This window comes from Nipponia nippon, unplaced genomic scaffold (assembly GCF_047370975.1).
Source record: "Nipponia nippon isolate SJK-2023a ecotype South Korea unplaced genomic scaffold, ASM4737097v1 scaffold_1, whole genome shotgun sequence".
Classification (NCBI taxonomy): domain Eukaryota; kingdom Metazoa; phylum Chordata; class Aves; order Pelecaniformes; family Threskiornithidae; genus Nipponia; species Nipponia nippon.
The window spans coordinates 121,110,043-121,398,400 of record NW_028262290.1 but is presented as its reverse complement, the minus strand read 5'-3'; the positions used below and the strand labels follow the sequence as shown (position 1 = coordinate 121,398,400).

The 288,358-nt window shown below is 40.8% G+C and overlaps 3 protein-coding genes across 7 annotated transcripts; 1 reads left to right on the top strand and 2 right to left on the bottom strand.

Annotated features, from left to right (window-relative positions):
• Window positions 1–41,115: 41,115 nt before the first annotated feature.
• ABHD5 (abhydrolase domain containing 5, lysophosphatidic acid acyltransferase) lies at window positions 41,116–71,393 on the bottom strand. Of its 2 annotated transcripts, XM_087770633.1 has the most exons (8): window positions 71,253–71,388; window positions 54,212–54,434; window positions 53,968–54,053; window positions 53,328–53,700; window positions 50,176–50,330; window positions 46,602–46,713; window positions 45,859–46,045; window positions 41,116–43,492 (listed from the first exon to the last, which is right to left on the bottom strand). In XM_087770633.1, the coding sequence occupies exons 3-8, from the start codon at window positions 53,975–53,977 to the stop codon at window positions 43,403–43,405; spliced, it is 927 nt and encodes a 308-aa protein (XP_087626759.1). In that variant the 5' UTR covers window positions 53,978–54,053; window positions 54,212–54,434; window positions 71,253–71,388; the 3' UTR covers window positions 41,116–43,402. The 2 variants fall into 2 exon arrangements, with proteins under 2 accessions (XP_087626759.1, XP_087626757.1); XM_087770631.1 differs by lacking the exon at window positions 54,212–54,434 and having other exon boundaries at window positions 71,253–71,393.
• A 21,468-nt stretch (window positions 71,394–92,861) lies between these two features.
• Window positions 92,862–218,686, top strand: ANO10 (anoctamin 10). 3 transcript variants are annotated; one of them, XM_087770616.1, is made up of 13 exons: window positions 92,862–93,005; window positions 95,907–96,059; window positions 97,155–97,337; window positions 99,307–99,441; window positions 101,105–101,224; window positions 101,975–102,544; window positions 104,933–104,988; window positions 106,546–106,620; window positions 107,633–107,815; window positions 111,225–111,416; window positions 113,840–113,968; window positions 176,080–176,196; window positions 217,791–218,686. In XM_087770616.1, the coding sequence occupies exons 2-13, from the start codon at window positions 95,921–95,923 to the stop codon at window positions 217,824–217,826; spliced, it is 1,935 nt and encodes a 644-aa protein (XP_087626742.1). In that variant the 5' UTR covers window positions 92,862–93,005; window positions 95,907–95,920; the 3' UTR covers window positions 217,827–218,686. The 3 variants fall into 3 exon arrangements, with proteins under 3 accessions (XP_087626742.1, XP_087626730.1, XP_087626724.1); XM_087770604.1 differs by lacking the exon at window positions 92,862–93,005 and adding an exon at window positions 93,473–93,665; XM_087770598.1 differs by lacking the exon at window positions 92,862–93,005 and adding an exon at window positions 93,722–93,876.
• A 5,522-nt stretch (window positions 218,687–224,208) lies between these two features.
• On the bottom strand, window positions 224,209–269,210 carry SNRK (SNF related kinase). 2 transcript variants are annotated; one of them, XM_087770583.1, is made up of 7 exons: window positions 268,890–269,210; window positions 257,617–257,715; window positions 255,618–256,311; window positions 238,510–238,651; window positions 235,706–235,918; window positions 234,466–234,600; window positions 224,209–228,066 (listed from the first exon to the last, which is right to left on the bottom strand). In XM_087770583.1, the coding sequence occupies exons 3-7, from the start codon at window positions 256,204–256,206 to the stop codon at window positions 226,848–226,850; spliced, it is 2,298 nt and encodes a 765-aa protein (XP_087626709.1). In that variant the 5' UTR covers window positions 256,207–256,311; window positions 257,617–257,715; window positions 268,890–269,210; the 3' UTR covers window positions 224,209–226,847. The 2 variants fall into 2 exon arrangements, with proteins under 2 accessions (XP_087626709.1, XP_087626716.1); XM_087770590.1 differs by lacking the exons at window positions 234,466–234,600; window positions 235,706–235,918.
• Between the last annotated feature and the right edge of the window lie 19,148 nt (window positions 269,211–288,358).

Below are 288,358 nucleotides of genomic sequence, written 5' to 3'. Positions count from 1 at the left end.
ACCCCAAACACTTCTTGCTACAACTTATATCATTCAGAGCTGCAGAGGATTTCAGCGTACTTTTCCCCAAAAGGAGTAGCTTTGATAATACTGTTCCTGAAAATCCCTCTACTGCAGTCTCTGGGAAGCTCACTGGTACGGCACGAGCCCGTAGACAAAACACGGGATGGGAGCCTGGCCCATTCACACTGCAGATAAAGGTGGTTCAGAGTCACACTTCCGTAAAAAACATAGATACAATTGCTTTTACAGACAGAAAGATTTTCACTCTGTGTTTTAAACAGTGAGTTTACTATTTTTAAGTCAAAGGAATGGACGCTGGTATTATCTGAAAACAGCTTCTGGAAAGCAGTTTCAGTTCCTGCAGGCATGTAAAGAGGGATGATCCTCAAATACAAATTATATCATGTTTTTTTCTAATACAAGAGACAAGACCTATTAACAGTTCATTCATGTGTTTTCCAGGAAGCTGAGGAATCCTGTTGATATTTGGAGGAGGGAAAAATTGCCTGAATGGCAAGATCCTTCCGTCTAGTCATTATTGCAGAGCCACATTGGGGATTTGGCTTTAAGAACAGATACCTCTTGTGCAGACCAAAGAAACAAACTCACTAAAACCCTGTAATGAAATAAGCACGTGCAATTCCTGCTGATATTCACAACAAGTCGAGGCGCCGTGTGCTTATCGGAGACCTTGGCCTTCATGAGAACAGCAAAATGTTTAGCCATCCCCTCCCTATTAAGCAGCTGAAAGATGCCCCAGCAGCTCACTGCATCTCCTGGCAGGCTTAGGCCCAAGCACGTGCCGCCGTTCTGCATTTGGCTTCCAGAAGATGATTTGGAAAAAAAATGCGGAAGTTTCCTGCTCAAGAAACCCCCACCAAATCTACCAAAAGCCGTTAAAATAATTTTAGGCATTATTCATGTATTTTGATCTGACTATATGTAAATGCATTTGCTTTTCCCCCAATAACAACAGCTGGGTATATATGGGAGAAATTCATACAGGGTTTAGAGCTTGTGTTTCCCCATAACGCCACAAAACCTTTCAGACTTGGGGCGTAGGAGGAACACGCTGTGAGCCCCCATGGACACCTCCACTCTCCTGACAGAGAAAGAGCATGTTTTTTCCTGTCTCGTTTGACATATGCAATACGAACACTTTGCTTTCAATCTGTTAAAGCAAGCGATTGCTGCAGCGGTGAGATCTCCTTGGACGGACACAGTTGAAAGGTTAGCAGTGTTTATTGATCTAATAATTCTCACATTCTTTCTCTACAGATTATCTTTCCAGAGACATTAGCAGAGGCAGAGCCCAGAATTGCAAGAGAGAATCTCCAATACATTAGGAAGGCAAAGGACAGGGAGAAAGGTGATGAATTGCTCTGGTCCTGACCTATTAAGCCCCTGGCACAGATTGGATGATAAAATAGGAAATCCATGTACCTATTTTCTATAGGAAACGTTTATAAGGACGCGGTTTACGTTGACCTTTTACACCGAGGTCACACACCACTTCGTATTACATATTGGTTAGTCAATCACTGGTGCAGACAGCAGGTAGGGAGAGATCACGACTCAGCACCTTCTTCCCGTGGGAGCTGCTGAGCTCATGGACAGGGAGGAATCCTGTGGCCTCTTCTGAATCACGGTAAAGTGCTTTTCTAGAGGCAGAAGAGTGGGATTGCAGCCCCAGAGTACATTGGTCCTGAGTGGCAGCAACTATCAGATGCCTGCAAACACACTGTGGGCTTCCCCAAACCAGACTCACCCAGCCCACTGAAGGGATGAAGAGCCCGGCCCTACTATCCTGCTTTCCACTGCCGTCTGTTTACCATTTTTTATCATTTTCAGAGCATCAGAGGGAATCAATGACAGTCCTTCATTTTCCCTTTTGTCTCCTTCCAGCAAAACAAGGTTTGTTACATGCAGGGAGGAAGCCCCATACTTCTGGGAGCTGAACAACCTGGTTTGGAGCAGGCTGAGTGCCCACAGAAGTTTATCACACCTTCCAGCCAGACCACAGCAGCGCCTGGGACCTTGTCCTCTCACTGCTGAGAGGAGTCCAAACCGATGTGCTGATTTCCATGATTTCACTGTATCGACTGCAAACTCCTGTTCCGAGCACCCGACACCTCCTCTCGCTGTAGGTGTGTTGTAGCCAGTGGGTCTTCTGCCCAAGTTTTGGAGTCGGAGTGGGCCCACTCCTGAGTTCTACTCCGTACCCCCACAGCCATGGGCATGCTGAGACCTTTAATGGGTTGCTAATTGCTCTGATTACAAGTCAAGACTGAAGAGGAATTGTTGGATGATGAGCTCCCTGGCAGACAAGAAGATACCAGTGGAACATTTTGGATGAATAATTCAGTAGGCAGGAATGGGAAATGAACAAGTCTTGTGTCTGCTAAAGGGAAGCAAAAAAAGACCAAAGAAAAAGAGAAGGAAAGACATCTCCTGCATGAGCAAGGCAGACCCCTCTGAGCTTGGGCTTCAGCTCGCGAATGGCAGCACAGCCTGGCTTTGTACGACAGTGGCTGAGCACCGTGTGGAGCCTTTGCATGATTGCACCATACCTAGAATCATAGAATCATTAAGGTTGGAAAAGACCCTTAAGATCATCGAGTCCAACCATTAACGTAGCACTGCCAAATCCACCACTAAACCATGTCCTCAAGCACCACGTCTACCCTTCTTTTAAATACCTTCAGGGATGGACACTCAACCACTTCCCTGGGCAGTCTGTTCCAGTGCCTGACTAACCTTTTGGTGAGGAAGTTTTTTCTAATATCCAACCTAAACTTCCCCTGGCGCAGCTTGAGGCCGTTTCCTCTCATCCTATCGCTTGTTACTAGGGAGAAGAGACCGATCCTCACCTCGCTACAACCTCCTTGCAGGTAGCTGTAGAGAGCAATAAGATCTCCCCTCAGCCTCCTCTTCTCCAGACTAAACAACCTCAGCTCCCTCAGCCGCTCCTCATAAGACTTGTGCTCTAGACCTTTCACCAACTTCGTTGCCCTCCTGTGGACACGCTCCAGCACCTCGATGTCCTTCTTGTAGTGAGGGGCCCAAAACTGAACACAGTACTCGAGGTGCAGCCTCACCAGTGTTGAATACAGGGGCACGATCACCTCCCTGGTCCTGCTGGCCACACTATTCCTGATATAAGCCAGGATGCCATTGGCCCTCTTGGCCACCTGAGCACACTGCTGGCTCATGTTCAGCTGGCTGCCAACCAACACCCCCAGGTCCTTTTCTGCCAGGCAGCTCTCCAGCCACTCCTCCCCCAGCCTGTAGCGTTGCATGGGGTTGTTGTGACCCAAGTGCAGGACCCGGCACTGAACCTTGTTGACCCTCATCCAGTTGGCCCCGGCCCAATGATCCAGCCTGTCCAGATCCCTCTGTAGGGCCTTCCTACCCTCCAGCAGATCAACACTCCTGCTCAACTTGGTGTCATCTGCAAACTTACTGAGGGTGCACTCAATCCCCTCATCCAGATCATCAATGAAGAAATTGAACAGGACCGGCCCCAACACTGAGCCCTGGGGAACACCACTGATGACCAGCTGCCAACTGGATTTGACTCCATTCACCACCACTCTCCGGGCTCAGCCGTCAAAACACCGTGCAAAGTGGAATAAAACCCGTCTCTCTGCAGTGACCGCTGCAACCAAGTGAGAGCTCACAGACTTGGGTTCTCAGATGGTGTGAATCCCTCGAAGTCTATTCAGCCGAAAGAATATACACTAGTCACAACCTAGCAAGCCACAAAAGCTATCCTAGAGATTTCACTTTGGGGGAAGGCATTAAAAGTTTTTTTGCATGTGTTTTTAGTTTTGTGTCCGTAGAACTGGAAGTTCTTAGCACAAATTTGTTTCTCCAATATGAAGAGGAACTTGTTGCAAGTGTGACTTTTTTTTGCTTCCAGACCAGAGGATGTGCAAGTGCAAGTCTTAGTGCAAGACAGGAGCATTTGCAGTGAGGGCTGCTTTTATTTCGTGCACCTACTTAAATGTGCCAATAGCAGTGCAAAACTTTCTCCCCATTCATGACGCTGGAGTTGCGATACCTTTTTTTCTCTCTTTATAGTTTCCAACTACTCCTCTCACCCCCATTCTGCGGATACAAACTAACAATCTCTTCGCTAACGAAGGTCTGCTGTCTTAATCCAACAGCAGCAAATATTTCAATTAAAACTGTGTTCCACAAAATAGCTTTATTCATTATATTGTCTCCCTTCCTTTGCAAAAGAAGAAGTAATGGAGAACAGCCATGTGAAGGATTTGCATCCAGAAGTCTGCAAACAGAAATACGCTGGTTACTCTTCTAGCGGGGAGAGAGGCAACTGCCTGAGCTGTTAGAGCAAACAGCCAGCATAGAAAGCAGCAAACGGGAAAAAAGTGTGCCAGGAGTGAAAGGCTTCAGCCCAGTGTCCTGGACCATCCCTGGATCCATTCCAGATGAATTCTCCACCCTCTTAAGAGGTTTCAGTGCTGCCGGCTGCGGGGGAGCAGATTCACTCGGTTGCTACAAAGCTGTCATGGGTAGGTGGGTCTGTACAGGTGAGCTTTGGCCCTTGCTTTGGCACCAAAGCCTCGGGGCGCTGCCCATCAGCTGCTGGTAGAGGCTCTGACAAAGGGAAGCAAGGGGGAAACTTTTGGTTTAAGCTCCATTTTCTCTACCAGTTCATGTGTGTAACTCAGGTTATGGTACCTTGTGCAGTTTGCTTCCTCCCTTGGAGTCAAATTTGGGTGCTGGTTCATTTGTACAAAACTCACATGATCTCATTTGAGACTTGGGGTCTTAAACCCAGGACATGGGGCTTTGCATCCAACCATTATTTTTTCTTGGGAAAAGTAGCTTACATGTGGAGATTAACCTAAACTCCATGCCATTCTTCTCACAAGCAAGTGCAAAAATCATTTCCCAGCTTCATTTACAGCTACCTCTAGAGAAGTTAAAAGCCTGCTAAGACGAAGACTGGACACCCTTCTCCCCAGTAAAGAAAGATTCATTTTGTTTGGGAGCCTATTGAATCAGTGAATTATATGTTGAAATCTTTTGTGCTGAAAAGCAGCCAAGTTTGCCATTGAGTACTTTCTTAACAAAAAACGGATGAATGGCTGCAGCAAGGTATGTTGTTATCATTATTCTTGAGCAGAGAGGGCGGCACAGATCCCTACCCGGACACCTTGCAGCAGTGTGAAGCATGGATGCAGGCATAGCATGCAACATGCAGTCGTGGGATTTTCTTTCTCTGCTCTCCTTATCCAGACACTGATAGGCATCACAAACACCCTGAAAGGCTGTGGCTCAATTTACCATCTCTTTCCAGATAGTTTTAAGAGGGTGATGGATAAACCGGTAAATGTGTGCAGCTGTTGGTAGAGTTCATCTCTCTGATGATGTCTAGCGGGATGTAAGAAGCAATAATAAGAAGGAGAGGATTGAAGTCCAAAGTTTCGGTGTCCACTTGCAGTAAACCCACAGTTTTCAGATGATGCAGGATTCTCACATCTGCTTCAGTTTCAAACACTGAAAGAGTATTCATCCTTCGTACCACACCGAGTGCTTTCACCATCACTGACACTCCTTTTTGTGTACTTCTATCCCCAGATATTTGTAATTTGAGCTGCTGTGCTGTACTCAAAGGCTCTCCTGCAACCCAGCCCCCACAGCTTCAGCCCCAAGTACTTACCTATTTATCCATCATGGAAGAACATGACACTGAGGAGGGCAGTGTTTGCAGCACGGAGGTCTTTGGTGAGGTCGGAGTGTGCCTCTCACTTGCGAGTGTTGGACATCCCTCCTTGGCCACTCCAGTATTATTCAGGAACCTCATTCTGCTGATTCAACCTGAGAAGAGGACAAGGATGGAGTCAGCAAAATGTTGCAGCGTGGATTTGGAATCTTCTTTCAGGTGCTTCTTTGTGGTTTTTATCTCCACAATGAAATATCATAGACGCCATAACACTTTTCCTTATGCCAAATCTTATTTTAATATCTTAAACAAGGAATAATGTGGTTTTTGTTTTCTTCAGTGGAAACAATAGACAACCCCTTTCAAATGAGGTGGGACTGAAGCTTCAGACCCTAGTTTTGCTCAAGATATAAACAATATTCGGATAAAAATGCCCTTAAATGTGCCCTGTGGGATATGGCTCTAGGGCTATCCTATCCTGACAGTCACAGGCACTGTCTCAAGCCTCTTAAACACACAATGCTTCTTTACTGTAGTTGCATCATCCTTCACTAGTTCTGAATTTGATCTGTTTGAAAAGTGTGTGTGTGTGTGTGTGTAAGGGAGCACAAAGACAGTAACAAAGTAAAGTAACAAAATATTAAGGAGAAGGCTTATGTAAAATCTGGGTGATGCCAAAGTATTCGTGATGCAAATGAGCTTGCAAATACAGCCCATCTGCTCTGCTTCAGTACTTTTCTGACAATTCAGCGCATTATTTATTTGGTTAAATCATTTTCTGACCTTCCTCTTGCCCTCCTTCCCCAAGGAAATAACCTTGACCTTTTTTCTTTTCAGAGAAGTCCTTAAGAGTGGCTTCTGAATGAAAACACATTGGAATAAGAGCAAACACCAAACATGCTATAAATGAAAGCAATTCCATGTCAAGAGGCACCAAAGTCTTGCTAAGCATCGCAAAGAGCACTTCTGCTCCTGAGGGGAAAGGGAGACTTCGTTCTTCCACATGACGCAGACGGTGGGAGGAAGGATTCAGTAACAGCAGTAAATAATTAGTGGTTTCAGGCCATTTCCCCCGAATCTCTGAGGGGCTTCACGTGCTAAATCAAGCCAGCCACAGCAGAAATGCTTCCGAAGTGGCACTGGGTTGGGGGGTATCCATTACGTGCCCCTATTTAGGCACATCCCATGTGCTCTTTCAGGCACGACCGTGGCTGGCAGCACCGAGCACCGCGAGCAGCTGGACTGTGCGTGCCCGTCTGGGTAAGGCAAGGCGCAGTCGGGGCGATGCTCAGCTTTCACAATGGAGAGGAGGGAAGACTCACCACTCAAGCAGAAACATTTTCAGAATCAAGAATATAAAAAGAAAAGAAACAAACCCCCAAACTTTTAGAAGTCTCGCAGCTGCTATTGCTGATTGTGTGTGTGACTCAGAGGGTAGACTGTACGCTATAAATGGAAATGGGTTACTTACAATTTGACTGATAATGTCTTAGCTTTTGTAAGAAAAATGTCTTTTGAAGAAATACTATAGTGGGGTGGCAAGCTGTACCATATGTTCTTTGCTGCAGCTGACTTCATAATACATCTCAGCTACACTTTAAACTGTATAGCGCTGATTGCATTGTAACTCCTATGTCCTCTGCAGATAAAGTTATGGAAATATAATGATTGCGCTTCAGATATGTGCCAGCACTGCCTATACTATTTCAAATCATCAGACAAGAGAAGAGCACCTGCTTGCCTAGGCTTTCCCCGCTTGTTTACCTCCTTCTGCACCACAGCAAGGGAGGCTTGCAGGTCCCCCAGGGAGAGCCACCACCAAAAATAAAAATTCGTGCCTGCTGGAGCTGTGCTTTGACTGTGTGGTACTTTGTGGCAAAGGATGGATGCCTCGTGCCCTAACACAGGGCAGAATTAGTAACTACAGCTGCTTGGACCATTCCTTCAGAGGGCTAACCGGGGAGGGGACAGCCAGGAGAAAATCTGGACGATGCTCTCCTCCCTGAAGAAAACAGGTCTGGAAATGATGGACGTTGCATCCCAAACTAATCTCGAAATGGTTTGTCTGTTGGGAAATCCCTTGGACCACCTTCTGCCATACCTCCAGGAAGTGCTGACACCACTCGCAAGAGCTGTGGTTTGGCCAGAGCCCTTGGGATTATTGACCTATTAAATTTTGATATTGCGAGAAGGTTGAAGCCATCCAAAATGCTGTGGTGTGGTCTCCTGGCGGTGCCCTATGGGGTCGGAGCTAGCAGACCCCTGCCTCTCTCTGTCTCTGGATAAACAAACTGGCAAGATGACTATCTGCACTTGAAAGCCTGGCTACGTATTGACATTTGCAGGGAAAACAATTTGTCACTGTAAAGCTGTCTGTATGGGGTGAGCCATAGAAAATGGTTGAAAAATAACTTTCTCCCTGCAGATTTTGATGCAGTGTCTTTGTTGGTGATTTTACCAGCAGGCCTCCTTCACCATTACATATGATATTTTAACATAGGGCTGGACTGAACGGTTGTCACTCCAGAAAGTCTGTTTGCACCATGCAGTTGGCCTCAGTCCTGGACTGTTCAGGTGCCTCAAAGGCTTTGCCATGTCTTATGGCAGGGAAATGCCATAATCATTGGGGAGCGGCAGTCATCGCAACATAAGGGGTCCCTAAGTCCCTGTGCCTTCCCCTTTGCAACCTCCTACAGCACTCACTGCTGCCCCTCTACCACCTTTGGCAGCAGGGCTGAGGGGGGTCTGCGTGTTGAGCCAGATCTCAGCAGCTCTTCCCCTGGCTGCTCCAGCCTGTCTCTCTGCCTTCATGCAATATTTTTTTTTTCATGATACTGCAGCTTGGGGACTGTGCTAACCCACAGCAGCCAGGGCTGGCCAAAATCTCAGGCAGGGCAGGTGCTCAGGCTATGTTTTTCCAGCAGCGGCCAAGGCCGTTTTTCCCAATTCCCCATGTGCCTCCAGCAGGTACTAGGGCAATGTCCCCTGCACAGCTGGTTATAGAGGCATTAGGCACGTATCACCTCAGGAACTCAAAAAGGGACTGTGCCAAGGCAGAGGGCTTAATCTCTGTGTCCTCCTAAGCAAGGGTGCCTTGAAAGGCTATCATTTAACCCACATGCTGATTGCAAATCATTTTATATAAGACCAACAGTGAACAAGCAGGAAAAAATGCTGTGAGACACAGCAAGAGGTGATGGTTTATGCATTGCAACGTCGTACACCTCCTTCATATACATATATATATCAGCCTGAATGCATTATATCTACTGAATGCTTTATGGGTTGAGGAATGCACAGGCTAAAGGTTGAAAGGAAAATTTAATATCACATTTAAACAGTGACTCAGTGACTCGCAGAGATAATTCCCGATACGCTGGATGGGTCAGTGTGAGAGAGGGAGCGAGTGTGACTCAGAGGCGTGGGGAAGGGTGGAGAGGGACTGGGAAGGGACCAAGGCTGGGAGAGGGGGGCTTTGAGATTGGGAGGGCGGGTGGAGCAAGCCGTTGGAAAGCTCTGTGGGCTGGAAGGATACTGTGGGAAGGGGCTGAGGGGTAGGCAAGTGGCCAGCAGCTGTGGCAGTGCATAATTAGAAGACACCTCATGTCCTCAGTTGATGGAAGCTCTCATGAGCTCCTAAAATTCAGGGAAATGACTTTGGGAACAAAGCAAAAGTAAAGTGTGTGTGGGAGGAGTGCTGGCTCCAAGGAAGGAGCCTCAGAAAAAAAAAAAATCCCCCGAAGGGTGTTGTAGGTTGACTGCATCAAAATAATGTATTGGTGAGGGTGCCACATGGTGGGAGGAGCAGGACAGGGACAAGGGCACCAGAGCCATGCCATGCCTGCAACCTCACGGTCTTCCATCCCTCGAGCAGTGGGATGGCATCGCTGCCACTTGCCACCTTGCCTGCAGTTTGCAGCATCTGTGAGTCGGGGAGGGGAAGGTAGTGCTCTTCTAAGGTTGGACCGCTGCAAACTGTAGTGTCCTAGGCATGGTCTGGGTGCTGTCATGGTAAGACAGGAATAAAAAGGAAGGCAGTAGAGACTCCAGACCTTGAAATGCACATACATATCCTGTGGGGTCAGAGCCTGAGCTGGAAATAAGAATTTCAGCAAAGCCAACCAAGAGATGGGAATTTGTCAGCAGGCCAGAGGTAAGAAGTTGATTTACAAAAAAAGGCCAGGAAACATGAAGCTTGTGGTCCCAAACACTGCTGAAGATGACGCCTTACCCAGCTCAGCTGCTCAAGGCTTCCCCAGGAGGCAGCTGGAAGACAGCCGGGAGGTGACCCTTGTAGCAGCCAGCCCCAGGAGATATCTGCACTGGTGTCAACCATGGGGAGAGATGGACCCAGGCAGACCGATGAAGGAAAACGTCCTTATGGAAAAGAAGGGATCTGGAAGGAAACTGGGCATGCATCCTTCTAGCGCTCACATAGCTTGGTCCTTCCACAGCAGGGAAAGGAGTGTGCAGGTGGAAATGATGCTGAGGGGGAGTCTGCTGCTGCCAGCAGCATGGGAAACACAGCTTGTCTGAGTGCTGGGAGGACCCGGACCACTCAGCAGCGGCAAGGAGTGAGCCATGAGGCCAGTTTTTGTGGACGGTGCTTCAGTGTGCAACGCAAATTGGTGAATAGTTAACAATTACTCTGCCTCCTGGCAAGAAGACAGGACATAGGATCTGAAGGAATGAGTGCTCGTTGGCTGAAGATAAGACATGTCAGGGATCTGTTTACTTGAAGGAGTCAGTCCTTTCTGTCTCCTGGGAGGTTATTCGCTGTGATCCACTCCTGATGTACAGTAGATGCAATTTTATAGCAACTTGCAAGAAATTAATGCCCATTTCTCACTGTTTTACGCAACTAGGTGCACACATTTGTCTTTATATACCTTAGATGAAGTATGGTAGAGGAGGATAGTTCTTACATCAGTATGCACCAAATTTTATCAGCGTACTTATACTCCTACCCGATTTCTTTGGCAGGCACAGAGGAATCACAGAGGATTCGTCTAGACTCGGAAAAGAAATCCCACATTACGATCAGGCAGGATACCAATGCTGTTCCAGACCGCTGTATATTATTATCCAAATACCATTTTTCTCCTTCAGTGCTTGTGCCAGCAGCGGTGTCGATGGAGCAGCCTATGGAAAGGCCTGGTTCAGGTCAGCAGAGAGGTTTTACAAACATGCTGGTAAAGGTGTTTTCCCTCCTCCTCATGCACAAAACGACAGCTGAGTCTGGAACTGACTCTTTTTGGTTAAACCGTCACCTTCTAGCTCCCCAGGAAACTTGAGTATTGGGAGGAAAGGAGCCCCCCATCGTTACCCTGGCCTGTGAACAGACCCCTTACAAGCCCTGCTGTCTTGCTGCGTCAGAGCAAAATGCAGAGGCATGTTTGTTCCCTGCTCTCCCATCATTGAGATATCCTTTAATATTAAGACACAGAGGACCAGAGGCCTCAAAGGTGGCAAGGGAAGATTTATAGCAGAGTGGCCATCAGTTGCTTTGTTCTAATTAAATAGCTCCTGCCTCCTTGACTCGGTTCCAGTGCAGTGGAGCTTGACTTGTTAAGCATTAGGGAAGCATCCTGGCCACTCACTGTTACTAATGCCTCAGCCGCAAAGTGTGACTCTTTGGCTGAAATAAGCTGTAAAAACCTGTCGTTGCCTTCCCACCCCACTTCGCGGGCAGCCAGACGTCTCTCTTGGTGGGTGCCCATGCCTGGGACAGCAGCAACAGACCCCATGGGGCAAGGGGCACCATGTATGGGCAGCTGGATGTGGGGCTAGATGCTGCTCCTGCAGGGCCACTGCTGCCTTTGGACCCTCTTTGGAAGTGTAGGCACTTTTCCTCTTTGCCTCCATTTTTGGAGGGGGCAGTGGGGAGGTGGTGGTAGAAGAGCACTCCGGAGGTGAGGACCAATCCCAGCAGTGGTCCCGTGAGGTCCTCTCCATACGATCCCATGCCTCTCAGGCAAGAGTCCCTCCCCTCTTTGCCCGGAGCCACGCTGCCTCTCTTAGGGCACTTCCCAGCCCCCCCCTGCTGCTCTCTGAATTTCTAAACATCTGGAAACTGAGCCAATCAAGCCGTTCATGATGAGTAACTCACCTAACACACTCAGCTAATTTTTTGATGTCAGTGAAATAAGGAACAGGTCATGGTTTGAGTAAATGTGTCTATTAGCCTCAGTCGCTTGAATTATTTTTGATTACGGATTATTATTTGTGTCTTGTTAGCAAATTGGCTGGTGTTAGTCGTCAGAGCACATGCCATCTAATTGGCCGTTTCCATCATATGTTATTCCCTCCCTTCCCTGATTGGGTGAATTAAATATTATTAAACAGCAGCCTTCTTTCTCTCTTGTTTGCAGATGATGCATGAACATTTGTAGCTACTTGGCAATTCTGTTGTGAGACAATAAAAGAGCTTTTCAAAATGCCAGGAGAGGAAATCCAGTGTGAATACTCTTGCAAATATTTACTTGTGCTCGTATTTGCAATATTTTATTGTGTAATGGATTTAATGATGCTATTTATCAAATAATTATGATTGCTGTCTTTAATGAATTCAAATTTAACTAAGTAATTTCCAGAAATATCTGTCAAAATTAAAAGAAAATTCCAGTGCACTAAATGCACAAGATACAGGAAAACATTATAAATAATTATAACTATATGGTGCTTAGATATTGCACAAAAGTGTGTTTCACAAGTACCTTAGAGGAAAGAAGACAAGCACCGAGTTACCTCAGATACAATAACAAATCAGCAAATAGGAAATCTCCGCTTCCTCAGTTTGGCAGCACCGAGTTAGGACACAGTGAATCAGCCTTTTCACCGCAAGCAGAGCTGAGCAAAGATGAACACACCCAAAGGTCTGTTGCTTCAAGACAGAGCTGTCATACCAGCAGTGTTTTTGACACCTGAGATGTTTTCAGGGTTTGGGGATGGTTTCACAAGCAGGGCTGCCTCATCCTTGTGGCCACAGCCCTGGTGCTGCTCGGGGAAAGAGGAAACAGGACCCAGCAGCAACGGGGACATCTAAATGTCCCTCAGGCTTAACGCATCGGCCAACCAACTCTGGCCATGGAGCTGTGGCTGACATTTATTCTGCTGAGACCAAGGAAGCGGACGTGGAGACACTATCCCTCCCTACTTCTTTTCCGCTGTGCATTATACCTGTGAAGCTTCCAGCATCTGCAGAGATAATTGCTTGTTACCTGTTATATCTTTGTTGGGAAACAAGGAGTAGAAGAAAATGTTCATTTCAGAGATATTCAAGAAAACATGGATGAGCATAGTGAGACTTTTCCAAGATGGGCAGCAGCTGTGTTTATCACGCTTTTCTTTGAAGGATCTTCAAGGACGTATTCCTGAAATACCAAAGATGAGGTCAGTCTCCAAGTCCAGTCCCTTTCCCTGGAAGCTGAGGGCTGGACACCTTCCAGTGGCCATGACTAGAAAGGCTCCATCCATATGTCTATTGAGTCACTAAGCTGAAAGTGATGAGCTGCAAAAATCCCTCAAAATCTACAGGATGTAGGCTAGGTCTATGAAAAAGAAGCAACGAGGACACGTTCTTAGTCTAGCCTGAAGGGATGCCTAGTGAGCATCGGAGAACGGGGCCATCTCCAAAACACTCGAGTTTCACTGAAATCAAACACACTCTTTCCTCATCTGATTAAAATGGAGGTACTGGCCTTTTCCACATTGCTATTTTGACGCATACCTTGTTTGAATATGCAACACCATCCTCTATTTCCAAGTAATGCAGTAAATGTGGATTCTTGGACAGCCAAATTCCTCTTTACTAGGTCTGAAGCACCCAAATCTTTGAAGCAAGAAATGTTTCCTCCAGCTGTCCATGCATGAAGTTGATTTATGACTAGTTTTCTGTTCAAACCACTGTAATTTTGTGAAATGATAGCAGTATTGATTCTAGCAAGAGTTTCACTTTGCTGAAACTACCAGGGCAGAGGGACTAAATGGAGCCTTGGAGTGAATAATATAGCTTTCCACTTTATCAATTTCATCTGTTTTGCTCCCCACCTTAACTTAACAACCTACATCTCTTCTTTCCTTCCTTCTTTTCCCTTTAAGGCATTGGTCTTCTGTGGTGGTTCACAGCCATAAATGATGGAGCGTATTTTCTTACCTGGGAACTCTGAGCAGCATCAAAATGCAATCTGAGCAACGAATAGACTGCTCGACATCGCTGAGTGGTTTGTGTTGCTGTGTGGGAAGCTGAATTCTGGCTCTGAAAGATACTGAATTATGGAGGTGAAAGATATTTTTTTTTTTTTTTTCATGGAAGAAAATATTTCTGGTTTAGTTTTCCTTAAAATAACAAGTGAGCAAAAATATTTGCTTAGAAGAACTAGGCAGTTCCTTATTCTGGGCTAGATTCTGCTCTCCATTACATTGGTATGAATGAAAATAAACTTTATTGAAGGCAATGAAAATATCTTGGCATAAAACTGGTGTGAAGACCAGTTCCACAAACAAATACTCACGTATATAGGAGAGAAACACAGGGGAGCTGGATGACGTTTCTGGACCAGTAACCTCAACAATGTCCTATTTTAGAGAATAAGTAAACATTGCAGATGAACTCCATACACATTCCATCCATGTTCCTTGTATGCAAGTGTTTCTGTGTTTCCCTTTCTAAAGTCAGAGAGAAAAAAAGCAGAAAATACAAATGCTTCAGTGGCACTATTAATTCAGCCATAGGCACAGCATGTATGTCAGCATAAATCTTCAGTAGCCTAGCCAGCTACTGAAACTGCTGCTTCTGCATTTGCTTTCTCTGTACTTACTTACTTAAAGAAAGAAATTTCAGAAAACTAGAGGGTTATAAAGGCGGTAGGAACAAATGCCACTCAGAAAAATTAAGAAAAAGCTAAATATGATATTTTTGCAAATGGACCATCCGGGGCTCTGTAAGCACATTAGATGCTTGAAGATTTTGAGGTAAGTCTTCAGGAAAAAAAAAGGCAAATAATGCAAACAGATTTTAGCATGATCAAATAATAGTTTGGATTCTACCATAGGAAAAAAGGTTTAAAGTAAAGCTGAGACACTGTGCATTTCTCCAAAATGCAGTGGGGCTCCAGTATGAGGATGTCACTGGTCAGCACATGGGGTCAGGTTTGAAGGTGGAAGTGGGTCACTGCCTCCATGCTAGTCCCAAAGAGCTTCTTGGTGGCCATGAAACCCCGCTGCCTGCAGCCCGGCCCCTCGGCCCTGGGGGGAGGGAAAGGCAAGCAATCACTCAGCAGCTCCTGACATGGAGAAAAAAACCACATCGTGATGCAGGAGGGAGAAGGCTGCTACTTGAGAACCAAGCCAAGCATGAAATTAATATTTCCTTTACAGTAAAAAAAAAAAAAGCCTGTAACATGGGAATAAATGTAAACTTGAGGTGGGAACAGGCTTTGAGTCTCCTTGTCAGGAGGTGAAGGCTTTGGCTGGTTGATGTCTCTCCCTGTTAAGCATCATGGTGCCAAAGAAGTCTAGGACACTGGTAGATCCTGACACCCAATCTGCCACTCGGTTGAAATTCCTGTAGGTCTTGTATTCTCAGCCCCCTCAGGAAAATCTTGCCCGCGAGGTATAGGCAGGGCTCGTGCAAATCTTCAGACCCCCAGGAAAAGATTAGCTCCTTCCCCCGCCGGCTCTCAGCACCGCTTGCCAGGCAGCCAGGTGCCGAAAACACTGCAGAAAGCTGGTGGGGCTTCAGATGGACTTTCCTGCAGACCAAAGGGCAGCAGTGGTGTGCGGGTTGTGCATCAGGCGGGTATTTTTACTTTGACAGTTGGGTTTCATGAAGTCATTTGTATTTCTTCATTCCTCCATTTCCTTTAAGGAACTGCTCCAAAACATCTCATGTTTGGAACCATCAGCGCTGGGACCAACCAAAACCAGGGTGTGAAAGCAAAGCTCAGGCAACCCAAGAGATACGAGATTCAATCAAAGCTGCATCTTGATTAAAAATGGCACATTTCCTTTTTCCCAAATGAAAATTTCTCAGGAAATTTTATTTGGTTTTTTCTCCCCCCACCCCTTTTTTTTTTGACAACCACATCTCAGCACTGTCCTACTCTTCCCTCCCTTCTGCAGTTTCCCAAGGAGGAGCTCCCCATCAGAAACCCAGCACAGCGTCGCCGGTGCGTTTCTCCTGGCTGGCTTAGTGCAGGAGCGGAGATCCCCGCCACATCCCTGACACTTCCCAGGGGAAGCAAGCTCTCAGTTTTGCCATCACCACTGAATCAAAGCAAGTGAGCAATGGGGACTGGCCAACACCCTGGCTGACAAGCAGAAGCGAAGCCTCCCACAGTGGGAAGAGCCACATCCCCCCAGGACGGGCACATTTTGGAGGGTGCTGGCATGGGTGGCAGGCAGGGAAAATACCCAACGTGTCGTTCACTTACTGTCTTTATCCCCCTGAACGGTGCAGGGAGACGGAGGGAGCGATGGCCACTCTGTGATGGAAACAAATGACCCAGCTTTGCCTATTTTGGGCACAACATGCAAGGGAAGAAGAGTAAAATTATGGAAAATGTAGCAAAATTTTCAGCTCAAGAAAAAAAGCTAAATAAAATCCTATGGCTGTTTTGGTTTTGAAAAGTTTGAGAAACCCGCTTGAAACTAAGCTTCACCTGCCTCTGTTCTCCTACCTCTGCTGGGTTGAGCCATCGCTGGTTCATGAGGTCTGACGTGCAGCGATAGTGCTGCTGGGTGCATTATCTTTTTATTTTTTTCCCTGCCATCTGTCCAACTTTTTAGTGACTAGGGCATACCCAAACACAGATCTGCTTTGAAAAGCTACGATCTCCTCCTAAGTCAGCAAGCTGCTCCTCCTCTCTGCTAGGAACCCGAGATGTCAGTTTAAAAAGGCAAAATAATTCCCTTTTTTCCCTGCAACTGCTGTTTCAGAGCCAGCCCGGCCAGCGCAGCAGGAGCTGGACTCTGGCCGCTCTGTGGTATCTACTTTTCCCAAAAAATGCCGCACTGGAGGGGGTCTGACAGAAGGAAGCAGCTGGGGTGAGGAGCCGCTCGACGTGCTTGGGATGCCACCATGCTTTGGCCTCTTTCCCTGGCAGGCTGCCACCCCACTCCTGCCCTCGGTGCACCCACAGGCCTTTAAATTCCCCGAAAGCACTTTGTTTTTGGAGAAAATAATAATTAAAAAAAAAAAAAAAAACAGAGGAAAATTTCTCCTTGATTGCTGAGGCACTGATGGCAGGATCCCTCCTCCCCGGCAGGTTTCTTTCCCTGCCGAAGCACTTAATCAAGCCAGCTCCAACGCCTCCGGCAGCCGCCCCCTCCCAGCAGCGGATGCCCACTGAGACGGCCTCACGAAATCTCCTCATCACCGGCAAATGGCCCTGATGACGGCACAGCAGGCGTCGAGCGAGGCCGGCTCTTAGTGAACACAGGGGAGCTTCACCGGCAGTGCCGGAGCATCCCGCCTCACCTCTTCTGGCAGGGGGGAGGCTGCTCCGCTGCTGCCCCAGGCAGCTCCCTTGGGCTCTGGCCACCAGCTGCTGATGCTCAGGATGCTCAGCGCCCCCGGTTTTGACTGACCATCTCCTGGCATTGCATCTCCTTTTTGCTTACAGCAACACGTCCAGGCAGGCACTTACTGCTCATCCTCTGGGAAGTTGTGCTTTCATGTATTGCATCCATACAGGGCCCAGTCCCCAATCTGAACCAATCTTTATGAATGAGGGTAGAAAGCACAGTTTTGGCACAACCCTCGTGCTTTCCCCTTGGCTTCTGTACCACGAATACCAGTGCTTTCCTGTGACCCGCAGCTCACTGTCCTGGGCATTACCAGGGTTACGTGGCTGCCCTCCCAACTTTACTCGAGACAACGTGATTACAATCCCTGTCTCCTCTGGATAAATGTCTTCAGTTGCTCAGCAACCTCCACACGAGGATTAAATTAACTTTGATTACAATTACAGACAGCACAAATCAGCCCGCACCATCAGAAGAAAGTAGAGCGCAGGCTGGTTTTTTCTGGAGGATTTTCTTCCCAAAGCACAGCTCTCGGGGGGAATCACATCTCCTCCCTTTGCTTTGTGCCGAGCATGGATGCATCCCAGCCCTGACGCTTTAAATGCACAGTGGGATTGAGCACAAAAGAATTGATTTACGTGCCTGAAAATATTTCCCTGTACCGGGAAGGAAAGTAGAGAGGAGGCCCAAGTGCTGAAGGCAGCTTTGCTCTTCCGCCAAGGTCCCAAAACTTCCTCTGGTGAAAACAATAGACTTAAATACAGCTACTCATCACCCCCGTAGGGCCTCTGCTGTCACCTCCTCCAGGTCCTCAAATTAATATATGGGAATGTGCAGTTATTATATATAGCTCCACAGCTCCCTGAAACAGGCTTCTTGGCTGGGGGGAGCAGCTCCAAGAACCCCCTGGGCGATGAGGGGATGCAGGGGACCGACCCTGCAGGGATCAGACCTACGGGGCACAAAGTGGGAGGGATAAACGCCTCTATCTGCTGCTTGTGGTCTTCTCTGCCCACACCTGGAGCAGATCTGCCTGGCTGGCAGGATGCTTTCGTGATGCCCAGTATCTCACCATATGGGCTGCAGTGGGCTATGCCTGGACTGACAGGAGAGCGTTTGCCTGGGGTCTAGAAAACTGAGGTTTGCCTGAAGCACTGCCCATTTACTCCTGGCCTCGGGGAGGTCAGGCTGTTCTGCCCCTTGCTCTTGCACCTCTTCGTTTCACCACCTTCTCTCAGCAGAACTGGAACCTCTCCTTCCCCGGCTTTCCCTCTTCCCTGGCCCGTTGGGTGGGAGAGCTGAGTGCTGGCCACCACCAGCCTGCAGAAGAGCTGCTGGCATCGCCCTGAAGACCCAACTGAGCTGTTTCTTCAGGTAAGAACCTCCTTCAGGTAGGTGGAGAGGAAAACAGTGCAGAGCGGTGTATCCATGTGGGAACCAGGACTGGCAGCACTGGTAAGAGGCATGTAAAGCCTGCGTGTAGTTAAAGTTGAGGTTGGCTTGCCAAATGCTTTAGTAGAGGGGCAGTGTTGCTTCTCTCCTTGGATGAGGAGGAAGAGGAGGAAGAGAAGGCAGGGCAGGGCAGCAGCCTTTTCTCATCTCTGCAGTCCCCTGGACAGGAGAGTTTTGCCAACTCAGTAGGTAGGAGCATCGTTTGCTGCAGGAATTGGCCAGCAGCAAATGACTGCTCCCAAGTGGGAGCGGGGAAGGAAGTGTGGAGGCTCATTACATCTAATGTAATTACTCTGGACTTACAGCAGGGTATGTGACAAAGGAATTCAGCCTTCTCTTTTTTTCCTCCCCTCCCTACTTTAATCTTCAATGATATAAGGGTCTGGTCATATCAGCTCATGATCCAAAGCGGCTCTCCGCAGCTTCTCCTTAAACAGGGACACTCCTGGACCTGCACAGGCAGAGGTAACATGGCAGAAAAATTTATAAATAAGCCTAAAATTTGGCCAAAGCTGCTGCTGTGCAGAGGTCTGCCCTGGCGTCCCCTGCCAGGGAGGTCCCTGTCCTGCTGGAGTCGCTGCCCTCCCAGCTCTGCCAGGGAAGGGTCAGAGCTGCTCCTTGGCTGTCTGCCCATCACCTGCACAGGAGGCACAGCCACGGAGGCCAGCAAAGGGTTCCCTTTGCCTGGGATGCACCACTGCACCTGCACCACCTGCAAAAGAGATAGCTGGAGAAGCATTGGCCAGGATGTCCTGGAGGAGTGTGGGATACAGGGGCTTTGATCCACCCACTCCTCCCTCCCCAGCTCTCAGTTTTGCCTGCCTTGTTTACTGCTGGGGGAGATGGAGGTGGCTAAAAACCTGTGGCAGTGCTGTCCTGCTCCCCTGGGCACGCACCTCTCCTCAGCACCCTGTGCTGAGGTTGCACCCCTGTCCTGGCACGGACCCCCTGCGTCCTGGGTACTGACCTTCACCCTGGGGCTCCCAAGGCTTGTCTGTGCAAGCCAGGCTGGGGCCACCTCCTGCTGGAGGTGTTCATGGGTTACACAGGCAGGTCCCCAGGGCTGTGACAGTGGGCGGCTACCTGCACCCTGGGAAAGCATGTGGTCATCATCCCTCACTGCTCACAGCTGTCTTTCAGTATCTGTTTTCTCTCTCTTATGAGTGTCTTGATGTTTCCTGACACTTTCACCTTCATCTTCCTTGTGCGCACAGGGGAAAGTGTTTTTGACTCACATTCCTGTTTCACTGTGACGCATTTCAGTCCTGCTGCAGCCTGCTCTGACCACTCGCCTGAGCGCAGTGCGTCAGATACACCAGAGATTGCTGGGATTTGTCTTTCCTAGCAGTATTTCATATGAGAGGAGCCTTTGCATAGTCCATGTCTCACAGACTTGGTCAAACAGACCACTTTGATCTTGCAATCATCAAGAAGTTTCAGGTCCATGCTCACCTTTTCCTAGGGTCAGGTTGGACTTTCAGACGGCTTAAACTTGGCTTTCTTCTGTCCCTTGCTGTACTCTTTGCAAACATCTCACACCCCTATTTGTTCCAGCAGGAAATATTCTCTGTGACTGATCTGTCTCCACGAGTGCAATCTTTATCTGTTTTGTCCTGCCAGCTCTGTGTTTGCTTACATCCCTGAGCAGCCTGCTTTAAACAAAGTCCCCATCTGTGTACGCTGCTCCTCATTTTCTGATGCTGGAGGTAGCACAGGACACTTGGTCCTTGCAGTCTGGCCATCAACAATTTGCCACCTCCAACCCACCCTGCACCCAACCCTACTCAGTGCTTGGCAGGAGTGCCTGGAGCCTCCTGCCACAGAGGCTAAAAGGCACGCAGCAAGGGTGATTGATAGGGTCAACCTTTTCTTCCATCGAACTATCTATCTTGTACCCTGTGTGTCCCACTTGCATGGGAGACATCTCCTGCTCCACGTACATGTGGAGCCATTACTGTGTTTTGCAGACAGGCAGTGCAGTCAGCCATGGCTCCTTCTTGGTGCTTCCTCCTGGGTGACTGGCACCCAACGATGCCCTGTGTTAACCACCCATCTCCTCCCTGCACCTCTCAGGGCTCTGCTGCAGAAAGCCCCAGGCTGTTGTCTCTGTGCCAGCGATGCTCAGAGTCCCTCCTCCATGGTGGCACACGTCAGCGCTAGCAGCTCCACCTGCCCCCAACATGTCAGGGCTTAGCCATATGTATTGTCTTCTTGACACTTGTAAGTGCAGAAAGTGGACTTCTTCGTGCTACTGGTCAGCAAAGTCAACCGGCTGTGTGCTACAAAAAGAAAGGTTGAGCTATTGCTTGCAAAAGCATCTCTGTCTCAAGGGCTCTTGTAATTCCTCAAGTTGTTGCTTCAGCAGCCTCCAAAACAAGATGCCCAGGTGTTCTCACTGCCCCCTCCCTCATCTCAACAACCGTTCCCAGCCATTCAATCCACACGTCAGCCTACAGCCTCTGGCGAAGGCACCTCCTGTCCTCCGTTTCCCTTTCAGGAGCAAGTGTCCACGGCATCCATTTTTCCTATGCAGATAAACCCAGCTTTCAGAATATGAAGGACTTTAGGTCTATTTAAATACTTATTTGCTAACACAAAAGCAAATGCTCCCATAATTTAATATTCTTCTGGAAGTAATTTGATAGAAGTCCTTTGTTTCTTTTCCTCCTGTCAGCTTGCATTTGTTTAATTTGGCTGTCGTGACACGAAGTGACAGATCCCATGCTCCGTTTTTAACAGATAGCGAAACTCTGGGATTCTTCTTCCTGCATTGTTAGAAATTTATGTATTCTCCCCATTCACTCGTACATCACTATTGTGTCAGATTACTGACCCCCTTAAGAATAAATGCATTTTAATACAGCTGACCCAGAAACCTCCCAGAGGGGAGATAAAGTGTAGCTCCGAGAACCAGCTGAATTTGCTGTAGCTTGGAGAGGAATCAGAGAAGGGTCCAAAGTGGGCAATGGCTCAGTGCCACGGCGATTTCCTATTAACAAGCCTCCCGCCATGTCCACATTTCCTGCTGCTCACAGCAGTCTGGTCCCAGGGCCACGTCCGCTCCTCCGGGTGGCAAGGAGATGCTCGCACAGAGTTTTCTGCAACGCTTTCCCAGAGATACAGGTGCAGGGGAGGATCAGGCTTTATCGCTCTGCAGAGCAGGCAACAGGGCTGTCCCAGAGACCAGGGATCCTGGCGTGAGGCACAGCAGGCACCGAGGGCAGCAAAATTCAAGGACAGGTATTACTCAAGCTCAACGTCTGCAAGGGCGAGAAGGCAGGGGACAAAGCTGTCTGCAGGGGTTGGGGAGGCGCATTGCAAATAATGCCTCGTACTACATTTGCCTGGCTGGCAATGTTCCTGGCACTTGTCTTTAAAGAATATTTTTCAGAAGAAAGGAGAAACAGCAGGAAATGGCAGATTCAACCTTGTATGGAAATGTGAAGCTGCAGAATGCAGGAGAAAAAAAATATCATCTTTCTAGAGGTCTTTAGATGTTTTTCTCAAATTTCATACAGTGAATCTTGCTCCCTGACCATTTTAGCAAGTTGTTTTAGACTGATTTCTATAAAACGCATTCCAAGCCTGAAGGACTTGCTCAGTTCTGAGTATCACAGGCCATTAATGCTTTTCTTGCTTTGAGGTTTCCGAGTTGTGTGTTTGGGTCCCTGTGGGCGTCTCCATTTCAGAGGAAATGTCTTCAGATTATAGCTGTGGCAAAGTGTTAGGGGGAAATTTGTGTTGCGTTGGATGACTCCAGTTATTCTAACACCTTCTCCAAGCACGACAGGCCTTAGATACTTAATCTCTGTGCTATAACGTAAATAAACTCCAAATAAAGACCTTTTCAGGCAAAACTTCTCTTAATTTACAAACTGTATGTTGAATGTTATCCTCAAGCAGTTTAAAATGGCCACATTGTTATTAGTCCTGAGAGACTGGTCCTGCAATGGTCCTGGCAATGACCTTGACCCATTGGAACAGCAGATGCGGGTGGACACTGCCACTCGGGAGCCTGCCCGTGCATTCAGTTTGCCACCATGGCCAGCCCGGCTGTGCGGGGCGTGGGTCTGCATCCACAAGAAGGATGGAGCCTCCCACCAATGAACTTCCCACATGGCACTGCTGAAGCCACCGGGAAGGTCCTTCACCCCTGCAATATGCTTTGCACCCACCCTCGAATGGACCAAACCCTGCATGGTGCTTTCCCCATTTTCCTCTCCCACCCGCCAGCCTGGATCCTGCAGTCAGGAGCTGAAACAGGCCTCTGCTCTCACTGCCAGAGCAAAATGTTGTGGGCGCAGCAGGTAGTTTCACATGAGCTGGTGAAGATGTGCTTGCCATGAAGGTGCGGGGACCAGTGCTTCTGCATGTACTGGGAGCCAGTACACCTCGTTTAACCTATTAACACAGTAAGGGCTGAGCCTTTTTGCTGTTTTATGACTGATGATCGGTGGTGTAGGGATGAATCAGAAAGTGGCTAAGTTCATTTGCTTGATCTTCCAGGGCAGCGAAGACTGGATAGGCTCTTCTAATCCATGTTTCCCTACCCTGAGGAGGTATGAAAGCCAGGAGGAGAAAATAGCTGAGGTTTCAGATCTCAGGTTGATTTTGCAGCATGGGCAAAAAAAGAAAGCAAGCTTCTCCTCTTGTTTGGAGCTGAAGAACATTTGCTCTGGAAGCCCTTGAAAGAAAATAAACACGGTGCAATATGGTGTTGTTTGCACAACCGGTTTTCTGTGAAAAACTTTACTTTAAATGGTTATGGAGATCTGGATAATGTCCATCACACATGTGAATTTAAGGACTATACAGCAGCCAGGGTAATATTTCTACAAATGCCTAATTAGGGAATAAAGCAGGCTACCGAGAAAGATCCATTTCTGAGGGCCTCTCTCCCTCTCTCTGATACAAACAGGCTCAGACACATGCATATATATACATATATATATACATGAGTTTATTTAGATCTAAGGCCCATTAAACAACCTGGCTTTAAGACTCATGATGAGATTAATCGGGCATGGTAATTACATGTGCTTGAAAATTACTTAGCAATTATACTTGAAGTTACCAAGAATTTCTATGATGAATTACCTTAAGATTTTAATTCTGAAAGAGGTAAGGACAAGGTTAACAGAGGTCTAGTTTGAAGATGGTCGAGCACCAGATAATTATCCTGTGCTGCTGTATATTTACAGCATGTGCTGCTATATATTTACCGCATGTACTGCTGCTATGAATCTTCAGACCTGTTGCAATGTAATTATTTCTGTTTTCCATAATATGAAATTAATTCTGCACCATGGCTTGGGATTCCCTGCTCAAATCCGTGGATATTTTTTTGTCGGTGGTCCAGAGATGGGACATGGCAGTCCCTCAGGTCACCACAGGTGGCTCATCACACTCTCCCTTCCTTACGCACCAAGACATGGATTAAGATGCCAGATGCCGGGCACCTATTTGGGGAATTTTCATGGAAGAGGATTTAAAAAACTCTGTTTTCAGAAACCAAAGCATTTAAGTTCTTTAAAAACGCGGTGTAAGGGGTCGCTGCTTGCCTGTGCCAGCTGAACTAAGAACATGGAGAGCTGGCATACAGGAGCACACTTTTTTCATCTACAAACATTTACTCTGTGCACCAAAACCAAAGATGCCGTAACTTTCCCCTGCTGACCTCAGCCCCCCCCAGGGTGTACAAAGCTGTGGTCCTGGTGGGAGTTGGATGGAGCAGAGGTCTCAGCCCTACGAGGGACCAGGGGATGGTTTCAGCAGCCAGGCTTGTCACGTTGGGTCTGCAGCGGCTGTGCAGGTGTCTCCGGGCACAGTGTCGGTCCCCCAGTGCTCAGGCAGGATCGGCACTCTCCTCATGGCAAATGACAAGCAGAGCCCTGCAATATCACCGGGTCTTCAACGGAGCTACACAAGAGCAGGGTTTCATCTCCGGTGCCCAGGCAGTGGGAGCAGGGGAGAGGTGGGGCTGAACGAAATCTCTGCAGCACTTAAGTTCCCAAGTAAATACCTAATTAGAGAAACGTTTGACTTCAATAATAAATGAGCAGAATATGAGGAGACGTGAGTACTGGCAAAGTACATCTATGGCAAAGTCTTTACAATGGGGGCATTTTTTGGCCTGCCCTCCTATTTAAGATCCTCATGTAAGTGGAAAACCATGCATACAGCTGCTAAGGGTAGGGCATGACTTTCCTTGCTCTTGCTCGAACAATTTGGAGGCACCCATCGGCAAACCCACCCTCATCAATTCTGCATCTTCCTGAAAATGTACTTTTAAGCACCTTAATTGCATTTCAGAGATAACCCTGCAGGCAAAGTGACAGGAAGAGAAACCATATGGAGCAGTTTGGCGGTCGGGCTCTTTGTTTTAAATCAATCAAACATCTGCGGCTAATGTAGCTTTGGGCTGCTCCTCAGGAAACATTAGCCCTATTAGTCTGGGCTGGCAGGAACACAAAATAATATATTTATGGACAAAGCACATGTGCATTACTGCTGGAGAGCGAGTGGAGGAGGAGGAGGAAGAGAAGATCTGTGGTCAGCACTTTGCCTTCTTGGGAGGTCAGCTCCAACACGCAAAGAGCAGGGACGGGGGGTCCTGTCTTCTTGCTGCCCACCTCCCTGCCCAGGTGCAGCCTCAAGACCTGCTGCCCCAAGCCCAGAGGAGAAAGACCACCAAAAAGAAGCTGGGTGGCTTCTTACCTTAACAGGAATGAGGTGGGAGGGTGCGGTGGGATGTGTTGAAGTCTGCAGGGGCAGCAATGGGAGAGGAGTGCTGAGCGGTGGGGCCGGCGGTGGGGCTGTGTCTGGCTCCACACAACACCACATCCCCATAGGGCTGATGTACCCCAGCAAGAACAGCACAGGGATTGCGCTCATCGCTTACAGGCGGAGGCAAGGACCGTGCGTGTGAGGGAGCAGGGCTGAAACCACCGTTTCGTACCAAGGGCTACAAAAGCCAGAGGTGGGCTGGTTCCCCATACAGTGTTCCCTTTTGAATATTGACAGCCTCCAGGTGGTTCATCCCATTTTCCTCCCATGTGGTGTCTTTATGTGCACTCACACAGCAGCAGCAGTTCCAAGGAGGAGGTGGGAGGTGGAAAGTGTAACAAGGCGTTTTCATTTACACTGTCATGCAGACAAATGCATGTGCATTGGCACATGCATCCATAGATGAGAGGCACGAGGAGATATGTCCACCTGCCAGCACCTCTCTAGTCCATCCACCCATACCCCAGTTCCCTGGGAAATGGAGAACCATGACTGAGAGCAAGAGCAAGAGCTTTGGGGCTGCTTCGCAGCCGGCCACTGCCTCTGTGCAGGAGAGAATTTGCACTAGAGAAACCTTAAAAGGTGTGAAAATATTGTCTATAACCTTAATCAACTCCCTGACCACATTTTTAGGCTTCCTTGTTTCAGTTCCCTACAGGGGGAAACTAAAAGGCCTGTGACATTGAGGGGGATAAGGTCAAGCAACCATATTTAAGAAAAAGTACATCATTGGCATGCTTTGATTCTGCCAAACCAAAATGTTGTGAATCCTGTAAACACAAATAATTGTTGAATTTAAGAAAAAACCCAAACTTATTCAGAGTAAGGAGCTGTATATTAGGTAGGCTGAGACAAACCTTAACTCTGCCCCTTAGTGACCCTGTGAAGTAATCATATAACTATGACATTTCAACTAAGTTTTCAGTCCAGCACTAGGTGAGCCTGATTTCCAAAGTATAATCTAGTTAATCTTTTTTTATTTTTTTCTGATGCTATCAATCAACACTGGCAAGAGTCAGGGATCTGGGGATGCCTCAACTGTGACTTTCCAAATTTTTAAATGTTTTATTCTATCTTTGCACTTCTTCAGATTATAATAGCAGGGGCTGGGGAGAGGAGGATGGCAGTCTGTGCAATTTGGCTATTCGTTTTTTAACCGTGCATCCATGGATGCGTTTAGCGTTAGTGTGTATATATCAGTTTGAGGAGTTTCCTCTTTTGCCTAGGTTGAAAATGTCAGATTTGTACAGTGACTGTGAAATGCAGAAAGAACACTATTGTCTACAGGAAATATAATGACTTAAATCTGGAGAATACCCGTTGTATTTCTGGTCTTTCATGAGCATGCTCATTTGTAAGCTCTGGCTTTCTTACAGGGATGCAGAGAAGCTAAGCTGGTTTCATAAAGCCGAGCTCCTGAAGCCGGTAATTCAGCATGCCCCGCAGACCTCCCCGCTGCCTCTGCAGCTTACGTCCCCTCACATGCCCCTCCATCGTCCTCCTGCCCACATCCGCTCCCCGTTCCTCTTGTGCACACAAGCCCCATGCAGGCGTGTGGGTGCACCCACACCCACCATCCTCCTGCTCCTTTCACAGCCCTTGTGCTTTTCCAAAAGATATGTCAGCTCCCAGTGTTTTCAGTTGCACTAAGTCCATTCCTGCCCTGGCAAATATCCCCACTTCAGAGTAGGCACGTGCTTCCACCTTCCTCTTCTCTAAGGGATGGATGAATTGTGCCAACTCATGACCCCTGTTCTCCCAGGAGGGAGTATCTGTTATGAAACGGGACAATCTCTGGGACAGACGTTATTGCCTTTTCCTTTCCTAAAGGCTGACAAAGCTTCAGTGCTCAACAGCAGGAGAGGGGCAGTCCTTTGAGAGCCTGTGAATGCAGCCTGTGCAAAATACTTTGCCCCTAAGGGAAAGCTGGAGAAACATTTACACATTTCCTCTGGTGCACTCATGAGAAGGCAGAAGCCTGCAGATTGCTGCTAAATTTGTGAAAGGACATATTTTCCAAAGTACTTCTAACTCAGGCAAATTATCCAATTTATTTGCAAATTATTTGAAAATCCATCCTCTACTCAAAAGAGTAAGTGCTGTAATTCTGCCAGAGATCCGCTGCATCCGCACCAGTCACTCACCACCTTCACCAAGCGCAAAGAAACGTCATAATTCCCAGCAGCATCTCCATCGTGCAAAACACACCAGTTTGGTTTGAATTTTCCTAGCATTGCAAGAAAAAGGTTTCCTTGAGTCATCCAGAGCTGAGGGGCTTCAGGAGGAAACCGAGGGAGAGCTCAGCTGCGAGGACAGGGAAACTGCTGCCAATGGATCTTCCCAGTGTGATCGAGGGCCTCCTGGGAGAGTGGGAAGAATAAGTAGGACATGCTTCTGGGAGGGAAAAATGGTAGAAGGGAGTTTGCTTTGAAAATAATGTGTACCTCCACCCGCCACCATAGGCCACATACCGTGGTGGGGGAAATACAGGAGGTAGCGGAGGTCTTGCAGCAGACCCCCCCCCAAGCGTCAGCTGCCCCATGATCCCCTCGGTGGCTCAGCGGAGCTGGCACCTGTGTTTTGTGGGTTACAGAGCGGGACAGCGTCCCAAGCACATGGGGTTTGTATTGACCGAATTTCCACAGCTCCCCGCAGAGGACATTGCTATTGGGAGTCATCCTAGCCCATGCGGTTAAAGGCAATCATCATATACAATATATATGTAATTATCAGCTATAACAAAGGGAAAGTTTTTCTTTCTTGACCGTACTTTGTGGGAACTCTTTTTCCAAAGAAGGGGTGTGGGGGCTTCTCATCAGCAATGACAGTGACTCAAAGCAAGGTCAGCAGTCCTTCCCCATGCGACTGAAGGTCTCTTGTGACCCTAAAGAGGTGATACTGCAAAAAAGGATTCAGAGAAGAAGTAGGTGTAATTCCAAGCTTAGTTTGTCCTGTCGCCAGCTACTTGAAAGACTTCAGTGCTTGACCAATGTCTGAAGTGAAGGACATGGGTAGGCAAGGAGAAACTAAGTCCTCTGGCGTGAATGTTTGTTGCTGTGGGGAGAGGGAGGTTGTGGCTACCCTTGTGAGAAGTGACAAACAACATGGTGACCACATGTACATTTGAAGACAGTCTAACAAAACTGCGATCAACATTCAGAAAGAGATGAAGGTGTGGGGCAGACCCAGGGGAGGGATGGGACCTCAGGGGGGTTGTCCCACTGCCTTCACACCCCTTTGGAAGAGATCCGTGGCATCCTCCCTCCCAAGGAAAAAGGATGCACAGGGCCGGTACCAAGTGAGCTTTGGCCCGTGGCCTCCAGGCTGGGCCCAGCTTGGCTCTTGCTCTTTTGTTAGCTGTTCATTGACAAGACTGCACTTGAGCTGGCTGCGGCAACCCTTTGCAAACAGACGTTGAGGAGCCCTGCCCAGCTGGTGCGGTGGGTCACCAGATAAGGTGGGCTGATAGTGGTTCTTTGCATCTTCACCCTGACCGGCACCACCTCTGTGAGCTTTGCAAGACCCATTGTCTGGGAACATAAAGAGTGGCCCTAACCTTCCCCCTAGGTACCAAGTCAAACGGCCTTTGTTTTCTTTTGCTTTCAGCAGGTTCTGTAATTATTAACCGTGCAGAAGGGCTTCGGGTTTACTGTGCAGGTTACTGCAGAGCACCTCGCTTGGGGAAGGTGCTCTGCACAAGCCGGGGGGGCTTGTTTGCTCCTTGGCGTTCCTGTGAGATAAGACAGACATCGAACAATGGGAACCCAATAATCTTCCTTCTTCCCCCTTGACCGTTAATTTGATTCATGGTACTTTTTGTTTGCCACTGATGAGTAATGAGCTATTTCATCTTCACTCCAGGTCTATGCAGAAATGATAGGTACACATCATGCAATGTAACAGACATAGAGATTTAACCCCTTTGCCCAACAACATGCTGCTAATAACACATGCCTTAGAAACAGTGCTGTGGTAGCAGAGGGGAGAAGTATTTTTTTTTTAACTCTACCTTTGATTAGGGACAAACATTTTTGGAGTGACGGCCTGCCAGAAATACAGTGTTACACAAGCTCTCATCATCTAAACCAGCATCCTGGAGTAGCTCATTTTTCTCTCTCAAGGTCATTTTGTTATTATGCAATTGCACAAGCAAGGCAGGGACTAACGGGATAAAAAGACAAAGAAAATTTTGACACGCTCCCAGGAGCACAGGGCCTTTGGGACTGTCCATTTAAGTACATATGTTTGAAACATTCCCCATGCTTTCTCTCAATTTGGCCATTTTTTGTGCAGCCTGGGGCACAGAAGTGCCACCCAGTCCTGTACGCCATGTGCCGCAGGGTCCCGCTCTCCTGTGCCAGGCTGAAGCCGTGTGAGGAGGGTGCTCTGCAAATACCCGAGCCTCCTTCCCACCCATCTGTAGCATAGGGCATCTTCGTTGGTCTCACCCTGAGCAGTCATAGCGAGAAACCCCTGTGTCAGTTCAGCCGCATGGTCCCTCCAGCCCAGTCTCCTTTCTCCAGCAATGCCCAGTACAGCAGAGGCTTGGTGCCATTGGGACCAGTATAGGTTAGGGGCAGTGGCATCCCGGCTGTGAGGCAGCCCTTGCTCATGCCCCCCTGACTCACCCCAAGTGCCGGCAGGAGAATATATGCACGGGTTAATAGCAGTGCCGAAACGGCAATGGTTTTCCAGAGCCCTCTGGAGCTGATTCACAGGACAGAGCTGAGCCAGAGATGACAGGGGGATAGAAATCAGGGCCTTGACGAGCTTCTCCATCAATTATCTGTTTATTTCGTGCACCATCTTCTCCTTCTGCCTGTTGGCAAGGAGGAGAATTCATAAATGATGGTAATAAATGCGAAATGACAGCTAATCTTAATTGACCAAAGCTTCCCTCAAAAGCCTGGATTGTGCTGGACGTAACATGCTCTAAACATAAAAATATAAGCCAGGAAATTACACTGGTGGGTTTACGTGCCTTGAATCGGGCAGGTTTTATGCTACCAAGCAACAAAATCAAGGTGGGATCCGGTTGCGAGGGGGATTTTTTTCCCCAAACGGGAACTCCACGGTTCAGTGGGCTCACGTTGCTCCTCCACCCCGCTGCCTCTGTTTCCCAAACCTGCAAATTTGGGCTCTGAAGCGGCGCCACTTGGTTTATTCTCTGCCTAATCTAACCTCATCATTCTGGGCATCCACCACCAGCTCGGTGCAGCCACCATGCCGAGACACAGCCCGGAGGCAGCCCTGTATTTTGCCACCAAGATTTTACCTTGGTGGGTTACTTATTCTCTCTCCACCTATAATGCACCATGGACTTATTTTTCCAAGAAAACACTTTTTCTCCCAGGAAATGGGTGTTAATAGCAAGATGTCCCCTTACATCCCATCAACTCCTACATTTCCGGCATGGGATGCCCAGGGGCATTTTGGGGCCAGGGGAAGGAAGAGGAGGCCAGGCACAACGCCAGCTCTTCCTTTCAGGACAGGCAGGCAGTGCTTGGCGCACCCCTGGCAGACATCTCCTCCCATCAGAGGGTATCTGAAAGCTGCAATATTTTTCATAGCTCCCCGCGGGAGCCGTGCACCAGGGAGCCAGGGCTGCGGTGGCTGCTCCTGCTCCCGCCTTGGGCTCCTGGCACCATCTCTCTCCCCGAATTTCTTGGCTGAGTGGGCAGCGCTGGGGCTGGGACACATGAAGGGTGAGGGCCAAAGGAGAGGGAAAGGAGAGGAAGGGAACCTGAAGACAGCAGCGTTTTTGCAGTCCTGCCAGGATGCTCCTGCTTGGGGTCTCTTTCCCCCCGTCCCCAGCTTGGGTAAGTCCCCTCCGCACCGCCTCCCCCCGCGCCGTGCCAGCTCGGCTGGTGTTGTACTGCGGCACTTTCCTGAGAGCATCCCAGAGACTTCAGAACCTCCTCCTCGTCCTGGCAGAATGACTTGCAGCTTTTCTGAAAACTGGCAAGCAGCCTCAGTGCTTTACCATGGAAAGAAGGTTAACCCCTTCCCTCCTCGTCTCCTTCTCTCCCCTTCCCCTGGCCCAGCACATTGTCCTGCTGGTTTGACTGGGAACTGGCTGGGAGGAAGGACAGAGCAGGAAACAGTTTATTTTTAAGAGCATTTAGCCCTCACAGTTCTGTGGCCGAGGGTGATGGGAATGTAGCCTCGCACTGACAGCCTGAGGTTTCATTAGTCTGAGGCCAGAAGATAAAATCATTGGCACATGATTTTTGAAAGGGGCAATTATTGAGGATTTGGGGGTTGGTTGGTTGGTTGAGGGGGGTGTGAAACATTCAGAAGTGGGAAGAAAAGGTTTATCCTTCAGGTGCTGCAGGGAGGAGTTGGCAGCAGCTCAAAGGGCTCCCAGCCCTGAAGGAATATTTGAAAGTTTTCCTATTTTTTAGCTCTGCGTAAGAGCAACCTGCAGCAATCGCGCAGCAGGGATCCGGGACTCCTGCCTCCTCTTCCTAGCTTTGCTTTGGGCTTGTGGCATGATCTTCTTCAAGAACACCCAATTTCTTGGTTAATTTTCAAAAACTTTTTTTTTTTTTTTCGCAGGAAGCTATGCAGGTACAAAACCCATCGGGATTCAATGCACTGCAGCTGCAAACCCAGCTATCCCCCCGGCTCCCTGGTTTGCACCCAGTTAACGCGGGACCCTGGGGTGCTGCCTCTGTCCCCCTCTCCCCCTGGGCTCCTCTGCACCCCCCACCTCCCCAGGGCACCCTGGCCCCCTGCCACTGCTCAGGCGGGAATAACCAGCCTTCGCCCCAGCAGAGGCTGGCTGGGACGGCCCGGGGACGTGTAGTGGGAGAGGTGAGGGCTGAGGAGGAGGAAGACTAGGAATCTGCCACAGCAAAGGGGTCCAGCCCAGTAAGCTGGGCTTTAAACTTTTTCCTTCTTCTTTTGCAGACATGATTCCCACTCCTGCGATGTCAAGACTTCAGATTACTGGGAGATAAATTTAGAATAGATCTGAAAAGTAATTTAGAGACCTAAAAATAGCCAGTGAGCCTGTCTATCCATGGACTGTAAAACCAGAAGGGAGGAGAAAGGAGAAAAAAAATGACTGGGGTGTGGGGGGAAATAGGAATAAACAATTATTAGAGGGGGCAACCATGACAGAGAGAAATCTTGAGCACATGTGTGCCTGATCGCTGGAATCAGGAGCCGGACAGCAAACTATCTTAACTTGTCCCTGCACGCATTGAGAAAATACGGCCAGCTATTTTGATATTAAAATTGAGAGATGCTATTTCATGTCACAGTGGGTAGCCCCGCGCGACTGCCCGCTGCTTCGCCCTCCGCACCCTGCCCTGGCCAGGGGCATCACCAGTGTCTGTAGCCCAGTGGGATATGATCCCTGATCTTACTTTCTTTCCCTGATAAAGTCATGGGGAACACCATTAGCCCTGGTTGCGGAAACAGATGTGGAGCTGGCAGGAATCAAATAGAAAAGGGGAATTTTTTTCAGCAGTTTTGGGAAACTGAGTAAACACAGCTCGGCCAGTGATGGGGATTTGGTACAGCAGGGTTGGACCTGGGGACCACTGACAGCTCCTGGCACCGTGAGCCAGGTCCAGGGTGCCACCAGGAAATCCTGCCAGGAGCAAAAGGAGACAGGGATGGAGACCAGTGACAACATATGAGCAAGATGTCTGTGCCGGGGAGAAGCCACCTGCAGCACAGGGCCACAGTCCATGTTGGAGGCAGGACCAGAGGCAGGCAGCGTGGTGCAGGCAGGACCGGGTGCCCCAGCCAGAGCTGAAACAGGCCTCCTGGTCCCCCATGAGAAAACAACCCGGTGGGACCAGGTACTCGACCCATCACAGCACCAGAGCCCCCGGGGGGAGCGTGGCAGCCCCGGGGGGGGGGCAGGAGGAGGGGGTGGCGGGGGCTGCAGATGCTTCCTGTGTGCTGAACGCGAGCTGCGGAGAGGAGATAAATGTCGGTGCTGCGAGCTAAGCCTCGCCTCCTATCGCGCCTTGCTTTTATAACCTCTTCTTTTTAATATCCTGTTGAGATGAGCAGCCTGTGCACGTGTGCTGGGGGGACCTGCCGAGCAGCTGAGTGTCTTAGAGCATCTCAGCCTGAAAGGTGATCAAATGTCCCCATTGGGGAGCATCTTTCAGGCTGAGATATTCTAGGAAACTCAGTATTGCGGCAAGTGCTGGGCTGCTAGACCGCTCCTGTCCCGACCTCCACTCCTGCAGAGAGACGTGACATGGCCACAGGGTCTGGGTCGGGCACCTTGGTTCGGTGGTGACAGACCATGGAGGGCAGGGACTGCAGTGGGACAGGGAGATGATGTTACAGGCACTGAGATGGCCAGTCCAAGGACTGAGAGGATGCCACCGACATCTCCCACGTGATCTTTTCAAATGCCACCTGGACACTACAATGCTTTTGTTTAGCTGCAGCTGGCATGCATGAATACAGGCGTTGGGTGGGCGAAACATGGCTTCATGTGTGACAACACTGCTGGCCACCATGAGTCTGTGTCCTTAAAATGCTCCTGGCTGCAGCAATGTCACTTCTCCTTCTGTATCTCCCATCACAGCCCTCTGGCCTGACGTGCTTCTCCCGCCTCGGCACAAATCCCTGTTTCTGGAGGGTGTCATTAGACGTCCGGCAGCACATGGAGTGAGGAGAGCGAGAACTTTTACTTACACCCATGCCCCCTGATGACTGATGCTTGGCACACATAGTGGCATTTCAATTTTCCCCTTGAACCATGAATTGCGCCCTGTTTCCGTAACAAGCGCTTTTGGGGCAGACACGTCATCCCTCGTGCGGTCTGTCACCACGCTCCCACCTCTGATCGGAAGGAGGGGCGCAGGGGAGGGTGCGGGCGCGGGCCGGGGTGTCACCTCTTCTTCATCAGCACCCAGACTGGGAAGGTGGGTGCCCAGCAGCCATGTTCAGCAGCACAATGCCCACGTGGGCTTGGCCGTGGCAGTAATCCCCTGAACTGTGGGATGAGCTTTCAGCGTGACAGGCTTGCCCCAGCACCCTTCGGCATCCTGGCCAGCCCCATGCTCCAGTCGCAGTGAGGCCAGATCCTGCTGCCCGCCATGGGCTGGTCATCGACCTGGGTGGGGGCACTAAGGCGAGGGAAGCAGCCTCACCTTGCCCCAGCTCCCACCAGTAAGGTCTGGTGAACTGTCCCTTCCCCTCGGCAGCAGCTGGTGCAGCCCCAGTTGCCCCAGCGAGGGACTGGGCTGACTGGTAATGGCCAGGGGGCCACTTCCTACTCCCCTGTCCCCAGTTATCAACACCAGGTGCTACTTTGGTGCCTCTCAGAAGAAAAAACCCACCCTTTTAATTAAACAGGTAGCTCAGACTACTCATTTCTGTCACTTTGGGGACAATTTCTCTTCGCAGGGCACGCTAAGCCTTTTGGCTGCTTTGCCCCTGCGGGGCAATGGGCCTTGGGTGTTGGGTTCCCACAGCCCATCTCCACAGGGGTGGTCCCGCCTCGGGGACAGCGGGGTCTGTCCACACCAGAGCTGCACAGACCTCAGCCTGCCCCTCCTCTGTCGCTCTGTCCTAACAGTGACATGCAGTGGCGGCACGCTGCAACGGAGCCTGGAGACACCCTTGCGCTCGGCCCCAGCTGCTGGTGCCAGTTACAGCACCTAACAGCTTTCTGTAGCCATATCTCTATTTGTTTTTTTACTAATGGGTCAATATTATCTCCATAATGAATTTTGCTCCTGTTTTTTTACAGCACTGCTTTCTTCGAGCTCCTTTTTGTTCCACCCATGCATGCACACATGTAAGCCTACTACAAAACGTTCTGCAGAGATGCAGCTAAGCAGCAGTAAAGCTGCTGCCGCTTTTCCTAGGGCAGGGCCAGCGACGGGCTGCTGCATCTGAAACCTCCTGACAGGAGGTTGTAGCGAGGCGGGGGTCGATCTCTGCTCCCAAGTAACAAGCGATAGGATGAGAGGAAACGGCCTCAAGTTGCACCAGGGGAGGTTTAGTTTGGATATTGGGAAAAACTTCTTCACCGAAAGGGCGGTCAGGCACTGGAACAGGCTGCCCAGGGAAGTGGTGGAGTCTCCATCCCTGGAGGTATTTAAAAGACCTGTAGATGTGGTGCTTCGGGACATGGTGCAGTGGTGGACTTGGCAGTGCCAGGTTAACAGTTGGACTCGATGATCTTAAAGGTCTTTTCCAACCTAAACAATTCTATTATTCTTTTCTGATTCTGCGATCTCCCAGAGCGAGCAGGGTGTATGGAGAGGCGAGGCTGGCACAGGCTGGGGGATCCCGGCTGCCTCACCCATACCCCACGCCCCACGCAGCCCTCACCGTCTCCCCATCCCTGGGGACCTCGGCACCTGCCCGTGACACGTTCACTGAAACGAAGGGAGCTTCTCCTGCGCCCTGCAGCCGAGGGGGTGGCAGCCCTCCCTCCCGCAGGCTGGCAGGGTGCAGCGCCCGTGCCGCCCGGGCAGAGCGTGCCCGGGGCCGTGCCCCAGCGCGTACTTCTGCATTGCTTGCAGATCAAGTAGCTAATGTCTAAGCAGGCCCATTTAAATCCGCAATCAAATTACAGGAACAAAATTAGAAGCCAGACTGGAGCCACTTTAAAAGTTGCCCCTTATTTAATAATTCTGTCGCAGTTATTTTTCCTCTTATCACCATTTATTCTCATTCTGGGGCCGGTCTGTAATAACAGAGGAGGTTCATTTGTGCTCCCCCTCCTCTTTCCAATGTCTAGTCTTTCTGTGTGGGTTTAATTTCTGCCTTGTGAAAAGACATTAGGATGAATAAAACAATGATGCAGTACTACAGAGGTCTAGGTTAACGGGACCACACCGCACTCACCCCTTCCACGACCCTCCCTTTACCATATGAAAGGGGTGAATCAAATAGATGAAATTCCTACTTCACCCCTGCCCATACCTATAGGTATCAATCTGTCAGGTGTGGAAGAAGAAATTGCAGTGCAGCTCTTCCCTTCAAGGGAGCGCCATGCAGAAGCAGGAGCCCAGAGGAGGTACCGGGGTGGTTTGGGAGCACCATCTCTCCTCTACTGGGGCCTGTGCAGAATTGATGGAGGAAAGGAGGTAAGAGTCTCCGCTTCCCAGCTGATGGAGGAAAGGAGGTGAGAGCCTCCGCTTCCCAACTGATGGAGGAAAGGAGGTGAGAGCCTCCCCTTCCCTCCCCACTCCTGCCGTCCTCCCGCATGGCCAACGGTGCAGGCGTGGAAATATCGGGGTGGCGGGGACACGCAGCCCCAGCTGGGAGCTGGTTTGCACTGAAGGAGCCGGGGAAGTACCTGTGTAATCATTTGCCTGTTAGTTAAAGATGCGACTCGATGAGAGGTCGGCTTCATTCACCTGGCTGGATTTTCATCCGTTTCTGGATATCGCCAGGAAAAAATAAATGCAGCTTGTCACTAACCCTTCAGTATTTTACTAAAAACTGTTTTTAGATCCCTTTTAAAAACAAACCTATAGCCATTCTACAATAGGCAAACACTTCTGTGTGGTTAATAGTCGCTGTCCCCCAACTGCTGAAATCTGCCAGTATTTAAAAAAAAATAACTGTTTATGCAACATTTTGGTGACAACTGCCTCTGTGGCACACCTGAATTCTTGTTTTCTATGAACAAGGCATGACCCTAACTCATGGCAGGTACCAACCTGCGCATTTGCTGGTAGGAACCATGGCAGGTGCCACACAGCCTGGAAGCTGCTACGGGGTGACGCAGAGTCCCAGCATGGCCTGATCCTGCCTGTGCAGAACAGCGAGTTACCCGCAGGCACGGGGGCTGGAGCACGGGAGCTCTCCAGGAAGGAAAGTGTGAGGATTTGGGGCCAGGCAGAGGTGTTCCCCGAGCGGGGGACCTGCTGCATGCCAGGCGTGTTACAGGGCATGGAGAGGGGCTGAAAGCTGGGCAGGAGTCGGTGCGGGGGAATGAGCTGGCCGGCTGGTTATCTCCTCAGCTTTCTCTGTGCCTTACCTGCACCCACTATTACCCTGCAAAGTTTCTTTACAGAAACAGCTGTATATTCCTGAAGGCTTCAGCTGCGAGCGGGCTAACTGCCAGTGGATTGCTTGGACAGAGGTGTTTAAGAAGCCCAAGACGCTCAAAGGTTTCATCCTGCAGCTCAGGCAGCTGGACGTGGGGAATTAAATTGTGGCTTGGGCACATGGAGCAAGCAAAGATGACAGCGGCACAGTGCTCAGGGCCTGCAAGCCTGGGAACAAGCCAGAGCCAAGGGCTGGATGGGGCTCACCACCCCACTGCTCTCGGGAATCATCACGTGCTGGTCCTTCTCCCCCATGCACGACCCCACAACCGGGGCCTTCCTTCCACCTGCACACCCTCGCTAAGCAGAGTGCTTGCAGAACCGTTATTTTCCTTAACCCTGTATTTATCGAAGCATCTACTGGGGGCACTCAGGAGGCAAAACTGGCCGCCGGCACGTGGTCAAACACAGGGGCTCAGCGTCCAGCAGGACGAGCTGAGGGAGATCAATCTCACTCCCGGCAGGTACCGAGGAGAACACGAACCTCAGGTAAACATGAGCAATAATCCCCTTTTCAGAGGGGTGCTCTAGCTGGGGGATTTGCATCCCCCAAGCTGTTTAGCCTCCGTTTTAGCTTTGAGCTCTGAGCGAATGCAAATGCCTTTAAATAAAGTGAAAGCAGACAGGCTGCTGGATATCAGTCAAGCATTTAAGCATCACGAAGCTACAAAGGAAGTGCGAGCCTCACCTCGCTGCACAGACAGCGCCAGTCATTTACACATCAAGGAGGTGAATTTTCAGGAGTGCAGAAATAGACCTGTAAATATATGGAGATTCTGCTTTTGCAGTAGTTCATTTTCAAAGCACATCTACTTCTTGGCGTACATTTGGGGTCACACTCCACCTCACAGCCCTCACCCTGCTTCCCCAAACAAGCTGTTTCATCTTGTTAGCTTTCCTCTACAAGCGCAGCATAAAATACAAGTAAACACCTAACTTTTAGTGTTGTCACCACTTTCATCTTGCTGCCAATTACTATCGCAAATTATGTACGTATCCAAAAATGTCTAAATTTCAGTGCAGTACATTCCTGCTACTTGTGTTTCTTATTTTTAAAATACATGTGACAAATGTTTCCGTATTTTATATTTCTACATTCTGCTGACCACGTCCAAATTTTAAGGTAGGATATTCCTGTGATCAAAACACAATGAGACAAAATGCAATATAGCCACTCCGCCTGTAAAAGATAGATTTGTGATCTTTAGTGACAAGTCTTGTTGTACGTCTTGATTTTTCATCTTACCTCAGGCAGGCCGGTGTCCCCCCTGCCTCATGCTCATTTTTGACTTGTGAGAATACCGTTTCTCAAGATTTCTTGGGCACTGCAGGAGACAGCCATTCTTTAAATGTTTCCCATCTGAGTACCAGTCTGAGGCAATGGTGTCCAGCTTGTGAAACAGCACTTGCATTCGGAGGACAAGCTTTAGTCAAAGGAGGGACACCAAAACTTGACAGTGCCCCACATACCGTAAGGTCCCAGCTTGCCAGACAGTATTCCCTCAAGCCGGTGCAGCAGGCATCCTCCTTACCTCGGTAAGCTGTGTTATGGCAGGGCAGCCTTAGCTAGCCCATGTAACACTGAGCAGAAGGGAGCTTGGAGATGTAAACATTAGCTTGCTGCCTAGCTCCAGCACCTAGAGAGAAAGCTATAGCTAAGACAAAGATTCAGTGTTTTAGGGAGGCAATGAGGAATTAATTATACGAGAAGATACTTCAGTTTAGCACTTAACTGGATTACAAATGCTGTCCACCCAGGGCTTTGTGGCCTCCTTGCAGGTGCTCCTTCGGCAGCAGGCTACCTTCTGCCCTAGCCCAGACCTTCACACCTACCCCAGGCACATCAGCCAGGTTCTTCTCTCAACTTGGTTGCCAGCCCTCGCTCGCTCTATCCTCGAGGCACCCCTGAGCCTCCCCTCACCATTTCCCTTATCCTCACCCAGAGCTGAACCAGCTCTTGAAGCAAATGTTCACCCCCCCGCTCTTCAGCTGAATTTTGCCGTTTTCAGCTGCGCAATTTATTTCTAGCTCTTGCTGTTCCTTGTGGCGTATGTCGTCATTCCAGTTATGTGCCTCTGCTCTATGCACTGGTTCATCCATCACCTGCCTGAAAAACCTGAAGCCTCCAACCATTTTCACCTACTGCCACCATTACCAGAAAGCAGCTGCCGCACACCACCGTGTCTTGATCTGAGCTCACTAGTCCCTCTGAAACATCTCTCTCTCTCTAGTTACCTTTAGTGGCTTACCCTTTGACAAGTTTCACGTGTGTTTCCTACAAAAGAAATGCCCAGGTGAAGGCTTCTGGCAACTTGGGTGTGCTGCCATGCTTAAACGTTGCAGGACAGGCTGACGGTGAACAGGCCAACTTGAGCCCAAAGAAACGACAGAAAGTTGGAGGAGCCCTAAGAAATTACCCACTTAAACAGCAGTTGACTAATAGCCTTAGGCCTCTGGAGGCTCCCATTTTAATGAATGCTAGCAAAATAGGCAATCCCGAGTATGTCTGCCTATACATTGATTCCAGGTGGTTTTATTGTATATAATCTTGTCTTGCTCAATAACTGTGATCTGGAAGGGCTGGGAATTTGAGGAACCGCAACGGACCACAGAGAGCATTTCAGACAGAGACTGTCACATCAGTTCAGCACGAACAGTTGTAGCAAAGACAAAGACAAAAAGTTAAAAAAAGACAAAGTTTAAAAAGAAATGCCAGCATTGGTTAAATTCGAGTGAAACCAGATGACAGCATTTCTCCTGTTTGGACCCATTTTTCCAAGCTCAACGCCTAAGAGTTCACATTCTCCCTTTCCACTTCACAATCAGATACAAACGAGGATCTTTTTTGTGATGGTTGTGAATGTTTTATTATAGAGTCTTATCAATAAATTACTTCTCTTAAAATCAGTTTTTCAGCACTAAAATCTAATCTGGCAGGGTTCAATAAGTAACAAGATGAACTCTGCCATGCAAACAAAATATTACTAAGTTACTTTAATAAAATTTTATCACAACAACCTCAGGAAGAGGAGCGTGTCCTGGAGACTTAGACGGTTAATCTTGGATTTTATTAATATTTTGGATTCTATTAATATTTTGGATTCTTTTTGTTATGCCCTAGGCCTCTGGTACAAAGCTGTCTTCATTTTGATGCTAGAACTTCGGGTGCGTTTATGCCTGTGATTCTTGTCTTATTTCATAGCGCTGTAATAAAAATAGCACCATCAGTGTTCGGTGCTCGCCGCAGTACATTTAAGAACCTGGTAATTGCACTGAAGCAGAACTTCTGGAGAAACTGAGCTTATTCCTAGACAGTAATTGTTCACAAAACGTCTAGCTCCCAAGTCTTTCCAGTATGTTGCCATTCATTTTCTGTTCAGCACCTCTTAGGATGTTTATTAAAGTAACTTTATGGGGTTATGTTGCACACAATAGGATATTCAAAATTCCATCTTGACCTTCACAGCCGTATCTAATACTGCCTGGAAGATAACCAACAAAACATCATCTTTGTATATACAGTCAGCAGTCTGAGCTTGCAGCTACTTGTTGACAAATGCTTACCAGTTTCAGTTAAATACAAGAAAACCTAAGAACATTGAGACATTTGAAAATAAGCATTACTGTATTTTTCATGTATTTTGGATGGTTTAGCTCAACTTACTAATTACTTTTGATTTCCAGGGCTTAATTACACACAATTTTTACAAAAGCAACATCATGTCTTAACATTAATCAAACATAACATTTGATTTTTTTTTTATTGTGCAAAACTTAATCAGTAAGTCTTATTAGTACAATAAGCTGAAAAAGCAAGGGATATTAAAAACAATATTCTCATTCAGTGTACAATTTTTATCCCTACTTCCATCTTTTGATATGGAATCTAGAATTCCCATCAGTAAGTGCTACCTGAAAACACCAATGGTTTGTTTCACCTTTTGTTATTTGGAGGAGACTGAGAATATTTTTTTGCATTAGGTTTTTACACACTATTAAAACAGCTGTTTAAATTGATAAATACAAATTAGACACTGAAAAGGGTGCAAAAAACACATACTGAAGGCATCCACCTAAATGGTGGCATGACTGATAATTTATAGCTTATATTCAAAAATATAATTGATATACTGATTTTCCATTTTGAACACAAGATTTTAGCAAATAACCCAAAATTTTGTTTAAAAATTCTAGCATCTGCTAATTGAAAGAGTAATTTCATAGTTAATTTTAATTAAAATCTTTAGCTTGTTAATATCTCACAAGCTAAAGATTAAGTGCTACCAGTCAAGGCAGTAACAAAGACTGTTTGATGTTCACGTAGCACCATATAGATAAATATCTCCTTCAGAAAGAGAGAGATTATGTTCGGCTGGGAACATAATCAGAGTATTTACTGAATATTTTAGGTCTCTTTGCCTTCCACATCATAAATATGTGCAACAGTTCCTTAATTTGAGAAAAAAACGCACAGAATTCCTCTCAAGTTTTAAGACGGTGCTATCATGAATTCAAATTCTCTACGTATAAAAGTATCAAGAACTCTTCAGTAGTCAATTTAATATTCAAAAACAGATCAACAGTTTTATGTAAACTTGGTAAAAAACAAACCACCACATAATTTGGCTTTAAAGTGACAAAGTATTTTGCTTAATATAACTTACTAAGCATGTGAAGAACTAACATCAAACTACAATTTCAAAAAGATGCAGAGACTGGATTCTCTCTGATACTGAAATATTCAATTAAAATATATAATTATATAAAGAATCTCCAAGAAATAGAATTATAATTTATTACAGTGGTATTGTTCATTCCAGTAATAATCCTACTTATAAGGAGGCTGCGTGTTAACTAAAATACACTAACCCACTGTAGTTCCCAATTAGAGAACATCAGTATTCTCCCTCTGCCTCTCCTCCACCCTGAATTTACTAAAAAACGGACTAGGTTTTCTACCTAAAGAAAAAGGGAATTGTGCTCACTATCCAGATGGCTATTCCCTAGCCCTGATCAAAATCTTGTCAGCTTAGCTACAATTGTTAGGTTTAGGCTAGTAACAAATCTTGCAGTAAAGTGTTAAAAATAGATGGAGTAACTAACGTCTTCTGTATTTTAAATCACTGAAATCTACATATCAAAATATTTATGGAAGCATGAGTGCTGGTGACATCATCGACTCTTAGAAACCGAGCCTTCCGTAAAAGTTGCACAGATGGAGAAAGATGCCTTGAGATAAATGGAAACAAAATCCAACAGAAGAAAGATTACCTAATATTGAGCCCTAATTCCTTACAAACTAACACACATATATCTGTGACAGACACTGCTTGTTATTTTGACCCTGTCTCCCTCCGAAAATCAGCTTCATAAGCTGTTATTACTCCAGTTAAAAAAAAAAATACACCCTCTTGAAATATTGTATATGGCATTCTGAATTCCAAAAATAAAATGTATAAGCAATTTCATATTCTTGATATGAAACATAAATTAAAAAATATGAACTTTTATAAAGAAACCAAATTGCATTTTATACATTGTATCTATATCAATACAGTTCTCTGTGTTAGGGGAGAATTCAGCATCTTTAGAAGTTCAACATGTGCAAAATTCAATTACATTTTGAAGAAAATTCCAGTTTAAAAAGTTATATGTAATTTCATATATAACAGGCGAATAATCTAAAGACCAATCTCAAACAAAGCTGTTTGCTTCAAATCTCCCTATACCCCCCAAAAAGGCACTAAGTGGTTTAAGTTTGCAAATGGCTTCTTAGAAGAAACAGTGTGCAAACAGAGCCTGTTCCATTAGCTCCGCATTCCTTAGTGATTTCCTAGAGAGTATTGCTATTAAATGCTATCTACGGTATGACTTTCTAAAGAACAGAAGACAGTCAGTCCACAGAATCACAGATATCTTTCACTTTCTGATTGAAGTCTTCAGGTTGATCAGCATACACATAATGACCTGCACCAAGGATAGCCTAGAGGATAAAGGTGAAGAAACAGGTCAAAATCACAAGGATGTAATAAACAAATAAATAAATACTGGGATACGTGAAGAACCTGACTTTGACACATTATTCCTTGAAAAGACAAATTTCAAAACTGGAACTGATCTCTTGCACCCAGCCTGTGCTAATGCAGTCAGCACAACTGCTGCGAGGAGCTGGGATCATACAGCCTAAGGAGGACGGGAAACATAAGGAAAAACGAAAGCCTGCATCCCCTCTTGAAGGAACTTTGCTACACAGGAAAAGAGAGTGAAACTACTGCTTATTCCACTGCACACCTTGTTGAAAAAAAACCACCATTCAAGTGAACACAAGTCACTGCCAAACAAACTTAGGAGAACGTGCTTTACATATCAAACTTCTGATTCATCTTCATCCCCTTCGTTCTCCACTCAGATAGCTCTGCCAGGCTGCTCTCTAGTTCTGTGTTAAGTTTGTCTGTAAATGTTTGAGTGTAAATGTTTAGTTCTGTAAGTGCGTTAGAGAGAGCCTTAAATCATTTGTATTCTCTTATTATAAAAATGATATGGAGGAGACTAAAGAAGGTGCTAGGATAAATGATGGAAGAACTCGGAAGCTTAAATTGCTCGGGATTTTCTAGGCTTGTGGAAGCAGATTTCAGCCCTCCGAATTAACGACTACTGTGTCAAGCAGGGACAAGTAAAATCCAAGTGATGCAATGTATGGGGGGAAAACCCCACATTTGTGACCTGGATTATTTCACAGCAACTATGCAACAAAATTAAGGGCTTAATCAGCCACACACTGGGTGGTTACCCTATTTCTCTGATTTCTCATTCTCTGCCAAAACTGGTACAAAGCAAGTCATCATCATAGCGTACAGCAAAGGTACTTGACCTATTTTCTTTCCATTTTATAGCCAGTCCAAGATTAATTTGTATTTAAATCTATTTTTCCCCTCCCTCCATTAAAACACTCCCTCTTAAGTGTCTAATTGAAGCCCATAAAAGTATAACTATGTTGTTGTGTTAAAAAACCACACAAACTCAAAGTAAAAATTAATTAGAAATAAACCCACATAATAAAACCCCAGAACCTCTGTGCATTTTACCAAGGATGGCACTGCCAGCCCATGTCTCAGCCTCATGAGAACCCTTTCCCTCCTATGTTTTTTTTCAACCTCCCTATAATTTCTACCACTCCAATTTACCTTTTAGAATCTGTATTTGGCTTGACAAAATTTTAGCCTGGAATACAATAAAGTCCCTTCTAAAGGCCATTGACCAGACTGGAAACATCTGCCTGAATGGTATACACTTATCCTAGCAATCTATTGTACGCTTCTTAACAGTGACTTTTTGTTACAACTTTCTCTCTGGTTAAGCAGTTAAGTGACACTTTCAGTCTGGATGTCAACATTTATGAAACGTATTTGTGCTCTTTAACACATGTAAGCAGTTCAATAATAATGTCTTTTCTCTGAGTTCCAGCTCTGATGTCAGTTATATCGAGATTATAAAATTTTATCTGAATGACTTGTCGTAGTACGCTATCGACATCACGTATTGTACGCTTCCATCCAGATAGATCTAGACATCAGTAAGAAGACAGCTGGTGTATTCAAACATTTTATCACCTCATAGCATTGTAACATATATGCGTATTCAATTATCACGGCTGACTGATGTGACAATGTGTGAAGAATACTTTTAAATTCATTTGTTTTTATAGAAATCAACAAAAAATGCAGCGTGCGCATTTGCATCAAGTTGCCAGTACACACATTTTAAATGAATGCTGTACCTCTAAACAAGAATGTATTAGCTAGGAAGACAACACTAAGTATTTTTTTAATGACTTAAAGAAAGATGCTTACAAGAACTTAAGCACCAGGTACAAAACACTCTCTTGGAAACAAAGAGAAACACTCAGAGAAACAAAAATGTTATACAGTTATACGTTATACAGCCTCCTCCTCCTCACTATGTCATACATATATGCAGATGTTAGGACTGCTGTGGTTTAAAACACAGACAAACCCCCAGATACTTACCAGTGCCCACAAAAAATACTTGTATTAGCACATTCTAGAGCAAAATATTTTGTAGGAGCAGAAGAATGACCTTGCTCAAAGATTTAATTCAGCTTCTAGTGCTACAGTAAATTTCCTTCTTACTCTGGGAACTCAATACTTTTTTGCCTAGGTTTTCTCTGATCTAACGCTTGTTTTCTCTCTCTCTGTTACAGAAATCAGAAGTTATTACCCCAGGCTTTAAATCAAAGGGCCAGCGTTTCCACAGTTGATATAAAAAACATAGATATGATTTAAACAAATCCACACAATAAACAAACAACTTCTTTAGAAGTCCACTTACTATTGTCTTCACATATGAGTTTGGTCTCAGAGACTGGATAGTGCTGCCAGAATTGCCATCTATACATGAACGTGCTCCATAGACCACAGTGATAGGAATGTCTCCATCCATCTGTGGAATCCGTTGCAGCATCGGCCTTTTTGCCCATCCGTAAGGAATAGTCATGTTCTTGAAAGCTGTTTCACCACTTCAAGTCATTTAAAAGGGTAAAAACAATTAAATTTCCATTGGATCTGCCTTTTCTCTAAATTGGAGTATCTGTGCCTTTTGATAACACAGAGTGCAACAGCATATGAGGCTGGAATTTCTTACTATTAAAAAATCCAGGGTTTGCATGTAATTTTCAACAGAAAGAGCTTATGTTTTTACAGTACCGAGTGATAACACTTAAAAGAATGAAATGCCTTATTTTTGAAGTTTTTTTTAAGAAATTCTTTACAAATTAAACCATTGTAACAATTTTTTTTATTAAGAATTAGTGCCCAAACTCTCTCAGAATTAACACACAGGTCATTTAGAAGCAACATAGAATTAGGATAGCTTTTACATTTATCAGTTTCTGGAATTCAGAAAAAGTGCAATGCTGTTTTTTTCTTCAATTAATATACAATAAATGTTACAATTTAAAAAAAAAAAAAAAAAAAAAAGCATGCACACTCTTGCCATAGCCATTGGAGGGAGTAGCAGGCACTCAGTAAACGAAAGACAGACTTCAAAACATACACTGGAAAACTCATACTCACCTGGGTGACTGTACGTTGCAGTGATAGATATATTCAGCCACAGTGTTATCATCAAACATTGATGAGTATTTTCGCTTGAAATCTGGTCTTAAACGCTGAACAAGGCTTAATCCTGTTAAAATAGAGAACACTATTAGAGGAGGAATTAGTATAGACAACTTTATCAGATTGCCTAACGCTTTTCATTACAACCCTCCAAACACGTTCCCTTGAAACTCGTGGCTAAGCTTGATGACTTCTAAACCAATGTTTTGTTTCACCACTTCCAGGTCTTAGGAAAACATGATGGCATTACACCAAGTAGGAATGGAACACAAATATTCTGAAGGATTTTCTGCTGCACCAGAAGAGGGGCATTCAATCTCTGCTGAATACATACGGGGAATGTTTGAGAAGGGCCACTGCAGCAATAGAAGAAACATGCAAAGGGGACCAGAAAAAGGGCTAAGCAGAGTATCTTTTTGCCACCCGTTTAGTGTCACATGATACCAACACTCTCTTATCCTTGCTGTGGCAGCACTGGGCAGGCCAAAAGCATCCCGCCTTTCAGAACCAGAAGGCACTGTTGAAAAAGCTGGGCTGTTTTTCTTCCTTAGAGAAGTCTGTGCTCTCCTTTTACAGAACAGTCTTCTTGTGAAGCTAGTTCATCTAACTAGTGTTTAGTTGAAAGAACAGAAGTCTCTGCTGAAAAACAGGTGCAGAAATCTTGACATGAGTATAAGACACAAGAACTGGTATAAATGAAGAGATTTAACCTAGGAAAGCTATTGTTCCCATGCTCTCTCAACAGCCAAAGTAGAGAAGCGGGTCCCTTCAGGGGCCAGTTCAGGCTTCCTGAAGTTAAGCTCCTATTCTGAATCACTTCTTTAAGGAAGAAGCCTCTTCTAGTTGACCAGACGGATCTTTGGGACAAGAGCCTCACCAAAGGCTAATCTTAGCCTAAGAATATTATTCATCCTTGAAGAGAGAGGCTCGCAGTTTACCACTTGGGTTTATCAACTGAAAATACTGTTGTTAATCTGTGCAATTATGATGATGTCACTTCTTCCCACCTGACCCTGGCCAAAGGCCTGGTACTATTTATGTAGACTTTGTCACAGTGATCTATGCTTTTGTAACCTTGAGATTAGACTATTGCAACATGCCCTTATGTATGCTTTAAATCAATTTAGAAAACCAACACTGTGCAAGAGAAAATAATTTCCCTATGAAACAGCGATTTAAGTCCTGAAGCAATGAAGATTTTGCAAACATTCTGCAATTTGCTCTGCTGCTTGTATTTTCTCTATAGAGAGTTCAGTTGCTGGACTTCTGTCTTTTTCTGTCTGTCTCTTTGGGGTTTTTTTGAACACAACGATACAGCTGGCTTGGAATAAGAGTATCTGGAAGAAAGAGACTAATTCTGTGTCTTCCCCTGCTATCAGCATGGAGGCCACAGCATCCCCATTTCCAATAACTAGGGGACTGAAAGTTACCGAATTTTAGAATTCACTTTCTGTTTTGATGAAAAGTGTTTTGTCTGTGAGTCCAATCGCAAAACTGTCCTTCCCTGGAAATTTACAAGGGAGAATGAAACAAGGAGCCAAGGCACCTTGGAACAAATTTTGGAAAGAAATCACACTGGTTCATTCTCATAATGTTTACTGAAGACACCCTCAATTGTCTGACTGATGTTTTCCATAGTATCTATGGAAATGCTAAAAGAAATACTAACATCGAAGACTGGGTTCCACAAAAAGGGTGTGGTCACAGTGGCATTACTGAGGAATTTTTAGGCATTCAGTTTTAGGAATGGAATTCACAAATCCAATCTAAGCACCGAAACTCCTATACTGTGAGCCTCCTGGGTCACTGTTCCAGTTAAGTGAAGGAAAACATGCAAATCAACTAACTGGAAACCACTCAAGAAAAAGATCTCTCTGGATTCTGTCTCTCTCCCAGGTTTTAAGTATCTGCCTGCAGGTCTAATTAAATATCCATGTGATACCGTCGTGATATCCCAAAGAACCTGGCACACATTTAAGTGCCTAACTCATACCTTTGAACAAGAGCAATTAGCTTTATAGTGAGGATCAGACAGCTACGTCTGCCCAGCAGCTTAAGCACATGTGCACGTAGAAGGAAACCTGGGTTTGGTGCAGTGCCTTCACCAGGCTGGGTTTGATGCACAGTGTTTAAACTTACCCTTCTCTAAGAACTATGCTTCACCTGTCAAGAATTGCTCATTAAGGTGATGACGGAAAACTTTTTTTAACATGTGGAGTGAGAAATGGATGAAAAATTTTGAAAAGCACTGCCCTCCACAGCAACCTATAAGCGAGGCTAGGTTGGGGATACCTTGCCAAGACAGGGTCTGTTTCTGCAGCATGGTTTTGACTGCACTTACTTGCTAAGGGAGACAACTTCAACTTCGAACGCTTCCACATGGATTGATTTATGCATGTATTTCTTATTGGATACAAGGCATGAAATCAGTGCTTATCACTCAATATGCTTCAGGTTGTTTTGTTAACCGAATCAGCATTTTACTTAAAAAAAAAAAACCACCAAAACTGTTTGTACAAAACATGTTGCTTGTCTGAAAAGCTAATTTTGTCACGCTCCTGAAAACAATCAAATAGATCAGCATATTAAAATATATACTCTATAGAAAGAGATTTAGGAAACAGATGTGGTTTAAATGTAAACAAAGCCTAGAAATGCCACTAGTTTTTCTTCAGGCTGAATACTAAAAATGATGAAGAGGTGAATTAATTGTAACTTGTGAGGGGCCTGAAGGATATCTTCTTCCAAGCCCCTCCACCAGATACTCCTGTAGTACAGAGAGTAATAGACACATAACCTCTTTCCCCTCTAGAAGGCATACATAGGATGAGTTTAAGACTTGGTCACACCCTTCTCCCCACTTCCGACATAAACTAAAATGGTAGTATTTTTGGTCATCCCTACCTAGTCTTAGCATTAGGGTACATAGAGTTCGTCTAACATCTTATCAGTGCTGTTGAAGAAACGTAGAAATATGAAGGACAGTCTGCCACTGTAACGCAGGACACCAGCGAGACCCACAAAATTTGCTAGAGTAATAAGAAAATGCCTACTGGAAAGAACGCAGTTTCAATTTAACTTCTCTAAACTCAGGCCAGAGACAAATGAGTTTATGGGAGACTGCCTTCTAATAGTAACCAAATTTGGAAATCCTGTTTGTCCATCAAACTGCCGTTGCAAGGGAAACTAAATGGACTGTGACCGGAGGCAACCAGAAAAAAACCTTTTCACATTCATGCCTCATTGTCAGGCTTCCCCAACAGATGTCCACATAATCTGACTCATTATAACTGTAGCCTAGAATAATACAATAGCTTTCTATAAACTATCGTACTAGTATTTCTAATAGAAAGAGCTTGTCCTCCTGTCCTAAAGAGTTCATCTTTCCTCACCCCCTCCCACTTTCTCCTCCAACTCTTTTCTCTGTGGGTGATATGGGCTTGCAACAAAGCTTATCTTAATGTGCTATCTGCCCCATGTTTATGTTTAACAAAAACAGAAATGGTATTTAAGAGTAGCTAAAACTCACCAAAGGGTCCTGCTATCCTTAGCCCAGCTAATGGATTAAATGGACTCAATATAGCTCCTAGTGCTTTGATCCAGATTGGAATTGGTCTTTCGTGTTCAGCATTGTCAGGCCTCTCTGGAAAACCCCATGGCTCCACTAAGATAAGATGTTTGACCCTGTTGGCAAAAAAGGTTCAGAGGTTTAGAGTACATTAATTTTTCTTTGACTGACAGGAATGTACTATCTGTGGACTATGCAGCCTGTTTTAGTCACTTCTATCATAGTGGCTTATTACCTAGTTTCTGATTCATCAATGGTTTTGCTTTCGATTGGTAATTACAGAGAGACTGAATTGCAACTAATCATGTGTATGAACACCAGAAACTTGGATGCTCATGTCACAAAGAGAAACTCAATATTCAATAGATACCCACTGTCATACACATTTGAGAAAAAGGCCAGTCTTGTTTCTGTTTTTAAAAATAGCCTAATCTATATGCTCAGTCAATACTATTTGCAGGAACAGTTTAGTTTGAGAGAAAAGAAGATAATCACATCTGTTTCATTTAAGTAAACTTGCTAAGTGTCTTTCTTCTTCAAGCCATCTACGATCTCTGTTCTAAGAAGACATGCAATTTATCTGAAAAATCATGTTATCAAAGTAAAATTTGAACTGAGGGAGGAAGAGCAAAATTAGCAGATGTTTTCTAAATTTATTGATTTTAGGTCATGAAAGAAACGTCAGAGAGACAATTTATAAAATTATTACTCAAAGGAATCTTAGTACAGAGAGCATAGTAGGAGTCTCCAGCACATGCCGCTATCAATCCCTTCATGCTGCGAGTCCCCCTCAAGCAAAAAATCTATTTCATCTTGGTAGATTGGAATTGTCCATTTCTGTTTAATCCCATAATAACACCTACTCTAACTGCCCTAGATACTGCCGATTTCTGAAAAAGTGACTTTTAACTACATTTTTGCATATTTAAGGTGATTTTCCATGCAAGCTTCATCATCTTTACTTTCTTCTTCATGACTTCCTTCTCTTTCAAAGCCATGAGATTAGATATTTAATACAGGAAAGCTCTTAGTGCCTAAAACATGGTCAGAAGTGACTCCAAAGGCTATTTCTGGACTATAATCAGTCGGGAAACCAAAAATCTGTGCTTGAAACGAGGGGCTGAAAAGGATTTACCTCACGAAGATGTTTCTTGGCTGTCAGCTCAGCCACGAGCATATTTGCACACAGCAGCAAACACCAACGATAAGAGAGGACAGGGTAGAATTTAACTATACAAACCACGCAGGAGAGAGTAGAGGCTAAGGAGTGCAAGCAACGAGGAGCTGTTCAGGACAGCCACACGTTCTGTGCACAAACTACGGCATTAAACATAACACAGCAAACACACAGTTAAAAACAGAGTAAGCTTTTTTTCATGTTTCCTTTCTTAATACTTTTCTTCCTATTTGGCATTTCTCCTTTTGGTCATCAAGCCTAAAAGATAACCCAGGATAACAGGAAGTTGACCATGAGAATAATTCCAAAAGTAATAGTCCAGAAGTTGCAGTATTTGAAAATCATGACCCGCTACCACCCGGGAGTATTCTAAACGGGAATCTTTTTGGATTAGTAACCTCAGATGTCCCACGAACAACTATGGTACAATGTAGTAAATTAACAGATCATCCAAGCTTCAAGAAGCAGATCTACTTTCCTAACAATATGTATCCAGAATCCCTTAAGCCTCTAATGCATTGTTAGATAACCTGGCTGAAAGCTGTGCTATATTTATCACTTGATTCAATGCTGTCTTAAGATCCTACCAGTCAATTTGCTAATTTGATGGTGTTAGTTTAATTTCAGAGAAACATTAGTAATGTGAGAGCACAAACTGACACCCCCCCAAATTAATTAACCCCAGCTTAAGTACAGGGAGGCATGAAAACAAAGCGTCACTTTTGATTAAGTCAGCACGGGGCAGAAACAATATCCCATCCCACAGGGATAGGACAGTGGCATTTATAGATACTTCAGAAAAAGGGGTAAGGAACTTCTAAGTGATCCCTCTAAGAAACTAACTACAGTTAGCTAAAAGTTGCTTTATGCTCGAAACGATAACGGGTTTACATCCCTAGAGCAGAGGATTGCATTTCTTCATTGCAGTTCTGGATTTAGACAAACACCTACTTTCACACATCATTTCCAGCAGCATGTGCCAGCTGTCACCCACTTGGGAAAGAAAGAGGCAAAGTGTTTTAGGAAAAAACGATGTGTGGATTTATGTCAAAATCTCCAAATGAGAGACAGAGAAATGTATATAGTATAAATTGATGTGAATATAAAAGAATAAGATGCGATTTGTATACTATAGAATCTGCCATATGATGCGGAAAGCTAAACTGATACTCAGTTTTTCACAGAAGTCTACTATGTGTATCTAAACAAAAGCCATGTCTTTTTTTGATACAGAATGACCTCAGTTCGTGGAATCCTAGCTCACCAGGGGCTATATAACCAGACTATATCAAAAAAAGAGAGAAATCATTAGTTTAAGGAAAAAAACATGGATTAGCTGTTGGCCACAATGTGGTGCAGAAAATGCTGATGAAATACAATTACAGGGCTGCTGCAGCTGGGTTGTTTTGCAAAGAAGAAATATGAAGTGGCATAGAGACAATTTAAATCAGTCAGTCACTAAAATCATTTTTACATCATCATGCTGGCACCATGCTGACTGCTAGCATATAGGCATAAATTACCTAGGGGAATTACATTCAGAAGTTTCAATATTATCCATAATAATGGGAAGTTTGGCAGAAACAGGCCTATTTTCCCTTCACAAACCTACGTTTGATCAGAGATGTCAGAAAACGTTCACTCATAAATGTGATCTTTGCTATTTCACCTTATAACATGGCAAGCGGGTACTGAACAAAAAGAGGTACAGAAAAGTACACAAAAAAGCATGATTACCATGTCTACTTATTTCTATTCACCTGGAAACAAACCATACAATTAATACTTCGGGCTTAAAATTCAGTATCAAGTTTCTTTAAATCAGCAGTCATTTATTTAAAGATAATCCATAAAGAGCCTGATGAAATAAAATCTGTGTCAAAATCACTAGTCAAATACAGAAGAGGAATTCCTTCATTCCCTTATTTTCACATACCTTGATGGGTATTTCAGTGAGTAAGCAGCAGCCAGGAATCCACCTAGATTGTGTCCAAGTAAAATCATTTTTTCTAGCCCCACCTCCTTTCTCCATTCTTCTATGGATTCCACAAACTGATTTTCCGCTTCCCGAGCATCAGTGTCAAAGTGTGGTCTACTGCTACGTCCAAATCCCAAAAGGTCGAGAGCGTGAACGGTCCTGTTCTCACAGAGATCTTCAAAATTGAGAGCCCACAGTCCAACACCTCCTCCAAACCCATGCAGGAGAACAAGTGGAGTTTTGCGCGAAAGGTCCGGAGAGAATGTCAGTGTCCATATTTTATTTCCATTAGATATATACACATATCGTTTACTGTATGTGCTTGCAATACCTGAAAAAAGAGTAGGAAAAAATGATGTTGCTAGACATGCCTGACAAAATATGAAGTACATTCTATGGAAACCACTGAGCTCCCTTTCAAAGGAGAGAGCCTACAATCAAATATCTAAATAAGGGAACAATGAAAATCTATTTCTAAACCTGTTTATTTCATCACAGCCTAAAAGCTGTATTTAAAAACTTCTTTCACTATATTTAATGTAAATTTATAGAAAATCTAGCTACATCTATAAATCTTATTTAAAAACTGAAGACTTACATTTTAGCATTTTGTCCTCAGCCTCTTTAAGGTGTAGCAGTGATGTGGGACACCAGGCAGGAAGCCAGCTGAATAACCATCCTAACCTACAACAGCAATACAGAATAAAAACTTCTTGAGCAAGATGGTAATTTTTGTGCACCATTTGATGCTTTGAAGACATTTCTTTCGCTGCTCTTCATAAAAGAACCCATGTAAATTACAGGCCATGCAGGAGAGGAGCGCGCAGTGGGAGGGAATTCACCTTCTCCTGACTTTTACGAAGTGGTGTCATGATCAGGGGCGTTCTTCAAACAGCTCGCTGTTTCTCCACTGCGTGTTCCTTATCGGAGCGTACTGATCTGTCTCTGTCAGAGCAGGCTGCTTCTGAGAACCTGGAGGCATCAGCCCTCACGCCGACCCGACAAGCCTGGCAGGATATATCACTGGGGTTCCCAGCCGCCTCTCAAGTACCCTTGGAAGTCTGCCTGCACACACACATTACCGTGCATGAACCTACTATTTACAAAAAAAGCAATAAACCGTGTGCTTGCCAGCCTAACCTGAACTGATTCATACACTAGATAAATTTAAAAAGTGAAAAATAAGCAGGTTTGTACCAGCAAAGCAAAAACCTAGGGCCTTCATTATCAACTCAAAAAGTCCCAGAGGAAAACAAAACAGCAATTTCAATTTCCCCAACAGAAGCTGCTTTTCCAGCTGTCAGTTACTATCTTGGTAGTACTAGCTTGACCATGAGAGCAGGGGGAATGACTCAGCTAGCAGCATTGCCTCACCCACAGTGCTTCAAAGGACGCGGCAATTGGGTACGGCTCTTCCTGAGTGCTAATTTATCCCTCGTTTTCAAGATGGAATCCTCTTCTTTCCCCCTCTCTCACCTCTTTTTGAAGTGGCTCAGACTATCCGTGCAAAGGCTGCTACTGTAGGACCCCAGACCATTCCACATAGGGGAGAGGATAAGGTCACCAAATTCACAATTAACTAACTTTCTTTAGCACTTTTTTCCTACACTGAACTGCTTTCCAGTCAGTTATAGTATTCTCAGGACTGAACGCTGCGAGTATCAGTGGTAGAACAACTAATGTTAAAAGACTATAAGGTTACTAATGTCCAATTTTTCAGAATGCACACAACACATCGATAACAAATTACGGATCTGGCGCCCCAAGTTCTTTATCCAAAGGACCTTCTCTCCACCTTTTCAGGGGGCTGAGCTACTCCAGCGGCATGAGTTTATCATACAACATGGAAGGTTTTCTGGGGATGCACAATGCAATCACAAGCAGCACTGTTCAGATTCATAGAAACATACTAGGGGATATCAAGAAAAAACCCCCGAAACCATACTGGATCAAAAAGGATTAATCATCCAATCACCCCTGCCCACTGCTATTAAGTATTATTTACTCCTCTGAGAAACGCACTGACGTCTGGTTGTTCTGTAAATAACCTTCCTAAACCACCAGACCGTGGGAATCGTTACAATGGTGTACTGAGGGACTGGGAAGGGATGGTTGTGTGTCCTTCCATGCCACGTCCTCATGCAATCTAAGAAATGAAGGAGGAACTCAGCATCTTACAGGAATGAGCATCCAAGTGTTTTGCTTCCACATTAACCTACGCATTTATTTAAAAGTAAGATTTTTAAGAGGTTAAAGCTGGCACCAGCCAAAAGCAATTTCAGCAGGAAAGAACTGTGAAATCTGAGTTTAACAATATCGCTAATTGTGTCCAGTGTTATGAATTACTCTGGTAAATTATTAAACAACAGCTATGTCACCACCCTTCTAAGCCTAACTTTCTGCTAGTTACATGCTCAACTAGGCATTTTCATTCATAACTCTTAGGTCAGAAGCACAAAACCCAGTCACTATTTCCCCCAAGCTAAAACTATATGAAATGTTTCTTCTTGGCAAAACCACTGATTTAGCAAAGAAACTTCTTTAAAGTTCTGTGGTTTTTTGGTTTTGTTTTGTTTTGTTTTTTTTTTTTTTTTTTTTTTTTTTACCAGAAATGTATAGCTGCAACATGTCAACATGAAGACAGTGCAGGGATATGACCACATGAAATAAAAATGAAATATACAGTTCACAGTCCCGGAATTTTATTTCCCAGTCTTAGGGAGACACCTGGATACTCAGGAAAAATATTTAGAAAATTGTATCCAAATGGGAAAGTTTTAACATAGATGCCCACTCTTTCTTTTGTTAGTCATCAGCACTGTTTATAAATACTGAGATTTTCATTCAGAAGAGACATCACATACATGTATAGCTTGACAAATACAGTCAGCAAGCTGAAATGCTAAAAATAAAAATTATGTTTGCAATTCAGTCATTCTGTACTTGCTGAACTAAAAGAGCAAGTGAAGAAGGCTTTCTGTCAAAAAAAGTGATCACTTTCTAGAAAAGCTATTTTAGAAAGAAAATATTTAGTTACCTATATTCAAGATTTAATCCTTTGGTTCCCCCCACTTCCAAAAATGATTTACCACATGTGGAGAACAATCAACTATTAAATCTATTTGAATCATTTCTCTGATAGCTTTGGAAGACCAGAGTGTGGCTGTATCATTTCTTTTGTACATCTGTGCTGAATGTGTCTTCTAAATGCACACAAGAATGTCAATTGCTTACATGGCCTACCATTTTTATTTATCATATGAAGTTAAAAGAGCTATGCAATGTCAAAAAAGCAGCAACGGACCTTTCAAGACAGTGTGCTCACCAGCAGTGGAGATAAGATATGAAAGAAAACTAAAGACTTCAGCAGTAGTTTTGCATTGTAAGTGAGCTACCCACTGCCAGAAGAGGCAGACCCCACTCTGCTCTCATCACCTACCACTTCCCAGACACTCTGTTTCCATCTTTCTTTTTACAAATAGAAAACTCAGCAGCGGAATCTTGTATTTTGAGGAGTTAAGAAATCCACTGGGCTTAGCTGCTTGCTGTATCAAAAACTGTGAAATAAATCTGGCAACCGACAGCCCAAATTTCTATGATTTTTATACTGATTGTACGTATGGGCGTTACACATCAAATTACCAAGGCACATAACTAGTGGAATTTAACCTGTATATTTGTTTGTGGCCATGCAGTAACATAAACCAGCGTGCACATCCATGCTAAAATAAGCAATAATCAGTAGGGCAGAGGATGCCATAGGATGCTTCCTCACATCTCCTGTCTGGGGTCAGTTACACTTTTCACAGCCACCTGAAAAAGCATGGAGTGCCAGAGGCTGGAAAAATCAAGAGGCCAGCAGGCGGGGGGCTGCTGACCTGCCAGGCCTTCAGAGAAGTCACCCTCTCTGCCAACACACCTCGGCACTTCTTCTAACACGCCTGGGGCAGGAGACCAGAAGGTAAGGAAAAGCCCCAGAGACGCCCACAGAACGGCCTTAGATATGGAGAAAGTCAAGGTGATTAGCGTGAGGCTAGAAGATTAGTGAGACCATCAGCAGCCTACGTTGACGACCAAATACAGTAATAAATAATGAAAACAAAAGGGACGCAGGCACAGACATCTGACAATGTGGAGCTGCAATCGCTGTGCGCAGGGGCCAAGCCGCCAGCCAGGACCTAACACGTTGGCTGGTTGGAGCAAGTGTCCCATTTTCCTGGGTCCAAGCATAAGAAAGGCTAAAAATTAAAAAAAAAAAAAAAAAATTAAAAAATAATTATTTAAAAATAAATAATGATTACTATATTTAGACCTCTAAGGAGTAAAGAATAATTGAATAGTGTGTAAAATGGAACTAAGGATAATACTTCTTTTCCTTAGCTGCTTGAATGTTAACTTGAATCAAGAACTTGCTGTCACAGCACAGCTTAAATTGCGCGAGGGTAACCTTCAAAAGAACCGAGAATCAAGTTGAGGCAGAGACATAGTGAACCTGACCCACCCATCCACCTCCACTAATCAAGTCAAACTGGGTGAAGAACGTGGCAAATAGGTAACTCAGATACTACCATTCTGTCGGCTAGATCAATCCTATTTAGCTTGGTGAGAATTGACTCCGTGCAAGACAACTGATGGATCTGTAGCCAGTTACAAATTCGACATACTCCACAAAAAGCTCATGAAAGCTTAGATAATACTGAAGAATTGAAAACATCTGTTGTAACACTGAGGCATGCACTCAAACAGCTGAATAGTCTATCTGATTTCCGGCTTGTAGCATGGATTTTAAAAACGAAGCTCTACCATAAAGATGTTCAACGAATGTTCAGCAGAAGTTTCTTATAACTCTATGTAGGAGATATAAATGTACATACATGGAGCTCATTCTCTCACTTTTCGAGCTTACAATTTACTTACTCACATTAGAGTTAGATGAACGCACGGCTTACAAGGAGTATTAAGCTTAACATCATTCAACAGAGGTTATTTTCCTATGTACACCACCATTGTAGAGCTAGCTGTAATAATCTATGCAAAGCCTGTGTGGCCAAAAAGCAAAAGGAAAAACCTGTAAGCAACAGAACTCCACTAAGTCAGAGTAATGAAATGAAAGCAATGCCATTTGCTACATGATGATTTGTCAAAAATTGCTGACCCACCGAGACAGGACGTGCAGAGATCTTTCTACAATACTGAATATAAAAATCAGCTTTTCACTAAGAATTCTGAAGTTAGTAAGGTAACCAAAACTCCCGATATAGACCAAGAAACAGGTGCCGAAACATGCAGACTCTCCTGTCGTGAAGATTATTTGGACTTAAAAATGACATCAGTAGGGAAGCGAGCGCTCAGGGTATACAACAACTACACAATAATGCACGAGCAAAGGATTACGGGAATGTAACTGAATGCACCAGCAACAGAGCTGCGTATCTGTTTTTGTCTTGCTCTCAGCAAATGAACATGTTTATTATTTTTAATTGAATTTGTGAAGATAATGTGGCAAACTACCAAGGTTTTAGCTAGGGAAGAAGCTCAAAAACTTAAAAAGCTGAAACACTGAATGAACTCACTGGTAAACCATTTCAAGCTTTACCCCTTACCCTTAAATCTTATTAGAATCAAGCCGATCTTTCAAAAACCCTAACCTTCTCCTCTCCTGACTCTCAAAATTAATTCCAGCTATTCACAAGGAAGGAAACAAAATCAAATTAATGCAGAGAATTTGTTGTACTGTTTCTGCCCAGCACCAAGAGGAATGGAATTGTGATTTTCAGGGCCATCCAGCTGGCATGGTGGTTATGAACATCCATCAACTCGAGCTAGTCCCAAATTAAGAGAATCTTGCATTATAAGAGAAAAACAAGGGTAAGCTAATGGAAAGACAGCTCAGACTCTCCCATCTTGGTTCTGCGTAAAGTAGTTTTGAAGCACTGGGCTTGCAAAGGAATTCAGAACTACCAATGTGTTGAAATCTAAATACGATAAGCATCATAAGGCTTACTCTTCTAAGGCCCTCACGTAACCCCATCGCATAAAAACACTTAAGCATTGTACTTCAATGAAACTAGTCATACATTTAAGTGTTCTGCTGAATTGAGGTTAGAGTGCCCAGTGTTTTATCAAAACAAACCCTAAATACTTAAATATTATCATTAGTCCATAAGCAACACTCAAAAGAGATTGATAATTAAAAGAATGGAGCAACTACCTGCAGGGAAAAGCAACTCACTCAGCCCTTTCAATTGTTACAGAAATACTAAGAATGGGGAAAACAGAAGGAGTGAAAAGGAGCACCAGGTATTCTTAATGGGGCAAGAGGTCAACATATCAAATTTAGGGCAAAGTGCCAATTTTAAGAGTAAAACTTCTACTATTATGCTCTAAGAACACTCTATAGCTAACATAGGATTTTATATGGATGGATGCTTAAGTGAAATAACTAGACATACCCTTTTACCCTTTTCATTATCTCCCTCCCCCCCTTTTTTTTTTTAAGAGGAACAGTGGAAATGAGTCTGTTTACTGAATGTTTTCTACGTTTTCCTCAGCATCAGCAGTAGTCTACACAAAGCCTAAGAGGTAAGTAGGATGTGGTTTCTTCCATCGTCAACACCACCAAGTTTTCAGAGCAAATTCTATTTTTGGTTACTGAACTTCAAGTTTACAGGTTACCTGAAACAATACAAAGCAAAAGAAACAGTCAAGGATGACACAATCAAATAGGACTTTGTGCGTCAAAATGTCAGAGCAAAGTAGCAGGTTTACATCTGGCTAATTTACGTCCAAGATAGAGTTAAGTTATAGTAAACTTTTCCTTTCCCATTTCATTAATTTAATGGCCTGCAACACCAGAATACTGAGTGCTGTTTACTTGACTGATTATGGCAAGAATTAATGCTTCCTTATTAACATTTACCAGCAACACTATCATCATAAAAACCCTACTTTTTAAGTAAAGAAAAAGATTTTTCTTTCCAGCATTCACTATATCCAAGTTCCATCTTGTTCTCTATTCACTCCCAGGAGAACTTCTCTTGAATGTAGACTGTTAAACAAATCACTGGGAAAAAAAAATACTTTGGAGAAAAATGCAATAAACCTATTTCAAACTAGTGTGTGAAAGAACAAGAAAACATGTTTCTAAAACTCCAGTAAATTGAAAAGTAAACTTGAGGAGAAACAGAAGCGGCAACTATTTTCAACTCAAGAAAGTTTTAAAATTATTATGTATTGGAACTGCGTATCTCTGAATCAAATTTGATAACATTTTTATGTCTGATAACACAATATTAAATGACTAATAGTGATAAGGTCGGACCAGTAAAATGAGGATGTCACTTAATCATTGTGGATTTCATTTTATGAACAGGTTCAAGTTCTCCTATATGGTTTCAGGCAAGCCAGCAGTCTCTTTAGCATTTCAACAACTGCAATTATTTAAAATCCAAGAAAATTACATATTCAAACTTGGTACTAGTTTAAAGCAGAAATCTTGCTATGAGAGGGAAAGTTGAGGTGGAGAAAGTTTTAATGTAAAGAAGTAAATAAAATACATTCTTCAAGACCAAGATAAATGCTCCTTCTGTTCAAATAATATACAAGAATATAACGGTGAGATTTTATTAATTATAAAATGAAGTAAGAACTATAAAGCAAAGCATATTTAATTGAAAATGACAGAATGCATTACTGATTAGCATGAAAGAGGACTCAAATTTCCTAATTAAATTTGGAAAGCTTAAGAAATTAGAAAAATATGTTTATCATGTGAAAAGCAACACGCTCTGCATGAAACTGAGAATAACATGCAGCAAATAAATATATATTAGACTTAAACCTTTGACAGAAGGAGTTGACTGCAGTTAATATTCAGTGTTAGTCTGTTAAGTCAAGGGAAGCCAATTTTTAAAACGAGAAAGATAAAACACACAGAGAAGTCCGTGTGTTAGTCCAACTCTGAAAAGCACCCTGTTTCTGCATTTTTATTCCTGCTGGTGTCAGTATGCAGTAAACTGGGTGACGTAATGCCTGAATCTCAGGCCATCCTCACTACCAGCAGATCAGATCAGATCTAAAAGCTTATTTTGCCAAATCACCTATTTTGTGGCTGCTCTATCAGATTTGTGAAATGATTCCGCTTTAAAAGAAACTATGTTTTAAACCAGATAATTATGGAGACCCAGCTACAGAGAAGCCAAACAGTTAACCAGCAGACCTATGGGCTAACAAGGTGGAAAAAAAGACTAGCGAGGCAAGGTGGAGGATGGCAAGCTTTTAAGTCACAGCTGCCACCGACAGACAGTAACATATAATCATGACCGCAGTCAGTCTGGATTTAACTGGGCAGGGATGTCTCAGGAACAAGGCTCAGGATATGATTTCATGAGAACTTTAAGAGCATAACCAATTTTAGGAGTCCTTGTAGTCCTTCATTCCCGTCCCCAAAGTGCAGCATGTTCTTTAGCACTTCGGTTTTCTGAGAATAATGAATACAGTCAGAATCATTCAAGCATACACAGTCTATGTACAGTAACTGTTATTGCAAAGGCTGTATAGCCAGGGGCAGAGCTTCTGAATGTACAGTAGAAGTCAGATGCAGTAACCACAACAAAAACTTGAATAAGATGTTCCTAGGACAAAAATTAGGCTCCGGCAGTTGCAGACAAACATCGGAAGAAAAATATTCCATGTTCTACTTCATAATGCATCAAAAGACCAAAAATGTTGTAATCCTCAGGGAAAGACCCTGAGGAGCATACTAAAGAGGCAAGACCCAGAAGCAAGAATTAGGAATATGGTACGGGAACAGAAAACCTCAATCCTTTAACAAATGTCTGTTTACCATTTTCATGAGGTGACAACAAAAACATATATGAAATTGCTGTGAATGGGTTAAAAAGGAAACAAATTTTTTCCCCAGATGACCTTATAACCCTGCCTATAAAGTTCTGTTTAGATGAGTTTGGAGCCAAGATGTTCCAAGATGTTGTGAAACTCTTGGATACTTCAGTAACATTAAAATAGAATGTTTTGAAAACCTCTGCATAATATTTCTAGGAAGTGTAACGTACATCAGCCCCATTCCAACAAAAAGCCCATGATAGGTTATTGCAGAATATTGCCACACTAGGTCAGAGGTAAAACCAATGCATTCCTCATGTACTTACTGCATTTTGAACTCTGTATTCAGAATACTCAACACCAGACTTCATGTAAAAACTCAGAAGCAAATTTTATTACTGTCTGTATTTATATTAACAGTGCTACACAGGACTATCACTTATCAAAATTAACCTGAGAATGTAAATAATGAATGTGAATCCATAACCAATGGCTATTTTAGCGATATTGAGGTTTCCTGTGTTATTTCAATTCATCTGAGCAACCTGAGCATTCAGGCAGTGGAGAGGATCTACAATTTTGCTCCCTCCCATGCTGAACCTCAGCCATAGGTATGCCTTGCTGCGTACCTTGCATCATTGCGGCCCCCTTCTTGTTTTCTTCTCTGCCTCCTAGTATTGCCTTTCATTTTTTTTTAATCCATATGTATCCTTTTTTATATGTTTTTGTCATTTCTTCCATCTGCTTTCTAGCTATACCCAAAGATGTCTGTTTCAGGGCATGTGCTTTTTCACTAGGTACCACAAGAATGAAGTTTATTCATGGACTGCCACCCAAGCCTGCAACGTGTAACGCTCATACTGCTTACAAAGTAGCTGTGTTAGCACCCAATGCAAGAAACCATTAAGCATGTGTGCAATAATGAAGAAACCATGCATGTGGTCATACAGCTATTATTTATTCCTGTAACTGTTCACTGCTATATAGGTTCCACATCTCCAAACAAGGGCAGTGTCCTACCGTCCTTCAAAACGTCACGAAGTCTTCTCCACAGTCAGGTTAAAGTCAGGCCACAAATATACTACAGAGCAGAGAACTAATTAATTCTAACAAGCTTTCAGAAACACTGCTCCTCCCTAACTTACAACTCACTCTCTAACATAGAGGCATTTCCCCTTAAAAACTTTACGGTCCACTAACTGCTAACAGAAACCAGCTAAGCAAGCCCTTGGTTATTTCCTTCCATCTCTTCTAAGGACCCATTATTTTATATTTTGATTTAAAAGCTAAAATCAAACACCATCTAGAGAAAAATCGTATTAGCAACTATAGACCAGGTATGAAAGAACACAGAATAGAGATAAAGATGCAGACGAAAGGGGGGAGCCACACAGTCCCACTAAAACTACTCAACCTTGTGACAGGGATCACGTGTGTAACACACAGGTTAGGTACCACCCAGGACCTACATCCCTCTGCCTCCTCCACACTAACTCATGTCTGATAGAACTTGGCATTGCCACAACTGTTAAGTGTTTTTACAAACACCGCATTGCATTAAGGATTTGTGAAGAAAAGCATAATTAAAACGAAGAAAATGAAAATTTCCTCTTGGTGCCCCTCAGATGTTACCTAAGTTTCTACCACTTTCATTTTATTCATCCACCCACCAATGCACTCCTGCTGCCCTTCAGATATCGCATAACCTCAACCTTGCTTAAACCTTATTTGTCAGCCTTCCTATACCTACCATGACAGAGGCCTGCATTTCAGACTGTCCCTGAGTTCCATCAAACAGGACAAGAACAAAACACACATGTAACAGGCACCTCTCACAAATCTGCACCACTGCCTATCCACAGTCTACCCCGCTTATCTTTTACTTATATTCCATAGTGTATCATGCACAATTTAGATCACAACTTAAATAGGAGATGAACGCTTTCATTTTTCCATAAGTAGCCATATAAGAACACAGATAAAAAAAAACTATCTAAAGCATGATTATTTCCCTTAGCTCCGAAGATGCTGTACACAAACCCCACTCATACTGGAGTGTGAATACACACTGAAGATGGGTTGTTTCACTGCAGATCATTACAACAGCTTCTACGTTGTGCTCCTTTATCATAGTCACCTACAGCAACTAACAGTTACCTATATCAAACTTCAAGAACTGTTGTTCAACCTTTTGGGCTACCTAGCCTCATTTCCACTTCTTGGAAAACCTAAGAAGTGCACAGCCTTTTTCATAACAGACTGTTTTGTGTACACTACAAATGCTTTAGATGTCAAGGAAGTGTAAGTAGTCTTAAAAATAGATAAAAAGTTAAATGGGTCTAAAAAGCCATTGCATCAAACATCCCCTTACGGAAAGGTACGATATAATTAATAAGCCTTTAGTGTCAGTATGACACTTAATAAATGTAATCAAGAAAAAAAAATTCTACAACAGTCAGCTAGCACTAACCCACTCCATTTCTGTCTTTTCCTCATTGCAATACCCTTCTCTTCCTCACTTCAATATATGAGTGGACTTTCTCAATGGCAATAGGTGCTATTGCACCTTTTGTTACAGAATGCATTTTTATGCCTGTATCTTCCCCTCCTTTCTGTAGTCTCCTATGATCTGGAGTTTTGTATTACAACTCATTCAGAGCACCTTCCTCCTCCGCCATTCCTCACCATGTCTTCTTGGTGTCGCTTAAAATCCTCCTCTTTTACCCTCTTAACCTTATTCCAGACTGACCTCATTCCCTTACACAGCTTCACTGACTCACAAATCTCTCTTCTCCACTGACCTCTCTCCTGCTGTGCAGCTTCTCATCTGGATCTTTCAGAGCCAATGCAAATGCAGACGCTCACTTTTCCTCCCATGCCCTCTTCTCTCTGGCTGTCAATACAAGTCATGTACAAAAACCTATCCTGAAAGAATGTCAGAGTTGCAAGTAAATACTCAAAAGTTATGAAACATGAGAATCAAAATTTCCTCGACAAGCAATCTTAATAAACCACTATTTAAGAGAGAAGAAGAGAAAAGACGTTTTAATGATTTACCAGTTGGAAAAGTTGTTCAGATTCTCGCATAAAAGTTCTGAAAAGTCAGAGATCCTCCTGGCACAGACACTGTCCCTTTTGGAGGAGTATGTCTCTAACTGGGCCTACCAGCCCCCTAGCAGGCTCCAAAAAACTCTGAATATACCCAAATGCATGTAATACTGGCTAAAGTTTGCATTCTCCAATGACCCAGTCACCAACACTATGGCAACCCCACAGCTAGTTGCCCCTCTGCATTTATGACTGCATTTTAATTTCCACTAGGGCTACAACCCCCCTTGCTCACAGGTACCCTAATCCTACTTTGACAACTTTTGTAGTAGAGTTGACACTTTGCTTGATGCTTGGAAAGTTTCCACTTGAGCCACACAATTAGTAGCAGACTATCTAATGCTGCCTCTTTAACCTGCCTTACCCCCCCACCAGTAACATCCTAAATGTAAATTAAAACCTACTGCATAATTACTATCTTCCTCCCTCCACTTCTCATATTTTTCTTTAAAGACTTGAGCTGGATGGCTGATAAATCTAGTCAGATTTTTTTTTTTTTTTAATGGGGGATTTCTGTTATAGCAGATGATGACCAGGTAGTCACTGAAGGAGAGCAGGATCTTCCACAGAAGGCAGTGGAAACCTTCAGGCCAGACACTGAAAGCGTCTATCCTCTAGTGACGGTGTCCGTAAAAATTTATGTCCACCTACTGCATACATGAAGTGTGAAGCACACATAGCATGGGATCACCTGCATACCCAGTGATGGCAGTGGAAAACACGCACTTGAATGCTGCTTCACTGAAGGCGGCAACCAGTGTTTCCACAGGCCACTGGAAAGGCGCAACTGAGGATGCTCTGCCACTCGAAGAGAGAGGGAGACCTTCCACAGCAAACTTGAGCTCGTCGGTGTGGCCTTTCCTCCTATCGTCTAATATAAGAACAAGTTTCAGAAAGAGCGGAGAAGAAAACCTCTCAGCCTAGACACGTCCAGCCTGTGGCATTCCAACCTCTAGATGATGCTTCCTAAGGCAATCTCCCTTACAAACCATAAAGAACTAAAAAGAACTAAAGAATTACCTGAAAAATCACAAATATATTTGCTGAATTATAAACGTATGGGATGCCCTAATTTTACTTGGTTTGTTTTAAACTGTGAAAGAAAGTCCAGGGGCCTCACTGTCACCTCATGAACAGATCTTGACCAAGGCTGTGGTCCTTCGGCGACTCCTTGCCAGTAATTCTGTCATCTATTTCCTGCTAAGCTGAGGAAGCTTGAAAAGCAGTAGATAAATTTATAAATGGGTCCACCTGAAATCTAAAAATCCCCTTCACAAAGGTAAGTACATCATGCATAACCATGGAGGACCGGTGTGAAATGGGTGAAGCAAATGAAAAAAATTAACAAATAGGAAACTCTTCTCTGAATCTCTGTCCTAAGCCTAAGTCAAAGAATACTCATAAGCAAGGGAATCCAAAGAGTAGTCAAAACCAAGTAAAAAGAGTTGAATAGATCATCTACTTCTATATACTCACTGCATTTTTTTAACCTTTTTCCATAATGTTTGCCTACAGTTGCCAGCTGGGAAAAGCTGAATATTACTGTTCTATCTCCTATCGTGTTTAATCAAACCTCTCATGGGGGCTTTTAGATGAGATTCTTCCTTGTCCAGGGACAGGGTCAAAAACCACACTGCCATGACCATCTTTCTTCTGCCACTGGAATGAGAAGATAGCCCCCCTATTATATTTTAACATCTTTCCCTCTCTCCCTTGAGTCTATGTTGAGGAAGAAGAGAGATCTTCGTGATCACCACAGACTTTCCCTTCCCAAATTCATACAAGGACAGGAAAACTGTTTGAAACAATCCTGTAGATGCCTGAAAACCTGCTCATACACATACTTTCAGATGAGCACACAAATGGAACTCAGAAGGCATTAAGCACCAAAGCTATGACTGACACTACCCTGCCAGTGAAAAAGACAAAATCAGAAAAGAGGAAGGAAACGTCCTTTAACGTTTTCCCACACGTGCTGACCACACTGCACTTACGTCTCACTCGCTCTTTAAAAAGGAAAGTTGCAGGTCCCAGACTTGCTGTCTGTCGCCTGTGCTATAGGAAAGGCCCTTAGAAATAGTCTCCTTTCACAAAGAAAAGTAAGCAGGACCCTGCTCTCACCAGTCTACCCACTCAGTTTGCTTTAAAACCCAGATGATGTAACAAGCAAAAAAGCAAGCAAAAATTTTGAGTTGAGAGTGTCCCTTCATGCTGTAGTATTATGCTTTAACATACCACTATGATATCCCTGTGAACCATCCTACTAACAGGCAGACGTAAGCTCTATTAAGCCTAATAAACTATTCCTCTTCTATTAACAAAACAGCTCACTTCAAAATTATAAAAAGAATTCTGTAATACAAACAAGCTTGAAGGATAATACAAAAATAATTGTGATTACTGTGTATATTGTACACAGTACAATATTGTGATTCAGTGTATGTTTTTACCTATTACTCCAAGCCATTATTTTGTGAGACTACAGGCTGCTCACAAGCAATTTGATGTAGGCTCATAAAGGCAGATCCCTTAAAAATTTTGTTTTAAAGAAAGCTATTCCACTTATCTCAGAGGGGGAAAAACCCAGGATTCTGGTTTTGGTTTTCCGTATTTATACATACATTTAGTAGCTGCTATGACTAGTTATATCACAAGCCATAAGCGGTCCTGCTGAATCCAGAGTGAGTATAAGTGAATTCAATACTGGCAAAAGGCTTACACTAGGCTGTTTGCCTCACAGGCAAAAGTCTACATCTAAAACTTACGCAGAGAAGGTCCGAAGCTGCGAAGAGGTTTGGAAATCTTTAGCAGATCACACGTTAACCAAGCAATCCCTTCTATGATGAAAGCCAAAACATTTGTTTAGTTAATCTTCTCATTCAAAGTTAGGATGACAATATCATGAGTATCTTTCAGCTGAGATCTTCTAGAAACTAACTGAGCGACTGTTATTCTGTTTTCACCACACTCACACAGTTACCAGATTTCAACAAACTGAGCACGTTGCATAACAAGTTGAGTCACACCATTTTTTTCAAAGCGATAAAGTAAACTTCGTATTTATTCTTTGTAGACACTTGTCACTAACCATTTAATCCAGGGTTTTGATGGTATATTGGAACTCTTCCTCTCACTGCCACCGAGTTTTAAATGCAAAAATATTTAACACGTTTCACTTGTTTATAAATTTCCCCTGGGTACCGAGCTTTGCTCAACTTGAAAAGATGCAGAAATGCTAATTTTGACTATTGTTAGAAACAGAGCAATAAAAGCACTAACAACTCAGAGCACTAACATTTCATCAAAGCTAATGCACTTTCTGAATTCATGGAAAAGAAGGACGAGATTTTGTTCTCAGAAGTCTTTAGTGAATTGGGGGCTTACTCTGAAAGATTTCACATCAAATGGCCTGATTGCTCAGAAGCGGGACACTGACATCGTCCTGAAAATCAAGCCCCTTTAAAAGCTATCCAGCTGAGTAAACCAGAATGAGGAACTTGCCGTAATCCTTTTGAAAATTTAGCCTGCGATTCCTAACCCTATGTCCAGATCATCTAATGTTACGGTCCTGCAATCCTGACAGGCTACTGAAGCCGAGGGCGCTTGGCACCGTCTCGGCAGCACTCAGCGCTCCATGGGATCAAACCAGACCGCTAATACAGTTCAGGCTAATGCGCTGAATGAACATACAAACAAAACAGGCTGAGGCAGAGCTATTTTAAGACTCTTATTTAGAAAACCCATAAACCATCAACAAGGGGTGTTACAAATGATGCGTATTTTATGAATGTGAACGGGTCAGAAAGAACACAGAACCAAGAAGAGGACTGTAGTTTCAAATGGGTAACGTTGCAGAAGGCGGGGTGAGGGGCAGATTATTTTAAAAAGCTATTTTAAGTTTGAGGAAAGGAGGAGAGCACCGAGTTATGGAGTAGACGAAACTGCATGGTGCTTTCAAAGGGAAGCCTTTGAAGTTTATACTCGAAAAGAGAATGCTGTGATAAAGGCATAACAGGGATTTTGGAAAAGATGGATAGTCCAGTTCTGGTCAGATCGAGCTGGCAGAGCAGCAAAATATGTAAGATGAAATACCAAGGCCTGAAGTTGGAAAAAGGACTACAAAGAGAACAAGACTGAGAATGCAGGTCGTTTTGAAAGATAACAGAACAGACACATAACACGACAACATGCAAATAGTAACATCCTTGACATGAAGTCATGAATGCACAGCATGATTTTCATGCAAGTGGCTACAGAATTTGAAGTGGAATTTCTCAAAATAACACAAGACTTAATTATGAGAGAAGGGAGATGGAGAAGAAAAGGCAAGAAATGAGTTTTTGAGGGCCAGGCAATCAGCGATGAGATGTACCGCCTGATATTTAAAGGATGGAGACACAGGAAAAATTCATGTAAACAATGCAAACAAAGCACATTTACACCAGTGACAGCGGGGATAAAACACATGTATGACTAGAGCACAGCTAGATATTTTCTGATAGAGTATTTTTTGGACTAGAACCATGATATATGATGGAACAAACTGGGAGATAAGTGACCAGCACAAGTATTAAGTATGTTTGGTGAACAGACTCAGAGATGGGATGACTGTATTATTCTATAGTGGGATAAAGGAGGGCAGACAATATATTTGGGGGCAATGGAAGGGTATAAGAACAGGTCTGTACTGGAAGCTGAAGTGTACGATGAGAAATAAAACATACCCTGAAATACAAGGTATGAGAAGGCATACATGAGTAAAGAACATGTGAATGGAAGAAGAGCAGACCACTGATTAGTAACGCGATTATTATAGAACCATTTGAACATACACAGACAAAACATATAGTGTGGAACTATGTAATTTCAGGCAGAAGAGTGACTAACATGTATAATGAAGTCATATATCGAGCATGTGAGTAAGTAGTTACAAACAAATATTAGGGATATATGTTAAGAACAGGGGCAGGATAATTTAAGCCAGAGGAGTTATTTTGGTAGGTGTGAATGCCTCGGCATAGTGAAAGGAGAGAAAAGGTTAGTAGAGATAGCTGGACATGAGGCAGGAATACAGTACTAGAAAGGGGAAAAGTTAGAGCAATAGCATAGAGGTTTATAATTCAAAGGCGCGCTCTCATCTCCTACTTATCTCAAGGATTACACAGAAGAATGACGATACAGTGTCAGAGAGGCTGACAACCCTTACTGACTGCTCTACATCTAAGGGAACGTACAGAACGGATGGAATGAGAAGACAGGATATTTGCATGTACAGGTGAAGTTGCAAAGGCACTGAAAGGCATGGGGCAGCAGTATCTCCAGGCGTGCGCATACCGGGCTCTGGGGTGCAAAGGAAGGGTGGATGATGGTAACAGTGTGTACAAAGCAAAGATGACAGCAAAACGCGTACGTACACACGTAGGCAGGTGTGCAGTTACAACGGCCGGGCCAGGAACCGGGGAGCTGGGAAGCACGGGGTGAAGCAGCAGGGGCACGGCGCTTCCACGGAGCTGGCGGCCCCGTCCCCGGCGGCCCCGTCCCCGGCGGCCCGCCCGAGCCAGGAGGCGTCCGCACACGGCGGGAAGCCGTCGCGGGCGGGCGGTCCGTACGGCAGGGAAGATGGCAGGCAGCGCGCCTGTGCGCCGAGCCAGCGCTGAGGCGCTGCGGGCCCGCAGAGGGGCGGCCGCACCGGAGGCGCTGCGGGCCGGGGAGCCCGGCGGGCGGCCCGGGGAGGCGGGAGCCCACCGCGGGACCCGGCACCGGCCGCCTGCTCGTACGGGCTGCGGCGAGCGGCGGCAGCGGCGGGCGGGGGAGGGGGGCGAGCGAAGCCTGTAGCGGCAGGGAAGGGCCGGGGCGCCCTTGCAGGCTCCCTCCCCGCGCCGAGGACACCTGTGGGGGGGACGAGGGTCGCCCGGGGCCCGCTGCACTCACCCTTCGCTGGACGTCTCCTCCTCGGCCATGGCGGCGGCGCGGCGGCCGGGAGCTGGCAGCGGAGGGGCGGCGGCGGCGGTGGCGGCGGCCGGCAGCGCAGCGAGGGACAGGGCGACAGCGGCGGCACCAGCCATGGCGGGCTCCTCCCCCCGCCCGCCCGTCGCCTGCGTCATTCCCGCGGCGGCCGGCGGCGGCGGGGCTGGAGCTGGGGCCGGGCAGGGGCCGTGCGGGGCGGGGCGAGGGGAGGGGCGGGGCGAAGGGAGGGGCGGAGAAGGGCAGGGCAGGGCAGGGCAGGGCAGGTGGCTGCCTGCTGCTGGAGCAAGGCTGCCGCGATGCCGTTTATAGGCCCCGTGTCCCCCGGCCCGGTCCTGAGGTGGCAGCGCAGGCCAGGGGAGCCCGCCCGCGAAGAAGGGTGGCGAGTTGCCGGCCGGGCTGGGGCGAGGGTTGCCGGCCCGGGGGAGGGCTTGGCGGGGCTAGTGCCCTGTTGCGGGCAGCTGCAGCGCCCCGCGAGCCTCGTGTCTGGGGCACAAGGCCTGTGCCCGGCCGCTCAGGAGCGCCTTTCCCGCGGCGTGACACGCAGCCGCACGGCCGGGAGCCAGCACCGGGCAGCTGCCTGGCGGAGGGGGAGCGACGCCTCCGTGCCCGCAGACAGCTGACAAGGAGAGGGGGAGAGGTAGCAGAACCCAAACAAAAGTCTTGGCCCCTCCACAAACAGTGATGTTTCGCCAGCCTGCTTAGCAGGGCCTGCAGAGGCAGCAGCGACGGTAGTCAGCACTGGGCATCCAGGGTGGTACTTTGTGTTTGTTTTCACATGCAAGAAGCAAATTAGGAGCTCTAGACGTAACACATATTAGCTGTCCCTAAGACGATTACGAGTAGAACACCCATTGCGATTTTCATTTTCCAGTGTTTTGAAAGGCGTAAGTGCAGCCAGGCCTACGGGGAGGAGAATGCCGGAGGAGAGAGTGGTGCTTCTTTTAGACAGTGTTTAAGCCGACGGTGTAGGTTGCGCTATTACTCGGCTGCGTAAGAACTGCATTTGTACGGAACAATCAACAAACCTTAAGTGAAATAAAGCAGCAAGGTGCAGCGAGTGGAAGGAGTGGCGGGAAGTTTTTAAGTCCTGTGTTTCTTCTGAATCTTGCCACAGAGCTGAAGCGCTTTAGAAAAACAGATGGAAGATTGATTACTGTTTCTTTTGGTTTCTGAAATCCTTTGATAAAAGGTATAAGGTTAATTTGGTAATAGCTGAAATTATTCTCAGCTAAAACCATTCTGCAATTTTAACAACTGATTGTTGAGATGATGCAATCTCAGCTGAAGTTTGTTTGGCTGTGTCACAATGGTTTGGCAGTCTGACATTTTTCTTTGGGAAGTATTTATTTTTCATTATTGCTCTGAAAGATTTTATTTACCAAAAATGTGAATATCTATGCATGCAGAGGTATATGATCACTGGCACACTTCGCAGTGATGGTTTCTAGAATTTGCAAACAGTCTGAAACAATAGCTCTGAATGCTGTGATTTTTTTTGTCTTAGTTTCAGTGGAATAGTAAGTTTAAAACCTCATAAGCAAGATTTATGCCCTACTACGGGAACACGCAAGTGTTCAGACACAGTTCTCTGTGATTTTAATTCAGTGGTGCTCACACAAGCACTAATTCGTTACACTTGTTTAAGAATGCAAATGTACGAGTAGCCCACTCCCACTTAGCAGTCCCTCTTTCTCTTACTTTCTTAGCCTTTGACAGAAATGACTCAGTTTCTTTAGAGCTGATTTGATTATGTGGATAAATCAGCTGTACTTCTGTGCATGAAGAAATGGCCGCAGTAGTGCTTGATAGTCAGAAAGAAGAGGGTCACGCATCAGTTGGCTGATGTGGTGTAAATGAATGAAGGACAGCTGTATCATAATGAGAAGAAAATAGTTCAGATGAGTTTTTCCATTTTTGTATTTCAGAGAACTTTTTGGACACTGAAAATGTCTCTGACTCTAAGGGGATGGTTCCTGCTGCTCTTTAGTATCTCACTTCTCTGTGTTGATTTTTAATGGGACTTGCATCTGGCCCTCTTTATTGAACTAGTTTAATGTCTTTAATAAGAGGTTGCTATTATAATCCAGAATTTTATTTTCAGATCCCATCATCTAACATATATAAGGCTAAAATAGAGAGACTTTCCTCTATTTATTTTATCACCGTGAGAGTGATAAAATAAGATTTTAAAAAAAACAATAGCTGTCTTTTCACTTTGTTGTTATCCTTAGAGCTTCCTTTGTTATACTTTTTTTCAGGGCAAACATCTTTTCCTGCTAGCATCAGAAGAAAAAAACAAGTTCCCTTTGCTGGGAGAAGAAAAGCAATCCAGCTGACCTCACAAATCCTCCTTGTCCTGGACTGAGATAAAAAAAATCCATCTACGTGCTAGAGAAAAGACTCCAGATGACATTACAGAAGTTTGAGTGTCAAAGCCATCTTGCTCACTCTGGATTTCACATAATAACTTTGAGACTATCTATCTATGTTAGAGGTCAGTTCACAGTAAGTATCATTGTTCTTAGCTGTTTAAGATTTGGGGTTGTACTATTGTCTATGTCAATATTTTTCAAATACACAGAATTTCTGTATTATATGTATTATGCTTGTGATCCTTCTTTTGATCAAACAGAAGTAGCTACTTGTCAGCTAGAGCTTGTGAATTAATAAAGCATGAAAAGAGAGCAATAGTGTTTATCAATCACCCCCATTTTTTTTATAACAACCCACTTAGTAAGCTACTTCTCCAAACTGCATCACAAATGGCTTGCTAAAATCAGTCTGAGCAAAAACCATAGAGAAGGGCGACCAGGCCAAGTATGTACAGACTGAGGGGAAGAGGTTGTTTATGCTTGTTAGTTATATGAAAGTGATAAAACCGGCAGCTTGATGAAAGGAACATCGTATACTATGCTTATTCTGATTTGGTAGCAATAGCTAAGATGGCACCCCAGCTCATGAATGAAGGGACTCGCATCAGTCGCATCTTTGCAGTGCTTCAGCAAGCATGTAGTTGACTACCATACAGCCTCTGCAGGCCCTTTGTTTCTTGCTCCCACAGATCATTTTCCTCTGAGTGTCTGCTCCACGTGTTGTCCATGTTTTAGTTTAGGCATAACTTCCAGGTGCAGATTTCAGCCTTGCATCCCAGGTAGCCCAGGCTGGAAAGGAGCGCCCCCTTATTTTGACATTTTGCAGGGAATCAGGATAACAAGGAAAAAGCGGAATAAAACTGGTTGGTTTCTGCAAATTAACCTGTTCACAATGGCAAGAGGACCTTGAAGCCGTCATAGGATGTCCCTGGGAGCTCCTATCCATGCCTTGCTGTCACTGGAGGACTTGGCTTATCTGTCATGCTTCTTCAGGGGAGGAGCCTTATGTTTGTCAGCTGCCTCAGGGACTGGAGCTGCAGGTGTTGGAGCTAGCTGCGGCTAAGCCTGAGTAGAAGCCCAAACAGGGCCAGAGGACTGAAGATTTACACAGCTCTCAGGATGTGTAAATGAGGAAGTCTGTCCAGAGTCCTGTCATCTGTGTTTCTCGGGGAAGAGCTCTTGGTGTTGCTGAGGTGGGGGAGGAATCCTGACATCAACTGAGCCTCTGCTGCCCAGTTCTGGACCTCAGTATTATGGCAGTCTGGCAGCTACGTGTTTCGGCCTTGGATAAGTCAGTGAAGAAAGGAAAAGTAATAACCATGTCAGTCTTTGGTAGAGTCTGGAGATTCGTATTACTGGGCACTCTTAGACCCCAGTGGTCTACAGGGGCACTGCAGCCCACAGGCGCCTTGTTCAACTTTTTATCTGTCTTACTGCTTGGTAGACTCTGTCAACTGCTCCCCTGCAAACTGGAGTGGCAGTTTGAGACCAATGGCAGCATGCTTGTTATGTTCTCAGTGTGACTGCTCCATGTTATCGTGTCTCCTAGACATATCTGGGTGTGGGAAGGGAGTTTAAAATCAGTATAGGTTGACCAGGAAGCGTTCAACTACTTGGAGGTCCTCTTTCACATGAATTTTGCCAACATCTTCCAACCAACATGTTTCTGCCTCTGGTGAGCATAAGGAGGCTATTTCTACAGATACCCGAAGTCCTGGAAGTTGTGAGGGATGTTGGTGATACGGGAGACACTTCCTGAAGCAAGGGTAGTGTTCTGCTATGGTCCTTGTGCCTGAGGCCTGCACAGGGAAACAATCTGTCTTAGCCTCTTGTCCTTTCATTTTCTTGCTGTGCAGGAGGGCAAGCTTTCTTGTGTCCCTTCCAAGACTCGTGTCTGATCCTGCTCTGGGAGCAGGCTGTCTGTGGACTGGGAAACCTATGAAACTGTGGCCACGACTGTGAGGGGATGGTCCTCAAATGAATGGGTAGGGCAAATGAGTCTCTCTGAGTCTGGCATTTGAACAAAAGAGGTGCAGTTGTGGAGAGTTGTAAGAGAAGTTTTACTGGTTACTTCACCAGGGTCATGTCATGTAAGCAAAATAAATAGCAGTCCTGACCAAGTTGCTGTTTATGACATCTCAGAGCGGGTTTGCATTCAGAGCCCCTGTAGCACCATTTTGAAACCGTGCGCACAGCAGTTGCGGTAGAAAGTTGTGTAACTGTGTGCAAGAGTCAGCTACAGAGAGGCCAAGAGAAGTTTAAGTGCTCCAAGAAGCAAGTGAGCTGCAAAGAGGGGTGCCTACATACATCTGTATTGCTATACCAGTATCAGCAACAGCTGAGGCCGTGACAGGCTGTGTTGCTCACCAGAACTTCCATCTTGTCATACTCGGCTATTCCAGAGTACATGACTCACATGCGATTAACCTGAAATTCCCTCCCGGATAGAGGAGTGGCTGGGGAGAGACAAGGTCTCATGTTTTCAGGTAGGTGGAAGCGTGCTCCCATCAAGGGTACTGTGACTGTGTCGGCCTGGGTCATATGTGCCAGCTGTGAGAACCCATGTTGGTGAGACACTCGGCTGCGTGAGATGTTCAGCTGCATGAGACAGGGTGTGTAATCTAAGCAGTCTCCCTGTGCCACAACCTTCTGTTTTCTCTTCCTCAGCTGTGAATGTGAATACCTACATGAACACACAAGCTGGAGGCAGGTGAGACTTCCAGGCTTTCTGGAGAAGTCCACACAGAGCAATGAGGCTATCCTAGTTTTGATTACAACCACTAAGAAGCAACTAGCTGAAAAGGTCAGGGTAAACACTAGATGAGATTGTCCATGAAACAGCGGAGTGAGTTAGTGATCTGCAGGACCAGAACGAGGGGTAGGATCAACATGAACCCCATGAAATTCAGGAAGGCAGCCATCAGTGAACTCGGAGGAGAGGAAGGCAGGGGTCCCCTGGGAGGCTTGTGTAATAGGTAAACGGAAAAGCAAGAATGAATTCACAGGAGTTGCTAATATTAAGAGCACAAACACAGGTTTTCATTGTGAAGTTAGCAACTGTAGTTAGGAAATCAGCTTGGCTAAATCACTCAAACTCAAGAAACAAACCTATAGGGAAGGAGAAAGCAGGTTAGGCTATTAGGGCTGAGAATAAAAGTGTAACAGAAGCATGTAGGAACAAAATCGTAAAGACATAAGCATGAAATGAAATGCAACTAGCAAGCAAAATAAAAAAACCACATCACTCTAGAAGCCCACTAGTTGTATGAGGTAGAAAGGGTTCTTTAACTGTAAAGTGGGAGAACTAAAAGGTGTCAGGAAGGCAGTACCTTCTAGACTTCACTACAAAAGATCAGTAAAATAAGGAAACTAATACATTAGCCTCAGTTAAGAAAAGGGTAGAGTTACTTAAGTCATGTATTTTCAACTTCAAGTCTTTCTTTAACTTCATCCTAGTGTATTTAAAGATCTTACTAACAGAATCTGTGTCAATAATCAATGCCTTTGAGAAGTTATGGATGTTAGGTAGGATAGAGGGAGGCTGTAAAGTGACAAGCATGGTGGAGGGGAGGGAGGAGAAAAAAGAGGAAGTATGAAAATATGGATTAAGCAAATTAATTGCAATTTCTAGAAAAATAGTGAAACAAATAAATATATTTGTACATCCCTGAAAAATAACATAGGGATGAGTAACCATCAGCAAGAAATCATGTCTCAAAAATCTGATTGCCTTTATGACAGGATGACATATCTTGTGAATAGAGGAGAGCTATAGATGCGATAGGTCTTGATTTTCAGGTAATTTTTCCTGTGATTCCCATAAGCAAATACGTTGATCTACAGCTAGGTGCGTGCAAAGCTTTTTGGAACACCAGAGTAACAGGGTGGTTCTCTATCAAAATGGAAATATGCATGAAGTTGGATTGCACAGATCCAGAATCTGGTGACCTGAGGAATGCTTATAAAAGGGAAAATGCTTATTGAATGCACATATGTATCAGACCGGGAAGGAGAAAGCATACCGGAGTACAGGGACGGAATAAAAAATACTCTTCAATTAGAAATACAAAAAAATGGGAAGCTAGTCAACCAAAACAGCTGTAAACCTAGGCAGGAATAATCAGCTGGTAGGTAAAACTGGTTAGGTAGGAGTTCTGTACAGTAGTAACTCAGGCTTTGAGTGGTCACAGACTGGGTGTAAGTCAACCATGGCTTATTGCAGAAAAGGATAAGCCTCCTGCTAGGATGTATTATGAGGATTAGAGTTTGCAAGGCTCGGCTTGCAAATTTTGCTTTGCTTAGCAGTTGTAAAAATAGTATTGGATGTTGCATGTGAAGAAGGATGTCGACCACCTGGAGAGCAACCAAAATGTCAAGGGGCCTAGAGGAAATACTGAATTATTCCAGATTGGTTAATTAGGGAAGAATAAGATGAGTAGGAGAATGACAACAGTCCACAAATCTGAGAGAAGTTACTGATGAGATGGAAATAACCTGTTTCATCATGGGCAGAAATTGCAACGAGGATATTTTAGGTTAAACATTAAGACAAACGTTCTTCAAGGGTAGAGGTACTGGTAAAAAAGATTGTCAGTGGTGTGGTCAGGGTCTGTCACTGAGGTCTTTAAGAACAGGCTACATACATATCTTATCTTCCATAAAGAGAAATTCAGTAGGTGTAGTAGGGCTGGCTGGAGGCAGGGAGGCTGTGAATATGACTTTCTGAGGACACTTCAGCCCTATGTTTCTATTGTTGCTAATGTCATCAAGGTCAGCTGTGGCTGCAGCATGGACTGGGGTGGGCAGGGATCACAGAACCGTTTTGGTTGGAAGGAACCTTCAAAGAGCATCCAGTTCTACCTCCTCTGCCATGAGCACAGACATCTTTCACTAGATCAGGTTGCTTAAAGTCCGGTCCAACCTGACCTTGAACACTTCTGGGGATGGGGCATCCACAGCTTCTCTGGGCAGCCTGTTCCAGTGTCGCACCACCCTCATCATAAAAAATTTCTTCCGTATATCCAATCTAAATCTACCCTTTTTCAGTTTGAAACTGTTGCCCCTTGTCGTATCACTACAGGCCTTGGTAAAAAGTGGATCCTGTCCACCAGTACACACATTGTCCCATCTCATGTCCTGGAATCCATGCCACTCCACTTGATACTAGTTGAAGGTTTCAGCCCAAAACAATTCTCATAATCCTGCTCCTAGTTAAGTTAATTTACCTATGAAACACAGTGCAACTTCTCTGGTGTAATCCTGATCTCATCCTAACCCTGATGGTTATAAATAAAAACTTGTGCAATGTTTTAGAGTTTTCTTCTTACATAAAACTACATCTCTTTTTGTAACCTTAAAACATATGTTGTAACACACAACTGGTCAACAATGTCCAAACCTCTGCCATGGGTAAATACGGGAAGTGTCTTGTGGGTATTGTACTTATCTGGTAAGCTCCAAACCGAGAATTTCCAGTCATTACTCTTGAGAAATAACTTCATACTGCAGGCTTTTTTTTTTTTTTTTGTTAAAAATATGATTTTAAAAACTTCTCTAAACTTGAAATAAAAGAATAAATTCTTAGTGTTTTCAACCAGATTCATAATAATAACTGATTTTCCAGCCATGTTGAGTCCCAGTTATTTATGTATACAACATGAGTAAAGAATAATTACCCTTACTAGTAAAATATTTTGCTTTATATGTATGAAGACAATATTGAAAGCAATATTTAAAGTCAGTAAACATGTTTGGTTACAATTTTTAAATTGTTGTTTGTTCTTTTGTTCTCTTTTGATAATAAATCATTAGGGCTCAATAAGGCAAAAAAAAATTTTTATTTACACTGATTCTAGCTGGTAGCAAATAGTAGTAGTAAGGAGTAGCAGAGTGGAAAATACTTCTCTCCTTGGAGTTTGGTCTTTTTGACATCAAGATCACTTTTGTAAGGCAATGTCAAGATAAGTAATGGCTTAAACTCAGTTTAAAAGTACTTTTTTTTTTCTTTTCCTTTGTAGCCTCTGTTGCTGGCCAGATTCAGCCTTGCAAGTTTGTTGTTTTTTTTTTTTAAGTTAGGGAATGCAGTGACAGAGAACCCAGTTATGTCTGTGGTGCACTGTTTTTATTTACAGGAAAGGTACACAAAGTCCTATTTCCCTGAAAAGAGGAAGAACAAAACAACACGAGGCAGATTGTCTGCTTACAGTTTGTTTTTTTGACTTTCTCTTGGTGACATACAACTGTTGCTTCTCTTGCTCTCTGTGACTTTTTTTCTGTTTGCTTGCTGGGTGCTGATGGCACACAGATACACCCTGTCATTCCAAACAATACTCAGCCTTTGCGTTTGCAGTCAAACCACAGTGCTACCCTTTGTATCACATATCTTAGTTCCTACCCCAGCCTTGTCATGCTTGTCCAGATTTCAGCCAGTATTTTTTACTGTGTCAGTTCTTGATAAATAAAGGCAAACTTAGCATGATTAGGTAATTGTGTTCTGCCCACTATTTTCAGCAGTGCCCACAGAGCAAAGTCAATGACTACTCCCAGAGACAACAAATATATGGAATGAGCTTATATTAAAAATCAAATATATATTTATGTAATCTTAGTGTTCAAAGTGCTGCGGTATATCGCAGCATGTATGCTGCATTTGTGTCTTTTTTCCTTCTGGATGAAAATATGCTATCACTTCTGAGGGAAAAGGGGTCTTTCTCCCACTGGTATTTCCCACAGGACTTCAGGAGAGGGCTGGCTTTGGAACTCCTGCTTCCCACAGCAACAGAATGGTGCTGAACTTTTGCTGTGAGAGGCAGGGACCCCTGGAGCACAGCTCCTGCTGAGTTTTGAGCTAAGCAGGAGGAAAGGACGAGTGACCCTGCTGCTCACGGAGCCAGCCCTTTCCTTTCCTGGATGCTGTGAGTCTAACTAAGAAGTTCCAGCTGAGGTCCTAATTCAGCTGTCCCACAGCTACTATCTATCGTGGCTGCATGATCTGCCTCTGTGTTGGGCAGGGAGTGCTCACGGAGTTCAGAGCTTGGTCAAGGTGGGGAAACCTGCAGTTCAGCAGGAGGAGAAACGGCTCCCACGAACAGCAGAGCTGGTGCATCTGAAGTGGCAGAAACTCTGCTATTACAACAAATGCCATCCATAAGCGTTCAAGGATTTAACAAGACAGTCTCTGAAATGGAGTAAAAATCTTTTGGGGAGGAAGAGAGTATAATTTTTTTCCTAACTGGTTGTAGAACGGTTATTCTTTCAGTGTTACCACAACTGTGCCTCAAGACAGCTAGCTGTCACTCACATCTCCAGGTAAGCTCCTTGGTGAACAAGTTCTTCAGCTGAAGTGACTAGATCCAGATGGGATGCTAACAGCAGCTGTGGTCACACCTTTTCATTAAATCAAGCATATGGTTCTGCGTGATGTAGGGGAGTTTTGTCATTGACCTAATTAGGATCAAAAGCAAACCCTGATGGCTGTCTGCAAGACCCTGTCATGTCAGTAAAAGTTTTGCCATTTTACTTTTGTACCAACTTCTTAACACGTGATGACTTCCATCTGCATGTACACAGAGACCCAATCAACTAGAGCTCTTATCAAGTTTCTGGGATAAAGCTGATCAAAAATAAAATACTGGACCAAAATCTGCTTTCAGTTAGTTTATGTTTCATACAAATTTAACTCCATTAATTGTCATGGAATTTCTTTTCAGTTGCACCGTTGCAACCAAGTGCAGAGCTTTTGCCTCAAATGTCTCCCAGCTTCAGAAAATGTTCTGATCAGAAATCTTTTAATTTCTTTCATTTTTTCTTGATGTTGAAGTTCTTTCACTAACCCTTCTTTATCTTTGCTGTTGAATATACATTTGATTACTAAATTTGGTGCTTCTCTTCACATGACCTATTTCTTTTGAGTCTTAATGCTGTTGCTTGGATACGCTTCTCTCTTCTAAGTGAGGCACTTGGTTTCATCTTGCTTTTTTCTGTGCTTTGTGCGATACAAATGGATTGTTACTGAATATTTTTTCAGGTTTTTAAATGTATTTGGTTTGTCTGGCACCTTGATTTCAGCAGAACTTTTGTCTTTGGTTGCAGATCCGTGGTTTTATGTATAGTATATCTTGTGTAACATTGGATAGCTTGCTATTTTTGCTTTTCTTTACAATCAGTTACAAAAATGATACCGTTATGCTGAGTAAAGGCCAATCATGACATAACTTATGGGAATACTAATATTTAGAGATCAACAGTGAGATACTCAATTTCCTATATGAATGTGTGCTGTAGCTGCAAGTTAATTCCTGGAGCACCTTACATGAATTCATCTTTTTGTTTTAGTGCTGGCCTAGTAAAAATACCCAACAGGAATAAACGAAAGCATTTTAATTTGGGCTGAATTATTCTTACTCCTGTGTGGAGTTTTGCTTATACTATTTTGAAAAAGTTATAGTAGACTAGAAGAAGAAAATGTTGAAGGAAAGGTGGCAAAGACTTTCAGAGGTAGAGAATAGCTACCATGTGTGGAGAAGTTAAACGGGTTAAAATTTTTGGCCTAGAAGAGTGATGATGGAAAGCAGCACAAGAAAAATCTTTAAAGCAATGGATGGTGTGGAAAGGTAAACAAGGAGCAAGCATTCACATAATCTCACAATACAACAATTAGGAGCATCCTGTGAATCATATAATAGATGAAAAAAAAAATCAGAAGGAAGTACTTTTTTATGTGACAGAAACAGTGGAATGTGATGCTGTTGGGCACTGAGGAGAAGGTACTATAAAAAAGGGAGTAGGTAGGGTAATGGAAAGTGTCTGTTGATTGCCATTGAAGATAGCGGCCAGATACAAACCCCATCTCAATCCTTTGGTCACTGATTGCTGGAAGCTGAAAAAATGTACAACAAGAAGGTTCACAGGATATTGCTAGATTTTTGTATGGGTTGTATTCTGATTTATATAATGTGGTGTCTGGCCTACACTGCTGCATCTTCGCTGCTACTTGTACCTATGCTAACTGGATTAAAGATAGCACACATATACCTCTCTATGCTACAGGCACATCTTGATTTTGCTGTGTCAGGTGTTTTGGACACACGGAGCAATTCTGAGAAGAAAGGGGAAACTTTCAAAGTTTATGCTTGTCAAAACATTCCATGTGCTTACTGGTATGTGGCTAAGTAATCACACTGATGTGAGTGTTTAGTGCTGTGTATTTTCTTTGTAGGCACACCCAAACTTTTGGCTGGGGTAGTGTTAATTTTTTTTTTTTCTAGTAGCTGGTATAGTGCTGTGTTTTGGATTTAGTATGAGAATAATGTTGATAACACACTGGTGTTTTAGTTGTTGCTAAGTAGTGCTTACACTAGTCAAGGACTTTTCAGCTTCCCCTGCCCTGCCAGTGAGTAACATATAATCATGTTCTTGATGGGTAGCTTCTTGTGTAAAGAACTGTTGGCTTTTGAGGCTGATGCAGAACACTGCTCTCTAAAGAAAACGAATAAAGTGCCCACCTAACTAGAGAAGCAAAAAGCTAAATAAGGTGCTTAAACATAGCTCTCTAGGACCATTTTAGTTGCTATGTGGTATAGCTCTCCTATCCTCCAGCTGTTGCTTCATAAAGCTGCAGATCTATCATCAGCCTTGTGGTGTATCTGCCAGCCCCCTGCAGCTATCTTTGATACCCAAGAGTGTGTCAAGTGGCACTAGATGATGCTGATGATCGCTGTGAGTGGCAGCTGAAAGGTCACCCAGGGGACTCAGGCTGACACTCCTTCAGGTAACAGAAGTGTGGAGGAATCTATCTGGGGAACCAGTTCCTCACCTAGGTATGTCAGAGCACTGATGTACAGCCCCCAAAATACAAAAGTTTATACTTTAGTTACATGGGCTGAACTTAGTGAAATCAATACAAATAAATCACATTAAAAAAATCATGTATGTGGGAGTTATGCAAGAGCGGATTCCACACTGCAGTGCAGTACAGTACTGGGTATGTTGATTAAATTTTTACTTGATTTTGGTATCTAGCATGGAAGAAACGTTAATAAAGGTCAGTTAAATGCTAAGGTATTGTTTCTTCTGGTCTTTTAAGGAACTATCATTTCTTTAGCATTTTCCTCCTTATTCAAATATGTTCAGAGGCTGTTGAAATGGTCTTGTACCAAACGTACATTTAAAATAGCAAATAAATATATATGGCTTTTGAAATTAAAAAAACAAATTGCTGAACTAGCTTTATTACATTGCATGCCTCAGAGAGTTGAATAATGACACATAGTAAATAAATCAACAATTAAATGTTAACCCCATGACAAACAAATAGAAAAAAAATTAACAAAACAACCATTACAGATCTAGATAACAAAATGCAGGAAGATATTAATATCTAGAATAATCTGCAAAATGTCCATCAATCAAAAAATCATTAAAATAATATTACACAAAAAATACTACATCTTACAATAAGAGGTCTGCATTTTTTTAATCAATGTTAATATTTTTTACAAACTTACCATGTTGTTTTTCTTAGTACTTATCACACAATATTACTTCAGTCATACAACAAAATCCCAGAGGTATATTGAGACCTCCTGAAAGACCATTTAACTAAATGAGGCACAAATGTTGTCTGTTGAAGGCAAAACACCTTTCACCTTTGAATCTTAAAGTCCGCTTTAAAAATGTCAGAAAGGGATGTGTGTTTGATTACTTTGCTAATGATTGAGGAAAAAATCCAATGTATCTGATAACTCAATATTGCTTCTTATTAACAGTTGCCTAAGCAAGGGATATGGAAAACCTAAGTATACTCACAACATGTCTGTCTTCTGGCTAGATGATGCTGGCATCTATAGTCTCACAGCATGCTATGTCAGTGTTGCCAACTGGATCATTACCTTCAGTGTGAGGTACTGTAATTATGTCATCTAATATTGCCAGTACTTATCCTAATTCTGCCATTTACCAGTCTTCCTGCTTTTAAGAATGTTAAATGCCCAGAATGTTTTAGATTGCAGTGTTTCAAACCTAGGTTAGTGTGAGTTTCAAATTTCTCTAAATGGATAAAGCTCTGCAGCTGCATACATTCTCAGTGGTTCCAGAGTACACAAACATATTAAGCAGGAACAGGCCCAGAATAGCCTGTTCTACCAGTTGTTGCACAGATCCATATTTCCAGACACACAAAGATCCTCATTTCCAGCAAGTTCTACCTATCTGGCATGTGGAGAACCATCCTTCTAAACACAGTTGTCATATACCGCTAAAGGCAGGCTTTCAGCCCTTACCACCAGCCATTTGTAAGTGCCTGAGGGAGGGTCTTGACTGTGTGTGTTACTTGTGCACTTACACCTGTGTGGTGACTACTTGTGGACACCTGAAACTACCTCACTTAGTCTGGAGGTGGGATTTCAATTCAGACAAGCTGGCTCACCTGCGACACAGGACCAGCCCTGCTTCTTACTCTCACTTTTGTTAGTAAGCTGTCGGCTTCAGAGTGACAACATAAATGAGTGCTGACAGCCACCTAGTATTTCCCAGCATTTCCAGAGTGTCCAGAAGAGCAGACAAGTTCTCTCACAATTAAGTGAGAAAGAATCACAGATACTGGTGCAGGTGTGGATTTAATAAAGCAATAGAGGATTTAATCCTCCCACACCTCAACATTAGCCTTCACCGCCTAGTTCCCTGCTGCAGTACAGTGCATGGTAGGCACGTTTACCTGTCAGGCAGCTAAACACCACGCAGCCATTCGCTCACTCCCCCTGCACTGGGATGGGAGAGAGAATCGGGGAAAAAAAAAGATTCATGGGTTGAGATAAAGACAATTTAATAGGACAGAAAAGGAAGGGAAAATAATGATGATGATGATGATGATGATGATAATAATAATAATAATAATAATAATAATAATAATAATAATAATAATAATAATAATAGAATACACAAAATAAGGGATGTACAATGCAATTGCTCACCACCCGCTGACGGATGCCCAGCCAGTTCCCGAGCAGTGGCCCCCTGGCCAGCTTTCCCCTCGTTTACACACTGAGCATGATGTCATATGGTATGGCGTAGCCCTTTGGCCAGTTGGGGTCAGCTGTTCTGGCTGTGCCCCCTCCCAGCTTCTTGTGCACCCCCAGCCTTCTCAGTCGGTAGAGCATGAGAAGCTGAAAAGTCCTTGACTTCGTGTAAGCACTACTTAGCAACAACTAAAACCTTAGTGTGTTATCAACATTATTCTCATACTGAATCCAAAACACAGCACTATACCAGCTACTAGGAAGAAAATTAACTCTATCCCAGCCAAAACCAGGACATAGAGGGAACTGGTGCTATTAGTATAGCACCACGGCTTCTCTCAGAGTCTTCAGTCCCACGTGCCTGGGAAGAAGCTGTGACTGTCTCTAAGAGCCAAGAACGGTACGTCTCTCTGCCTGCACTGCTGGTCCACGCTGTCGTGTGTCCCAGCCCAGGGGTCCTGCCTACCTTATGTGACCTCTGGGGGAGTGTGTTCTTGCCACATGTAGCCCGACATGGCCAGGGTGTGCACCTCCAATGCATGGCCCTACACAGAAGAGAGAAGCCTTCATCTGTCATCTTCATGTAGAGCCTCCATCTACCCCAGTACTGCAGCAACATTAAGGCATTTTGTTCCCATGAGCTCTACGGCCTTACATGCAGTACTAATGGGACTCACTGTGACTCACATACAGCTTTAAATACACCCACTCGCACCCAGGCTGGACGAACTGAGATTGCCTGTACCCAGACACCTGTCACTCTCATTAAATCTGACGTGAACGCAGACTCTTGGTTATGTAACATAATATCAAAATACAATTTTATTTTTCCTGAAAAAGAAAGAAACCCCAAACGGAACTGTCATTCCGTACTCTGTTTTCAGTACATGACTTCAGATCCCCCAGGAAAAAGATTTTTAAGGGCAATATTAATTGCTAATCTTTTCTTGACTTTCATTTGACTTGACATTTGACATTAAGAATGGAGAATCCTTTTTTAATTTAATGTTTTGCCTAGCTTATTTCACTGTAGTACTAGCACGAAGCAGCAGTCCCTTCTGCGGCTTAAAATGGGGCAGATAGATACTACATACACTCTTCTGCCATTCCATCTTGACAAACACTAGACATCTGCTTCAGAAGGAACTAAATGAGGAGAACAGAAATAGGATTCCTGTTTTCTACCACATTGCATTTCTAATTGCTGATTGGAGATGATTTTCACTAAAATAAAGACTTTTTAAAATTACGTTTGATACATCTGAGTGTGCTTCAAATCAGATTATAGAATTATACTCTACAGAAATAAAAGACAAATTCAATGACCTTGATAAAATCAAGGTTTTTCTGTACAGACTTACAGTACTAAATTTTAAGTGGACCACTTGATACTAATAAAGATAATACACTAGTGTCTAATTAGTTAGCATTTATAGAAAATTTCTTTAAATTTACAAACATTATGTCTCTGGTATTTCTGAATGTATGACTATAGCAGACAGGTCAGCTTAAACATTTTTTCAGTTTCACTCACAGTGGCTTGTGTTCCCCTGAACTGACAGAATATACCATGTATCTTTATTACCCCATGCTCTGAACATTTGATGACAGCACTGGGACCCACGGGGGCTCAGATGGTGAAAAACTGTACCAGATTTTGCATTCAAGGAACTACCTAGATACCAAAAGTACATGTTGAACTAGATCAGCACATGCAGTCTTTTAACAATAGCATATGCACACCTCCTTGTTCTGTCAGTACTTTGCTTGCTGGCCCTGTGGAAGAGATCATAGCAAAAGACCTTCTCTTTTGACTCATCCCATTTTTCTTTAATCGCTAGTATTACTTTAGTGATTGCTTTGCAGTATTTCACTGATTATTTCAAATGGTACTATTTTCATGAGTTCTATATTTTGTTCTTGGTGGTGTCTAAGGGGACAAGTTCCATAATTTTGCAAAGTCGAGTCTATTTTTATATTTATGTTTTGGTCAAAAAATGAAGAGTGATTTATTCAAGGCTTGCCATTTTCACTTCTGTTTTGGAGTCTTGGATAAGTATATACCTGTATGCATCAATTGGGGGGTCATCTGAAAATGAACGGGAAGCTATGTTTCTGAGTATGTAGATGTAGTATGTAAACTAGACCGACATTGGTAGTAATGGCAAGCTTGCGCCCTTACAAATAGCAATTAACAGAAATAGGATATCTGCAGTTTAATGGATTTAACTAGTTTTGTCATTTTCCAAGCAATGGTGAGAACAGTCAAATGAACAGATGTACAATTCATATTAGGGCATAGAAGTAAACAAAGAAATTATATACAGACTTGCAAATGTATCATACAACACAACAGTGTATACTGTATGAAAGGAAAACAGATCTCAGAGTCTTTAGATTTAAAACTGTTGGACAGCTGTCAAATCTATGGTTGTTTTGCCAGCAGTATCCCAGTGCTACAGCCCTTGCCTAACTGGATAAGCCAATATATTTTCCTAGAGAAATCAATTTATGACAGTTTGAAGAATCAGCTAGAAAAACTTACACAGCTCATCTTGTCATAATCAAGAGCTCTGTAAAAGACCAGTTCCCAAGTTATGCTTCACATTACTTAAAAGCTAGAGTAAAACAGACCATATAAAGTAAAGATGTGGTATCTGCATTTTATACAGGTACTTTCAGGAATTTGTCTGTAAGATCACATGAAATATTTCATGAAGCACAATAAAAACCAGCATGTGCACATCCGGTGTAATTTGGAATGGCTGATGGTATTCCTGCTCTCTGATTTTGGTTTGCCTTAAAGCCTCACACTGTGATTGTCCAGCAGCTGAACAGCAGCTGAATTCAGGCACAAGGGGTGAAAGAGAACTGAAATCATTAACTTCTTCAGCCCTCCTATGGCCATTCCCATTCATAATTCAGAGCCCTCAGAGTAGGACTGTAAGGGGATTTATCACGTCGTTATCTTCAGTGAGTGTTACTTTGAAGGTAGTGGCTGGAAGGACTTTTACTGAATACTAAATTCCTGAACTTGCCTCTTCCAAACCTTGGTTAAGCTCTTTCTGCTATGACCATAATTTAGTAGCCTAGTCAAGAGTTAGCATAATCTTCCTCCAGGCAGAGGTATTATTAAAACAGCTCTTTGAAAAACACAATCTACTGAAAGGCTACATTAGATGGTGCAGCCAGGGACCTCTGTGAGGCACAGCCCCAGTCATAGCATCATGGCTACTGGTGATTCCAGTCTGCACATTTTCTTAAAATGTTTTAAATTCTGCTATCTAATAACTCATAGCAATTAACTAATTGACTGTGCAGTACTGTTTCTAGCCATGGACTAACAAGTAAACCAAGTGTGTTCTGCCCAGGTGCAATGAACTTTGAATCTTGATGACTTTTAATTCACTTCCTTTCAATTAACGTATAAATTATGATTAACATCTTCTGCGGATGTTTTACCTTTTACCTGCTCCTTTGAGAGTGGTTTCTCTCACCTCTTCCAAGCCTAGGCAGGCTGATCCTCCTCTTTTTATACCGTTTCTGTTTTGTTTGACTGGACAAGGTTTTCTGCTCTTTGGTAACCTAATTTGGGAATAGATACCTGAGATAAAACTAGATGTTTCTAATCAGGTAGACACATTGTGAAATGGAAGAGATGTGTCTTCCTTATACTCTACAGATTAAAACTGATCAGCTTCATTGCTCAGTGTTTATGAATCAAAGCTTCCACTGTTTGACCCCTAACAATGCTTGGACTGCCTGAACACACTTAGATGAAAATTCCTGGCAGGATGTAAAAATTGTGCCAGATGTGACTCAAAAAATATATTCCCCTCCATTTGCAGGAGGGTAAAAACATTTTAGTAATGTTTATTACACTGTTGGAAAGATCCTATATAATCCTATATAATCTGACCAAAACCACCACTGAAGACTGGTAAAATGTCACTATATCTTACTCTGACAAATAGATCAATTTAAATTCAATTACAAAAAATTTAATGTAATTACTATATTAGCCTTAAACTTTAGATGTCCCATCATCCATTTTACACTCAAACCAATATGTCATTAGCTTGTGAATTAAAAGCCTATTTTACTGTTAATTGCTCCTTACTTTTACGATAACACAATGTTCCAGTATGCTTCAAAACCTAGGTAAAGGTAAATCTTAAGAGAGTGACTTCAGATAAGAGCCAATATTAATCTCATTTATGTGACTATATAAAGTATGGTTGTCATACCATGCACATGTCTATGTGCATTTGAATTAATAAGGTTTGTTGTATGGAAAGGTGCTTACCTTGTGCCAGCTCTTGATCTTATCTAGCCTTTCTCTGAGCTTATTTAAATCACTAAAATAGAACAAAGCAAAACCAGCCAAAAAGGGGTAGTTTTCTGTGGAGCTGGTAAATTGAATGGGCTCAGAGAAGGATCTGGTGAGTGCCAGAGTTGGTGCAAGTACGGGGCAGAGCCTTAGAGCTGGTAACGAGGGCACAGGGAGAAGGAAATGGTAATGGTGGACTGGGAGTGAGATCTCACCCTTTTAGTAGCAGTGAGATGCTGGATGGGCTCAGCTAGCCACTGAACTATACCCAAAACGTCACCATAGTTCAATCCAGGTGTAAAAGAGAATTTCATTTCACAGTAGATTAATGGCTTGTTAATTTAGTTAAGTACTATGGTAGTTATTAGTCCAGGGAAAAGAGGGTTAACCACTGAATAAAAAAATCCTCTGCTCTTGAAATTTTGATGGATTCTTTTTTGTCTCTTTTTTTTTCTGCCTTACTACAGCTCATCCATTATACTCTGGCTACAGTCTGCATTGTGACTGACAGAGACAGACCGTGAAAATGCTATAATCAGCTAACAGAATCACAAGATGACTACAGTCACAAATGGATATGAGCTTGGGATTTATATTTAGCTATGGTGATAGTGCAGCTTGCAATTTAGGGTGGACATACCTGATCCATCGTTAAATTAGCTAATCCTGCTAATGGAAAATGTCTAGTCACTAGAACACTGTGCTTGGCACAAGGAAATGTACTTTTTGCCATCATGGTCAGACTGTTCCCACTGCACCAGCAGTGTATGTGTATGCAGATTACTCTGTAGACACATCCACCATCTACTTATGAATACTATTTTCCTTTTGTGAACATGAGATTATGTGCTAACCTTTATGCACGGTTAGCAAAATGCGAACCTTTTAGAGTGTAACAGTTAAGAATTCATTGCATAGCAAGAATGTGACACCTAGTGGATAGATGACATTGAGGAAATGCGACGGTCCCATCAAGGAATATTGACATTCAATGACCCTATCCAGTAGAACAATGAATTGATACCAGAAAAGACATTGATCTTGAATGACTGTATGCACAGGGCCAAAGTAATTGGATAATGGCAAGTCCCCACTGAAAGCTCGGAAGTGATGAAGGTGTCAGAGATTGTTTTAAAAGGATTTTTTGTAGACCACTGGCAGAATGAAGATGTCAGGCTAAGGCGGCCAGAGGGCTCCTAAAAGACAGAGACCAAAGCCCATGAAGACATTGTGGATACTCGTGAGATGCATTGGAAGTGGAGACGTGCAACATGCAAAACACAAGAATAAAGCGTGTCTAAAAAAACCCTTTTGTTAAACTCCTGTCTCTGTCATTGCCATGTTTTCTCTTCAGGAAGTGAGTTTTCACAATCAGACTCAGTGGTGAATAACTCTATGGTTAGGCCACTGGGAGCTGGACAAGACTGAGACACAGTTTAAGAAGTCTGACTAACACATTCTGCCCAAACTATCCGATACAGACTGTCTGTCTGCTACTCCCCACCGCAGCCTGTAGTACCTGAATTTCAACTATTCACATATCTCCATTTTCTGAGGTGCCCTAGTCCCCCACTGCTTCATTGGCTATAAATAATAGAAAAACTCATCACCAGAAACTGGTATTTTATACTGGCTACAGAATACACACCAAACTTTTCACTGTAAAATTTACAAATATTAAATCTGTATGTATTTCCAAATATGCTGAAAAGTGCATGCTGAATAATAGCCAGATGCTAGAGGAAGGATAAAGCTTACCCTCTGGCAGTTGTATTCTGTATGGGGTCTATACATTGGCTCTAAAAAACCTCTAACACTGGGGGCTTTTTCCTGTGGTCAGTTCCCGGTTCCAGTGGATAAGCCAAAATGAAGTTGCCTTGCAGCCAGCTGATTTGCACCAGTCTTATCTTACCTGGTAAGCTGTTATGAATCCACTCTTAGTAGCTCAGAGCCATTTGCTGTTAGGCAACGTCGTGTGTGCCTACTTGGCATAAACCACAGAGGCAAACACCGCGCAATTCCCAGCCGGTGCCTTTCAACCTGCGAGGGACAGTTTCTGTAATCATTCTAGATCTGTATGCATTGTTCACATCTGTAGGTTCACCCGATTTGCAAGAAACACTGAAGGCCTTAATATTGTCCAAACCAAAAAATATTTGGAGGACTTGATTTAAAGAGCCCTCCGCAAGCCCAGCAGGGGAGCGTGCTTTGCTGGCCAGCCTCTTCTTCAGCCCTCCCTACTCCGCAGTCACTTTGCTCTTCTCAGCTATGAATGGACGTGTGGAATTATATGCTCTACAAAAATCTTGGTATCAAAATGCAGAAGTGTCCTCTTTTGCCTGTAGAAAATGATGTGCTCTTCTCAGCTACGAATGGACACGTGGAATTATATGCTCTACAAAAATCTTGGTATCAAAATGCAGAAGTGTCCTCTTTTGCCTATAGAAAACGATGTTTAGACATAAAACTAATCCAGCTGAAGCGCAGTGTTTTTAGCTCAAGCTCCACAAGGAGATTTGGCCTGACAGGAGACAGGATGGGAAGGGAAAGGTGCAAAAAAAAAAAAAAAAAAAAAAAAAAAAGAGGATGAAGCGAGAGCTCACGGTCCATACCAGTGTTGATAAAACACTGCAATAAAAGTATTTTGAAAGCATTATGGCACAAAGGACGGACAGACACCGCTACCACCCCCGCCGGGCGACACTCAGCCCCGGCCAACGGTCAAAGCCTCGCCTCAGCCGTCCCGCGCTTGCCCCGTAAGCACGTGAACGGGGCGGGGCAGCGCCGCCTCCGGCCAATGGGAGGAGGAGCCGCAGCCGCGGCGGGCCGGGCCAGGGGGAGGAGAGGCGTGGCCAGCGGCAGCCAGAGGGCGGTGGCGCATTGGGCCGCCCCGGCGCCCCTCCTGCCAGCGCCGGCTGCCTGCGGCCGCAGCCCGCCTCCCGCCCTGCCCTGCCCTGCCCTGCCCTGCCCTGCCCTGCGGATGTGGAGCCGGCAGCCGGCGGTGAGTGGGGAGTGGGCGGCCGTCACCCAGCGGGAAGGGGCTCTCGCTGCCTGCGCCACCGCCGTGAGGGGAGGAGCCTCCCCCCTTCCCGCCCACCCCGCGCCTTCCCCGCCGTGGCGCGGAGCCAGCGCCGAGCCGCCCCTCAGCGCCCGGGCACGCTCGCCCGCCCGCCCGGCGGCCTTCACTAGGACGGGGAGGATGCCGGGCTCGGGGGCCTCTGGGCCGGGCCTGCAACCGGCTCCGCTGCGGTGGGCTGCGGGGCAGGGGCGGCGCTCGCTGGCGGAGCGCGGCCTGGCTTGAGAGAGGGAGTGAGTGAGTGAGTCACCGGCCGGGCCTCTCTCCGCCCCGGCCGCCTGGTTGCTATAAAAGGAGAGGGAGGCGCAGCCTGGCGGGGGGAGGGCGTCGTTGTGGGTCGCCTCTAAGCGGTCACGGCGAGGGGCGCTGCCGCTTCTGTCTGCCCGGGGACCACCCCGCTGCCCGGAGGGCTGCGCTGCCTCGGAGACCGCCCCGGGCGGCCGCCCGCCGGCTTCGTGACGGGCGAGCGGGCTGTGGGGGTTAGAAGTCCTCTTCCCGCTGTTCCCCGCGCTTCTGGGTCCGTCATAAGTTACGCTGTGCATGGGTATGAAAGAAGAGGCCAAGTTACATCCTGCAGGGTCCTTGGTAGGCATTGAACCAGCCGCTCCGTGGTACAGGAAATCACAAACGCAAGTTGGAAGAGTGCTTCAGCCCTCTTCTAGTTTTTAGTAGTAAAAAGCCTAAAAATAACAAATCTTACTTAGTCACCATGCCAAGCACACGGTGATTCTGAACAAGTGGTAGGAGCCAAGTTTCCTGAGTAGCATGCTGGTTATGCAAAGGCTGTTTTCAGAAGGTAACTTCTACGAAGTAATATTGTTAACTAGTAATACTTAATAATTATCTAGTGCTTTTCATTTTTTAAATTCTTCAGAAATTGCAATGTGCACGATGTGGCAGGCATATTTTTTAAAAATAAAACTGATTATGGAAAGTGATGCAGTAAGGTGGAGTGACTTGTCAAGACAGTGTAGTCAGTCATTGACAAGCACAGTTACAATGCCTTATCCCTGATCATGCTTTCCTTTGATTCATTCTGCTTGTGAAGATTTGCATCTAAAATGTTTTTAAATACTTTATTGATCAAGTGTAGTTCTTTTGAAGACATGCCTCCTTGGGTTCAGAGCTGTAAATCTGAATGCTGCAGAATTGTGTGCATGTGAACTGACAAGTAAAACTAACTGAAAACCCCATTGGAATTTGGCTTGAAAGCTTTTTTTTTTTGCCAGTCAAAAGCAAATAGACTTGTTTATTATGATGTGCATATGTTTACAGTATCACTGTATTTTGTAGGATAATTTCTATGAAATACTGGAGATTGTGATTTCTCTGTGAATCACACAGGTATAACTGTCATAAAAGCTGAACTGCATCCTTGGAGCAACTTACTTAGAAATTCAGCAATTTCAGTCTTTGAACAGAAGGGGGAAAACTGCTTAAAGACAGTGGGTAAAATCTTTTCTTCAGTGAAGTTAATAGCAAAAAAAACCCCAAAAAACCTAAAACCCAAACCACCAAACTTTCCCCTCAGTTTTCAATTCAGTAAATTCAGTCTGTGATAGATTTTTTTGGTTGAGGGTGGGTTTTTTTTGTTTTTTTTTTAAACTGAATAGGTTAGTTACCAGATTTATCTTTTTATATCAACACCTCTAAGTTGCTTTATGAAGCATGATACAGTGATCTCTGTAGAATCATTTATATAAAAGTTGAAGGCACAACATCAACAAGACTTAAGAGGAACGGCTGAGGGAACTGGGGTTGTTTAGCCTGGAGAAGAGGAGGCTGAGGGGAGACCTCATTGCTCTCTACAGCTACCTGACAGGAGGTTGTAGCAAGGCGGGTGTCAGTGTCTTTTCCCAGGTAACAAGCGATAGGGCAAGAGGAAACAGCTTCAAGTTGCACCAGAGGAGGTTTAGGTTGGATATTAGGAAAAACTTCTTCACCGAAAGGGCGGTCAGGCACTGGAACAGGCTGCCCAGGGAAGTGGTGGAGTCCCCATCCCTGGAGGTATTTAAAAGACGTGTGGATGTGGCACTTAGCGACATGGTTTAGTGGTGGACTTGGCAGTGATAGGTTAACGGTTGGACTTGATGATCTTAAGGGTCTTTTCCAACGCAAATGATTCTATGATTCTATAAAGGTTCACTTAGATCATTTGGATAATTTACATATAAAGCTATGCTGATCCTCAACACTTTGCAGCTGTACTTTGTCACAGAACACTTGGTTTATATCTTTCAACAAGTCATTTAAGTGCTTTGTGCATAATTTGCCTATCTGTATGACAGATGTACTGCTCACCTAGCCAAGGTGGTATAAGTTTCCTTGGTATGGTTAAAGCTTCACAAGATTAACTGAGGAGGTTCCTCCTTAAACATATAATGTGTTTGCACATCCTTACCAGGAGAAGCTTATTGGTTTTAGATATCTGTTTGACTAATGTTCTCTTCTGTTAATGTTTTCATTTGTTAACAAATACACTGTAGGAAGTTACAAGCTGTTGTTTTTGATGATAGTTTTGCCTTATTACTTTGTTTTAATTTATTTATTTGCTTTCTCATCACTACTACTTCATTATGCGTAGCAACAACAATTTTCCTACTTAGAGAATAGGACGTAAATGCCACCGAAGACTGGTAGCATCTTGATAAGTGACAATTGGAGAGGTTACTCAAACTGATCTTTTCGGTAGGTGCACAGAAATGAGCACCTGCCACTTTGCTAAGCACAGACATATGTAATTCACTACAGTAGAGTTTTGTGTTTTTCAGATTGATACCAAATATTTTTTTAACACTGGCATTTTTGTTTTGTTTTTGTGCTTAGCAAGCGCTCAAAAGATGGCAGAAAGCTGGTCTTTCTTGGATGCTTTTGAGCCTGACTTCAGGCCTCTGGTAGTAATTGAGCTTGCAAAAGGCACCAAAGAGGAAACCATACAATGGTTCACTGATCGAATTGTGGACAAAAAAGGAAATGGAGGTGAGTATAGTATGATCTTCTGTAACACTTTGAAATTAAATTGGCTGTCATCATCATAATAAGACATACAGAAAATTAGTTCTCAGGTAATGTGGTTTAGTTATTGTTTAGCCGATCACACTCCATTTTGCATTTTTGAAGTTGTTTAATTTTATGTAAGAGTAGAGCTTCATGCTGGTGTCATGAAAATCTACTGAACCCTATTAACCTGGTTATTAATGAAATATTGGCTTAAGGTCACATGCCTGTTGAACTCTAGAATCCTTCCGTTTTTGCAGTGAAACCTTGATAACCTGTCTTTGAACGTAGTTTTGATAGCAGTTTTTATGTTGTCTAGAGCATGTTTCTCTTGTTGCTTATGAGAACGTTGTAAGCCTTGCCAAAATGAAGATGCCTCACATCTACTGTCCTGTCCACAAGACTTTGTACCGTGTTGTAGAACAGAATTAAGTTAGCAGGAAGCAATTTAATCTTGATAAATTCATGTTGGATTTTAATTATCTTTTTGCTAGCTTGTAGGCTCTTACAAAGACAATATTTCATTACTTGTTTTAGTATACTTCCAGGAATTGAAGTTAGGCTAATTAATTTGTAATGCCTTAGACTTTTTTTTTTTTTTTACATTTTTTAGAAAGGCATTATTTATGGTTATCGTAGCTTCTATCTTATGATCAGTAATATTTCCGTGGCTATTGGATTTGTGACTACAGACTTGCTTTCAGGCTTCTGTTAGATAACTCAGGGATGTTTCTATTTCAAAAGTCTAGTCTCCTTAAAACGAGTGGGACTGTTTGCAGAAGCACTGGTGGCTTACATGATGTGAGCATGACAGCAGATCCAAACTGTCCCCATTGTTCCAGTTCACTGTCTGTAAGCGCTTCCACAGAAACAGGGCTGAATCAGGGGGTGACCCTGCAAGGTTCTGAACACCGCACGTCAGGTGCTGTTGAAGCCTTAATTCTTTGTGCCCTTAGAAAGATGCAGCTTCAGCGCTCCTGATAGCTAGGTCCAACATGATGGATGCTAAAATACTAGGTTTTTGAGATGTAATTTTTATGTATTCTCTTTCTTACTTTGCCTTTCTTTACTTTAAAGGTGCACAACTGCTGGTTAAACCATTGGTCACGGAAAATGGAAATGAAAATATTTATCTAGTTGGAGCTTCTCACTTAAGGCTGTTGCTGGGAGCTGAAACTGTGGGTTTGGTGAAGGAATGTAATGATAACTCAATGAGAACTTTCACGTACAGTAGTAGAAAAACTTTCAAAGACTTTGCAGGTAAGCAATTTTGAGGGGGCTTTGTCATTGCAAAGCTGTGGCTAAAGATTATGAGCAATTACACCATTAAATTTTTCAGTTTCTTCCTGTTCCTTGGAATGGTAACAGTGAACAGAAATAGGAAGAACAAGCCATGAAAAAAAAAAAATACTCATTTTTACCTATGGAAACTCAGATCATATATTGAAATGATTTTTTTTTTCTTTCACATGGCTTTCACTTTTTGCTTGTGTTTTATTTTATGTTTTTATATGCTCCAAAAAGTCTCGTATTTGTATGAAAGATTTTTGTTGCAAATAAGACAAGAAAAAATAGTTGATAAACATGAGTGCAGGATTAACAATCAATGTTATGAATTAACATAGGAATTTAATTTCTGTGAGCCAGTTTTGAGGCTTATTGTATTATAATTAGCTGGAGAAAATAGAAACATTTTTCTCCATTATATTTACACATCAAACAGAATTAAATAATTAAATAACACTACAGAGCCATTCAATGGAATTTGGGCATGATTAGTGAAATCATTCCTTTTCCTCTTTTATTTTGAGGAGGTGCCAGCACAGTAACATTTTCTTTTAAATGTACTATCTGCATGGTATTTAACCCTCCTACAGTGGCAGAACTAATTTTGCTCTCCAGGTAAATATTGGAGTTCCAGCTTAGTCTTCCTAGTACTTTTTATGTGCCTGTTTCAGTGATGCCTTTCACCACATTTTCAGCATAAAGGTTCTTGGATCTGTCTGAAACAATAATAAAGTTGAGTTTTGTGGTTTGTTTGATGCCAGTTTATTCAACACTGCTACTGTGTGCAATAACTGTTGCAGTGTCTTGTCTTTTGTGACCTTGCTTTCCTGAAATTAGGAAGCCTGGAGAAGAATTGTCAGTTGCAAAGGTGCCATTTCTGTTTCTTTCATGTGTTTACATTCTTAATGCTAATCTGACTGTCTCTAGTAGCAGCTGGAACTCCAACTACTGTAAATCTAAACAATATTGTTTTCTGTATCTCCTGGCCTTTTTTCTTTTTTTAAACACTAATATAATTTTAGTTTTGTCCAGATCTGATCAGAGGATAAAATAGTTGACCATGCTTAGAGGAGGTGAAAAATGTGTCATCTACAAAAGAAAGCCTGCAGCCTGTGTTGTCTTACTAATATTTCTAGTTCCCCAATTTAACTGATACCATGTTCTTATTCTTTGTATTAGAGATTTTTTGTTTTTTAGCTTCTTACTTAGTGTATTTAGGGCCATCCCTATAGTTTCTTATTCCTAAGGGGAAAAAAAATTATCAATTGGTTGTTATCTCAAGGAAATGAGACTCTTCTTCCTTGATGATAAACTGATGGGGTTGACAACAGGTTTGTTGCTGTAGCTCTGCAGAATTTGGGATTTTTGGAAAGGTTTCTTATCGTTTTACCTTATTTCTGTATTTTTGAGCTAATTGTCTCAAGTGGCTTATCATTATGTTATGTGGGCAATAACGAGCAAGATACCGTGATATTTGGTGTGAAATGCTTGCTGAAAAGGAGATTTGTCCTGAAACCTTACTGGTTTTCGTTATGAAAATACTTTAGGAACTGTATGGCAGAAAGGGGTATGGAGATTCTGAGATTGGCGAATAGTGGATGCCTACGTAAGAGTCTTTCAGCAGGGCAAGAGCGTGTAGTACTTGCTGGTATACTATCCTAGCCTCCAGCAATTAGTACTTCAGGGGGTCCTTGTCTCTTGAGTGATTTGTTCTCTTAGTTCACCTGGGTAGTCAAAAACACAGTGGCCAACATGTGGCAGTTAGAGAAAACTTCTTTCCAAGGTATTTATTTTAAAAAGTAGAGTTTTTCCTAATGAACGTTGGTGGGCAGTAATTGTGACTTTTTTTCGTTTTCTGTTTCTGGTCATTTTTGGTAGTTATTTGCTGCCAGGGTTGTCTTCCTATGCTGCACAATTTCATACTACCTTCTTTTTGATTTAGATGACAATCACAATTTCCTTACGGTGGCAGAATGTCAGTATATCATCAAACATGAACTCGAAAATTTGAGAGCTAAAGATGAAAAAATGATCCCTGGATATCCTCAGGCAAAGCTGTATCCAGGAAAATCAATTGGTAAGCAATGTATTTTGTTGCCTGTAACTCAGTGTGTTGATGCAGGATAGTGTTCGTGGTGAAAACCCCTTAATTTTCCTGCAATGAAGAGAAATACTTTAGACATTAAAGTCCTACTTTATCAACTTTGTTTTCTCACTGCTCCACAATGATAGGACAAGAGGCAATGGATGCACAGTGCAACAAGAGAAATTCTGAACGGATATTAAGAAAGTGTTTTTTCACAGTGAGGGTAATAAACATTGGAAGAAGGTTTTGGAGAGATTGTGGTAACTCTGTCCTGGGAGACTTTTAGATCTTGCCTAGAGGACAAGGCCCTCAGCAGCCCGCTTTAAGCTGGACCTGCTTTGAGCAGGAAGTTGGACCAGGTGACTTCCAGAGGGCCTTCCAACCTGAGTCTTTCTGTGGGACTGAGACTCTGGCCTTATGTTCTTTTCAGCTGGATAATTTTCATGTATATTGATGTCACTCATTATTTTTATAACGAGTACCAAAAATATTTGTTTTCAAAAAATTACGTAACTATATGCTTGGGTTGTCGCTGTATGAAAATACTGGAATGAGTAACAGTGTTCCAGAGCTATACATTTTACAATGTGAAGGAAGGAAGTTTTATTTCATTCATTTGACTTCATTTATCCTCCTTTTTGCTTCAAGAGCTCTACCTTTTCATGGGAGAAGGAAGCAAGGAGAGCTAGTGCTATTTTTATGGTAGCTGGAACTAGTTCATTGGCAGAGATGCTACAGTTTCTTAGGAGAGTTTATCTTTTAATATTTGTGTGTCCTTTTAATAAGTGTCTTTATTCATTAATGTTGGTCATCGAAGAAACAGATCTGTGCATGTCAGTGGTTCAAGAAATGTAAATAAATGTAGATGTCAGATGAGTTTACATTAGTAATTTTTCATATAGCTAAGGTATTTTTCTAGTTATGTCAAGTAGATGCTGATGGGAAATAGTAAAAAACTATCACACAACTTCCAGTGCCTCCCCTCTCCTGTTTTGGAATTTATTTTCTTTTTTAATATTTCTACAGTCGTAACTTCTGGAGCAGTTTGTTAATTGTTTATCAGCACAGGTAGTATTGCTTTCCATAACAAAATGAAATACAAATTGTGGAATACAACACATCTTCATTGCAAAGAAACCAAAAAATTTATGAATTAGTATCAATTGATCATTCAAAAATGTTTTTAGTATCTTTTCCCATAATTAATACAACAATGGCTCTTCAATTTACTGTTTTGTTTTTGCTATGTCAATTTGATTCGTTATACCTGTCTTTGCTCAAATGCAAGAGCTGGACCTTTCCCCACAAAGCTACACATGGCATTTCAGTTCTGACCTGTAGCACTTTTTGTTATTCAAGCTGCAGCTGATTATAATGCAAACCTATGGAATAGTTAATAGATGTAAGAAGGTTACTCTTTCTTTTCCAGTGGACAGTAGAGTCTTTGTAGGAATAGGTAGAACTGCTCTCTATAATGGATAATTTTTAACTAACATGCAGACATTTTATTTGTTTTTAGGTTTTAAATGCTAGATTTATTTCAAAGTAACTTCAGGCTTGCTAAGTACATAATGTAGCCTGTTTGCTTATATCAACTTCACTGTCCTTTGAAGGAGTAGTAGGTACCTTTTTTTTTTTTTTTCTCTTTTCCTAGTGAGAAGATTATTGACCAGTGGTATTCTAGTTCAGATTTTCCCACTGCATGACAGAGAAGAGTTGAAAAAGCTCCGTCACAGCTGGTATGGCCGAGTCAAAGTTGGCTATCAACCTTTAGGTATGTGAACACTCACTTCACTACAAATAAAGTGCAGCGTTTCTTCTGGAGAAGTTTTCTCTTCAGTTTGTGTGAGAAGACCAAGGGTCCTTCCTAACTTGTACTCTAGCATTTAGCCTTTATAAAAGTGAAACTCCTCTGTGGAAGGTAAGTATTGTACAAATATTGCTGAAGGGAATGTCTTGGCCTGGGTGTGCTATCTGACATCTTTAAGATATCAATATACCTTTCCATCTATTCCTTTAGTTCCTTGAAGGCTGGCAAAGCACAATTAGTCCTTTTTGGCCCTGAGCAGGCTGAAACAAATTTGTTTCCCAGGTGTACGTATACCAGTGAGAAGCTTCAGAAGTTAGGTGTCACTGACTGTTAAAGTTTGTTTTTATACCACGTCTTCCATGCCATCCTAGCAATTCATTGATAGATTCAGTTTTCAAGAGTGCTAGTGTTTTGGGGTTTTTTTCCCCCTCTGGATATCTGATGTTGATATGATAAGTATTGAGATATTTGACTTCTCTACCATGTGAATATACGTATGTATGTTTGTGTGTGTGTGTATATATAACATAAAAAAAATTTCAAATAACCTTCTGAGTTTTTGGAATGTGGGAGGAGGAGGAACAAAAAAGCAATAATATTCATTGTGGTATTTAGGAAAAAAACCTGGGCCAAGGGATTAATGTAAAGTCAAGTTTGATGTTATAGTGACATCTATGTTAAGTGTAGTCTTAATTGATTCATTTTTCTCTGCAGATGAGATACGCTGCTACTTTGGCGAAACCATTGCTCTCTACTTTGGCTTCTTAGAGTACTTCACATTTGCTTTGATTCCAATGGCTGTCATTGGGATTCCGTATTATGTGTTTGCATGGGAGGACTATGACAAATACGTGATGTTTGCCACATTCAACCTGCTCTGGTCCACTGTGATACTGGAAGTTTGGAAGCGGATTTGCGCCATCATGACATACCGTTGGGGGACGCTGTTGATGAAACGACAGTTTGAAGAACCAAGACCAGGCTTCCATGGTGCCCTGGGTATCAATCCTGTCACTGGGAGGGAGGAACCAGTGTACTCAAGTATTAAGAGACAGATACGGATTTATCTGGTGTCCTTACCATTTGTGTGCCTTTGCCTCTACTTCTCACTGTACGTGATGATGATTTACTTTGACTTGGAACAGTGGGCTCTGGATTATCATGAAGAGAATGAATCTAACTTCAGCAACTTGATGCTGTTTGTGCCCAGTATCATATATGCTGTTGTGATTGAAATTATGAACCGTATCTATCGGTATGCTGCTGAATTCTTAACATCATGGGGTAAGAAAGTTGTTTGTTCTTCCTTAAAGTTAGAATCCCAGATGTTTAGAATTTGTTTCTTTGTAGACTACGTTACTGTGAGTTCTTGTTCAATGGAATGCTAAAGAAATTTCCTGAAGTAGATTTTTAGTGTGGGGTAAAAGAGATGGCCATTTTAACTTCATACATTTGTTTTGAGGGTTCTGAGACTGCAGTTTCATGTTTGGTTTAATTTGGTCCGAGTCTAGCATGCCATCAGAAGGGGTGATCCTGCCTTCTTCCTCAGCCTCTCTCTGCCTTTGGTGCAGAAGTCCCCCTTCCCTGATTTCGCTCTTTGTTTGGCTCTATCAGCCATAGAGCTGGGGAAAGTGGCAAGGTGAGGTCATGAGGATAGGAGCTCAGAGGTGAATGGCAGGAGGGACTGTCCTGGCAGCTTGCGTCCACAACCTGGGTTTGCTGAATACATTTTATTCTACTGATGTATCTGTGCAGAGGACAGAGGCACTGAGATAATGGAACAAAATGTAAAAACATAACTAAATGCCATATGAAAGTGTTTGTATATGCTATATGTGTAACAAAGAGATTTCACATCCCTATCAAAATATTTTCTGCTGAGCACTCTCAGAAGAGGAGGAATGTTGCAATAGATGGTCTTGTTTTCCCTGTGTGTGTGACTTATTTAACAGTTTGGGCCTTATGTTTTGTGACCTAACATAAGGATAATGAAATGTTAGTGTTTATTTTGAATTTTAGCACTTCTACAGACATGTGCAGTCAATTTCAGACAAAGTTAATCGATGAAGCTAATGGGAAGTTAAGTGTTTTGTGTAGCTCAATATGGCATACATTTAAAAGACAGAATCCAGGTTACTAAAGCTGGAGGCCCAGAAAATTAACCTAACAAAAATTAAGCAAAAGGGAGAGTGATGCAGAAGACAAAGTAAGAAGAGGGGTTGAAGTGGGGATTGGTCATGCGTGGCAAAATGACTTGCTCAGCAAATTCAACTTGACAGCAGCAATAGTAAAACCAAGCAATTTCTTGATTTGTTTATGACTGTTCAAGGGTTTTATTTAAATAATGACTTTTAAATTCATATCTAGGTTTCGACTGACTGTTTTGTTTCATTTTTTTCACTGTACTACAAGAAAAAGTCTTTATGCAAAATGCCCAGTTGTGTTGATCAGGTAGACTAAAATGTCTTTTACAGGTAAACCAAGTTTTTTTTAACCCAGATTGTTTTGGTTTTAAGCTGATGTTTGGTATTTAGCAGCAACAGTATTTATGTAACTTACTACACTGACAGCTTGTGCCTTTTCTGTGCTATCCAATGTGTTTATGCTGCCATGCTGTGAATAGGATGAAGAGCGCATCTGGCTGTCCTACCTCCCTTCCCACCTGGCGTATTTTCAGCAAAGATCTGACTTAAACAGCTAAACTGGCAAAGCATAGGAAACAATCTGGGGTATTTTTAAGCACATCTCTTGCACCCATTTATCATGAGAACTGATCAGTTAGTGGAAAAAGTAAAAATTGCATTCAGTCCCCCGAGTGCATCTTCCATGTGTCAGGCCCAACTTCATGCTCTGTTGGAGTAGAACTCTGCTGTTCTGTCCTGAGCAAGGTCTGTAGGTGATGGTCTCTCCTTTCAGCCTTGTGGCGTGTTGCTCACGCTAGCGTGCTGCCTCCTGATTCAGTTACTGCTTACCCAGGGCTTTTAAAGGTACAATCTGACAAAATAGCAAAAAGAAATGCAAACCATTCGCTTCCCTGTCCTCCCCCTCTGGTAACCAGCCTTCCTCAAACATCAGCTTCTGACAGTTTATCTTGAATGAACTGAAAATTTTAATTTTAGAATGAGTAATGCATGAGTTGAACTTCATGTACTCTAGTTTTGCTTTAGAGCTTAGGGTCTGATCTAAATTCCTTGGAGATGGATGGCAGTATTTCTGTGAGCATTTACTGGTTTTGAATAAAATCTGGTATTGTTATTTTTCATAATGTATTCCAATTAGTTTTGCATTTGTTTTCAGCCAAAGAAAAATCAATAACTAGGCACATTTTATTAAGTGTTAAGAATGATGGATGGTTTTTCTGTTATAAAACAGCTCTTCTGAGAAAGAAAGATGTAAAAGGAAAAACCTTTGCAGTAGAAAAAATACCGGATTTGCAGCTAAAAATATGTATGTCAATATTGTGCATCAAATTAACTTTATACGTTAAGTGAGGTACTGGTACAGTATAAATTCTTTTTGCCATAATGTGTTGAAGGAACTATTCCCCATAACCTATTAGTTAAGTAATTTTTTGGTGGAGGAAAAATGTCTGTTTACTTTTTGTATAACAATGTCTAGTATATGGTAAATGCTTCTGCGGTTTACTGATTAATAATTTTGTTGGTATTTTAGAAAATCACAGGCTGGAATCTTCATATCAGAATCATTTAATTCTGAAGGTTTTAGTGGTAAGTATGAAGCATAAGCAGCATTTAAGGTGATTTAAAAAAAGAACTTGTCATGTGTTCTATTAGTGCTTTCCTAGCATTACCTCACTGACCTACGGTTTTGTTCAAGGCCAAATACTAGCACAAATATCAGAGTAAACAGGATTTCTGTTGTGGTTGCAGTAACTGCTAGACTGTTTTAGATGCCTCTTTTTATAGTGGAGAGTTGGGTTTTTATTTGTATTGATTTGTTCTTTCATTAGAATCCTGTAGACATAAGTTTTTCTGTTAGTTCACGTGGTCCTGTCTTCGACTGGAAACTATTCCTTTCACTTTTTGCAAGATTTTATGGTAAACCCGTATTTTAAAAAGTTCATGTATTAACTGCCACCTGTACTAAGATTCAGACAACCAGTCAGAGGAGGCTGGAGATATATATTCATCAGTCTGCTCCTGTGCAGTTTATAGTATATACTGATCTATTCACTTTGTGGCTCTGAACAAGTAGCTTTTGTGTGTGTATGTATACATGTTTGGTAGCTCTTTTAGGTGTATATCCAGATGCAGCAGCACTGATTCTAAGGAAGTGTACTGTAAATCTTGAATTCTCATGTAAGATGTTCAGTAAAAGCAGTTGTAAATATTGGCTGATTTTGAGATTTAATCTTCTTCTTTCCTTTTTGAAAAGATCACTCAGTTCTCTTCCAGAGTTCCCTTATTTTCGCCCCTCAACTCAGCATGCTTTTTTTTTTTTTCTTTAATCTGCTTGTTATCCTTCTGTTACTGGTAACCTTTAGAGCTAAAACACTTGTACGTATCATTTATAGCTTTGCCTCTGCCTTTCTTAAAAAATAGCACCCTCTTTTTCCCCTGTAGGAAACTTATATAAAATAATTTAAAAAAAAAAAAAAAAGTCAGATGTAGACCCCCCCCCAAGTTTCAGTTTCAACCTATGAGTGGCTCTCTGCACTCCCCAATATTATCTATGTCATCCATGAGCTCCACCACTGATAGCAAGTAGGAAAAGTTTTCTCCTACTTCAGAGCTTGATTATGATTTTTCAGATACAATACTGTGATTATGTCTCATTTTAGAAGCAGGGAATATTTCTCTTAGTCGTAAAACCTCTTGAAGTGGTTAAACATAAAGCTCAACTAACATATATCGAGGAACGGTTGGACATATTGAGAGATATGTCATCCAATGCATATATTTTGATAAAGTATTTCTTTGGGGGGGAAAAAAAAAAATCATTATCCTAAGTGAAGATGAATACATCCCTCTTATTGCATTACCTGTGGGGAAACTGCCAAAAGATGAAAGTTAAGTAGAAGGTGATATGTTTTTAATGTCCACATTTCTTTTTATACCGTGCTTTAGGAAAGCATTAAGCTTGTCAAATGACAATCTGAGTAGGACCAACATTGAAAATGAGGCTTTTCTGAGCAAAGTTTTAAAAATGATAAAGAAAATTTTAATAGACATGGAAGCTGTTTAGTCAAGGTAACTGTTAAGTTAGATAATATTCTGCATTTGAACTTTTGCTTGAGTACTAATAACAAGTATTTTTAATTGCAGTTCAACTTCTTAAATTGTTTTGCATCTCTCTTCTACATTGCCTTTGTGCTATTTGATATGAAGCTTTTGAGGCAGGTGAGTTCCAAGAACATCTTAAGAATGTTGATCAATCTGGGAAAATAAAGGATTGATTGAAATAGGACTTCAGTTTTTAATTGTTTTTCTAAAATATATATGAAATATATTCATTGTGGAGTTAATATTTTCTTACAAATCCAGCTTCCATGTTTCAGTTCCTCTAGCACAGTTGCAGAATCATAACAGAGTAATGTAGAGCAATTCTTTCACTCCATATACATGAGAAAGTATTTTCAAATAAATTGATTATTCCCTCACACAGATGAGGCTGGAAAATTTTAATTTCCTCCTTCTTTCCCTTTATATTAGAAAATGGTTTTCTCGGTATTTTTCTTAATGAGAGACTCTTGAGGATAGGAGAACGATTACGTTTATGACTGCAATGAGGAGCTGGGAATAAATAAAAGCAAAAATAATGTGTAGTTGGTATTTGAAATCAGCTTTCTGTTGTTGACATCCCTTGAACACAAACGTATGAAAATCAGGTATAAGGAAAATATTTGTGCTCTAAATATAGTGGACAAAAGAACAAGAACTTCAGCTTAAGAACTCTGTTCCTCTAAAGAGTTCTCTAGCAAAACACTTGACAGATCTATACCAGATATGACATTCATGACATTTCTTATACTTTAAGGTAAAAAGCAAGAAGAAAAAAAATAGAAAAAATGTCATTGTTTAGCTCTGTTATTGGTGTTGGTATAGGTTAAGTGTGTATCTTTGCCCTTCGTTGGAGTTTGTGTACTGTCTCCAAGATACATCCAGATCCACAAAATATTTAGACATCTAACTCCTATTTCTTCCTTTTCAGCACATAGCAAAGAATGGGAGCTAGATCAGCTGTACTTTTCATATGCTATTGCTAGTTTTGTTAGGCTGGCCGCCTCTTGTCAGAGTATAACAACTTACAGTATTACTAGAACACACAGAATTGGAAATGATCATAGTTTATCACAGATCTATTAATTCTTATTCTTTTTCTTTTTTTTTTTTTTTTTTTTTTTAACTTAAGAGCTTGGCCACTTTGCTGATAACTTCGCAGATCCTTAATCAGTTTGCAGAATCCTTGCTTCCTTACTGGCTCCAAAGGAGACATAAGAAGAGGATGAAGAAACACATGAGTTCTCTGAAAACAGATACGGACCTGTCATTAGTCGAACAAGTCAACTTGGAGAAAGAAATGGGCACCTATTTTGTATGTTTTACTACTGTAAAAGAGTTAAAAGTTTTCTGGGCTGTAGTTGACAGAGACATCAGCCAGTGCAACCTAAAATATTCCTGGCTGTCTGGCCTAGCAGCTTATTTCCAGCTTCATCAATTTTGCTGGTAGTGTTTATACAGCTATATGGTGCACTGGATCAAGAAACTGATGCAGTGCAGCATCCCAGTTACACCAGCACGAAGGGGTAGCAATGAACAGCTGAATCTGGAGCTACCTAACGCTGTATCACTGGAAGAAGTATTTGTGTAATATGTGGTTAATCTCCAAGGCTAGCCTGGAGGCTACCAGGATGAGTAGCCTGTCATAGGGAAGGGGGTGGCTGTTTCTGTTTTCGTTTGTTTTTGCAGTGATACTAGTTTAAACTGTCAATTAAACTATAGCCTGAGAGAGTGCCCTCTTGTCTGGGTGGGGCCAGAAATGGAGAGGGCAGAAGAGACCAGTTCTTCAAACCAATACTACTGCTGCTCCGGCATTCTCTGTGTTCCTAGTTCCGTTCCTGTCCACCTCCTACCCAGTGCCATTTTTAATTGTGTTTAGCAGACTTCGTGCAATTAATTTCTTGCAGTTCTAAAGGAACTGACAAAGTAGACATTAGTGTGTGTGTGTTAAGGCCTTACACACTGGCTGACAACTTGCTTGATCAGATGCTGCAAGCATAGTCACAAGAGGCTTAATACTGTATGATTTATACTTTTACAGGGTAAGAATTATATGTAGATAGTGTACCTTTTATGTAAAAGGTTGAGAATAGCAGGTTGAAATTCGGTATCAATACCGCATCAGATTCCTCTCTTCCTGCATAAAGTGCCATGAAATGGGAAGAGGAAAAAGAAATACTACCTTTGCAATTGAAAAACTATGCAAACGTTAATACTTAAATTCCTCTGGGAAGGCTGGTATTTCCCACATTTTATATGAGGAGAGATAGACTTAGAGAGCGTGGCTATCTTACAATAGAGAACACAGCAGAAGTCCCCAGGTTAGTGTCTGTCTGACCTGGTGAATCGACGCAGTCCAGCGCTGTGCCTGCGAACAGACCAGCACAGCTCCATAAGCTGTGTATCGCCATCAGGCGTTGGTCTGCCTTACCAAATGAGCTCTGCCTTTTAGACCTGAGCCGAGTTCTGATTCTCATCTGGCACGTACAAAGCCGATGTGGTGTCTTTGAGTTACGTTGCCCAGTGCTTCTTGTGCAGAGCTGGATCAAATGTATCTGCACCTGTTGTATCGTTCTGCCCTGAATAATTTTCCACGGGGACCGAACAGGTCAATTGTAGAGTTATGACTTTGCCTTGGAGGTATCCACTGCTAGCCTCAGTTTCAGATCAAGGTACTGTGTACTCAAGGCCTTAATTTTATTTTCAATCCAAAGATTTTAATTGTGCTGTGCTTGTGAATACACAATATTAGACCGCTGATTTGTTTGCAAGCAGTGAGCTGTCAGCAGGAAAGAGTATTTCTAAAATTAAATCTGTCACAAGGGGGAAGCATTTGACTATGTTTAGTAACTGAGGAGTTTAGCAGGAGTCTTGACAGAATTCAACGTTTCAGGCTCTTCTTTTCTTTTCCTTCCTTCACTTAATCTTTAACATTTAATTTTCTTTTTTGTTTGTCCTCTTGCTCTCTCACTTTTCAAATCTCCAGCCCTTAACCCAGTTTAAGATGTAAAAACATCCTGCAGTCATTTTTTAAATTATTTTAAAAAAAAATTTCTGCTTGTCTCCTCTAATTAATTTTCTCCCTGAATTTCTTTGATTGTGTTTCCTTGATGCCATAGTTTGTGTTGCTTCTGTGGCTGACAATGGCACACTTTGAAATTTCCTTAACATCTTATCAGACTCCTCTCTTCCTGCACAAAGTGTCATAAATTGAGTAGGAGAAAAGGAAATACTCCTTTTATTTTCATACTCTACTGTTCTAAAAGTCCATAGGTACTGGAGAAGGAAATGAGAAGAAAGGTGTGAGGAAGTAGTGGGAATACTGTGCAGTTACCAGAAGGCGGAGCACCAAGGGAAGCGTTGCTCCCTGCCTGCAACAGTTGTCTGAGAAAGTGATAGCGGGGACAAATATGTGACTGCCACTCCCGTGAGTGATCCTGCACAAACGTCCCACTTTGCTAAAATTCAGAGTTTGTAAAAAAAGATTTCTGTGGAAAAATCTCAATGGTTTTAAAAGTTAGGTAGCTCCTTAGGGTCTGGCCTGCAGATCAGTTTGTCGCACCCAGCTACACTACACAACTTAAAAATGAGCTCAAATGAAGAATGCGGCTAATGACCATCCCATGTTGATTTCTGAGCTTGCAGGCTTCTACTGCCTCTCTCTCTTAGCTAGAAAAAAAGCACTAGGTGCTGGAGAGGCAGTCAGTTTAACAGCTATAACCAGCAAAAATGATTAGAGAACCATGCGTCTGATGTATGGAGCCAAAACCAATTTTACATGGTTCTTGTAATAATCTCAGTTACTGTCAAGTCTTTATTTTTAGTATCTCATTTTTGAGAGAGAGGAGAATGTGTGGGTCTGGGCAAATAGCTAGATCCCAGGTTAACTTCTTCATGGTATTTCACCAGCCTTTGTTCAGTGAGCACCTTTTCTTTAAAAATGAATTGGTTTTGTTCTTCGCTTCCATAAATAACTGCTGCAGTCATAGAAAACTATTATTAATACTACAAAACTAATATGCAAATAACCTACATGTGAATACTTAATCAGTATTTAAGTACCCACGTCCTTGGTTTAAAGATCAGGTGATAGATGTGTTGCACATTTGCCAAAATAGGGCTCTTTGTTTGCATTAATTGTTCCTTTCAGATGTCAGTGCTGCGTTCTGTCATTTCAGCCTTCAAGTGGGCCACTAATTCTGACTTCCCCGTTTTGAAATAAACAAGCAGAAATACCAGAAAAGAGTTGCCTATCTACCAACCTACTTTTCTGGTTAGGTCTTTCATGTACAGTCTGAAATACTAGGACTTTTCTTGTCGCAGTGCTCTTACGAGAATGTTCTGCCAGTTTAAATGCGTGATGCTGTTTTCCTATCCCCCACTGTTCCTTCTGTAACTGTTTCCCTGAGACAGTCAGGAACTTGAATGGGATGAATGTGTTTATGCAATTACTTCATGCGATAAGGATAAGAATTGTGACTTGCAGAGAATGCATTAGGCAAAAGGAAAAACCTTCGCCTCCCCTTTATTAAGAAGTTTTGAGTAATTGAATAATTCCAAATTAACTAGATGTATTTTTTGTTGTTTTTGTTTTCTGCCACCGGTCATTCCCAAATAACTGATTTGGGATGAGGAAGCGTGTTTACAACTGTGTTGTTAATTCTGAGTTTCTTCATGTATTTTTTGTGGGTTAAAGTTGTTCTTATTTTTGCTCTGTTTTTCAGGGTACTTTTGATGATTACCTGGAGTTGTTCTTACAGTTTGGCTATGTGAGTCTTTTCTCATGTGTTTATCCACTGGCAGCTGTCTTTGCAGTGTTAAACAACATCACAGAGATATATTCTGATGCCTTAAAGATGTGTAGAGTTTACAAGCGGCCATTTGCAGAACCCACAGCAAATATTGGTGTTTGGCAGGTAATTTTTGTGTGTTTCTTTTTCTATTAATTTGTTTTAAAAGGCATTTCAACAAATGTATGTAAGGTATGTGTTTGACCCATCAGCTGCTCTTAAAGATTAGTAGGTACTTTGTTCTTCAATGCCGGAGGATACTATCTATCCAACTATAGTGGTTTTTTTTGTGGGGTTTTTGATCCCATGTTTTTCAGTTGCCTTTGAAAAGAAAACAAATACTTCCTTTAGTCCTTGTATATGTATGTATTGTTGTCCTGTTGCAACTGCAACAAAGCAAAGCTGCCAGATACTGCCTGGTACTCTTTACAGCCAACATATTTTAGAAATGGTAACATCTGATGCAATGTCAGAAGCATGGAGCTCAGCAAGGGTTTAAAAAAAAAAAATGAAGAATGATAGGTAAGTACTTGGATTCCTAACCCATGCTTGGCTGTGTGCCCTTGTGATTACTGGTACTCAAGCTGACTAATTTTAAAATAACCTGGATCTGTGAGCAGGAGCAGGACCTTTCTGCACAACCTGAACATTGTAGTCTACCTAAACAATTTCATGCTAGTAGCACTGGCTTAAGGATTTTCTGTCCTCAGTTGTTTGCCCATGCAATCATGCTAGCAGCAGCTAGTTTGGAGCCTGCTGAGTGCTCTGCATCAGTGAACTGATTCTGACTAAAAATAACCCTGTAAAACTCCTCCAAAACCAGAGGTTTTTCTGAAAAGAAGGCTATTAAGTCGTGTCCAGAGACTGTAGCATTCTATAATAGCAGTGGCCTGATAAGGAGTGTAAAGTAGTTGGAGGAAATTTCTAGGGGATGATCCATATTCTAGTTTTATTTAACAACTTGTCTTCATTACATGTGATTAGAAAAATGGCACAATAAACTAGTGCACTGTTTAATTTGGAAGGGTTGTAAATGTCGGTATGAAATGAAACGAAGATGAGAGATGAAATCAGGAAACCTCAAATGAAGCATACTGTAAAAACATGCAAACCAAGTATTCTGAGCAATGCATTAGACATGTACATAGGTATTAATGAAGTGGACTTATAGGAGAAGTCTTTTAATAGTAAGTCATTAAAATGTGTAAATTATAATCTGATTGCATTTTAACATCTGATGCATTTTCTCAGTCCAAATCTATGCTGCCAATATCTTGATGACATAGATGCATTGACCACCAGTTAAATGAGGCTGTGGTCATAAGCCCCAAGCGTAACTGCAGGTATATTAATAGCATTTGGTTTTGCTAGAGTAGTTTGTTTCAATCTAGGGAGTAGGCTGAAAAACCATAACACTAATGGTACAGTCGTGTGGGGTTTTTTATAGTGTAGGTTTTTAACTAATAGTAGAAATACATTTGCTTTGTGAATTAAGAATAATGACTTAAAAATTTAGTTATCTGTTTCATGTGGGAAGTTAGAGCATTGGCTGAAAGATTTCTGTTAAAGGAATACCGGAATTATTTTATCAGGTGAGCTGAGTCACCAGCTTGTTGTCAAGGAGAAAGTTACTTCTGCTAATTCATTGTGATAATTGCTACAATTTCATGTCAGTATTTCTCATTCCAGAGAGGACCTTGGAATAAGTAACCATTATATTGCAAAAGTAATTGTCACGCTGTAGTAATATTTTCAGGCATTTTGTGGGAGCTCTGTAGGCAAGAACTTCTTAGACTTGTGCAGTTGCATGTGTTTAAATGTAAATCTTTCTTTCAACAAATTTCAGCTTGTATAACTGGTTGTGATTTAAGAAAGGCTTTCTGAACCATCCTTACATTTTCCTATTACTTAACATTCATAGAAAACCTCCAAAAACAGTGTGTTGGGACTATTAGTTCCTCTAGGAATTTTGTGTTTTTTCCTTTATCCTGAAATAAATTTGTGTTTGGGAGTACAACTGTACATGAGTGCATAATCTTTTATGCGTTCAGATTATGAGTCATGAAGATACCAGGGATAAGGCTGCTTTCCTGTCCACTTTTTTCCTTTAGGATTATTCAGAATTTTTCAGGAGGTGATTTGGCATTACTTACATCTAGGATGTTAGTGCTCTGTAAATAACTTCTCAAGGTCTTTACCGTACTATGGAATTGTGGAAGAATAGCGTTTAACTTCTTCACAGCAAACACACATATACACATGCATAGAGAAATCAAATTAGAGAAAAATTCAGGGTGGCCAGATGGTCTTTGTGGTATTGCAAACCTTGTTGTGTTCTTCTGCTTGCCTTTTCTTAAAGCTGATGAAGTCTGGACTGCTTGCTAAACAAGTCTTATGTCGTAGAATTCAAAAGATGAAGGAAAATAAAAAGTAAAATAATGGGTCTTCTGAGGATTTAATGAAGAGAGAGGTATTGTCCAGAGCAATTTCGGGACTGGTAAATTAGAGATAATGGTCATAACTATAAATATATTTGTGTTTTATTTCAGTTGGCTTTTGAAACTATGAGTGTAATATCAGTAGTCACTAACTGCATACTGATCGGAATGTCTCCACAAGTGAATGCCCTTTTTCCAGACTCAAAAATGGACCTTATTCTGACTGTGGCATTGGTAGAGGTAAGTTTGCCTTCAAATAGTGCATGTTTTTTTGTAGCAAATAACATGAACGACAGTGGAAGTAATACCAGGAGGTAGATTTTTTTTTTTTCCCTCCATATATTAAAAGGTAATGAAGATTTCCCTACCAAACAAGTGTTTCAAAGTTTTTTGATTTCTTTCTTTCTTTTTCTCTGTGTTTTCATGTACTGTGAATGCATGTATGGCAACAACGCCATACTTTTCCATACATTCACAAGATACTGTATATTTATTGCTTTGTGTATTTCAAGAATTTAATAGTACTATTTCAAGAAGGAAAATAACCATATTTTTGTGAACTGGGTGTTTCTTTACTTGGTTTGTGACCCGAGCATATCTTATAAAGACTTCCTGCAATATCTTTATGGATGTTTCCTTTAAGCCGTATCTGAAACAAGTATGTATGATGAGTATAAATACTAGTGATTGTAACACCAGTTGGGTTTCATCTTTTCCTAATTCTATGTAGTAAACATTTGAGTGTTATTCCTTTTCAGGCAAGGAGGGATGACTATGGGCATCTTGTATAATAACTGAGATTGTAGAACTTTTCCTTGATGTACCTTTCTTGTGGAGCTTTCATGTATTGCATTGCTTTGACTTTCAAAATTATGCTATTTTAGCTTTTAGGAATTGAATTACTTTTCTTGTGGCAAAAAGTCTGGGTTGTCTGTGCGTAGTTGTTAAATTGCGTCACCTTACGGAGGTGCAGCAGGAGCACATACTTTGTTGTTTTTATAGGTGTTACGGGTTATGCAATGAATTATGAGCTTGCTTTGAGTTTTATTTCCCAAGCCTTAAGGTTTGCAGAGTGTCAACTGGTTTACTGAAGTTCGAGTCTACAGACAGCCTGATGTATTCTTCTATTATGCGTGTGTGAACATTTTCATTAACCTCAGTCAGGTATTTTAATATAAAGTTAATTTGGCAATTTAAATGTAATGCTATAGTTCATTACTGGACAACATATCCAGAGAGATTGTATTATGAAAACTGTATGACTGAATGTAAGCAGTATGGATTTATGGCAGCTTAAAGAGATGGGGCTATTTTCGCCATTGCTTCCCGGGTGTTTATTCCCATCTTATCTGTTTTAATTTGTGAAGGTGGCTACGTGGTTTCTAGGCAGGCCTCTGTTTCTTGGTAAGCCATAGGAGAATACCAGTATTTTTCTTCTCTAAATTTAAATTCTGCTTATGTGCAATCCTTTAGATGACAGGAATTGCAGCGTGGTAATTAGGTAGCTCTTGGAATTCCTTTTTAACAGTGTATCTCAAATTATCTGAAAATGCTGTGGAAAGGGAGATTAAGAAAATAAAGGGACGAAAGTTTGAAGAGAAAAGGTAAATTAGTACCGAGGGAAGGAAAGGCAAAAATGTTGTCTTATACTGAGAAGCAACTTCAGTGAAGACCACCGATCTATAACTAACTACATTGTATGAAGGGACAGGTGGAGGCTAATGCTGCGTGAGCCACAGTAGAGGAGAAGGAAGGCAACCATTTGGTTAAAGAAAAGTCAAGTTTTCTCTTACTGTTGTTCTTAATAAAAAAAAAAAAAAAAAAAAAAAAAAAACAAAAAAACAAAGCAACCCATAATGTACTGTCAGAAAAGGTATATTTAAAAAACAGTTTTAATCACAAGTATCCACTATGCTTGATACTTTTAAGTATGCTGGTTTGATTTTTTTTTTTTTGGCTTTTTTGTGTTATTACGAACTATTTATTGTCTGAGAAAACACAAAGACACAAAACCAACATATGAGTCTTATAGTACTTTTCTGCAGCATAACAAGCCATGTAATATTTGGAATGTTGTTGGATATAAACAATTCCAAAACTGTTCAATGTGAAATTTAAAACTTTTGCAGTCTCCTGAGGGAGAGTCTTTCAGTACATTTTCAACAATATTTAACAACTTCATGGGTGTGAGTTTGGATTTTGGTTTTTTGTTTGTTTGTTTTTTTAAAGAGTCAGAGAACAGCTCAGGTTGTATGATCTTGCAAGAAGTTTTGTAACACAAGTTATGAAGTTTCTGGAGTCCGAAAGAGTTCTCCAAAGTGAAATACATTTTATGTATAAATTTTAGTTCAAAAACTGTGTGAAAATGAACACAACAAACATGATTTTCACTTCTGTTGAAGACAGTTTCCGTTGTGTTGACAGTTAAACATGTTCTCAGTTACAGAAATGATTTTTATTTTTTTTTATCAGTAATGTTGTACATATTTCAGGTTAAAACATTGATTACAAAAGGTAGAAAGAAGGGAAGATTACTAGATGCTGTGGGACTATGAACAGCAGAAGAATGGATTTATGGCAGCTTAAAGAGATGGGGCTATTTTTGCCTTTGCTTCCTGGGTATTTATTCCCACCTTATCTGTTACACTGGCACTTTCTTTTATCTGGTGCATGATGAATCAGATTAGGGAATTGATCTGGGAGAAGCTGTCTGACCCCGTTCACTGGTGAAAAGGAGCATGTGGAAGACACACGGCAGTGCTGTAGGTTTGTGCTGGATTAAATTTGTGGGACTTCCACACCACTGAGTCTTTCTCCAGATCCCTAAACTAGGAGAGGAGCACAAATCTCATGTATTAGCAGTATTCCTATGCACTTTTACTGTATTTATTAATGATTAAACTGTGCATTTCAGTTGTAAAGAGCAATTCAGAAACAGAATACATCTGTCTAAACCTCTAGGACAAACCTGGTCCATCTAAAGTAAATCAGTGTCAAGGTAGGAAAAAGTTCTGTCGGATGTGTCAGGATGTTGATAGAAATGCATTTTAGATCACCTAGTGAGATTCAAAAAGATAGAGGTGAGTTATTTTACTTTCTGGTGTTTGCTGCAGGTGGAGATGAGAATTCTATGGTGTGTTTATACGATGTTGACAACATCAGGGAGTGTGAAAATGTTAAGGAACACAAGAAATTTTTTAGTAGGCTATGTATGCTTTCACGTGTTCAATTGATGGGGTAACCTACTTAAAATCTTAGCTGTCATTAAATATTTTTATCAGGATTAAGTAATTGAGACTGCAGTTGAATATTGATGTATCTGTTCAATGCAAAGGTAAACAGAAAAAGCACTGTTCTTAACAAAGCCAAGCACAGGTATTGGCAATGTCCTGATTTTTTTTTTTTCTGCAAAAATGTGGGTGCTTTTTAAAAATAATACTAATATTCTTCAAATGGAAATATGTTTATATGGTGACATTTAACATCACTCAGTACAGATGTGATGAAGGACTGCGTGTGGTATTCTTGTAAGCATTCTGTACCCAGCCCTTACAGATTTATGCAAAATAATTTTTTTTCATTAGTATCAGCAAAGTAAATGCTAATTAAATAGAATAAAATATTAAGCATTTCATAATAAATAATGGTAAGCATTAAAATAATAACATTTAATAATTTTTAAAGTATTAAAACAATGATTTTTTTTTGAACAGTTGACCTATTTTCATCAATCCAACATCTGCTTCCATGGCAACATGATTTGAACCAGGAGCAGAATCGTGACACTCCCCTCTTTTACTTATGGATGGATGCTAACTGAGCGCAGCAAGTGCAGTTTTCAAACAAAGAAGTAGGTGAATGTCCTTCAAGCAGGAAACAATAAGCTCTTATTAACATAATTTTAAAATAGGTATGTCCCATAGTATGTTTAGGTCTTCAGGCTCTACCATAGACACATACTTCTGGTATGAACCACAGGTGCAAAGTAGGACATTCCAAGCAAGCGTCTGTGCTTGTGTGAAACTGTTCCCGATCACCTCTGGCTTGTTCCACTGATTTGATCAAACTGAGGAAATTACTTTGAAGAAATTTGGTGAATAGTTGGGGGAGTGGTTTAAAACAAGGTGTAGCCTTAATTCTGCAGTGGTTTTTATGTTTCTTTGAAAATTGTTGACAAACAGTTTTGTTTCTGATGACTATTTCTTTTTAATTTAGACTCTCATAAATTTGAAGAATGCTAGTTAAATCCACTTCAGGACTACTCTGAAAGCTGAGTCCAAGAAATCAGTTTTATGTACAACTCTTAGTAGTGATTTTTTTTAAAAAAAAAAAAAACAACAAAACAAAAACCAAACAGTACATGAGTAGGGGTGGTTTTGAAGCAATATTTGTAAAGTACAGCTTAACATGAGCGTATCCTAATCTCCAAAAGTAACTCATTGTGTATCCAGCACTCAAATGTAGGAAACTAATGGAAAGCTTTTATGCAGAGGTGCACTTAGCCTGGATGTTTTATGTCACATTGAGGCGTCTGGGGATTAGCTTGGAAATACTACGTAATAATGAAGCTGATAGCTGTAGTATAAAATCTGACTTTACAGTCTTCAAATATGATTTTGGGAAGAATGTAAATCAGCTCTGGTATAGATAAAAATGAGGACCTTAGCGTAATGACAGGACTAGCGTATTTGTACTAAACATGGCTTAACAAACAGTTGGGCTGTGTGCATTTGATTTCATGGAGTCCTCATAAAGATTTTATATAGATCTTCATGAGCTTCATAAAAAAAAATATATATATATTTAAAAGTCAGTTCTGTAAGAGGTATGGAGTGGAATAAGGGAAGTAACCCTTTCTTAAGCTTTGTTTTTTCTGGGTGAGGAGGAGCTGACAGTCCATTTATCAAAGACTGGAAAGCAGGAATCATAGCTTGTTAATAAAGCTGAAAAGTTCGTGGTGTTATGTTTAAAAGTGATACCTGATCCAAAATCAAAGTGGTTGAGAGTTTCCTGGTACATCTGCTTTTCTCTGGAGTTCCATTTTATTCAGTACATTTCTTCATCACAGGGCTCCTGGTGTATACTAGAAGCTCTTTGAGCTTCTGCTGAGCACCCTTAATATAATGCCCCCAACACTCAGTCAGCTCAGCAGTAAACTTGACAGTTGTTTCTGAAATGACGTGCCAAAGAAACTGGGAGACACTACCAGAGTCGAGCAGTTTGGATTCTAGTAGATGAGAAGGTATATTTATCATCTGGTTCTAGGCATCATTGTACTTCGCTTTCTAGATAAACTTGGAAATGAGTAAGTATTGCATCCTAAGTGCAGTTGAAGATCTTCTGAATCCACTTTCTGAGCAAAAGCAATTTTAGGTGGCTTGTTGCGTCAAAATTAGTCTTTTCCTTTTATTTCCTTTAAAAAAAAATCCTTAAATGTTTTGCAACAGATTTCAGTGCTATTTTTTTTTTTTTTCCCCCAATAAAGCTGGTTTTTATTTTTATTTGTATTTTTTAAGAAACAGTACTAGTTGGCATGTTTCTTAGGAATAACGTGATTCCATTCTGGCAGGGTGGAACTGAGGCGTGGTTCTGCATGGTATAGTGTTCTGCATGGGTGGAGAAAACAGCTTTATTTGTGTAGAATTCAGGAGTTTGGGATTTAGCAGATAGGCAGAGTACACTTATGTATTGGCCAACTTTACATAGTAGAGAAACTGGAAAAAACTGCAGAAAAATAGGCTGCATCAGCGTACACACATACATAAATTCATTGACACTGTTGGAATTATAACAGTGCAAAGTTGAAGCAAAACAGCTGTGCATAAAGTGATTTTTTTTTTAAATTGCTAAATTATTTCTTTGCTTGTGGCAGGAACTAATTTAAAATACAGTAGCTGCAGAATTTCACATACAGAACCAGAGAGTAGTCTAGGTTGGAAGGGACCCCTGGAGATTATTTGGTCCAACCTTTTGCTAAAAGCAGGACCCTAGATTAGGTTGTCCATGTCCTTGTCAAGCTAAGCTAAAACTTGAATACTCCCAGTGAGGGAAAGTCCACCACTTCTCTGGGCGACCTAGTCCATTGTTTAATTGTTCTCATGGCAAAGAACTGGTTTTTTGGGTTTTGTTTTTTTGTTTTTGTTTTGGTTTTTTTTCTTCTTATGGCAAGGAAAAATTTCCCTGAAGCAACTTGTGACCCATGGCTTCCTGTCCTTTCACTGTGCATCCTTGTGAAGAGGGCATCTCCATCTTCTCTAAAGCTACCCTTTAGGCATTGGAAGACTGTGATTAGATCCTCCCCACCCTCCCGACCCTTCTCTTTTCTAAGTGGAGCAAGCCCAGTTCCTTCAACCTTTCTTCATATGTCAGGTTCTTCAACCCTGTAGTCTTGGTGGCCCTCCAGCAGGCCCCCTCCAGGTTTTCAGTGTCTGTTTTCCAAGTTGCCAGTGCCACTTTTAAAGAAACAAGGAGTGCTTTTCATGTGGGCTTATCCCCTTATATCTTTCTGCTAGTTGCAGTGTGTATTCTTTCTTTGTCCTCAATCTATTTGCTCTTTAATCAGAGAAAATAATTTCTGGGACGAGTTGTACAAGTCTTAACTTTCTTACTGCTGAAATTTTTTTGGCAACAGTCTCCAGGTATCTGTCTTTCCATGTGCTAATTCTTTTCTGTGGTAATGTGTTTTTTCCATACTGATGTACATACTTGTATGCATGCATATATACTACATGAGGGTGTTTCATTTATAACCCGAGTAGTTTGTCAGTTTTCAGGTATAAATGTGAGGAGTAGTATTTACTGGTAACTATTTGATGTGTGGTTTAAATTTCTGTCTAGTAGTTAAATGTATAGGAAAAAAGAATTGATTATTTAACTATAACGAATAAGTATTAATTAGGAAGTTATACATAAGGCTCTTTCTGAAATGTTTCATGGTAAGGTACAAACCTTACTGACAGCCTTACAGTTCCTTTTTGAGAAAATGTTTAGCAAGCTTATTCATCAGGTATTTTATTTTAGTGAAACAGATATCCTAGCCAAGACCTATCTATGCTTGCACTTGTGATGAAAATAGGAAAATACAGAAAGATAAATGGAAAAATGCACTTTATGTAAATTGTGTAATTATTTGGTTCATTGATGGATACATACATAAAATAATTCTGCAGCATTACTAATTCTGAATGTTAAAAAAGGTTAATCCAAGCCACTGGTGATTTCAATTAACATATCGTTTCTGTTCAAGAATACCTCTACCTCAGCTGCAAACTTACACATAATATGTATACATACACATAAGAAATCATATCTAAAAGTCCTCCTTTAAAAATCTGATATTTATGTTTTCATTTTTAATATCGTACAAAATAGTAATTTGGTTTTTTGTATTCTATGGTAGACAGGTAAGCCACTGCAGTTAGGTTTATTCCTAGATTTGCAATTGTGAGCCATAAAAATAGTTTGATATTTTAATTTCAAGCTGAAGCTCTGGCAGATATTACCAGAAGATGCTGAATAGCATTGGTATAACACTTAGTGGAAGTTTCTAAAGATTACTGTAGTATAAAGACTTAAAGTTTAGTGATTCTTTGGTTTATTGTTTGACAACACTTTAAGAATGAAAACGAACTCAAATTTCTATGCATTTTATACACATTGTACTTTGCAAAAGATTCTTGAAATTGTAGGTTTAGTTTGAATATGAAGTTATGAAATATTTTAGAGAAGTTATTCTTGTGAGTAACAGGGGAACAGATGGTTCTCAGGGGTTTTTTTTCTCACCTCAGTGAGAATTTTAACCTTTTCAGATGGTGGGAGGATTTATGGATTTGTCTGTATAAAATTTTATAAGTGCTTGCTGCTGAACCAGACTCCTGGGACCATATCAACGAGGTTAAAAAAAAAATGACAATTTTGCTGGTTGTACATTAATACAGATTATGTTTATTTCCAAAATCAAAATTTATCACAGATCTTTTTATTGCCATCTACTGGTTCTTTTGAGATATTCATTCTGATTTAGTGTAGATTTTTGGTGACTTTGAATAGCGAAGATTAATGGCAAAAGCTTGTCAGAATGAAAACAAACATTAAAAAAATCAAATATCTAAGTAAGTTTGTAGTTGCTGGTTGCATTCCATAGCTTTCTGCTAGTACAGAAATGAAAATACATGTTAACATCTATCTATCCATCCTTAAATAGTCCACTGGCTTTTTGAAAGTCTCAGAATTTAAAGCAGTATTTGTGCATTTTCCTATTTGTGAGTCATTTTAATTTGTTCCTCCTTATCTTCTGTTCTTTTCTCAAACACTTCCTTTTTCAGATTCTCAAATTGCTCTGTTGGAAGTTGAAAAATAATCACACAGATGAATGAATTGTGCTGCTCAAACCATGTACAAACACTGAAATGTGTTAATATGTGGGTATGTGTAGTAATGTGTAGGACAACAAGAAACCACTGTATTCCATCAAGTTTTTCAACCCTGATAACTGAAATGTGTTGATATATTTTACTACTGTGTCTAATCCAACTGGAGCATTGTATTTTGACAGTAATTTTCATTCCTCACTTCAGAGTGACACAATTCAGAATGTGACTTTTATCTTTAAATAAATACATGTCTTGGTTGTAAAGGTCAGACTTGGTGTATGAAATACAGCTTTACTTTTTTTTTTTTTTTTAAACAGAATTTTTTTATCTGGTTGAACTAGGAGTATGCACAAAGCAATGGCTGAGCTAGGTCAGATTGTGAGTCTATCTAGGTCAGAATCCTTTCTGCAGCAGAGGCCAAGGGAAGAGTATATTAGTATAGCCAACGATGTAGTTGTGCTTCCTAGAAATTAATTCCCAGGATCTGGTGATTTGCAGTGTAAACCTTTTTAAGGACCTGTCTCACTACTGAAAATGAGCTGGCCAGAGCTGCATATGAAAGTGTGCAATGCTTTTATACAATGGCATATACACTTTTTCAAAAGAACTGGAATGATTTCATAGCAAAAAGCTAGTTAAGCAACTAATGTTAATATACTCTTAGCTTAAGTAATCATCGTGTGTATTGGTTCTACCCTGGATTTTTCTAGCTTTTCTCTGCTCTTTTTTCAGTTGTCTTTTCTGCGTAAGGAGGACTTTTAATTCTGAATTGGATACTGCCAGTGTGGGTGTGACGTTATAGTGGAGGTTAAGACATCGGTGGCACAAGAAGCCTTCTCACAGGGAAAGCAAACCTGGGAGGTGTCTTAGTAGAAACAGTGATAGCAAAAAGGGAATACTCCCTTCTTGCTGTCAGCCAGGTGGTGGTAGGAACAGGGAACTACAAAGGTGCTAGTTAGCTGAAAGATCTGAACTTTTAAGAAGGATCTCAGCAATGCTTTAACTCGCATTGGGGTCCCTTCAGTAAGAAGCAGAAATGGGTGTGTCTTCTGGGATTGTGCCATTCCTCGTGAATTTAACATTGGTAGATACTACTGTATTTTTAAACCATGCATATACTAGAAAGGTTGGATGGGGAGATACCTTAGGAATTCTCCCGGGAAGAGAGCATATTCTGTAACTATGCTAATTAAGTGCTTCAGAAGCGTCAAACTGGAAAAACAGCAGGAGAAGACTGAGTAGGAATATTTTTTTTCTGTTCCTTCTGGGATTGTGCAAAGCTGCCTAAATGAAAAAACTTCAAAAGGGAAGATGAATAGAGAACAGAGCTTTGGAGACAATTACAAGACATTTTAAAGAACTTCATGAGAATCAGACTTTCAGATCTCTCTAAAACCCACTTAGCTTAATATTTCCCACAAAGAAGTTTCCTTTAAAAGTATAAATATGAGATTTCCAACTCAAGCCTGATCAGCATATACAGCTTCCTTGCTGGCAGTTGGAAGTTCAATGGCCAGACAAAAGCCAAGTTAATACCTATTAATATTCATTGTTTACCTTCCACTTGATTAAGATTAGTAATTGTTGAATGACAAGATAGAGTATGAACATTCAAAACCTCCTGGGTTCACAGCCATTCCAAGGTTGGCTTACCATTTCATGGAACTGAATTGTTTTGTTTTGTAAATAACGTATTAGTTTATTCAGTTATATTATTTAAATAATTTTCTGCAAATGTGATATCCATAGCTGCCAGCACAAGCCTGAGTACTGGCATTTCCTAGAGCATAGGTAGAGCTATAGGATTCAGATACTATATTTCCATACATCTGTGATGCAGTTTGCAGTAGTGTTTCTTTGTATTCTTCTTACTAGAAGCCTTCCTTCTCAGGGACTGTGATGTTCTTCCCATCTCCAAAGTTCTATATAACTTCTTTGTCTAAGGTGGTATGTTTTGGTTGGTTTGTTTGGTTGGTTTTTAAATTGTGTGTAGCATTAGAGAATAAATCCAATTCGTCATTTGTATCCTCAAGTGATTGAGAGTGAAAATGAGTGGCTCTGAGCAGGTAAGAGAATCCAAGGTAGAAAATGTGGGGTTTGCAGCTGCAGATGGGAAAGAGATGGAGAACAGAAGATCAGTAAAACTGTCTCCAAATAGCAGGAGAAAGCCAGTCATACCTCTGTTGGAGCCTCTGGATTGTTGATTAAACACTACTCTTCAGAAAGAGTCTTAATGATGTAAATTTGTTGCTTACATGTTTTGCAGTTGTAAAATTGCAGAAGAATTTGCTTTTCTTTTATTAAATTTTCTTTGTGATAACTTCTAACACTCTGGTTTGGAGTGTTAATCCTTCTGGATCGACTTTTGTGTTCATGTTGTTGACTTTGTTACACACCTGCTCAGTATTGTAAGTGTGATTAGTAGTCGTTTATTGGAAACTTGCAGCATGAGTTCTACAGTCTCTTATTTAAAAATGAGCTAAATCTGTTGCTATAGTTTTTCCCCTCCTAACCGTCTTTAGAAAAATTTCCAAAGCATCATTTGCTTTTGAAAATCTGGTTTTATAAAAAAAAAATCCCTTTGTTTTATGTTTGCTTGCTTTATTTTGTTTTTTAAGTGCTGAGAACCACCTGGCACACTTAACTGAAAACTTATTTTAGAACTTAAATTACGCGAGAAAACGCAGTACTGGACTGAAAGGCTGTAGTATAGAGTTAATTTTTTTTTTAATAGTCTCTGTGAAAATGTTTTATTGAACGCAGGCTGAAGATGGTCATGAGTCATGCCGTAAAGTAGATGTCAAAAGAACTGGGGCTTAATTACTTCGTTTTTGCACTGAATTTTTATCTTATACTGGATGGAAGTGTCAATTCAGAATTTCACTCTTCTGATCAGAAGAAATTAGTGGAGTGATGTGTAATTTTCAAAGGGATTTTTCATTAACTGTGGCAGTGTGCAAGCTGCCTGGTATGCTGCTGCTGCTTTCTGTTCTAATACCTTGAACAGTCCTTTTGGAGTCATGGGAGATTTCTAATGCATGCCTGTAATCGGCTAAAGCTCTACAGTGAATAATACAAAGAAGAAACAGAAGCTGCTGAGAATTCATAAACCATAATATGTTTGATCAAGCTTAGTTTTAGTCAGAGGATTTGTTGTAAGATAAAACGTAAGTGTGTGCAAGAGAGAGTGTGTGTGCGCGTGGTATAGGGATTACAGATAAACCAATATCAAATATAAGGGTATCTTTTATTAAACTTGAAATATAGAGTTTGCAATATTTGAATTTATCTGCATCTCACTGTATTTTTTTTCAGAACTTCATAACCATTGCAAATTCTGAGTGAAACTTGTTTTAAAATCCAGTGAAATGGGAATAAACAGATTGTTAAAAGAAATGTTTACATTTTTACTGTTACAGTTTAGCAAATGAAATTACTGAATTCAAGTACTTTCTTGTTCTTCTAGGTTCTAAAGGGCTTCATTTTAAAAAAGATGGCTATACCAGGAGTAGTTTGTAACAGATAAATTATTAATGCATATTGAGGGATAGTATGTTGGAAAAAATTGAAGTATTACTTTATTCTAACACTGGTTGCATTTGGCAGTCCTGCTTTATTTCCTGTATAGTTATAGGAACTGCAGGGGCAAGCAGGAGAAATATAATGAGTATTAGTGTGACATCTTTCCAGTGGTTTTCATGCCAGTTTAACAAAATAATTCTGGGGAAAGTGTATTAAGTGTTTTGTTTTTTTTTTTTTTTGAAAGCACAAAATGTGTAAATAGGGTCTATTTGAGGGTTAACTCCTTACGTATGAATAAGAAGTCCACAACCCAGACCGTAGTGTGTTCCTTTAAGTGGTCCTGTTTCTGTTTCCCTCCCTGTAATTCCAGGAGACTAAAATTACTTTTAAATTCTCACTGCAAGCTGTCCCTTTAAAGAGTCAAAAGCAGAGCTGGCAGTGAGAATGGGATGTGGCCATATTCCTCCCCGTGGAGACAGCAGGTTGAAGAGTGCCACTGGTACCATTATGTTAATAGCTTCATGAATTGGTTGTCCCTAAACTTCGATGGTCCTGTCACGGCCAAATAAAACTGACTTTGGATATGTCAGAAGGAATGAGTGGCTCTGCCGTTTTAGGACTTCTAGTTTGGATTATTTTGGTGCATATCTTGAAAGCCACATGTAGCGCACAGCGTAACTTCTGATGTCCTAGGTAGTATTGAGACTGCAGTTCCTTGACAACTGCATGGTCTTTGTATCGGTGTGATTGAAATTGCAAGTTCTGAGTATAGGTAGAGCCTTCTACCATTTTGTTTTTCTGTTTTTATGAATCTTGCAAGCTGCTCAGGCTTTCCAAGGAACCTCAGGTGCTGTGATGGTTACACTAAGACCTTAACTACCCGGAGAAGTTAACAATAACAGTTACTGAAGAAGAAATGTTAGGGGTGTACCACCTCATGTGGATGCTCTGTTATAGTATTATAATAATTTTATTCTGGTATAAATCTTTTAAAATGAGAGGTTTTAGTCTGCGTTTCTAGTCTGTTTTCTGTGTCTCCTCCACTCCCTCCCTCCCCGTTTCTGAAGGTGGAATGAATAACAGTAATAGCAGCTTGCTCTCCCCTCCCGCCCCCCCGCAATGTAGATTAAACTTTGAGATCTGTAGTTGCGCAGTTTAAATACAAAATAATCGGTGTAGCAATGGATCAAAAGCTCTATGTTGTAAAATGTCTTCTGAAGCTGAAGTGTAAGAGTACATACAGCTGGATGATACATTTTTCAAATTTTAGCTAGGGAAGCTATATGCAAGAATTGCCTTTCTAATAGAAACACTGAACAAAAAGGGGGAAGGAATCCAGCTTCCTTTGCAATGTCGCATTGTATTAACAATTGCAGCTGCATCTTGCTTTGCTCAGATGTCTGAAGACATCTGAGCTGCAGAGATACAGCGAGCGATAGGAGCATAATCTTAGAGGCCATAAAAAGCAACAGATGCTTCTTTTGATACCACAAAGTAATTGTAGCTAATATGTAAAAAGTTGTATTGTGGCTTCTTTTTAAAGTTTGGGAGAAGACTTACAACTTTGCTGACTCTGTTTCAAACAAAAGAAACTTTCTGTCTTGTAATTTACTGTTAGTGCATTGTCTAGAGATGTGCCTTGGTACAATAATACTGATGCATTTCTGCTGGTGCAGACATGTTCTCGTGCATGTGTATACATTTTATAACATACAGTGATAGCTTAGATTTTTTTTGGCAAAAAGTCAAGACTTAAAATTCATGTTAGATTCTTTGTGCATACTACCATCTATAGCTATAAACTGTCCCTTTGTCATATGTACCTTTCTAATGTGTAGAATTATAGCTACATCTGGAAAATCAGTGTCGAAACTGTGGAGAGCCTCAGAGGGCTACCTAGTGTTTGGGTGTCTACCTCAGGCAAAGCTTGACTTTGTCGGGATGGGACTCAAGTGTGCATCGTTCTCCTTCTGCTCTTGTCTACCCTATTTTTCATCAGAAGACGGGTGGCTGTTTGAAAGTGGAGGAGCTGCACTACAGTGTAACAGCTCCCCCAGTCTGGCTGATTTGAAGATTCAAAGTGTTTTGTGGACCCTGCCCTTAAGTTTAGTTTATCTAGCTTTTCTCTCCCTTGACCAACCCCAGGAGTTAGGAGGTTCCTGGCATGAGGGTTTTCAGCCTTCCAAACTAACCTATTCATCTAGTAGTTAGAAAGCTTTTAACCCAAATCTCCCAAGTGCAGGTTAAGCTGACTCCCACTTGTAGTACAGAGAAGTAATTGGTTACTGTTCCCTTCATGATGACTTTCCAGCTGCTATGATGTTCCTGTCTTCTGTTTTCTAAACTGCATGAACTGAGATGTTTCAGCTCTTCCTCACAGGTCATTTTATTTCAAAATACTTACCAGGATTGTCTCTACTTTTTAAAATGATGGTACCTGAAACCACATACAAGTGCACAAGTTTTACTACTTCTGAGCATAAAAAAAGTTCAGGTACATCCTATGTTGTATGCGATGCTCTTTTTGTCTCTTCTGCAATAACCTTGTACTGAATCTTTTGTTTTTTTCTGAATTGGTGCTATACATCTTTCAGTGTGTAGCTGTTTGTTTTTACTGAATCTCATCTTGTTCATTAAGACTATTTCTTCAGTTTTTCAGGATTGCTTGAGCTCTAATCTTGATCTTCAGAGCACTCGGACTTCTCCTTGCTTGATATCATATGCGCAGTTCTTAAGCAGACTTTCCTGTTAAATCACCAAAATTGTTCATGAAACTAGGGTCTGATCCACCACAGGTCTTTGTAGGCCTCCATGGGATAGTCCTTCCAGCTTAACAGTTGCTAACGATTACTGTTGGAGGACTTTTCCAGTCAGTTGTGTGCTTCCCTATTCAGTTATTTGATTTAAAGTGTTTTGAGAGTGACACAACTACTATCAGTCTTGTCAGAGTATTTACTTTTATTGTTGCTTCTGAACCCACGTTTGAGATTATGTGCATTTCTCCACTATGGTTTCACTTGTGAATGGTTTCGCAAGGAATTTCAGAAATATACATTGATTTTTAGAAATTGATTTCTAGCTATCAAACAAATTATAACAAGATGTGTTATTCGTCCTCTGCCACTGTTCTCTGAATTATAACCAATTAGTGTTATATCAAGGCATGGGCATGTCTGCATTAAAACATGAGCCTGATAGGCAAAAATCACACAAAAAAGGTTTATGTAGGCCAAAAAGTTAATTGTTTTTTGTGTTGATAGGGTTTTGTTGGCACTTGCATTTCCAAAGAAGTCTTTATTTTAAATTCTACCTGGTAGGCTGCAGGTTTATCCTGGTGAGAAAAGATAGGAGTCTATGCTGCGAGCGGATGGCGTGCCGTGGTTTCCAATGCTCGCCTCTACTCAGAACAGAAAGAAAGTCTGAGGTGTTCTCAGGTAAGCAGTGTTTTGTGGAAGGTGGTCAGTGACCTCTCCCAGCACAGTCTCCTTCGAGACTGCAAATACACCGAGGTGCTGTCCGTGAGCTCTTGAGTCATTAGAAACACAGTGAAAGCTCTGATCTGGCCAAATACCAGGTAATTCTGTTTCATTAGAACTGCTGAATATGTGCAAATATGTACCGATTTAGAATGACTGACCTGTGAAACAAATTTCTTTTAGTGCGTACAGTCCCTTTGGGCTATTGTTCATGCAATAACAACTTGCTGGATTACTGTGTTAAAGAAAGAGGACAAGTATGGATAAAAACATCCCCCTCACATACTTGCTAATCTAAAATATAGCTATTTTATTTTAGAACTGGATAGCGTGCTAGTCTTCTGTTAAGAAATGGTAACATAATATTTAGGAATATTTGACAGTGTTAAGTCTGGCAGTCTTTGAAGCTGAGTTGCTATTTGCGATAAAATATCTGATGCATTGGCAACATTTTGCCAATCATAATGGAAATCACTGCCACAAACACAGGTCAGAGTTGCTGGTGTTTCTGTTCTCAGTTCATTGACTAGTATTTAAAAGTAGCAAATAAATACACTTAGGGAAGGGAAAGGAAATGCGGTAGCTTAGAATGGAAAGAACACAAGCGATCACTTATGATTCTGGTTATCAAAGGGTTTGTTTAAGTGCTAGTGCGTGGTGGAGTTTATTATCTATGTATTAGTATACTTTTTAAAAATTAGTAACATCTGGAGAATTCTGTGACATCATGCTAAATTAGCTTTGTACCTTTGTTGACAGTTCTATTCTTTGTTGATTACTATGTGTTTATCCCTGGATTTAATAACCAAGCCACGCACTCATGCTTAAGATACAGTAAGCTCGTCATCTTCAATGAATAGCTTTCAAAAGAAGTTGCAGATAGGCCATTAGTGGCTAAACTTTAGTTAGGAGATATTACGAGAGTAAGATTTTTATCCTGGAGAGGAGGTGCATAGAAACTCGAATATGGTAGGTATCACAATTATTTTACCACTAGAGGGCTTATTTGTATAACAGTGAAAAGTGTGCTTGAGAAGGTTGCCTTGGGACAGCTTTCTGATGCTTCACACGGTTCAAGAAAAGCGGAGAAAAGCACCACATATCGTAGTGTGACATCGAAGAGATGGATATCAGACTACAAAGTTAAGAATATTATGAACTGGCGATTTGATAATCCCAGTTCTTCTAAACTTAGAAAATGAAATGAGAGATTGTATCTCAATCTACAAGTAGACATAGAAGCTGATTAGAAGTAAGAAAAGATTGGAGAAAATAAATGAAAATATCCAATCAAATTATGTTTTTAGAGTTTTGTTGTTTATTTGAGCTATGCTTAAAGCACCTCTTTGACAGAGCCATGCATTTTTTGACACCAGTTGCATTATCTTGGTTTCTACTTTTTTTTTACTTTTCATCACAGCTGAACATTTCTTCATTTTTACAGTCCACGCTAACATGCAAGATATTTCCTTGGGAATCTGCTTAGTACGGAATGTGCCTCATTCACAGTGCCAATGAGAATCCCGGTGCAAGTATCCTCTTTTTCCTGTTCATAAAGCCTGAGTTATAGTGGCAGAATATAACATCTCTTTTGGCACTTATCAAGAGCCTCACTTTTGTTTTTAAACATTGTTTGGCAGTTGCTTGGCTTGTCAGCACAGAATCTGTGGAGACAGCTTTCCTGAAAACTGCTACTAGCTTTGGGTTTTTGCATGCATATGCACTTAAAATTAATTTTTGCAAAACTGGAGCTGTTGATCTGGTTTCTATTCTTTTGTTTAGAGATCCTGCACATTCTATTTAATGAGTCTTAAAATGTGCAGTTGTCATTCTGAGATTTGTGTCTGTCATTAGCAAGTACGGAATCCCTAAAGTAGACAGTGCAGCTTCATATTTTCTCAGTAATCTCTAGAGATGTTTTGGTTTTGTTATTTTTTTTTTTAAAAAGTACATACAATTTGGCAACAAAACTGTTGATTACGTACCAGAGTTCTTACTGGTGCTGGTAGTAATTACACAATGGGGAGTTTAAAGGAAAGTTTGACAGAATATCCCCCTTTAAAAAAAAAAAAAAAAGGGTTTTAAGGGAAAATTTTGTGTTTTGAAACACAAAGAAAGAGTAGTTGTCTATTTGTCGTGTCCCGTCCCCGTCCCCCCCCCCCCCCCCCAGTCTTATTCACTGACATTTCTTTTCCTAAAGAAACCATCTCTCTGGAAGTCTTAACATTCCGCACCACTACAGAACTGTATTTCTGTGCAGGTAATACTTTTCTCTTTTGGTGTAGTGGCTTGGTGTCACAATGCTTTGACGAAACAAATAGTGGCATGTATCACCTTTCAGCACTAACTTGGCTCTTAACAGTTGTAGCTAAAGATTTGGGGTGTGTTGTTGGTTTGTTTTTTTTTTTTTTCTTCTCCCTCTTCCTGTTTCCCAACTGTTTCCCAAAACTGTAGGCAACAGTGACTCCTCTCATGAGTGTCCCTGACAGCTGTAAGACCCGGATGCCAAGTTCTGGCTCCCAAGCCTTGACCTCTTCTTTGGCTTCTTTGCTGGTCTCTTGGCTGGCTCCTCTGCTCGTTGCTGTGGCAGCTGCAGAATTGTCTCTGGAGCTGATCGATGCAAAGCCAGCTCCTTCCGATTCTGCTTTATTGCTGGCGATGCCACTTCTCTTAGACTTAGCTCGGTGAGAATTACCTGTATGTTTTTAATATATTCTAAGAGTGAGAATTCTTAAAATTCCCAAACTGCTGTGATACAAATATTGATTTTTTTTTAATTTTCTCACTGTAAATAGAAAGTGTTTGGTTCTACTTTGCTTGGAAGTAAAAACAACCTGAATATGAACACATGGCACAGAGAACAGTAATCCTCCATTCCTGACGTTTTTGTTTGGCACTAGCTTTCTGGATAAAAAGAATGACAGTACATCCATTGTATGAAATATTTCAGCACCTTTGTAAAGAGCAAGTATGTCTAAGACGTGGTTAAAAAGGCTTAAAAGGGGTGTGCTTATAATTTGAGGACCAGCATGTATTGAGTGTGTGTTACCTATTCATGCATTTAATATCAGTAGCTGTGCATGAAGAGAGTCTAATCTGGTTTGAAAGAGGTTCTGCAGATTTATCAGAGAGAAGGGGAGAAGCAAACGTGTGAATACAGGGTGCAGGGCCAGGTCATGTGTCTAAACCTTGTTTTAGACAACTGGAATTTATGAAAAAGAAACAAGAATTACAATATCCTCTTTCTTTTATCTCAGCAAAAAGTGATGTTTTAATGCCCAGCAAAACTGAAATGCAGTATCATTAAAGTCAGACTTACAGTGAGAAAATACAAATAAATGCCTAATGATGTTAGAGGTGAAGCACTATCCATGTCTTTAGCAAAACTATAAAGCAGGACCAAAATCAGCACTCCGATGAGGATTACATGGTTGCACATTGGCAGAGGATGTGCAGGGTTTTAAGAAAAGCTGCTGTAACTAGATAACCTCTTGGTATGTTTGTTGCAATGCCTGTGGCGGTATTTCAGAGCAGGAGAGACAGTTATAAATACAGAGTAGAGGAATGTAAACTGTTTCTGAGCATTTCAATAAAAAAGATGGGGGGAAAAAACCAGGTTTGACCTTAACTACTCACAGTATATCATAACATAAACATTCTTGCTCAAATGACTCCAAAATAGCTGTGAAATAAACAGAGAGAGAGATTCAGAAGGGCCAATATCCCATCTTGCTGGAGGAAATGGAAAGAACATATATTCCTTATATCAAGGATCATCCATATAAATGACAGTTTGGGTACTGATTACAAGCTGAATTTGGGTAATTCCATATGGTTGTGTATTTTAGGGACTCACAGCATTTTGAGGTAGTCAAGGATTGATTGCATCCATCAAAAGATGTAAAATGCCAAATACTTCTGTCTTGTTGCCACCTTCCATCCCACGGGTTTGGCCACTGTAGTTTATGAACCTAATTTGATTCCTGAGGAGGGTTGCCCCATCTGAAAGCTTATCTATTTGTCTGAAAGAAAAGTAGCGGAACAGTGCCATAGTGGCTTGCAGGAGAAAATGTAGGACTGTAGGAGTGGGTAAGAATCCAAACCAGCTCCAGTCTGCAGAAATACTCGCTCAGGACGAACCAGAATCTGTTTAGTTGGGGTTTTCATTCTCACAACAGTTTCTGACACTACTGTATACTGAGTTAATACTCCTTGCTTCCATGAACTGGAGAGAGACAGAGCTTGTCACGCTCTCAGCCTCAGCTGTTTGGGGTGGGGGGGCAGGAGGGGAAGGAGAGAGAGAGAGAGAATTTTTTTTTTTTTTTAAAAAGGTAGTTAAAAATTAAATGTGTATATGAGTCATTTCAATACTTGGTAGCTCTTTGTAGATAGGGGACATCAGGTGCATAACTGTACAAAGGGTAGGAGAAAGACAGGACTAGATCAAAGCCCTTCTGGTTGGAATTATTAAAACATTTTCATATCAGTTAATAGTTTGGCATAGTTCTTAAGGCATATATTAACTTTCTAAATCTCTCCGGAAATATACACTGTAATTTACACACGTAAATTACTTCCATACTGTACCCACTTTTTAATTTTTACCATTTACAGTTTAAACATTAGTAACAAAAATAAGAATAAACTTAATATTGTAAATGTTGATGCCAAGATTTTACTCTAAGTGAAAAGTAAATCCAGAATCGGTTTAATGTTACTGATTTGTGTCTCTTAATGAATAGATAGTTTTGCGAGACCTTGAGTGTTAATTTCTAACACATTGATAGTTTTCTTTTTATTAGCCAGTTGTAAATATATGTTCCCAAATAAAAATTCTGTCCAGACCCACCTCCAGATCCAAGGTTCCAGACGTTCCCTTAATAGCCTAAATCTTCAACCTCTGACTTCTGGAAATCTTTTAATGTGGTTTCAGGTTTTGAATCTCTGTGTTGGTGCATATTTGAATCTAGGTTTCAGCTGTGTCTGTGAAGCCATGTAGCAGAACACTGCCTTTGTTTTGCACAGGAGAGGCCTTTTTTAATGCTGGATGCCGTGAATGCTGGGCATTTTTTGAAGACCTCTTTCGTATCTGAGATATGAGGGGAATGTTACTTTGCTTAAAGGATTTTTCTTATATTTGTGCTTTTTCATCCCAATGTTGTTGCCACCTGCTGCCTACCAGACAGCAACCACTTCCAAATGTATGCTTTTCTGACTTTATATAACCTCTTCTGCCATTGTGTGCGTGGGGTTTTTTTGGAGTTTTTTTGGTCAGTGCTCATTCGAGCCCTCAGTGAGCTTGAAGCTGTCCTGGCTGCGTGCTGATCTATTTTTATCTGATAATTGGTTTTCCTGCTTGAGGGATTCACACATTGTAAATGAAGGTACTGATTTGCCTTGTCCCTGCGTGATGGTTTTTGTTTCCTGGTGAATTGCCATGTTGCTTGGTAAAACTGGTTTATTTTAGAATATTAGCTGCAGATATCTTGAATCAACTAAAGTGTAACTGAAGGAAAAAAATAATGTAAACACTTTGTGAATTTGATAATCACAAAGTTTGATAATTTCAATATGCTCTCTTGTGTGCACACAGAGGAGAACGTTCAATATAAGGATGTCTCTATTTTTTTATGCAAAAATAATCAATTGATATATGATATGTATTCTTAAAATTGGTTTAAACCAAAATTAAATTTCAGTATTTGTGACTTAGGAAACTGGAGTTGAGGGATGAGGTTGTTTTTACCAGAGCTAAGCATTAGTCCATGTATTGGTGGAAGGAAAATGAGGAATTGAAATTCCTCATTTATCTAACTTACATAATGGAGCCAGTATAAATATCTTTCTTGGGATTTGGTCATTTTACTGCAGCTAATGCTATCTTCTTCCCATGGAATGGAAGCCCTGCCCAAGGTGATCGACGTTGTTGACTCGTAGCTCAGGCTTACTTCCCCTAGCAATAAGTCTATAGGCAGATTTCTTTTTCTGGATCTAGCTGCATGTTTCCACTCATGTTTTCCACTCCTTTGTCAGAGGCAACATCCCTGCTAATCTGTTGTGAGAGTACTCCTATACCCGTGTCAGTCAAAAGGAATCATTATAAGTCATATGTATCTGCTTATCTGACTTGAAATGGATCAGGGGCCCATGACCTTCAAATTCTGTGAAGCTCATCTTGGAATAACTAGCTTAAAAATATCCCAGTACTCTTAGGGAATTACTGTAAGAAAAAGTTGGAGAAGGCTAGAATGCTGAAATATATGGAAAATGTATAGTTATCATCAAATGAGGCACTATGCAGTGCATGATCCAGGTAATTTGCATGATGTTAATAACTGTAGGAGTTGCTGAACAGAAGCAGTATAGTGAATTTAGCTAGCTGATGTATCTTTAAATTAATTCTGAGAGTTGAAGTGTGTTGTTACATGGAGATAATTTCTTACAATACCATTTCATACGTAGCGTTATTTTGTAACTGTGTGTCAGATCTTCATATACAACACTTTGACAATGTATTTAATTAGAGATGCAGTTTGATCATGTATGTTGAATTGAAACCTCCATATATTCACTGCAAAATCAGTAATTTCAACTATTGGGTCAAATTAATATTCAGTCACCAAAGCATTCTGTAGTTCCACTTTCAGTATCGCGATGATATTGACGTTGATAAAAATCTGTTACAGTTTCATATATTAATGGTTTTTCAGGCTATTTTTCCCTAAATGATAAGCTTTTATTTCCCATTTAAAATTATAAGCCTTATGTTAAAACTTTAGCTAACTCAGTTGCATAACAATGATATTATTCCAAAGTGACACACTAGTGTTAGTTTGTTTAAACTGCAAAAAAACCCATCTGTAAGACAGATATATATATATATATTCAAGCTGATGGTTAATTAGCCAAGGTTAATGAAAAGGAGAGGTAGTATGTCTACAGCCTGTTAGCAAAGTGAAAATATAGCAAGTGGGATTGAAGAGCCACTTTATGGGACAGAGCTAATTATGAAAATGGAGTTTATAATGGGAAAGATAATTTTACAGTCCATACGTGAGTTATCTCCCTAAAATATAAATTGGCAGTATTTTTTTAAACTGTATCTTTCATCTTTTATTTTCTGAATGTGTTGACTCAGTAGATTTTTTTTTTTTTGTATTGAACATTTGCTAAGTCAATAATGCACATCCATTACTGCATTTAACACTGTAGTGCTGAGTGATGATTGCCTGCACAAATACAGGACATCTTCTCAGGAATAAGGTTAAAAGAAAAAGAAAAAGGTTGTGTTCTTAATAGCAGTATGTTCTTTTTGGGGGTACTAGACAGGGATAGTTCAAAAGAAGTTTTTTTTAACAAGTTTTTGAAGTTCTAGTCTGTCATTTCACATTGATAACTTCTAATGTGTTACTGCATGAAAGAATGGGGCTCTTCATGTATTTTATTAAATGTATTTTCATATATGTTATTTTGTTGTAGCAGTTGTTCTTTAACTGTTTCTCTTGTATGAGGAACTCTGACATCTGCCTGGAATACTTTTGGTTCGTTCTGAATAACCGTATATACTTACAACTGTGATCCCCAATAGATACCTAGAATATTTATCAAGAAGTTAGTGACTTGGTGTATGTTACACAGCTCGTCAGGGTACATCCAGGAATACAATATCGGTATCTTCACTTGCAGTGTTATGCTGCACAGGATTGTTCATAATCTTTGCTCAGTAGAGGGTTATTTTTTCTTTCAGCTAGAGTTACCTCATAGCTCTTTCTCTAAAATGACTTTGAAATGCAGGATGTCTAAAAATAGATAGTTAAGTGAAAGGAACTTGTAACAAATAAATGCTAACAAATTAATCCTAAGTTTGGTACAATGCCTCTTTTTAAATAGCTCCTAATGTTGAATAAATCCAAATGTTTCATATGTATGTAGTTCCAAAAAGAATCGTGAAATGAGAGAGAGATAAAGTTTGACTGGACAGATACTGTTACCTCAAAATTTAGACAGCTGTGTTTTTCTTTTTGATGATCTGTTGTTGTGTGTGTTTGTTTGTTTGTTTGTTTTTCTCCTGAGTTTTAGCCTGAGGAAATTAAAATGGTACCAGTATAATTATTTGGTGCGTTAATTATACCAGTATACTGCATGAACTAAAATTCTAACAGGCATAATCTGCTCTTGTACTAGAATAAAAATATCTGCAAGGAATTCTACTGAAGTAACCCTAGTTGTATGAATGTACGCGTTACCCCATATGGGGTGTCACTTCTTGATTAGTCAAGCTCTAAACATTTATAATAGGGATTCCATTGTTTTGGAAGTTGCCCTTTCTCCCCGCTGATTTACTAAGGCAGTAAGAACTCAAAACAGTTTCTGCTTGTTTAGTCTTAGAGCTTTAAATTCTGTCTGTGTTAGCATTTTAACCGTATTCAGGAACTAGAAGGTTTTAGAAATTCTGTAGTGTCGTTTGGGAGGTGGGGGTTTTAGTCCATCCCAGCATTAAATTGGAAAATGTATTTGAATTCTGATAAAGGATAATTTTTGGAGGATTTTATGGAACACACTAAACGGAGGAAAAAAACCAACAACCCCAAACTGTTTCAGTCTAGCAGAACTGTGGATCCAGTTTTCAGAAATATTTTAATTGTACAGTTTTTGAAAAACAAAGGCAAATTCTTATGTTTTTTTCTTTTATGCCTCCCCAGACATAATTGTTAATTTGCATTCCTGCCGACAGGTGTTTCCCTAGTGACAGGATGTTTGGTGTGCAGAAAATAAACTCAATGAAAGTTGACTTAAAATACTTTTAACAGGTATCTATGATCAGCAGCAGCATAGATGTGATGCTAGAATAAGCAAAGTAGTGATTTTGCTTGACGGAGAAGAGTGAGTTTGTAATGGCTTGAAAGGAGAGTCATCTGAGCACGTAAACAGCTTTTCACTCAATATTGAAAGCTTTTTGAATAGTGCACACAGAACAAGACCTGTTCCATTGTTATATAGACACACTGTTTTGCAATACAGTAAAACTAGGCTACTGATCCTTTGAACTAATAACACACTTCAAGTGAAGAAAAATGTTTTAATCCTGTGTCAAAGTAGGTAGTGAGCCCGTGTACGTTGTCAGACCATTTATTTGTGCTTAGGCAATTTTCCCAACTGCTGAGATAATACGGCAAAGACCAGCATTCTCTTTCATTTTCCATTTGCAGGCATGTTTTCTCCTGTTGATTAAAAGTTTGTGGAAAAATGTGTAATGATGGGTTTAGAATTTGGTACAGGGGAATTAATTTATTCCTTCTCATTATCTGATACATACTCATTTTGTGGTAAATGGTAAGGTTCGTGTGAACTTATAACTCTGCTTTTATAATGCAGCTAAGATGCTATTTTAAATCCCAACTGTGGGAAGCAAACTTTGGAAAAAATATTACATAAGCAGACGGGATGTCATTTGCTCTCTTTTCCTCTGCTTGACACCGAACTGGCTCTGCAAGTCTCCTGTGTATACTCAGGAGTATTTTGAGCTGAATGTTTCAATATTTATATCACACACAAGCAAACAAAAACAAACTAAACAGGCAAAACAACAGAGCCAGGAGCCCCAGTGGGGTTAATTTAGCTGCTCTCTTCCTCTGCAGTTCGGATTTAATGTATTTATTTATTAAAGCACAGATTGGTCGTCTTATCTTAACATCTAGAAGATACTTTGAGAACAAAATCATTGTTGTGCAAGTCCATCTCTTTGTAAAGGAAGCTAATGATGAAACAGAGATGCTCGCTTTGATCAGTGCTGTCAAAGTTGTTTTGCAATAGTTGCTTAAACGTAATACGTATTTTTTTTTTAAGATACTGTTAGGATGGGTCCCACGGTCAGGGATATACTTCATCCATGTATAGAGTAAATTTTAGGGTTAAAAAAAGCCTTTTGATAAAAACAGCTTATTTGGTCTGTTTCCCTCTAGCAGTGCTGCACAGTGATCAGGCTGCAAGGAATAATTGATGTGTTTTCAGTTACATTTTTCAAAATGTTTTATGAACAAAAAGACTAACCCAAAGATACAGATATAACCTCTGGCATGAGGAGTCCTGAAGCGGCGGTTTGCTTAGAGGTACGCTGTGGGAAGCTATCATTATCCACTTGTCTTGTCTTCTGCACTTTCTTCCAGGGACAGGATGTTGGATGTTTGTGTGTTCTGTTCTCAAGGAGCACAATAGGATTTTCATAACCTTCTAAAAGCAGCTTTCACATTCTTTAATTTTAAAACCACTGTCGGATGGGTAGGGCAAAGGAAGAAGGGCTAGTTTGAGGAGACCCAGAAGGTGAGGGCAAAGATAAAGCTTCACCACCACGCGCTTTCTGGGTAATCTGCAGTCTGACACTGCTGTCAGCACTAACTTCTTCTGAGTGTATTGTTTTAGACAGGACAGATGGTTTTTTTCATGGAGAGCTGTGCAGGCAGAACTGAAAAAGTTACACCTGTTTTAGTGAGCAGAAGCAGAGTCAAAAGGAGAACAAACTTGGAGCGAAGGACAAGAAGCCAGGGAAGTGGCTGCTGTGCTTCTGCAGGAGTGACTGCCTCTCCCCAAGCAGTGCCGTTGAGCAGAGACTGAGCACTACGGGTTTGAAAACGCCTGAGCACTGATGTGAAGTGCGTGGTAGCAAGGGTAGTGTGCACAGTGAGTCGCATCTGAGGGCAAAAGAGAATTTGGGCTCTCTGGGGAAGGGCTGGAGGTGCTTGGAGATTGTAGGATCCAAGCAGAATGGCACAGGGAAGTGTTGGGTAGGAGCGCTTTCTGAAAAGGCATGGAGTTTGTTTGCATTTCTGTACATTTAACGCTGAATTCCTCGAAATGCATGAGGTTCTTCCTGAGATCTCAGAAAACAGGCTTTCAAGCTATTTTCTTGGTCACTGGTATCTTCTTCTTGATTTTTGAACTTCGTTGGAATGGCTCTGCTGCTGTTTCTTGTCAGATAGTGACAAACTGTGTTTGTGGTTATCCACCCTGTCCATACAGTCAAAGGGAGTAATTCAAGGATAGCTTGTAATAAAAGCTACACAAAGTGCTTAGAGGAGTTGCTCAAAAAGAATATTCTTTATTCTATCCGTATGTGATCAGAAGTATGCATTGGCTGCTTTTTTTGGATATATTTATGTGTGTAAGGGAACAGATGCTAAAAAATTACAAAGGACATGCAAATAGTGGTTTGAACAGTTACAAATTACTGTTTGGAAGACCTCTGGTGGTCTCTCCCACTTGTCTGTCTGCAGGAGTATTCAATAATAGAAAAATCAATTCATGGTTAACGTGTGATAACATAATTCTCTCCCACATCTCAAAGTTTAAAAAAAAAAAAAGCTGCGTGGTATAAATATTTTGAAACACTAAATTGTGCTAGATACTGTCAGATGTCTACCTTGCAGTATGTTGGGTTTTTTCATGTAGTTTGACAGTGATCTTAGAGAAGGGAAAACTTTCAAAAATACTGTGTAGTTATTAAGAAAACCTGTCTTAAACAGAGTGGGCAAATCCTTGCTGTGACCCTGTTTGGTAGCTTATGTCTGAAAGGAGATGGTAAATAATTACAGTGGAGTTATTCCTCTTCAGCTATTACTCTGTAATAAATGATGTTCCTGTGTTTTTCTCTTGTTGCTAGTAACAACGTAAACACATCAGTTACTGAGGAGTCTTTGTGTCTTGGCAATCTTGGTTTGGTTTTGAAAGGAAAAATCCACATGTAATAGTCTTAGAAGCAATAAACTGCCTTTTTGAATGCTTGACCATTCCTCCTGTACCTGCTCCTGTAGTCTCTGTAGCGTGTAGTGAAATGTAAGGCAAGAAAATACACGTGGCTTTCTTGGGAATGCAGTGAAGAGAGAGGACTGGATCTGTATCAGGTGGTATTGGTAGGGCTTTGAAGAGAGTGCCGTAAAATATCCTTTAGCCCGAAACATGGTGACCTTCTGCAGGGTCTGGAAAGTGAGGCTGATACTGCTAAAACTTATACTCAAATAAATACATTGCAATTAATTCCAAAAAGAAATCTTCAACCTCTTATTCAGCTACCTAAAAGACATTTTCTTTTAGGATAAGTGCAAATGTTAAATAGAAATTTATGGTGCTTTCATATATAAACTGAAAATTTCTAACTTTAGAGTTGCTGCCTTCCTTGCAGACAGCCCTAAAATTAATTTCATGCTTGTCTGTTCTTATCAAAGCTCTGTTTACAGTAATAACTCCCTCTAATTTTGGTTAATGATTTTTGTTGAACTTCTGTGTTACTTTCTTCCTTCGTGATGGAGCTGGACTTCAAACCGCTCTCACTACTTTCCTTCCTCCCTCCATTCCCCAAGTAACAGCTGCCTTTGTTTTTGTGGCTATTTCTGTATACACTGCTTATATATCTTAGCCTTCATATCTTATCTGACGCACAAGCTTGCTTTCCTTAAATCCAGAGAGAGTGATTTTTTATGTACTGTTTTCCTAGATTATTCTGGTTAACACTTGCTCTACATAGAGAGTGTTACAATAAGGGACCTGGTAGTTACCAGGGCCCTGCAACAGCAGTACTGGCTATTGCCATATCTTGCCTAAAATTCTTGTAATGTTGCCACAGAACTGGTGAGTGTCTGGTGAAAAATGATGGAGAATGAGCTTTCGGAGTGGTAGCTTATGCTGTCCATGGTGAACAGCAAAAAGGAACAAGGCCTTTTTTATGCCTTTGAGTGGCATAACTTACTGCTTTAGAGTGCATCACTTACTTTTTTGGGCAAATATACTACTATTGTGCAGACGTTCCACTTTATTTACAAGTGTGACATAATTCAGAGTACTCGTATGTACTTGGAAAAGCTTTTTTTGTATATGTGACACTTCTCAGTGGATGGTTTTTGCTTCAGAACTGTATTGCCTTTTTTCTTTGGAAGCTAATAATTAAGATCCCAATGATGTATTTATGGCATCTGTTGCTCAAATAAACAGGCACAGGCTATCAGGCAGAGACTCCTGTGCGATACTTGGAGGAACAGAGAACAAAGTGAATTGTTTGGTGTCTGTGTTTTGTGAACAATGCGGGGGACAGTCTCTAAAAATTGCTCACTCTCCAAGCTACCAGTGAAATAGATAAGTAGTAGTTTTCAGAAATGAGGAACTGTGAATGTGTTATTTCATTGTTTCTTTCTTTTTTAAATAGAAAAATAGCATTTTAATTTCCTTGTCTGCTTGGTGTTCTATGTTCTGACATGCAGTATTTGGGTTTTTGTTTTGAAAAAGGGACTAGCCAGGCAGAAAGTTGAATGAAATCAAAGGCATTTGATTATTTTAATTTGTGGAAGTGTTTATATGCTTCTTACACAACACAGCCTGCACTGTCATCCTGGAACGTTTCTACCTTTAAGATGTATTTGCACCCTTGCAACTACTGTGAGACTGCTGAATTGACAGGGAATTTTTAGTTTAACTTATTTTACCAAAACAGCAATAAAACTTGAGTTTCAGTAATTACAAGTGCAATTTAAACTTCATTCTGTGTGTTGGAATGATGCTTTGTTGGGCTTCACATGAGCTTTGTCTTTGCAGATGACAATTATTTTTTGCTTTAACTATCTATGCATTAATTCAAGAAAAATTAAGAAAACAATTTATTGCAATATATGTATCTTTAGCATGAGGTCAATAGATTTAACATTGTTATCTAAATATGCTACAGTGCTTATTAAAATATAAAGTAATTTGACATAAGAGCTAACTTATGCCTTACTAAGAGCTGCATGGCTATTTTACAGCTAAGTATGATTGCTTGAAGATTATCTTCTTTCTGTTTTTAAAACTGTATCCTCTCTCCTGGCTAAAGATAGAAGGAGGACAATTTAAACTTCTGATGAGATAGCGTAAGGGCTGTTTGGGAGCGTAATAGAAATTTAGTTGATTTTAATTAAAAGTCAATAGAACCAAGTGCATTTACCCACTTTGATGTTACTCTTTTACCATACTGATAATTTACAGATGGATCTTATTTCAATAGGAAAAAGTGACTAATGGAGGTGACAAGAACTTAATGGATTTTTTTTTTTTTTAACGGATTGTGGTCTGCTTTCAAACGCAGACCAGCATTGAACCTGTCAATCTTTATAAAGATCCGAGCATCTCTATCACACGCACACACAAATACAGTTGCTGCGATTTAAAATCAGAATGTTTACCCTTAGCAGTTGATAAAGGAACTATTAAATAATTTTCCCCATTCTAAATTTATCAGATGCTGGGGGTTAAAATGAGTGCACTGAGTGAACATGCTTGGATAATCTCATTCATGTGTGGTGTTGGAAGGCTCTGCCTACGGCTTATTCCTGAGAGGTGGTAATCACTGTATCACCCAGCAAGGCAGTACGAATTGCATATATTCAGCATTTCTGCACGGTGCTGCTTTTAGTGAGTTCATACATATTTCTGTCTCAAAAAAGTTTGCATTATAGTTAAACAGGATGTTTAAAGATGGATAACAGGTAAGAAGTTTGGAAAAGGAAAATATGTAAATCAAGGTTATGTATTTACTGGAATCATCTGTGTCATGCATACATTTTTGTTACTATTTATTTATTATTACCTATGAATTTAAGGAAGTTATCCATAGGAAAGTTCAGCTAGGGTTTTGTGGTAAGTTTTAAAGAAAGAGTGGGGAGTGTGGACAAATGTATGGATTGCCCTATATGAAAATAGGGTACTTCAACAGAAAAAAACCTAGTTTGAATCAATATATAGAGATAAGACTTTTGAGACACATGCATTTTTATTTCTGTACAACTCTGCAGTGCTATATGACATTTAAAGTATAGTTGAGCAGCTAAATTAAATGCCCTTGCTTTTATTTTCGTCGACTTTGGTAGCTAATAAAATGTCATAGAGGATGTTGGTTGTAGAGGATGCTGAAAAAAAGACACTGCTGCAGGAGGTCCTAAATTTTATTTGACTAATGTCAATGTTGGTAGAGGCAACAACTCCCTGTTTTGTGTCTGACTGCTAAACTGCCCTTTTTTTTTTTTTTTTTTTTTTGTAACACTGGTAATGCTTATGCTAGATCTTAGGATCCCCATACATAAGTTTGTGGCTTAAAAGAGAGGATAAATGGTTACTAAAAAAATCTAGATGCAGACCAAGACCTTTATACTGCCTACAGAAACCAAAGATGCAGTAGTGTGTAGACAGTAGTGAAACTGGTCAAAGGAGAGCTATTACTAAAAAAAAATCTTGTTTATCAAAATAAGTGCAATTCCACATCTGGCTCTGCAGGTTGGTGATTTCTTGGAAGGAAATGGTACAGAAAATACCAGTGTCTTATGTTCTGTGACTTCAGTGCATCTTTACAATGCACTGCTAATCCAGATAGTCCACTGTAAACTGTTGGGGCTATGTAACAAGCAATTTAGGCATGTGTTAGATTGATTTCTTGCGTTGCTAGTAGTTACATTTTATGAAATGGTAAAAACCTAAAATTATTGAAGGATAGAATTAATGAACATACGGAAAATACTTGCAAGAAAAAACTGAACAGATATCTTACAACTTTTTATAGCTGTATAAGAAAATGAGACTGAGTTCTAATCCAGATGGAAAAGTAGTAATACTAGTCTATTTAAATAGTGCATAATGATTACATGCACTAACCTCTGGAAATTTGCTATAAAAGTATCTCCAAAGGATTGAACAGTTCCAGATGTTAAATCATTTTGTGCGTATCTCCTTTTATACTGTCATTTCTATGACTGATTTATTCCATAAACCTGTTCTTCAGTTCTGAGAGAAGTATAGACGAGGAATAGCACAGAACGGCATGAACCTGAAAGTGGAGCACTCCGGAGTGCCCAGGGTGAGAGACTTACCTCTATGGCTTAATTTTCTTACTGGGCAATTATCTTTACTTACCTCATAGAGATACTTTGACACTTCATATATCAAATACTTTTAAAGATGTTTGAATGATCCTCCTTCCACTAAACCAAGAAGAATGGAAGAGAAAGGCTAAAGCTATTCTTGTGTTAATTGTTTACTCCCATGAAGGTTGTTGCTAGTTACTTTCCAGGTCTCAAAGTAAACATGGCAAGGCCTTTACAGTTGTGTAATGCCACTTTTAATATAGAACAGAATGGATGACTCAAACTTATCACCCACTTCTGAAAGGAAAAGATAGCTCAGTTTCCCATAGGCATTTTAAGGAGGGTCCTTGATGACTTTATGCAAATTCCAAGTCTTTCACAAAAAGTTTCTATCTACAGAATAAGCTGTTCATGGAAGCAGCATTTGCCAATTATAATTTTCATTCACAGATGCTTTATTTCCTATTCTTGATTGCTGTCAGGATCTTCAATTCATCTATGACAAGAGAGTCACATTTCTCAAGTTAAAAATAAAATACCTTCACCAATTATAGCTGCACGCAATATCACCTGAATTCTGGTAGGGAGTTCCAGTCTTTTCACTTACCTTTTTTTCCTCTCTGATTGCATATTGAGACACACTTCTGTATGTCATGAGTTGCTCTCATTCCAAAGTAGGGAGAGGTTATCATCCTTTTCTTCTAACTGGTTTCATTTTTGTTATTTTGGTTCTCAGGTCTCTTAAACAGTTAGCTTGACCTGCTTGCCGGTTAATCCTAGAATAGGAGTATATCACTTCCCTTAATTTGGGAACTGACAAAAGAAAGGATGTCTTGTTAATCTCATGTCTTTTAAAGCATCCTAGGTGCTTATCCACTTTATAGGTGCTTATCCACTCACATTTTCCTCCTGCTTGAAGACATCCTTTATTGCATATTTTACTAATAGAAGTTCAGAAGAATATTGGGAAATGTCAGATCCCTTTGCTTGTTAAAATGACTTTAGGGGTATACCTAAATATTTATTATACAGCAGCATATTAACTGCATTAAGCTATATGATACATTAACTGTTTTCTTATGTTAGCCCCCTTAAACCCCACATATGCAATCCTTGATTTCTTTTTTTGTGTGTGTATGTTACTGTTATGTGAACAGGTGGAATTTGAGTTTAGACCATTTTCTGAGCCTCTCCAAGATAATTTCATTTTGCAAGGGCTATAGGATACCTGCTGGAGATTGACATCATCTTGAATGGTTTGATAAATTTGTCTTCCTTTGTTACTTTTTCTTGGTATTCAGCTTCTCAGTAAAAGGTGGCTACCTATGCTCAAGTTCACAGTTCATCATAAGAAGTGTTTTATCTTCCGTATAAGTGCTCTCTGCAGATGTGATGTCCTTTCTTTGAAGTTCCTCTTTTCAAATGCATTGAGATGTTTGGTTCCTTTTAGGGGGTGATAAGCAGAAACAAAACTGGACAATAAAAAAAAAAAAAAATCCCACCACTTCCGTTCTTCAACAGCTGCCTATTTCAAAATAAATCTCTGAAATGTTGCTGTTGGGTGCTACAACGTTCTTGAGATTTGACTGAAAATATACTTCATCTGAAGAACTGGCTTTTCCCAAATTGGTGCAGCACAGGGTCAGCTGTTTTTCTTCTCTAAACAGTAAACAAGATTCTGCATCATCAGACTTCATTTGTGATGACAGGATTGCTAGGTCCTATATCTTATTCAAAAATTTATTATAAGATGTAAGTGAAATACTAAACTTGTTTTGGAGTCATTTACTAGGAGAGCCTCTGATTCTTGGCCCGTTTGTTCATTCTGCTGCTATCCATCCCAGTGCTTCCTTTCTACTGCCATAATTTTCAGTCTGTTCTCACTGCTTCCCATGTCAGAGAAAAGACAGTTTATTTCAGTGTTAATTAGATGATTTATGTGTCTTTTGACACATAAGCAATCTTGTTTCTAGGTGGGGGTATTATTATTTTTATGATTCTTAACGGTTGCTTTTTTTTATTCTTTGAAGTAAAGAAAACATAGGCCTTATACATTTGGCTAATTCTTTAGTTAGTACTGACATGCTGATCTGTCGAGACACTTTCAACTCATAAAATGAAGGAAAGTTCCTTTGCTACTACAGTAAAATTATGAACATTTTTTCACTGTTATGGAAAAACTTGCCTGAAAAAAGAAATGCAGCTTTGCAGTTTTAATTTTCTGTTGCTGCTGTTTGTAGAGCGTATGTAGTGAATGACTATGCAGTATTTTCTATGTTGACATAATGGAGTTACAGTAGATCTTAAGTAAGTTAGATGTAAAATGAGATTACTGGAAAGGAAATTGAATAATCAGTGTTTTTCTTGGTTTAGTCCTTTGGGACTCAATTTCATGTGTAACACAACCTCTTACATCTGACTTTCAGCTAAACAGAAATTCAGTATGTGATACACAGATGAACACTTTACTGGATGTTTTTCAAAATGTCATTTCAAGTTCTGTTAAAGAAGATGTTACTTTACGAGTTATTCTTGTTGGTTTAAAATGAGTTCTTTGCCTTATGTTGGCCAGTTTCTGTAGAACATTTTTTACAAGCATTGTTTATAAAGCAGTCTAAAACTTAATGGTTTGAACTGTTTATCACATTATAAACAGGGTAGACTATAAGACTAGCTATAATAAGAACATCTTACATGATATCAGGTTTCTTTTATAAGCTACAAGATTGCCAGATGACATTTGCACTTGGGAAAGTACTATGCATGAGGGGTATAGGTCTACCTTGAAAATGGGTATTTTGCATAGAACGCTTTATGCACATAAGAAATGATTGTTCAGGTAGCTGTAGTTTTTGTACTGAATATTTCTAAAGATGCCAGGTTTTAAAGCCAGAAAACTGCTCAAGTTGTCTTACCACTGGCATGACTTCCATCATATGTTTTCAGTTCTTGCTTTTTAAAAATTTGAGCTTGTAGTGTATTTTCCTTTAAAAAAACATGCTGAAAATTATGCATTCTTGTACACAAGTTGCAAAAATTGTAACCCTTGGTACTTTCTTTCAAGCGTAAATCATCCTTGCCATTTAAGAAAAGAAAATCACCTATTTTGCATTTGACTACCTTCAGTTTCTTGTCATTCATTCATTCTTCCTTGCCTCCTTAAGTTTAGGACCCTTCTGTTCCCTTTGATGTCCTATTTCCATACATTAATCAATTACCCTTTAATTTTTGTCTTGGTAAATAAAGGCTTCTTTACTCTGTCACTGTGATTCTTTAATCATTCGTATGTTTTTTTTGTTTTTTCTGTGAGCTTTTCCCATTTTTTCACCATTGTTCTTGAAGCGGGGAACACTAGATTTCCTATGCTTTTCCAGTACTAGTTTCATCAGTACCAGAGGCAAAGTAATTTTGCTTCCTGTCTTCTCCAGATGGCTTTGTTTACCAGGTCAAGTACAATATGCCATGCTGTCCAAGGAATAATATTCAAATGATGATTAATCAGTACTCAAATCTCGTTTTTTTTTTTCCTTCTGAGGGCAGCGATCCCCCATTCTGTACCTGATCTTTGTGAACATTTGTAGATACAGCATTTAACTTAGTTGCTCTGAGAAGTCTTTCTTGGTTGTGTGCAGTCAATGAAGAGATGTAGTACCTTTGCATCAGCACCTTAGTTTCTTCAGAATTTATCGCTGCTTAGGCATCATAGTGTTTTTCCAGAAATTATTTCACTTTTCTTCCAAATCATCAACAACTGAATATTCCTATCAGTACTGAGTGGTTATGAGATGGTTCATGTGCAGAAAAGGTACAACCACACTAGGATGGTATCCTTGAGCTCTATCATATGTCTCATTTTTTAAGCCTGTTTAGTTTATATCATGCTGGTGCATGTATTTAATCAAAATGTTGTGTAAAGTCAAGTCACGTGTTTTCAGAAGCTGTAAGTAAACTACATCAGAATTGTTGCTTTTTATCAACCAAGTTTTAGAATGTCCTCAAGAACCAATATCGACTTACTGTGATACCTTTTATGCTAACGCAAGTTGATTGGCATTAATGGATCGTTAGTAGTGACAAGAACTTATGACTCAGGCATAAAACAGGCGGTGATGGTGTAAACCTTCTGTATTGCGCTCTGTGCCTGTATATCAAATCCTTCTTGAGGTAGTTTATTTGTATACTCATTCTTTCTGATCTTTTCTAGTTAGCATGATGTGTCATAAAAACAAATGCATTACTCAGGAATGAAGACATTCAGGAAACTTAGCTGTGATTGTAAATACGTGAAAAACAAAATGGCTCTGTTGCAGAAACAAGACCTGGCCTAATAATTGAGACCACCATGACAGAGACAGTCATCTTGTCCTTCCTTTTGGGATTCATGAATTTGCATACAAAGGGGCTCTGGGATTGGGTGCGGCACGTGGAGTGGGATTCTTTATTATCTGTGGGTGGTTACTATTGTGATGGCTGCACCAAGTTTCCCTTTGTAAGTATAATACAACTGTGCTCTCCAGTGACTGTAGAACTCTCTTAAAAACTACCGATGTAGTTATTGAATGCAGACTACTATTGACAAGTAGTCCTTGATTTCAGTTCAAATAGTTCAGCCTCTTTTAATATGCCATTGTATAATCTATGGCGTTTTTGTTTTTGTAATTTTGTACTTTATATTAACTTGGAAGGATGCTAAAAGCAAGACTACATTTGTATTGAAGTGGATTATTAGAAAGTCAACAGAAGCACAACAAAAACTGAAATGGCTGGAAATTGTCAGCATAAATTTATCCATCATTGAGATCCTCTTATTTTCTCAGGAGCAATTGAAACAATTGTACTGGGGTGTGGGGCAGGGAAAGCTTACCTCAAAGCGCTAGAAAGCAAGCAAAAAACCACTGTAGTTTTATCACTGTCCGACTACCAGAATGCTCACAGCATCAATGCACCATAGTTTTGATACTCTATTTCTGTCACATGCTAAATTTTTTCACTTTAGTTTAATGTCAACACACTACAAGAACATGTTATTTACAGATGTGAAACTATGTCCTTTGGATATGAATTAAATAAGTGAGTTTGTAATACACAGTAAATTGTAGATTGGATTTTTGACTCATGTTTAGAAGAAGGAAAAAGCAGATTCTTTTTTTTCCCTCTTTCTTAAATAGCTTAAGCCCTTTTCCTTTGTTGCATGATGGGATTTTTTGCAGTAACAGGTATATGTGCCAACATAACCAAATTCCTGGAAATTCAACATTTCAGCATTGTTCAGAAGCTCTTACATAGTATTTTAAAGTAGTTCTAAAATTTTTAGTGGTTTTAATGGGCAACTTCTCAAGACAGTTATTCTTTATGTTGTTTGGTAGCTATGTTTGCTATCACTTTCTTTCACCACATTTCTTCACTACAATTGCTTGTTAAAAAGATAACAAATGTGACATTGTCAATAGTTCAGTTTATTCTGTGCACACAAAGCAGGACTGTCTGGAGGTGACTATTCAGTGTCCCAGTAGGCTCAGAAACCTTGGGCCAGTCTCTTTTATGGCAGTGAGATCAATGCTGCTGTTAAAGCTGCTGAGTGTGTTTAGGCTGTAATAAGCTCTGCACCATTATTTACCAAAAGAATTCCAGAAGGACATTGTATGACGTTTTATTTGGTAAGACTTTATACGTTTGGTGGGTTGCTGAATTTAAGGAAAGGGGAGGAGGGAAGCACTTGTTAAATGAAAAGTCTAGACTCTTGTCTGCGGGAATCAATTGGCTCTCACCTATTTGTATATTCGTAACGCATATCTCTAGCATCATCATTTTTCTCAGCTGTCACTTCATGGCAACAAAGCAGCAGCAGCAGTGCCTTAGACGTGGCATTTATAACTACCGGAGCAGCAAAACAAAACAAGCGGTCATTCCCTATTGTACTGGGTTTCTTTTGTCTTTCTGAAGGAAGAAAGGGACCTTCAGCTTCTTAAATATTTTTCCAAGATTGAAGTATGTAGATGTTTCTGTTCTCCTTCAGTCTGGTATGTTTTCACTTATGACTTTACACACACCTCACTTGCTTTGTTGTTTTAAAACCTGCTGCACTGTATTGTTTTCTAAAGACAATAACTCTGCCCACCCTGTTTGGTTATGCAACTCCTTTCATGACCTGTATGGCTGCTAGTCAGACTTGATTGACAATGTTTCCTCTTAGACATGTTAGACGTGGATGCACAAGAGGCACTCTTATAAATCTAAAGTACCTTCAGATGCCAGCCTGAAACTCTTTTACAAAAAAAAAAAAAAAAAAAAAAAAAGTCCCCATAGCATTAATACCATTCATGGTGAGGGGAAGTAAAACTGAAACAGTATTTTGAAATGTGAACTTCTAAAATAGTTTCAGGTGACTGACACCTGTATGCACAAATAAATTCCAAAAGAACTGAGTAGATTATATCCCATACATGCATTTCTGTAGTTGTTTGTTCCTCCCTCTTTAATGTTATGACTTGTGTCGTGAAGCATCTGTAACACTTAATAATACCTAACACTTTATGAAATAATTCATAAAGACTGTTCTGTTTTAATAGCATGTCAAGGATTCATTTTCAGAAAGCCCTAGTGTGTGTATTTACCTCTCCATTACAAAAGAATGAAGTAAAAGGAGATGGTAGATGCTAATTCTTATAAGGAGTATTTTGGTTTGCTGGTAAACACATGATAACAATTGTAATGCAATTCTCCAGTGGAATAGAAGCTCCTTTCCCTGAATCTTCCTTGAACAAAGCCCAGCCCATCTTTTCAACCGAGACTATTCTAGGAGATTTTGTCATTGCCTTTTGAACTGTTTTTTTTAAAAAAAAAAAAAAAAAAAGTCCCTTTTATGAAGAGAGGGTCATACTTCTATGGCTCCAATAATTCTTTTGTATGATTTCACTTTCATGAAAATCTATCTCCATTGGTGGGTTATTAATTTTTGTTTGGCTTTGCTAACCTCTAATTTTGTAAAATAGAATTAATAAATGGTGATAATATATATCATGTCTAATAGAGATTAGCCTTTCAGTTTCTGCTGAAGTGGAATATTGACAGTTTGGCTAGCCTGAGAGGAACAGTGATTTATTTGTATGCTTCCAGAGAGGGGAAGATGACGACTTCATGAGAGGAACGGGAGGCAAAGTTGGTAAGGCGTATTATCTAACACAAGGAAAAAGTTGATACTATTGCTTCAGGAGAGGCAGTGTCCTAGGTGCTGGCACCTAGGCTTAATTAATCCTGTTACAGAAGCATATACGATGAGACAGAAAGTGAATTACAAAAAATAGTGTGCAATATAATTAGGTTCTTGGTCTTCACACCTATCAATGTTGATTTGCTGTACTAGGCAACCTTAGGAGGCCAGGACTCCTGTCTTTCTTGTTGGTTATCCTCTGCTTAGAAATTGTCAGTCACATGAACTAGCCTCACTGCCCCAGTTTCTTGAACTGAAAGGTGCGGATAGTGGTTGCAAAACACCTAAATCAACAGTGTGTACATGTGGATGGGATGTACCATGTCGGTACCTTGTGAGCTCATGCTGTAATAATTTCTCACTATCTCCTGAGAAGGTTTTAAGATGAAGGCTTGGTCTTTGCTTAATTCAGATGAGCTCATTCATTTTATCCTAAATGATGAAAAGCTACTTTGTTTTCAGTAGGATGTTACCTTAGGTTGATTTGCTTGAGCACAGAGGGTTTTTTTATTTGTTTGTTTTTGTTTTTTCCTCCAGTGAAGACAAGGTCAAAGGGGTTGAAGTAGCTTCTAGCTATGGTATGTAGTTCTGACTTGTGTGATATTCTTTTAAGGTGTTTGCTTTTGGGTAGGTTTTTTTTGGTGATAAATCAGATCATAAATATCTGCAATTGTTTAAATAAGTAGGAAAAAAAATGCCTCTATTCTCAGGTCCTCTAGGAGAAGATAAAAAAGCTTTGCTGAATTCCCCGCAGATTGGCAGAATTTAAATATAAAGGAAAAGGCCTTTAACCAAAAAGCATTCAAACTGGAGGAATAACTCAACATTAATATGAGCAATAGACAAAATGATTCAGTTTGTAACACACAGTTGAATAACCTGAGCAATGTATACTCTTCCTCCACCACCCCATCAACCCCCCCCCCCCCTTTTTTTTTTTTGAAGGAGGGGAAAAAAGGTTCGGACTGTACATGTGTTAGTGCTGTGGTATCCAGGTTACAGTAACTTATTTATAGCCGGGTTCAGAATTTGCTTCACTGTCCTCAGATGGTTTCTTTTGTTAAGATCTGTCACTACTGAGGGAACGTGTTTAGCTTTATCATTAAAGGGGACGTACCACATAACAAAATCTTTGAGTTGCTTGTTTACCATTAAACACTGACTAAGTCTGAACAACTACCTTAGAAATAATTAAGTCTTATAGCTGCATTCAAATGACATGCTAATGCTTCAAAAATCCTGCAAGTGAGAGCTTAAATTACATTTATCAAAGAAGTAAAAGGCTAGAGCAGTATAGTTCTGTATACTGTGCAGGTATGGCTTTTTTTGAAAGCTCTTACTAGACTGCTCGCATAGGAGATAGTTGATTTCTACCAAATTTTACAGTAACTTTGATCTGGAAAAACTGACTCTTGTTGAGTTGTTTCTTGTTAACAGCGATGATGTGATTGATGCATTATTATTGATTTCTTATCTGATAAATTTCATTACAGACACGTACTTCATACACTCATCAACATTGTCTTAGAAGTTTAATAAGTAAGGGACCTTTTGAAGATGTTAAAGCAAGCAGTACAGTACTGAAATCTTGGGAGCACCAGTAAATTTTAAAGTAAAAATATTCTGTTCTTTTTTTTTTTTTTTTAAACTTCATTAAAACCCCTTATTATCATAGAATCATAGAATGCTTTGGGATGGAAGGGACCTTTAAAGGTCATCTAGTCCATCCCCCCCTGCAATTGGCAGGGACATCTACAACTTGATCAGGTTGCTCAGAGCCCCATCCAACCTGGCCTTGAATGTTTCCAAGGATGGGGCATCTACCACCTCTCTGGGCAACCCGTTCCAGTGTTTCACCACCCTCATCGTGAAAAATTTTTTTCATGTGTTTAGTCTAAATCTACCCTCCTTTAGTTTAAAACTATTACCCCTTGTTCTGTTGTAGCAGGCCTTGCTAAAAAGACTATCCCCATCTTTCTTGTAGGCCCCCTTTAAGTATTAAAAGGCCGCAATAAGGTCTCCCCGCAGCCTTCTCTTCTCCAAGCTGAACAACCCCAACTCTCTCAGCCTTTCTTCATAGCAGAGGTGCTCCATCCCTCTGATCATCATTGTGGCCCTCCTGTGGACCTGCTCCAACAGGTCCATGTCCTTCCTGTGCTGAGGACCCCAGAGCTGGATGCAGTACTCCAGCTGGGGTCTCACCAGAGGAGAGCAGAGGGGCAGAATCACCTCCCTTGACCTGCTGGCCACGCTTCTTTTGATGCAGCCCAGGATATGGTTGGCCTTCTGGGCTGTGAGAGCACATTGCCGGGTCATGTCCAGCTTTTTGACTATCAGTACCCCCAAGTCCTTCTCGGCAGGGCTGCTCTCAATCCCGTCATCCCCCAGGCTGTACGGATACTGGGGATTGCCCCGACCCAGGTGCAGGACCTTGCACTTGTCCTTGTTGAACCTTATGAGGTTCACACAGGCCCATTTCTCAAACACTTCATAAGCCGCACAGTCAATAAGACAGAATGCTGCACATTGGTATAGTTCTGGTAAACCAGAAGGTCCATGTGTGTTAAATCTGCATAGTTTCAATCTGTATATATGTGGATAATTTATTTACTTTTTTAGCTCTGAGTGGTCTTTGTTCAACACTAGGTAAGTGTGGTGGATAAAAACAAAAATATTTCTCAAGATAGAGTTTATACGTTAGAGGCTTGGTATGTAGCTAGTTGTGAGTTTAGACTGGAAAAATGCTTTCATTTACAATATGGGAGCATTCTGGCTTGATCCTACCGGAAGGCTGGTACTAACTGTTTGTTTTGCATCATCTTTTTTTCTGTCAAAAGAATCACAGTTATCTTTTTGGAATTATGTGTCATATTGCGTGAAGAGGAGAGCCTAGAATTATTGATTGGTGTTTATTGTAGAGATTAGGACAGACAGAAAGGTGTTTACTCATTAGAACAGTTTGCTGGTTCACCCAGCTCCTTCTAGCTCGTAGGAATTCTGTCACACTTGAATAAAGCCGTGGTTTGATTCATGTATAGTCACCATTAACAGCGTTATAGCTCTGGATTTTATCATCACCTGATGGCGTGCTCATATTCCTCTGTGAGCTACCTGTCTGTAGACAAGCTGACTATGCAGCCATAGTAAAGAACAAGATTTTAAAGTGACTTTGTGCTTTTTAAGGGATGATGCCTTCTGGATATTATATCCTTGAAGCTTGCACTGAAGTCATGTAGAGTTGCTTGTATATATCTGTGACACTTGTATACATCTGTGACATGGGTAAGGCTGTGGTTACATCAGGTTTTCTTATGGTAGGGTAACTGAATCTTTAAAAAAATGTATCCGTTGGGGACAGTGCATGGGTGAGAAGATAAGATGTTTGCTTCTCTAAGCTTTACCTTGCATTTTTTTTTCTGTGCCTGTAATTGAAAACTTAAATATTTTTATTATCTCTTACTGTTTTTCATCATACTGAAAAATGCATACTGAAGTCTTAAAGTAACTTAACTAGAATTTAATTCTTCAATCATTTGTTAAAAGAGAAGCTGTAATGCTTTTTTTTCCCTCTGATAATTTAATGCAGAATTGTAGATTTTTTTTTTTTCCTTTGAACTTTTCTGGCCTGTGAAATCTTACAATTTTTTCCTCTTATTTACAAATTTTCTTCATCCATGAATCTTACATTGTCAATGATAAATAACTTTGCAATATCATATAAGCTAGCTAAGAGCTTCATTTGTAGAAGCAAAGTATGTGTAGTATTTCCAAATTTTGTGGAAAGGGATGAGCAGGCCTGAGCCCAAAATAAGTCTTTGCTTTGACTATAAGATCCTTCTTTTCCTCCTTCCTTCTCCTCCTGCACAGTACCTGTCCACCAGAGCACCTGACTGCAACTACTCAAAAAGGAATTTCCACTCTGCATTAAACTTGAATGTAGGCAACATTTTTACCTGTTATCTTCATTTTGTTCTTCAGTATTTCTTTTCATGTTTTTAGATATTTTTGTTTGAGCTCAAATACAACACATTCTTGTAGGAAAGGTCCTACTGTTGCTTTCTAATCCAGTGTTCATGACCTCACCTGCTCATTATCAGAAATTGAGCTGTGGTGGGAGAGGGAGGGAGTTTGGCCTAAACACACTGTCAAAATATTTGCATAAGAAAATAATGAAATCGGAAAATAAAATACACCCATTTAAAACTATTTTACTGTTTGTGTAGCGAGCTTGCTCTTTTTAATTTTGCTATGAAAATTAATTGATTTCTAAATTCTAACTATTCAATAAATAAGATGGCAATGTAGAAGGAGTTTCATTTTCCAGCTGGATGTGTGTTCAGAGTTTTATTTGCATAAAGTCTCCTGGAACACAACGAAAATTTTTTTTTTTTAGTGGAATCTGTGGTGTTAGGTAAGACAAAGAGCATGAAAGGAATAATTTAGTATTTCTGAAGTTATTGGTAAAACCTCATGAGAACTCATGGCCTCGTTTACAAGAGTGCAGTAGTATTGGCTTATTGACCTGAAGCACTTGAAATAACCGTCTTAAACATCTCATGCAGAGGCTGGATTCTCCAGCTGAACTACCTGGGCGCTGAAGTAATAATGTTATAGCTAATAATATACAAATGTTTCCCAAAAAAAAAAAAAGGCGATGTGCAGTCTCAAGAAGTAGAACAGCCCTAGAATTCTTAGGACACGAGACTGATGTGCTGGGGTGTCACGGATGAGTGGTTAGGTCGCTTAAAGAATCACTGTCCCACCACATGGGGTAGTTGTGCATCTGGGTTCTTGAAAAGATAATATACAGTTGTCATGAAATGGGGAACCTTAGATTTCGTCATTTTAATGTAGCCTGCTCTTCTGATGCACTGCATGGCATTGGGAAAATGGATTAACCTCCATCTTTTTTTTCAGCAATATAGCAGGGAGAACAATTTTGCTCTTTTATAACAGATGGTATGAATAGTTTATTTTATGATGCAAGTTCCAAGTGATTTTGTAGTACTGTAATCCCTCTTCCAGCTTAAGAGATGGAGTAGTATGTAACAACCTAGTAGGTAATCAAGAAAGTGGCATTTGGAATTGCTGAAGGCTAATGAAGCTTAAAATGTTCACATTTGACTTGTTGATGGGAAACACTAAAATGGAAATACTAATGGCCAGGGGGCTTTACCGGTAAATTGACCTAAATTTTCTGAAAAGGTATGAGACTCCTAATTTAATGTGTCACTGAAAAGCACATCTGACTGCGCTAGTCTGCACTGGGTGTTCATAGAGTAGGTGGACTAAAGGGAGGATAGGTGGAAGTGTGTGGGGATACTGCAAGTTACCTATTTTAATCTGGAATTCCGGGACCATGTTTGACAAGAAAATTATCTCTGAACGCCTACTTAGCAATTTCAGAATACTGCTTTTACCCCAAATTCCTTTGTCTCTTAATTGTTTTTAATTAGAATGAATTTCTTGTTATCTGGGCCTTGGTCCTGCGAAGGCGGACTTCTGGGTGTTTGCTTTTCTGTAATTTGAGTGAGTTTTAGCCATGTTAATTGAGGGGCTGCTGAACCAGTAAAACCAAGATTAAATGTTTGCTGATGGGGGACTCACACTAGTGCGATGAAAGTTCACTTTCCAGCAAGAAAAGACAGTTATTTCCTCAGCAACAGAGCCGCCTGCATAGGTGGGTGATGGCGAGGGAGATCCAGCAAGCCAAGTGGTCTTTATATTTTGGGAAAGTGAATGAAGTCAGTAATTTAATTGTACATGAAGAAGAAGTGTTTCATAATTTCATCCCAGAAGCATGAAAATGGTGCATCCTTCCTGGTTTTCTTTTGAGGTGCATGCGCGAATATTTGCAATGTACCAGACAGTGAGCTAGGATCTTGGCTTACAGAGCCATGACCGAAATTGTCAAAATAACATATGAATTCATATAAAGACTTTACAGTTAACCAGTGGTGTCCAGTTAACAGCACTATGATAGTCAGGAGCAGAAAGGCTGAACTTTACTGCATTTAGCCAAATGGAGCCAGGAGGTTACGGAGGTTACAGTGCTTCTGATTAATTTATATGGCCTTCTGTTGCTGTTAACTATCCTTTCATTCCTAAGAGTGAGGTTGTTCACTAGACTTCACCATCCACCTGCCATGGAATAGGCATCCTGTATCCTATGACCTATTACTTTATTCAGATTTAAGTAACTCTTCACTGGAATATTCAGTAAATTCTGTTGGACTGCCTCCGTTCAGTGACTGATACACGACACCTTTTTTTCCCCTCTCATCTGGAGACTTCATCAGCTGTAAAGGCTGGAATTAGCATTTTCTACAAAAACAACAACAAAAAAAAGCTGTTTGTATCTTTAAATTTTAAGTTAATTTTTTTTCTTTGCAGGTTTAGTAGTATTGAGAACGGTGTCTGAGTTAGTGAAGATACAGCTTTGTTATTCCCCCCCCCCCCCCAGCAGAAGTCAGAAATTAAGAAAAAGGTTTATCTCTTAATAATCCAGTGATCTTCAATCAGAATACAGTAATTTTAAAATGACTGAGACTGAACACATAAAAACACGTATGAAGACCTTTCCTAAAATATCCTCCGGTATCGTAGTCTCCACATTCTTTATCTATATAAAAATCCTTCACAAAATTTTCTCTAATATTCTCCATTTCATATACAAGTTAAAGGTTTTCTGAAGTCTTATTCTTATTAAAATATTGAACACATTATTATTAATGCTATATGAAAGTCCTAAAGAGATGTTGTAAAATGCGAGACCTCTGTCTGCACCTATTGCACATGAATAAACCTATTAAGTACAACGCTTTGCAGCCAAACCAATCTATTTTAGTAGTTAGCTTCAGTAATCGCAACAAACTAGAAACTGTACCTTATATTTCATATTGCGTAATTTACACTTAGACATTTTTTTAATGTTTTGAGGTGACTTTTCTGCAGAAACATAGTATCCTAAAAAGGTTTTGGAATATTTCTTCTACTCAAGCACTGTTGCACCTATTTCCTACTGAATTCAACTCGTGAGATTTTTATGGCATTTACTGTTAAATTTATATAAACTGGAAAACATACGTCTCCCCTAACCTTTAACTACATGAAAGCTAATATCTGTCTGAAGCTAGTTGCCTAGGCTACTGTATGGGCAAGGGGGATGTATAGGCACCTGCAGAGAGTTATTCCTGCCTTCGTTTGGAATGGAATGATTTGCCATCTGGGGATGTGTAGTCTGCGAGCTTTAGCTACGCTCAATTTCTTAGATAACTAAAGTCAGATGAAAGAAAATCTCATATGTGATTTTTATTTACTTTTGCTCAACAAAAAGAAGTCTTGATCCTACTTTGCGTGTCTAGCGTTAAATTTCAGGATAATTATTAATAGTGCTTGTTTGTTTCGGTGACCCAAATACTTGGACAAACTGCAAATATTGTGTAGTAAGACAGTACTTTTAAAATACAGGTGTCTGATTTCAGGCATCTGCATGTAGGTACGAAAGTAGCATTGACCTGATTTTCAGAACTAGAGCACTGCTGGTTGTGCCAGCAAAAATACAGCATGCTGACACTTTCTCAGAAACTGGTTTTCAGCATATTATCTCTGAACTCATGCGCTGAGGTATGTGGTGACAGGGGACTGCTTTTCATTTTTAATTTCCAAAGTTATTGTCCCACCTTGGTAATATTTGGTATTCTATTATATGGAGGAAGACGTGTTCCACTTTTAGTCTCGTTCTGCCTCTATGCTCAGAGCAGGAATACAGAGGTGGCATACAGTATTTTTTTTGTCTTATGAACTTCATAGTTAAATGAGTTCTGCGGGGAAAAAAGGAAGATTGCTATTAGTGTTAAAGTTTTAAAAAGGAGCCATCAAGATTGTGTTTTACCGTTCAGCACTAATCCTTCTTTTCTAATGGTAAATCTATGCCTTCTTGCTTATTTGGAGTTGACAGTTAATGGCTTTGTGATTGATCAAAACTGTGGTGTTTGAAGCACGAGCTCTTGCTCTGAGTCGTCGCTGTATGTGGAGTGTGTGGGACCGAGGAAGATGCAGGTATCTAGCTGGACTGATTTAAAATGGCCTTGCCCAGAACCGCATTAGGAATTACATGTTAGTCATGCTGCCTTACGCTCCTACCCATCTTCATGCAGCACGTGACCCAGCCCGCACGCTTTCGTATGCTTGGTGGGAAGGCTGCTGCTGTCAGCTGGCTCGCTTCTGCACAGAGTCAGTGCTCTGCTGATGGACTATAGGCAGCAAAGGCTATTTGCACTGTTACAGCTTAAGTAAAGTTAGCCAGCAAGGGAACACATCTGCCCCCTCATGATTGGAAACCATGTTGGTAATCATTCAAGATAAAAACAAAGCTAGTATTCTTGAAAATGCTTTTAGTCTATTTAAAAACCTGGTTTTTATAATGGAGTATTGCTCAGTTGTAAGCACTTTCAGATACAAGGCGTTACTTTTCTTTGCAGGTGAATATTTAAAAGCAGAATTCATAAAGTAACTTTACTTTGTGTAAAGAAGATCTTTTATTTAGAAAATTGTAACAGAAGTTAGTACGGGTCATTGAAGAATAGATTGTCCACTGGGAAGCATCTAATTGCATTAAAGGAAGAAATATGATGCACTGCAGAGGTAATGCAGTTCGTGCAGTCGTCTCTCCTGGACCTATTATTGACGGAGGCTAACAACGTGCATTTCAGATAGCAGACCTGGTTGGCATTTCTAACCTGTTAGTTGTGAAGCTATTGAACATAGTCTCATAGCACGGGAAAAGAAAGAACAGTAAAACAAGCCCAAAGCTTTGATCTGCATCATGATTTTCTATCATCCGTATTTAGGTGGATGTTTTTATTGGCAAAAATCAGATTTTGCAGCTCCTTACTGCCTTATGGAAAAAGGGAAGTGATCCCCAATCTTAATACCAGTTTTCTCCCAGTGACACAGTCTAACCAGGCTTACTTTCAGAAAGCGTATAGAAATGTTGTGTGTAAAGAAAATACGTATTAGATTTTAAGCAAAATTCTTTCCTTTATTCCTTTCTCTTCATTTAAGAGAGACAAGTATGCGTTCTGAAAACCAGATCCTTGTGTAATGTTACAAGCAGCATTATATGTTCAGAAAATTGTATAGTTTTAAGTGAACCTTTTTTTTAAATGCTGCTGTTGTGCAAATGTCTAGAAAGAGAAGACACACGCAACACTTGAAAACAAAACGTGAGCCGTCACCCTAGGTTTCCTATTTATTGAAATTCCTTAATGGTTGAATCTTTATAATTCTTGTAATAATCCTAGATGCTAAACTGTTACCATCTCCTGTTTGGAATGGGCCAGGTTTGCTGTGTTGTACGCAAATGAGCGGTGTTGTGCGTCAGTCCTTTGGATTACACGGGGTGGCACGTAAATTACATGAATGGCTATTTTCTCACTGTTACATCAGGTATAGAGGCTGGAGTCGAGGGCTCCGGAGGTATAGCACCTCAGGGGCTTTGGTCCACAACAAAAGATATTAGAGTGCATTTTTAAAGGCAGTATGTTGAGAACTGGATGTGCAAGTTACAGACTGATCAGAGAAGCCCAGTAATTCATCCTATTAAGCATATCCTGTTGCTGACCGTGCGCAAAAGACTTGTTTTATTGTGCAGAAGCAAGTTCACCTAGAGATAACAAGTTTGACAATATTCTAAAAGTATGAAGGAGAATTTAAATTAAAATAAAGGTCAGCTGTATATATTTAAGCATTAAAAAAATAATCAAAGGACAAAAAAATTGAATAGGCCATGTGAAGATAAGATTGCTGGCATGGTGAGGAATAAAAAGAAGGGAAAGAAAGAGCGAGGTGAACTTTTAACCCAACCATGGATAAATGAAATTTGTGTCCCTCAAAAGTAAAGCAGTGTCAGAAAGATTACCCCTACTGACAACCAAGTGCGTCCTTAATGAGATCAAGGAATCAAACCTCTGACAGAACAGGATAACAAAGCACTTCTCTGATCAATGCAACTGTATCTTGTTTGCTTTGTAAAACTAACCTCTGTTGTATCTCCTTTGGTGTTATACCAATAAAATTAAGTAAACCTTTCCGTAATGACATTCTTTCCTTTAGAAATCATATTCTAGAATTCTAAAACATGTTTTATATTCGCTTCAGGCAACCCAAGTTGACAAACTTTCACAATTTACCTGATTTCAAAGTCTAAGTGTTCATCTTGGAAGAATAATGATGCTAAAGACTGGCTTGCATCTTCAGAAGAATCTTGAGTGTCCGTGGTCCCCAATTTTTTTTTTTAACCATATTACATAACGCTTTTTGTCTGTGTGAGAGAAGTTAGGCAAAAATAAGTAAATGTAACATGGAAAGATGCACAGTTAATTAAAAAAAAAAAACCAGTCCCTTCCCCACAAAACAACAATGGAAAACCTCCAAATTTCTAAAAACCTGAGCCAGGATAAAATACGGTGATATACATGTGTAATGTGTTTAATGATACAGTGTTTGAAACACAGTAACTGATTTTAAAAGATCAGGTAGGCAGTAAAAAAAAAAAATCATTGCCTACATAAACATGTAAAACAAAACCAGAAGCAGTACAGCGTCTGGTACTTCTCTAGTTTACATTTGGCATCCCTGCAATTCTGAAAAGGATCCAGATGCTTTTCAGGTTTGAGGTGACAGGGTAATATGCTTGTTCCCACTGGAAGTGAGCAAACCAGTATAATTTCATTGTATATGTCTGCTGACTAGTAAAGACATTGTTTCTGGCTCGAGAGAGCTAGGTATCTGTGGTGCTAAAATGATTCATCATAGAAATGGATTTTAAATTGTTATATGCAGCGAAGTCATCTTGTCTAACCCAGAACCATTCAGTACTATCAAAGAAAGGTAATGTTCTTCTGGGTTGAAAGAAAAATATACTCAATTTTTTTCTCATAATACTTTTGTGTCATGCTGGAAGGTCTTACTTTTGAATACTGTTTGACTGAGAAATTTTTTTCCTGTGTTTGAGACGTACTGATATTTCTTCTCCCGGTAAAAATGCTAGATGAGATGTTAGGAAAAGGGTGTGAAGTAGCAAAACTGATTTATGAGCCTGTTATCTGACATGACTTTAACCTTTTAGGATTTTTGTGTGACAATTTACTACATTAGAAGATAATTCTTTAATTGTTATGTCACAAAACCCCACAAAACTTCAAGTACTGCCACATCCCTCAAATGGTTCAGGACAGGTTCTCCCACTGTATTTTTTTTTAACCTTTTTGAATATATGGGGAATATTTCTTTTATACATAAGGATGTGTGTGTTTGGATTATCAAAGAACAGTTGGTCAAGGATATAAAAAAGGAAAAAAAAAAAGATAAAATCTAGACCAAGAGGTTTTAGGGATTTCTTCTCTCAAGTAGCAGCTCTTAAAGGACTTCAAAGGGAAAAAGGCAGGGTCACAGCAAAGTAACATTTTGAACCCTGAAAATTTTGTTCGTGTTTTGCCTGTTCACTCTGTTACTTGTTTGTTTCTAGTTAAGATCCATGTGACTGTTGAGGGAGTCTGTGTTTGGATAAAAGATTTGAAGTGCTATGATCTTCAATGATCTCACTTTTATAAACGTGTATCTTTAAGACAGAAATGGCATTAATTTATCAGGACTGCCTATTTTTAGAGTTGATCACCTGCCTCTGCACCCCAGGAGTCATCTTGTCGCTTTTGGAGACAGCAGGTCTCGGAGGAGGCACGCTGGCTCGCGTTGCCGTTCAGGAGCTGGGAAGCTGATGGAGTGGGGATGTATCGCAGCCGATTCCAAGGCACGCTCTGTGTGCAGCAACAGCCTTGCCCTCATGCGCCAGGCTTGCTCCGTCCTGTACACGTGCATCCTGCCGTCTTTCTTTGTATGCTTCTCTCATTTTTCCTGAAGAACTCTCCTTACCCGTGTTTAGCACAAAAAGGAACAGCATTTTTGCTTCATCTAGAAGGTGAAGGAAAGGCGACGTAGAATACTTTCATTTCCAGCATTTCCTTAACTCAAAGAAGAAAGAGAATCACTTTTCAGTCTGGTCATAAGGAAAATGAATAAATACAAATGGTCCCCAGATTCAGGAAATAAATATCTGCTTTTCTTCAGTCTATCTGTGCAGACCCAGGACTGGTTGAAGACTCAAGGTCTGCAGCATACATACTTCTGTAACACCATCTTCCTGGTTCACAGCAGGGCCAAATCACTACTGCTAGAAGTTATTCCTGTAGTGAGGCAATGCCTCTTCACAGGTTTCTCTCATTCCAAGAATGAGTTTTGAAGCTGAGACACAGTCATTTTTGGTACCACGTTACTCCTTTTAATTGTGAGTAGGAGACCGGTCACAGGTACAGGTGATTTCTTCTTTCAGTCTCTGGACTTTTCAGATTCCTGTGATAGCACTGGTCAGCTCTGTTGAGATTCATGTGTGAAAAGTCTCACTTCCCACCTGTCTCTGCTTGCGTGTTATATTATAGTTACTCAAGGACCTGTTCAGATTTAGTCACTGGTCCAAGGTCTTGTCTGACATCTCAGCGTTGCCCATGTGAGATGCTTGAGGCATCTTTCAGAGCCATGTTCAGAATTGCTACTTAATTCATATCAAATTGAAAGTGGCCTTCTCAGCTGAGATCATTTCAGTCAGAGAATGAGTCAGCTGCAGGATTTTATGGCTGATTATTCCTATGTGATAATGTCTCATAGCAACAAAGTGATGCTGAGCCCTTGCTGCAAGTTGACTCCCAAATGGTCTTAACATTCTAATTGAATCTGTAAGTAGTGCTTTTTTTTTCCTTTCAGCCTTGCTATTTGTAGGGAGATGAGAAGTTGCGCTTACTGCATGTTGCCAAAGCTGTTACACTGCTGAGATTAAACTGTTGGTTTTCTGTTCTGCTTGCAGTTCCAAAGGCCAAACTACAAAGTCTCAGGAAAAAAACCTAAGTGAATATCAGTCTTTGTTGCTGTATTATCATTTTTGCTGGTATTCGTTTCTCCTCATACATAAGAATTCAGCTGAGAACCTCTTCCTGATTCAAATGTGATGGTTTTTGAGATGTCCCAGATCCCCACTGAATTTGTCAAGCAGTAAGCATTGGATTATACTGATAGAAGTCTAGTTTTGAAGAACAGTACTGCACTGATGCAGCTGTGTGTGTCCCAATGTATAGGAGAGTCTTTATGTTGGGATTCACATTCTGACTCGCCTTCTCAGCTGACAGAACGACTCGATAGAGTCACTTACTGCCACTGTGGAGCATACAGCTTGTTCTTCCTCTCTTCCACTCTCTCTTTCCTCCCACCTCTCTTCTGCAGTCTGCATCTTTCAGTGGGCTTTGCGTTCCTTAAGAACGTAAGCAGTTCTGGAAGTGTTTCATAGGCTGCTTTTATGTGAGTGGATGGAGAGCTAAAGCTGGGAGGTGTGTTATTGCTGAAAAACTCGATTGCATGCATATGACTTACAAAGGGGTCTGCATTAACTGCAGTATTTTGTCTCAGAAGTGAATTTGGCTCACAGTTAAAGATTCTCTTAACAGGCCAGTTATGTTCCCAACAAGTTGAAGCAGGTCAGCAGCTAAGGCTGAACTCTGGGCTGTGTTCTGTTGCACAGATCTGCCATGGCCATAAAAGTTGATGTGAGAATTGCATGGCTAGCTTCCAGCAGCTTTGATGAAGAGCTCTTTTATAGCAAGGGCAGGTACTGTGTTCCAAAACAGAGAAAATCGTATGTAATTTTGTGAATACCCATTCACAGAAAAGACAAATAAAGCGAGCTTGAGGATGTACAGGTCTTTATTTTTTTAAAAAGATACAGTTTTTATGCAAGCTTTTCAGGAGTTGGCAGCATATCCAAACACCTGCTGCAATGTTTAATTAAAATAGTCCAGCTGAATGGAAAGCTTTTCTTCTGACCTTTATTGAAAAGCAAAGGATTATTTGACTTTGCATTGTTCTGATGAAAAAAACCCTCTAGTTTTTACAGGAAAAATGCAGGTGATGAGTTTCCAGTATGAAAACTGTTAATTTAATTTTTCCCTGCAGAATTGTTTCAGATTAGCTAGTTTTAATGTACCCATTTCAATTAATTTGTTTTGATTAAAGTTGCACAGGAATAGAGACAACAATTAATCTGCAGTTTACTGTGTGATATATTGCAATACCATTATTTTTCTCTGATGAGTCATGGCCATGACATTTTGTTCATTGTTTAACATCGCATGATTCACCTTTTGGTCCAGATTAAAAAATGTGCCGTGTCCTACAGAATTTACTTACAGCTTCAAACAGAAGTAGAGTAAAGCATGGCAGTTACAATAGGAGTAAAGCATGGCAGTTACAATAGGAGTAAAGCATGGCAGTTACAATAGGGTGAATACCCAGAATAAGGCTATGCATTCCACTAAATTTGTGAGTCATTCAATGAAGATGCTTTTGCAGTGTGGTGAAATATTCTGTTTTGTTTTAAATGTGTTTACTCAGAAACTGTTCTTATCTTGGTCTTCTGAGGTGAACAGATTTTTCAGCAGCAATAATGTTCTCGTGAATCAGCTTTGAAAGCATCGTAAGAGAGTTGTATGTAAAGCCAGGCGGTTGTGGGAGAAGTAAGCAAATAACTAAGTACAATGCAACATATCTAGTCGGATAACTTGTTATTCACAGTTAAAGGTAAAAACTTGGGTGTATATCATCTTTGAAAAATAACTGGCTGAAACTTCGCTCTTAAAACTAAACCCCAGTTACTTTTTGTGTTACTTGCTGTCAAGGCAACAGACAAAACCATCAATGTTTAAACTACTTTAAATTCTCATATAGATGCAACATCACCTTTGCCAGGCATGAACTGAAGAAAAATGTAAGATTGACAAGTCTGTTAATTGTCTCACAGTCTCCAGAACTAACATACAGTTTTGGGAAAACCATTGTAAGGCTTATTAAAGTATAGTGGGTTTACTTTCATATGTGTACGTTTTGATATCTTTGCAGAGTCTGTCCAAAACTCAGTTGGGAGTTCTATACCTGTCCGCTTTGGCTTGGGCTAGGACAAATGAGGTTTGGTTGGGCAGGAGCAGAGTTATGGAAATCTGTGATGCCTACAGTAGGTGACAATTTCTGTTTATCACTGAGCCGACTTAGAGTAGCTTCAAACCCCTGGCAGAAATAATGCTTCATATATCCTTGCTAATCCCAGGTCATCCAGTCGTGTAACCAAGGAGGAATTTCTGAGTCTGACAAACAGAATTCCTTACAATGTGTAATTACAATGACATACACTATAATTGCATCTTTTTTCATAGAGAAAAATGTATGGCTTAAAGGTGGAAAGAAGTATAAGTTTTGAGGTTTAATAGACAATAGCAAACGTTTTTTTTTCTTTCCTTGATGTGGAACGTTAGGGCATTTTGACAATAAACTATACCTGTCAGAATGGGAGCCAATATGTAATGTTAGCAATCAGCTAAGAGACACTTCATATGGCTTGGTATTAATCATACTGTCAATTTTAATTCCATGGGCATCCTTCTTTCCACTTTTCACTTAGAATTTATTTCAGAGCGTGGTCAAAGCTCTGCTGTTCATTACATTCAGCATTAGCTAATTTGGCTTTTGGCAACTCTTATCCCAGTTCCTATTAAACGCTAGCCATAAATTGAGATAAGGGTTGTGCCAAAATATTTCAGGATTATCAAATGGTAACATAGAGATGGGTGCATTATCATGCTGCTTTCAAGACTGTTGGGTTACTGCAAAATTAACCATTAGCAAATACTTAGAAGCTACATGACAAATTTACACCTACAATGCTTTTTTTCATGTCTTTTGAATTGACTACAGGATGAAACAAATGTGAGAAAAATCATGCCTTAGAACATTTCTGAAAGACTCATTTGTGTATATTGTGTTTTTATAGAGACTTTTATAGAGACAGTTTTGCAAGTGTGCTGTGTCATAAAATATTTTGGGTCACAGACTATGCTGTGTTTATAAAACAAGATTATTAGGGTAACTGTTTTTTCCCAAGCGGCAGTCAGTCAGAAGTCTGTGTACAAGATTGGTATCAGAGGTTCTTTTACTTAGAATTTTTTCTTTCAGCAGGTGTTTCTAGAACCTGGTGAATGTTTAATTTTGTGTGATAGACCTAAAAATGGCAATTTGCCTGGAGAGTGTTGCTTGGGTATGTAAATAAAACACTCTACCTTACCAACCCCTGCCCTGCTTTTTTCCTGCTTCGACATCTCAAAAAGTACTTAACCAATTCAGAGAAAGTCCTGAAAAAGTAATCTGAAAGTAGGCTTAAAAATAGCAGTGTAAAAGATCTATAAAAAGAACAGATATGTAGATGCTGAGAAATAAAGAACTAGTGGCTTTTTTGCAGCATCAGATAACTCAGTGACAAAATTTCTATAGATTTGCGGGCTGCCTCACGCCTTAATTGCTACTGTAGGAGAAAATTATGGAGAACAGTTGGGCATCTAAATCTTTTCAAAAAGGCTAATAAAACCAGATACTGCTTCAGTTCATTAGTGACTGAATATAATGTATAAGAGCTGTGGTTTAAGCATTAGTAAGAAATAATCTATAAATAATTAGAAAATTTGTTTTTAAAGACTATTGAGTTACAAGAAAGTATAATGGTGCCGTAGGACGAAAAAATTGTCACAACTATTCAGTTGATCAGATTACTTGTGCTTTCAACTTTATTAGTATGTGCATTGTTAGAATATTTATTTATTTAACAGATTGCCCCGATGACTTATGTTTAAAGTTGTATCTGGTTTAAATACTTCCTAAGGCTTTCCAAGAGCAGGACTAAGTTTCAGCAGTAGTACTGGCTTGCTTTGCTTGCTTTCCAACTGGTCTTGTAGAGCTTTTTTGAAAACAGAAGGAGAGTACAAAAATATCTAAGGGCAGAAGAGACCAGTTCCCTCACTAGGAGATGATGTTTGCAATATTTTACTTTATTTTTTGCTTTGCTTAACCCATTGCTTTTGCAGTTACTTCCTGGAAACATGGCCAGAGAATCTGCTTCCTTAGAGATTACCTTTACTTTTCTTTTTTAATCTTCCATGTTGTCTTATGTTAGACTCTTGCTCAGGAGCACTGGTCTGGAATTGGCTATTTTTCAATAGTGATAGTTATGTGAAGAAATTGTAGAATTTCGAGTAAATTTGCTTCTTCTGAAAGAAACCAGTTCAATAGTCTTGAGGCATAAGGCCAAGACTTCACTGGAAAGAGGGGTGTATCAGTGCTACTAGAGGCCAGTGCTGCTAATGTATGTAACAAAACAAACCCTGGTTTTCATGCTGTAGCTTAATACTTGTCTTCATGATTGAAATATGCCTCAAAACTGCATGTTAAGCCTGGTATCTTTTTCAGCATAGATTTCTACTTGTTAGGTTTTATAGTGGATTGGTAATAAAAATACAGACCAGGATTTCTGGACTAATTAAAACTATTTCAGAAGTGTAAATGTAAGGAGACTCTGTGCAAGCCGGCATTCATCTCTTCAGACAGGTGAATTTAGTACATGTCACATCCTACCACCCCCAGGAAAATAAAATATGTATTGTGATTCAACTGTTGAATTTTAAGACCCTTTTTTAATCTACTTTTAAGCCCAGGCTTAAATGTTTTTCTGAACATAAATATATTTATAGATACGCTGAAAGCTAAACATAAGCTTAAATACCCTGTTGAGCAGGGCTAGATTTCACAAACGTGCTGGTACGGTCAAGAGGAGGTTTCAGATCTGCTCTTACCCTCCTGATGGTCTGTGAGATGCTCTGTCAGAAACGTAGCTACCGGTTTTCCTTGGGCAGCCTTTGCGGGTTTGTGCGTGTGCGTGCTTGCGCGCATGTTCATCATCTAAGAGGAAGGAATGGGCGTTCTGTTACAAGTTGTAAATGGACTGGGTAATGCCATCTCTGCTTACGCTTTCTGGCATGTTTTGTAATAAGCTTCTGTTTAGTTGCATCTATCTCAGCCACAATTTAATGGGGCAGGCTGAAACTCTCCCTGCTGGATAGGTTTTTTCAGTTTGGAGTTTTGAAGTTTTGCATTTTTGCATAAATGCCTTCCTCCTTTTAAGAAAGGAGAAAACATATAAATATAAAAATGAGATAAATACAGAATATTTATAAATACATAAAAATAAGATTACTCCTGTGTTGACAAGACGCATTGCATCTATGCTCTGAAGCAGCAATGCGAAGGTTGACAGAAGGCTTACTCTGATCTAAAGAATGTGCTTTATGATGTTCCTATGAGAAAACTGCTCAAACTTGGCACAGGTACAAGTTTCTAAAACGTCTTTGCTTTGTGTGCTTTGTAGAGACTTCAAGGAGCGCGGCAGGTGTAAGTGCACAAACATTTCACCTGTACCGAGCGTATTCCAGTTGAGAGCCGAGACAGGCTTCACTGTGCTGGAGTGGCAGGAGGCACGGAATCCGAGGCAGGAAGGCTGCACTGTGGTCCTCGCGTTCCCCTGGAGTTTTGGCAGGGAGGAGGAGAGAGCTTATTCCGGCTGAAATGCCGGAGAGATGGGTTGGGCTGGTTTGGGGATAAATGGGGTAGATGGAGCATGCAGATGGGGCAGGCATCTGGACTGTAAGTGTGCGCATGCCTATGTCTGTGGGAAGAGAAGACAAAGTCTCAAGCTGAACAGGAGATGTGAAGAAGCCTTGAAATACAACCAACATGAAATAACAACCTTTTTGTCATTCCCCTTCCCCCCGCCCCAGGATTTTGGGCATGTCTGTGGATAAAATGAAATTTTGAAAGGAATATCAGAGGGTTTTTTTTTTTTACTAAGGCAGATTCCATTCCCATTTTATAAAAATTCCATAATAATATATGGGACGTAAGGTCTTAAAAGCAGCATTTATCAGTGTAGCAGAAGAAAGGCCCTTTTTAAAGTCCCTCAGCTGTGATGATTCTGCTCCATTAGCAAGACTCTGTAGTGAAGCCAGTTCAGTCTAAAAGTGGGAAGGAAAGTTTGGTCGTGCTTTCTTTTTATGCATATTGCAGAAATATTTGCTCATAAATTTATTTTATTGCTGTCTATTAAAGACAATTTAATTTAATTGAACTTCCTGAGCTTTATGGAAATTTTTCATTGCCTGTGTTGCTCCCTTGACAGAATTATTTTTCACTTTCCTCCCACCTCTTTTCTGCTCTCGGAAAGATGCAAGACTCTCAAAGCTAAAAACTGTTGCCACAGAAAGAGAGAAATTTATTTTTTAGTTTGTTCTTAGGCTTTGATCGTAGCTTAGTTTAATGTCAGAATACTGCGATCTGGAGGCCTAGCAAAGAATCTAATATTCTCCCTGCCTTCTGCTCTCACAGCAACATGATCTTGCAGTGATACTTTCCTTTACATTGGCAAAGGCATTTTGCATATACCAGCAGAGAACAGAGGTTCAAAGCGATGTGCCATTCTCAGGTGTTGGCTTTTGTGTTGGGTTCTTTACCTACACAGCGGTAATAACCAGTGACCATCTTGTTTCATAGTACATACCGGCTCTAGGGTGGACTAGGTCCAAATTTCTGATTTTAATTGAAAGTTTTTATAAATATTAGATTCTAAAATAGGCTTTTGATACAAAATTTTATTGAAGTCTCTCCAAGCTGATGTTTGGCATGCACTTTATCAGCTAACCAGCAACACAGCTACTGCTTATGTTCTCCCCCCCACCTTTTTTTTTTTTTTTTTTTTTTTTCCAGTTGAGTAGATTTTGACAGGAATTGCTGCAGTAAGACCACTATAGAAATCAAATTAGCTGTTCAAAATTCCAGGAATTTAACCTTAATTTGCATTTTCTGTTTTAGAAGAGACAAGGTTGGGGACCCACTGCTGCAAAACACAGCTGCTGCTTCTACTCTTGTCGGTGGCTTTGCAGAACAGAAGAGTTCTGCTGGCTCTCTAAGCACCTGGCACAAGACCACAGATAGTTTGATGGCACTGCATTTATCAAGGGGGAGAGACTCATTGCTGTTTCTCTCTGTGCCCACTTGGCAGATTGCAGAATAGGAGGGGACTTTGCTGCTGGCATCGGAGAGCTTACAGCTTGTGTGAATGTTATCCTGGGTTTTGCTCGCAGTGAAATAGTCCTCTTGTAATCATTATGAAGGGCATGTTCTTGGAAACAACACCGCTTTTTAATGGTTGCAGTTAGAAATAATAGTTGGGTTTGTAACCTGATTTAACAAAAAACCCCTAAAATAAAAAAAACCAAACCCAACTCTATGAAGAAATTTTAGTAATGGACAAATACATTTGCACTAGTTGTGTAGCAAATTTGCATAAACTTTAGTATTTTCTTTTTGCAGCATATTCGTACTAGCATTAATGTAACATTATACTACGAACGAGAATTTTGCTGTCTATTCTGGTGATTTATACTGTACTTTTAAGGCAATTCTTTGTTGAAAGCAGATGGCTTCTTTTCATGGATCTGACTTGCAGGAATTATACTAAAACAAGATTAAGAAATCCGTACAGAATATGACCGATAAAATGAAGGCAACTACTCATCTCCCTACTTTTTCTTGAGTTTTTCTTTAATAACTACTTACATTTCCTTGGTCAAATGGCAATTCCAAAATGCAATATAAATTTTTAATAAAATCAGATACATTTTCTTTTAAAGAGGTTACATGAATCATATGACCCACACTCATAATTTCTGCCAGTTACCTTCCCAGTGTTATTAATATTACTCCTAATTTGCACATAGGAACAGCTGGAGAAGTTATCCATGGAAGGCTGTCTTTTTTCAAGTTCACAGAGAGTTACGAGGTGGGACTGAACTGAATTTGCTGTCTGTTAAGTCCAACGTGTTTTCTGAGATCACAGTCTTATGCACAGAGACATCCCATGCAGTTCTGAGCACTTTATGACTGATAAAGCCTTGTTTTGGTGGGAGGGAAAAGAACACAAAAAAGCTGTTCTGAGGGGTAAACCAAAGGCCTGTCTAACCCAATCATCTTTTTTTACGGTGGCCCATCGTGGATGCCTAGGAAAGGATGACAGTAGGGCAAGCAAAAATAGTGACTTTCCCTATCTGTACTCCAACTTTCAAGCCCTTTCTGGCTTGAAGGCTTTCTAAATCGGAGGTTCTGCCTTAATGTTTAAGGCTGCATCCTTGTGTTTACAGGCTCTGAGTTGTGCTGGCATGAAAGCTACTTGACTTTTCTGACAAACAGTTTGTTTGTGTCAAAGGCATTTTTCAATACATGTGGCTAGCAGGTAGCCTATTGCCAAAAAACCCGTTTCTGGAATTCTGCTGAACTGCTGGGCTCTGGTCAGTTGATACAACAATCAAACTCTTCACATGGTGAAGTTGTTAAAACACGTTGCCCTTCTAAATCTATTTTAAAAAAATACAGTGTTTTCCAGGATTAACTGCAGCATTTTTGTTGGTTTTATTTCTATTTTCCCTATATGTCTCTTCTCCTGTTCCTTCCTCACCCCTATCAAAAATGGGGAGAAACGCAGTCAGTCTCTGTCCTCCATGATATTATTTACATTTCCCTGAAATTATTTTGGTTTATTTTTGTAAAAATTGTTTGGATTTGGAGCTCCTTTGAAGCCTCTGTGTAAAGTTACTAGCTTGGCTTATGTTTTCAAGGTTCTTCAAGAGGCAGTGGCTGAACAATTACAGTTCCAAAATTTGATTGTTGCTCTTTAATATGATTAAAAAAATATGATTTTTTTTTCTTTTATTTAGCAAAGTGAGATGAACTCCAGTCCAAAGGACTTTGGGCAGCTGGAAGCTACAGTTTGTGATGCTGAGTCTTTTTTTCAACTGAAATGTCCATTGTAACTTTTCAGATAAATATCCCTGTCCAAATCCCTCAGGTTCTGCTAGTTCTGCCAGTCATTTGCCTTAAGCGTAAGATTTTACCCTAATCCTGTTATCTAGTTTTGAGTTACTCCACATTTGATCTCCTTATTTTCCTGTTTCCAAACCAAAATTTTATCTGTAGATTAGTTATTCCCCTTCAACCTGTGATTCCTTATGACTCTATTCTGCATAGGAGTATTGTTTGTCTTATTTTTTGTTATTGTCTTCAACATTTTACCTCGTTCCATTTAAGAGATTCCTCCAGTGATAGCTCTGAGATATCTTTTATTGTTATGTATTTCTAGCATAAACCAACATTGTTTGCTATCTTTTTTTTTTTTTCCCAAGAAAAGTTCTTTAGCAGCAGATACTATTAAGTTGAGTGGGAAAACAAAATTTGTATGAGTGGGAGACTGTTTTACTGTTGACGTAATTTTTTTTTTTTTTAATAATGCGGTATTACCCATTGCATTACACAGCGGCAGTACTAATTGCTTCATTAACCTCTTAATCTGTGTTCGGGTTTTCACTGATGATGTATTAGCGTTACATTAATTTTCAGCCTTCCTTTCACCTCCTTAAATAAAGTATTATTTCTTGCACTAACAGTTAATTCCCTAGACCTACTAACTATTTTCCTGTAACACATTTTTTAAAATAATTTCATGTATGGCTCTTCGTTGTTGTTCTCTTACTTAATACTATTATCTGATTTCTTACTTTAACTCTTCCTTATTTATTGGAATTGGATTATTTAGAGTTTCACCACCACTCCCATGAAGTCCGTAGTGGTTTTGCTAGCTTCTTGCTCACATTATTCCGGCATCTCGGGGATTTTTGGTCTGTTACGTTGTTATTCATGTGCCCAAGTGCATCAAGATCATATAGTTCAGCAAAATGTATTTCAGAAAGGAGCACTGATCTGTTCCATTTTATAAAAACTCAGGGAAATTTGATAAGTAGCTTGGACATGCAATCTAAATTTAAGCGTGTCTGAGTATCATCATATCAGCGGAACCTAAGCGCATGCTTAAAGTTAAGCACGTGTATTTAAGTGTTGCCTTATATTGGTCAGGGTTTTCTCAGCTAGGAGCAAGTTCCTGTGTGCAAACATGCAGCATACTGTTAGCTCAGCCCTTGATAAAATAAGATTTCATGATTCTTGTTTAGATTATATTTATATTTGACAAAAATGAAGAAACAAAACCACTGCCTTGGCAGTTTGACAGTTGTTTTTGGTGAGATGAGGGGAATGGTGCATGTTTAGGTGAAATTTAAAGACTGGTCAATGACTATGTTCAACGGAACTTCATGCTTGTTTTCTCTTAAATAAGATTATAACCTTCTGTGATAAATTATGACTAATTTGGCCTCTTATATGTGGAATGCTTCTCCATTTCCTAGAAAGTTTCTGTTCATGAATGTCGCACTTCTTTGAAGATCATATTTTATTTTGTTTTGTTCTCTTCTAATGCTTTCTCAGGATTGCTCTTAGGTTTTAATAACTTCTCTAATGCAGAAATTCTGGGTTTGTTCATATTTTTTACACTGTGCTTGTTTCATTGTATCATGACGTGCGCACATGTGTGCGTGCATGTATGTAGTTATAATTGCGTCTAATTATATGTAATTACATTTATGTTTATGTATATATATGTAAAAATTTCACTACGAAACTGTATGTGCTGGGCGTCATAATTTAATTTCTATGCACCAATAATATGTTTTAAAGGCTATTATTTTATGTGGAATCACAAATACGAAATTGAATTAGAAATTTATAGTACATAGTGAAAATAGGATTATTATGAAAATAAGCCAAACTATATATGTTTATATTCAAATTATGAATGACTGTAAATAGAAAAAATATGGACTAGCTGAGGCTCAATGTGATTACAGTTTGCTATCCATGTTGTACATGTCACAAGAAATAATTGTTTATACCTCTATTACTAAAATTTGGAAATAATATTATGCTGTTCTTTTCATGCTTCAAACTCTATAGAACAATATTTTTCTTTTTACTTTTTTTCCAGCACTTGCTACTAGCAATAAAGTTTATCATGGCATTTGTAATTCCGGATAAACCAAGAGAGATCCAGATAAAACTAGCCAAATTGGAATTTGAATCTCTAGAGGCTCTCAAACAGCAGGTAAGAGCAACTGACATATATGACAGTGAAAAGCATTGGTGGCCTGAAGGAAAGATGAACTAGGGAGATTCTGCTTTTGGTGTAGGTGGATGAACACGTAAATCCAGGGATTTTGAAATTCCTGTTTACATTATATTAAGATTAGCTAGCTAAAGCTGTTCCACCTCTGCCTCGCAGGTTGTGGTGCCAGAGCTGGGGTGGCCAAGTGGAGCATGGAACAGTCATGAGTAGTACAGTGCACAGCACAGGGTATTAAATAAATAGAAAACAGTACTGGTTTACTTCTACGCATTGGGTTGTAAACTGTAGCATTTCAGATACTGCTTCATTTTCTGTTAACCCATCACTGCTTAAGAAGTGGAGCAGAGAGCTGGAAGTTTTAACCAATTCATCTGTCCTTTCAACCCACCAATTTGTGTGAGTCAACACCAGGAAAATGGTCAACCTTTTCAGAGAGCTTGAAATTTCTGGTATGGCTGGTAAGGTAGCAACTTGTAATGTCTATTGTCCTTGTGTGTGCAAACATACTTTGTTTATATTGTCACATTTAAAGGACATTGGGCTCTATGAAACCTAGTTTCATCCCCTGGAGGTATTTGTTGTTGAACACTAGGATTTCTTTCATTGCTGAAATACCATCACAAATAAACAGTTAACTTAGCTCTAATACAAGCAGAAATTGTAAAGACTGAACTTAAAAAAAAAAAAATGTTTAAGAAGTAAGTATGTATGAGGGAAAGGTAATGTTGCCTTATTTTCCTGTCCCTACGTTATTCTCATTTTATTGCATAAATAAGGTATATTTTACAATATACTTAACAGGCATTCCAAAGCAATTTTGGAAAATCAGGAACTAGATTTTTCTACTGAAAATTTCTGTTTTAACAAATTATTCCATAGAGAGAGTGGTGGAGATCACAAGAGGTGAAGAATCGGATTAGCTTCAGTAGGATACTGGGATTCTACAGAGCTGGTTTTGCAATGGCAGCATACTTTAGGAGTTTCTAACTGTACTATGGTAGATAGGATTTCTAAGCTAGCTTACATATCAGAAAAAAAACCCAAAAAAACCAAAAAAAAACCCAGAAAACCAAACCAGCATGGAGTTGCAGAGACTGGTTCACCTATTTACTGTTAGCTCAGATATTTTTACGCTGCAGTGCATGGTTTTATATGAACATACTCTTCGTGTGCAGGTGTGTAACCTCCTTTATACTGTGGTTTTTGTGTAGAACTGGAGATTACTTTTTAAAACATCTACCATAGCCGCATGTGACAAAATGATCTCTTAACTCTTGACAAGCTGAGCCTGTAAACAATACGCTGCCTTTTCTAGTTAAAATTGCACAGTTTAGTGTGATGCTAGAACATCACTATCGAGGGCAGCACTGTCTTCTGTAATCAGCCATAACAAACAAAATCCAAACTACAATTGAATCTAATGCCTGATAGTTTTGTTTTGCCTTTCTCTAGTATGTCAATGTGAAGTTACCAGGAGCTGGTCATGAATCTCATGTACTTTTTAGGTAATATTAAAAGGAACAGGATTACATTTCTATTTTAGTTGTTCCTTATCAGTTTTCATTTTGTAGACAGGCAAAACTAGGCCATCCACTGGAACCTTAAGCTCAAGTGAATACAGTCACCTTTGGTTATAACGTGCCAACCGGAATATATACAGGGTCTCTTTCAGTATGAGTGTGCATGTCAGCAGTTAGGCCTTTATCTCCTATCCTTGCATCTGTGCATTCCTTACGATAATATATGCCTGCTCTTCAGGCTTGTTTCATTAATTCAGTAGTTAAAAGTTGGTCTGAATTTCAGTAAGAACCAGAAGCCTGGCAGTTCTCACCTAATACTTTGAGACTTCCTACAGGATTTACAGAGAATATTGGCTGGTTTTTAGGCGCCTCGGTAGGTACTTCAGACACAAGTATCTACCATCACCTTTTTAGATTTCCTCTGACTGATACTGTGCTATGTATCCCATAGACATACAGAGATTTGGCCTTTTTTTCTGGTGCCTTAGTTTTTTGAGTGAAAAATATCTGCATTTAAAAAAGTAATACATTGGCACTGCAGAAAGATACTGAAGCATTTATTTTAGAAGCGCATTTTCAAGTTCTTCCTCTTGTTACTGAGAGTCATCATGGTAATTTAAGTTGTATCTTTCAAGCAAAAAACAACAACCCCAAAACCAACTGTTTAAAAAAACAAACATAAAAGTCTGGGGCAAATGTGTTGTAGGATCACATGTTACAGAGAAACTGGTTTATTCACTTTTGTGCAAGTATGCATCACAGTCTTCTCTTGATGCTGTCCAGACATGCATGCCATTCTGTTTTGCCATGTGAGCTTTTAGAGTACTGCTGTCTTGGGATGTAGCTGTTAGAAGGGTATTAACACTATCAGACTGTAAACCTCTCAGATGCCAAAACAGATTATTGGGCTCCATATATAGCGGATGGAGAGAAAATCTCCTCATACAGCTGCTTCGAACAGTTGTATTGATTATGCTTGGGCTCCTTAACTTTAGACAGTGTGGGCACCTTTACATTTTCATTAATGCTAAGCTAATTGCTTTTTAACCTGGTGCAGTGGGACTGTAACTATTCTGTGTTCAAATCCATTTGAAGACTGAGTTAGTGTCTATTTGAAAGGGATTTTAGGGAATACAGTGTCTCAGCTCCCTAATAGAGATGAACGATCGTCATTAGAGCTTGTTAAAACCCCCTATATGGTGAAAAATGCCATAATAAAAAAAAAAAAATCGTTTTCTATTGGAAGGACAGCCTTGTTTTGAAGTTCTCAAACTTTAAGGTTTTTAGGAAGTTCTGAAATGCTTCTTTTAAACATTTCTTTACATAGTTTGTGTTAAGACTGTTGAAAGGAAGTGGACTGTTGAATGGGTTGTAGTAATTTGATCTATTTTGAAAATACTTTGTTATGGTATACTCGGAGTATCATAACGAAGTTTGTTGACATAACTCAAGACAAAATACTTTCTCCAGTTTGGATTCAGAAAAGTTAATGTGCTACATCTGTAGACTTTGCTTCAAATTTCCCTGATGTTCTTTAGTGCAAAGAATGGTAGAGGAGGCTGGTTAAACCCTTATTTTTGGGGGGGTTGAGGCAGAGAATAAATTAATGTGAACTCTTTAATAGGGGACTAAAGAGAAAATGGATCAAGATTTTTGGAAGAGGAGCAGGAGCGATTGCATTCGCACTCCTTAAAGTGTTGTCAGTTTCTTGTCACCCGGAAGGAAGCCTGGGTGCTGGGCTCCTAGAAGCGGGTAATGTCTGCTGCTAGGGTGATGGACCCTTTTCTGGTGAACATCACGATCCTTCTCAGGGAAGTAGCTAGCTAGTAAAGTGGGGTGAGATGCCTGATACTCCCCTTGCTTCTTGGCAGTACTCTGCTCTGTTGCATCTATTTCTTGCAAGTGCAGAAGCATGCCATGCTCTTTGGTCGAGTTCCTATTTTAAGGAAGAGAGACCAAGTATAGGCGTGTCTGCAAGCAGCAAGGGAACAGTCAATTAATTCTTCAGTGGTTCAGGAATTACCATAGGTGTAGGTGAGGACCAATGCTGTAAAACTAGTGTGAGGACACTATCTAGCATTTTTGGGGCAGTGACAGTGAAAGCTACACTGATAAGCATTTTAGCTTCTCGACAGATCAAAGCTTAATGAATAGACAAAAGGCCCGCATGGTTGGAGATGGGTCAGCAGTCTGTCCTTATAAAAGGTCTAAGTTCCAGAAACACAAGACAACCACATATTAAACAGCATAACTTGCATTTTGTGGACTAGATTATAGTCATGTTTTCAGGTATTATGAGATCTTCCCAGTACTACTTTCTTCTGATTGCGGTTAATACCTTCTTTCTGCACTGAAACTAGACCCAGGCAAAGCAAACGAGAGACAAATTGGGGGAAAATAATTATTCATGCGGTTATCTTCTAAGCATGAAATACAGAGAGTGCCAACTCCAACATGGTGTATAACAAGTAGCCACTTTTCAAGGAAAAATAAAGTTTTAAATGGTGGGGAATGGCATATCTTTTCACAAAGTGCAACTACCTAGACAGCATCAGTATTAGCTCTGAAAAGAAAAGCTTATTGATGTAAAAATGCTTGTGTTTTTTGTGGTTCTTTTGCGTTAAAAAAATCTGAATTATCTAAATTGGATAAAGATGTTTTTCCTTATAGCATCTCCTTCATGATCTCAGCAGAATAAACATTGCACTGATAGCAACAACAGAGAAATAAATTTTAGTGCAAGAGTTTGCTTTTTCAGAAGAACTACAGGGGAAAAAAAACCCTGTCCTTAAGCTGGAGCAGCAATGCAGATGTGGAGGGTTGTGGAGGGTTTTTTGTTTTGGGAGTCCCTTCCCAGTTCCCTCCCCACCCTCAGCCCTTACCTCCAAGGGGACCTAATCTATAAACATCCCGCCATCCCTGTGCTCTGGCTTCCTTTCTTAGGGTGTTCTAGCCATTGGTGGCCAGTATCTTTTAACAGGAATGCCTTTTCCTTCTGATAAGTGAAGCCTTTCAGTGCTTCCTCTGAAGAAGCGTGTCTGTCTGTTGGATATCTGGTGTCCATCTGTAAATGCTCCACCAGAAAGAGACTCCAGATAGATAACATGCTCGTGAGCAAAGGGCCCGGTCAGCTGATTGACAGTTGTCATCCTTCCTCAACTGCCAGCAATGAAAAGGGTCAAGCTTATTGAACACCAGCCATGAAAATATGCCTCCTTTATCCTCCCTGGTGTATTTCTTTTCAGAGTGAGATAAAGCAACGTAGTCATTCAGCCTGGGCCAAGTGGAGAAAGACCTTTCGCTCTTTCATAGAGTATCTCCCATGGTGGTTGTACCATCTACATACAACTGCTTAGTGGAGGTGGTATATTCTGAATATCCACAAACAGTTCCTTCAGTTGCTTTAGAGTGAGATCTAGGTGTTTGTAAGTCAGTAGTGTTCCTTCTTAATGATTTCCAGCAGAATAACAAGTTTTCCAAATCAACAGTAGGTGTGACATTCAGTAAGGTTTCTCCAGCAATGTCATCCATTTCCTGAAAATGGGTCTCGGGTCTCGGTTCCCTCTCCAGGAAATGCAAGAAATGAAGAATGCTGTGACTGATCTCTGTATCATCTTCATTGACCAAAAGCTTCTACAAAACATGATGGCGCGTTAATTGGCTTCTTTTTGAAAGGGATGGTAAGACAATGACAGAAAGAGGCAGGTGTCTCTTTACCTAGGTGCAGTCATATGGAAAGTTTAAACTCTTCCTCCTTCTACAGGTATTCTGGCATGTAAAAGTTGCTGTTTTCTCCAGTTAAAGACCTTCTGCTTGAAGTTATTTCAGTGCTTTAACATTGCAATTCACTGCACTGCAGCAGCTCTAATAGTTGCAGAGCTTTCTGACTGCAATGGCTGGACCTTGCTGTTTCCCCTAGAGCAGTACCCACTAGCACTAATCCCAGCCTTTCCAGAAGTTTGAGTGTGCTGGCCCACCTGGCCCCATCCTGTTAGAGTGCCTAGCCTCTCCGAGAACAGCTTTCTGTAGCTCAGAGAAAAACAGAGAGATACAGCTAACTTAAGGGTCTTCTGTATGGGGCAGCATTTATGCTTGCTCCTTGCATCTCTTCAAGCTGTTGTTCTTGCACTCTTAATAGATTACCTTCACTTATGTATAGGTGGTTAACTAGAACTCCACAAACCAAAAGGATGCAGAGAGTGGGAAAGATACTGTTCCCTAAACACCAGAGAAAGAGAGAGAATGTAAGAGGATAAGCTGCTGTACTTTACGTGAAATCTCCAGTAGGAATGGGGTGAGAACAAGAGGTGCTGGTTACAAGAGTAAAGATTGCTCAGGCATTTAATGTGTACGTGATAAATTTCTACAAAGTCCACGCTGCATACAACAAAAGTCTAAGAAACAGGTCATGAATCCATGTCTGAAAGTTGCTGATATGTGTAGGAAAGTACTTCCTCATGACTTACCTGCCTTTAAGAGCACTGTACCAGTGCTAATCAGCTGTTTTGAAAAAATAATTCAATCTTTAGTATTGTTAAATTAGCTAAATGGGAATGCTCAGCTTCTACTGAATGTTAATTAGTAACTGCCAGCTTTTTCACATGCAGGTAAAGCTGGCTACGTGAGCAAACTTCGTTCTGGCATTTTCCAACTTCTGGCTCTTTTACTTCACAATTCAAATGACAATTTCCATACGTGGCAGGGGCGTTGGACTAGATGATCTTTAAAGGTCCCTTTCAATCCAAACCATTCCATGATTCTATGATATTTTCCATTTCCTAGCATGTCACGTGTCTCAGAATATGACCATGGGCGTGATGGGCCAACATAGCTGCTTGAGCTTGAGCTGGCAGTGAGCCTGAGAAATGACCCTTTTTTGGTGGGGGAAGGGAGAACAGGATCTTCCCCCCCCTCCCCCCCCCCATTTAACACTGGGAAAGCATGAGTCGTTAGTGCTTAACATCCTGCTTATTTATCTTGCAAAATGGGAGCTGAAGACAGTTTTTATGACGCTGAAGCAAACTCAGTGGATTACTGCCTCATTCAGTGCTATAATTACCAGAATTAGAGGGCTCAGAAAAGGACTACCTATAGCTTCAGCACTACCCTCAAAATGCCACTGATAATAAAAGCAGACGCTTGTTCCATGCTCACTAGCAACGCTGAGCAAACACAAGGCTGCAGTCAGACAGGAGGAAAGGCAAATAGCTGAAATGAAAAGGTTTCATTCAAATAATCAAAGATTTGCAAGACAAGCTGTAGGAAAGACTGGTGAAACGAGCTCAAACATTGAATTTAGGTTAAAACAGAATTAGATGAAATAAAACACTTGCTTTATGTTTTTACAAAAAAAAATCCTTAAAAATAGTATTGTTTCTAAAAAAAAAAAAAAAAAAAAAATTAACATAACCTCATTTTTCCAGAAAAAAATGTGTCACTGCAATTTTTTTGATGGGCTCTACTGGTTTGTGTAATCGGACATAACTCACAGGTGATGTTAAAATAGAACCATTACTACAACATTTAATTAATCACTATTGTTTACTATAGATTTTTTTGAGGGTCCAAACCTGTTAATTTAACTTTGCAAATGCAGTTTTTCCTTAGTGAATAGTCAGAATGCTTTCAGACATGTCTTAATGTAACATCTGCATGTATTTGGTAGCAGCAGGGATATAATCCAAGTAAAATTCATTATATTTTCATAACACAGTTTTTTAAGCATAAAAAGACTTGCACCCAGTCATAGCAGAACAGATTGTGTTCAAACATACTTTTGCCAGTTTATTTTAAACATGAATTCCTTAATGCTGGACCTTTCTTGAGAGTATGTTTCTGAAAATTGCTTTCAGTATAAAAGTGTTAGCAAAACCAAAATAAATTATGATTCTTTAAGAAGAAAAAGCAAAACCAAAAGCCCATTCATTTGGGAAGAACGTTTTTGTGTCCCCACTTGTGACTTTTCAACTGAAGGTGTGATGACACCAACTCTTTCTGAGACTAGCTAGAGATCAAAAAGCAGGAACCCACAGAATTCCTGAAAAAGAGACAAAAATTTATAAGCGGATTCACGTCCATGTGTTGCTAGTGATGACACTTGCACCATGGCTGAGTCTTGGTGCATGCTGTGCAGCCTGATCGTGGTGATTCTAAGAACAAGTATCGAATGTGATACGTTGCTTACGCAGCCACTGGGGTTTTATTCATTTTGAACGTGAAAAAATCTGCATGCCTACTGGTGCTGCCTTGAATGCTCATACTTTTTGTTGTATGAGAAATAGCACTCTGGTACGTATCTGCCATTTCAGTGAAGTGGGTAAGATGCACGCTGAATAGGCAAGTCCTTGCTATATATATGGATTGATAATTTGTGTTCTGAAATGGCATGTAATTGCTTGTCTGAATAACATAAAAATAAGTTTTAGATGTGTAAATTTTGTTTAAATTGCAGCGTCCATGAATACTTTAATATGTTGTATATACGACTTAAGTTAGCACATGCTATTTGTATGTTAGAGTAGTTCTTGTGCAAATATTTTTTAAACTTTCATCATGGAGTGCTTTGTAAAGGTGGTTTCATGGACCATTGCTTCTTACACTTTCAAGTGTCTAATTCTGTACCTTCCCCCAGCATCTAAAGAGTTGATATAGTTGAAAATGTATTGAGGGGTGATTTTTCAAAAGACAAGATAAAAATTAGCACTTGTTATGTTCATTCTGCATTGTTTTCCCTATCTTTCAGTCTGGGTTGTTGAACATATAAGTTAGAGGTGCAGTATTTTAATTAGTAGGCCACAGCTTTTTTTTATAATCACAGATATGTACAAATAAACCAGGCATAAACAGTGTCAACAGTCTATACATAGATACAGAACATTTTCACTTAATTCACAAGCACAATTTGTGCAGTTAGCTCTCCAACTACTGCTCTGCACTAGTAATGTCCATTAAGATGACTTTTTTTCTGTGAACCCTTTCAGTGTTAGCAATGAATTATCTTAAAGCATTAACTTTCCTCTCCCTCATCCTCTCATCTAGTTGAGGATGGGTGGAATTGTTGTTCTTTCTTCTCCAAAGCTAGACAGAGAAAGACTGCATTGCAGGAGGTTTCAGGCTTTGAACGCCTCTGGCTCTTGAGGTGTCTTCCTGGGGACACCTGTCTGGCAGGCGGTGCAAGTGGTTGACTCCTAGTCAAATTACTGTCCCCTAGGAGCCACTGAGGTCCCACAAGCTGAAGAACATATGGCAGCATTTGGGTTTTGGCTTGGGGTTTTTGTGCCACTCCTAATTTTCTAGAACAAATTATCAATTCATATTTCATTTACATCCTTGTAATTTATGCACGTTATTTGGCAGGTCAGTTTTGTCCACTTGCTCTCTTTTTCTGCTTCTCAAAATTTGTGATAACTCACAAATTGAAGGTAGTAAAATTTGTGCTGAGGAAAACCTTCCACGTGAACAGACGGATGTGAAGCAGCTTGGTCCAACAAAGGTGTGTTTATTTGTTTTAACTCCAGTGTATCAGAAAGCTTCTGCAAACTCTACATATGTTCATCTGTGTTAGTTGAAAAGTAATCATGTCTGACATAGGTATGTCTATTGTATCAGAACAGAGACCACCCACTTGTTCATAGATAATTAGCAAATACCTGTTCTGTGTCAACACCCATTTTCTAAGACTTGCTGTATCCATAATATGTAGAACTATATAATATAATATAAAGAACTTTGCTACGTTGTCTTAAATAATTTTGCCGTCTACCAACGTCCAGACTGATACCTAGACTATGTTTAAACATGACCTTTAAGAGTTTGTGATTTCATAGAATCATAAGACTGGTGTAGGTTGGAAAGGACTGGTCATTTTCTCTCCATTTCATGTGTATGCCCCACCAAAACAACCTGCTAGCTTCCTCAGGAGGGGACTGGTAGCACTTGTATTCCCAAAGGAACTTGGTTTTGGCCTTTTTTGATCTGATATATAAGATTAGGAGATCAGAAAGGAGCTGTGATGCCATACCAAGAATGGAGGAGATGAACATGGGGAAGACTGCAGAGATTAAGCTCTGATAGTTTTTTCTGGCTAATGCACATTTAAGATGTGTGTATGGGAAGAAGTCTGTATCTACCATAGGTACAGTTATAAGCATTTTGTCCCAATATCAACAGTTCTTTTTAATACATGTACAAATGATGCTCTTGAGTTATGTGACAGTCTGAACCAGCAGTTTGTAACCTTTGCTGCCATAATATAGGGGGGATTATTTAGTGACGTGAGTCTTATAAGACTCAATTTATTTAGCTTGTCAAGAAAAGGGTTGAGAGTTGCCTTGTTATGTATGTATTTACTAGTGCATGGAAGGATAGCGTGAGACTTTTTAACCTTCTTGATAAAAGCATAATGTGGCCCAGTGGCTGAAATTAGGCGTTACATGAAGTAGGCACAATTCTGTATCTGTGAAAATAGGTGAACGTTGGACTAGATTAGAAACGGAGCGTATCAGGGACAAACCAAACGTTTATCAAAGATGGTGTGCCACCTCTACCAGCAGCCGCAAACAGACGTCTAGGAAAGAGCAGGTAAGCATGGCAACTAGGTGTTGTGCTTCCTCCTAAACCTCTCCTACTTTCCAGTCATTTTTAGCTCTGATTTTTCTAAGCGAGGTGCAGTTTCTCTGTATTTAGCAGTCTTCAGGGATTTTCTATTCCATGGTGGTGTTTTGTCTCCCTCTGAACCATTTTTAGCTCTGGGGTCCACAGTGTCCTTCGGCAAGAAACACAACTCGTTATTCTCAGTGCTAAGGACATGGCTTGATTATTTGCAGACATCTTAATATATTCTAATCAGGTTTGGTGGAAAAATTCTTTAACTTTTACATATGAGAGAAGGTATTTGGCTGAATTATCATGGAGGTCCGTTTGGCTTCTGGAATCTGTGAATTTGAGTTTCCGTAATTTTATTTTATGGGCTTTGTGGAAAACATGACAGCCTCATCTGCTTTTAGCTTGTTAATGATGCTTGTAAATTTGCTTTAAGTCAATTAGTATAATCAAATCATGTGCTTCACGGCTTTAGCTAACTCCTTTTTTCCTCTGTTTGCGTATAGATGGCCAAATAACGTGAATTGGTGCAAAGAGGAGCATTTCTTGGAGTGCAAAGAGTGCATTTCTTGGAGGCCAGGTTAACATTTTGCTAACATAATTGAAAGCCAGACTGATTACCAAATTTGGGAAAATTCAAGCTGGGAAGGTTCTTGTACCATGCCATAGTGGAAGACCAGAAACTACATGAATCAACTTACCCAATCTGTTCCTTGCCACCATAGGGAGGATATTAGGCACTGGGTGTACTTTCCTGTCCTTTTCTCATGGAAAACTGTTCAATCTGCCAAAAACTGAAAAGTCTGAGAACTGTCAGGTTGGTAGTTGCCATTAGATGAGATATGCAGGAGTTTGTGGTGGTTGATCTCATGGCCTGTTTTGTCTTTGTAGTATGCAGAGTAGTTATACTGCAACATAGCAAGTGATGTTGTTTTAGTTTCTTAAAATAGCTGGGGTCATTTCTGTCACTTTGGACTGGGACACTTAAAGGTCTATCTTCCAAACTCTGTTAACTTTATAGAAAAAGAAAATATTGCATTAATGAGGAATAGTTTTATATTGCTTAATATATTTAGTTATTTTCATGTGTGACTCTCATAGAAAATTGTATTGTGCATCCAAAATTTTAATTTAATTTAAAAATATACATTTAGAGTAAATAGTCTATTAGTAATTAGCTATATTGGCTTTCTTATCAGAGGCATTTACGTGTAGAAGGGTCAAGCATTTGTTTCATGAGAGGAGCGCTCAGAAATACTAAGAGGTTGAATCTTTCTGCCATTTGGGATCTCCTGCATTTCAAGGGGGGCACTCTGCTTTGGGAGTTCTGGCCAGCACCTCCATAATGCATAGCCAGATTTCTGCAGCCCGTGCTTTCTGCCTAACGGTTGAGTTGCATCTTTCCTTTGTAACTACTGTATGCCTTTATTTATTTTCTTAAAGGCACCTTTATAGTCACAATAGGCAGTCTTTTAAAAGTTCAGCTGAATATAGGCAGGGCAGCCGCGTTCCCTGGAGTAGATGCATTTAAAAGTTACTGTCTTTCTACTCATGTATTGTGTGCATAATGTTTTCCAGCAAACATTAATCATACCGGGTAGCTTCGAGGGCAAAACTGTTGCACTAAGATAAACATTCGAGAGTCTGCTTTAATGCCCAAAGCCTCTTAGCTTTTTTAGGTCAGATTATCTTGTATCCTCTGACTGTGTTTCTAGGCACGCTACTGCTAAATGCTACTTTTTAAATTCAAATTCTGTGTTGTGTTTTTGTTGACAAGGTTAAAGAGAGGATATCTCACAATTAAGGTCCCAGCTTCAATGGCAAGAACAAGATAGTGGTTCTAGTTTCTTACAGCTGGCACTTAAGAATGGTGGTTGTATTATACTTACAGTATCACCTATGCTTTTTGTATTCTGCCAGTGTCAATATAATACTACTGGTGCAAAACGAGGATGTTCCATTACAACAGTGTGCTAGGAGTTAAAATATTTGTTGACCAGAATGTATGAGTTCATGTCATTTACGCTTTTAGTTTTCTGAAAGACTTTATTTTACAAATACTGTTTTCTGCAAACTATGAATAATTCTAAGCAAACGTGGTTGAAAAAATTAAACATTATGTACTGTATAACTATCCTAGAGAAGACAAATGGAACTAATTTTCTTAAGAACAAAACGCCTTGTTTTTTTGCATTGATATCAGCCAAGAAAAATAACTCAATTGATAAGAATTGTTTTTTCACAAGATTTCTTCAAAAGTTGTAGCTTTCTTAAGTAGATGAGTACCGCACAACAAATTTCCTTTCCCTTCCTCCTCAGTGAACGCCCTTGGCTAATATTTGCCATCCACCCAGCTAAAGATTGGGTTATTGAGGAATGAGAAGAAACACTTGTAAAAACAGGGGTTTCTGTTGCTGTGAAACAGGGGCTGCAGTGTGTGCACAACGTGTGATTTTTTTTTTTTATTTTTTCTTTTTTAAAGTTGGGTTTACTTGCAGGGGATATACATGAAAATGTCGAAAACCAGAGACCTCATCTGTTTCTGCCGGTAGCTAGCGTGATGCCCTGAGTGTCTGTAATCCGGGAAGCTTGGTGGGGGGGAGGAGGATTGTTAGTGGTGTTTGTTTTTTTTTTTTTAAATATCTCCTTAAAAACCGGATAGTGAGAGTTGGAGAGGAAGAGCTGTCAGACAGTCAAATACGCGGGACAGGGTTTGGCTGCGGCGGTATGTGGAAGTTACGTAAGGTGTATAAGCACCTTACGTAAGTGCTCCCCGGTGCTCCGGGTCGCCGGCTGCTCGTCCAAAACTAACCACTGCCCGCCTGAAACCAGCCCAGAAACACGGAGAGCACGCTTGGAAAAACGGGCATCTACGTTATTTCTGCAGCAGTGGCAGCACGTTTGCATGAGATGATGTATATGAGCATGTTCGAAAGTAATAGAATGATTTGTAAGGAGAACAAAACCAAATGCCCGTAAGAAATTAACTGAATTTTATTTTGACTAAGTGAGCATCGGTTTGAAAGAGCAGATCTTATACAAACGCTTGTATTGCAGTGGAATATGTTTCAATACTGTGTTTGATATGGTGGGGAGTTTTTAGGCCCAGCAGGAAGGACCTGCTGTTTATATGCAGTCCAAATAAACATTTCTTTGCATTTGGAAAAAAAGAATCGCAGCTCAGCTTTTGCTAGCTTTTGTGATACTGCCAGTAAAATCTTCTGTAGATTTAACTGCAGTTCTCTTGCAAATAGAAGCATGGATAGCTCTCTAGGGAAAAAAAAGAAAGGTGGGGGAAAATCTGCTGAGGCCTTTTTAATCCATTACAGTTTAAGATCAAGACCGAAAGGTGTTTGATGATGATGAACATTTTCCACCCTCTGAAGCACATTTTAAGAGCTCGATTCTTCATGCTTCAGTCAGATAGCTGCAGAACCTTCTTGACAGTGTGCCAGATTTAATTTATATTACAGGTTAAATGGTTGAAATCCCTGTATTTAGTAACTATAAAAGATAACAGATGATAGCTCTACAAGATGTTCTCTTCTCCTTGAGTTATTGGAAAGATTGAGTTCAGCTTTGCGAAGGAGTACTCTTTTTCATCCCTCATCCTCCTCCGGGAAACTCACTCAGAGGTGGGGGAGGTGGCAGAATACCTTCGTACAAATGGCACGGGGTTCTTGGCAAGGAGCGTGTTTTCATCCAGGTGCTCTGGAACACAGATGACACGTCCTCTCCGTGCGTTCCAGAGGCCGAGTGCTGGCAGAGCGCTATGACGGTCAGTGTCCAAACAAACCAGGAGCAGAAACGCTTTGCTTTGGACTTGGGGTATTCATCACCACATGAAGCAGAAGCCTCTGTACCTGTCAAACATCTAACTAAACTGAACACGTGTTTTATTAGAGATACGTCTTGGATGTTGCATCCTGTAACCACACTGGTCTTGAAAATCCTAAGAAAAAAGGATATGCCTAAGGCTCCATTACCACGATGCAGATTGTGCTAGTAGTCTGCTAGTATGTAAGTGCAGCCTATAGCCTCATCACCTCCTCCGCCTGATCCTGCTTCACGGAATTACAGTTGGGATCTGCATTCATATCCAGCATGGTTGCTTCTGGCGTGTTACGGTCGGGCTAATGCGATTCATTGTCGGTGGGGGGGCAGTTCAGCTATAGGTCAGAACCTTCTTGTCCATGAAACAAAGAACACAATTTTCTGTAGACTGACTTGCTAAGTAAATTGAAGGAAATTCTGTCCGTTGGCAGTCTAATGTTAATCACTAACCTCCTGTGAAAAGCTTTCTCCTATTTTGGTCTGTTGGCCGGTCCTAGAGCAATCACAGCTTTCTGTTAACTCTACAAAGAAACATTTGGCAAGTTGCTGCAGCCTGTTTTCCTACTTTAGTGCCATAAAACACATTTTGTCAACCTCACAATTGCTAGGATCTCATTGACTAGTGTGTGAGCCACTCCCTTTTGCTTTGTTAGTGCAAACTGAGTTTTGTGTCTTTTCCTTGAGGAAAATCTCTGTTCCGATTGCCCCAGGAAGCCATCCTGCAGTCCCTCTTCTCTTTGAGTGGAACGTTTCACACACACCTCCTGTCCGCTTGGTAACCCACTGCTAAGTCACTGGGAGCGAGATCTCTGTGGACAGTTAGTTAAAGAAGAATTATTTACGTGTTGTAGTAAGTAATAGGTTGTTCTTCAAGATGTATAGCGTATGTTGATCTTAGCCTGCACTCTAATTCTTTGTCTCAACAGAGGTTTATATCTTACTGATTCCTTATCGATAAAGAAATGGGGAGCTGGTTGTTCCTTCTCCAGCTGGGGCTTCAGGACAGCCAGACCACAATGACCATGAGCATCAAATGTATCACCAGCAAAATCCATATGACTATATAACTTAAAGAACCAGTCAAAGTAAAATAATGTTTCTTTAACATTTAGTTTGTAGGTAAACAAGGGGCAAACGAGTTAGCTCAGTGTTTTAGTTCTGTACATCAATCTGCAGCCAGACTGTTACCTTTATCTGACAAAAAGAGTCCCTGACTATGAAATAAATGTGGTTTGTGGGGATTGTTGTGTATAAAAATGTTCTCCTCCCCTTCCTGCCCTATTCTCTCAAGTTTTGTCCCTGCTTTTCTTCTTACTCTGTCAGTTGTGCTTTGTTCTGAAAGGGTTTTTGTCTTCATTCATTTTGGTGTGTAGACTCTTCTGATCTTTTCAGTTTTGCATTTCTTTGTTTTACTTACTTTAATGTTTATAACCTCCGTGGGAGAGACATTGTTAGGCTGTAATGCAGTGAGTTACATGAACCTGATTTAATAAATGTACTCCTTGCCTTGTCGCAGTTCACCCTGAACTCTAATCAGCTCTTAGGCATTTTAAAGTCCCTGTACAGTGAGTATTTTGAAAACATCCATTTATTTGCCACTATGAGTGTTCCACAGCTCTACACACAGTGACAATGGAATTAATCCAGGAAAAGAAACAAGCTGAAAAAAGTCATTTAAGTACCCATGCCAGCCTTGCTCCACTAGGCAGTTTGTTTACATTGATTTTATTAGGACACAAACAAAGAACTAGGGAAGAAAAGAATCTATTCTGAATTGTGCTGTTCACTCATCACAATATTCAGTATTTGAACAAAATCTCCCAGCCTCTCAACTAGATGAAATTGCCTTTGATTTACCCTCATTATACACGCATTTTGGTTATAGCACTCAAAATACTCCGTTCTCGAAGGCCTTCATTTCAATGAGAACAGAATGTACTGGTTTGGAAAGAAAGCCTGGTGCAAACAAAATTGAATGCTGAAACCTGAAATTGAAAGTTGAGGGAGGTGGGGGAGTTGACAGGAAAGGTAGTTGCACATGGCACATAAGATGTGCATCATAAGATGTTCCTTCATTTGATTTTTAATTTCGCATTGATACCAAAATCAAGCAGTTTGATTGTTTTCACAGTAGAAAAAATAATGAGCGATTCTTGCCTTCGTCATCATGTTGAAATGTACGTTAACTGTGAATTCTCTTGTTTCTATTTGAAGTACATCTTTATTTTCCTAATACACTAACTCCTGTGCATGTATACACGTCCTTATACACCTGCATGCGCGTATGGGTCTGTACATAACCATATGTCCTTTATAACTGTTTTTTGGTAATACTGAATCAGCTTGTCAGTGACAATTTTGATAGTAATTGTGATACTGAATCACTCTGTAGCTGCTTTATTTAACTTTTATTATTTCAGTTTGGGTTTTTTTTAAGTATTAATTTTTTCCCTCTGGGTATATGTGCAGCTTATAGCCTTGATACTGAATATGCTTATGTGGAAATATAATTTTATCTGTATGAGCTGTTCCACCTCTTGTAAAATAACTTTCATGTGTCTTTTTTGAGATAGAAGTTCTGCAGTTTGATTAGAAAGGCTAGGCTGGTCATGAGAAATTTTTAGATGTATTAAGCCCTGGAATATTGGAGTAGAGTCTGGTTTAATGTCACCGACTGGGAATAAAGAATGCAGATTTAAGAAGGTCAAGCCAGTGATTCTTTTACGGCTGAGTGGAAACCACAGTTTCTGAAGGCTGGATTGATGAATGAATGCTCTGTGGTTGTGCTTTGTAACTACTCAACTAAAAAAAGAAAAGATTACAGTAACATTGTGAATCCGTAAGCAATGTGAGATAATATAATGTTATTTTCCGAACATAACTCAATTAAAATAAGAAAAGCATCATTGCACAAATGCGATGAGCTTGACATTTATATTGCTTTGAGAAGATGCTCACTGCTGGATAAACTCTGTGCACTTTTATACACTCACATAGCTACTTTGGCTATTGGACAAAGGACAACATTTCTGTACTGTCTAACGACAATCCTAATACCTCGTATATCCGCAGGTACAGATACTTGCCATACACCTTAAATCGTTGAAGTCAGTGGATAGGTATAGAAGTTAAGGAGCCCTGTGCATGCGAGGAAGAAAAAATATTTTAACGGCATAAAACTGTATACTGGAATTACATAAAACTGTATTACTGGAAGTATTTGTATAGTACTAGCATTTTGCTATCATAGCTAATATAACTAAAAGTAAAATATCTGCACTGAATATTATATGGACATACTGGGAGAATTCATTTTAGATATGCTAGTCTCCCCTGCTCCTTGAACAAAGCAGAAAAAGAGGTTCCTCTGGAAGATAATTCAGAACAGGAATCTAACTTTGAGATACGAGCGATCTGTGAAGGAACCTACCTCTCTGTTAACTGAAGGTGGAGTGTCTTGGGACAAGTCTCCCTTAGGTAAAGCATTAATATCTTCATGGATAAGCACCAGCCAAGAACTTGGTCCATAATATAAATCCTGCTTGAAAATGAAAGCCTTTATATTTTAACCAAGTAAGGGACAAAGTTAGATATGTCATAATTTACTTGAGGATGAATAATGAGGCTCATTAACACAAGGCTGAGTTTGAGCTTCAGAAAATGTATCATCCCTGTCAAAGATCCTGCTTGGCAGTGTCTATTTGTGTCTTTTATTAAGCTTTATTTAAACAATATGGCTTGACTGAAATGGATTAATGGAATGGCTTTTTAAGTGGTAGTCCTCATTTTCACCAATACTTTATCTAAACATAGATACATTTAAAAAAAAATCTATGCATAAAAATAGAGCATAGGGTGTTTTTGCTTGTTATCCTGCTTATTTTTTTATAAATATCTGAGATCAGTTTAAAGAACACTAGGACTAAAATTATTTGTATCCACTTGTTTGTTTGTTTCTGCCTAAAGGTCTTTCCATTTTCACTTTTAGTTTTGTATCATAGAATCGTCAAGGTTGGAAAAGACCCTTAAGATCATCGAGTCCAACCGTCAAGCTATCACTGCCAAGTTCATCTATACCATGTCTTCAAGCACCGTATCTATCCGTTCTTTAAATACCTCCAGGGATGGAGACTCAACCACTTCCCTGGGCAGCCTGTTCCAATGCTTGACCACCCTCTCGGTGAAGAAGTTTTTCCTAATATCTAACCTAAACCTCCCCTGGCGCAGCTTGAGGCCATTTCCTCTCGTTCTATCACTCGTTACTAGGGAGAGGAGGCTGACCCCCACCTCGCTACAACCTCCTTTCAGGTAGTTGTAGAGAGCAATAAGGTCTCCCCTCAGCCTCCTCTTCTCCAGGCTAAACAACCCCAGTTCCCTCAGCCGTTCCTCATAACACTTGTGCTCTAGACCCTGGAGTTTCCTCCATTGTCATGATCACCCTCGTATGCAGAGGGAAAGTCTACAATTGCAGTGTATTACACAAGAATGATGTAGTTCACCAAGGGCAGTGAAAAAAAAAAAAAAAAAGTAGAGGTACACTGCTGTCAGAGAACAGCATTGCAAACAGTTTCTGTTCTAATCTTAAGAACTTTTGCACCTGTGGCAGATATAAAATTAGCAATTGGAAATTTGACTTCAAATTGACTGAATCCCTTGAAATGAACACGTTAGAGAGCAGTCTTTGTTTCCAAGGCAACAGTCGGCCGTCTTCCTAAGGACACAAAAGGTGTTTAAATGACAAGGTTGGCTTCAGAGAACACCTTACTAAATTTAAATTTTACATTCATTCAGAATATCTGGAACCACAAAACTTTCATAATATCTCCACATTACCGCTCTCAATACGTCTTTACTCAGTCATGAGAAGAACTCACTCCTACAAAATATATTCCCTCCCCAACACCATATTCTAAATATGTTACAGTTCATACTGCATTTCCAGTTTCTCACTGTGACTATTATGGGAGACAAGTAGTAATATCTATAGTTAAGATTATCTAATACTTTCCATTACATTAAACTACAATATTAGAATGATAGCAAAAATTAGGCTCTGGAGGATGTGGTAAAAAAAAAATAAAATCAGGTATTTTGGCAGATCTAATCACGGTTAGATCTAATGAAGAGCTCTTAGCCCCCCAGGAAGACATGATCATGATGACTCACTAATGCCTGATCATAGTTTTGTGAAATGTTCTTTATAAATCAAAAGTGATTTTTTTCAGGATACTTTTTATAGATGCTCATGGAGAACTTTTCCATACCTGTGTGGCAACATGAAAGAACAAACAATCACTTTTGAGGGAGAAGCATGCTAGCGAGGAAACAATCATGGCGTTTCTTTGGCAAAGTGGTGAGAAGAGGTAGCTCTCTACGTCAGAATGGAGCAAGTGGATGAGGAGTAGATTATAAAACTTCTGAAAGTCAGGAGTTAGCTTCGTGCAAGGGCACGGTAAGCCAAAGAGAATGATAAAGTCGAAGGGACAAATTAGAAAGATTATTTTAACAGTGACATTCATGGTTGTTGGTTTTTTTAATGGAAGAGAGGGAGGGATGAATGCAGGCGTAATAAAGACTCAGAAGAGATTCAACTGGCATGGAGACAGAGGAATTTGGTGTTGGGACAGGTTTCACATTTGCAAATGATTCTTTGCTCTCTAGTTACACGTTTTATTTCATGAACGTGCAGATTAAAATTCTTAACGCATTTTGGAGATTTGTCTACCTTGTTTGTGAAGTGAAGAGTAGATTTGGAGAATAACGATCTTGAGGCAGTACTATCGGGGAGAAGCGATTTACCAAATAATGTAAGTGCTTCTGCAAATCCTTGGAGACAGAATTCTCAAATTACAGTTTCTAATTCCATGGAAATATATTAACTTGAAAACTTGAAAGTGTAACCTATTTAATTCTCTTTATATGGAAAAGATTGGTTTGTTTTGGAGGTCTATTAATCAGCAGATATACTTCTCTGAGAGCTGTCATTATAATGGTTTTGAAAGCCTCAATTGTTTTGTAAAATATAGGTATTAAAACCTGCGTAGCTTTCCTGTTGAGTCTAAATGGCGAAATGTACAAATCTGTTTCACTTCATTACTTTTTACAAGAGTCAAGAAGCACAAAAGTCTTCAGCTGGAATAATCAGCCCAACTCCATTAGATTTGAGAGCCTCCTACTCTCAACAGGTCTAGCCCCGAGGTTTTTTTTTCTGGTGATGTTTGATGCCTAAAATGCCTAATGTTTTGAAAGACCTTCTAAAACTTAAACAGCATTAATTATCAATACCAAAATGGGGACTGAAGATTTGTTAGCGATATAATGATTGTAAAGTGGGACTAAAGTGAGAAGTAGTAAATTGAAGGGAACTTGCCAAACCACAGTTCTGCTCCTTGTGCTCTGGTTCATTATTCAGGGTTTCGCTGCAATTTTTATTCCCCCCAATATCCCTAACTCAGTCTGTGATAACGTAGATGATGTTCAGTGAGTGAGGTTGCTTTACCTAAATTTATTTTTATTTTCACTGTTTAGTGGCAAGGTGAATACTTTCTTCTCTGCTTAGAACCTAACCGCTGTTCCCTTCGTTTACATGCTGTTTGTTATTCAGGATACACAGTTCCTCCATACACAGTATAGAGCACAATCTATACTTAAGCAGTGTAAATTCAGAATTGTCTCATTTGCAAATAAATGGTAGTTCTACATAAGTCTTGGATCTTCAAAACTGTAATTACACTCACTACTTTTTGTTTCTCTGTTGCCTGCTTAATGTATTCTGAGTTGTGAAGAAATTCGGGATTTTGCAGAAATAATGTATGATGATGTAATCAAAAGCCGAAAGTGAGATTTTCAGCAATGGTGGTGGATTAAGTGTCTATTTTCCACTGTCTATCACTACAAATTATGCGTGGCCTTTGGAAATTTTTGAAAAGTTCACCTTTCATTCATTTTGGTTGCCAAATACAAAACCGAATCAATGCTGTTTATGATCTTTAACCTCAAGTAACTTTTATCAGACTGGCTAAGACTAATTTTTAGGTGTACGTCCTCCATAACAATCTGTGCAATCCAGGCGTTACTCCTAACTGCAAACAACTGGAAAGCTATTCACTTAATACAGCAAGTTCAGTACTGTGTCTTGAACGTTGCTAGACTGCAGAGACGAACTTTGCAGTGGTCTCAGAAGAGCCAACACGTGTTTCTGCTTTCCTAAAACTAGCTGACTAGCTCTTTTATGCTGTAATCGTTTGTAAATGCACTTGCACCGTAAATCCTGATTTATTACAAGTTTCTTCTGGTTTGTATGTTGTACAGTATGATTGTTTGCAATATAAGGAAATCAGTAAACAAAATACTAAATTACTTCTGTTCTGGGAGGTGAGATTCCATAGTAATTTAGATTCTGATGAAGCAGCTAGATGTTTAGTATACTCTTCTAAAATGTTTTCTGTAAGACACTTGTCTTCATTGAGCTGTCTGGTGTTCATCAGATGCTGCATTTGATGAAAAAAGTGGTTTGATACATATAAGTAGGAAAACGCATAATTATTTATTGAGGTATGTCATCACTTGAATTTCCTGTAAATTCAAAATAGCATGAAATGCATTAAAAAAAAGACTATAATGCTCATTTATGTGGCAGTCTTTCTGCTGTCTGTTTATATACTATATTGGAAATTTTTTTGGTAGCTTTTTATGCTTTTACGTGTTTCAGAAATTTCAGACTTGTATAGTAAAAAGGCTTACGGTAGCGTCCAAATATAAATAAGCTTAAAAATAAATCCTGCAAAATTGCAATGATCCATTTAATAAAGTACCCATTTTTGTAAACACCCTGAAAGGAGTGGGTGAAAATAGTGTGACACATCATGTGGGCTTAATCTGTTTCATATAAATTTGCTGTGAAAGCTCTAGTTCAATATAGATAATATGCAATCTGTTCTAAACATCCAGTTGTACAATAAGGGTAATTTGTGGGAGACAGTTATGGATCTCAAGAGCCCTTTCATCATTCGGAGTATTGAATTAATTTCCTCCTAAATGCTCATTCAGAAAGTGCCAGAAGACTGCTCTGTTTGGTTGCCATGGCAGATATTATTCTCCTGGCTCCTTGGAGAGCTAAATTTCTATAAACTGTGAGTGTTTTCAAGTTTATCAAAGCAGTAAGCTGTAGTTACTCGGATTTTTTTGTTGTCGTTGACAGTTTCCTTCTGTCATATGCTCGCATTAATTTTCTTCTTTAAAAAAAGGTTCTAAAATTTCTTTACCTGCTTGCTCTCTCAAATAGAACAGTAACTTTCATTTAGAGACAAAAAAGGGCGAAAAAGTCCTTTGCATATAGAGTCTTGCAGTCTTTCTTAGGTAAAGCGAAAAAGAAATCAGAAAATTCAGTACCTGTATGCTGAGAGACTAGTGAAAATGGCAGAACTCTCCGATAACCCCAGGTTGCAAGCAGGGAAGGGAATGAAAGCACTTCTCAAGTCTGAACGGGGGCAGATACTGTGAAGATTGGACCGATTTCTTATACAATAAATTTTTCCATTTGCGTGTTCTCATGTTACACGCAATCTGCTTACGAATCGCAGGACTAATGAAGCCTCAGGATTTATGTTCTTTCCTGAACCTATATACAGCTGTGCGCATGTCCCGATTCAACATCTGGCAGCCACTTGCTGGACGCTAGAAGGAATTGAGTTGCAATTGTGTTTTCAATGATAGGGTGTTGGTCTGGATTTCCCTTCCTACCCAGCTACTAATTTTCGTAAAATGAAGAGGCACTTAGTGTCCTTGAGACCTCTGCAAATTGATGACTTTTGTTGAAATTGGCTGGTAGCTGGAAAGTTACTTTGTGATCCCTTCCTCCACAGCCCCTGCCCTTTAGACATCTGATTCAGGTGATTTTGAAGAGACCTACTGTCGCTGTGAAAGTTGCAGGTTTTAGGAGGCAGTTGTTGGCCACCACTGAAATTCAGAGAGTGGCTTCAGCTTTAAAGAAAGATTATTTAATAATTATTCTGTAGTAATGCATCCTGTCAGTTCAAGATGTGGGGTTATGTTTGTTGTTTGCTTGTCCAGATGCCCATTACAATGTGGATGCACATGTGTTTTGAACACTTGAGCTTGAGATTTTTATTTTATTTTGATGTTTTGGTTACTTGAGATAAATATACTGATACAAGCCTATCACTGGGGAGACTAACTGGATAACAAGTCATCAGAGTTTGCCGTGAGGTACTGGCCTGCAGTTACCCAGGTACACACATCAGTGTTCAAATTACGGTGTTGACCTCACAGCAAATTCTGTGATCCTGACATCTGAAAAGTAACCCCCTTGTTTGCTGCCGTATTACCACACTCTTCCCTTTCAGAGACAGCCAGGAGCAAAGCTGTTCTTGGCGGTCCTGTGTTTGCTGTGCAGCTGAAAGACTCTCAAATCTAACTCCTCATCAACTGTGAATATGTGGGAGGATACTGCTTTGAATCAGTGACAATGTGAATGATGGTATGGACAGGCATTGAAGGGAGAGAAGGAAGATACCCATTAATAATTGGAGTTGTCAGAAGTGTTTTCTTGATATGCAAATTTACCGTTTACCTACTTCCAAGTCCTTTTTAGTCTAGCGTGAAGGGACAGGGCATATATAACTCTTTGGGCACTGGATAAGCAAAAAAGTATTCATGCCGTACTTCGTTATGAATATGCATCCACAGTGTGAAACTGCATAAGGATAGCATGCGTTAGTCTTCCTGGTGTGTGTACAAAATGTGAAAATATTAAGAACAAACCTGAGGGGAAGGCAGATATTTAGAGAACTGAGAAACTCAGAGTAAGGTGATACATCATGAAGCACTTGAAATGGATGTATAAAATACATTCATTACCATTGCATTTTCTCTTTAAATGAGATTTGTTTCTAGCACAAGATTGGGGAAAATGCCATTCTGGACAGAACCTACGTGTAGTTCAGACTGCCAGCAAATCTGTTACAGACCATCTCATTGAAACAACAGCTGAACTATGAAATGATTGAATTGTGAAGTGATCAAACAAAGAAAAATTAATACAAGACGGTTAGTCACACTAATATGAGGGTTTTTTTCAATATGTAAGCAAAATAAGGAGCCCATTAAATGGAGCAAATGAGGCCTGACGTGTTCATGAAGGATGTGGTTTGGTTTTTTTAACCTGAATGTCTACAACAGTCAACATATGAGCATTGCCTGTTCTTTCGCTCTTTCTCCTGTGGTGTATCATAAACGCAGCATTTCTGCTGCATTTGAAGTCTCATACGCTTCTGTGGAAAAGCAACCAGACTTGACATTTGGGAAATGAGAGAGGTTTTGTGTTCAAGAAAAGACAGGGTCAAAGAGCATGTCAGTCTTTAATTAGTATGCATCATCCTTTTCAGTTAGTGTGGGGAATATTTTAGATACTTATTGCCTAGTGTGTATTTAATTCATTGCATGCTATGCTGTAAAAACTGCAAGAAATGTGTATTTGCCAAGCTGAAAGTAACCATTTTTTATTATTTATTCAGAGGATGGGATGGTGTACATTTGACAGATTAGGAAGTACTAAAATGTATTCTGAGGTAATTTGGAAAGTAGACAACAGTGGAGTTCCGTTAACCTTCTCTTCCTGAAATGAATATTAAACTGAAGTGTCTGACGTACATGTTTTTGTCAACTCAATATAATATTCTGCTAGGAACTTTTTGAAATCATGGGTCATATACTGTAGCTTTCTGTAGACAGGCATATATACATCATTGCATATCTATCAGACTTGGTATTGCTGTGTTACGGAAGCAATATTATGTTGATGCTCTGTGTTTATTTAATAAGAGACTGAAGTCTCCAATATTCAGAGGGATTTTTCATAAAAACCAAATTCGTTTATATACATGGAAAGCATCATACCGTTATATACATAGCTGTATGCTTAAACAAAAGAATAAGTTTCCCTGTATGTACTCTGAGCGTGGGTTCTCTCTGATGTGCCGTTGTATGAATTACAAGTAACATGGCATGCAGCGATAGGTAGCTCATACACAAGAGAGAACACTGTTTAGAGCAGGTCTGTTGGTGAGATAATGTCTTTTTGCTTCCGAGAAGCAGGCTGTCAGGAGGCTTCAGTGGTACTGCTAGGCTCTGCATACCAAAGTATGCTTTTTAAGATGCCAGCTCATATAAAACGGATTAGAGAAGCCAGGAGGAAAACATCTGGCAAAAGCACTAAATTCAGACAAATACTTTTTGAAGCTCTATTGTATTTTAAAGTTTTAGTAAAATAAATTAATATTAAATGGAAAAGCAGGAGTAGAAACAAACAGAATATTTCATAAGTTAAGGTACTATAGTACTCTTTTTCTTTTCCATTGACAGCAAGTAAAACTTCAGAAATTGTTGCAGACCATTATGCTCCTCTGTAGTTTGCTAGGTTATTCACCCAGTAGTAGGTGTAACGTGCATTGCTTATGGCTATATATCCTGTGAAAAGGATTGAGAAGAGAAAGATTTGCGTTCCTAAGAAGCATTTGGAGAATCTAAAGGTCAGGAGTTTAGTTGCCCTGTTTGTTTGTTTGTTTTCTCATTTACAGGCTTTGCTGCCCCCCCCCCCCCTTTTTTTTTGAGATTGCTTTAGTTCTTGAGTCTTTTGGGGCTGCATAGCTAATCTATGAATATTTTGTCGGATTTTTCTTTTCCTAGGAGAATCTTTTTTTCTTTTTATCTGCTTCCTCAGATGATGATAATATCATTCATATTCCAGCATACTAATTTTTTTCTACTGCCTCAATTTTTGTTTCACCTGGAAGATCTAGTTGGAATGTGTGTGGAGTACAAGCAGTACGTGGTAGGTCATTTCTGCAGGGGTATTGCTTTGGGCCCGGCGACAGCTGTACTTTCTACCTTGTTATCTTGGAGCAAGGCTGTCCAGAGCAATATATACCGCAACAGTGCACATCTAATTGAAGAGTTTGTTGCAGTTCTGTGTCCTCTCCTTGGTCCCTCAGAGCAGAGGAGGAAACACTCAAAATGTGTCCTGTTTGGGCAGAAGTTCTTACCTTGTCAGACACTGAAATTTTGGTAGAGTATTGGCTTATTCTGGAAGAAGAGGACAAGCCAGAAAGGAACATCTCCCAGAGAAAACTCTGGAGTCAATCAGTGGGGCAGCTGAGCAGAAAGGATGGAGAGGTGCAGAGAGTAATTATCTCCATTTGGGGGGGAGGAGGAAAAAACCCAAACCCACAAACGCCAGGGAAAAGCAACAAGACGTTCAAGATCATAAAGCAAGGATTTTTCCTTTCAGAGATGAAAACCAGTTTTTGATACTAGAACAAGTGCTTTCTTTAGAGATTTTGCATAAGGACAGAAGCCGATTACATTTGATCCCCAGCTAAACGGAGATAATACCACAACCATTTCTAAAAAAGCTAGGCAAAAAATGTGGTGGTATTTTGAGTGATCTTGCTCTAATGATGTCCAGATCGGTTGATCAAACTTTCAGGAATGTGACCAATTGTAATTCTTTCAAAGATGTGTTAGGAGGAGTTTAAGTTTCAATGCAAAGAAAATATTTTGAAGGTTTAGCCATGCATGCTGACTCCATAGCTTTTGATAGGAAAGAAATCAGAAAAAGTTGCAGGATTTTAAAAGTCTTCATAACTATTTTGGTAATTCTCATGTAGGAATTGGTACATCTGCCAGAAAGGCTCACCAAACCCAAGTTTTTAAGATTCAGGCCAGACACTGAGAGAAAAGAATTGTGTGTGGTAGGTAACTATTTACGTTGCGGTGTTTATATAGCTGTAGCACTTCGAGGGCTTACCCACATTAGGACTTCTGTTGCCTTAGCTCTCTGTAAAAATGCACAAGTGTTAAGTTCCTGCCCCAGAGGTCTTTTTGGATGTCTGTCCTACAGACGCAGGTCACCATCTGCTTGGCCATCAGGTTCCAAAAGCTTTGTACAATTCTGCCTGCGAACTGCTTTTGGTTACCTCGGAAGGAAAAAGAAGAGTCGAAAAACATTGGGCAGCAACACAGCCCTAGGTGTTTAACAGCAATTTTGCCTGCTCTTGGAAGAGCAGGGCTGCCTGAAACAAAGCAAGGTTCCTGGGTATTTGTTGAAGAGAAACTCTGTGTTGGTGCCCCCTTTCCTTGAATAGTTTGAAATAAATTGAAAAACTGTGGAAGTCTGTTTCCCTGAAAGGATGGGGTTTCTTAGCATCTTTGTAAGCTGATGTTTTTTTTTTCAAAAGGTAAGAGTACTCCTATATATATACAAAGGAGCAGTAAATTTGATAAATAAGATATGTTTCTTGTGACTCTTGGTCCTTCCCGTTTCTGACTTGAGAGATGCTATCAAATTAATCAGTCAGTCTGTCTCTTGAAAAAGGCTTGGTCATCTTTGGGAAGATGGAAACGTCTGTTCTTACCACATTTTAGCTAACATTTGGTAACTAGTGGTGAGGTAAATCTTAATGAAAATGAAAGACAGGAGTAGTGTTGAGCAAACCCAGAATTTAGCTGGTCTGCCAAGTTGAGAAACTCTTAAGTGAGTAAATTAGGCTCACATGTGGTAAGAAGACACCTTTCTTCTGCAGGTGGGACACACCCAGAGTTTCCCTTACTTGTTTTTAACTTGGAGATGTTGAAATTATCAGACCAAACCATTAATTAGTCCATCCAGTTACTTCTTCGGGAGTGATCAGTCCTGTTGTTTCCATGAGAAGCGTATGGAAGTGTAGTGAACATGGTTAAAACTTCGCAGTAACTATTAATGGGAGCAGTTGCTTACTTTCTCTATCAATTAGTATTAAGCTTATCTCATGAATCGGAAGAATTTTCCCATGTGTTTCAAAAACAAGATTATTTTTAATGCCACTGTGGAGGTTCCAGTTTGTTGCATAAACACCTAATACAAGAGCATTTATATGGATCTTAGTAATTCTGAGTTGTATTTTCTTTTCTATTTTTTCACTGATCAGCAGAAATCAAGAAAAGAGATTCACTCATTTACTGACACAGGACAAAGACTTCTTTTCTTCTTTTTAGTCGAACCCCTGCAGATTCCATGAGAGAGAAAGTTTTGTTAAGGTGCTACTTATATATTTTTCCCAATATTATTTGTGACTATTCCCACGTCACAGAAAGAGCAAACAAAGTCAAGAAGCAAGTTCAGCAGATGGCAGTTTCAATAGGATACGTTTCTTTGAACAAAAGTTAGTAAGATTGCAAAGTTCAAATATAATTATTTGAAGGTCATTTGTAGATGAGATTAATACTTAGTAATATAGAATAACATATGTAATATATATTTTAAATTAATGCTTAATGCTAATTAGTCTTTAGGGTATACTGTCTGCTGAAGAATTCCTTTGCTGATCTGAAGTGTAAATTCCCCATAACATTATGGTAGCAATATTGGCCAATTTTGAGATTTCACAGGTTACAAACGAAGAAGGCGTGAGGAGGAGAATTGTCAAGGTAACAAAACCCAAGAAAACAACACATGGAAACCAAAACCTAACAGCCTTCCATTAAGATTGTTGATAATGCCCCTTTAAATACAGGCATTATACTGACACTGCTCATTCCTGTGAAGCTAGCATTGTTAAAATCTTCTTTATTTGTTCTTCTCTGTGTGTGTGTGTATGCATTTTCTTTATATTTTTTATATACGTTATAGGTGCAGTATGTAGGTACAGAGAGAGAGAATGAGAATCTGTGTGTGTGGATGCTATTGAGTTTCTTTTGTAGATGCACACTTACACTGGCTTATTTTAAACCACAGCCTACAATTCCATTTTTTTACTGGGCATACTCTTTTCCTTTGATGCATTTCCTTACATCACTAATAATTACTGTTATTTCCTATTAATATGGAAAATTATGTGCTTTCCTTTTTTGTATGTTAGAGGCGTTTGCTTTAGATTATTGAAGAAATCTTTTGCTATGGTTGTAAATTATTATTACTTTAGGAAAGGATGTAACTGACTGCCATGGGATTTGCAGTTCTGTTGGTCCTGTAATGGTATACGGAATTTTCACTCTTTGCTTTCTGGTTGTTTCCAGTGCCAGAAAGGAAACATGAGCATGTGAGCACTGACATATTATCAATCTCAAAGTGCAGAAAATGAATTTCTGCAGCTTGTTAATATTTTGTAATTATTTGTCCTGTCCCAGCTTGCTTATTTGATTTGCCCTGAAGGATCTGTGGAAATGTGTGTTCACCTTCCCTCTTATACCATCACATAAATTTACAGTGAATTAACTAGGTGACTCACTGGATGCTATTAACTCACTTTACTGATGCAGAATCATATGATGTCTTAAGCATTTATTTAGAGTCCTTTGACAGCACTTACTGGCATGTTTTTTAAAATCTGGTTTGTTTGACAGATGTAAGAACCTGTTTTATAAAGGTCTTAGTATAAAATTTATAAGAACATAAATTTTCTGACAAATGGTAATGTTGTACAGTGTTTCTGTAGCAATAGGACAGAGTTTTAACATGCTACAGCTAATGTGTTGAAGAGAAATTGTTTTAGATATTTGTGGTTGCATGCTAGATAATGTATTTATTGTTGTGATAGATTAAAACTGAGAAATAGGAATGTGATGGTACTGGTAGTACCCAGTAAAAGCACTTTGCAATGTGTAAGAAACATTTCAAAGCAAAGCCTGGAGGTCTGATAGAATTAGTGTGGCAATTTAGCATGAATCACAATAGTTAATCCCTGAAGCTGGCACCATTAGCTCTAATTTCCATTGAATCAAAAGAAGAAGGTCAGCCTAGAACAGAGGCTGGACTGAAGCAGTATATATCTGTTCAACACATTTATTTCCAAGCTTCGGTTTGTTGCCAGGCTTGGTGCAGGACCTCAGAGCAGCAAAGTGGGGTTGTGGTAGCAGTACTCTCTTCTCCCTTTCCTTCGCACCGCTCCTGAAAAGCGGAGCAGGATGATGGGAGTGGGAGGAAGAGTGCGGCTCTCTTCCCACCAGGGAGCTGCCAGCCTCTGGGGCCAGGCCTCTTGGCAGTTTTTCTGCCAGCAAGTTTGACCCTTACCTTCCAGTGAATTTAGATGCAGAAGGGAGCAATTTCTCGGTTTGAAGAAACTGGAAGTAAAAAAAAAAAAAATCTAAGGGAGAGAGTGCGACCAGGACAGCAGAACACAGGACAGGGAGTCAGCAAGGAATAAATAAGGAAAAGGAGTAAAATGCTGTAATAAAGAAAGCAAAAATACTTGACAGACATGAAAAAGCAGAAAAAATAAGGAGTGTTACCAAAGCGTATGAAAATTGACTTATTTTGTGCATGGAAAGGCCACATAGACACAAGCTTCATACTGAAAAAGTAAAAGAATAATTTTGGTATGCTTACCCTCTTTTGCAATTATTCACATTTTTTTTTAGAAGGTAACAGTTTTAATATAAAGTTCTAAACCTAAAAACTACAATGTTAGTAAAATAAATTCTTACAAGTAATCTGCTTATGCCTTTCTGTATTGTTTTGCACAAAAATTAAGTTAACAGAGAGAAACTGGGATTATAGAGTTGGCAAGGCTTGAAAATAATAAAATTAGTAGTCAGAAAGCATTCCTACATTTTTTCCAATCTAAACCTCATCCTAAAAATCTTTTTCTGTAATTGCTCAGTTATATAGTGTAGGGTGTTCCAAGGCGCTAAAGCAGATCTCAGAAACAGAGTACACGCTAATATTCAGCATCTCTACAGATCATTGTTTGTCTTCGTGTTACAAAGCTGTTTAAAAATCCAGATTTCTTCAGCCTGAAATAGTAGCTGTTATATAATTTTGATTTGCCATAGCTTGCTCTTTATTGCAAAATAACTTCATGAAGCTTTGCAAAGAAATTGCTGATAGTATTAGAGGCAGAAAACCACAACATTTTGTTAGGGTCTCTGATAGCAATACAGATAGCTCTGAAAAGGGGGCTACGGAGGAAGAGCACCCAGGGCATGGCAGTACTGACGGGTACAGCATCTCATTGATGTAACTCACCGGAGTGCTTTGTTTTTCTAGTGAAAGAGCAGACAGACGGACAGGAGCTTTACCAGTCGAGCACTACGTCTCTTCACTGCTGAACAAGTGCAGCAAACAACCTGTAGCAAAGAGGTTTTCTTCCCACTAATTTGTTGGAAAAAAGGAAAAGCGTTTTGTGCACTCACAACCTAGGAAGCACGTAAATGGAAATTCTGGCTTCACTGGAGTAAATGAGAACTTTGCTATTGCTCTCAAGGAAACCAGACCTTTACCCTTTTCTGGGTTGTTTAAAATTACTACAGGCATAGCAGAGTAATTTATAAATATCGTTATACCTGTAATTTAGGACTGTGTCAGCTGTTATAACTTTACTCATTTTTAAGAAATGCAGAGTTATAAACTACCAAACCAACCTTTTACTCATTTTCAAAATATCTGTGCAAGCTAATTCAAAGTTTATTCTGACTCTCCTACATGCTTATTAGACAATCTTTTGTAGTTCTCTAAGAGTAATGGTTCGTAGCCAGTTGTGCATCTTAAATGAAACTGGCAACTTTAATAAGCTATATGTGTCCTTGGTCTACGTGTGTATATCTGTGTAAGGGTTGTGAGGTCAAGGGTTTCTCTAGCCCAGGCCCCAAAGTGGCAGTAAGCAGATGCCTAGGATAGGGCAAAGAGCAAGGCTAACATGCATTTCCCCCTAATATTTTCCCATCCTCTGCCTGTGCTAAGCTCAAGAACCTCCTGAGCCAGATCAAACCATAAATCCACCATAACTAATTGGAGTAATTGACTTTATCTGAACAGGTGTATGACTTTATCTGGTCAGATAGATATTGACTTAAATATATTTTTAAAAGGAAATCAATACCTGTAACTGAGCCATACTTATGCTTAGCCCAGTGTTTAATTAAGGGAAAAAAAGTTGCCTCTTTTTCCACGTGTCCATAGTCTTCCCAAGGAGCAGGGTGCTTGGCAGAAGGGGAGTTTGCCTTGCCGCTGGTGTCGGTGGTGCAAGAAGGAATTCTGTCCATGGTGCCACAGCCATTCTGAAAGTGTCTGCAAAGGGACCTTTGATCCACTTCAAAATTGGTAGAACTGATTTCTTCAGAATATTTATAAAATGACTGTAACTAGCAATTGGTTACCAGCTTTACCTTGATTATTTTTCACTGGGCTGTGAATAGGCAATAGCAGGTAATAACAGATCCCCCCCGGGAGGGGCAAGAAAGCTTATCTTTGAAGAGAAAGACAAGACTGAAAATGTTACTGGAAATCATAAAGTAAAGGGCAAGTACTTGGGGCAGGAGAGCCTCTAGCTGGGGAGGAAAACAGAGAGGGTGACCTGGCAGGTCCCCTCTGTTTTCTGATCTTGGATTCCTTCCCTATTAAACTCTTGGGTAGAATTGAGAGTAGTTCTTCACCAAATAATTTCAACATTGACTAGTTTTTCCTACTTTACTGCAGTGAAATGTTATTTTTTGAGTATTGTGGTAACGATAACTTTAGAATTGAACTCACTTTCCGTGCTGATATGGCAGATAAACTGAGAGGCAAATTCCTTCTTTAAAAAAACTACTTAAAGAGAGTCTTTGCTTTTGTTATGTATCTGCCCAGCACTTTAGTGTGGAAGTCTAATTTCTAATCATGTGGTTTATACTTCAAGTATATTTTAATATTTCCTGCTTATACTGTTCAGCTGTTTGATTTCTCTGGTGTCGTCTGACACATTTGTTAGGCTGAACTTTCTTGCCTGCTACCAGACAGGCAGAAATTTTGTACTTGGGGCATTTTGGCTGGTGTGCGGTAGCAGGACAGAGCACAGCCCTCCGTGTTTATCTGCTTTTTATATCGGATTTATATCACAGATAGAAATTTCCAACAATAGTGTCTGAAGCTGGGTTCTTTGTTTCTTATCTGGAGTCCAATCTAGATTACTTAATTTCCTGTATAGAGGAGTAGCCTTTTTCTGTTGTTGTTAGTAATTTTTGGACTGGGCTTTGTGTGCCTGGGTTCCAGCGACGGCCAAATCTGTGGCCAGAAAGGAATGGCATTAACGCGGTATTTTTTTTGGTCTTCTGAGGGCGGGCCATAATTCCTTTTGAGAGACCATCTCGGCTTTTCACACAGTCTATTCCCTGCTGTTGCACGGGTTACAAGGAGATGTGTTCACGCTCTTGATGTTTCCTCTGTTCTTTTTGTGGCATTAAATAGTTTAAACTAGTCTTTTGCCTTTCGTACAATTTGTTAAAGGATGTTGGCAAGAACTGTGTGGGTTTTGGCACGTGTAATGCTGGAATAGATGTTGTACGGTCTCCTCAGGGCTAAACCTCTACCGCTGCCTGGGTTTATGCACTCGAGGGAGGCTCGTGTCTAGAACCCAGCAGGTCCCTTCCAGTCCTAAGTTGGAAAAAATGGAAGTACAGAGCTCACAGAGCTTTGCTTGTCTTGAAAGCGTTAGAGGGAAATGTGTATTCTCTCAGAAGCTGTAGTCAGCTGTGTGTTTTTGACATCCCCCGGGCACTTCGTCATTCGAGCAGAAGCGCGGGGAGGAAGGGCTGTTGGCTATCTCACTCCAGTGCCTTCCAGTCCCTCGCCACTGGCGCTGGCATTTTTTCAGCTGCTGGATTCGCTGTTTCTCAGCTGGGCCTCCCGAGCCATGAGGCAGGGTGAGTGCAAAGCATGGGAGCTTAAGGAGTAAATTAGTGTTACACTGAGCAGCCTGGTTCTTAGCCAGGCTGTTACTGCTGTTACAGTTGGTGTAAGGCTAACTCAGCTGTGTCTGCAGTTACGCTTCAGCGTCAGCCCTATCCATAAATTAGGGGTTTGCATCCAGAGGCCTAGTTAAACCCTGAAAGTGCTGGGTATTGCCCTTCCAAAGGATAAGTGCGTGCTCAGGGGCATCCTGCTTGGTGCATAAACTTGTTAAACTTCAGAGAGGAGGAATGGTTTGTTTTACCCGTTTTCTCTTGATTGTAACTAGTAACTGCAAACTGGTAATTAACATTATCCAAAACTCCTGAGAAAATAAATTTTATCATAGCTCACCCTGAAATCATTAAAACATTGTTGACGTGCTATTAACCCAGGGACAAACTGCCCCCTTAAGCTGTAGTGAAGTCTTAATTTGGTGACCTGGGTCAAAGAAAGAAATGGATGACTGACAGGCACAGATCTGGAAGGACTCCGCAGTCCATCCCTCTGCTCTGAGACACAGTCAAGGTCACGTCACTTTGGATATTTTCGCATCACTGCTTTCATAGCTAGTCAATAGTTTCTGACTCCAAAATCTATTGACTGGCTGCTTATTGGACGAGAGGTAATTGCATAAGCTAAAGGGGAGAGCATCGGCCAGGCCGGGCTGTCATCCCGTGAGCGCGGTTAGGGCACACGCTCTTCGTTAGGCGTTCAGACGTAGTGTTTAACTTTTTGTGTATTTATCTTTCACTTTGCGACTATATGGTCAGATATGGTGAAAGAAGTGAATTTTTAAAAATATGAACTAAAATAAGATAAAAATAAATGTTCTGAGAGTCAGAATACGTAAGCTATACTTTTGAACAAAATACTATCTAATGTGGCTTCTACTATTATTTCCACGTTTTTGTACTATCTACTGAACTGAAATAAGGTTCAGCAAAGGGTGACTAATACAGTAAGAACATTGTAATGAGTATTAATTAATAGTTTGCAATTTAAATCAGAGACAATATGAAGTAGATCAGAAAAAAATCTTGGAAAAAATCTACTACAACTGGGGTTGCTTTGTCTGCTATGGCTCACAGCGCTATTAACCAGGCACAATACTTCAAGGCACGTATTATGTGATTCTGCAAGTTTTCCTGACTCTGCACTTACTAATTTTGCAAACTTACTGTTTCATTAACACTAGCTTTTTTTAACTTGGTATTCTGTCATGAATCAGGCATCCAAGAAAGGAAAGAAAAGAATTATTTTTTTGCTGTTACCTGCTATTTCTTGTAGCAGATTCCCACTCTAGATCTGTAGAGCCCAGGCAAACTTCTCTGCCACAATTCCTGCAGGAACAACAATAAAAATCTCTCAGCCAGGAAGGGACCTCAGAAGGTCTCTAGTCCAACCCCCTGCTCAAAGTAGGGTCAACACCAAATTCAGACCAGGTTGCTTGGGGCTTTTTCCACTTGGGTCTTGAAAACCTTCAAGGATAGAGACTGCAAAACCTCCCTGGGCCCTTGCTGCAGTGCTTAGTTATCCTTGTAGTGATTTTTTTTTTTCTTATTTCTTTATGACCACTTTGTTTCTTGTTCTCTTGCTGTGCACCTTAGCAAAGAGCCTGGCTCCATCTTTTTGCTAACCTCCTTGTAGATCTTGGCAGGTGTCTCAGCCTTTTCTCACAGGGCATGTGCATCAACTCCCTGTCCATCTTGTGTCCCGTGGCTAGACTTGGTGAAGGTCATCAGTATCCTCCTTATACTGGAGGCCCCCAAACTAGACACAGTATTCCAGATGTGGCCCTAGATGTAAGGAGAATAATAGTTCCAGTGCTTGGTAACTTTTCAGTCCCCAAAAAGTTAAATTATTGTAATTGCTTATAGAGTCCTCCTTGTGAGAGCTACATAATTCAGCATTTGTTTCTTTGTTGTCTTCAGTTTAAAGTTCTTCTCACTTCCTCATCCAAAATCTGCATTTTGGCTGTTTAATGCTTATGTATGGCTTTTCTTTAGAGAGAGGTGTTTTTACTGGTTTGCAGCATCACAGGGCCATTGATCTTGGCTCTGCTAAATAAGGAAGTTGCAAAATTGTTCCTACAAGTCTTGAAGAACAAGCCTTCTATCATATTACTTAAGTAGGGGGGGAACTCTGTTCTGGAAATCAATAGCTTTCAAGAAGACTTAAGGGGTTGGACTGGATGAGTTACTGAAAATAAGCATATTCCATGTTATATTGTGGCTGTGTGGATTTATAAACAGGAGTACAGTAGTATAGAAGGCGTTTATTGCTACTGTAAACAAGCATCAGTTCTCTCCAGCTATGGCAACTAAGAGGTTGCTGAAGAACTGGTCGGGGTCAGAAATGAGGCTTAAAAGTTACCCCAGACCTGAAGTCCTTAAGCTCCGTTCCCTGCAGAGAGTGTTAAATGCTCCATGCAGAAACTTTGAGGGAAGGTTTGTCGTTCTGGATCCGAAGTTACCACAACTTACCACCATTATGATCAAACGAGAACAAATTTCCATTAATTAAGCTCTTACACTTTTACACAGAATAAAATATTAGATGCGGAAGAGGCTTACTCAGTTTTAAAGTAGGTGTTAATTTGCCTCTTCTGTAACTGACTGGTACTTACAGATGAAGTTGACGCAGTTCTTGCAGTTGTCAGTAAACAGTTCAAGGCCCAAGAAACTACCTTTGTTGTGACTGTACACCATTAGGAAAGAATAATATCTATCCATCATGTTGTCATATTATAATTAATTTGAGAAAGTGAGAAAGATACCACGTAACACTACGCTTTCTTTAAGCAGTAAACTGCTGATGCTGTGTTCTACATGGTGAACACAGGAAAAGTGGAAGATAGAGTTGCTGATTAGAAACATCTGCCTTTATATCTTCTTATATTTAACTACAGGGCTGTTTACGTCTGTTCTCCATATATACAAATATATGTGTATGTTGAGTATGTATATGGAAAAGCACCAAACCGGTGAGTCATTAACTCCTGGCTTCATTGATTTTCACTCTTAAATGCTTTTTATTTTTTAAAATTGTTTTCCTCAGGTTGTGGTTGAATTGTCAGTTGGCGTTACCACACACAGCGGTAAAATTCAGAGTAGTTAGAGGCTGGCTTACCAGGGCCAAGCATAACCGGAAAGTAACGGTGCTCTAAGCATTTGACACAGGGCTCAGCAAGTGCAAGAAACCAACATTAAACAGAGAACCAGAAGTGAGGAAAGCAAAGACTGTTAGCCACCTGATAAAACATTGGCTGTCCCATAGAAACCATATAGGAGAGCTGAGAGGGTTTTGTTAGATTATGAGTGTGTGCGAAACGAGCGCTGGTAACAGCAGAAATGCTGGGTTATCTCTGTCATCCTGTCGTGCAGAAAGAAGGTCACAGATGGATTTGCAAGATAGGGTTTGTGAAAGAAAGGCAGTGCACGCTTCCCAGCCGCAGGGGCAGAACGGGGCTTCGCGCCGGGGCGGACGGCGTTCTTGCTCAAAGCAGCCCTCCTGCGCAGAGCGAGATGCAAAGCGTCGCGCCGTCCGGGCGCTGTGTGCACAGGGTTTGAAGATGAAGGTGGGCCACGCTTCTCCTCGTGCCACGCAGCAGCGACCCGGCTTTCCAGTGAGGCTGCGGCTCGAACAAAGCCCGAGCGCTGCTCGTGGTAAATCCCTTGGCAGCTCAACTGGTTTTCCTTTAGTTGAGGTCTGTGGTTTCACTGTATATTTCTGTTAGTTCATGTTTGTACCTATTTCTTTTACTTGCATATATGAAGTAGTATTGTTCCTAGCACTACATCATGAGATCGGACTTCCCGTAGACCCTCTAACTGCAGAGTTACCCGGTGTTGACAACTGCAGTCAATACCCTGTGTACTAAAATTTGTGTTTCTGGTTGTGAACACGCAGAGGACATAGCCTGATTTCCAGGCTTGGTATGCAATTGTATTTGTGGTGTGAAAGTATCGGTTATGTTTTATTGAAGTGCTTTCCAAAAATTTAATGTTGAAATGTAGTGAAATCTAATTAATTGGTAAAGCCTATTTGGAAACCACATTGAAGAATTTTTGCTATTTCTACTGAAAGTACTGTCTAATTATATTATGTGTGCTTTACAAAGAAATTTAAACTTAATAAAATGGAAATAGCAAATCTATTGAATTACAGCAGATAAATATTTAGAGCCATTCCTACCAGCAGAATTTTAGAATAAACTACGCTATAGCCCCACTACAATCGACTAATATTAGTTGAAACATATGCTTCGCTTACGTGTTGCATGCATAAGCTACTGTTGCGAAGTGTGCTGCGTAAAACAGCCCACGAAGTTGGTAACAGCCGCGCAGCGGGGAGAGCCGGGCCCCGACGCGCTGCGCAGAGCCGGGCCCCGCTGCCTGGGGAGCAGGACCGTGCGGTCAGTTGTCATGCACCAGCCACCTGTTTTGCAAAACAGAAGCATAAACCTTTCACTAGTAGCTCTCAGCTGATAGTAAGTGAAAAGAACGGTTTCTTGAGCCGGCTCATGTCTGAACTATGCCTCTGGTTAGTTTACAGAGGCTTTTAATACCCCTCAGCTGAGCGTTGTTTTTCTTTGTCGTTACGTATCTGGTAGGTTTGAAAAGTAGATTGAGAAGTTTTTAATACCCCTTTGTCTATATTTTTAAAATACTGCTTAAAACTTAGAAAGAACTGTCTTTTTGATGGAGGAGTAGTTAACTCAGTCCCACGGGTTTGTCAGTGAGCCTGTTGGGGCCATCAGGGGAGAGGTGATCTTAAAATGTACCTTGTCAGTTCCCTTTCTCAGTATCAGGAAAGAAGAATACACTCCCTTTCCCATATGTTGTCCTAGAGAAATATTTTCCCAGTAAAAAGGAACATTTCCTTTCGCAGTAGAAGAAAAGAAAAAATCTAAAAATTTTTCAGCCTGAACTTGGCAAAGAAATTTCACTGTCTAATGGTGCCACCACATGTTGCTTGCGGAAGCGATAGCTCTTAGGGGAGCCTGGTGCTGCCAGGTACTGCAAAACACATTTTTGTATTAGAAATTATGAAGAAGAAATGAAATATGCAGCTCTTGGGGTTCTCACATTGCTTATGATTCATTTCCTGAACACGCGAGTGACTGCATTCGGACTGCTTTCGCCCAGGCTCTGTGCGCCGTGGCAGCACGTGAAGCTATTTTAAGAGGTCTTTCTACTCACTGGCCCACTGAAGAAGCTGGGAGATTTGTTTGGTCGTCATATATTTTAAACATACTAGCATAAGATTGCCAGCATAAGAGAATACTAGCATAAGATTAGCTCAGTTAAAATTAGGAGGGCCTTCAAAAATAAATGACAGTAGTCCTGCTTGTACAGAATTTTTGGCCAGATTCCCATCTAGTCATCATTAATAGTCATGTGCTTGGGTTTTTTCCAGACTTTGGCAAGCCCTGCAGAACTCAGAGAATAAAAATTCCTTTCTAGTTTTCTACATTCCTCATCAATCCCTGTGTAATTACAACAACATTCAGAATGTAAGAAAATCCTTCTAAAATAAGAGAATTAGGTTTGAATTTGATGAATCACAAACTGAATTAAGTTGCTGTCTTCTGTATCTTTTTAGTGCTTTTACAATAGGGGAAGAAGTCACTTTAATTAAGATGCTGTAGTTTTATACAGACGTTATTTAAATAAGTGAATCGGGAAGCAGAAGAGGAATGGGTGTTCCAGCATTTAGCTATGACTTTTTTTTCTGCACTGTTGCTATGGAGAAGCATATAAATATTTGTATCACAAACTAATTTTGTTTCCCTTATAGATGGCATGGAAATACAGGTAAAAATGTTAAAGAAGGGTTATTGTAGGTGGGTTTTATCATGCGGAGTAATGTGTTGGAATGGGTACAGGCACAGACTAGCAGCAAAGGAAAGTTAGAAGGTGCTGTGTTAAAGCAATCTGACATCTTTATGTTATGGGATAGAAAGTGAATGGAAGCGTCCACTGTATTTGCAGTTTCCTCTCTTCCAAATTTTTGGTAGCATTATTAGCTATTTGTCTTTCTAATAGCTCATAGGTACTGGGCCATTTGTAGAAAATCAAATACAATCATAAAAGAAAGAACTTCAACTCAGAAGCACGTGTCTGTCCACCACTGGGTGGATGATGTGGAAACTACACAGCTGCCTAGCAGTTGGAAGCTGCGTAAATTATTTCTTCATATGATCGCTCACGTCTTTTGACGTCCAGCCTTTTTCTTTCCTCGTGTGCCAGATTGCCTCGAAAGAGGCAGTCGCGCTGGACGCCAGCCTGTGGCCTCCTCAATTCCAGCAGCGCTCTGCATCTCCTCGCCTTTGCTCCTCGCCCTGTCTTTTCGGCTGGTCTCCATCTAGTCTCCTTCCCTTGACTGATGTCTCTCAGTCTTTTTCTCTGGGGACTTCAGTCACTGTAATTATTTCTCAGTACATCAGGGTGGTTTCCAGCCTTTCAGACGTTGCAAGACCCTTAGCTGATAACCCCAGGTGATGTGCGAGAGACGCCTTCGGCACAGTTTAAACCCCGCTCTTACTGCCTCTGTAAATTCGGTGTTATGAAACATCCCCTTCAACAAGAAGCTTCAAAGGGTGGCTCTGGTTTCTCTTCCTCAGCAGATATTTTTGACGCCTGGAATTGTTATTCTGGTTTCACACTGAGATCTCTCTGGTGATGTCCTCAGATAATGAAAACAAAAACGGTTAACAACAGGAGTGGAAATAACGCGTATCACCATAGCCGTCTGCTACCTCTTTCTTATATCACAGGATGTTTTTTTCGTTCAATTCAGCAGCAAAAAAAATGGGCAATGCAGAAATACGGAATAACAGTTACAGCTTAACATTTGTGCGGTGGGAGATTGGGGGCAGCGTTGTGTCAGGAGTTCATTGAGCTGTTAAGATCCCTTAAAAACGTGAATATTTGAGGTTGAATGGCTGTTATGTTTTTTCTAAAAATAAAAGAAAACCCTCTACAGGACTGAAGACTTCACAGTGAACTAGCTTTTTACATCTGTAAAGAACGTACCTTAAAAATGTGCACACGGGTAGGTAGATTCTCACAATGACTAAGCAAATTGCATTCGTGTCTTCAGAACAAATATCTGCTATAACAAGGAATAATTACTAATTTTTTGTTTAATTCCCTTTGTGTCTGAGATTCTGATATCAGAGTCCTTCATTGTGGTGAGCATTTTGCTTATCGGAGGTTATCTCAAAGAACTACCTTGTATTTTAATAAATAAAGCTGCGATTCAGAGATAAGTTTTCTTACTTCCAGCCTGGTATCGATGTCTTTCTAAATGTAAGAGCGGATTTCCAGTGAAGCCCATCAGCTCTACCTGTCTGTGCTTACTGCCGTTGTTTTGGGTAACGAAGAAGAGCCGAAGTGAGCGCCAGTCGCCCGGCGCGACCAGAGGCAGGGGTCGGGGGTTTCCAGGCGCAGCGGTGGCGATGCCGGCTTCCACCGGGCGCCGTCACGAGCGCAGCGATTGCCGAGGGTTCCAGTGCACCAGCAATTTCCTTTGGCTTTTCATTTTGCCGTTCTTGCAGCAGTCCCCCCCCGGTCATGAGTCTGAGGGAGAAGGGGTTTTTTCTTATCTGTTGGGCCCAGTAATTTCAGCGTAAGGCATCGTTCATCACAAAAAGAATTAACAAACCTACAAATTGCATCATAATTTGCCGAGTCTTTTGATGGGAAAAGCAATACCTCTGTTAAAACTGTTATTTGTAAAAGTCAGGCGTAACAGACTTGCGTTCTTAACTACCAAAGCCCGAGTTAATTCTTTTGTGTAATTTTATTATTCAGTTGGATTCAACAGTGTCCTGCTTTCAGATTTTGCTGTTTTGTGTAATTTGTCGTGCTACCACTGCACTTAGCGTACCTTTTCTTTTTTCCCTTCTCTCGCAGCAAATGAAGCTTGCGGCTGAGTCACTGAAGGAGTAAACACGAAGGAACGAGGATGACTAAAGCAGTCACATGTGAATGCGGGCACTTCTTGAGCATTTGTTTATGAGGATGTGTAGCTCTCAGAGCGTGCACTCCACCGTCTATTCAGTAGGTGGCACCTGCTTATATGATACTTGGTAAATATTCTTTGCCTGACACTGTAAGAAAAGGTCTTTTCTCCTGCTCTCTCTGTTTCCTATATGCAACCGTTCGTGGAGTTAACACCAAGTAAAGCACTCCAGCTTATGCTAGGTCTGGTTGAAATCTGCCAGGCTCACCATGCTTCAAGCGATTGAAAACAGATCCTGTGAGTAAGCAGCCAGAAGCTAACTAGAGATTTCAACTGCAACTTTGTAGAAGAGGAAAAAAAAAAAAAAAAAAAAAAAAAAGAAGGTAAACTTCATTCACAGTGTACTGTCCCTTTGGGGTTATTGCCCCTTTTGTTCCTTCATGACAATAGCTAATCCTGTATTATTTCAAAGACTTGCTTATTAGCTACTGTTTGCACATAGCAGATTAATTTAAATATTTTATACATTGCGCAATGAAATACACGATTGTTCCCTATATGATCTGAGAAATAGTTGAACTTAAATATTATAAAGTATGCATAATATACTCCCGTGTGCTAGTTATCTAAATAAGCCCCAGCTAAAATCTTTTCAAAAGCTGGGTAAAAAGCATTCAGTGGGAAAGAGATTGCTGATCAGTAATTTATGAAGTGTATTTATTTTTGAATTTACATTAGATTTTGGTATCACTTCCCTGGATCTTGAACTGCAGTATTGTATGAATGGATCTTCTGGTTAAATGAACCGATAGTAACAGATCAATTAAACTTGATACTTGATGTACCAGTACTCGTGTATGTAGTGAATATATGGGGTTTTTTTCCCTTGCATTTCACAAAAAGGTAGTTTTCCTGATGTTTCATTGTTTTCTGACAGTAATAGGACCAAAATCTACAGTGTTTGCTCCTGTGACCTTGAGACAGTTTATTTGTTCCTGCTGTGACCTTCATCTTTGGTAGATGTAACTTACCTATCCGTGATACTTGCTGGAATTCTGTTTGGAAAAATCTGCTGTTACAATAATTAAGGTATTTGCCTACTTTGCACGTTTCAGATTTCTGCCACAGGGCCCCCACAGCAGAGTAATCTAACTAAGCCAAAATAATGTATTCTGTCTGGAATTTAAAATTAGCATTTCTCAAACTCCGCAAGCGTGACCCAGTAAGAAACGACTCTGTTCCCTTGGGAAGAGGAGCAAAACCGTGCTACAGCTGCCGTCTCTGTTCTTGCTTCTCCCACTGCGCGTCCCCCACACTGCTGCTATTTCAGGGGTATCTCAGGGGCTGCTGCTGCTGTTGCGCAGCCTCTCCCTGCAGCCGTGGCAGGGTTGTGGCTGCACGAGCTCTGCCCTGAGCAACCAGCGGGATCTCTGAGGGGAGCACGTCCCCCCCTTCCTATGGCACTGTAGAGATCCCAAAGCCACAGCTTTTTTGAGGAGGGGACCCGTATGTTCTCCATGCAAGCTCCCCAGCTTCGTAGTTTCTTGCCCGCTTTGATCTGCAGTAGCTCGCGTTTGTTCAGGTTTTACTCGTGCTGCCTCGTCAGTGTTTTTGAGTGAACAGTTCAGGAGAAGAAAAATCTGTGGGATGGGTTCTCGGTGGAATATGTTCTTGTGAGCTTGCCGTAGCCATTCTGAAGGGATTCTGCTGGTCTGCTAATTTGTGCTCGTTTCTGAGCGTAAAGTTGGTGTGTTTTGCTGATGGCAACTGTATCAGGTGTCTGGAGTAATTTTCCAAGATGGATCAGAAAAGGAATTGAGTCGTGTCTCAACTATGATCATGTGAAAAAAATAAGTAGGCTTCTGCAAAACTGACTTTGTGGTTGTCCTTGCGGTCCTTTCATTCCTCTGTTTTCTGTAGACGGACAGGAAAATCTCTAGTGAGGTGTAAGTACCCGGTGCCATAAGTAACGTTAGCTGTTGCCCTTGCCTTGGGCAAATCCCTTCACTTCTGCTTAGTTTCCTTATCTAGAAATGGGGATAATACTGTTCTTTAGGTAGATTCTCCACGTAAAGCTAGTAGGTGTGGAGGAATTATGACCTTCCTTAGTGTGAGGGAGTGAGAAGTATGGGAATCCTTTGTTTTATAGGGATTAAAGTTTGTCCTAGATACTGGGAGAACTCCTGTTTTAGCATCACAAGATGCTACATGGTCATGACAGAGAGTGGTGCTGTCCTAAAGAGCGTACACTTCAGCTGGCTGAGGAATGTTACCTGTATATTGCCGAGTAATGTTTTGTCACCGAATTTCGGTGACAAACTTAGCTCCTATTCCTCTGTATGCTGCTCTTCATCCTTTTACTGGGGGTGGTGAGGTGGTGGTGTTGCTGTGTTTCATACTGTTTGATATTGGGTTTTGGTTTGTTTTGGGGTTTTTTTACATTCATGATGTCATCTATTTTCGTTTCTCATTTGAGAGAAAAAAGCGTTTCTGTCTGTGCTTCTGAATGTCTTTGCATTGCTTGCTTTCTGCTGTAGGAGCATCTGTAAAAGTTGTGGGATGCTAGGGGTGAAACTTACTGACAAAAATCTGTTCTCAGATGAAAATATTAGAAAGAATAAATAAGATATTTACCAATAACTGCCATTCACAAGCTGTATAATCTGTATGTCTGTTCCTCGTCTGGGTAACCGCATCCCCGAGGCACACGGGAGCGGAGACTTCGTTTTCCCACTGTGCTCAGGCCATCCCCTGGTGCAGCACGGACGTGCGAGGCCATGGGTCTGGTTTTCTCAGCGTGCAATAGCGAAGGGTGCAGCGGGCTCCAGGGGAAAGGGGAACCTGCACCGAAGCGTCAGGAAACAAAGCTGCCTAGATCAGAGGTGTCTGGCTCCCGGTAAGCGCCTTCTGTCTTCTCCCGTGGGGTCGTCGAGCAGTCTGCGTACCGCGGCGGCTGGAGCTGCGGCTCGGGCCCTTCAGGCGAACAGCGGTGGGTTCACGCAGGGGCTGTGGAAAGCGCGAGTGCGCTCTGAGCAGCTGCCTCGGGACCGGGCACGGCCCAGCTCAGGCTCCGCCTGTGGCCCCGCTGTGGGCAGCGAGGCCATCCCTGGAGGCTGGTGGCACGCGAGCGAGCCCTGCACCTCCCAGAGACAGCCTTCGCTCCGGCCTTTCAGGAGCGCCGGCAAACAGGCTTGGGTGTGCGGCAGTTCTTCCAGTGCCCGAGTCTAAGAAATGAAATGAGTTCATCTCTGGTCTCAAGGTTTAGGGAGAAACCTAGGATGAGTCTGGAGGCACCCTGTCTGGGGAGACGACTGTGTGGGAGTAGCCTGGACCCATCCATAAGGCTTGAATTTTCCATGGCTCTTCAGCAGCAGCGATAACAACCAAGAAAGCTGTTTGTAAGGAAAAGGGCAGTCACAACTAATGTAGCGGTGATACAGAAGTTCTCTCATCAGGTACGTTGTGAGCTGCAGGCCTGATTCCGTGGCCCAGGGGACCTGCTGACTCAAGATCTCTACTGTAGAAGAGGTCAACACTGGAATCGTTACGTGAGGAACGGTTCCTCTGTAAGCAGGCAGCCCGGGTGTTTTAGCCTGCCTCGATCTGAGGGAATCGATCTCGAATCTCATTCGGGAAGACTTGCACCGACGGAGAGTTCACTTCCTTATTCAAGTAAACAAAGCCGGTGGGAGCCGTGCCTACTACCGCCGTGTGCTTTCTTCGGGAAAGCTCTCCCATGCCTCATCCAGGAGTTGGCGGGGTGCATGCCAGCCTCAGGCTGGTGACTCACCCGTCAGCCACGAAGAGATGCCCTTGGAGAGGAGGGATCTCTCTGCACCCCGCTGCTTGATACAACGCGCGGCGGTGATGGCGTCCGTCGTCACTGGTGTGATGGGGGCGATCCTGGGCACGGTGCAAGCGCCAATCAGCCCTTCCTGCTGGCTCCCGGGTCCGCAGCGCCGAGCCGAGCCTCTCCCAGGCCTGCAGCACTCAGGCCGAGTGCGTGTGGCACACAAGCGCCCGGAGAAAAACAGATCCTTCCCGCCTGCCTCCCCCGGCCCTGGATTTCTCAAGAGAGAGAAATAGGAAGATGTTACACAAGGGTTTGCTGAAATTAATTGCTGAGGAGATCTGATGTGACAGGTCCGAGAGCCTCGTGAAGTCCTTACAAAAGCCCCATGCTTTCCAAGTCCTCTAAAGTATCAAGTATACTTGCATCTTTCATATGACATAATTCTGGGAAAGTAAATAGAGATCATCTCTTTTTTCCCTAGTATAGTAGACTTTGTCACTAATTCAGGCTTCTTGACTTCTAGAAATTGATGTCGTTTGTAATACACACAGACAGGCCAAACTGAGTCAACTTGGAATGAGTAATTACAATTTTAAGCTCAAAAGAAAAAAAAAAAAAAAAAAAGTAGCCAGAGCCTGTGCTTGAAGAAGGGAGCAGGCTCAAACAGCTACAAAGCCACTGCTCCGCAGAAGGGCAATCTGCCTGTCCCTCGAAACACTGTACCTACGTGACTCCAGCGAGGGAGCCTCGCTGGCTTCAGTCAGCAGGCAACTAAACCAGTGAGTCACTGCTACGCTTTCCCAAGTACAGTCACGCCAAGGTGTGCGTTGTTACTCAAACACCTTTTACTGAAAGCGTGTCATCATCTGGAATCGGCGACAGACAGATCTGTTCTGATTCATCCACATAAGCTTAACCATGGGAAAGGCTGGCGGGGTGGCTTGGCTGCCTCTGATGTTTGGGACATCCCTGTTTGACCCCGTTCTCTGTTTATTGCCAGCCATCCACGCTGGGATTTCTCTATACCTGGCTAGCACGTTTCTTTATTTGCTAATGAAAGCTTCATTGAAAAGAAGCCTGACCTGCGTGTACCAGCACTGAGATGTTACTGCTGGCCGCTGTTGTCTTCGAGAAGAGGAGGGTAGAACAAGATCCGTCACGGCCCCGTGAGCTCCTCGGCCGCTCCTTGCCTGCTGCCGCCTCCGCCCCAGTTTGTGCTAACCAGCAAAAGCCTGTGGGTACAGCTTCGCACAGCTAGCCAATCATAAAGCAATCATACATTAATTGCATATAATTACAAAACCTGTTAAATGCCATTAATCCCTATGAGCGTGCCAAAGGCCCTGTGTCCGTACGGTCTCTGGCTGGTTGCGGTCTGTGGTTCAGGAGCAGCTGAATCGCAGGCTGGGTGTTAAATGGCTGCCGAAGAGCAGGGTGTGCCAAGCCGCTCCGGCCACAGGGGGCCGGGGGTGTCCCTCAGGGCAAGCCGCTGCAGGCCTGCGGACCCGGCGGGCAGCCCGGCGCGGCTGGCTGAGGGGGGCAGAACGCCCTGCGGCAGCGCGGGCGAGCGCCGCTACCCCCTCCTCAACCGCTTTTCAGGGCACCTTGCAAAAACTACAGCGGCGAGATGCGTGGCGCTAACGCCACGTTACGGCACGGCCGTTCGCCGGTGCTGACGGTGAGCGCGCAGGCCTGGATTTGAGCTCGGGTGTTTCAGTTGCTCTCTCCCTCCGGTACTGAGGTACTTCATTTCAGCCTAAAACATCCATCTCTACTGGTGAAACTTCAACTCACGCACATCGTCACAAGAAAAAAAAAATGCAAGTTTACGCACCACCTATGCAGATTCGGCAAACTGGTACACAACCAACCATTCCATCTAACAAGAAGAACCTGAGACGAGCACCCTATTTTCCCCAAGAGTTACGGCAGGGTGGGCGAGCCATCCCCCCCATGACTGGCAAGGACGGACGCGTGGCTGAGATAAGGCTCCTCTCACAAGCACGGCGAATGTTTTAACTGAGATTTTGAAACCCGTTGTGTTCCGCGTTGCAGCGCTGCCCGGACCGCACCAGTTTGCTAAGATGGTAAGCGGGACAAGCGTATCAAACGTCCTCTAGCTGAGAAGCAGCTGGGTAAAGTTTACTAAGCCATTTAAATCCTTCTGAAGCTCTGCCTAAGAAACGGCAACCTCAACCTTTAAACAAAAAGCTATGTTAGCAGATGCCAGCCGTGACAACTTTTAAGCCCGAACGAACAAGTTTGATCTATGCAAGAGAATAACTGAAAGTTTGCAAATTAACATGCGTCCGCACACAAAGCTGTATTTTTCCAAGGCAACCGAGCTTACGTTTGCCCTGCTTTCCGTTTCAATTTATTACTCTCTGTGAACGTGGTCAGCGCTGTTCAGCACGAGCTATTCAGCGCCTGCGGCGCCGAGGACTCGCTCCCCGCGAGGTCTGACCTCCGACTTGCTGCAGCGCGGGGGACGCGGCCGGGAGCTTCTGCCGCCCTTGCGCCGCGAACGCCCGGAGTGACAAACCGCATTGACGTGCACATCGGAGGTTACGCATCGGTCAAGATATCACTTTTATTGACTGGATTTTCCATTTCTGTCGCACACCATGAATGTTTATACAATGAAAAAGCCAAACATTGCTGGAAGCGATAAGATCAGCTGATATTTCTGTACCCTCTTAACACACACACGTGGACTCTTTCTTGGTGAGAAATTTTTATATTTCTGTTCGTTAATTCTGCTTATTTATACTGCTACTCTTAAAATTCTGTGTCAAGATTGTCACATCTTAAATACAGATTAAGTTGCTAGAGGTACATTATTTTTTTATATATATTTATATACACACATACAGAAAAATACAAGACTAATTGCTTTTCCACAATATTTAATTTATACACTACCGTAACTATATGCAACTTTTAAAGACACGTTAAGGGGTACAAGAAACTGTTTACTTGCTCTAAATAGTTTGGTCCAATAGTATCGTAATGTAGTGGTTATTCTCGCCCTTCCTTGTACGTGACAACAGAATACAACATACACCACATGCACAGTCGTTCACCTATCAACGAATGGAGAAAGGACACCACTCAGACTAACATCTGTACGCCCAGAGGTTCAACCAACCACGCACAACTATAAGGCTATAATACAACTATGCAGCATAAATGGTCAACACTGCTGTTCTAAAGTGAGCACCATATATACAGTTGTATATAAAAACATCGGAAACAAAATACACCCGGGGTTAGTTAAAAGGTGCCATTCCAAGGCTGTACATAATATCAGGAAAGAGTATTTACAATGCTTGGAAAAAAGCTGCAACAAATAAGTTTATTGCCAATGCCCTTTATAAACTTGTCTCCTACTCGGATGTTGCGCTCACTCGCTGTGAACCACACATCTCATTTCTGGCCCTTGGTAAGATCCCTGCTCAAAAACGTCAAGCAAATATGTTCTATGGCTTCACCCACACATCTATTCTTGTAGCTTCTGATTTATAAATATCACACTGACTAAACTGCAACTAGAGTTTAAAACTTAAAGAAGGAAAACGCTTATCCTTTGCCTTGTTTCGGAAGCAGAATGTAAAATCCCTGGCTAGGCTAGCCAGTAAGAATACCCCATGCAATTTAGACTCTTAGTAAAGTCGTTTACTAATCGAGAAGAGCTGGCATGAGCTGTAGGAATTACGACCAAGCGTAACGCGGTTCTTTGGTGCTCTGCTCGCTCTGCGGTGGATGTGAAATGCATTGTATTTGACCATTCTGCAAGCGTTACAAGATGCTCAACAGTGTAAACTCCTCTCAGACATCCAATGTCTGCCCAGGACGCTGCTACATAATACCACCAGTTTCACTAGCATTGCTTAGATAGACCCAGTGCACAGCATGAAAAAATAAAACATTCTTGCCCTTCCCAAAACTAGCAATCTGCAATATATTTTATTCTAGATAATAAAATTCCACAAAGTTAATTCATCTGGTCAAAAGTATCCTTTCGTACAGAAATACTCTAAATCAAGACCTTGCCGTGGCAACGGGAAACCCGACAGAAAGGCTAAGAGCTGTAAAATAAATACTTTCCTATATGCTATTTTAAATTGACTTTATGAAAAAGCATGATTACTGAGGGAAAATAAGTGGTGTACATGGGGGGAACAGCAATATTTTAAGTCTTAGAAAGTAGTAATGAGAAAAATGTAAATGACAATAACAATTTCCGTTTGAATCCAATTACCTAAAGGTTTTCCATCCCTTATTGCCTTTTGAAATCTCAAGGGAGGGGAGGAGAGGGGAGGGGAGAAGGTTTACAAGGTAAAAACCTAAAATATTAAGTGTCATGATATACTAATAACAAAAGTAATTAATACAAATACTTTATTTTCAGTTAGCATGTAAAAACTCAGAAGTAAACTTAATTTACCTTTGTTATATTAAAAAAGAAGATTGTCTGCTTGTAATATTAACACATTTCTATGGGAGAAAGCTGCCTTACAAATCTACTTGCCTTTTTTTTTTTTTTTTCCCCAAAAGAAAACTGCCTCTAGCAAAACAAGATCTTTTCAGTTTGATTTTTGAGCCACAACTTTATCCATATCATAGCTTAAGACAAATAGGTGTGGGTTTAAAATCATATTTCAAGATCACTAATTTTCAGTGCATCTTTGCTTTGTACAAGCCTTGGAACATCTGAAAGCTCCCTGAAGAGTTTTCAGCATCAAAACATTATTGCTTTGGTTCTGTTTCAGACACATAGAAGTATGCCACATATCACATATTTTAGTTATCACAGAAGGTCAGAACAAGAATTAACATTTCACAAGCAAACAAAAGCTTCTCTCTCTAGTTTAAGTGCAGAACATGAAACTTCTAAGTGCTCCATTTACATTAGGATCCAGATATTTATTTTAATTTAATCCAGATCTTCCATAGTAAAATTATAAATGTAAAAATTACACAATAAAATATTCTGTTTTGTTGAAAAAGAAAAACATATCGGCTAGCAGCATGCAAAGACCATGCATTGTCATACCATCAAGCAAACACAAAATTAAAGTGTAATAAATAACTGCTCAAAGCCCACTTAAAAATCTTAAGACAACAAAAGGGGGTCCGGTGACAAGGTGTTCACAGCTCTGAACAGGAAGAATGATGCTGTCAAGTAGATCGAGCTATTAAAGTCAGGTCATTGTCAAATGACATGACAACAACTGCTCTGACTGGAGGTACACAGCAGCCCCTCCTTTGGGTTCCGCTGAATATTCACAGATATCGTCTTTTCACAGAGAGGTAGTTGTAGCACATTGTTTTTCAAGTTCCTGTTCTTTATCCGTTCCAATTCGTTTGCTGTGTCTGACATTTGGTCAGAAAAAAATTTTAGGTTGCCCAACGATGAAGCCTGGTTTGCGCTTCCACTGGAACTTATACACATTTTCCATGTCGATTTCTCCTGTACTTTTACACTGGAAAAGGACAGATTGTTTTGAGGATCAATAATGTATTTAGTGCTGCCGTGAATCTGTGAGCCTAGGCAAAGGCTCATCAACTTCAGGCTTTCAACCAGTTCCCCTGCACTTCTAGACGACAGCTGCATTGAGTTTCCGGATCCAGCACACCTACGAGTGGAACCTGAAGTGGTGTTGGTGCTACCGCTGGAGCTACCGGAGGGACTCCCCCCACCTTTGTTGTTATCGCTTGGGCTCGTTTTGTCTACCCCTCCGTTTCCATTACTCGGCTTGCTTTGTCCACCACCGTCTCCTTGGCTGCCAGGCGGCCCTTCGCTACTATCCCGTCTATGCCAGGAGTAAGTAAACCCACTATCTTTGTCGAGGCGTCTCCTGCTTTCTGAGTCGTCATCACTTGTTTCTGAGCTACTGCAGCTAGAGCCCCGCCCCTGGCTTTTCCTCCTGTGATAGCGTTTATGCACTGTGCTAGGTGAAGCAATATTCATTTTTAACCTGCTGAGTTTTGGGGGTAAGTTCTCATCCATGTCAAACTCGTCATCCGACTCGCCCTCCTCAAAGATTTGATTGAGGACCGGTGCACTCTTTCTCGAAGTAAGACGATTTGTAACTGAAGGCTTACGGCGCAGAACAACTTGAGTAGAAAGAGAAATAGGCTTCTTATCTTCTTCGTCCTCCTCTTCATCTTCTTCTACTCGGAACAAGCACTTCCGGCCACTCGTAGTGGGTTTTAAGCTCACCGACGGGACTGCTGAAAGTGCCGGTCCAGCTAATTCAGGGATGTCTTCTTTCTTTGCTGAATCGCCAAGGGCCTTGCTTCTGTGGCCGTTGAGAACATTCTCAGCCGTGCGAGCCGGTGACTGAGGAACAGTTGCATGGGAGAGAGGAGTAGCTGTAAGGTCGTCCTCCAGATCTTGGGGTACATCGATTTTTGTTGGCCACGATTGCCTACGTAAACAATTATAAAAGGATAAAGGAAAAGTTAGATCATGGCGAGCATTTTGGAACATGTAAGAAAATGTAAGATCTGCACAAGAGAAGCAGAAGTACGGCCACACACACTGGCCTGCTGAGTGGCATGTTTGTAAATACCAGTACTGAGTAACTGAGGAAAAGGAAACATTCTCGGAGAAGGCGCATTCCTTCAGAAATGCTGTTATTTGAAAGGAACATCACATACACAAAAGCATAGTTTAGAAATTATGTTGGTTACTGTCAAATGAAACCTTAAGATTTCACTGCTCTCATAAAATGAATTAAGCAATAAAAAGCTTTAAATAATTGTGTCTCAAAGAAAATAATCTGAAGTAGGTATAGAACCACCAGTACCTAGAGGAAGATATGAGCTGATTGAAGCACAACTTAAATAAGACAGTACTGCAAACTAGTTTTAATCTGAAGCTTCTGTTATTTTTTTCCCCAGTATTCTTAATATAAAAATTAGGTTAGAATTAACATGAGTGAGACTGAAAAGCTGAGTCAGAAGAAACATTCTCTCATTTTCAGTAAGTCTCGTTCAGACCAAGCTCTATTCTACAAAATCCCCTTTAATTTTAAACACCCATGAATTGAGATCATACATTTATTTGACCTTAGCTGAGCAACTGGAATAATACAGCTGCATGAATTCAGGACTCAAGCTGCTTACGAATATCGCGCTTGAATAAACTGTAAATCAAAGTTCAAAATGTATGACTGTGTACTAGCATTAGCTCAAATCAAAATCAAAGTAACACTTGAGTGTAAATCAGTTTTACAGTTAACAGCTGATGTCTCATCTCCAGCGTCTAAGCTAGCATCTAATAATTTGTATTTTACTTTAAAGCCTAAAATATATTGTAATTTTCCCATAATGCACACGGAATAAATTAAGAACAAAGACTGTCAGTCTTTCCTCTCTGTATTTTGAAGGCCTAATCCAGAAGACCAACACCTACACACCAACACCTTAACACTGAATAATTCTTCAATTGCTTCACTCAGCATAAGCCCCACATTTCTTCTGGAGACCAAGATATTTTTTCTAACCTCTCAAAGTAAGAGTTATCTTTAAGTTAAAAAAGTTTGCCAATCGCTTAACTTTACATAACTAAAATACTCTAGCATACTGCATGAAAAGCTGTAGTAGAGACCTCTGTTCACATATGGATAGCATATTACAAGACATTCCCAACCATATTTTGGGTCTGCCAAAAGAAAGAGCTGCATCACTTTGTAGCCCCATTTAGAAGCAAAGTGTAGGAGGAAAGCAGGAGAGGAAGCAGAGAACGTTTTGCACCAAGTGTGACCCCAGATATCTGCTTGGACAGCCTGCATACGAAGACGGAAGGATCATACCAACTTCCTTATCTCTGCTGTGTTAAGAGGCCAAGCTGAAGAAACCAAGAAGGCTCAGACACCTCTGATGTTCTTATTGTAAACGTGTTCTTTTAAAGTGTTTAAAGTCAATGGAAGCACCTGCAGTAAGAACGCATTTGCTCAAGGCTCCCTCTGTAATGGCTGGATAGAAAAGGATCCTGAAGCATGAGACGCCTGTCTACATGGGTAACAACTGCCAACTATCTTCCCAACTATATGAACTTTGAAGAGGAGTACTCTATTAAAGCCAACATTAAACTTCAAGCCTAACTGCAGACTTTGTTTTGAAGAGCTAGCTTCAGTTTTGCTTAACGAACCAGTGATACAAAAATCCACCAGGATCCTCTAGCAGTAGGACCTGGATGCCAACACACCAGTGTGAGCCCATGTAGTCCATTCCCTGGGAGGAGCCACACAGGCTCCTTCCAGTTTCGCTGGGCTCTGGGAGCTGCTGGTGCCCTCCCACCAGTTTCCCTCCAGCGAGCAGCTCTGCCTGGAGGGAGGCCACACAACCAGCAGCTCCGACCCAAGCTGTCCAGACAAGAAGTGGAGCCTAGGCTGTGGGCCTCCTCGGTCTGACACTGGCATCCTCCCTTAGGCCCCCGCTGACTCCAGAAACGCTGGGAACCACTGACCTAGTTTTCTGATGTCTTGTGCTGTGCTGGGTATTTTAAACACAAACAACTGTCAGTGATTAACAAATAGGACTGAAATAAATTAGAAACATAACTACAAAAGTGACAGAAAATGAAGATCTAAATGTTTCAAGAATTTACCGTGCTTTAAGAACAGACGGGTTTGTCAGCAAAAAAAGGAAGAGTTCTGTGGCTGTGACAATAAAGGGTAAATATAGTATCTAACAGTACTGTAGTTTCCAGGCAATAAACCTCCTCACTACATGGATGTTTATCTCTCACAGCAGCCCATGTTTGCTTCCCTTCCCTTCCCCCCCCTTCCCTTATTCCCAGTAGGCCTGAGGCGAGAGTGGGACAGAAGGGAAGCTCCAGGTTGCAAGTAAGTTAAATTATCTTTTTTTTTTAAATCTTTTGAAGTCTCAAAATCAAAGTAATGCACTACTTTGTTGTCTTTTCCATGAAGGCATTCTATATAAACACTTTGAATTTAGAACCACCATGAAGACAAGCAATAGCTACCTGGGACCATTAAGCGTAAGAGTTTCTGAGTTTATGCAGGTGTCTTTGTCACTAAAAGAAAACCCATACTCATAAGGGCAGGCTTCAACTACTCCATTCAACTTTACAAATTCATATCAAGATTTAGATTCAATGAACTTGTTTGTTCCAGTTTCTCATATAACTGGAGCAGCTCTTCTCCTGCAAGAGTGACACTGATGCAGAGAAAAAAACAAAACACTTTAAAAGCAGACTTGGTAGTTTTAATTTTTCATTTGAAGGTCAACTCAAAGATTTCCTGTAAGGTAATTTTTTCTATAACTAGTACTTAGTAGCAAACACATTTGATGCTCTGCTAGAAATTGACATAAAATGAGAGGAGGATCCATTAGGAGAGAACTGCAGAGTGAAAGTTACAGTATTACCCTTGAAGAGAGGTAAGCTCTGTAACACCAAGCTCCAGACCCTTTCAGTTCTGTAGGCAACCCTTAGTTGCCTGCAACAATAACTCTTCTAAAGCACTTGTAACCATGCAACATAAGATAAAATTTCCTACATAAGTGGCCATTGAGTGAATGAACTTTCAAGTGCAGCAACAAAATTTCAGTCTACTCCAGTACACGACATAGGGTAGAGTCTGATCTGGAGATGACAAAGATACTGAGAACGACTGTAAGGTTCAGAGAGAAACAACTCATTATTCAGGCAGATGGAATGGTATTCGGAAGAGACTCCTCGAAAAGCCTCCAAAATCTGAGCCTAAATCCAAGGTAACAGTCAATGGAGATGACGTATCTTTAACCTGTTTTCCAAAGTGCGTATCCTTAATTTATAACAAGTGTCCTTTTTTTCCTGGATTGAACTTAAGGTGGTAGGTACCTTACTTTTATCAGTTAGGCCAAGGAAAATATGGATATGCACCAGAAGGACACCATAGCATTTATGTGCCTATTATCATTCCTATTAAATTATTTCACATGCGACCTTGCATGAAAGTTGCACAAAGAAACCTTTGGAATGAACAAGCTATTTTTTCTTTTTCTCTAAATCCTACCAATAGATTAACAACACTGAATGTAGGCAGCTACTCCAAACATCAGCACAAGCACTTAATATTCTTCTCTTGTTAAGAGATTAGCTACTAATGATTGTTCGTATTGCTAATAATAGTTACCAATAATATTTTACCAAAACCTAAAAGGCAACTTTTGAAGAGACTGGAGGTTAGAGAACAAAAATTAATGGAAATGCCTCAGTACAACCTCCAGCTTCACTGGAAAGATTGTCAAGATGGGCCAATAAAGTTTTTTTTCAATATCAGCAGATCCCTAGTCATAGTCTAACACTTAACTCAGGAAATTAAAAGCAAAATGTGTAAGAAAAATAACTGTTCAAACCATGCATCCTCCAATATCAATGTGCAGGTAGAAACTATACTATTAGCCTTGTGTTTGTTTAGTTTGTTTTCGTTTGTTTTTTTTTTTAAACCATATGCTGCTGTAACTGAAAATATGGGATGCTTTGGTAAGTGGCTGCAGAGCAAATGGACTGGTTGAACATATCAATACCAACTAGATGCCAGAACCCCGCTTCCCCTTTTAGTTTTACTGTGTCACAAGCTGAAGCTTTGCAAATCTCAGGGAACATTACTATAAGGTTTTTTAATCAGGTTTTTGTCAAACTAAAAAAAAAAACCAAAAGCACCATAGAATCCTTTAGGTTGGAAAAGACCCTTAAGATCATCAAGTCCAACCGTTAACGTAGCACTGCCAAGTCCACCACTAAACCATGTCCTCAAGCACCACGTCTACCCTTCTTTTAAATACCTCCAGGGATGGGGACTCAACCACTTCCCTGGGCAGCCTGTTCCAATGCCTGACTAACCTTTCGGTGAAGAAGTTTTTTCTAATATCCAACCTAAACTTCCCCTGGCACAGCTTGAGGCCGTTTCCTCTCATCCTATCACTAGTTACTTGGGAGCAGAGACCGACCCCCACCTTGCTACAACCTCCTTTCAGGTAGCTGTAGAGAGCAATAAGATCTCCCCTCAGCCTCCTCTTCTCCAGGCTAAACAACCCCAGCTCCCTCAGCCGCTCCTCATAAGACTTGTGCTCTAGACCCTTCACCAGCTCCGCTGCCTTTCTTTGGACACGCTCCAGCACCTTGATGTCCTTCTTGTAGTGAGGGGCCCAAAACTGAACACAGTACTCGAGGTGCAGCCTCACCAGTGCCGAATACAAGGGCACCATCACCTCCCTGGTCCTGCTGGCCACACTATTCCTGATACAAGCCAGGATGCCATTGGCCCTCTTGGCCACCTGGGCACACTGCTGGCTCATGTTCAGCTGGCTGTCGACCAACACCCCCAGGTCCTTTTCCGCCAGGCAGCTCTCCAGCCACTCTTCCCCAAGCCTGTAGCGTTGCATGGGGTTGTTGTGACCCAGGTGTGGGACCCGGCACTGAACCTTGTTGAACCTCATACAGTTGGCCCTGGCCCATCAGTCCAGCCTGTCCAGGTCCCTCTGCAGAGCCTTCCTACGCTCCAGCAGATCAACACTGCTGCCCAACTTGGAGTTGTCTGCAAACTTACTGAGGGTGCACTCGATCCCCTCACCCAGATTGTTGGTTAAACACGTATTAAACAGAACTGGCCCCAGTACTGAGCCCTGAGGAACACCACTTGTGACCAGCCACCAACTAGATTTAACTCCATTCACCACAACTCTTTGGGCCCGGCCATGCAGCCAGTTTTTCACCCAGCAAAGAGTACACACATCCAAGCCATGAGCAGCCAGTTCCTCCAGGAGAATGCTGCGGGAGACAGTGTCAAAGGCCTTACTAACTAAAGTCCAGGTAGACAACATCCACAGCCTCTCCCTCATCCGCTAAGCGGGTCACCTTGTCATAGAAGGAGATCAGGTTGGTCAAGCAGGCCTTTCATAAACCCATGTTGACTGGTCCTGATCCCCTGGTTGTCCCGTAGGTGCCGTGTGATGGCACTCACAATGATCTGCTCCATGACCTTCCCCAGCACCGAGGTCAGGCTGACAGGCCTGTAGGTCCCCAGATCCTCCTTCTGGCCCTTCTTGTAGATGGCCATCACATTTGCTAACATCCAGCCAACTGAGACCTCCCCGGTTAGCCAGGACTGCTGACAGATGATGGAAGTGGCTTAATGAGCACCTCCGCCAGCTCCCTCAGTACCCTTGGGTGGATCCCATCAGGCCCCATAGACCTGTGTGTGTCTAAGCGGTGTAGCAGGTCGCTAACCATTTCCCCTTGGATTATGGGTGATTAAAGCAATTATTTCAACAGTTTTCCTTAGACAACAGGCATATCAACTGATAGCAAAAAGAACATAACCTACAGATGCTTGCCCTAAGCTTCATTTAGGGGATGTTTGGCCCATTAAAAATCAATGCTAACAACTAAACCGTAACATCAAATTCAGAGCGATTTCTCTCTCATTTATAACTAATTCCCCATCAACATGTTTATGGATTAAGCAACTAAAATTCTTCCAGGGACATTACATACACAATTTGTATGAGGAACTGAAGGTCAATGAACATGCCCTTTCCTAGCAGATGTGAAAACTTAGTATTTCAGATACAGACTGCAAATTGATTAGGCATTTCCTGAAAATGGTAGGAATTGAAAATATTATTAACTGATTTCTGAACAGCTTCTGAAGTGCCCACAGCACTTTAAAGACATTTAAAATTTACAATGAATAAGTACTTTACTGTTTTTAAGAAAGAAGTACTTGAGCAATTCAATAATATTCTCATTAGGCCAGGTTAAAAAAAAAAAAAAAAAAAAAGGAGAGAAACCATTTAGATTCCTAAATTCTCACCTGAACTGAGCTTTAATGTTGCTAGGGCTTGCAGATCTGGTCTGAATTTCTTTCTCCTGTTTTTCTCGCAGAATCCTTTCAGCTAGTAAGAAGTAAGTAGCAGTGATGTGATTGTATTTGTTAGTTTCCAATGCCCTAAGGAAAATACAAAACATGAAATAAACCATATATCAATGGTTTTTAGAAACCTGGACATGCATCTCACACACCTTGCTGTACTTCTCATAGCAAGAAGAGCGCCTGAAAACAGAACTGTGTATTTTTGATGTTCTGACAACCATGTCTTGGTTTTATTAAAAATAAAGACCCAACAAGTTTAGTAATTTCAACTATAGTTGGATATTTTTAGAATATCATCCAAAAAATTAAGTAATTCTTCCTTCATTGAACATTCTTTAAATGATAAAATTGTATTTCATTAATGTTATGCACCAATGGTGGGCTTTCCCCACTAGCACACACAACCACAAAGCACCAATATTTGTTTACGCAACAACTGGAGGAAAACCCTTCGTTATTTTAGGGCTGTCACATTAAGTTTACAGTAAAATTAAGTTCATAAGCCAGTAAGCATCACTCAGACATTCTAGCAGAAAGGATTATGCCACTGTTATGCAGCTAAAAGCTTAAGAAGCAAGACTGCTGTTTCTGCCCCCCTCCCCCCCCAAATGGTAAGCTAGTAACACTTTTTCCAGCTTAAACACAAACGAATAGAAAAACCAATTTTAAGTCCTCATTTGATTTGGGGAATATTTTAGAAATTTGGGGTTTTTAATCTATTAGGAAAAACTACGTAGCTTTCTAGAAAACTCACTCAGTGACAATGGCTATATTGCATTATATAGATAAAAGGAATAATATTTTAAACTAACAAAGATTCAGGTATACTGGAAATGTACTAAGGGAAAAATGCGAGAATTTTATCACCTCCAAGTATGCACGAGACATGAAGCCCAAGTAAAGCATGGATTTCAAAGCAGTTAAGTTTACTCAAGATGGCAAACTACCACAGGAATGGAACAGTGTTCCAACACATTTTCTTTAAGTTTTTCCTAAGGTCACGTTTACTTAAGGATTTCTCATCCTAGGATATCCTATCAGAGAGCAAGATTGTAATATTTTGTTTGTTAACTGAATGGCTTGATATTTAAACACTGAAGTACCCAAGTTCTCATGACATTCTTTAATCAAAAATGAGAGATGCACAAAACAAACTGCATACAGAAAATTGACAACTTACTCCACTATTGTATCTCGGTCTGCAATATCACCGAGAACCATGCGTTGTATTATACTGTTGTGTTCCTCCTCAGACAGATTTTTATATGACACAAGAGGAATATTGTACTTTGTTGCAGGAGATGGGTCAACTCCTTGGAGCCATGCATGGTTTTCAATCTCTTCCAAAGATGCCCTTCGTTTCGGGTCTCTCTGCAACATCTGTGTAATTAGACTGCGAATAAAAAATAAATCTAAACAAAATGCACTCACATGTTTAAAAAGCAGCCATTATAAGAGCAACATTAGGAATAAATTCTCTGCTGTCGTCCACATAGATCTTTAGAAGTCTCTACAGTAAACAACGTGATGGGACATTATTTATTCTTAAAGACATTCCAAATACTGCTGAACTGAAACAAACAATTTACTTACTAAAAACTATAAATATCATAAACACTGCAGTTTTCATTTACTATGCTTCCAGTCTTAGCCTGATTTTTCTGGGTTTTTTTGTTTCTTGTTTTTTTTTAAATAGGTCTTACAGGGCAACGGTCATAGATGGCCTACAGGCTGGTCTGTAAAGTAATAGAAATATAATTTTCTATTATTGCTGCTGTCAACAAGAACATGGAATGGCAAGATAAATAGAAATATTTCATTCTGAAATAGCTATCAGACTTTTGATTCTTCAGTATCCCTGAAAGAACAGTGGTCTGTTCTATCCATAGAGGAAAAAAAAACACAAACCAAAACACTGTCTGGGATGATGAAGTGACAAACCTACTAATGGGTTGATACTGAGTGTTTACAAGTGCTGGAAAGGAAGTGCATAAATTCCCCAAATAAACAGAGAAAGAAGACTTGATTAGCACAGCACATCTCTATTCACTTACTACACGTGAAAAATTCTTGGGGGAGGTATTTTTGGCTTTGCACAACAAACAGAACATGGATATACAGTTTTGGTGCCAAGGTTTCAGTGAAACTTTATTGCTCCAACATGTGGAATGAAAGCTCTGCGGTTCTCACATAATGCTTTTTATTGCACTAACTATACTACACCATATAATTTCAAGCCGCAAGGCCACACAAATCACAAAGGTAATGACTTTTTTTTTTTTTTTAGCATGAGATGATGTATGGAATTAAAAATGGAGTTTAATTCAGACTTCTTAAGACACTCCTGTAAAAAAAAAAAAAAGTCACATATATACTTAGTAGCTGTGGTCCCTGCCTTTACCAAAAGGAAAGGCGGGGTGAGACATGGGAGCCTTGATTTGCTTTGCTTTTGCTAATATTATGACAGAAAGGGAGGAAACTATATACTTCATTTGACTTTTTTTTAAACTACACCTATAGTAAAACCACGCAAATGCACCACATGTGTCTCCTGCTTTAAGCTTGCTTATGCATCCCAAACCACCAAGAATGCTTTCACTCCAAGCAGGAAGTTTAAACATTCCCAGAGCCTTTTCCCTAAGAAAACTTATCCTAGAGAGGACTTGGGTAAGTGATCTTAGACTGTTGATGCATCGCATAGAGAAAGCAGATCTACTTGGGCCTTTAAGCAAATTAGCATTAGCCAATATATTAAGCAAAAGGCTGCAAAAAATAAGTTTCCTGGCCTCAGCACAGCATGCAGCATCTCAAAGAGATTTATTTGATAGAATTCACTGATAAGAGCTCTCTTTTAAACCTCTTCCTGTATTGTATTTTAAACCTCTTCCTGCCTGTAAAGCTCTTCAAGCTGCTGAGAGCTCTGACAGCAGCTTTTCCATGTTACTGGAAATGCTAGACACTAATGACAAGACACAAAAACCAGCCATGGCATCATGTTATGCATTAGATTCCCGGACCACACAGATGACAGGTGAAAAGAGGAACGCTCATTATGAACACAGGTGTAACAAATTTCATTCTGAGTCAAATAACAGAATCCTAGGTGCTGCTCTAGTTTTTTTACTGGACTAAATGCATTTTTCAAGCATTTATAAAGGCATCTGGACTTTCATATTGAAAAGATACTCTATTGCAGATTCAAGATCCCAGCCAAACATCGTAAAATAGTCTAAGTGATGCAACTGGGATATACGTTAAATGGACTGAAGAGGTCATTAACTGATAAGGAAATACGTAAAATATTAGAACATATCAAAAAAATAAAAAAGCTGCAGTGAACACTGCAGAAAAACAACACATCAAAATGCGTTATGATTCCCAAGTGGCATATGGTATTTGCAGACAGAATATTTCTCTGTCTTGATTGCCTAGAATGTTGATTCGGAGCTGCAATTTCAGTAGGAGATGAGCGCAACTTGCTGTGATATCCTTGGGTTTTGACAACTTGTATTTTGAACAGGAATCTATAGGAATCATTACCTTTTTAACCCCTGCCACAAAATACTCTCAGCAACACCTTGTAATTTGTCCAGCAAAAGTGGCAGCCAAAGTCAGTCAGCGGTGAGCAGCTTCTTCAATCATTTATAAAATGCATGACAACCGATACACATAAAAGAAAGATACATTGTGTACAATCAAAATGATGTTTCACACAAGTGTGGGAAACACCTATTGGCAAAAAACATGGGATTAACCTTTAGTAAGAAGAGACACACAGAATAAAAAAAAATGCAATACTGGTGCCCAAGAAACTACTCAATTGATGTGAAGAAATACTAACAACTAAGCAAAAGCAGTAGGTATAATATCTTATTAACAGGCAAGGAATATTCCACATGCTGATAAATAATGTATGGGGAACTCCCAAAGGTAATAAGAATCCACTTCTCTGAATGCTTCCAAGTTCTTTAGTACTCTACTTACTCTTTACATTCTTTGGACACATGAGGTGGCACTGTGTATTTGCAGTCCATTATCATAGTCAGAGTTTCACTGTCATTTGCTTCTTGAAATGGTGGTTGTCCACAAACCAACATGAAGAGGATGACCCCCAAACTCCATATATCTGTAAATATATAGTACATATTTTAAAATAGCTGTTGAGGAAACAGACATAATCACCATCAAAACCATGAAATATTCTTGAGATGCATACTGGGGTGATTACTGCACTCTTGATTATGAGCATTACTTATGGAACTTGCAATTCCACTGAAGTACAAAATACAGTAGTTCCATTGTTTGACAGCTTTTATAGTTCTAGAGGAGGGGAAAATATCAGAATTCATGACTTCAAGGATGCATAACAGTTTAAGATGCAGAACATCTTTGACAGCAAAGTGTTAGATAAAGCTGAAGATGATCCGGTCACCCAGAAGACAAGGACTCATCACCCTTTTCTTCACAGGTAGGCACAGATTATTAGAGAGAATTGTATTCAAAGCATGTTCCTTTTCGAAGGACTAGCTACAATACTAGCAAACAATACTAGTTCTTGGTATTGTTTACAAGTTACTCTATGAAGTAAGAAATTACAAAGAAAGTCACTTATTTCAATGAGACTGAACTAGATATATTTTTCCTTCAGTAGTGTTGCTTTAAAAAATTCTTTGCTACTTCTAATGGTAAATAATAAATTAAATCATTTAGGTAAATCTACCTTCTGACCAATCATATTACAAAGTGTGGGGTGTTTTTTTCTTTTTAAATATCCATCAAACATAATATAATTAACAGTGATCTCTACTACACTCTGGGAGTCTTCCTGTTTCCTTCTAATTCCTGCTTGCATAAAATAAAAAACATGTAACAACTGTCTTGTTCCCCAATCAAGTGACATACCAAAAGATGAAAAAGAAGCAATTCTGGGCATGGAGCCCTTTAGTTGGTTTCTACTTACTGTAAAAGCTAATATTTAGTTCAAATCTTTATTAAGAATTTGCCTAGAAGAAAACATTTCACAAGTCTCACTGCATTCAATACAAGAAGCTTAAATATTGAGAAATATATCATATTGCACAAAAATAAATAAATAACTTCAATATATGCTTTGAGAAAAGGCCATGCTCTTAAACTTCAGCTGTAACTCTATGCTCTGGAAATTTCAATGGCAATTTTGGGTCTTACACCCTAGCATTTCACAGATCTGTACCCAGTAAAACCAACCAAACAGCTGAAGTCTGAGAAATTAACAGGCAGAAGCCTCCTGAGGGAAGAGGGGAGAGCAGCTGGCAGCGGTCTAGGAAGCAGAGCACGCCAGCTCCGGCCTGGAAGGGCTTGCAAGAGGGAATCACACTAAGTTACCTACCCAACTGCATCTTGCTTTCTGTGGCCTACGCAAAATACTTGACATGCATTTAACGCTGAGGGATGGCTAGAATTTTATTTAATAATGTAAATCACACACATTCATCCCTAGAACAATTACTCATTTTGCTAGTTACAACCTATTCTTCATAGAGTTTAGCTGACAGAGGAAGAGAAACACTCCATGGTAATTTTCTTTAGAGCTCTAATTTGTAGTAAGTGTATGCTATTAACTCAGACAATTATTTGATTTCTGTTATGCTTACTAGGGCCTCAATCCTATAGGTACTGAAGCATTTCAAGGCCGGTACACCGTATCATGTATACCTGCAAATTCAACATGACTACTCACATGCTTAAGATTCAACACATGCTTTAACACTTTGATAGCCTGATGCCAGAAAGCTGAATGTTCTGTAATATAGGATTTTAAAAAGCCTCACGAGACAGAGAGGTGGTTTCACCTAAGAGGTACACCTTTAATGTCGTAAAGCTACTTACACCTTTCTCCTACTGTTTAGTTCAAAAGTGGACAAAAAGTTTTGGTGCATTATCTGTCTCTCCCACTGCACAACAGATTACAAGAACTCATTTTTGCAAGCACAAAAAACATGTGAATTTATGCATTTCTATGAACAGTCATCTTTTGGATATCAATGTCCTTCCTAGATTTTTATGTTTGCCTAAGATCTATTTTGTGAAACGATCTATCCTAGTATTCTCTTCGATACTTCCCCCATAATAAAATAGAATGCTTCATGTCTCCTTTCAGCATGGAGTATTTTAGAAGAGTCCACGTGGTATTCATAATTACAGACAAATTACCTTTGCTATAATAAAGCAATATGCATTGACTAAACTTAAGCCAAGAGAAAAATATTGGGGAGGGGAGCAATATAATTAAACCATAAATTAAAAACAAGCATATAAAAAGTTTAAACAGAAGGAAAAAACACAATATTCTAAGAAATCGAGCTTAAAACAATAAGACAGTCCTGAGAAAGGATAGCAATCACAGTAAAACAACAAGTAAAGTTCCACGAAATCACCATATACAGGAAACTCTAGCAGACCTTGAAGTTTCAACTGCACTGAGAACATCCTTAAGTATTTTCTTTTAGAAAGTAGTCTTGTAATCAATTTTCTATTTTATACCCATGGCTTCATTTCCTGGATATACATACACTTTTCTGTGTTTCTATTTGGAAGGATTTGTGATGACAGACACTGTTTTAGTTTTCCAAAAGTTATTTAGATAAGCGTGTATGTACATTTACTTTACAAAAAGAATAAAAAAAGATTCAGAAGCAGAATCCAACTGATCCTCTAAATGCAAAAAAACCCTATTGTTTGCTATAACGCAATGTCCAGTTAGATACCAACCTATATGTTTTGACAAATAAGACAGTAATTAGTGATTACCCAGCACATAACAGAGAATTTTGTATATTTTTCTTTCGCTAGTTACTATATTTTGCACTCCATATCCACGTCTTTCCAGATAAGAGCAGCTGCAAATGGTGAAATGAAACAACTTTTTTCTTTTTTTTAATACAACTGCACGAAAAATAGAATACAAACTCTTGTTAATAGTGAAATATCAATCGTGCACTGAACTGCTACTGTATTTCATTGTATCGTGCATTTTGTGTTACTAAAAAGGCATCACGTGTATGCAGAAAAAACTTCTGTTAGAAACTAAAAATGATGCTTAAGACCTTATGACCTTGTGATATTATCCAGATATTCTTACACTCTCAGTGAAGAGCACTAGGGTAGCAACAACTACACTTTATCTCATTCTTACATTCTACGGGAAAAGCTTACTATTACACTTTTCTGACAAATGCGTATTTTGTTAGCCTGACAGCATAGCAGACACTTGTTCTGATGTGGCCAAGAAACAAGAGTGCACAGAAACAATTACCTGGCTTTTATTCTCACCGTATTTTTATAGCCGTGGCTGAAGAACAACTTCACTGCATCTGCAGTCACAGCTACTGAAATGACTCAGCTCAGAGTGTCAAGGACACACCTGAGCAGCCTAAGCACACTTAAAAGTATACTAATAACAAGGAAGCAAGAAAGTAGTGTGCCTAAGTAAGGCTAATCTACATGTGAAGACTGAAAACAGAAAAATCACTGGAAGACTTAGTGCAGACCTTATCATGTCACGTGACAGAAAACATCTTGGGATCACCTTGATAAGCCCTCCAGGATGATATCATAGCAAGTCTCTCCTCATTTACGGAAGCAGAGCCAAGTGTTTGGATATCTGTAGGTGTACTAAGAGGGCACATTCCAGAGTTCTGTCTTGCCCCTTCATATGCAGGCTTCCAAATCAAGGAGTTGCTCCCTACTCTATTCTCTGTGCCAAGGTTTAACTAGACCCAATCACTTGTTTGCAACTCCACATGCAACTGAAACAAACCCAGCAACCAACCTGATGAATGATGCAACATCTTTAAGGCAGCTCTCTTTCTGGTCAACTGCAAGTTGCCACCTTATTAAAGATAAAGGCACAACGGAAAATGTGCATGGTGCTACACCCACATCTAAGAAAAAGAAGAGACTCTCAGGTTTTTTTGCCCCTCCCTACTTAGTGAATCTTCCATCAGCTTTTGTCCTACATATAAGTGATCAGACCAGCCTTACAGATCTTGCATCGCAGGTGTTTGCAGAAGTTTTTGATGCCTTTTTTTGACTGGAAAAGTAGCATGATGGCCAAGCTCACTCCTATGTTTTGCCATCCAGTATTTCAGGCAACAGTCTATGGGTGTGTGCTGGTTTCCGCTGGGATAGAGTTAATTTTCTTCCTAGTAGCTGGTATAGTGCTCTGCTTTGGATTTAGGATGAGAATAATGTTGATAATACACTGGTGTTTTAGTTGTTGCTAAGTAGTGTTTACACTAGTTAGGGACTTTTCAGCTTCCCATGCTCTGCCAGGTGCACAAGAAGCTGGGAGGGGGCACAGCCAGGGCAGCTGACCCAGACTGGCCAAAGGGCTATTCCATACCGTATGACGTCATGGCCAGTATATAAACTGGGAGGAGATGGGCTGGGCATCAGTCAGCAGGCGGTGAGCAATTGCATTGTGCATCACTTGCTTTGTGTATTATTATTATTACTACTACTTCACTTTATCTTCTTTCAATTATTAAACTATTCTTATCTCAACCCATGAGTTTTCTCACTTTTACTCTTCCAATTCTCTCCCCCATCGCACCAGGGAGGGGGAAGTGAACAAGCGGCTGTGTGGTGCTTAGTTGCTGGCTGGGGTTAAACCACAACATGGAGTTTGTATTTTAAAAAAAAAAAACCAAACAACCTTAATGAATCACCATAATTAGGAGGAGTGTTGCCAGCAGGTCAAGGGAGGTGACCCTTCACCTCTGCTCAGTACTAGTAAGGCCACACCTGGGGTACCATGTCCAGTTTTGGGCTCCCCAGTACAAGAGAGACATGGACATACTGGATTGTCCAATGAAGGGCCACAAAGATGATGAAGGGCCTGGAGCATCTCTCCTTTGACTAAAGGCTGAGAGTGCTGGGGGGAACTGTTCAGCCTAGAGAACAGAAGGCTGGGGGGATCTTATCAATGTATATAAATACCTGAAGGGAGGGTGCAAGGAAGCTGGAGCCAGGCTCTTTCCAGTGGTGCCCAGTGCCTGGACTACAGCCAATACACACAAACTGTAACACATTTCCCTGAGCATTAGGAAGCACTTTTTCACTGTGAGGGTGACCGAGCACTGGCACAGGTTGCCCAGGGAGGTTGTGGGGTCTCCCACCTTGGAGACCGTCACAAGCCATCTGGACATGGTCCTGGGCAACTGACTCTAGGTGTTCTTGCTTGACCAGGGGATTACACCAGATGACCTTCAGAGGCACCTCACTGGAGTATGCAGCGCCAACAGGGAAACTATACTTCCTTTTGCCCATCAGAAGCAGCACATTGTAGGTGTTTATTTGAGAAAATGAAAGCATGACACAGCACAGTAAGAACTAAAATAACTTCGATAGCGTGAACGCAGAACTTGAATGCTCCATTTGAACCAGCACAAGGTTGTCTCAATTCAGCTATACAACATAACTATTTTCCACTCCTCACACCACAGTGTAAGGATACAGCAGAAAAAGCTGACAGAAAACAGGAAACATTACATAAAATTTTCAAAGTAACTTCATTTGAAATATACAAACCCTACAAGAAAAACAGAAAAATGGAACTGGTATATAAGAAGTGGATTATTCACTGATATTTCAAACTACCACAATTATTCAGATGACAACTGCATGCAATCATACACAAAATAAGAACAGTAACAACAGTATCTTGCCCCTCCCAGCCTACCACAAATTTTCACATTGGTACTTTTTCTGAAACACACACAATGTTGGATGAAATAAAAAAAAATGTAAAGAGGACTTTTACTGGAAGATCTCTCTGCAATTAAGTTTCCAGGAAAACAGAAATTCCTGCAGGTTTTGCATTAAAGTTTTTATTTTGCATGTTTTGAAGCCACTTATAGCTTAACGTAGGTAACACTACCAAAAAGGGGAAATCGCCTCCTCTTTGTAAAAAGGATCCATAAACTTGAGGGTTAGAAGTCTTACTTATTTGTAAATATTTCTTCTAAATTTAAATAGATGACCTACACTCTCAACATGCAAGTAAGTTTGAACATGTTGGCTTGCTAGCCTTCAGCGTAACTCAAAATCCAAGGTTTAGAATCTGAAGTCTTCAAAGCAGATATTCCAAAATAGTGAGTTCACATCATTTTGAAAGATTTAGAAGATCAACAGTTAAATCACTATACAGTACATATGAGAAATGCTTATGTTTACACCCATTTTATTAATTTTAAGCCATTCTATACATGCAAAAATCAATCCTGTATCTGCACTTTCCACTTTTCTCTCCTGGAGATCCATAGGTGCATATTTTTCAGTCAAATTCAGAAAATATACTGCAAAAAAAGATTGAAAGAAATGAAAATGAAAACGCCTTCTTCTCTTTAAAGATACAATTTTTGTTCACTCATTTAATGTAATAACCACAGTACATTTTTTAAAGTTCTTGGTTTCCAGAATAGTGCCACCTGGCCAAGAAAGGCAAAATTCAAGATCTTTCGGCACAGCTGCCTGAGAAATCAATAAAGGGGAATCAGAGGTTATTCTATAATAGTGCTTATTTACCAAACTTTAGTATTTCCCCAAACAATACACAAAGCCACACACAGGAATGCTCGTTACCATACTGTTTTGTGCCGCCACAATCAGTGCTGCTCTATTTTTCTTTCCTATAACTAAAGAGAAAACTCCTTTGTCCTCTCGATCCCAAGGAACCTGAGGAAGATGGAGATGGTTTGCACTCAACTGAGCAAGTGCTTTGATCAACACTTGGTCAGTACACGCTGCCCGTTCTTGTCCTGTACCCTGCTATTGCCAATTTCTGCTCACATACTAGGTGCAGCAAATGGGGAATAACTGCTTCTGCTCGGGAGGCCACTTCTACCAGCAGAGCAGACAATGGCACCTTGATCTTTCATTTCTAAATCCCAAAGAGCATTCTTACCCTATTACAAAAGGGGGTTTCACTCAAACTAAGTGAAAGCCTCAGTCAAGATCTAGTGATCTGATTCGGTCAAAAGCATCAACTCTGACAAAACAGTTGTGCGAGCAGATTAGAAAGATGTTGGAGCAGCAATGAAATAAGAGCCTGGCATCTCATCAAAGCAAGGCTTCGAGAAAGAAGCACCATCTCTTATTAGACCAGCTAATAACTAATAAGAGGGAAGAAAAACTACTCAAAGTTTAAAGGAATAGAAGTTTTTCTTTAGATGTCCACACACCTGCAAAAACATACTTTTTCTTTAGTGAAGGCAGCCCTTATAGTATGTTCTTAATTTGATATACCTTACGTCAACTCAGGGGATAAATCCTAGCTGAGACAGTTTCCTGCTTTCACACATTATTAGAAGCTGTAGATATACATTTAAAAGCAGAGACCACAACATCTATTTACATTTTCACCCATTCACTGGATGGCACTGGTTCACTAAAGGGTTGCACAAGTACCAGAGTCAAAAAAATGCAAAGGAGACTGCAGAACTATATGGGCAGGATCTGAAAGCAGAGCAAAAGTGCTTTTTGAGACCAGTTAAATTAAAAAAAAAAAAAAATCACCTTCAGTTCAATGCAAATATGGTTTGACATACAGTGTACACAGCAGAGATCTGCCTCTCCTCTACCTTCACACCCCTGGCATATCATTTTAAGATAACATATTTGCTATGGTGCTATGTTAATGCTAAAAAAAAAAAAATCAAGCTTTAGATAAAACCTGTAGATGTAATAAGTTTACTATTGGATAGTTTAACCAGATAAAGGAGCAGGTTTTGTAAGCAAAACTCCTTGGCTTGGGCCAATGAGTCAGCATACATTTGCAGCTATACTCCCTTATCACAGCTCAGAACTCAGGTGCCAGTGTCAATTCTAGATTTGAGACTCTTAGCTGAAGGAACACAGGGAAGAGAAGTGTTACAGAGACCCATTTTTAGAAGAACAGATTTAAACAATTTATTTTCCACAATTTCAAGTTTTTTACTACTCTTAGTAATTAGCAGTTGAAGGCTTTATGGAAACTGCTTACTTCTCCTCTCCTCCCAGGGTCATCTAATTTGCTCTCTGCAGAAAATTGATGGAAAAGCAGAATTTAGGCCTGACATGCTACATGCATTTAGCATGCTTATAACCTGTAAAACTTCAAATGAGTATAGTGAAGGAAAGCACACTTGCATACTGCAATGGCCAAAATCAAGGTTTCTTTCAAAAGCACAGTGAAGATCTCAAGATGCAATTTAGCCTTTAAATTGGGTACTAGTAACTTGAAACTGCCATTACTATAAGAATAAAATGAGAGATTAGGACTTTTAAAAGCACTAGCTAGCTGCAGTAGATAACATTTTATTGTTTTTAAAGCTATTAAATAATGTTGATCAGGAAAGGACTGTTCAAGCAGGATTCCCAGAACCATGACAACCAGGGCTGTGTACACGCAACTTCCTTACATAACATGAAGTCACTGCCATAGAAACCAAACCACGTCATTAGCTGTCTATGCCATGCCCATCTTAAACACGGGGCAGTCAAACATCTGTTATGTTCAAGTTTGCACACTGCACAAAGGATATCCGTGTTCATCTGCTTAACCACTGAGCTGGGCTTCACCATTTCATTAGCCATTTATTGCTTTCTGAAGTTCCTGATTCACTCCTAAAATAAGCACTACAGATTTCAGAAAGTTATGTGACACGGGATCCTTACAGCATAAGATTTGCTCAAATTTCTACTATTCCTCAGAAGTCAGATGCTTGTCACACTTTATATATATGCTGTGCGAATTTGTGATTTTAAGCAGCTAGAAATCCTTACTTAATTCGGAAGAGACACATTTGCATTTAACTACATAAAGTAACTTGAGTCTGTTTATTGAAGTTATTTCAGACCTTTATGAGAAAGATTTTTTTTCCTCCTAACTTAAATGTAGAACTGCTTAACAGTTTACACAGTGTATATTGCTCAGTTGATAAGACAGATCTTTCTACAGAAAGTCTGCTTCTTCAGAAATGATTTGTAATAGTGAGTAAATTTAGCCAGGTTTTATACATTTCTCATTGGAATGTTTACTATAACAGCTGAACACAATAGTTATCTTCCACTAGAAGCCAGTTAAGCAAAAAAGAAAACAAATCAACTTTTATGGAGATGACAGAAGTGTTTACAAGTTTATTTTGCCACTGCAAAGGTATCAACAGGCTGGATCAATGAAGGATGGAAACGGACCCTGATTTCCAGCATCATGGGCAATTACTCTAACCACTATCTTAAGACATTAGAGAGAATGTCATCACCACTGCTGCTACAACCTCTTCAGAGCAGATTTGTGGAAGAAAGCCAAATCCATAGAAACCTGTTGAAGACAAGCCTTGAAAGAGACTCAACACATCGACACTTCAATATCAAGTTCTTCTATGCAGATCTAAATATGAAAATTTAACATAAAGATCATCAGCATCTCCGCACTCTGGGCATGTCCAGGGCTAGGCAGCAACTGAGCAGTATCTGAAGGCTGCTGTTTTGAACTCAGACACAAAACCCCACCATGAGCTACTTTACTTGGATTAGAATTTCGGGGCAGAACCTTCATTGAGCTCAGGAGTAGGTACAGGCTGATAACTCAGAAGGGTAACAGCAATAAGCATGCTTGTTAAAGTTGAATCTTTAAGTTGAAACTTATCTTGTTCACAGCATAGGCTATGGAAAACAAAATGAAAACTCAAATTTATAGCATAGCTTCACAGAATTATCTGAAGAACCAAAACACAGTTTAAAAGTAAAAATTCATGTGACAAGTCAAACACTGCAGAAAATGAGACTTCTATTAAAAACAGTGATGAAAGATTACATACTACAATATAAAAGAATAAAAGCTGGTATCATACTATTGAATTGTTTGAATGGTGCCTGTTACATTTTTTATATACTTGTGCTTCAAAAGGAGAATAAGAAAAGTATTTCCACCCCTGTACAAGCTAAAAAGCTTTAAAAACTTGTATCCCTTGTATAAAAAGTCAGTAGCAAGATAGTATAGAATTTTGTGTTAACAATTCCAGCATTTCTATGCATTGCAAGTATTTTTACGCTACCATGTGCACAGACTGCTGGCAAATCTGGAAGATGCTCAAACTGGACCAGTCGTGAAGTTTGAAGAGTATCGGTAAAGAACAAAGATTACTTTTTTGTAGATACTTGATTTTTAGCTGACTGAACTCTTCTTCCATTCTTTAACTTTTCATGAAAAAGGCTATGCATAGACTTGTGTACTGACCTCTCTAGTTTTCAGAGATGCCACCGTCTGTTAATTCAGCTATTTTTTGGTCTTTGTAAAATGGGATTTATTTTTCCCTTGCAGAAGGCTGAGGAAGCGATCATCTGCAATCAATGCTGACATTTTCAAAATTAACAGGTAGAACTGAGTTTTCTCCTTGCTTTAAAGCACTACAAATCCAATTAAAATTACTATTAGAACACATACCAGACAAGAGAATTATGACAAAACTTTTCCTTCCCCTATCCCTCCAAAAAAGAGCATAAATAGCAAATGGCATTTAGCAAGTTATTTTCATAATTAGCTTATCTGTCTGATGAAACAGTCTGTTCTATATATGTTATTTTATTTGACTAAGACATGATCATCAGTAACTAGTCTTATCTTTGGAAGCAATTCTTATTTTAATTCAATCTGGCAACTAGTACTTATTTTTCCCTGAAGACAATAGCACGGGTTTTGCTGCTTGCATAAAGCTATTAAAATACAGACAAAAAGTTGTTCTTTATTTTTTAGTAATTACTGCATCTCGAATTTCAGTAAGGATATTTTAACAAAAATCACCACTATTGAAAGGTCTTACTGAACACATGCCACTGCCTTTTTTGCAAAACAGTCTGTTTCACTCTGATTCATCAATTCTGCATTTAGAAATGCATTCTTTTTCCTTTGGTTTCTTTTGGTTGCTTAGCCACATTTCAGAAGTTACTGAATCTACATTAAAAACACAAACAAAACCAACATTTTCTGTGTTAACTGACTTTCCAATACTACTACTCCAGAAAATAATTAGCCAGGATAAAAAAAACCAATATTAATTAGTTAAATGTAGAAGGAAGTTTTTGTCTGTATAAAACATGTTCTCAAAATCACTGGACATGTCAAAGTCTATACAGCACAAACAGCTTATTACATGTTTCACTGCAATGTTTTTGATCTTTTTTTGTATATAAACACTAAAGACCATTTGCCTCTAGTATCTAAGAGATCTTAAAATATTTTCTGATCAACTGTCTTTTCCTAAAGGTTTTAGTAAAACATATAATTTGTACTTTATTTATAAAAATTAACATCCTAGTACAGCTTTACACATGAATGCAAAACTTGAGCATCTGCTTTATAACTAAGTAGTACACCATTGATTTAGGTCCCATCAGATCTGTGTTGCCAAACTAGTCAGCCATGGGCTGAACATAAGTAATCTGAATATTTGCTTGCAAGATACATGAAATGAAGCTTCCTGGCTGTAGAGGTGTATTTATCATAATGAAATCTTGCTCCACAACAGCAGTTTGAAATACTGTGAAAACAGTTCTCCCATGAACACAGCAAGATGACTAAGAAACATCCCTATACTTAAATTACAGTTGAGCTGATAGGTAGTAACTGAAGACTCTTGACAGCTTCTCCTCTGTAGTTTCACTTGGATAAATTATTCTTTGCTTCACCCGGCAGTTTGCTGGTGAATGCATTAGAACTTGTGCATAAAATAATCCAGAACGGAACGCGAATTATACTTCATAAATATTAGCTGGCATAGATTTACTGAGAAGTCATCAGGATCACAGACTCCCTCCCTTCATTACAGCCCCATCACATCAAAACTTCACTTCTGAATACAAGGCTCTGATACCCGTAGCATAACACCCTCAATTTGAGGCATCAAAAGTATTTTCTTGTTAATAAAGTAATTAGATTGAGGGGAAAAAAAGCAGCATCAAAGGATAGCATACTACATAAAAACTGGACTCCTCTTTCATTACAAATAAATTTTACTACCTGCATACAAATTGCCACAGAACTTAAAAATACATTATTTGTTAACATGACATGAATATCCTCAAGATTGAAACTTCCTAAAAATGTTCTACAATCCCTTACATTTGCTCCTTCTAAAAAGTATAAAAAGCTAATTTCTGATAATTTTTCAAATTTGACTCAGGTTTTTCAGCAGTGAGATACACAGCGCAGCAGGGAGAAAGCAGAAAAGCATGGCCACTAACACAAGTACACAGGAGAAGAAACCAGCACTAAAATACAGAAGGTACTCACATAAATTCCTCCTGCTTTGCTTCAAAAAACATTTGGAGCTGGAAAAGTAGAGCACACAATTCTCCTAAAAATGCACTGGCAATGATACTTGATGAGTTTCAGTGAAATGAGTTTCTCTCACATGGAAGGTGAGGTGAGCTAGGCCAAGCTGATCTAACCTAAACTTGCTAACAAAAAAAAGTCCTACCATCTTCCCCCAGAACTCTAGTCCAAGCTGCGTGCTCCCTTCACCTCCTTTGCACCAGTTCTTCTACTCAATGCTAATGGAACAAACAGCTCTGCCAACCTGGCAGAAGTTAAGCGTGCAGAAAAGTTAAGTTTTCAGTCATTAGCTGATAAAATCAGTTCATAAAATGGTCAGCCATGCAACAGAGTGCAGCACGTGAGAAGGGGTAGCTCTGCACTGACACGAGCAAAACAGAAGGGGAAGACCTCTTATGCTGGAAGCAGCTAAGTATTACACTCTTTTAGCTTTCTGCACCCCTTACACCTTCAAGCTCATTCTGTAATATATCTAACTATAAATCTTCTGAAGTGTTGCAATACAACATTAAAGAGGGAGATTTTCAAAACAATCAAGGAAAGGCTTTTGTAGGAATTTTTACTTTTCATTTCTGTCAAGTTTGGCTGGAATCTGATTTTGAGCATGCTGAAACTCCAAAATGCTGTCAGGTATGCTAAATGATTCAACACCATATATGGTCTGCAAGTATCTTACCACCTTTCTTTTTTAACTCAAGTTTGTCAAATCTTGTATTCAGCATTTTTATAGTGTAAAAGGTTACTGTACATACCCACTGGCCATTATCCTTACATTAGTCATTCAGTTTGTGAATAAAGTGCTATATACATGCAGAAACATCAAAACTAGCTCCACACAGGCCAGATAGCTAAGTAGCCCCGATGATCCTATCTATGCTCAAGCTCCAGGTAAACATGGCTGAAGCTTTGAAAGACCAAACACACGCCAGCAACACTATATGCAACTAAGAAGCCCTTGCAAATGCTTGATGCAAAAACAAAAGTATTTGGGATCATTCCAACAGAGACAAAGTGGGTCTAAAAGCATTATCATCTCAGGAAAGGGAAAGGTATGCATGACAAATCCTCCATTTCCTTTAATAATAAAAAATATATGACTAGATCTTACCATATTGTCAGAAGATATCCAGGTCTGAGTTGTGACAAAAAGGCAGCATCTAACTACTAAAGTAATGGATGTTATCCAAGTGCCTGGCCCCTGCAGCTTCCAAGAAGGCAGCAAGTTGGATTTGGACTACAAGCTGCCAGTTGAATAGCACTGAGCTACAGTAACCATAATAATCTTGTTAGTCATGTCTTATGAGGAACATCTTGCCACCATTCTCTTGGTGTTGCTGTGACAGACTGCAAGGCTAAATAATTGTGATGATACCTACAATGTTATTTGTACATTACAGTACCATTCTAGAGGCCTGTGCTCAACTGTGCTAAACAGACAATCCCAATCTTACAATCTGAATTTGCCCATTTCTCATCCCCAGAAGGGGGAGAGATTTACTCTTCAAATGTTTCCATGCATCTACAAAATCACATACAGAATACCCAACTACAATAATAAAAACCTATCAGAAGTGTCAATGTCTTCCAGAATTACTGTAGCCTACACAGCACTTAATACTTTGTAGAGATGCAAAGCAGCTAAAACAGAACTTGCTCTCCTCTGAAAGAATCAACTAATCTGAAAAAACTGTAATTAAACTTTATCACCTAGGAAAGAGGTGATTTCTATTTATTCAATGATCCAATCTCTGTTGATGCTGGTAGAGCAAAAGGAAAAGTATTACCAGAAGCATGCTTTAGTCTCATCTGTAGTTATCTATTTTTCAATACTGCTGGAGTTCACTGGATTACACCACTGCTCTAGACAGAACTCTGTCTGATCTAAAATAATATGTCCATTTGATTTACAAGATGAACTTTATGTCCAACAACTGTCCTCTCACTTTCCTCCGACTAGAACCAACTTTAATTAAGTGTGAAAAAAACATGGGAAACTACAAGCAACAGAACTTCTCATTATCTAACTCATTCAGCTTTTTGAAAAGCCCTGGGAACATATGATCATTGCCTAATATTACTCTTGCATCATTTTAACTACAGCCTTAAACACAAAAGGAAATGAGACACCTAAATTAACTAGCCTCTTTTCAAGTGTGAAAACTTAAGTAGCATCACAAAGGGGAGATTAATCCTTAAACTAGCTGAAACAGTTACCTTTTCATAAAGCAAGCTTTTCCACGATATTTATTAAGCATATAACTTAATAAAAGACTTGCCCTGAATATTTCAGCTCTTTGTAGCAAGAAAATGTGAAGTCTTTTCCTTAATATACTCATTCTAATATTATTCATAAGACATCAGAAAAGCCATGTTTGTGCCAAAGGTCTTTGGCAAAAAAAACCCATCATATATCTTGACCAATTTTTCTTGCAATAATTTTTGTGAATATAACAACAATTTTGTATGAATGAAAACAGGTGGGGGGGTTAAAATATTATAATGAATGCAAATTTATCTTAACATTTACAGAGTATTAGCAGGGCAATCCTTTTTAATTTGGCATTTTAGTAAATTGAGTTGGTTTTCAAGTGGTCAGATGCTCACAAAGGGGCATGACCATGTAGTCGCGCTGGAGAAAGCACGACCTCCTTTCTCATAACCAACCAGCTTTTAAATTGGTTCAGCTATAATGTAATTTCATCCTAACCGGCAAAAAATCTTTGCCGTTGTCAGTCATTATTCTAGCAATATTAATAGCCCTATTCAGCCAATAGCTGAATGAGTTAACAGCACTTCACCACTATGTCAGGCTACACATACACCTTGCACATTATTAACATCAAAATGTAACTGATGTCACTTCTCTTCTTTTGAAGAGGTCTACTTCCGCATTTATACATACTTCTAGTCCACAAGTATGACCTCATCTTAGCATGAAAGTTTATCTTTAAAGGTTTGCACAAGCTAATTTCTCAGTTGCATAATTACATGGTTAGTGATAAATTTCCTAAACCTATGTTCTTTTAAGACTCTACATTTAAGACTCCATTCGGGGAAAGGGGGGAAGGAGGGCTTTAAAGAAGTCCCTAATATTTTTTCTTTTTTTCCCCACAATCTTCGCATTTAAAATACAAAAATAAGTCATATTTAGAAACCTTACATAGTGTATCTTACCATTTTACCCACATTTAGAAAAGGAAAATCCAGACTCTTCAAGGTCATTATCTTATTGGCAACTTGCAAATTTCGATATTCTTATTCTGTAACTATTGTATTGACAGTACTTTAGAGATTTTGCAGAGCATTACGAAGTGATGACTGTGCCACTAAAAACGCTAGAATACAAGCACCACAATCTGTCAACTAGGATAGGAGAAGTTCTAGTATCCAGTAACTGAGACAGTATACTGGGGAATAAGTAAGCAAAAATTAGCCACTGATGTGTATTTAAATATTCTCAGAAATAGAACTTAACTAGCATCCTTAAACATCAGCTAGAAGAAATTTTTCTAGTTTTTTTTCCTACTGTTCACATCAATCACAATCACTCTGTATTAGCCAGACCTCCTCCTCTATGAACCCATTCAACCATTGTCTTCTAGTACTATTCAGAAGTTTACCTACCTAATTGCTTACAAAGTCCTCTAAGAAACATTTTATGAGATGCCACCATTATTATATTTATCATTAAGAGGCCCAAAGTGTGCTTTGTTAGCTATATAATTCAATCTGGACCATCTGGTCATAATGCTCCTAATACCCCCCACTCCTCCTCCCCCCATTAATCCCCATACACCTTCTTCCACGAATCTTCAGTTGGGCAGCAACATCAAAACTTCATTTTTCATTCATCTTCCAAAATTTGACTGCTACTCCATTTAAAAAAAAAAAATTCATAGGGCACTGTATAGAATATTTAACAACTGTACTTTTCCATCTAGAGGCCACCGCAATCAGTTACACTCATGCTTCAGGAAATTCAAAGTAAAAAGACATAGAAGAACACAGAATTCAGGAGTTCAGATTTCCAGTTTGCCACTAATCAATCCAAAACCAACTAATCTAGAACATTTGACTCTAAACAGAAATCATTTTGTCAAGCATCACTGTAGCATCATACATCTGCAAAACCACAAATAGCATAAACATTTAAAATTCCTAATTACAGCACACTTAAAGTACTTTCAAGTCCAGAAAACCCACAGTAAAATACCTATTTAAAGTTGGAAGCCACGAAGTGACATTCAAAAGTTTAAGCAAAGACCATAAGGTCTACTAGCTAACAATATTTATATTAGAAATAATGCACACTGATGAACTAAAATTCTTGCAGGAATACCTTGTCAGCATGTGAAGTCAGCTGATTGTTTACCTCAGGTAAATTAGCAAAAAATCAGACAAGTTAGTCTTAAATCATCGCTACCTCAACTAACAGATATGAGCCATCTGTATGACTATCTTTCACACTCAGTGACTCTATCAATGTTTACAACTATTTTAAAAATAGCATCATTTCATACAAAAAAGAACTTTTAAACATTTTTGAGAATGTTTGAGTATGCTCCTTCAAACACAGCTGCTCCAGCATTAACTCATCCATAACTCATTCAGGTTATAATGTTATTTCTTGCCAATTAGTTGGATTCCACATATGGCATTACCTTGAAACAGAAAACAGAGTGGCACAACATCATGATACTTAAGTTTAGATTACTGGCTGAATTCAAAGAGGACATACCGACTGCTGGTGCATCATATTCATCCCCAAGTAAAATTTCAGGAGCAGAATATGCAAGAGATCCACAGCTTGTGGTAAGCTTCTTTCCAGGCTGAAATTTGTTGCTGAAGCCAAAATCAGTCAATTTCACAAGTCCTTGTTTTTCAAAGAAGACCACATTTTCTGGTTTTAAGTCTCTATGAACTACGTGCAGTTTATGGCAGTAAGATATAGCATGAACTATTTGAGCAAAATATTTTTTTGCCAGATCCTCATTCAGGCCTTCTTCGTGTTTCATGATGTAATCAAACATATCTCCTCCATCACCTAGCTCTAAGATAAGATAAAGCTTAGTCTGGGTGTCAATCACTTCATACAGCCGTACTATATTGGGATGCTGCACTAGTTTCATGCATCTAACTTCTTGAAAAAGATGTCCAGTGGCTAGAGTGTCCAGTTTAGTCTTGTCAATCACTTTTACTGCTACTTTTTCACCTGTGAAGACATGCCGAGCAAGTTTGACCACAGCAAAATGGCCTCTGCCCAAAGTTTTATCCAAGTCATACAATCCTGCAATTTTTCCATCATATCCTCGTTTGAAGCCTGCCATTCTGTTTCAGAAGATGAAATAATATTTAAGCTCTTTGGAAACGTGATCTTTTCATATAAGAGTATCTGATGCAAATAAATAGTCCATTGTCACTGCCAAGCATACCTAAAAATAAAGAGACAAGATTATATATTTGTATAAAAATAAGCAAAATTATTATCCTGTAATTCTCCTAAAGTTACATTGGCATATTATTACAGATTACTTATGAAATTCTTCAAGGGGTTTTGCAAAGGGTTTGATAAGCCATGCTGTGGTAACCAACAGATTTCTGAAATCACATTATCAATATGCTTGAAGAAAGTGAATTTCAACAGTGCAATAATGAGAATTTCTCTGAAACTCAGTGGCCTTCATGTTCTTGAGTTAGAAACTTTGCAAGCGACACTTGAAGAAATCAGCTATAAATCTGTAACTTTTCTGGCTACATTTGAAATCAGCTGGGCAGCACAAAATATTGACAAGAGGAACATGCTTGATTAGTCGTCTTTTTGGCATATTCCTTCATGTTGCAGCATGAAACAGCTCTAATACAAAGTTCTGATGGCACGACATTGGACTTTTACCTTCTCCCTTTCAACAGCTTCCTGTTTAGCAAAGCTCAGACTGACATACAAGACTTAATTTTGTTACTCTAATTAGTTTGAGCATTATCAATCAATACTGTAATTACAACAAATGAACAAAGCTTTACAGGCTGAAATGAAACATTTGGGTTGGATGTACTCTTAGTGCTAAATAAAATGTCTTGTTAAATATTTTGACTGGAGTTATAAAAACTGGTGATAAAAAGTTTGCATGTAGGCTGCATATGTTCAGCAGTCCTGGGAATGAGTCAGGAGAAGGGGAAGAAGAGTGGAAAGGAAGGGGAAAGAACAAGAGTTCAGCTTATTTGTGCTGAACTCCTGCTTACCAGTTAATTTAGCATTTAAGCAAACAAGACCCAACTTATAACACGTTCATATTCAAACCTGGTTTTGAAGGTCTTATGTCCCATTGCCATTTTTTTCACACACAAAACCTCCCAAAAACTTAGACTGAGGTTTAAATAAAACACTGTAGCTATCAAAAAGCTGACAATTTCTCCCACTTTGAGTGCAAAGTAGCTAGAAATATGAAAATTAGATGGCTTATTGCCAACTCAATAAAATACAGAAAACATAGCTCTTTAGAATATATTTTCAGTTTCAAAACTAAACTTCAAAAAGAAAAATCTTTGAAAAGGAAGCTGGCAAACAAACAGCCCCTTACATTAGTTATTCTTAAGTCAAAATGTAAGCATTAGATTAAAAACACTCCCTGCTAAACAAGTTACTTCACAGGCAGTGAAACTAATGAACCTAGTTTCATATGGATTCAATTACAAGGTTGGGGGTCCTATGAGGATTCTCTGATGTTTAACAAGCTCACCTTACTGCTTCTCTCAGCTGGAGCCATGGTATAACCTCTTCTCTATCCAGCTGTCTACTTCCACAAAGTCCGTGGGAATTCAGTTTGAGACCTCCACCCCTGTAAAATTTGAATGAAATCAATCAACTTCTGAAACCTCATAACTTAGACAAGGAACAGGGTAAGTATAACAATCATACAAACATTGGGGTTTGGGTTTTTGTTTTTCTTTAAAGATAATAATCAAGCTTTAAAAAAACTTCACTAGGTTTTGTGCTACTGTACCCTTTCATTCTGCTACTAAGCACTAGGCTTCAGATGCTCTTCCAAAAACTACTCCACTTCACCAGAAGATGCCACAGTATCAAAATTGGGGTTGGCATATCTGCTTCCCAACACATCCCATGCTGCTCATCTTACGAAGTTTCCCCTACCACTCCCCATTAACCATGTAATACCATCCCATCCTGATTCCAGAAAGTACAAAACTAGATTAGAGCATGCTACATTAAACCAAATGCCCACGTCTCTCCTACCTGATAAGTAACCATTAGAGGATGCGTAGGGAAGAACAGGGTACAATGGCAAACATAACAATAAATGATGAAACTCTCCTTATCTTTAAGAGATTCAAAAGCTTCTTTACATCAGAGGGCAGCGGCTTTGTGTTTAATAATGCTTGAAGGATTCCACCCCACACCCCTCCCTGTGGAACTGGGCAGATGCTTTATTAAAGCATGTGAATTTTTAGCATCAAGAACGTCCTGCAACAAGGCGTTTAGTGGCTTAACCATGCGCTGCGAGAAGAACCACTTCCTCTTGTTTGTTTTTAATCTTCTGATAATTTGTGCATCTTCTCATTCACCATCTGTTCCAAAATAAGAACTATCATACTCTATTTACCTTGCCTCAAGCAACTCACAGTTTTAGCTTCCTCCCTTCCTAGCTTCAGTTCAATCTTGTTCAAGTCCTAGTCTGTCGCTCCATTTACAGAGGTTATTCCACAGGCTTTAGCATTCTTCTCACCTTTCGCTACACATTTTCTGGTTTGTTCTATACTACTTTCTTAGGACAATTTGTTTGGTTTTTCTTTTTTTTTGGACTACTACTGAGCACTGACATAATGTTTTCATGTAATGCTTTATTAGAGTTGTATAATGTTCCATCATGCTGACTTAACTCCCAAACTACAGGCTAATGAAAAATAGTCCATGTACACACATAAACCACCTAACCTTAACCTGTATGAAGCAACAGGGGAGATATTAATCAGCTGTGCCCCATATGGCTGTGCGACTCCACAGTCTCAATCCTAAAAGGATTGCAAGCACTTAAACAAAAAAATCCACCCCACACAAACATGCTTTATAGAACTGCTGTCTCCACAGCACCCTAATCAGACTCTTCACTGCTTATAGATTAAAAAAATAAAATAAAAAGAAAAAAGAGCACACAGACAACTTTAACTGCCACTAGGACATCATCCCTCCTTACAAATCTGTTTTACTCATAATGCATCCTATAGTCAATACTTTATGCTAAACTACTTAACAGTTTTAGAATCCTTAAATTAAAAAAAAGTAAACGTAAAAAAAAAATCAGCCAGCCATTCCCTATGCAACTGAAGTTACCAACAACACAAACTCCAGTGCTCAAGTTTTTACAGACCATTTCTTTCTTGAATGTTAAGTCAAACCTCAAGATTTACATCTCTATTCATACAAATTCATCACATCCTACAAATCTGGCCCAGATTATGAAACACCTTTTCTCTCTGAGGAGGAGACATGGCTTTAAGAGATATTTTTCTGTTAAGTCTTGGATTCAAAAACAACACCCGCACACAAGACGAAGCTTTCTTAGTGCATGGCAAAACCAAAATTTTGTTACTGGAAGAGGTAAGGAAGATGGAGATAAAAAAAAGCCGCAGTCCATTTTGACTTAGCTTTTCTTTCTTCAATTCAAGAAGGTTCCATCCCCGGCAGAGTAAAAGGGAGACAGCACACCCAGCCAGATGTAACAGAATGTAACTTGCCTAAATTTAAGAAACTACAACACTCAGCAGCAAGGAAAGATTTATACATAATTATTTTGTTCACTTGGCACATTCTCAGCCATCTTTGTACAAACTCAACAAGTGATTTATCTCTAAATGACAGAATACACATAAATCAACCTGTCAACAAAATTCCAGCAAAAATCAGTTATGCTTAAGCCATGGAGAAATACATCAGACAGTAATCAATAGGATAAAAGCTAACAGCAATGGAAATAAACTATGCTTACTAATGTTGCAGCCCAATTAGCTGAAATAAAATTAATGCAGATTCATTAACAGTTTAACATAAAATCTCCACAATAACAGACCAACTAACTTTTCATTCTGTGGTTTTAAAATAAAACTTCAGAGATGAAGCTCCCACAGCTAAACAGAAGATGCACACACGGTTTGAAGTGAACATACCAAAATTAAGAATTGTTCAGTAGTAGCAAATGGATGCAAAACTGTCATAGTGCATATAGATACAAACCTCGATTACCATTTAAATATGCTACCTAAAGGATCACAGTTGCAATACCAGTACTTTTCAGAGAAGTAATTTTTTTTCTCAGTTTCTCTAGAGTAAGAAAGCAGAATTTTGAAAGCACTTGAGGATCAACTAAGAGTGCAGTTTCACAAGGTACCAGCTTTCCAGCTGAAGCCTCTTTGTGACCTTTTCTTTGCAGCAGTCTCCTTAATTACATCAGTAAAACTTTCAGGGCTAACTATAAATGGAATCACCCAAAACTTCCAGATTTAACGCATCTACTACCATCGCACTCCAAAACAGGGTTAGTTCTAATGACAGATAATTTCAGTGATCCAGTTTACAATATGACCTCTTGAACACTTTTACCAAATGAAGGAGCTGCAAACTGCAGCATGCAACAATCAAAATTTCAACCAGCCATACTTTGCCAGCAAGCCAAACTACAACCTGATGAAAACATTTAAGAGACAGTGACATCACAGAAAATATTTACCTGTCTTTCTTTTAATCCACATTATCTCAAGTACTTGATAAGTTCATTTTTCAGTATTAGAGAGTTTGGGTTTTCTAGTTGGCAAGCTTACTAACCATTAGCAGCATTTAATCCATGTGGCTAATTATGGTTTTAAAAATGCAGTTTTCACTAACTATACCAGAATTCAGCTACGCCCCCGATACTCATTTTATGCAATGTAGACATTTACCAGTAAATAGATTCAGAACAGATCCTTCCTCCCATAGAAGCGCATATATCCTATCCCACAAAATACTGCTAACAGCCTCTGTAATGGAGATCTGCAGAAGCTGTTTTATAATATCACATGCATCCTATTAAGAGGCTTAACAACAGTACTGTGATTCAACCATCTCTAAAAGATGGATGAATGGATCTCTAACAGATCTGTTTAGAAAAACAGCATGTTTCAGAGACACTAGTTTTTCTTTAAGCAATTCATCCTGTCCAAAAAGTTTCATTAGATTATACATTACATGTAAAACCAGCCTAATTCATCTTACCTTAACATGTGTATTAGCTTCTTATTTTGGAAAATGAAGATTCAAGGTCCCATTTCAACAAAATGCTATAATATTATTGATGCAAAAACTTCCCTGCGTTATCATGCTAACAGACATAAAAGCTGAAGTAATCTTCGCTGGGACTCCTCCGTCCACAGACAGCTAACCATTCCTGTCTCCCTTCATGACAAACGTAGATTCAGTCAACACAGATAAGAGTCTATGATAAAACAAATTGCACCCTAAAGCAGATAGCTGAATAGATCAAATGAATCATTTCTTAAAAGCACACATTTTCATTTTCTGTAACAGGAGTTTAGGATGACTAGTTCAGTGGATGTACATATTATACACATCCACAAGATAAATAAGTTTCACCCTGTTTCTCCTTTTGCTCTCTTTTGTCTCAGGTGAATAACAGCATCTATACCAATTATTTATTTACTACATAATTGTATGTTGAGACTTATGTTGCTATTCTTCCTAGAAACAGTAAACCAAAATTTGACATTAACTGATCACAGAAGCAATTTTTTTTACTCTGAAAGCAATCTGTACAAATCATTAGTATCTGAGAGCAAACTGAAGGAAATATCAACTCAGCACACAAACTGTGCAAGTATAACTTTTCACTTTTTTCCCCAATATTTCCTATAGTTTTTATCTGCTATCCTACTGTAAGGTATCTTCACAGCTTAATCCATGAGCCTTTAAAAACAGTCTATCTTTGCTACTGTATGAGCCACTACTTATATGTGATGATGTTACACCTTCACCAGTGTGTCAGTCTACTTTCCCCAAGAGGGCTTTCGATCACCTTTCCTTTTATATAAGGGAGAGCCAACACATTAGAAACAGGTACAAAGTGTTGCAAGAGTGAAGTGTGAAGAACATACACACTTAATGCATACCACATGCTCTGAAAACTAGTCATGACTCAGTTGCTCCAGAGTATTTGAAACTAAGCCTCATACTACCCAATATTCCTTGAACATTCAAGACACAATATGGGACTTAAGATCCCGAGAGCCTGTGTTCTCCTTTTGTTTCCATACACAGGTGTCACAGTCCAGCAAAGCCCTTTCTCCTCCACCTTCCTGTGGAGGAAGCCTAAGCCTTCACAACCACCATTCAAAGGTACTCGGAAGAAATGACAGCAATCTGTACCTGCCCCAGAGCCAAACACTTTGCAGATGCACCATTCCTGGGCGGCGGGAGGGGGGACATGACACACAGGGGCAGGGGTGTTACAACTCAGCCCTTATATACACAATGATATCTCATGCTTTATTTTCCACTTTGCATGACTGCACCAAAGCATACACGCATATCTTCCCCTTCACTGATGACAAACCCCATAAACTCTCCTGCTCCTGACAAGTTCCACAATAAAACACTACAGTAGATTTTTCAAGGTGTAAAGGCACTTTTTATTTTCATATTAGGCCTCACTGTCATCTCCCACAACGTCATCATCCACCTCATGCTACATTACTAAAATGTCAAGATATATCAGGAAATCTCTCTACCATTCAGCACGGCTACACCTAAAATGACATAAGAGCTAACAAATAGTTCTACACTCCAAACATAAAAAGAAGAATTAACCTGCACAATTTAATGGTGTTCCCTAGTTTTAAATAGTCTTCAGAACTTTGCTCTGAAAAGATACAAGAGCTGCCAATTGCTGATGAAGTTTTGCCATGGGAAGCCTGTAGTGAAGTGTTAGTGTTTCATTATTTTAGAATGTATTGCAGGCATCAGAGCTACTGATGCCTAGCCTTAACTCTTCTTAGAATCCAGAAATAAAAACAAAATGCTAACAAGAATGCTTCAACTCTGAGGTCCATTATTCAGTGAATGACCAGCAGCAGAAATATTTGGCAGGCCAATAAACTTAAAACATTGCTCCTGAACCCATAAACAAAAGGGGGGGGGGGGGGGGATAGCATTACAGATTTGAGAAGAAATAAGTTACTAACATTATTTTGTAACAGAAAATTATGAGAGCCTGCATGACCTGAGATCTAAGAGCAAGACTTGGAGGCAGCTCCGACATATGAGAAAAATTAAACTTAAAAAATATGATGCACAATTCAGAATATTGTCAATTAAAGAATACATTTATTTCTTCATGAGAAATTCCCAAACTTTTAGACCTATAGATTGCTGTCTATCATCCTGTTTTCTTGAAAATTAATACAGTCACATCAAGCATGGAAAGTTTAAGCTTTCCTCTTTCACACAGGTTTGCAAAGCTGTGGTAGGCAGTTTGCAGAACACTAGTAAAGAGCAAACTACAATTTGACAACTGTGTTGTGGAAACCCCTCTTATATAGTTGACATCTTTGTGAGAATCATCTTCAATGCAGAAAAGTGAAAAAAGTCACTGGATCTGAATTGGTCCTTCAAGGCTCCCCACTTTAAAAGTCAAGAATATATATTTCCTTTTTCTTTCACAAGTAGGTGAATGAGAAAAAAAGATTCAGACAACACTGAAGTAGGTCTACATTGCAAAGCAATAGCAAGATAGTAGTAGTAATAGCAAGGTGATGGTTACAGAATAGACACCAAAGCTATTAAGACAGATGTGCTAAGAGTGATCAAGCTATGATCCACTGACAAACCCATGATTAGTAGTCACTGGCATTGGTTCCAACTGCCTCTAGTTGTGAAATACGTTAAAAGCCCAAGATATTTTCATAACCATGCTGCCAATCGCTGTAGTTCACAAGGCACTTTCCATTTCTAAGAGGAGGTATTACACAAGACAAATGCAATCTGCCCTATGGATTTGAGAACTCAGCAATAGCTTTACACCATTTAAAGTCCTCACACCAGCCACAGCTCCAAAAGGAATTAATTTCATGTTGTCTCTGTTTTCCTCTCGTGCCTACTCTCAAAGTCCAGTATATAGCTAAACAAATAAAAAAAAGTAATACAGACACCACCAGCCTGTTCACATATCAGATGCTTCAGCAATACACAACTTAAGATCTAAAGCTGCTCTTAAAGTATAATTGCAGAGGACGAGAAGAATGCCAGACCTTCCCAAATGGCCATGTCCCCTAAATTATCTTCTGCAAAGTACTATACGATAACATCTTTTAAAAAGGACTTGCTCCAAATTTTGTATCTGCTAGTACTTTCCTTTTGTATCTGTAAATCAGTTATAAAACTTTGTTCAGACCCTGTGATGTCACCATATATAAAAAAATTAGTTTCAATTGAAGTGATTATATTCTGCAGTTCCCACTGAAAGAAAAATTTCTCCTCAGCTACAGGAAATTAACAGGGTATCTTAGTTACAGACATTCATAAACCTAACCAATCAAGACCTGGTATCACAGAAGTCTGAAGATGACAGAAACGAACAAGCTTTTCAGTCAACCATCTTATAAGCAACAGAGATAACTCATGGTACTTGGACTTCCTAGCACAAAACCTTCCCAAGCTTGATAAGTAGCATCCAAGTAGCTTCTTGAGGCTTTAATATTCTAAACCTCATCACATTTTCCTTTTTTCTCCCCCCCTCAAAACAACTAGGAACATGAAACTGATGAAGAAATACTTTGCATATCAGACAGAAGTCATATTATTGTGATTCATGATTGTATCACTATCTTTCAGACAGGACACTACATCTTATTTCCAGAAACCTACTGCAGGAACTTCGCAGAAAACAGACAACTCAGATTTCTATTCCACCAATCTGGACTCCTTGAGAGGAATCACCTCATCTACTCGATGTTCATGAGTTCTCAGAATTGTTGCACTTTTTTCAAATGTCTATTTATTAACATTACCACATAATTTTCTCATGCCAGACAGTGTAGCAAAGATAACTAACAGGAGCTCTAAACATTCCACCATTAATCAATGAACACTTCAGTGTGGCTTAACATTTTAATAAGTTACCACTGTTGTAACACCTAACATCATCTTTGTTGTCTAAATTCAGAATCACAAACATTATTTTTATTCTGTATCAAGGGAGGTGAAAGCATCAAACACTAGCTCAAATATGAGTACTCAGATGCAAATATGTGCATGTATTTTTACTACCTATTACAAGCAATAATAATGTGTATTAAATTTAAGAATGATCTCTGAGCTCAAATTTCAGATAGCTTCATTTGTTTAGCAGTCTCTCTGATAAGTCAATGCAGTACTTAAGTTTTATGTCAAATTGCTGCTGAGATACTGACATTTTCCATCTAGGATACAAACCACTTAAACCTTAAGAAATAGCACCTACCCCAACCTACAGTTACTCATTTTCAGTACTTTATCCTCATTTATAGCATTCTAAATTAGTTAGGAACTGGCAGACACCTGAAATTCACCATGCTTCAACATGAACTAAAATTATAAAAGTCTAGGCTATCGTCTTATCTCTCAAGTAAAGTCGGTTTAAGTCCAGCCAATAACTAGATAGGAGACCACTGCAGAAACACAGAATGATATATTAAGAGTAAAAATCAACCCGTCAAATTCAGTGCAACATTCATGCCTCAACACTGCTGCAGAAGATCACTGTACAACCGAGAGATTCAGCTTTTCAGAAAGTGAACATGCTCTGTTTTATATTTCACAAGTGTAAAAACTACACAGCACTTTTTCCTCATTAAGTTCTTAACCTTGGTGACTTAATCAACTTATGCGTAGTAGAACTCTGCAAGGGTAAGTTATCCTAGAATTGCAAGTGAATATACAGTTTTTCAAATCCTCTTAAGCTCTTACGTAATACTGTTATGTGTATTAAAACAACAGCTACTTTACATTATCACAGAAGCTGTAGCATTCCAGTTAAGTGCTTGAAAGTAGTGTGACAAGGAAGATGCACAAAACCTCATAGGTCATTAAAGTTAAGAGCTTATGCAATTTAATATTAGTATATTCATCATAAACTGCAGCTCAGCCCTATATACAAAAGGTAGTGTCCCTGATCTTAACCATGTTTTGTTGGTTTCTTATTTTAAGACATAATTAGAAAACACTATTAAGAAGGAATGGACAGAAGTTCATCAAGAAGTTTTACAGCTACAGCATTTCAGCGGAATTTTGAAAGCAGACAAAAATCCAAGAAGAGTGCATTATTTCATAAGACACACATTCTGAGGGAAAAAAGCTAGCTGTTCCAGGATACTGTGCCCTTGAAAGCAAGGCAGGCAACAAAGCAAGACAAAGGCACTAGTTTGGCATTACAGTTGCTAGTGGAATAAAAAGGACAATGATACACTGAAGGTGTAGACTGCAAAAGAATTACTCAAATATGATATCGAAAGCAGGGAGTTAGAACCTTAGGAGAGATCAGGTTGGTCAGAACAGCGCACGAGGAAGATAACTACTGCAACGTATAATATCTGCAGTAACATCTTAACATGCATACTCTTAACATGCTATCTGTTTAAAATAATCAGAAAGCAGACTATGTATCTACAGTGCAACCACCCACACCACATGGGAGTATTAGTTCTCAGAGCAAGATTATTCAAGGAACAGCAGTAACCTGTACAGAAATTTCAGTATCCAAAACTCAATCTGTACTTTCTTGCTTCTCAATTGTTTAAAAAGACAAACAAACACAACAGTTTATCACTAAGTCCACTTAAGACATCATCTTCCCTTCTCCCTGTTTTTGTTGGAAGCCCCAGGTGTGGATCACAAAGGTTCTCTTAAAAGAGACAGATGAATGTGCTGTCTTAGATGACACCTTGCCCACCAGGCACTACTCCAGCATTCAGGTTCACTTCTTTTCCCAACCACTTGAAAAATCATGCCATCATTCTACCACTTTTCTAGCCATTTAGAATATTCAGGAAAAATATGAGACAAGACTGGACTTTCTCATCCTTGGCTTTTGTTGTTAAGTCCTCAAATCCAGATGTTTTCATGCACTAGAAGAAAAAGGGGCAGCTACTAGTCTATTTAAGTTAACATTTCAACATGTTCCACAAGGTAAAACTTGATTGCATTACGTAGCAATGACTATCAGTTCTTGTGAGTTTGTTTTAGATTCCTTCTTTTTAAGGATCAGCAATAGTACAAAAATAACCAGCAGCCAAATTTCCCCTTTCTGTGATCTCAAAAAACCCCCACCATTCATTAACCCAGTTCCTAATGGTGCATGCCTTGCAAGAACTGCTTAATTCTAACATAATAAACATTTGCTTGTAAACACTTCTATATAGATTTCATTTTGCTGAGATACATTAAACTGGTCCTTCCCCAGGGGCTGAAGATCTAAATATATCCATAATAAACAACTCCAAAAAGCAGCCTATATGACTAAGTAGTGACTGCACTACAGAGGGCAGGCGTAAGCAGATTTGCATGCAATTCATTCATGCTAGATGGCTGTAAATCATACAATACACTTCAGCTGCTCCAGGAACTGCAATGGTACCATTGAGGAAACCACTTCTTTGCATATCTACTCATAACAAGCTCTTGAAAACAAGACGATCAGTAAGAAACTATCTATGCATAAGCAAAAACTCAAAGCTTTTTATATGCCCATATCCCATGTCAAGCTTTCTCCTTCACAGGTGTTCTAGCATCCCTTACCAATAAAGATATCGAATCTGAAAATAGGTCACATTTGCCACCAACCATCCTCTGGCCAATATAGGCTTTTTCCCTAGTGGATGTTCTCCAACACTTTATGCAGCCTACTTACTTAAAAAAAAAAAAAAAAAAAAAACACCCAAAAAACCACCACACCAAAACCAACCACACATCTGTCCTTCAGCTACTACCAAGACTGTACATCAACCACAAACATCTTTAAAAGTCGTCTTCCATAAACTGAACTAGTGGAGTACCATCTGGGTGCCAAAACCCACCCAAGGAAAATCACAAAGACCTCTCTCCAGGACTTAACTACTTACCCGACTGATTTCTATAGTAATCTAAAGGCAGTAAATCCAACGCAGTAAGCTTACTGACAAAAGCAATACGCGTATTGACAAAGAACAAGGGATGCTTCTGCTTTCAGCCTCTGTCAGGGGCATGCTCCCGCTCTGCGAGCAGAAAAGACGCCAGCTTGCATTCTGAGCAAACCTGTTGGCTATGCACCTGGTTCCGAGGGGTAAGATGCACCGTCATTCCCCCAAAACGCACCCGTGACCGGACTGACTCCCTGATCGGAGGGCTTTTGCCTCGCTTGTTTAGCTTTTTTCCCAAGCGACAGAAAATACGAGGCGGAGCTGCCGAGGGGCAAACTCGCCGCCACTTTTCCCGCGGTGACCCCGCGGTGCGCGGACGGCGAGGGCGGACACGCAGGGGCACAGCCAGGCGCGGGGTCAGATGGCAGCGGCGCGGCGGGAGCCGGTCACACGCACGCCCCGCCACGGGCGCTGCTGCCGCGGGGACGCGTCGCACGGAGGCTGCCACGGAGGGGGAGAGGGCTCGCCTGGGGCACGCCGGGCTCTGCCGCGCAGAGGCACAGGAGGCTCCCGCCGTCCCCGCAGGAACAGCCGCTTCTCCCTCCCCTTCCCTCAAGCCCCGGGCGGCACCGACACGCCGACCTTCGGCGGCCGGGAAACGTCCCCCCACCGCCTCCTCCTGGGCCCAGGCCGCTACCGGGCCGGCCGGGAGGAGCTCGGCGGGCGAGGCCGGCTCCGGGAGAAACGGAAAGGCTAAGAGAGGACAGGAAGGGAACCCACCGCACCCCACCGGGCCAGCCCCGTCCCCACCGGCCCAGCCCAAGCTGAACCCGGCCCAGCCCCACCGGCAACTTACTGCCTGCAGCAGCGGCGGCGGCGTCTCCTCGGGCCGCCGCGCCCCGCGCCGCCCCCTGCATGAGCAGCACCCGCCGCGACTGCTCTGGGGAACGGCGGCGGGGACGGGGAGCGCGGCGGGAAGGGAGGGAAAAGGTCCAAGACCCCAGCGGGGAACCGCGGTTGGGCCGCGGGGGGCTCGGGGGGCGGCGGCTGCGGCGACTCCTGCCCGGCGCCTGGCTGGCTGGCTGGCTGGCTGCGCTCCGCCGGGCCCCGCCGCTGCGGCGACTCCGAGACGCAACTGACAACAACGGCCGCGGCGGCTCGCGGAGAGACGTTGGGGGGGAGGGGGGCGGGGGGGGGGGAGGCGGGGCAACGGACACCCGCGCGAGCCCGCGAGCCGGGCGCCGCTGCGCCTGCGCGGCGGGGAGGCCGCGCCATTGCCGTCACGGCGGGCCAATGGGGGAAGGGAGAGCGCGCGGGGCGGGGCGGGGCGGGGCCGCGAGCGGCGGGTGGGGAGGGGAAGGGGAAGGGGAAGGGGAGAGGCCGCCGGAGGGGAGGGCAGGAGGGGGCAGGTGAGGGGACGGGGTGGGTCGGCGGCACTCGGGGGCAAGGCTGGCTGCCGTTCCTGCCCGCCCTGGGCTCCGGCGTCCTAAAGGTCCCGGGCGATTCGCCCTGGAAGTGGCCAAAATAAGAGGGAAGGGCGAACCGTTGAAGGTCTGAGGAGAGGATGAAGCCCGCGGGCCCGCCGCCTGGGTGGTGGCCGCCGCTCTGCTCCGAGTTTGCCACCCCTCTCCCTCAGGAGGGGACGCTGGACTGGAGGGCTAATTCAGCTGGTGGGATGGCCGCGGCTGTGATGCCTGGCTGATCCGATCCGAAGTGAACAGGGTCGAAATAATAGCGTATTAATGAGAGTATAGCGATGGTGCCCCTTGTGTCCTGGGTGGCTCGACGAGGTAGCGATGGTGTGCAGGCAGCGAGGCACGCCGCCGTTGGATTCCCCTGTGGTGAGGAGGACAGGATCAAGATGGATGGTGGAAGTCGGCTGGAAGTAGGGGTAGTGAAAGGAAAGGACGACATTGAGGCTAGTAGGAGAAAATAGGCCAGGGAATGAGCCTGGCAGGTGTTTCAGAGGGAAAGGGCTGTACATGTAATGAAGGGGAGGGAAACGCCTCGAATGATTGTGCAGAAGCGTTCAGACTCCGACGTGCTAAGGGGTATGAGCAAAGCGGTTGCTCGGAACATCAGAAATAATGCAAGACTTTCCTCCGAAGACCAAGGAAAGAAAATCTTTGAATAGCCAGGGAAAGGAAAGACTTAAAAGTAGCACTTTGAAAAGTGCCCTGTTTTTTTTTTCAAATAGAAATGGCCAATCAAGATATATGCAGAGAGAATACAAAACCTCATTATAGTGAAGCCCAATTTTAAGAATATGTTTGATAAATGCTTTTCAGTTTTCCCCATGCTTTGACAAAATTTAGATGTCGTTCCTTCATGAATAGCTTATATTACTCTGTACAGCAGGGGCTATTGAATTAACCTGGAATTTCTTAGGTTGAAACCAGTCATTTGTGAATAAACTAAACTCGAAAATACAGTTCAGGAAATGACGAAGCTGAAATAGTGTGATCGTATGTAATAAAAAGGACCTCATGATTTCATATTTTAAGGTTTCAAAAGAGAAATAGAAAAGAAATACATCAAGGTTTCAGAATATGTTGATTCTGATCACTGCTTCCTAACGAGAATGAGAATTTCTTCATTTTGTCGTCATTTAGACCATTCGGTAGGCCTGATTCTCCACCCTTACACCAATTTGACACCAATAAAACACGACTGATAATCTGAATTTGCAAGATGGATCTGATGTAAGAGATGGCAATAACCAGCCTCGTTTACTCAATGTGATGAGTCTTTTTAGATGAATATGCGTGAGACTAAAAAGAAGAGGGTCAAGGATACGTGCAGCACTTAAGGGGAGACAACAGGGACTGGAAGGAGTCTGGCAGTGACAGTGGGCTGGAATTCAGCACAGACCGGTTTGCCTTTTTTCAGGCAGTTTTATTACTGCTGACACAAGATCGCGCGCTGCTGGGGTGAGGCCGATACCATTCCTCCAACAGGCTAACATAAATCTCCTGTCACATATACAGCCACTTACAGTCTACTTTGCCTTCAGTGGCACAGGGCCTTGTTTTGGTTTTGTGAGGTTTATCGCAGTGAAAACTTAATTAACGCGGTAGCTACACGCCTGTAAAATCAGACAAGCTGCAGCTAGGTTGCTAGGGGAGGTCAGCGCTGCGCTGCTGCTTTTGGTCGGCCTCACCTGGCTTACCTCGCAATAAAAGTGCAGTGCCTTGTGTCCGCATCGGCTTTAAAACAAGATCGCTAATACGCGTTAGCTATGCCACGGCGAAACGCACCTCATCCCTCAGTCATAGCCTGAATGTATTTGTCTAGGTAAGGTGACAGCAACAGCCTCATGCATTTATGTGAGAGGTTGCTCATGGCGTATATGCATCCAAATCAGACCCGACGACATTCCTCTTTGCTAAATCCAAGCTTAATCTACTGTAGAAAGAAAATGGTAGATGATATTTGTTTTTACAGAAGTCTTACTGGCTCACATTAGAAACAACCTTATTTTATATAAGATACTAAACGTGTAAGCCATCTGTGAAAAGTATGTAGTATATAAACACATAAGAGATTGTTAGTCTACAGTATTTGAGAAGGGATATGTTTTTCAAAAGATGAATCATTACAGTTCACCTGTTTCAGAAATGGGGCTAATACTTAATGTAACTTATTTTGCACCTTTCCAATGAGATGTGTTTGAAGTGCAAAGCAGTGAAAATGTTGGGATGTTTCAAAGTGCATGAGGCTTAAATAGTGACTTTGAACCAGCCTTTGTCAGCCTGTCCGTTCTCCCTAGTAATTCCCAAAGCCACTGGCCAAATCTGAATTAAAGGGGTAGATATCTCCAGAATTACATGTTTTCATAAGTGTCATGAAACCAGGGCTAGCTACTGGAGAGTAACCTTACCTGTACTCCCTGTACAGCAAAAGCTGCAGTGTGAGCTCACCCTTTATTAGTCACAGGAGAATCCGCACGGATGAGAGTGGCTTTTTCCCCTCAGGGTGGAAAAAGCTTCAGTCAAAATTCACACTTCATTAGACACTGGATAATCTGAGCATGAGGCTCAAATCCATAGGCCTCATTAGTTCCCTTTCATTATTAAATTATTAACAGTTTCCCTGACAAAGCAGAACAAAGCAGCTGCCTTTGGACAGATATAGAAGAGTACAATTTATACCGAAGCTTATGCAGGACATTCAGATATGACATTTCTTAATAGTCTCGGTGCTTGCATTTGAACGTTCTGTACATTTCCACCATCAGAGTAGCTAACTCAGGTCTCTGGGCTGATGCAGAAACTGCTGCCAATGCCCAAAAGAATCACATACAGTCTCTTTTCTGAGGTCAAAGCTCAACTCGACTTAAGGTTTGCAAGAGAACTCAAGGGCAACAAGAAGAGCTTCTACCACAACTCCAAGAGTATAAGACTGAAACAGGAAAACGTGGGCTTGTTCCCGAATGGGGCGAACAATCTAGTAACAATGGAAACAGATGAGGCTGTGGTACCCAAAGACATCTTTGCCTCAGACCTACCAACAGGGTCTCCCAGCTCTCTCTGCTTAGGATTCAAGGAGAAGAACTTCCAGCAGTGGGTGAGGATCAAGTCAGGGATTACGTGGGAGAACTCGACCCGTAAACATGCATGGGGCCAACTGAGCTGCACCCAAGGGTGCTGAGGGAGCTGGCTGGTGTCACTGCAAGGCCTCACTTCTATCTTTTGAAAGATCATGGAGACTGGGAGAGGTCCCCAATGACTGGAGAAGGGCAAATGTTGTGCCCATCTCAGAAAAAAAAGCCCAAAGGGAAACTGTTGGCTGGTCGGCCTCACTGCAGCCCATGTGGAAATCCATGTCTTCTTGGAACACTTCTCTGGGCGCAGGAAGGAGAAGGTGATCAGGAGCAGCCAGTGTGCGTTTACTGCGGGTGAATCATGCCTCACCAACCTGATTGTCTTCTGTAATAAAACGACTGGATTTGTAGATGAAGGGGGAGCAGTGGATATCATTTACCTTGACTTTTGCAAGGCTTTTGACACCGTCTACCACAATCTTGTATCCAAATTAGGACATTATGGTCTGGATGGATGGACGACCACATGGGTAAAACACTGTTTGGATGATAGGGCTCTGAGGACAGTGGTTAACGGGCTGTACTCTGTCTGGAGGCCAGTAAGAAGTGGAGTACTGTGGGGGTCTGTCCTGGGACCTGACCTGTTTAACATCTTTGTCAATGCCCAGAGGAGAGGACAGTGCCCTCTCATCAAGTTTGCGAATAACAGCAAATTGGTGGGACTAGTCAATATGGTCAAGGGTAGAGCTGCCATTCAGAGGGACTCAGGCTGAAGGAAAGGGACGACAAGAACCGCATGAAGTTCAACCAGAACAAGTGGTATCTGGGACAGACTAACACCCTGCAGGGTACTGGGGTGGGGAGCAGCTCTGCAGAAAAGGGCCTGGGGTCCTGGGGGACAGCTGCGTAAGCCCAAGCCAGTGATGAAGTCTAACAGCACCCTGGGCTGTGTCGGCAGGAGCACAGCCAGGAGATGGGGGAAGCGATTACCATCCTCTACTCGGCACTCAGACTACATCTGGAATACTGTGCTTTTCCACCAGCACATAGTTGCTCCACCATGCTGCGGGTCTTTCCAAAAGGTCTCTCCTCCCTCCAGGAAGGAAGAGGGGCACAAACACCCACCCACAGGCTCTACCACGGGAGGAGAGATACAAAGCAAGGCCAGGGGTGCTTTAGTGCCGTAGAGGAAGAAGGTGTGTGCTTCCTGCTGTGGGTGGAGAGCGGCGCTTCCCACCGGTGCCAAGGATGATTAGAGAGTTGCTGACCACTGTGAAGGAAGCACGTATCACATCCCCTAACTCCTTACTTGCTTTTTAGTTGAAGCAACCAATCCAGCTGGTGACACAAATAGCAGAGGCAGCGATGCAGGGGACGGGGGACCCTTGTACTTACAGGAAACCTAGGATGTGGCCCAGCCTGACTTACCCCAGGCAAGGGGGACATAAATATCAGACTGAGACCCAACGTGCAGCCTCTCCAAGTCCTGGTTAGAACAGAACCAGTGCAGAAACTTCGCCTTTCCTGTGATACCTTTGTCCCACATCTCGTTCTGGTGAGCTGACGACACAGTTCACAAGCTCCTGCTTCATTCAGAAAGGAACAGGACATTAAAAGAGAATCAGGCACAGAAATGATGAATGAAGTCAGGTATGATGTGGCCTCCTAATGCCTCAGTTCAAAAGGATAAAAATGTGTGAAACTGGAGGGGAAGGTCTGTGGACATGCCATTAGTGTTCTAGGTGATAAACTAATTAAACACAGTAAAGTTAGGAGTGGTTCTGAGGCTGGTGATTTGCATTCCTTTTCACTTATGGTTTTGGGCTTGGCCCAAGTTATTTAGGGATTCCCAGTAATGCTTCTAGGAGAGCTGGGATTGGAAAAAGTGAGTCAGTTTCAGAAGAAAAATTTCCTTAGTGCTAACATGTTACTCTATAGTAGTCATGAGTTTAACTCCGAAGTACTCTCTGTCTTTCTCTGTTCTGGGAAAGGTTGGGAGGCCTTTGTGTGGGACAAAGTGCCAGGTTTCCTCATGCAGGTGTCACACTGGCTGGGGAAGACTTTGCGTGAACCAGATTCTCAAAATCCCCCATCACCTTGGCAGGGTAGAAGAATAAAGAATGCAGCATTGACCTGGGAGGAAGAAGGGAAGGTAGGGTTTAGAAAAATTGTCCTTCTGAGGAACAAATCCGTGGTCAGAGACTCTCTGAAAATAAATGGCAGAAGCAATTCTTTCAATTTCTCTATGAAATATGGGGTTTGAATACACTAAATGGTAGGAAGTGTAGAAAATCAGTCACATGTTTGGTGCTACAGGAAAAAAGTACACAATTAATTTGGGTTAAAATTAGAATTCTGATCATGTGACAGATTACTCAACCCCAGTGTTTGCTACTGAAGCGTAAGTGCTAATGGCTAGGATATGACCTATATTCCACCGTGCCACTTTAATGGGTGAAATGAGACCATCGTGTCCTAAAAAGCAAATATTTAAAAGCTTTTTATAGTGTTATCATTGTTACTTATTTTTAGGTATGTTCAAACATAAATTACCTAATGAAGGGTCCTTAGGAGTACATACCCCTGATTTAACAGCAATAGTTCCTTCCATGCACTTACAAGAAAACTTAATTGCATCCAGTGCACTGCAGAAAATAACAAGATGCAATGTGGAGACCTGTAGCCGAAGACCTGTAAAAGCACATCTCAACGATGTAATGCCATGGATTTAAAAATAAACAATTTCTTGGAAGGAAAGCTTGAGAATTGCACCTTTGAGGGCAATTGCAGTCATGGAACAGCAGTAATCATGTTTTACACAGCAAAACGTGTTTCCATGGAATAACTGATGTTCACCTAAAAGGACAGTGTTGCCATTTTTACAAGTGCAACATTTTAGTTTTGAAATGAAACATTTCAAAAATTCATGTCAACAAAGGATTTGAGGGGTGGGGTTTTTTTGTTTGATTTCTTTTTTTTTTTTTTTATTTTGATGAATGCCATACCAAATACCTACACATCTGCTTGTAGTGCTGCAGTACATGCAGTCAAAATGACCTCTGCCAGTGCAGTAAAAACAAATGGTTAAAGCTGTGTAGTTAAATTCACCCCCTGGAACGAAGAGTGAAGGGCAGAGCAGCTTTCCAGGGTTAGCAGATTTTAAGCTGCACGCTCCCAAGAATTCACAGCTCCAGCCCTGGCCTGTGCTTCCCTGCGGAAATTGTATCCACCTACACCTCATCTTCAATCTGGCCTGTGCCTTAAAGCCCAGGAGACAGTCCTTCTATTTTGTTGGCTTTTCTTCCTTTCATTCAGTCTTCCTTTCTGTACTCAGTCTTCCTTTTCTTTAGGTGGCCTAAGAAGAATGCTGTGTGTTTAATTTATCAGATTCCTGATTTACAAAGTTGCTAGCGGATGTATAGAATTTCTCAATTTAGGCTGGAAAGAAAAAAAATACAGTATTGTTATAATGACTTTGCTTTTTACACTGAGTAGGTGCACCAGAAATTGAGGTCTCTGGGAGAGATAAAGAAAGGAAAGAACTATTTTCACAGAAAATGTATCTTAGAAAAAGAAAAGAGAAGATATAGAAATGAGGCTTCGGAAACTTCTGGTTTATAAGATCTGTCACATAACATAGCAGTTGGAAACTCAAACAACGCAAAATAACTATGCTCATGCAATGCATGACTATTTGAACAACCAAGAGTTTTACTATGCTTTAGACAATCTTCATGCTGTTACAGGCAGCTTGGGTACGTTCTTTAACATTCTTCCCATTTTACAAAGAGAAACAATATTGGACCCACATTTTTTTAAAATCTCCAGGTTTAACTCCAAATGAAAGGCAACCCCAAACATAATTGAATGCAGGACTTTAAATTCCATTTCCATGTTCAAACAGTGACGTTCTCTTGCTTAGCCACTGCTAAATAACATTTGTTGACCATTTACAATTAGTGTATTAAAAAAAAGAAATAGGATATCATGGTTCCTAATTAGAACATTCGTGTGGAAGGGTTGCCAGTCTTCAATATAAATGCATGGATTTCTCTGTGTTCCTACAGTAACAGTTTTATAGCTGAGATGAATTTGTCACTGACATCTCGGAAACTATGTCGACGTTTTCTTAAAGTCCTGCCGAGCCCTTTCCTGCAAACTGCCCGACTGAGAATCAAAGGGACCAGATTCTTTGAGGACTGAAACTGAGCAAGTTATGTCATGAAGCCACTGTTGTGCTTCTTCTCTGTTCCAGAGAAAGACCAGGATTAGTCTTTCTTTACACCCACAACAGGAAAATGTATGCTATTTCAACTCCCTTCAATCCACCAGTCTGAGGACTGGAAACTCAAGGAAAAAGAAAAGGGTTGAATTTTTTTTCTCTCTGTTTGATCACTGCCTGCAAAGCAGTATTTGTCCCATGGCACTATAACCACACTCATTGTAGGACTACTTCAGAAAATGATCGAGACTGTTTATTTAATACTACTATAATGTATAAATGAGTCTATATTACTCACAGTGAACATATGCTTTGCTGTATTTTACTCTCATGTCAATGCAACCCCGTTATTATAAATCAAACTGAGGATCTGACAGACTACTTCAGTCACATCTTGCTCACTGCTCCCACTGTTCACTGGAACATGCACAACGTGCCATTTGTAAAATGAACAAACTCCAACGGATGATTTTACTTCATTTAACAGCTGAGCATATCTCGGTGTAACATCAAAGATGTTTTACCTTTTTTCTTTTGACTAACAAACTTGCTAGCTAGCTCATGTAATATTTGTGAAATTATAGTGGATTGTTAGAAATGTATTTAAAACAGTTATAATTCACTAATATTCAAGCTCTTCAAAAGGCACTGTACAATCTTATCAGCAAGAACTAAATAATCTACTTGAGAAATAAGAGGCACATTCCATATCTCTTGTTTGAACAAAGAAAGGGTGGGGACATTTCACAACCAATCGCCCATTTAAAATGTTTCCAGATGGAATCACACCTGATGGTTTTACACCAAAGAGTATAAATTACTGCAGTGGAGTATATTTCATAATGGAGCAAAACAAAAGCTACCTAAATGTAAGCTTTTGTGACCAGTAATACCTTTGGTCATAATATCTTTTCTTTCACGTCGATAAAATATAATTGGGGCACAGCTTGGAGAAGATTTCTTAAGACACAATTTTCTTAACATTTGTTTTAAATTACTCATTGCATTTTTTAGTTTTTTTACTGCCTGTTTTAAAATTACTGATCTGTTTGTTTTGTCACGTCTCAAGGAAACACAAGCATGTACATGTAATAAAACTGTTATGATACTTGTTTGTGCACTTTGCATGCTAGCTGACTAGGCAAGCAATTATGCTAATCTAGCTGCTAAATGTATTTATTACTTGTGCTGGAGTTACAGCCACACCTGTCTGCCCTATCTGCCTATGTATGATACCAAGGCATGGGAGTTCAGGAACAGCAATGGTTCTTCAATCCATGGAAAACTCTGTCAGAAAGTTCACACGTGGCAGACCCTTTCCACTCCAGACATCCCAATCCACAAATATTTGATCTTTAGGATATTTGATCCACAGATCATTGGGAAGGATTCACTGCTGAGTCATAGACACCATTTTGAAATCTCTATGAGTGCTTTTCAGTCTTTGGTGGATCCAGGGGCTTGTTCTGAGGGAGTCATAGAAATGGAAGTGGAAAGAAGTTCAATAGTTGCATGGGAAATTCTGCTGTTCTGCCATTTCTAAAAGAATCTTCACTTCTTGTGGTTAAGAGACAAAGGATCTGCAAAGGGTTGGGAATCACGCTGCCAAGGAGGGCAAAAGTAACTGTTTTCTTCTAATCCCATTCCTTACACAGGTCACACATACAGTCTTAGCTCTCTCCTGAGCAGACCCAACGAGGGTGGGGGTTGGAGGTGCTGGGATATAGAAAAAGAGCAAGTTTTAGGAGAGGTGGTAAATTGTGTTTCCCAAGAGGTGCCAAATTGGTTACTTTGCCTAAAAGTCAGAGGAGGCAAGGACAACCATTGGGTCTGTAGGCACCTTCCCTGGTAAGTGTCTTGGAGGTATGGTCTAGTTCTAATGCCCAGTTTTGTTAGGACTGAATTCCACATAAATCTGACTGCTTCGTGTTGACCACCGGTGGATACAAGTGGCTCTGTGCTCAGAGCCTGACTCACATCTCTGGAATAATTTCTCAGAAGACTTTGGGGTGCCAGCCAATGGAAAACAGTAGGCACAGGGATTTAGGTGGAATTCAGGCCAGGAGAATCTGGGACTAAGATCAATATTTAGATTAATTGGAGGTGTTATTCACCCCTCTCTCCCCCTCATTCTGGGTAACTGGCAATCAGTCTTTTCTTTCTTTTAGAGGTCTGAACATTTATGCAACCAGGAACAAATCTATCCCAACCTCCTTTAGGCTTCGCACAATTAGTCCTACCAGCTACACTTTGGAGTTGAATCACATACCTTCCAGCAGCGATGTTCGGAGCACGACTGAGTGGCTGTCAGCTGGCCAAGCTTGCACATGGTTTGGAGCACATCTCTGGTTTCCTAGGGAACCTCGCCTGGGTCCTCCTGCGATGTTCCAAGGCACCCAGGAGACATTTCATTACCGCCACTGTTCACGGTTTTGTACATCCCTAAGTAATCAACACATCAAAGGTGCATTTGCATTTTTTATTCTTAAGTCTCTAAAGTGGTAAAATGAATTGCTGACCATACAAAGCTGATTGTACTTCTAGTTGTAAGACTCAAGAGCCTTGCTGGGAAGTTTGAAGTTGAAAGTCTACCTTATTCGCCTCACCTACACTGCCAGTGGGCTACTGACTGGTACTGCTGTTTTCCTTATTACGTTGACCGGCAGGCTACTCTTGCTACCCGTGTCTTTGCTCTGATTTATTTCTCTGTATTGTTCAGGACTAGTTATTCTTCAAAGATCCAAATCTCTCTCACAGCCCATATTTCTAATGTCATCCTGCAACCGTTAACAGCTTACCTCTTACCTTCCATGGCAGGCCAGCAGGCTGAACTTTTTCCAGGGAGTCTTTAATGTACACACAGTATCTTTGCTCAAGAACAGGCTATTTGTTTCTTAAAAGAAAAAGAAGGGGGAAAAAAAGCGTTGGGTATTGAGGATATTGTCTAAAATCTTTTTTGTGATCTTTGCCTTCAAAACAGAAAATACTCTGTAGAGAACAAATACTTCTGGGGAAAGCAAAAGTTTAATAAGAAAATTTTCAGTCTACATATGCGCTCATTCATCTGTCTCTGGAGACTCTGAGACCCCTGTCACAGATGTAGGCTTGGTATGCACCTTCTCTTCTCTTCTCTTCCTCTTCTCTTCACATACTGCTCACAGATGTCTGAATACTACATTTTCCATGGCAGGCTGAGGCTTTAATGCTTTCCCCTGGAGGAGAGATAAGAGCCAGAACACGTGTAGACTGGATTACATTTTCATTTGTAATCAGCGATGTGTAAAGTTTCTAAAAGTTGTTGACACTCGTATGATATATTCTATCTCCATTAGAAGGATAGCGGACAGGGATACATGGTCAGATAACCATTTTGTTTGCAAAGAACTTCTCTCCTTTTACCAACCCAGAACGGTTCTCCATCACTTCTGTCTCATGTAATGAAATACACAGCCTTATCATTTTCCAGTCTTATTCGTCTTTCTTATCATTCATATTTAATGTATTTCTACCTTCTATTTTGTAGCCGTTTACATTTTATTGATTCCTGGGTGCAGTTTACAAGTCAGTGATTTATTATCTTTCACTTCTCTTTGTGCTGACAGGGAACATTGCTATTTTTCTACTTCAGATGTAGTGTGAGGCAAAAATATTTGTGACTGAAACCCGTGAAAATGTAAGGTACACATTTAAGCCGTGCTAATTGTTATTACATGGATTTTTAGAAAAAGAGAGAAGGAAATTCATGGTTAAGGGTGACACCCCATTTTCCATGAAACTTGGTATTGCAGCATATGCAATGTTTTAGCTGTCCCTGTTTAGAGGGCTGTGCAATGTCTGACACGAGAGAGTACATGAAGGATTTGGGTCAAGTTTTTTAAATTTAAGTGCCAGAAGGTGGGTATCCAAGATTTTTGAGCCAAGGATGAATTCAAGAGCCTCTGAGTTTAAAAATAAGGTACAATGGCATGTGTGCATAAAAATAAAATGTTTAATTTAACAAAAACTGCTGCAAAATGAGCCAGAATATCTCCTGCACAGGGTGGGGTCTGAGGCAGCGCTGTGGCCTGTATCACTTTCCAAGTGCAGATGCTGTGGAGGGGTGGGCGAGGGGCAGCAGCATGAATAAAACCGCGGGGGGACATGACATGGGACAGGGACCGGCCGCAGCGGCAGGACACTGCTCAGTTCCCTGCTGATGGCAGCAGTGGGGAGGACTGGCGGTAGAGGTTTGCTACTCCTTCCACACCAGGCATTTCCAGAGCAAGGGTCGGATTCTCCTGGGTGCAGTGTCATTTGTCCTGCCCTTTGCTCCTCTCTGCTTTGTAAATGAGGTTTTTTGGGGACAGAAGAGCAAAAATAGGCCATGGTACTGCAGCTGTGTTGACAATAACTGGTCCCCTTTCTCTGGCTCACCTGACAAGGCTGGTGCTGTTGAAAACCTCACAGATTGTTGGTGGAGGCACCAGTTCGTGATGAAATGGCTTGGCAGAAACTGCGCCTGGCAAAAGTGACTTATTTGCTCAGGAAAAATAGTCTTTTCCACTCCTTGTGGAAGACGTGTGCCTGCCATTTGTTGGTTTGTCACACAGAGGCTCTAGGTGGGTTCCTGTTGCGCAATCACAAATCAGCAGTTTCTAGGAAGTTTCGCATTTTTCTCTGGCCGGGACGTTGCGACAGCATATTTTTTCCCCGTAGCAGGCCTTGCTATTGCAAGTCAGTTACTTGTTGCTTCACAGCTAAATTGCTGCAACATGCTCGACTTTGGGCTACATCTACAGTCAATCCAGAAGCTGTAGGCAGCTATTCTCTTACTAAACAAGGTATTTTACCATGAGCAGCAATCTTACAAGTTCAGCTGTTGGTTTTGATGTGAACAGCTTGCACGGGATTTACTTACCACATCCCTTTTCTGCTGTCGAAGAAAAGGATAGAGCACAGATTGGAGCTCAAGATAATGGACGGACACTTTCTGTGAGGAGCTCTCAGCTTCGGCATTTGCTCGAGGCTGTTTGGGGGCTGCGGGGAGGGGGGGTGTTAATGATCAGGACAGGCTGCGAGTCTTGTCTATTTTCCCAAGATTTCAGAAAAGATGGGAGTAGAGCTGACAGCTTTCCCCAAATCTGTTGTGTTTGGAAAGATTTTTAATAATGTGACTGAAATACAATCCTGTGATCTCCAGCCACTCATCACACACACTAGTGTGGCTCCCACCGGGGTTTCATTCCTAGTCCCCACTACATTGAGTCTACAGGAGGCTCTTCAGGTGCTCTAGGTCTGAGCACATCACAGCATTTGCCTTTTTCTCAGCCTTTCTCACACATTCCTTGGCCACAGGCTCTCTCTGTCTTTCCCCTAGAAGAAATGGGACTTTGTGTAGAAATCATATGACTCAGGCCCACAGCTGCCCCCCTTGGGCTGCTCAGCAGCTTAAGCAAATTCCTTCCGTGAAGTCCAGTGCTGTGAGTGCTCCGGGGTTCCCAGCTCACCTCTCCGGCCACCCGGGACAGAGGAAACAGAGGCAGATTTTGTGACTATTCCTGAATTAAATGAGTATGCTTGCCTGGATGATGTTTCCTACTGCCACGGTCAGAGACAGAATACGAGTCTGGCAAGGTATTTCTTGTGTTCTTAGGTCCTACATCTGGCAAAAGAAATATACTGCTCTAGGAAAAAACAAACAAACAAACAAAAAACAACACAATAAGCAGCTCTACATATTTCCCTGTTTAAATTTCCTTGCCTCTTGATAATGTTCTCTGGGCTTAAGCCTAAGGCTTCCCGAGTGCACAGGATCCTCCTCCCTCGCTCCTCCTCACGGAGTTCTTCTGTGTCCCTTTCTCAGCTGGTTCAGCAGCTAAACCAAATCACTCTGCTCTTCCTCTTTCCTGTCAAGTTCCCCCACATCTCTGTAAATCTCTCTAAGTCTTTCAAGCTTTGCAGTATTTAAGATCCCAGGTTAATATCTAATCTCTTTGTCCTGCTTCTGGTGGAAGTCTCCTCTTCCAAACATCCTTCCTGCAAAAAAAGCTAGTTTTCCCAAGTCTTGCTGTGCCATCATCCAGCTTGATGACTATATCAAAGGGAAAAAAAAAATCTACGGATGGATGAATTGTCCCTGTACCTGACCTAGAAATCTTAAAACATATTGCCAGTGCTGTATTTCTAACTAGTAGATAAAGGCGAGGGGAAAAAGGGTTTTGATGAGTTGTCCAGAACACTGCAATAAAAAGGAACAAACAGAACCCACTAGAGACTGGAGTTTGTACACACCATATGCGATTATTTAAAATAAAAAGAAATGTACCTCCTGGTGCAATAACCTAAAGACCTTGCCCAAATCCTGCCATTGTTTTTACACTCTGAACTGACAGCTGTTGAAAGTCAATATTGGTCTAGTTCTAGAAAGGGAAGGCATCTTGTGGTCCTTCGACACCACCCAGTTAAATTCAATATATTTAGCTACAAACACTTTAAATAGGGCCCATGTGTCTGTTTGTTCAGGCCCTCTTGGACAGCAGGAAAAATGTGGATTTTAGAGCTAGATGGGGAAAAAAAATAGAAGACTCCTTAGGGCATCTCAAGAAAGAGAAAAAAAAAAAAGAAGAAAATAAATCCAAGGCACTGCTGCTCTGTTGCTGAATGAGGTCACGCTTCATGCTGTATGTGGATAAAAGACAAGACAATTTCCCACTTCCCATTTCTGTTCTGTATTGCCAGGTTAATTGTTGTCGTTGTATTCCCCACAAGAGAAGCTTCAGCAGTGGTGCCAAATAAACCAGATTAGTGTTCAGGGGCATTTGCTGGAAGTGATGCCAAATCCATTCTTGATCCTAATTATATGAAATATGCTCCAATAATTTTCCACAAGGTGAATAAAAATAATGCCAGAACTGCCGCTTTCACTAAAGCTCAATTAGGAGGCATTCACTAATCCCAAGACATATCATAGCTTCTTCTGTGCAATTATATTCTCCTTTTTATAAACCGATGTTTACCTAGAGAAGATGAATATCCTAATTCCTGGCACCAATACGAGAGTGATATCAGGAGAGAGAGGAAAACATAGACAAGACCTGGCCCATATCCCAACGTTAGGCAAACCGACCTTTGGTTTCGATCTCCGCAGACAAGCTGTTGCGTCTGTACAATTTCAAGCAGCACACATAGGAGATATGCACTCGAATACAATGTTCATTCCTGAATCTAAAAGAAGAAATGAAAAGCCACTTAACTTAGAAAATAAAATCAGATTAAACAAATTATCTTTTGTTAGTCACAGAACATTTCCCGTGGTGTACAATACCTTGTTCTGCAATGAATTTCCGATTTCATGATGACTGATTTGCAGTAGCTGACTAAGAAAGAGGTAAGTGTCAAAAAGAGGCACTCACTACCAGCAGTTGCAAATTCGGACTTTTGTTCAAACTATTGAAAATTCATTGTAAAATTGACGAGCATTCTCCTAGCATGTAAGCACAATGAAATATGTTTTGATTGCATTTGGAAAAATAAATAAATAAATTCCTTTACAGCTGGAGTTGAACAAGGATGGATAAACACATTTACCGAAACTATATGATAACAAATTATGTTCGTAGTCTATAGCTGGCTTACATAATAGTATCATCTTTCAGGATTCTTAAAGCACAGAACATCTTTGTTTTCCATTTACAAAAAAAGCCCAGCTTTCTCAATTTAGAGAATTTTACTAATATGTGACCTTCCTGTTCTTTCTTCATGCCTTTGCTTTTGTAGAAAGCCTCACAAACACCAAAGATAATATTACAGAAATGGATGTTATGTTTTGTTACTTCATTTACCTCTTTCCATTTCTGAAGTTTCTTCCACCTCTAAAACTGCTGGGGAGACCTTATTTATTGATTGTCTGATACAGAATCATAGAATTATAGAATATCTCAAGTTGGAAGGGACACATAAGGGTCATCGAGTCCAACTCCCTGCTCCTCACAGGACTACCTAAAATTAGACCGTATGACTAAGAGCATCGTCCAGATGGTCCCTGAACTCGGGCAGGCTTGGTGCCATGACCGCTTCCCTGGGGAGCCTGGTCCAGTGACCGACCACCCTCTCAGCAAAGAACCTTTTCCTAATGTTCAGTCTGAACCTCTCCTGATGCAGCTTCATACCATATGTGTGCTAGCCCAAGCTCTGACTAATTTGTGGGATCACGTAATGGTTAGTGTATGACAGAGTGAAACCTGACAGTTAAAGAGGACAACAAAATTGTTCAGGTGAGTTAGTGACTTCATGGTCAATGCATTCATATGCTTATGGCGTACTCGCTGCTGCTGTCAGAATTGATCTCTCAACTTCAGCTGATAGTTGCAATGGTATCTCCATAGCTCTGTCCTCCCCAGTGGGATAACAGAGTACGTTGGGATTAAGAAAAAAGCAGATACACATCTCCGTTCTCTCCCCGTACGCTGAATTCTGATTATCCTCCCCCAGCCCTCTCACAGGATTTGGCTAAGCAGATGATGCACAATAGCTCGCACCCATTCAAGCTGAAGTGCTCTAGCAGGCTATTGTTTTCCCCTTGGCAAAAATCCAAAAAAAATTTCATTAGCAGTTGCTTATCAGGCATAGGGACAGGAAATTGTTGCGTCTCTGCTTGGAGACAGGTCCCTAAAATCCAACATGACAGGCAAGCCCTTATACATAGACTGCAGAGGTTTACAGCTGCGGTGTCTCCCGATATTCAAAGTGTAAAGGCTTTCTCGATTGCTGCTGCTGGACGGCGTAATGGGTTTTGTTCCATTGACTACATTATCTCCTAATACAAACTAGTACCCTTTTCTCCAGGAGTGCTGGAAACTCGCCAGCAACTCGGCAAAGCTAAAGAGGTGATAAAAGAGGGTTTAAAAGGTCTCCTGGGTGAAGTCTGAAGGAGATGCACGAGAAAGCTAGAGCAGGAGGGGAAGGGGCTGAACTGGGCTCTAGATCAAGGGATGCAGATCTCACAGCGGTTGATACCCCTTGAACTGCCCGTTTGCCTTCCTTGCCACAGGTGGATGCCCAGGGACTTCTAAAGCAGGACAGAGTTAGATGGAGGGAAGCTGCATTTCAGAAAGGGCTTGGGGTTTGGGGAGCTCTTTTGTTTATTTGCTTGCTTGCTTTTAATGAGCTCTTTTAGTATGTCGCGTAAAATCTAGCTGTGTCGCTGTATTTCCTCAGTTTTTCTCACAAAATGTTAACTGGAACGTGGGAGATAGGGGATATTTATAATCTCTGGGCTGAGTCTGAGGAATCAATACTAGATCTTGAGGGAAACGCAGGTTTCAGGGAGGAAGCTGACAGAGAGAGGATCAGGGGGGAGGCTGTACGATCAACAGGCTGTACCTCACTTCTACCTGGAAATTCACTGCTGGGACCCCAGATATATAATAATCCAGTGCATGTCCAAGGCAGGTATGTCCCTAGTTGCTATCGCAGCCCGTTTTAATTTTTCGATAGAAGACATCAGCATACAGAAGAAGGCCAATGGTGAAAACAGGTCGGTGGAAATCTAACCTTGGAAACAGGTCCGTGGCAATCTAGCAGCGAGCCTCAGCCAGGGTTGCATGCGTTGAGAAATGTTCACCACGGGTTAAATCTTGCATCCCATCAATATGCTGTTTAGTTAGTTAATGATGGTAAAGCTGTTCCTGGGATCTGAAAACCATACATGCATAAAAAGCAGTATCAATATGCTGTGCGATGATATTAATGGAGCAGGCCAAGCGGCGTTGTGTGCCTCTGCGAACTGCATGATGTAACTTGCCTGTGCTGACGGAGTTTCCTGGAGACTATGCTAGAATCAGGGTAAGAAAATTTATGCAGGCATGAGACGAAGCAGTTGCAGTAAGCATGTTCTCCATTGGAGCAAACGCAGGTGATTAATAGAGCTGCAAAATGACCTGGGAGGAGGAGACTGTTGTCTGTTTCCAGTGCCAGGAATGAACATTTTCTAGTTGCTGAGATGGAGTGTATATGTCAATTAGTTACCATTTTTCAATTAATTGTTAGTGCGGCATACCTTTCTCTAAAGAAATTTTTGAGCAATACAGCCAGAACTCAAACTGGATCTGTCACAGCTGAGACGGTAACTGATTGCATTTGCAATTCCTACTTCCCAGATGTCCCACATTTCTTCAGGTAATGGACAGAAGCACAAAAAAGGTAATTCAAGATAGACATCTCCGTTCCCAGGTCTCATTGACTGACTTTCGGCCATCTTCTCTTTTTGTCAAATTTGCTCAGTGTGATGCTGATGGCTTTGTTAAGCCAGTGGTCTCAGCAGAGCTTGAAAAAACCTGTATGTTTGCATGGGCTGTGTATTTGCAGTGTGATGGGAACTAATGGAGGCTGTCTTTACAGAGACTTCAGTGGTCACTGGTTGTGATTAAAACACTCCTAATGAGCAGCTCTTGCAGGCCCATTAGAGAAATGGCCTGCCAAGAGTAAGCCGCTTTTTCGTGTTGCAATCGCTGTGTTCATTTTCCTATCCAGAAAACAGCGCTTTATTTCTCCCTTCAACAGATGAAACCTCAGCTTGGATGTTCTATCATATAAATGCAATATTATTAATTTCTGTAAAGGCACTTTCTCCCTGGAACTTTTTGAGCTACAAATGCACTCAGTGGGCCAAAATCATGCTGTCTTATTGTGCTGTGTCCTATAGACTCACAGCCCTACTCACAGCACCAGAATTTAGCTTTCCGTACCTTATTCTGTTTACCTGGGCACCCATGTAAAAAGTGGGAGCAAATAACTAATAGACTGAAGTTCCTTGCAGGATACCTAGTAGAAATAACATTTACCTTCTTCTAATAAGCAGCAAAAGTTGTTGGAAGAAAATTAAAGCCTGAAGCGCTCTTGGTTTGGTTGTTGCTGTTTCAAACTATTTTTGAATCTCCACTAGCCTTGGAAGACTTCTCAGAGGAACGATTGCCTAAATTAGAATATCTATTTCACATGGAATATTGGGAAAGGAGAGGAAGGGTTATATTAGCTATTTCATTAGAACTAACTCTCAGGGTCTGTATCCCAGCCTGCAGCAGATATGTCAAGAGGAGCAGCTGCTACAGCACACAAGCCAGCGGAATATTTCCATCTCTGAACAAGGCAAAGGGGGGGGGGCGGGTGGGGGGAAGCTGAGTGAATTGCATAAGAAGTGAACGTTGTAAAGTAACGATGGAGGACTGTATGTCAGCAGAGATTGAGCTGAACCCTTTACCTGTCCATTTCCAGAGATTAAGCACCATTTTCTTTGTGAAACCTGCAGACCTCTGATAGTGCAAATGTGCCATTGCTTTTGGGCTTTAGTGTGGTTCCAGCAGAGTACACCATCCACCTCAACCCTTTTTAATGCAAGTCATTATTGGCACGGCTTTTTTTACCTCTCTATCTTCACCAGATGCCAAATAAGCAAACCTCTCACCCTATTATGCTACTTAGTGTTGCCAAACAACTCTCACCAGCATAAAAGTAGAGCAAACCAACTGAAAAGAAGAAAGAGGACAATCTTTCATGGGTCATTTCTTACACTTCAGTCTCACAA

Coding starts and splice junctions, on each gene's coding strand:
- ABHD5 (XM_087770631.1), bottom strand. CDS start 71,386: ATGGCTGGTGCCGCCGCTGTCGCCCTGTCCCTCGCTGCGCTGCCGGCC. Junction 54,054..71,252: donor GAGGAGACGTCCAGCGAAGG/GTGAGTGCAGCG, acceptor TTGCTGTTGTAG/GTTAGGATGGTTATTCAGCT. Junction 43,493..45,858: donor ACTCATATGTGAAGACAATA/GTAAGTGGACTT, acceptor TTTATCCTCTAG/GCTATCCTTGGTGCAGGTCA.
- ANO10 (XM_087770598.1), top strand. CDS start 93,846: ATGCTGGTTATGCAAAGGCTGTTTTCAGAAG. Junction 93,877..95,906: donor GCAAAGGCTGTTTTCAGAAG/GTAACTTCTACG, acceptor TTTTGTGCTTAG/CAAGCGCTCAAAAGATGGCA. Junction 176,197..217,790: donor TAGAGGCTCTCAAACAGCAG/GTAAGAGCAACT, acceptor CTTCTCTCGCAG/CAAATGAAGCTTGCGGCTGA.
- SNRK (XM_087770583.1), bottom strand. CDS start 256,206: ATGGCAGGCTTCAAACGAGGATATGATGGAAAAATTGCAGGATTGTAT. Junction 235,919..238,509: donor GTGTCCAAAGAATGTAAAGA/GTAAGTAGAGTA, acceptor TTTTATTCGCAG/TCTAATTACACAGATGTTGC. Junction 234,601..235,705: donor GACCGAGATACAATAGTGGA/GTAAGTTGTCAA, acceptor TATTTTCCTTAG/GGCATTGGAAACTAACAAAT.